Source organism: Chlorocebus sabaeus, chromosome 7 (assembly GCF_047675955.1).
Source record: "Chlorocebus sabaeus isolate Y175 chromosome 7, mChlSab1.0.hap1, whole genome shotgun sequence".
Taxonomy (NCBI): Eukaryota; Metazoa; Chordata; class Mammalia; order Primates; family Cercopithecidae; genus Chlorocebus; species Chlorocebus sabaeus.
Genome location: NC_132910.1, coordinates 39,972,250 through 40,180,291, shown reverse-complemented (window position 1 = coordinate 40,180,291; position 208,042 = coordinate 39,972,250). Strand labels below are relative to the sequence as shown.

Genomic DNA, 208,042 nt, shown 5'->3' with positions numbered 1-208,042 from the left:
CCAAATTTATTGCATAATATTGAACTATATGCACACACATAGAAAATAAACATTTCATATAACTGTATATATATTTTTAATCCTGTATTTATAAAGACTGAAAAACTACCAATTTAGCAATTGGAATAAGTTTTAAAAACAAAAAAAGCAAAAATCTACAATCCTTCATCAAGATTTGATGCTTTATCACAGTTCATAAATACTTCATTTTATATAAATAAGTCTTTTCTCTAGTTACCAGGAATTTAAAATTAGACTTACATGGATTCTTTAATCATGTAGAATTTTCTTACTCCATGATGAGGAAGGTTGAGCATGTCATTATTTTTAAAATACATATATTTGATTTAAACACAATCCCCCCTAAAATCCCACTGTAAACAAACATTTCGAATGTGATAAAGTTTCATAATAAAGAACGTCCTTAAATCTTAGCAATTAGGGAAGAGGAAAAAAATCTGAGTAAAAATTTTGCAATTTAAATAAAAATTGAAAAAAAGGCTGCATGCATCCACTAGGAGAGGAGAGGAAGGGAGCACTGAGTCAAGTAACAAAGAATGGGATAAAATAAAGAAGAAACGAAAGGAAAATCAGGGAGGAAGCAGGGTATGAAAAGGAGAAAATTAGGGAAGGGAGCAAGGAGAAAATAGTAGAGGACATAAGGTGATAGAAAAGGGGAAAGTAAATTTATTATTTCTACTTTTCTTGGACAATATAGAGACTCAAAATAGTTAATGCAATTTGCTCCAAAAGCGAGAGCGGAAGGGGTGATGGGTCTATCAATTAACCTCATTGTCAAAGGGAAAAGGATGAGCAAGAAAACAAAATTAGGCTCAGCTACAATGAATGCTAAGCTGCTCTGCACATCTTTTAAAAGGTCTAGGAAATAGGCACAGCCATGGGAAAGTTGCTATTCCCTCAAGAACTTTTTAAAAGCAAGATATGTTTATATAGGCTCCCATAAATTCTTAGGAGTTCTGCCAAAATAATGGACCCAGAGTCAGCTTTTTGGAATTGGGAGATTCTGAAGTAGTCCTTTCCTCCTTTGGGTTAAAGGAGGGCTGCAACAAGCCAGAGGCATTCCCAAGTGTACAGAGGAAGGTGATGTTCTTGCATGCGCAGATAAGAAAGGGCGGATCAGTCTAAATCATTCTCATAGAGGAATGAGAAGTTAAAAGAAGGACAAAGAAGCATTGTGAGAAAAGATCAGGGCTGAGAGAGATATTTGGGAAATGAAAGTTTAAAAATCCACTGCCATTTCATCCAGCAGAGTGCAACACATTCACAAGTGCAAGGAATACTGGGTAGTTTGGTTTAAAACAAAACAAACAAAAACACCTCCCATACAAGGGCCAATTTTTTACCCCATCCCCAACCCCTAATTTTTCAAAAAGGTTGTTTACTGCTATACAATCCCAGAAACACATCAACCAGGCTCAGGATTTTAAAGTCCCAACCCACTTAGACAATAAAAAAATAGAAATCACTCCCCATGATTTTCTGTATAGGTCTCAATGTGGACATTGAGGAAGGAAGGGAAATATTGGACAAGCTGAGGAGCCTCAGGCCAAACTAAACCCTTCATAGTTGTCAAGGGCCTGGGTCAGCCGGGCACTCAAAATCTCTTTGCTGCTGTACTTGGGGAGGTCAAGAAGGTTGTAGCAAGTGTGGGCCACTGGCAAGTACTCCTCCCCGCTGGCTGTGGACTGGATGACAATCTGCAGGCTGGCCATGCCGTAGATGGGAATCCGATCACTGCCTGTCAGGAACACTGGGGAGAACGAGAAATGGCATTAGGAGCTAAAGAAATGGAAAATGGATCTCAGAGGTCCTTCTAGCAAGAGGAGAGGAAGGCATGACACCCTGTGGCTTGCATGAGAAGTACAATTACATTTATGTGCCAATATGCATCCTGTGGAATGATGCTTAGATGCACTTAAGAAAAAAAAAAAGGCCTCAATCAAATGTACGCCCTCACAAATTTTAGGAGATTTCCCAAAATCAAAGAGGGAAGGAATTGTTGTCATAGGAAAAGAGCAGCTGATCTCAGGGGGAAACCAGGCAGAAGACTGAAGTCTCTGACCTCAGGGTCTCCTCTCACCTGAAATGCCTGATGCCTGTACCACCTTGTCTATGGAATTCCATTTAGGATCTATTTGCTCTCCTTTCCATGTCTCCATTTTTCTTAAACCAGAAGAGCTGACCCAAACATTATGTTAGACATTGCACTCCTGTGACATGCACTGTGACATGGCAAAAGAGAGAGAGGGAGATAGAGAAAGAGAGCCAGCTGACTTTCCTTGTTTTCTAGTGCTGAACAACATTCTCATAGTTGAATTGCTGGAAATTACTATAAGAAAATCATTAGTTAAGAAGCATTTTCAAATAACCTGCCATTCCCTGAGGCTATGCTACATAAACTTTCTTGCCAAAAATCTCCAGAGTTAACAAACATTTCCATAAGTCTAATGAATAGAAAGTGCCATTTTCTAGGGAAATCCCAGGACCATGAGCAGGCATCTCTTGAATGTCACAGCCTTATAAGCTCACTCGGCAAACCTTAACCTGTCCTTCAGTTCTTCCACTACTGCTTCTCAATAGCCAACGCGGCCAGGCAGAGGAGAGGTGGTCCTCCTTTCTAAGAGTTCTTGTGTAAGATCTCCACTTCCTCTCATCCTTGCTCCAGTGTGAGCAACAGAACCTGGGGGTAAGTCCTACATTAATACTAATATATGCCCAGTCTTATAAAGCAAAATAGACTGCCTATCAAACCCCATGCTTTGGTTTTATATGACTAAAATTCCATAGTATGCACTAGCTAATTTCTGACACTGATTATACACAGACACAAACTGAGAGATATTTCCACTATTTTTAAAAGGCTAAATTTGTTCATGTAAATTAGAATTCATTCTCCTTTCCAAAGGTATTATTACCTTTCTCAAACGTCATTCAGCCAGTCACCAAAGTCTACATATTGTATGATTCAATTTGCATGAAATGTCCAGAATAGGCAAATCCATAGAGACAGAAAGACTGGTGGGAGAGATATGGAGAATGACCACTAATAGGTATGGGGTTTCTTTTTTGAGGCTATGAACATATTCTACAATTAACTGTGTGATCGTTTCACAACTGTGTGTATATGCTAAAAAACCACTGAAGTACACACTTTAAATGAGTATGGCACACAGATTATATCCCAGTAAAGCTGCTATAAATCACACCTTCCCAGTTGCATCTGGATACTTTGTAATATATTTTAAAGGCTAGAGAGGTAAGAGAGGTTAATCCAAACAATTTGACTTCATAAATGTAATATTTGAATAACTTATATATAAAATAGTTAGTATTTTTAGAATAATTTAAAAATCAGGCTGGGCGTGGTGGCTCACACCTGTAATCCCAGCATTTTGGGAGGCCAAAACAGGCAGATCACTTGAGGTCAGAAGTTCAAGACCAGGACCAGTCTGGGCAACATGATGAAACCCCATCTCTACTAAAAATATAAAAATCTGCCAGGCATGCTGCCAGGTGCCTGTAGTCCTAGCTACTTGGGAGGCTGAGGCATGAGAATCACCTGAACCTAGGAAGTGGTGGTTGCAGTTAACTGAGATCACACCACTGCACTCCAGCCTGGGCAACAGAGTAAGACTCTGTCTCAAAAAAAAAAGAAAGAAAGAAAAGAAAAATCAGTGAGATGCTTCTTTTCTTCCTTTCATGCAACCCTCTTGTTAGGCTACAGATCTGGACTAACAACCTATATTGTGTCTGAGATATCATTAAGACAAAAAGCATACATATAATGAATTACAATTACCTGATCTTTACCATTTAAATGAGTTAAGCCTCAGCCATGGAGCCTATCATCCTATACTGTATGTAAGACTAAAATGTAGACAAATACCATATTGAGATTACCGATACTTACAGAGAAACTTCTTCTTCTTTTCCAATGGAAACTCATGAAATGTTTCCCAAAATAGTTTTACAGTGGGATGTGTGGCCGAGTAATCTCCCTTGTAGATGGCAGTCTGTCCAAAAAAGACAAAAAGAAAAAAATGTCTCTTAGAAAAATATTTTAGTGGACATTATATATCATTTGCATTTGAGGCTAAGAAATAAGTGCTCAGATACAGGACACCTCTAAGTCTAACTCAACCACAATATGCTTGGAACGAGACCAGGCTCTGGGAACACCTCCCCAAGCTGCTGCTGCTTCTCCGAAGTTAAAGGAGTTAAAGGATCTTTTGTGCTTACCTCTTCCAGTTCTTCCCAGTTGTAGTTGCTGTTCCCCACCATCATAGCCCTCAGTTCTGAAGGCTGGAAGAGCTCAAGGACTTTGCCACCACACACCTTTAGGAAGCCACTAGAGAAGGCTGTGTACCATTCATGAACTGAGATTTGGAAGACATAATTGACATAAGCATCCACAAATTCCTGCCTGCCAGAACACAAAAGAAATCAAATACATTTAGCTCAAAGTCTTGTAAAGCTTATGAAGTTACCCTTCTACACTGAGATTGGGAGTGATAAAAAATGGAATTTCATCAAATGTTCACATCAGGAGGCATCCTAAAGCATCATATAGGTTACCAGCTCTCCTCTCCTCCCTCTCCAGCCCCAGCCCTAACATTCCACCAAGTGCCTCAGATGATCCAAGGAAGGATAAGACAGGTAGGAAGGGGAGCAGGCCAGGTAAGTAGAACTAAACTACTGGCTTTACCTGAGGTATTCCAGTTTTCATGTTAAAAGTCCTGCTTAAAATTTAGTGTGGAAAAAATAAGACTTTTTCTGCTTAAAATAAAAAGTCTGAGATAACAGTTCTAGGCCACTTTCCCTATCCTAAGAAACAAATAAAGCTAAACCACTTGACATTCATATCCTCACCTATTTTAAAAGGTTAATTTTATAACTCCTTGTTTATAAAACCTTTACGTCTGGAAAGAACCATCTCAAATAATGGCTCCATCTCACTAATAATCAGGCAAATGCAAATGAAGACGAGTGAATTGTCATTTGCACTCATCAAACAGGTGTAAGGTTAAAAACGAGATTATATCAATATGGTGAAGGTGTGGGGAAAACGGAAACCTCATAGGCAGCTGGTAGGAAGATAAACTGAAATGATGGGAGCCACATATCGCAACCATGGAAATATATGAAGATCAACCAAATGAGAAGAGCAAAGGCTTTTTCAGAGCTGCTATAGAAAGAGAGTCTGCCACTGTCACTTGTGCTGTGGAAGAGACTCAAAGTCAAGCAGAGGAGTGGAAAAGCTTTACAGTGGAAAGAGGGAAGGCTTCAGGTACACTCTGATTGGAGGCTGCTAGCCTGGGGAAGCTGCAGGTGGGCTATAACTAGAAGTGGGGCATCCTATGTGACTGGTTAAGGGTGCATATTTGGCTTTCTCTGGTTGGTTCTAAGTTGGAAGTAGGAACAAAAATTAAGGAAGTTGTTGTTTATTAATCACATCCTGGCCTATTTGGGCCCACCGTTACAAAAGGTATCAAGAGAGATGGCAATCAGGCTCCCTGCAAGTCTGACTTACAGCAGGATGGCTTCCTGGGCTGCTTATTGCAGATAAGAGGTTGGTTTCCTGGGCAAGTTGCTACAGACTGTGGGTCTCAGCTCCATTTTTATATATGGCCTGGCCACTGTCCGTAGGTATATTCAGTCTCTCACAAGTGGAAATATAAACTGTGAACCTAGACATAAACATTTTGGGGGGAAATTCTGTGAATACCTAGAGAAGGTGAAAATGTAAATACCCTTGATCATGCTACGGTGCTAGCGGGCAGGTAATGCAGAGATGCTAACATATGTGCACAGGAAGATGACTTCAGGGAAGTTTATTGCAGCATTTTCTTGTAATATAGAGAATTTAGAGAAATAAAACTAAATATCCATTAATATGAACATGGACAAGGAAAAGATGGTAGAGTCATATGATGGAAACCATAAAGCAGAGCACTTTAATGGAATTAACTCGATCTGTACTTAGCAAAATGAATAGAATCTCAGGAACAATGCTGAGTGAAAATCAAGTATTTGCATGTTCAGTAAAATATGACAGCATTTATGTAAGTTGTGTTTTAACACTTAAATCAATGCTACTTATAAAAGGTAGTAGGTCTGTCACTTAGAACTTGTGACCCTTGGGCAAGTTATTTAATTTCTCCATGCCTCTTGTGTCCTCATTTGTAAAATGGGGAGAGTAAGAGTAGATAACTCATAGAACTGCTTTAGGATTAAATGAGTGAATACATGTAAGAGTGCTTAAACCAAGGCTGGTGTATAACAACTGCTTTGTAAGTATTAGCTAGTATTATCGTATTGTTTATGGATATAAGATTTTGCTTATGAGTATGAAATTATACATATGCATATGTAAGACGTTTAAGTGTTCATTTTTAAAAACAAAGACATTAATGTAAAAAGATCTTTGTCTAGCCAGGTGCGGTGGCTCATGCCTATAATCCCAGCACTTTGGGAGGCTGAAGCAGGCAGATGGCTTGAGCCCAGAATTCAAGACCAGCCTGGGCAACACGACGAGACCCACAAAAAATCAGCCAGGCCTGGTGGTGCATGCCTGTAGTCCCAGCTGCTCAGAAGGCTGAGGTGGGAGGATCGCCTGAGCCCAGGAGGTCAAGGCTGCAGTGAGCCATGATCACGCCACTGTACTTCAGCCTGGGTGACAAAGCACGACTCTGTCTCCAAAAAAAAAAAAAATTGTTTTAATATACATGTTTATTATAAAAACATTTAAAAAAATCAAATTCATAAGAGTTTTGTCTGTGTAAGAAAGAAGGGTGGGAAGAGGGGAATGGAATTAAGGGTACGTACAAAAAGAAGTTGTGCGGTATCAGTAATTTTTTTCTTTTATTAAAAAATCTGAAGCAAATACCTGTTGACTGTGGATCATATATGCAAATACTTGTCACATTATTCTATGTAGTTTTTGTGTTTTAGATTAAAAACAATTTTAAAACTTCACATCATGAAGATAGTTATTTACTACTTATCCGTCACTGTAATTTAACACTTTATAAAGCTACATTTGAATTATTGGGTTTACTCCAAGCAGATACTTTTTACATGTTCACCATTCATACCAATAACTAACCAAAAAATGGTGTGATACAGTGAATAAGTGAGGCAGACAGGGGTTCAAATCCAGGCTCTGCCATGTTCTGTATCTAACTAGTAAGCCTTTCTTTTCCCATTTTTAAAATGGTGTAAGTTGCAATCCTTAAAGCCACTAATGTAAAAAGATTATTGTACATGTTAATCATTGATACTGAAAGTTTCTCACACCATATATAACACCTCACTTCTCTGAAACCCATTACACTAAACTAATGACATTTTTCTGATACAATTACCCAAGAGAAACGCCATCACAACAATTTTTATTACAGACTGTGATAGTTAATTTTATAAGTCAACTTGGCAAGGCTATGGCATCCAGTTGTTTGGTCAAACACCAGTCTGGATGTTGTTAAGATATTTTTTTAGTTGGGATTAATATTTAAATTCATAGACTTTGATTAAAGCAAGTTACCCTCCATAATGTAGGTAGGCCATATCCAATCAGTTGAAGGCCTTAAGAGAAAAAGACTTGAGGTCCTCCAAAGAGGAAAGAATTCTGCCTCCACACTGTCTTTGGACTCAAAACTTCAATATTAACTCTTGCCAGAATTTCTAGCCTGATAGCCTATCCTACAGATTTCAGGCTTGACAGCCTCCACAATCACATGAACCAATTCTTTAAAATAAATCCGTCCCTGCCCCCGCTCCCCTTGGCCCCACACCCTATCAGTTCTGTTTCTCTGGAGAACACTGACACACAGATTTTGGTACTAAGAAGTACGGTACTGCAACAGCTAATACCTAAAAATGTAGATGTGCCTTTGGAATTAGGAAATAGGTAGAGCCTGGAAGAGTTTTGAGGAGCTTGACAGAAAAAATCTAGATTTCACTTAAGAGACTATTGGTAGAAATAGCTCAACAGTCTCAGGAAGCAGCCTGAGACTCACCACCTAGATGCCCAATCTTGAACCTTCTAGCTTGTAGCCTCCGGTATTCCTTTCTAGCAACACTGCTAAACAGACTAAAGCCACTATGGAAAACAATGTGGCAGCTTCTTATGAAGTTAAGCATACATTTACTGTATGACCCAGCAATCCCACTGCTAGGTATCTACCCAAGAGAAATAAAAGTCTATGCTCATAGAGAAACCTGTAGATGAATGATCACAGCATTATTCACAATTACGAAAAACTGGAAACAACACAAATGGGAATACTACCCAATAATAAAAAGTAAAATAAAAAATAATAAAAAATAAATTTACCAATATATACAACAACACGAATGAATCTCAAATGTACTCTGCTAGTGAAAAAAGCCAGGCTCAAAAGGCTACATTCATATAATTCAATTTACCTGCCATTCTGGATAGAACAGAAGTATTGAGACAGAGAACAGCTCAGTGCTCACCAGGGCTGGATGTTGGGGAAAGGTCACAAGGGACCTTTAGGGGGCGATTTATTGTTCTATATCTTGATTACTACAGTGCTTACATTACTGTATTTACTTGTGAAAGCACTCCCAAAAGTGCAAATTTTACTGTTATGTAAATGATACCTCAATGAGCCAGACTTTTTAAAAAACAGTCTAGTTTAACACTAAGTTTTAAGATCTGTTGAGACAGGAAAATAAAAATCTTGAAAGATGAGCATGCCCTGAATATTTTAAGCAGGTTAAGTTAGTCAAGTGAATTTAACCAAAATTTGGGATTTTTTTTTTTAAAGTCTGTCACAACTTCCATACTATAGGGGTCAAAAGGCCTCTTTTCTGCCCCTGAATCTGCCAATTAAGTGATACATGCAGTAAGATGATTTCACCATATTTGCTTCTAAGTTTACTATCTGTAAAATGAGAAACATCCTTCCTAATCTCCAGGTAGCTGTAGCCATCAAAAGAGATGATATATGGGAGGGGGGAAGAAGGTAGAGAAGAAGACAGTGAGCCACTAAGAAGATGGTGAGCAGGGTAAAGAAGAGGGTTGGGGGCCGGGCGCGGTGGCTCAAACCGGTAATCTCAGCACTTTGGGAGGCCGAGACGGGCGGATCACAAGGTCAGGAGATCGAGACCATCTTGGCTAACATGGTGAAACCCCGTCTCTACTAAAAAGTACAAAAAACTAGCCGGGCGAGGTGGCGGGCACCTATAGTCCCAGCTACTCGGGAGGCTGAGGCAGGAGAATGGCTTAAACCCGGGAGGCGGAGCTTGCAGTGAGCTGAGATCCGGCCACTGCACTCCAGCCTGGGTGACAGAGCGAGACTCCGTCTTAAAAAAAAAAAAAAAAGAAAAAAAAGAAAAAGAAGAGGGTTGGGGGGAAGGTGGGGAAGAAGACCGTGGGGGAAGGTAGGGAAGAAGACCATGGGGGAAGGTGGAGAAGAAGAAGGTGGGAAAGAAGACAGGAAGAAGGTGGGGGAAGGTGGGGGAAGGTGGGGAAGAAGATAGAGCATGGGGAAGAAGACGGTGGGGCTGGGTGGGTGGGTGGGGAAGAAGACGGTGGGGCTGGGTGGGTGGGTGGGGAAGAAGACGGTGGGGCTGGGTGGGTGGGTGGGGAAGAAGACGGTGGGGCTGGGTGGGTGGGTGGGGAAGAAGACGGTGGGGCTGGGTGGGTGGGTGGGGAAGAAGACGGTGGGGCTGGGTGGGTGGGTGGGGAAGAAGACGGTGGGGCTGGGTGGGTGGGTGGGTGGGGAAGAAGACGGTGGGGCTGGGTGGGTGGGTGGGTGGGGAAGAAGACGGTGGGGCTGGGTGGGTGGGTGGGTGGGGAAGAAGACGGTGGGGCTGCGTGGGTGGGTGGGTGGGTGGCGAAGAAGACGGTGGGGCTGGGTGGGTGGGTGGGGAAGAAGACGGTGGGGCTGGGTGGGTGGGTGGGTGGGTGGGGAAGAAGACGGTGGGGCTGGGTGGGTGGGTGGGTGGGGAAGAAGACGGTGGGGCTGGGTGGGTGGGTAAGGTGGGGGTGGGTGGGTGGGAAGAGGGTGGGGCTGGGGGAGGGGAAGAAGAGGGTGAGGTAGATGGGGAAGAAGAGGGTGAGGAAGATGGGGAAGAAGAGGGTGAGGAAGATGGGGAAGAAGAGGGTGAAGAGGGTGGGGAAGAAGAGGGTGAAGAGGGTGGGGAAGAAGAGAGTGAGGAGAATGAGGAAAAAGGGCGCGGGTGGGGGGAAGGTGAGGAAGAAGGCAGTGAGTGGGGAAGAAGAGGGTGAGGAGGGTGGGGAAGAAGAGGGTGAGGAGGGTGAGAAAAAGGACAGTGTGGTGGAGGGGAGGTGAGAAAGAAGGCAGTGAGTGGAGAAGAGGAGGGTGAGGAAAAGGACAGTGCGGGGGGGGGAGGTGAGAAAGAAGGCAGTGAGTGGGGAAGAAGAGGGTGAGGAGGGTGGGGAAGAAGAGGGTGAAGGGGTGGGGAAAAGGACAGTGCAGGGAGGGGAGAAGGTGAGGAAGAAGGCAGTGAGTGGCGAAGAAGGGGGGAAGAAGATGGGCAGATGGTGGGGCATAACACAGTGCGGGGGAGGGGCAGGAGGGAGGGAGAAGATGGTGGCAAGGAAAGGTGTGAAAACAGATAATGGGGAAGGCAGGAAAGCAGATGGTGTTGGGGGAAGACTGGGAAGACGAAAGTGAGCAGGGTGGGATAGATGGCACACGCTTTAACCAAGATAAGAGGGGGCCTTGGCCCTGGGCCCCATGCTTTAGAGAGACTTGCTTTTTTTCAGCCCTCCTGAAGCTTTAGTACTTCCCACAGGTCAAAGATTCTGTAGAACCTTCTAGAACACACACCAGGACACTGGGAGCTCTAAGATTTCCTACCCAAATGACTCCAAAACTGCTTCCAGGGGTGTCCTGCTGAGAGACAACCTTGCCACCAGGGTATGTGTCGCCAGGTGTGTGGGATGGCCAAGGAGGTGTTGGGTGGACATACAGGTACAGAGCTTGGATATGCAAGCTGCCCTATCCACACACATGCTCCCCGGGTCCCCAAAAGGGTAGAATGGAGCCAGCTTGCCCGTTCCTCCACTGCCTGGAGAGGAATGTGGAGGAATCTAAGAGGTCATCAAATGCCAGCTATGGAGAGAGATGCAGAGGTAAGCGAAGACGTTATGTACTAGCATTTGTAGAAGGGCCTGGATGGGGGTGAGGAACACACGGAAAACAAGCTGAGGCCATCTACGCAGTTCCTGAAGAAGCACCTCGGGCGGCACTGACACTCCCAGCCCAGCTCTACAGGGGGTGGGTACATGGGTGGGCTGGGAACAGGGTGTCTGTCCAACAGGCTGGTGTTGAGGGCCCAGGAGACGTCAGGGTAGCAACAGGAGGAATCTGGTGCAGTATGAGCGCACGGCCGTCAGCTGATACTGGGGAGCCAGTCAAGTGCCGCAAAAGCAGGGGGCGGGGCCGCGGCCGACGTCATTCCCGCGGCCGCGCGTCACCGCCACTTGCCGCATCCGCAAGATCTCTCTGGACCAGCTCGGGTGCAGGGCCTCTGCGGGATCCCTCCTAGACCTCTGCGGCTTCTCCTCTAACATGGCCGACTCGGAAAACCAGGGGCCTGCGGAGCCTAGCCAGGCGGCGGCAGCGGCGGAGGCAGCGGCGGAGGAGGTAATGGCGGAAGGCGGTGCGCAGGGTGGAGACTGTGACAGCGCGGCTGGTGACCCTGACAGCGCGGCTGGTCAGATGGCTGAGGAGCCCCAGACCCCTGCAGAGAATGCCCAAAAGCCGAAAAATGACTTTATCGAGAGCCTGCCTAATTCGGTGAAATGCCGAGTCCTGGCCCTCAAAAAGCTGCAGAAGCGATGCGATAAGATAGAAGCCAAATTTGATAAGGAATTTCAGGCTCTGGAAAAAAAGTATAATGACATCTATAAGCCCCTACTCGCCAAGATCCAAGAGCTCACCGGCGAGATGGAGGGGTGTGCATGGACCTTGGAGGGGGAGGAGGAGGAGGAAGAGGAGTACGAGGATGACGAGGAGGAGGGGGAAGAGGAGGAGGAGGAGGAGGCTGCAGCAGAGGCTGCCGCGGGGGCCAAACATGACGATGCCCACGCCGGGATGCCTGATGACACCAAGAAGTAAGGGGGGCAGAGATGGATGAAGAGAAAGCCCACGAAGAAAACAGCTTGGTTTTGTTTTTCCCAGAATATTGGTGGACTTAAAAAGGCTCAGGTTTTTGACCAAAATACAATGTGAATTTATTCTGACATTCCTAAAATAGATTACATTGAAGCAATTAGATCCTGGCCAGCTCGGTTCAAATTTTTCATTTTGAACATAATAAATATATCAAAAGGTGTTAAAGAAAACCGAATTAAACCCAAAATTATGTTTTCATGGTCTCTTCTATGAGGATTGAGGTTTACAAAGGGTGTTAGTAGATGCGAAGTAAAGAACGTCACTTTGAAACCCATTCATCACACAGCATACGCTACACATGGAACACCCAGGCCATGACTGAACACGTTTTCAGTGCTTAATTCTTAAATTTCTTTACTCATGACATTTCGCTGTGCAGAGAAGGCAGACCCCAAGAAAAACGTCATCTTTGAGACTTTGCTTTTGTAACGCAGACATCAGCTTTACACTTCACAGGAGATTGATGGCACTGAGGAAGACTGCAATGGAGATCATGACATTACTGTTAATAAGGCCAGGAAAACTGCCATCTCAAGTTCTGAAAAATGTTTGAGTATTTGAATTTAGAGAACAACATGGTTCCAAGAAGGAGGGTGTAAAACCTGTAAAATACTGTCAACATATGTATTCATTAGTTATAATCTCATGTTTGTGTTTTCTTAGTAGTGTCTATTTACAAAGACGTAAAAAATACCCCAAATATGTTTAAGTATTAAATCACTTTACCTAGTGTTTTAGAAATATTAATTTACTTGAAGAGATGTAGAATGTAGCAAATTCTGTAAAGCATGTGTATCCAGTGTTATGTACTTTGATCCTTGTGACGTCTTTCTGTCATGTAGCTTTTAGGGTGTAGCTGTGAAAATCATCAGAACTTTTCACTGAAGCTAATGTTTGGAAAAAATACATACTTGAAGAACCAATCCAAGTGTGTGCCCCTACCCCCAGCTCAGAAGTAGAAAGGATTTAAGTTTGCTTGTATTAGCTGTGCCTTCATTATTTTGCTATGTAAATGTGACATATTATAAAATGGTGCATAATCAAATTTTACTGCTTGAGGACAGACGCATACAGTAAGGATTTTTAGGAAGAATATATTTAATGTAAAGACTCTTAGCTTCTGTGTGGGTTTTGAATTATGTGTGAGCCAGTGATCTATAAAGAAACATAAGCTTAAAGATGTTTACCACTGTGGTGTTAATAAAACAGTATTTTCAAAAAAAATATATAAAAGACTCGGTACTCTGACTGCCTGTATTCAAATCCCAGCTCTGCCTCCTATTAGTAATGTACCTTAGGCAACTCAGCTAATACTCTCAGTGCTCAATTTCTCCTCATCTACAAAAGGGAATAGGAATAGTCCCTTCCTCATGGGTTACTATGAAGAGCAAATGGATTAATGCATATAACGCCTATAGAATAGCATCCAAACCATAGTAAGCGCTGAATAATTCTTAGCTATTATTATTATTACATGAAAGATAAAGACAGTGATTGGAAATTCAATCCTCCTTCTCTCCTGTTACAAAATGGGAGAAATGGACATCACTACATCAATGCCTTCCCATGTTTATGATTCCTTATTATGAGAGAAGAATGTGGCCTTTAATTCAGAAACACAGGAAATTAAATAAACTATCTTGTTTTGGTTTCCTCAACATAATATCAAGTTTTTATTATCTCTCAGAAAGGATAAAAGACTTCAATATAACATTAAAAATATACAAAAAAGGCTATTTCAACTTTGTTTGCTTCATTCTGAATGAAGCAGAAAGTTTTTTTTAAAAACTGGACTCCAAAAAAATTAAAAAATCAGATGCCATTTGCTTCATTTTCCCTGCAGGGTTAAAATTACAAAGAAGCAAAATTAAATTGCTTTATCCTAGGGAATGGAAGGCAGCACTGACTTGTTGCTAATAACAACAGATTGTTGAGTACAAACAACCTTAAGGTAATGTTAATCTTCCTTATGCTCAGGCCAACCAAAAGAGAAAATCAGAATAGTATATTACATACGAAGTTCTGATTATCTTAATCATATGATTATCTTAATAGAGAAAAAAATCTAATAAAATTTAATATTCATTTCTTATATCCAGGAATGAGATTATCATTTTACTATTTTTCTGGGTACAGTAAAAAGCAAAAATGATTGAAACACAGATAAGAGGTATAAGTATTGGGAAATGTTTTTTACGTATAGAAAACCCAAGAGAATCAACTGAAAAACAATTCAATTTAATAAGTTTGATGAATTGACCAGTTATCAGATAAATACACAAAAACCCATAACCATTTATAGGCACTAATAATGATGAAAATATATGGGAAAGGCTAAAACCTCTAATAAGAAATGTATATAACCTATGTAAAAATTAAAAACAAATAAATGTAACATAAGCCTTTGGATGTAAGATTGAATATCACAAAAATATCAGTTCTTCCCAAATTAACTTTTATCACAATTTTAATCAAAACTCAAACTGGATCTGGAACCTAATATATTTACCATAATGCTCACCTTAAGAACAGCTAAGAAAACCTTTAGCAATTTGGAAACAGTTTAGATTTTTACCTCTGACTACAGACCAATTGAAGAAAATATACTAAATATTTATCAATTACATCAATTACTGGACAGGGAATGGCTCGGATAAGAGTGATATAAGACCAAAAGAAGTAACAGACATGACAACACAAAAATTAAGAAATCACAGAGTTAAAGACACACACTACATTTTCAAAAGCAAAAACAGAATAAAACCTACAATAGATATAGATGGCAAAGGGTTAGTAGTCTTAAACATAATGAAGAGTTCCTATGAATCATATGAAAATTATTAAGTCCTACTAGAGAAATACATAAAGGACATCAGCAGAGTCTCTAAAAAGAGGAAAGACTGCAAACCCTGACTGAGGCAGAAAGAACTCACCTAGTACTGCGTGTTCCTGAACCTGCGGCACTAGGTGAGCTGGGGCTCTGGCAGAGTCTAGAGACAAGTGTTCCTAGTTCTGTGCTCTGGCCCGCAATCCTTTTGTTTATGATAACACTTTAACTATGGGGTTTTCTAGCTACCAGCTGTACCATTGTTGGCCACTTCTCTAAGGATACAGGGATGTTTGTGATGTCAAGCGATTTCTGCCATTTCCTAACTAGGCTAATCTTTATACTCTTTCCTAGACTGCTTATTTGATAGCTTCTCTGGCAACCCTAAAACCTGCATCTAGCGGAATACCCTTGCTTCAAGGTAGGTCCAACACTATCATTCATAAACCATTTTCAACCTATTATAGGCCAAGATTAGTCAACAAAGCACAAATTAACTGGCAGAAAGAAAGAAAGGCAGCATGCAATACACAACCAACTCTCTGAGTATTACACAGAAAACTGGCATGCCGATGCTTACTGTGAAAAATGGCATGGCAGCTCTCTCTACCTGAGAATGTACACTCAATGCATACACAGAGACACATTTACACATATACACACACATACACACTTTTTTTTTTTATTAAGGTGAAATTCACATAACAAAATTAACCATTTTAAAGGGAACAATTCAGTGGCATTTGTACATTCACAATGCTGTGCAACCACCATCTTCTAGTTAATTCATTTTTTAAACAAAATATTTTAGAGGTAAACAGCAGTAAAATAGATCAGTACTCTGTAGAGTATGTAAAGTAGCCTATGTGTGAAAGAAATGCAACATTTTGTAAGTGAGATTAAATTTCTTTTTAGTTTTTTCATTTTTTTTTTAAAGAATACACACCATTTTTCTAAGAACTGGGTGAAATGGTGATAATGACATATAAGGGAGTATAATTCATTAGCAAAATAAATTTATCAAAAATACCTATCAACAAATTCAAATGTTATACATTTTAATTCCATTTCACCCCTGAGACCTTATCATTAAAAAGCAATTTTAAAGGCACAAAATCCTTTATACACAAAAGATACTTGACATAGTCTTATTAAAAATGGTGGTGGGGGGAAGAGAAAAAAGAGGAATAAAAAAGAACATACAAACAAGTCAAATATTAAACAGTGAAGAAACAGAAAAACACACATTCACATAGCAGACCATGCAGTCATTATTAAGGGTGTTCATAAGGACTTTGTAATAGCATTTTAAATATAAGCATTGTCTTCACCTAAGTTTAAAAATTCAGACGCTCCATTTCATATGTATATAGTTATGTTTTTAGCTATTCCAATTTTGCTTTTTAAAAACATTACCTAGTTGGCCTGAAATGAAAAACAGCAAAGTCTTCAAAGTCATTTTTCTTCCTAGGGGGAAAGGAGGATGGGAACTCTCGAGCCCCAGCCTTAGCCCCTGAGAGGTCAGATGCTGGTGCCCATGGAGCGCAGTCTGACTCAAACCACCCGGCTTTGAATCCTGGCTCTGGTTTAGAATCCTGGACTTCTAGCTCTGCAACCTTGAACAAAAGACTTATGCCTATCTGTGCCTCAGTTTCCTCATCAGTAAATGGGGAGGCTTACATGTCAAATATTTCAAATAGTGTCTGACGCATGGTAAGCACTCAAGAAGTGTTACTGGCATTTTAATTCTGCTGTTCCTGTAATAGTCCAATGCAAATACAACGCAGATCTTAAAGACTGCATCCCTCAGAAACTATCCTGAAAGATCAACTGAAGTCTGCCAGCAGTCCTGAAGATCTTAAGGAGCAAGAAGTGTTTGTCATGCATGAGTTTTATTCTCAGCTTCTCACTATAGAATCTAGATGCCCTCTGAAGCACTTACCTTAAGTTTGGCATTTCTCACTATGTGATCCTTTTACTCTACTCTCCGCCCCCCCACTGCCCCCCTAGCCCCATGTGTGTGTCATCTGTCTTTTTTAATATGGAGAAAATGAGAAGACAGCAATTGCATTTAATCTGATTGCATCAAATTGAGGTAAATGTTAGGGAATCTAGAACAATATGTGGGTTTTTCACTAATGGTAATAACACCATGTTATAGACCATAAGAAATGCTTAACCATGAGTAGTCATGTGATATAGTGTTATCCAGATGTGACTACCAGCTGTTGGCAAGATTTGTCTATGATGCAGTCACCAGTAATTAGCCACAAAGGTTCTTTTACCTGGATGCCTACAACTCATTTGACTGTATGGGTTCTGTCCAAGGATAGAAAGCATTTTAAAACCAAATGAAATGGAATAAATTATGAATATGGAATTGGTATTCCTCTGGCATTTTCCCCTGGGGCAGCAATGCTAGCAAATATCTTACTGTTAACAAAAACAGCCTCAATGCCAGCAGTATCTGTGTATACAACTACCTAAAAGTCCAGTAGGTATTCTTACAGTTCTTTCATTTTCTTAGTCATAAAACGTAGGACTGCCAATGACTAGATTATGGCATATAACCAAGGAAATAATGACTATAATTATCAACTTTTTATAACTTCATACAGCCTTTCTTACCAGGACCTCAATGTACTTTGTTGGTAACACTTCTATTTTGTACAGCATAAAATGAAAAGAAGAAAAATTCATTCATGTCTTTTTCTGGTGGTCCCTAACCAAAACAGCTATAGTAAAGAGTACAGCAGTAACCATGAATGGGACTGGTGTCCTTATAAGAGTCACTAGAGAGCTTGCTTTCCATCCCTGCTCTCCACCATGCTAGGATACAACAAGAAGTCAGCAGTCTGCAACGTGGAAGAAGGCCCTCGCCAGAACCTAACCATGCTGGCAGCCTAATCTTTGACTTCCAGTCTCCAGAACGTGACAAATACATTTGTGTTGTTTATAAGTCATCCAGTTTATGCTACTTTTTTACAGTAGCCCAAACGAAGACAAACAGGTAACTGTGACAGCAACAGGGTCTCCTGCCTGTCACTGAGTGACACAGACATGTACAGCAGTGCCTAAAGCAGCATGGATGAGTTCACAGTGTACTCAATGAGTACTCTGAAAAACCAAAATCTAAATTTCTACCTAGTACAGAAGCTGTTCCATACATCATGAACATAGTATAATGCAATCAAAATTTCTCTGTCTGAACTGACAACTCAGATTTTTCCATCCCTTTACAGAGCACCTTTCATATTTATGTCCTCTTCTCTACTTTCTAGTATCCAAATCTTAGTAGGCTTCCAAACTTAGCTCTATCCCGTATCTGTCCTCCCAGATGCATCTGTCCAAGCTAATTTCTCTGAACGCCTTCAGATTCAACCACCCAATTTAGTCTTCATATTCCATTTATGGTTGCATCTGAGAACAGCTTATCACCCTAAACAAACTGTGTTATATTTTACTATTCCTGCACAGTTTCTCCCACAACTGTTGAGTCAATTCAACTGTTGATTCAAAGAAATGTCTTTTGAATAAGGAGAAAGGGAGAGAGAAGCAAAGAAACAGAAAGAGAGAAAAATTAAGACTTAGAAACAGAGCAAAAAAGACAGGGACAAAAATATGCTAAGAGAAATAACTTGACAAAGATATGAAAAGGAGTAAAAAGTTCTGGCAACTGCCTCAACTGCAGACTACATCGCCAATTGCCTATTCCTGCACTAGGTCATTCATTTCCCCAGCCACTGTATCATACTCACAGAGCACTATGATGACCCACCAAAGGATGAGGACATTCTGAATGTTCCCCTTCCTCAGGATGCTTGCCTATCCCACTGTTAGCTTCTAACGAATGATGCACACATTATCTTGTCTGAAACCTAATGCAAAAGCTAAGACATTGTTTGAAAGACTAAAGGCTATATATGTATCTACATATGTACTTGCACACATGTGGAATGTTTAAAGCAATCCCCAAAACAAGAAGGGAAGAGAAATCAACTGGGCTAACAAATCTGCTTTATGATCTGCCATAAATTTTCCCAATTCTAAAAACATTATCTGACTATATGGAATAAAAAGCCTGTTCTTACTAAGGAAATAAACAACCTGAAAATAAATTATTTACTGTTAACAAAAGTACCAATGTTATATAGATAAAGGAAACTGCTTTTAGCCCCCAGAGATTCTTATCAAGGGTTTTGATTGCAACATTCTTACTTGAATCAAAACTAGCCTCTATATTAGGTTTCTAGAGCCAAGATAATTCCATCAACTGAAGCCATTTTTGTTGGGTGTCTAGGTGGCTTCTGCATCATTTCACTCAACTCTGATACTAAAGCTCACTTTCCCCAAAGCTGAGGCTTCTTGGATAGTCTGGAAGGTTTACATGACAAAAAAAAAAAAAAAAGGTTACTGAATGCTCTATGAGATCATACTAGCTTTGAGTTGTTTTTTAAAAACATCAAGGATGGGCTGCGTGCAGTGGCTCATGCCTGTAATCCCAGCACTTTGGGAGCCTGAGGCGGGCAGACCAGCCCAGGTCAGGAGTCCGAAACCAGGCTGGCCAACATGGCGAAACCCTGTCTCTACTAAAAATACAAAAATTAGCAGGGCATGGTGGTACACGCCTGTAATCCTAGCTACGGGGGAGGCTGAGGCAGAAGAATCAATTGAACCCAGGAGGTGAAGGTTGCAGCAAGCCAAGATTGCACCATTGTACTCCAGCCTTGGAGACAGAGTGAGACTTTGTCTCAAAAAATAAAAAAAGTCAAGGATAGAAGTCTGTCAATATTTTTCTATCTTTTTTTTTTTTTTTTTTTTTTTTTGGAAGATGAGGTCTTGGTTTGTTGTCCGGGCTGGAATGCAGAGGCATGATCATGGCTCACTATAGCCTCCACTTCCCAAGCTCAAGTGATCCTCCCACCTTAGCCTCCTGAGTAGCTGGAAGTACAGATATGCACTACCACACATCTGGCTAATTTTCTCTTTTTTTTTTTTGTATTTTGTTTTGAGACTTGGTTTTGCTATCTTGCCCATGCTGGTCTTGAACTTCTGAGCTCAAGCAATTCACCCACCTTGGCTTCCCAAAGTTCTGGGATTACAGGCATGAGCCACTGCACCCACCCCATTCCTATTTTCAAAAGGAAAGAATGTGGAAGAAAACCAAGATAGATCACTTGGATAGACTGAATTTAATAGGATCTCCAATTGCATCTTCCCAACTATTTAGAGGAAGAAGCCAGTAAAAGTCCAGAGTGAGTTTTACTTAATTTTCCTGCATGCGTACAAACAGCATCTAGTTTCTCCACATCTGTATCTTTTTTCATAGCTTAAATGAAACCTTGCTTTCCTCTCTAAAGCTTTCCAAAGAAAGACTGTCATTCTCTCACCTTTCCCACCCCCTACCTGCCCTTTCCTTAAGCCAACAAGTTTCAATGCTAGCCTATGGGCAAATTATGCTCACATCCTCAAGAGTCTGCATTTTATTCTAACTTATACAGCTCCTCCAAGAAATTACACTTTCCTTGTCCTTGTTTTTCATTTTACCACTTCTTTCTTGTTGATTCTTGCTGTAAGCAACCTCAAATTCAATGGTGATTGAGGCTCACATAACTAATTAAAAAATATCCATATAAGACTTCTTTATTGAGATATATAAATTTTCTGCTCTAAACACAATCACCTGGGTATCACACAGACATATCAAAATCAATATGTTCAAAATGGAACTTGTTCCCTTTTATATAGACTCTGTTTTCTATTAGTTAGTGTTTGAATTAGAAACTTCAGCATTATTATCAATATATGCCTCTCTCATACCATCCATATATAATCAGACACTAGCTCCTATTTGGTTATATAACCAACTCTGTTTCCCACTACCTTTGTTCTGGCTGTTATCATCCTTTACCTGAGCTACCTCAAAAGCCTCCTAATGGGTATCCCTGCACATGGTCTATTTCCACATGACCCCCAAAGTAATCCTTCTAAAATAGAAACCAACCATGTTCTACTCCAATTCAAGGCCTTGATAACCTCCACTCTGATGCTACTACAGTCTCCCTTCATCCGTACACCAGTCCCCACTCCACAAGTATCCAACATTTTCTATCATGTGTCAAACTGGAAAGTCGCGACTCACTTGGTGCCTAAAATGTTTCCTCCAACTTGCATTCTTTAATGTCTGATAAAAGTGTTGTAACCTCTTACTCTAGTACCATGGCACCTGGGTTAAAACTTCTATCACATGCATACACTGGATGCTATCGCAATTATTTCCATACATTGACCCTTCTCAACTAATCCCAAGCTTCTAAGGATGGAAGTTATTCACCCTCTATACCCAGCAATATGGCTGACACACAGTAGTCACTCAGTGTTTGTAAAGTAAATTGATTTCATGCAGATTAGCATAATTTAATATAAAAGTAAGCAAAAATGAGCATCTTCTCTCCTCTAAAGAGTTAACTCAGAGATTATGAATTATCCTGAAAAATCAAATGTACTTGAATTTGTTGTTATGATCCAGAGAGAATAACTTAATTTAAAACCTCTACGACAAATCATTCAGCAGTAAAATAGCAGTGATAGTAAGCACCTTTATAAAATTCATTTATTCAACACATATTTTTTGAGTATTTTTGTGCCAGGCACTCTGTTAGATACTAGAAACTCTGTGCTAGACTCTGCCAGTTCATTCGTTCCAAAGTATTTTCCCGTAAATTATCTCATTTCATTCTCACAAACATCCCATGTAGTAGAGAAGACAGTGATTATAATCTCCATTTGGCAGATGAGAAAACTGAAACCAAACAGTTTATGTAACTTGCTCAGAATCAAAGCCAAAAAGATGCAGATCTAGAACTAAAACAGTTATCTCCTGAATCTAGTCCTGGTGCTTGCTCTGCTATTAAAAATTATTTAGGCCGGGCATGGTGGCTCACGCCTATAATCCCAGCACTTTGGGAGGCCGAGGTGGGTGGATCACGAGGTCAGGAGTTCAAGACCAGCCTGGCCAAGATAGTGAAACCCCATCTCTACTAAAAATATAAAAAATTAGACGGGCGTGGTGGTGCATGCCTCTAATCCCAGCTACTCCAGACGCTGAGGCAGAGAATTGCTTAAACCTGGAGGGGCGGAGGCTGCAGTGAGCCGAGATCATGCCACTGCACTCCAGCCTGGGTCCGCCCAAAAAAAAAAAGAAAAATTATTTAAAATCTGTAAATTCTTGCCCTATCACCCTTACCTCCCCTCTGAAGAAGGTATTAACGTTAAAAAGTAATTTTTATTTTGGTCTTAAATGTCAAACTGCAGAAATATGAAGTAGCAGCATCTGCAACAGTCCAAGGCCAGGACTAACCTGTTATCCTTGCACACAGTCACATTATCTCCCCCAGGTATCAGCTTCTTCTGTTCAATCACTCCATAGCTTTCTCGGCAGATCTATATTTAAGGTGGAAAAAAGAAATATTTCAATTTTGTTGACCATTCATCTTTGTAGAACTCAAATGACTGAGAAAGGCTTTAGAAACAAATGTAGTTCCATGACTATTACAGAAAATTAGTGGGAGAATAATGAGAACTTGAGTCAGAAAACATTAGCACATTAAAAAACATCTTTTGTTTTAGGACATGGAGTTGCCAATAAATGCACTCAAGGAGAAAATGACACGAACTCAAGAATATGTGTCAAGAGTAGGAAGGATTATTTCTTCAATAATTCTTCTAAGTGCATAGATTAATCATTCATTCATTTATTCAACACACTCATTGAACTCCTATAACACTCAAGACACTATGACTAAAATAATTTGATTCAAAGAAGTCCCTGACGTTTTTCTGTGATTTGAAGAAGAACTAATGTTAATTATCACTCTACAGATGGTAAGAGAGACAGCCACAATCCTAAGTAAACTGTGGAAATTCTTACCGTGAAGTTGAGGCAGAAAGTCTCCTCCACATCCTCCCCAGGGTAATCTAAAAGCTCTTGGAGACTCCTAATCATAGAATGACAGAAAAGGAAAAGTGGAAAGTCAGATACCGCTGCAACAGTGTTTCTACTTCAGTTACACGTCCAGATCATTTCCAAGGAAAAACTATGAAAGGAGATTCTGGAATAAACATAAATCCAGATGGACAGAAATTCATGTACCTACACCTTGAAGATAATTATAGCACTAGACCTATAAAACATTCATTAATTATTCTCTCTTCTTACTGACAAATCTTATTAGACTTGAAAAGAAATTCAGATGGATTTTTAACCTAACATACTTGTGTCCTCTTAACTCTGAAGTAGTTTGCAAGTGTGTGTGTAGATACATAAATGAGGAGATGGTATTGCAGGGGCCTCCAGCCAGCTTCACTGGCTTATGCATTAGTAAAATAATCCTTCTATCATAAAAAAAAAAAAAAAAAAATTGGGCACAAAGTCACCACATCCACTTAGGAATTTTAATGGCTTACTTGTTAATGCAGAAGTCTCTATTTGGTAAAGACCAGGGGTGCCCAATCTTTTGGCTTCCCTGAGCCACGTTGGAAGAAGAATTGCCTTCTTCTTAAAATACACTCACACTAATTTTTTTTTAAGAGATGGAGAAAGGAAAATAAGTTGTATTTGAGAGGTTATGCATTGCACAGGCATATAAAGCTGATACTTTGCATGCCAAATGTGTCCATAAAAACATACTGTCTCTGTGTAATTCAGCATAAAACACTGCTAACTGTCCTTAATAACAACATAATTTTAAAAGATTGATTTCAGACACTCCAAAAATTCACCAGCCAAGAAAATTATCATAGTCGTTCACCTTCTCCCTAATGTTAATCAGCGAAATTAGTTTCTTTTTAAATATTTTTTTCTTTCTTGAGACTGAAGAGACAACAATAAGTCTGGTTTTGTTATTAGTACACAGATAAAATATATATTAAAGAAAACACATCTTTACTTTTTTCTTCACCCAGTTAGAAAGGCTTTTTTTATTATTATTATTATTTTACTTTAAGTTCTGGGATACATGTGCAGAATGTGCAGGTTTGTTACATAGGTATATATGTGCTATGGTGGTTTGCTGTACCTATCAACCTGTCATCTAGGTTTTAAGCCCCACATGTATTAGGTATTTGTAGTAATGCTTTCCCTCCCCTTCCCCCCAACCCCCTGACAGGCCCCGGTGTGTGATATTCCCCTCCATGTATCCACGTGTTCTCATTGTTCAACTCCCACTTATAAGTGAGAACATGCGGTGTTTGGTTTTCTGTTCCTGTGTTAGTTTGCTAAGAATGATGGCTTCCAGCTTCATCCATGTCCCTGCAAAGGACATGAACTCATTCATTTTTATGGCTGCATAGTATTCCATGGTGTGTATGTGCCACATTTTCTTTATCCAGTCTGTTATTGATGGGCATTTGGGTTGGTTCCAAGTCTTTGCTATTGTAAATAGTGCTGCAATAAACATACATGTGTGCATGTGTCTTTATAGTAGAATGATTTATAATCCTTTGGATATATACCCAGTAATGGGACAGCAGGGTAAAATGGTATTTCTGGTTCTAGATCCCTGTGGAATCACCACACTGTCTTCCACAATAGTTGAACTAATTTACACTCCCACCAACAGTGTAAAAGTGTTCCTATTTCTTCAGAGCCTTGCCAGCATCTGTTGTTTCCTGACTTTTTAATAATCGCCATTCTGACTGGCGTGAGATGGTATCTCATTGTGGTTTTGATTTGCATTTCTCTAATGACCAGTGATGATGAGCTTTTTTTCATGTGTTTGTTGGCCACATAAATGTCTTCTTTTGAGAAGCATCTGTTCATATCCTTTGCCCACTTTTTGATGGGGTTTTTTTTTTTTTCTTGTAAATTTGTTTAAGTTCCTTGTAGATTCTGTATATTAGACCTTTATCAGATGCATAGATTGCAAACATTTTCCCCATTCTGTAGGTTTTCTGTTCCCTCTGCTGATAGTTTTTTTTTTTTTTTTTGCTGTGCAGCTCTTTAGAAGCTTTTTAGTTTTAATTAGATCCCATTTGTCAATTTTGGCTTTTGTTGCCCTTGCTTTTGGTGTTTTAGACATGAAATCTTTACCCATGCCTATGTCCTGAATGGTATTGCCTAGGCTTTCTTCTAGGGTTTTTATGGTTTTGGGTTTTTTACATTTAAGTCTTTAATTCATCTTGAGCTAATTTTTGTATAAGGTGTAAGGAAGGGGTCCAGTTTCTGTTTTCTGCATATGGCTAGCCAGTTTTCCTAGCACCATTTATTAAATAGGGAATCCTTCCCTCATTGCTTGTTTTTTCAGGTTTGTCGAAAATCAGATGATTGTATATGTATGGTGTTATTTCTGAGGTCTCTGTTCTGTGCCATTGGTCTATATATCTGTTTTGGTACCCACACCATGTTGTTTTGGTTACTATAGCCTTGTAGCATAGTTTGAAGTCAGGTAGCGTAATACCTCCAGCTTTGTTCTTTTTGCTTAGGACTGTCTTGGCTCTACGGGCTCTTTTTTGGTTCCATATGAAATTTAAAGTAGTTTTTTCTAATTCTGAAAGGAAAGTCAATGGTTGCTTGATGGGAATAGTATTGAATCTATAAATTACTTTGGGAAGTATGGCCATTAAAATAGAATAATTCAAATGTTTCTAATATAAAGAGAAATATTTAAGGTAATGGATATCCCAGTTACATTGGTTTGAACTTTACAAATTATATAATGTATTATATTATCACATGTATCCCCAAAATATGTATATCTATTATGCCTCACCAACAAAAAAAAGTATAATTAAAGAAAGAAGATACAGTATTTTCAGGGTGTAAAACCCAAGGACATGGAAGGCCAACCTTTCCAATCCATGGGTTCTTCTAGGGCCCCTACAGGACTTGAGCGTATGTGGATTTTGGTATCTGCAAGGTGTCCTGGAACTAATGCCCCTTGGATATCAAGAGACAACTGTACCGATAACACAGGCAATGTTTCAAGCAAGTAGCTGTACAGCTACATCTTAGACAAAACACATATAACAGGGTTTAACCATAGGATGCAATAAACTCAGATTTGTACAGATAGTATTTTCTTTTTTTTTTTTTTTTTTTTGAGACGGAGTCTGGCTCTGTCACCCAGGCTGGAGTGCAGTGGCGCAATCTCGGCTCACTGCAAGCTCCGCCTCCCGGGTTCACGCCCTTCTCCTGCCTCAGCCTCCCGAGTAGCTGGGACTACAGGCGCCCGCCACTGCACCCGGCTAATTTTTTTCTATTTTTTAGTAGAGACGGGGTTTCTCCGTGGTCTCGATCTCCTGACCTTGTGATCCGCCCGCCTCGGCCTCCCGAAGTGCTGGGATTACAGGCGTGAGCCACCGCGCCCGGCGTTTCAACCTTTAATCTTCATGCCAGAGATAGCCACAACAGTTTCAGATACCAATCGCCTTTTAGCTTTGTACCTTCCTTCAGTGGGTGACAACTCCTTTAAGTCTTCCAAGCCAGGCTTTACATTGAGTAACTTCTTGTAGAGAGCCAATGGGAAGTGGAGATCAACCACAGTGGAGTTGTAGATAGCTAGTCCACAGGTTATGCCAATCAAGTGAAACCAGTTGTGCTCTACAAAACACTTTTTAGGACATATACAAATGTGTTAAAAAGAAATGCAATGTTTGCGGCCTTCAAACATTCTACCGTTTCCCTCAAAATATTTTCAAAATAAAAAAATAAAGGTCTCATTAATATTTAGTTACCTTCTGTAGCAAAGAAACACACTGACAAAAGTTGTTATCCCTTAAAGACGCAATGTAGACAGAGTTAAGCATTTGCACCTAGTAATACAGAGAACAGCTCATAGTCATCTAGAGCAGGGCTGTCCAACAGAACTTTCAGCCACAATAGAAACATTCTATTCTGTCAATCTCATATGGTAGCCACTGGCTACATGTGTCTACTAGGCACAGGAAATGTGGCTAGTACAATGGAGCAAATGAATCTTTGTTGTTACTTAATTTTAAATAAATAATATATAAATAACCACATGTGGCTAGTGCCTAGTGGCTACTTTTTGGTATGGTGCAGATCTAGGAAGAAAACTCTCATAGAAAAAAATGTAAAGACAATCTGATTGAAATTAAAATGCCTTTAAAAACTTAGCTCTCCTACTGAAGTTTCAAAAATAAACTGTGCATGCATATGTATGTGTGTGTGATAATATATTATCATTGTTATTAAAATCAGACATATTTGATTATTGACCTTCCACGTGTCACAAAACCAATTTATCACACTGTTTCTTTTTACCCTTCTCAGATAACAAGACTTGGATCTTACCTACTAGAAATGGAAATGGGACTGATGGCTCACAAAATGCACTATGAGGTCTTGGCAACAAGTATAAATGAAGACGGGATAAACATTTTAATTACTTATAAACATTTTGAATTATTATCCTTGCTATGTTCCCCTTTGCAAAGTCAGAAATTAGGGGATTGGTCTGACAACAAAAAGAAAGTTTAATCCATCTGTTTAATTGTGACACCACTTACTTACCGTATCTGAAAACCACAAGAGATTTGAATCTTGATAGTAGGTAAACATTCCATAGATGGGATTCAAAAGTTCTTTTAACAGTAAAAGAAAAAATTCCTTTGTAACACCACCAGCATCCACTGCTTCTTCACCATCAAAGATTACCTTAAAGTAATGGAACAGAATTAATGCTTCAGGGAAATCTATGACAAACTGTATCTCTTTTCAGCAGACCATTTTCTAAACTCAAGACAAATGAAGGAAAGTATAACAAAGAATATACACTGATGCGATGAAAACTGCAAGGTGTGTCTGTTGATTATTGCTGGTTAAGTTTTAACAAGGTACTTACAGATACACAAAATTTTTACTAGGTGCTTCAAGGGATACAAAGGAAGTCAGAAATTTACCACCTGTCCTTAGAAAGTCTACCATCTATTGGCTGGGCGTGGTGGCTCACATCTGTAATCCTAGCACTTTGGGAGGCCGAGGCAGGCAGATGACCTGAGGTCAGGAGTTCGAGACCAGCCTGGCCAACATGGTGAAACCCTGTCTCTACTAAAAATACACAAATGAGTCTGGCGTGGTGGCGGGCACCTGTAATCCACTACTCCGGAAGCTGAGACAGGAGAGTCGCTTGCATCTGGGAGGCAGAGGTTGCAATGAGCCAAGATTGTGTCACTGCACTCCAGCCTGGGCAACAAAGAGCGAAATTCCGACCAAAAAAAATAGAAAAAGAAAGTCTACCATCTGCTTAAGGGCAGAAAGACAGACATAAAAGCAGAGAATACTTTTTATTTTTAAAGAGTCAAATATATAATGAGAGGTAAATATTCTGGCACATAGAAAAAAATGATTTTTCATTTAAGTTGAATAAAAGAACACTTTCTGGGAGAAATCACTCTCAATAGGGTTCTTGAAGTAACTGCTGCATGTAGAAGGGAAGAGGTTATTGTAATCAGACACAGACATGGGCTCTGTGAGGGAGTGGAAGTAGGCATGCTGGATACATAATGGTTATTAACAGTAACAACTACAGCAAATCAACAAATGACATGGAGTTTACTACATGCCAGCTCTTAAACTCTATTAACCTAATCCTCAGAACAGCCTTATGCGTAGAGTCTTATTATCCCCATTTCAGAGATAATGACTCAGGCACAGAGCTAAAAACAGCATTCAAAAAGCTTACACTTGTGGCTGTCTTCAAGATTGCCTAGAGCAGGACAAGAGTAAAAGTGGGACAGAGACTAGGACCTGGATTACACAGATGCCAGCAGAATACTGCTACAAAGCAAGAACTGCCTCACCTGAATTACCTATTGAAAACAGGGCAAAAAGAAAAGCTGTATCAAAAATATAACACAGAAGTTCTGGGGAGAACAACCAGGCAGATTGATGTGACTGATGCTACTGATTAGGAATTTTGGAAAGGGTAAATTATCGAGCATTATTTACCCTTTATGGAGATTATCAGTTCATTTCATGCCTATTACATTTCTGAAAGTGGAACTTATAAAAAGATTAGCAATAGGGATATGGAAGTTGTCTGAGGGAAAAGATGAATGACTTTAAACAATTTCAAATAATTCACCAAGTATTTCTAGAATACCTACTGTGTACCAAGCATTATGCCAAGCCCTGGAAATATGCATGATCTATGGAGAGAGAAATTTTTTTTTCATTTAATAATTTGCAGGTACTAGGTGTGCCTCTCATAATAGGCCAATAGCTTCCCAGATGATTTTACTACCTTTCCATTTTCCTATTTTACCTTCTTTCTCTTAAATCTTTGATATCCACAATCTTCCTAAATGATAGCTTAATCGTTGTAATTAGTCAAAGCTTTCGTTTTTGTTGATGTTTGCTCGTTTTTGATAGAGCTGGAACTGGTACACCAAGGACAGCAGAAGAAGACAAAGAAAGCACTCTAATCTTTCAAATAATCCACTGGCATTTTTATCCAATGTTACACTGAGATGTTCTGTTTGGTGATTTGACAAAAGAAGGTGATTCAATTCTTGTAAAATGAATGAAAGAATGGCTACACCCCACAATTTTAGTAAGATCATTGCTGCTTAATCAACACTGTTTGAAGAAAAATTGCGAAGGTATTTAGAGGAATATCCTGAAGGAACTCACTTTGAGAGGCTTTTTCAAATCAATATCAGAATGAATGCTCAGCTCTCTTAGAGCATCTCCAACAAGGTTGTTCCTGCGAACGTGAAGGACCAGGAAGGGGCTTCTGGCCAGCAGAGGCTCCAGAGTGAGAAGCATGAAGACATTCTGCAGGTTGGCTCCATTGACTGCCACCTGGAATGGCACAGTCAAGAACACAGTTACTCAGAGCACACGCGTGAGTTGGGAGAGCAGTCAGCTGTGCTTCTGGACTTGGGGGCACTGACTGTACCTCCATTTGGTTATTTTTTTCCCTCTTAACTTCCACAGATTTTCTAAGTTACTTACGTTTACGCAGCACACAAGTCTTTCTAATATGGACTCACAGAAACTAACTAAAACAGTTTATGAATCATATGATCTATAACTAGGTCCAGGAAAGTGACTTAAACCAGTTGATTAATACTAAAATAGTATCATGCTTAAAGAAGCATGGTAGAAAGTGGGTAAAAACCACAACTTTCAAAATGGCAGGAAAAGAAAGCTAATAACCACTTGTTAAAGAGTTATTCTTTGAAAAATTTCATTTCTCTTGAAAACCTCTAAACTGTCAATATAACAGATACAGCAATATGAAAACAAACACATATATAGATAGATGCAGTCAGAGCTGGAAAAAGACAGACAGGCAGGCAGACAGAGAGATGGAGAGGGAAAGATAAATGAAGTTATATATCTATATCTACCAACAGTAGGAACTGGAGGATTTGAGCGGCTAATTCACAAATGTTTTTGTGGCTTGTCAAAATCAATTATACTTTATAATAAAAATGTGTATTTAAAATAAATTATTAAATAAATCTCTATAACAAGTTTTTATTCAACGAAGAATTCCCAAGTTCCATTTAATTCTCTCTCTCTGTCAGGAGTCAGCAAACTAAGGCCCCACATATCAAATCCAGCCTGCTGCCTGTTTTTGCATAGCTCTTGAGCTAACAATGGTTTCTACTTTTTTTTTTTTTCTGAGACGGAATCGTGCTCTGTCACCCAGGCTGGAGTGCGGTCGCATAATCTCGGCTCACTGAAACCTCCACATCCTGAGTTCAAGTGATTCTCTTGTCTCAGCCTCCCGAATAGCTGAGATTACAGGTGGGCACCACCACGCCCAACTAAGTTTTGTATTTTGGATAGAGACAGGGTTCTACCATGTTGGCCAGGCTGGTCTTGAATCTGACCTCAAGTGATAAGCCTGCCTCAGCCTCCCAAAGTGCTAGGATTATAGGTGTGGGCTGCGCCTGGCACGGTTTCTACATTTGTTTAATGGGTGAAGAAAATCAAACGAAGAATAATCTTTCACCACATGTAAAAATTATACACTATGCAAATTTCAACATACATAAAGTTTTGTTGGAATATAGCCATGCTCATTTATTTATAAATTGTCTATCACTGCTTTTATGCTAAAATAGAGTTGAATAGTTGTAACAGAGACCATAAGGTCCCCAAAGCTTAAAACATTTACTAAGTCGTCCTTTTGCCAATCTCTAATCTACATAAATGTGTATCCACCAATGTGTGTTATATTCAACACAAATTACTGAAAAGTTTCAAACAGCTTTAAGAATTATAATGGAATTTCAACCAAATATGTCTTCTCCTATTAGAAAAAATTACAACTGAATGTCTAAAAAGGGAGAAACACATTAAAAAGAGGAAATAATTTCTAAAATATAATACCTGCATCTGTAGTTCAGCATCTGTCTGTAACATTTTGGTCTTGGCTTGGGCATCAAAGATGAAAGGGTAGGAACAAAGTGTTACAGTATCCTAGAATAAAGCACATTACTGACAGTATTATACTATTCCACAGAAAGTATAGCTGGAAAAATATAAAAGCAAATTTAAAAAGGATCATTTACCTGTATTATTGATGGTCTAGCCTTCTGTGTAAAAAAAAATAAAAAGTCTCTTACTTAAATTGTAAAACCTGAATTTTAATCCCTCCAAAAGTAAAATATAAATAACAAAACACAGAACCAACCTGACTACTGGCCACAGAACTAACAACATTTTAATGGCTGACTAAATTTTAAGGGAAAAGATGTTTTGATGGCCACAGAATGAGAAAAAAGAGCAAAACCAATTAAAAAATATTTTTTATGACCTTTAAAGGGCATGTTACTAACTCTCCACAATTCACAGCATTAACAGAATTCTCTTTTATAAGAAATCTAATTCCTAAACAGGAGCTTTATAACCTTGACTTCACAGGTTAATTTTTGTTGGGTAAAGTGGACAATACAAATTACATTTTATTTGTTAAATGATGTTGAATCTTCCTACACACACACACACACAGAGAGAGAGAGAGAGACACAGGCTACTACTCCTAGGAGAAACTAAGTATTTGGAAAGAATTTCAGGTGCTTCTAAAAATGACTTTATCTAGTAAACTGTTGCTGACTCAGCACTTAGACTAGTACTCGGCCTACAGAATGCATTCCATCGATATGTGAATGCACCTGTGAATAAACTTTGGAGGGGAGTAATGGTAAAAATCCACAACCACAATGAAGGACATCTAGGAGATGAGTTATAGTTTCACTTTTTGTTAAGTTGTGTAACAAACATTAACTTAATATTAACTTCATAGAAACAAAAAAAAATCAACAATATAGGTCATGTTGATCTGTAGCAAGAATTACCAAACACAAAACCATGGGTGTATTCTCAGAGATCTGGGTGTACTCTATATATTTCTTAATGATATCCTAAACAAAATTAGTAAAACACATTAAGTTATATTTGTTTGAATAACTGCACTGGCATCATGTTATTACTTAATTGTCCAGGTGTAGTGAGAAAAGAGAGAAGCAGTCTCGGCAGGTGGATGCTGCATCTGCACCTAAGAAAAGGCCAATGCGGTCCTGGCTTGCTGCACACACATGGTTTAACAGCAGTTGAAGGAGAAAAGAGAGGTGAGTCATCCCAGCCAGATGGGCAGTGGAACTCAAGCACCAGAGCCTGACAGCATGCAGGCCACATCCACAATGCAACTGGGGTTTAGGTTCAGTAAGATATGTTTGATCATCACATAAAATCAGTGAGGCTAACTGTATTTTATTGCTGTTAAAGTTTTGCTTATACTTAATTTATAAATTTGGTTTGGTTTTATAACTGTACTATATCAGGACCATATGAATAAGCAGCATGTGCCTCCTTTTGTCCTTATGGATATTTAAATACAATAATTTAAAAGCAATTTTAATTAAAATCTACCCTGTTAACCCTTTATAACTAGGTTCCTCCAGGGATCTTGGCACATTTCTCTAGACAGAGAAACACTAATTGAAGAAACAATTCCAGTCCAGTGAGATCAGGTATGAAATCCTGCATATATCATCCAGACCAATCTTACTCACTCTCATGCCTACATATCCAATTACTTTGAAGTTAGAAATCAAAATGACTAGAAACAAAAAAACAAAACCACACCATAAAACAGCACTATACAAAAAGCTAAATCATCTTCTAGTCTAGGTACCTACAAAAGATATAAGCATCCTGGGAAAGAAAGCAGGCTTAAAACTGGTGCCATTATTCAGAATTTCCTCATCTGTTTCTCAGAAAATATTAGTTTACGCAAAGCATTATCTGCCTATTCTCAAGGGAAAAGAAAGATCTTGAACGTGTGTTGGTCTATAAAGCAAGATAAAGATTTTAGATACTTCAAATATACAAGTGACTGTGGAAGAAGTGATAACACAAAACAGTTCTGGCATTACAGAGTCCGAGCCTACTTAGTATTTTTAAGTACATACTGGCATTTTAGTTGGTGTAATGCAGTTATTTCAGACATCAATCAGCAGTTTTTTCTGTATTCCTTGGCTCTTTCCAGTCCCACTCCTGTTCTCTGACTCTCTCTCCCCACCCTGTAATCCCCACCCCGAGCCTCTCTGCACCCCTTAAATATCCACCTTCTGCAGCTCGTAGTCCCTCTCAGCATCCCTCACCTTACTCCTTCCCAAACCCCAGAGTTGAAGGAACCCAGTTTTGGAAGCAGGCTGATCTCTCCACTGGAGAAAGGGAGGAGTTAAATTGAGGGCAGGGTCACCATTCTCTCCATTGAGAGGGATGGCTGGAAAGAAATCCAGAACTGCCCCAGTTAGGAGCCACAGCCAAAGCCAGAGAGACACTGCCCAGAGCTGGTGGTCTAGAGAAGGTCTCAGGTGAGCCAGCAAGGCAGGCAGGAAGATACGGAAGCCTTACAAAACAGAAGTGACAGCTCTAAGGAAGGCAAAGGATGGAAGGGTATTCAGTCAAAAGAAGCTGCGAATCTGTAACAAACATCTGCTTATACATCCACAGACTTTTCATAAGTAAGTTTTTGTATTTCATATGATAACTTAATTTCATTTTTATTCTGTGAATGCTGAATATTTTAGAAATCGTACTCACACTTGTATTTCCGTATTATATGAAATAAATCTGCATGATTTTGTGCCACTATTGCTATTCATAACCTAGAAGGATGCATATGAACTGATAAGATACATGATTATCTCCTGAGAGGCTACTTGTCTTGGACTATCCATTCCTCAAAAATGAGTTTCACAGACTTAAAACTAGTAAAGTACTAGTGGACCATATTTCAAGTCTCCCTGCCTGAAACAGGGCTGCACTGTGACCTAAGCTCATTTCTAAAGCATATGAAATAGAAGCAACGAATAAGTAAATGGAATAGAACAGAAAAATTGGGAATATCGTTTTTGTAAAATATGAAGTCAATATTTCCTAAATGTGGCTGCAAGTGGGGCAGGAGGCACTACACGCACAGGTGCAGTGCTGGAGAAGAAATACAGCCTCCTCTGCCTTAGGGCCTGCCTTGTCTCACACGTGCACAATACTCATAACTGGAGACAAAACACTGCCTGGCTTTGTCTCCTTTAACACATACAGCAAGATGTCGAGCTTTATCTAGCTTTTATTTTTGAAGGATTAACATTGTGGCACTGACTTTCCCCACTTGTGCTGCCCTCTAGAGGAGCCCACCAATCACTCACTCTGTGCTACTTGGTTTTTAAGTGCAGATAAGGCAAGTTGCTGATTGAAGTAAAGGAACCACTACCACCTCTTCTTTAAAAGGAGTAAAAATCAGCCACTTTAGAATGTTCCTTCTGCACACATGTGTTAGATCCCTTTGAGAATTTTTCACTGCTGCTTCTGGGCTAAACACTCTGCAAAGGTAGACACCATATCCATACATGTTTCCACTCCCAGTGACTAGCAGGCAGACAGCACACATTAGGTGCTCAAGAAGTGCTTAGTGAAAAATAGAGGGCTTATTATATGCTAACTACTCTGCTAAGTAAGGTCTTTCCATGCTTTCTCACATTTAATTTCCACAATCTGTTATAATTCTTATTCACAAAAGAGGATGCTGGGCCTATAGAAATCAGGTAATTTGTCTAAGGCCACGGCCATTAGACCAGAGTTGGGAACTGAACCCAGGTCTTTTTGGCTGGAGCATGTGCTCAACAATATGCTACACAGCCTCAGCTAGTAACAAGCTAAAAATTCCAACACACCAAAAAAAATCCATTTATTATTTAAAAGTAGTTAAAATAAACAAAAATAACATATGAAATAGCTTTAGTATTTTAAGTTAAAATCCAAAATATCAAGAAATTTAAAATTCAATTTCTAATATCATTGTACCTCATACACTAGAAAAAATTCCACAAAAATCACAAAAGGTCATAGACTAATTTCATGTAATTTTCCATATTTCTTTAATAACTATTACAGTAATTGAAAAGATGAGCATCTGTTATTCAAGATCTGATATTTGTTTATCAAATGTTAAGAGAAAGGAAGTTTAAAATATTGTAAAAGTTACTTAATTATCTCTACTCAGAGACTACTCATAATAATCTAGATTTTAACATGAGCAACTTCTTCTTCAGGGTAAAAAAGAACTACAATTTGTTAGACTTATTTTATTCAGCATTAAGTCACAGAAAGGGTAGATTAGAAATCAGAAGAATTGACTTTTATTGCTAATGAAATTGGTGGAAAAATTGTTTAAGTTCCATTTCCTCATCTAGAAACAAAGCAGTTGGACCAAATAATTCATCAGGCTTATTTTACCGCTCATAATGTTATTATTTGGTGAATAATAATTCATAAATTGATAAAACAGAAGGGCTTATTTTTTAATAATTCCTAAATTTGAAAGTGAAAACAGAGTTCATTACTAGCCTTCATGTTAAATTTCCCAAGTCAACCCATTTAGAACACTCTAATTCATTTATATTAAAAAGTATTTTCTTGGCCAGGCACAGTGGCTTACCCCTGTAATCCCAGCACTTTGGGATGCCAAGGCTGGTGAATCACTTGAGCTCTTGAGTTCAAGACCAGCCTGGGAAACATCCCAAAAACCCCGTCTCTACAAAAAATACAAAAATTAGCCAGGCGTGATGGCACACACCTGCAGTCCCAGCTACTCGGGAGGCTGAGGTGGGAGAATGGCTTGAGCCTGGGAAGCCACTGGGTTGCAGTGAGTAGAGATGGTGCCACTGCACTCCAGCCTGGGTGATAAAGCCAGACCTTGTCTCAAAAAAAAAAGTATTTTGTTTTCTCAGGGTAATCATAAAATCTTATTTAAAAATAAAACATTGTATGCATTTTTTAAGTCTCTAGAGAAAAAAATACAACATTGTGTCTAGCATTCATCATCCATTATTTGACAAAGAAAACAGTCCTGCTTGTTCAGTTAGATCAGCCTATTGAAATGCCTTGCTTTTGGAGACACTGCTGACTTCCAAAAACCCCACAGGAAAAATATTGCCCTAATATTGGTGATGAACCTGCTACACTGGCAAGGACTCACCTCAAATCTGCTACCCACAAAATACAATAACCAAATTATCATTCTGTTTTCTGACCTAACTCAAATTTGCACATACTCCACAGACGGGAGATCCTAAAGAGCCCTGCATGTATCACAAGTCAGTGTGCTATCAAAAGGAGCAGTTCCTGCCATGCCAGTGGTGGCAGGCAGGAATCCACAGGTCCCTGAATGGCATATCTAAAATATAGTGAGACAGCTCTGGATCAGGGATGTGTGACACTTTCACACACATAATTCTCAATCAGAAGGGGCCTACGGGGTACAGGTAGCTGACATACGATGACTGAAGTAGGCTGTCAGAAAACGATAATTACCAAATGATCCTTCCTCAATGGCAGGGATAAATTAAGCTGCAGTGGGAATTGTGGCATATACATAAGCCTCATCTAAAGAGTCACTCTTGAACTCTGGCCACTTGGTGTCATATGGGAAAGACAGGTCGTATTGCCAGATCTTCCAAGTTTCAAGGAAAGCTAAAAATTCATATTTGTATGTGTCTTGGTTTTTTTTTAAATTAGGGTTTAAAAAAACCTAACATAATAGGTACCATCTTAAGCATTTTTAAGTGTACAGTTCAGCAGTGTTAAGTATATTCACACTGGTGTACAACTGGATCTCCAAACTTTCTTATCTTGCAAAACTGAAACTATACTCATTAAATAGCAACTCTCTGTTTTCCCCTGCCTCTAGCCCCTAGCAATCACCATTCTACTTTCTGTTTCTGTGAATTTGACTACTTTAGATATTCTGATTTTTAAAAGGTGGCAACTTTTAATGTGTAACATTCTGGGTGACTACTCATTTATGACTCCTTATAACACTGATGATTACTTAAAGCACTTCCAAGTTTCTAGAATGCAAAAGGCCAGCTGGATGAAGAATAGGTGAGACACTGACATCAAAGTCAAAGACATATTATAGAGCTCACACGTGCTCTTCTCATAAAAAGACTAAAGCTTTAAAATATGCTTTATGAATTCTTACCATCCCTGCTTGATGCAAGAACCACATGAGGTAGTCTTCCTGAATGTCCACGAGACTGGAAATCTCAGGAATGTAAAATGTATCATATTCCACATGCTTCACTTTAAGATTTACCTAATGAAGAACAAAATACAGACAACTAAAACATGGCTTCCCAAAGAACATCTCACTAGGATATTTTACCCTACCATCTAATTACCCCCTCCCCACTAGCACCTCCTATGCTCACCTTATATAACTTCTCCAAGAGTTTGAGAGCTGCTGTAATATAATTGTTAAACAGTACGGGAATTAAGAATGTCTTTCGTCCCCTCAGTAGATAAAGGACTGCACCTTTATAGAGGTTTACCAGCTTCATGAAATATTTCGGGCATACCTGAGACCACCAGTTATCTTTAGAAAGAAAGAAAAGACATATTTCAACATGTAATCTTGGGCAACTATTTATGTCTTCTGCCTGCCAGTTAAAAATTGCTTTGTCTAGAAGATAAACATTAGTCTAAAATGCATTTTCCCAAAACTGACTTTAAAAAGAATCCATTAAAACATTTTTGGAGAGAACAGCAGCTGTACAAGAATCCCTGGAGTTCTGTTTTTTTTTAAAGCTGGGTCTGATTTTTTACAAAGACTCAATCTGAAGGTTAACTCACAAGTCCAATTCCAGACTACATGTGGACAAGAAACACATATTTTGGGCAGGAGTGATGCCCACTGTATTAATCCAAAAAGTATTCTTATGTCCTAGCGCTTTCAGCCACCACTAAATCCTGAAGCAGAAATGCAAAGGATGACACACCCTAGCAGCAGCAACAATACGGCAACCATTCCCTTCCCTTTAAGAGGTATCATTAGTTGAAAAACTGCCATTTTTATTTCTCACCAAATAATGCTTTCTCATAACCAGACAAGAAAATCATAGCACTGGCTTATATTTCATTGGAAATAAACTCAGCCATACTGAAATATTTAAAGAATGAAATATGTCTGAGATTTCCTTTAAAAATACTCCAACAAAAAATAAAAAGGTGGTGAGGGCAAGAGACAGATGAAATAAAATGGGCAAAATACTGACCACTGCTGAATTTGTGTGGTGACTACCTGTAGCATACTCTCTACTTTGGGGTATTCTTTTAAATATCAATAATTAGAAGTTAAAAATAAATTAAGTGTGAAATTGAATAATTATGTTCTCTTTGTAATGTCCAGTCTGGAAAAATAAAAATGAAAAAACTCTAAAACTTGAAAGTCAGGTAAGATTCCTTCTAATATTGCCACCTCTCTGTTTCACATCAACTAGAACACCTGAGAAAATGTTCCCCAAAAGGCTTTTGATCTTAAAAAAAATTAAGTACTAACATTTACTAATGCTTTCATTATTATTTCCGTTTTTATCTCTTCTACAAAGGTGGAGACAATATAGAAAAGCCAGTATTCCACCTTCAGGAACACAGTCTCTTTATTCGTGGGGAGACCACACTCAAGTAACATCCCAGTCCATCTGGAACACAGAAGTTACTGAGCTGCAATGACACCTAACAAAATTTACCCGGGGGGGAAAAAGTAAAAAGCCAGGTAGACTTCCTGCACTTGATTAATAAAAACATTTCAGGCGCTACTCCCATGAAAGACACTCTCCAAATCACTGAGGAACGGAAGGTTTTTATCTCAGCAAAGTGTCCGGAGCCTGCAAAAATCAGTGTGGACTCAACTGTCCTAAAAAAGAAAAACAAAACAAACATTTGGTAAGTCCACACTAGGTCATTTTCTTTCTCTTCTTTTTTGGAGACCTCTGTATCACCAAAACCGCTCACTTCACTCCCACCCCCTAAATTAGACATAGGAGAAACAAAGACCAATGTACACGAATATTGAGGCCCTATTTATTATAAGCAAATGTGGTAGAAAAAAGTAGTTTCAAATTAAATAAATTAGGTTTGTGAATATTATAAAATCAAGATTATTCTGGCATGAGTCATTTCAAATAATCTAAATAATGGTTTTATTTTCAACTTGAAAATAGGGTTAGCTAAAAATTAACAGCAAAGCAAAAAAGGTTTTAAGTGTTAAGGATATTAAATGGCAACAAATAGATTCTTGGATCTCAATCCACTGGAGCCAGGAGTCACACCAACAAAACAAATGAGCATAAAACCACTGATATCGAGGTTAGCAAATTTACCTAGTACTTTGCTGGGGTTTGTATCCAGCCGCAGAATGGCCATAGCCAAGGGAATAGTCAATGTTATATAATACTTGGAATCCTGGAGTAGGGGAAACTCAGGTAGTATTAAATAGATTCTCATGGCTTCAACATCTGGTGGTGAGCTTGACAACTGGGGAATCAGGCAACTTTCAAAACTGTTCAAAATCTGTATGAGAGAAAAGAGTAATGAGAAATTCAAACAAACCTGCGACCTAGTTAACTTATCTCTAAGTTCATAACCTATTTGATAGACTCTCAACTCTCATTCATTCACTATGCACTGAGAACCTACTATGAGCCCTACACTGATCTAGGCTCTCAGTATACATCCATGAAAAGAAAAGCCAAGGATCCCTGCCAGTGCAAACTGTATATTCTAGAGGGGCACTGCCTTGGAAAGGTTTAAGCCGAAAGAAAACAAAAGGTAGGTCTAATTCCCAAAGTAAATACTTTACAAAATTAAGATTTGGAGACTTTCACTTTTTCATCTTACTCTTTTTCGCTTGAAATTGAATTCATCAATACAAAAATGCATTTTTAAGAATGCACTTTACAAATATAAGAAACATACCTGTTCTAGAATCATGGAGTGCTGAGAGTTCATTAACTTCTCAAATAACACCCTAGTTGAATTCAGGTCAATCCCAGGGATTTTGGGACTCGTTTTAAAATGTTCATCAATTCTAAACAAACAAAATTTAAAAAGTATTTAATAAAAGAAAAACAAAGCAAACACTCTGATAGGAATTATAAACAAGTAAACAAAATACGATGTTCTTACTAATCAGATTTAAATTTGACCTGGCAGATAAGATCCACAAAAATACCTCATTTTGCATAAATCTCAAAATAATAAACTCAAAATAAAGAATATTATTATTTCACAAAGAATAAACCACACTGGAATTCCTTTTACAAGAATTTTCAAATTTTTAAATCTGTTTTCCTTCAAGTCAAAGTACAAGGACTGTCATGTCAATTTAAGGTTATCTTGAAGTTTATAAACAAAGAATTATTTCCCTGATTTCGTATAGTGTTTTTTGGTTTTCTTTTCTGTATTTGTGGCTCATTGAACTAGATGTAGATGCTGTTGCTTGGGGCAAATAACATCCCCTGTGCAAACTGGTGCACTCATTAACAAACGACAGTAGAACCTCCTTGTTGAAAACCTTTCTTACCAAAGTATTTAAAATAAAAATGATCTAGAGTAAATGCAAAGTTAATGTCTCTCATCGTTAACACAAAGGATACAATTACATTCACCCAAGGACTAATTTCATTGCTACTATTTTTAACTTTCTAGCAACTAAATCTTTTTTTAACCTTAAATAAAATCTTAGCATTTTTGAGACTCAGAGAATATCTCATATATCCCGCTCTTGAACCTACCACATTTGTTAATTTTCAAAAGAGCTATCTATTTGCAAAGCAGCCTTCTGTTTTTGAGTAATGGACACATTCGGATGATTTGAATACACTCTGACTGCAATGTTATAATTTTTGAAAACAAAAAAGAGTTTCTAACATTTTAAAAAATCGTAATTATATGTATTGAAACCCCTATGGTCACATGAAGATAAATTGCTTGTACTTTGTTTGTTGGGTCTTTCGTTGTTGTTGTTATTATTTTTAAAATAAATCTGCCCAAAATATACAAATGAATTCTGGTTTCCAGTATGTAATTTTCCATATGCTTACAGATACTTTTTGTTATGCTGTTGAGAAAACAAAAACAAAATGTTTTGTCTATACATATTTATTGCTTTGTAAAACTGGTCTTCATTTTGATTGTTTTCCTGTGATGCATCCTATGTAAACTACAGGAGTAGACTTTCTGAAATGTCAGTTTGAAAAAAGTAAAAGGCTTTCTCCACAACTCTATATGAAATCTGTGATACTAAGGGTGAACAACCTAACAAGTCTGGCCAAGAGCCCTTCCCAAATGTCATGAAAGCTATCCATCTAGAACAAGGTTTCTCAACCTTGGTACTATTGACTTTTGGGGCCAGAGGATTCTTTGCTGGGCAGGTGCGAATGAAGGATGTTTAGCAGCATCCCTGGGTTCTACCCACTGGATGCCAATAGCAAGTCCCTCCCCATTGCACCAACCAAAAACGTCACCAGAAACTGCCAAATGTCCTTTGGGGAACAAAATCAACCTGGCTGAGAAACTCTGCTCTGGAAGGCCAACATCAGCATAATCCAGAATATCCTTCCCTGGAGGAAAAAACTAATTACTAAATATGAAATGAATTGTGTGAGCTCATTCCAGCTGCCTTAATTATAAAAGTAAATGACTTTATAATCTCTAAATGTAACCAAAGAGAGTTTCTGAAGTGACCTCCTGCAACCCAGTTAGGGACTCATTTATAGGGAGAGGGCAATGATGGTTGAATTTAGGAGTCAACATGACTAGATTAAGGAATACCCAGGTAGCTGCTAAAGTATTATTTCTGGGTATGTCTGGGTCAGTTTTCTATAAGAGATGGGCATTGAATTAGTGACTAAGCAAAGAAAATCCATCCTCATCCAGTGTGGGTGGGTACCACCCAGTCAGCTGAAAGCCCAGACAGAATAAAAAGGCAGGGCAAAGACAAATTCTTTCTCTCTCTCTTCTGGAACTAAGACATCCTTCTTCTCCTGCCCTTGTACATCAGAACTCCAGGTTCTGCGGTCTTTGCACTCCAATACTTACACCAGGAGCCCCCATCCATTTCTCAGGCCTTCAGCCTCAGACTGAGAGTTACACCATCAGCTTCCCTGGTTCTCAGGCCTTTGGACTTGTACTAAGCCATGATGCTGGCTCGCCTGGTTCTCCAGATTACAGATGCCTATGGCAGGATCTCTCAACCTCCATAATCAGGTGAACCAATTCCCGTAGTAAATCCCCTCTCTCTCTCTCTCTCTCTCTAGATAGACAGATACATCCATCTATCTATTTATCTCTCTCCTATTTGTTCCATTTCTCTGAAGAACCTTGACTAACACAGGGATCGAGGGGTAGGGGTGGGATTCACAGAAATGAAGTCTAATTCATCTTGAGATCTCATTAGCCTGGTCACTGGCAGAAAAGGACTGAGAAATAATTAGGACTTGGGATCACCAAAGATCCAAACCCATGATAAGACCCTTTTGCTGCATCAGGTTCCTGAGGGAGATATTTGCAGAAGGGGTAAGACTAAGAAAATAAACATTCTAGTTACTACTGGGGAGTTCAACCTCAAATATAATTCTCTGGTGAGCTGGGCTGGACCTAAATCCAAGGAGCCCATGAAGCCTCCTTAGAATTACTCCCTAAATTCACTCCTTTTGAGAGAAAAAAATTAAAAATAATAATAAAAATTTTAAAACTATGGGAAAGCAAACCAAAGAAATCAAGAAGATTATTTGAGGAACTAAGAATTTAAAATTACGACACATCTTAGAATACTCTGAAAATCTTACTGAAAGAGATACAGTCTCTCTCGGTAATCTGCTTTTCTGCCATTCAGGTATGAATCAGCATTGCTCTTCCTCATAAAGGTAATGAGATGTCCTCTCATTACCATTATTAGGCATTCCAATTTTTGTGCAAAGCATCAGCTTACCCATTAAATTAAGGCCAACCACCATCAAAGAGAAGAAAAATCTTTCACAGCCTTTGTTGAGTAAGTATTTGCATCACATGTGGGGTTTTAATAAACTTTTTTTAAAAAGAGGGGGCCTCACTATGTTGTCCAGGCTGGAGTTCAGTGGCTATTCACAGGCATCATCATAGCATCCTAAAGCCCCAAACTCCTAAACTCAAGCAGTCATCCTGTGTCAGCCTTCCTAGTAGCTGAGACTACAGGTACACATGAAAGTTTTTAAAGGCTCTAAGTCACTTACTTTTTTTCAAGAAAACTTCCATTCCAACAGGCTGCAGAAGATAATATCTGAACAACACCACTGCTCAAAAAAAAGAAGGGTGGGGGAAGCCTTTAATAATTACAAATAAATGGTTATTTAAGCATCAACAATAAAGTAATCATTTACTCTAGGATTTAATTAATAGCAGCTCTTTCTTAGTCAGCTGAAGCTTTGGAAAATGTGCATTTGCTTTAGAAAAACAGGATGTCACATCTCAAAACGAAGAAGAACTTAAGTTTTCCATGTTAGGAAAAAAAAAGAATATCAAAGCTCCTGAAAGAAAACCTCTTGTCCCAAGAATGGTCTTGAACATTTTCCTACCACCAAGCATCTAAGAAGTGCCCTATCTAAACTCCAAAGAGAAACACAAAATAAAACCAAAAAAGAGAAGCCAAGTTGTTACTTCCCAAACACAGAAATTATCTTTGCAAATTAATAACTGAAAAATTACTTCTATTTTGCTGCATATCTGAGATGGAAATTAAAAAATAAGCGAAACAAGCACTTATTCCCATTACCTTCTATTATACAGGCTCTGGGGAAACAGCTAATTCTGAGGACCCAAAATGAAACTGGACATCAGGAATCCTGGGCCTTTCCATTCAGTGCAAGGAAAAGGGAAAGAATAACACAAATATACGCCTGGGGAGGGGATTACAGTAGTTTCTGTTAACCACATAATTAGATCAGGAAAGATCTTTAAAGATCATTTCTTCCATCCATTCATTTTATAAATAATAAAACAGACAACTAATGGTAAAATGTCACAGTTTCCCTCGCTGGACCCCAGCTAGCCCTCATCTCCTCTCCCCTGCTACCCTTCCAGCCTGAGTTCCTTGGCAGAGCCATCCTATGGTGAGGGATTCTGAAGACTGCCACAGAGCTGCTCTAGGGTGTTCCTAATGCTCTCTTGCTCAAAAAATTACTAGCTCAAGTGCCTCAAAGTTTAGAGTCCTGGTCATTTGGCCCACTACAATCTATGTCATAATGCAGGAACCATTATGTACGTTTCTGGGGATAACCACAACTTAGTGCACAGAGCTTGATTTACTCTTCCCAAGAATCAGACTTTGCAGAAAAAAGTGGAGAGGCTGAGGAAAGCCAATGAAAATGTGTAAAAATGTGCAAAGGAAAATTATCCTTTAAATTTGATAAAAGGTCTCAATCCTACTTACTGTTATTTTTTTTTTCTACCTGACTCTGAATTATCATCTCAATCATTTTGAATAGGAAAATGCTAGAAATTATTAAGATTAGGTAAGATAACAGCTGTCTCAGATTTGGGACGTTTTGGAACAGGCATACACTAAAACCCATGGGAGTTACACAACCAGAACGCTAAGCTCTCTTAGCAGAATCACCAACTCAGGCCTTCATCAGTCGGGATTTTTAAGATATTACAATGAACTAGGCAGGTTGAGGCATATACTGTGTGTAAGAATTGGGGATCCACCCATTATGTTATTTGGGGCTAAGGAGATCAACCCTGAAATAGTAACCCCCCCCAAAAAAGAAAAAAAAAAAAAAAAAGAAAAAAAAAACCCACGATTCCCTAAAATGCAAAACCCCATTTATATTCACAGTATCAATATGCAAGTAGGGAAAATCACACTAAGCTAAGAAGTTAAGACATACTTTGTAGAAAAAAAAAATGAAGACAAGCAGCCACATACTTGATTGTATTTGCATTGTTGTGTTCTGAGAGTTTTTGTCTCCAAACCGCTATGGTTTCATCATTTATTAAACTGGTATAATGTGCTTGGTTCATAGTCCTGAAGTCAACAGCAGGAGAAGAATTCTGGAGAATTAAATGTAACAGTAAAAAGAAGAAATTACGTAGCATGGATCTTGTCTCCTCTCCTTTCTCCCACATATTCTCCATTTTATGTTTCACTTATGATCTAAATGTTGTGGTGTGCCGCCCAGATCCCCTCCACCCTTCAGAATGGAAGCTCCTGACAGATCCCAGCTGGGCTGCTGTCCAGGACTTGGCGTTGACTGTTGCTTCACTATCACATCCAATGGCAGGTAGAGGCATGGTGCAAAGGTCCAGTCCCCTTGCCTCAACTCAGGACTGGCTGAAGGACCTCACAATTTCAGTGCTCCTCATGGGACTGGCTGAGGCCCCTGTTACAACTGATCTGCATTTCAGCCCCTCCCTCTGCCCAATCCCGCTTCCTTCATCCCTCAGTAAATGTTCTTCTAGAGGGCACTCTCCCAAAAACCTTTGAGTCTCGGGTCTGTTTTCCAGAGAAATCAACTCAGTACAACTTTCCCAGACCTCTTTCCCCTTTGCTTTGAATCACTGTAACAGCAGGTTTTTAAGGTTTTAGTCACCTGCCATAAATGTCCACCAAACTTCAACAAAATGTATTACAAAAGAGTCAGAGTTCAGTTATAATCTATATGACAAATAACCTATAAAAACAATGACTCTTAACTTCTTGCTTCAAGTATACAGCTATTATAAGAAAAATGGCAGAAAAAGACGTCAATAATGTATGTCCTTGAAAATTCCAAATGCTGCCCAAGACTGCATCTTTTATTCAGTGAGATTAAAGAAAAAAAAAACATAATAAGCACTTTCCTTTTCTAAAATTGCTTGTTTTCAACTTATTTTCCCCAAACCTTGTTCTTGATCAAGAACTAAGAAAAAGTTGATGGTGCTTTATACTCCTTGTCTCCAGTGAAGACGAAAAAGGTAATATTAAAGCACTCATTCATCAGCTCATGAGATCATTTTTTTCTCCTTTGTACCTACACATAAAAACAAAACTTTCGAAGTAAATTTTCTTGGTTACTTTCCCATAGCTTCAAGTTAAGGTATCATTATGGGAGGAAGGAGTAGAGCATGTAATAAAACAGATGCTTGACAAAGTTTGTGATCATCTGGTTATTGATAACTATTCTACTAAAATGGCCATAGATATCTATGGAGAGAACAAAAATCATCTTGAAGTACATACAGGGAAGCTGGAGTACACACACAGATTGTCTTTCTACCTCATTTTAAAACCACTGTTGTTGTGTAAATTTTATTTATTTCCCCCATTCAAAGGGGCAGCTGAACATCAATTCTAACATAAACCTACAATAAAATATAGACTTGGAACTATTTTCTCAATCCTTATCATATGTCCAATAAACCAGAGATGCCTTGGGTGAAGCACAAGTTCAGAATCACTTAAAGAACCAAGAAAAAACATCATTCTTCCTGTCTTTAATACATACAGGCAAAAAAGGAAAAATTGCTCTTAGGTCAGTGTTTCTCAACTTTGGCTGGACTTTGGATCACCATGGGAATGTTCGATAATCCTGATGACCAAGTCATACTCCAGACCAATTAAATCAGAATCTCTAGAGGCATCAGTATTTTATAGAGCTCCCAGGTGATTCCAGTAGGCAGCCAAGCTTAAGAATCACTGTTCCAGGAAAAAGATTATGAGATAGGCACACACACACACACACACACACACACAATTGTAACAATCCCAACCACATTCCCTCTTCAATTCTATCAAGGGAACAAAATGAAAGGAAAAGGAGATGCTATGGTTTACATTCACTAAATTCCCAAGACCTAGAATCAATGTAGCAAAGGGGTATCTGACTATAACTCCTTCCCTCCCTTCTTTCACCTAAGGCCTGGCAGTAATGAATGAGTCAGCCTTTTATAAAAATAGAGGCTGTGGCCGGGCGTGGTGGATCACGCCTGTAATCCTAGCACTTTGGGAGGCTGAGAAGGGCAGATCACTTGAGGTCAGGAGTTCAAAACCAGCCTGGCCAACATAGTGAAACCTGTCTCTACTGAAAATACAAAAAAATTACCCAGGCGTGGTGGTGGACGCCTGTAATCCCAGCTACTCAGGAGGCTGAGGCAGGAGAATCGCTTGAACCCAGGAGGCGGAGGTTGCAGTGAGCCAGGATGATGGCATTGCACCCCAGCCTGGGTAACAGAGTGAGACTCTGTCTCAAAAAAACAACAAAAACAAACAAAAAACATAGAGGCTGTAACTATACAGGTGCTTTTTCTTGGTTCTTTAAGTGATATGGTAACAGGGTAAATATACGATTTGATTGGCCTCTGTATCTAAATAATCATCTCTGGTTAATAGTTTAAGTAAATGTGTATAGGTTTCAGTTTCTCTCAACTCGTCAAAGTCATTCTCTGTCCAGCTTTTTAAGAGTAACATCTTCTTAAGTAATGTTTACTTTCCTTTTTCTTTTTTTTTTTTTGTGATCTTATGCTATGGGTACCTCTCCCTCTTTCCAGTTGTTTAAACTTTAACTTGTCTTGTCTCTCTAATAGTATGCTACTTTACTTCCTTCTCATCAGCGTGTTGTTTTCCAGGCCCAACAGTGTTAATTACAATAATAAAAATCAGTTACATATAAGTTACATATATCAGATACTGTATTTATAAAAGAAAACTAAGTTTCATGTTAAATTTCACAGGAAAATTAAAGTTGGATACTATTATTCTAGTCAGTTACTAGGGGAAATAAATACTTAAAATGCCACTACCTATTGACAAAAACTGATTATCTTCCACAAAGTCAGTGCCTTTTGTATTTTGTTTTATTGACATCTTGAAGAAACAAAGAATAACCTCAGCTTTCCTCAGGATTTCTCTGTAACACACATTCTGAGGCTGGGTCTAAAATAAACTGCTGCTAAGGCAGCAGTTCCAAATCACTCCAGATGGCAGCACTAAGCCACCTTCTTCAGGCACCTGACCTGGAAAATAGCTCATCATCAGCTTTAGCTGTCCAGCCTACAGCCTCAGGCTCCACCAGGACCTTTTCCAACAGAATCACAGAACCAGAGTGACTAGAAGGCAAAAACTTTGTGTACTTAAAGACAGCTAAGTATCAAACTAACAGAGAAAGTTTCCAAGACCAAAAGAGCCCCTGGTTTCCATAGTTGTTCATTTTCTTCCTGGTCAATTCTGACTCCTTTATCATCACTAACAGCCCCTTCCCTTGCTCCTCCAGGAGAGCATAAGCATCCATGCACCACTCAGAGCTGGTCCTGTTGAAATGCTTGCTGAATAAAAGCAGGAAGGGTGGGGAAGGAAAAGAGAAGAGAGGAAAGAAAACACAGGGGAAGGAGTGCAGCACTGACAACAAATCTGTGCAGCTGTTTTCAGACTGAATTCCCCCAGTAAGGAAGAGTGGAAGGAATTCGAGCCCTGTCACAGAGTCCTGGATCCATACTCTACCTTCAAGCAGAAAGACAATGTCACACTGTCTTTATCCACTACAGTGATGCGGGAGACAATAGGAGGGAAATTTTGGTGTCACATCATGAGCAGATTATAAATAACAAAATACATCTGAAAATTGTGGTATCTCTTACATATATATATACACACACACACACACACACACACTCGATCACATCAAAGAAACCCACCAAGTTCTCAAATACCTAGCATTTGTTGCCACTTAACAGGGAAGAAAAGAAATGGAAAATCAAATAATGCCAAAGTACAAACTCCCTAGGCATCCTTTACAGTGTTTCTGGAACAAGTACAAATATAAATAAATAATTTCAAATTATAAATTAGAACTCCATAATACCAGGAGAACTGTTGGCACTTCAAGGGAGCCAAATGGAGACAACTTCTTCCAGATTTAATTTGTTTATTTTAGAAATAACATAAGATTGGTAGAAACAAAGAGTAACATTGCTCTTTATGTTGCAATTACTTGTTAAAACAAATATTGGTTCACCATTATTCCTCCCTGGAAATAAGAGTCACAAGAAAAATTTTACCTCGTATTTGGAGCAAAGTACAAAAGTCTGGTCTCCTCCAGAGAAGATCTGCTTAACGATATGATATTTAAAGCGATCTGTCAAAAAAAATTCCGAAAGCATATTTTTCAATAATTGAAGTTTCTCCTTGATCCGCTTTTCTACTGTTGCAGAATATGCTTCAGAGTGGGTACCTATCCATTTTAATTGTGTCACAGAAGTAAGAAATCTTCTCCCCTGGCTCATTGCCTAGGACTGTTTCTACTTCAATTAAAAATAAATATATAAAATGGTATCCTCCACTCTAACTCTTCTTCTGCCCCTCCCCAACTGCCAGCGAATCCTGACCTTGTTTCTCTTTTTCATTCTAACTCTGGCATGCCACTGACCTGAAATCTGAAATGGGCACTATTCTTTACGGTAACAAATAATTCAGCATGTGAGTGTGGTGGACCCACGCCCCTTCAGGATGAATCTTGCCATGGAAGGACCTCCATTTCCTGCTCCCTGCTTCACCTCCCATTACACTGTGTCCATGGCGACAGTCTCCTACTACCATGTTGCCTTTATTTCTAATACACCACACTATTTCACATCTTGGTGCCTCCTCCCTCTGCTGTCCCTGGCACACGGGATTCTCCATGAATGTGCCCACCAGGAGCATAACCTGAATGTGCTTCTGGAGCTGCACCTTGGTGGTGCTCACACCAACTCCCTCACAGTCCTCTACACCTGGCTAACTCTAAATCATCCTTCGAGGCACAGCTCAAACTTCCTCTAACCACAATACTCCTCCATGCCTTCCTCTGTGCTCCCACATTACCAAGAGGGTTCCTAAAACCATGTCATTTACATAACTGACATTTACCTGCTTATGTTATAAAATCATTTTGGCAAACATCCAAGCACAAATTTAGGACCATGGAAGTCAGGACCATTATAATTCAACTTCAAAAATTTGCGCTTTCAAAATAACCAAAAAATACTTGAGTTGGTAAACTTCCTAAATAAATGTATTCCACGTGTGAGTACAATGTTTTGGAGAAAAGAATTTACAAATTACAGAGAAGAGGACACAAAGCCATTCTTTTGCTTTTGGGAACATCACCCAAACAAAATCTTGTTTATTTATATTTTAAGTTGCACTACATTTCAGATGCTCATATATTCATTCCAAAAACGTCTACTGAGTGACAAGTTCATGCCAGGTCCTGTGCTATATGCTAGGTTTACAAAAAGGAAAAGAGTTTGTCTGTGTCCTTGAGTTTCTTATAATCCAGTATTAAAACTTATGATGGTTACTGTTTCAAACAAATTCCTGATCAAGCCATAAGTGTGTCACTTCATCGACTTCAAAATCAAAATTAATTACTAAATTACACTTCCTTTTAATGATTCTCTAGCTCCATTTCAGCCTCAGATTTATTATTTCAAGGTGAAGCAGTCATTCAATATTAATGACTGCCTTACTTTGATTTCCAGTGAAACCAAGACTGCTATTTAATTATTTTTTAAGGGAAGAAAAAAAATGGCATAAAAAGAAATCACATCGTGTTATGTACCAAAACACAAATAGCAAAGTAGAGGTAACATAGTGCACAGGATTTAGAATGACCTGGGTTTAAATTCCTGCCTCCAGAATCTATGTGACCTTGGGCAAATTACTTGACCTCCTTAAGACTTCGTTCCTTATCTCTAACATGGGGATAACAACCACTAACTAGTTCTTAGGCTATTTTGAGTGCTTGGCATAGTAATGAAACATCATTAAGCATTCAGTACATGCAAACTATCATTATTAGCAACAACAATAAAATGTACACACCACCACCAAGGTCTGTGAAAACAAAGTAACTGGTAGAGTTTGAATGTATGTTCTGGTCAAAACTCATGCTGAATTGTAGTAATCCCCAATGTTGGAGGTGGGGCATGGTGGGATGTGTTTAGATCATGCGAGCGGATCCCTCATGAATGGCTTGGGCCCTCCCCTTGCTGAGAAGTGAGCTCTTGCTCTGAGTTCACATGAGATCTGGTGGTGTAAAATGTATGGCACCTCCCCTCCACTCTTTCCCTTGCTCCTGCTTCTGCCATGTGAAGTGTCTGCTCTTTCTTCGCCTTCTGCCATGATTGTAAGATTCCTGAGGCCTCCCCAGAAGCCAAGCAGATGCCTGTATCATGCTCCCTGTAGAGCCTGCAGAACCGTGAGCCAATTAAAACTCTTTTCTTCATAAATCACCCAGTCTCAGGTGCTCTTTATAGCAATGCAAGAACAGCCTAACACAACAGTATTTCCTGCCTTATTTATTGTCTAAGACCTCAACTATAAAGTTTCATGCATAGTAAGTATTGAAATTATTAATTCATGTTAAAAAATACCTTATCTTCATTCCCTCCAAAAGACCTCAAAGTAAGTAACAGATACATATTCTGTAAACAACTGCTTTCATCACTTAAAATACCATTAAATTCCAGAGACGATCATTCTTACCAGCTCGGGCTGAAAGCTGGCCACTGTGGGCGGCCCAGTAACCCTTGACAGGAGATGGACACTTGACATTACAAGTGTGCCCAGTTCCTAATTGACCTCTTGCTCCACAACCAAATGCATAGATGAGTCCGGAAGAAGGCACAAAGGCTAGGGTATGTTGTCTGTGAAAAAATAATTTAACTCATCAGCATAGTTTCTACTAATGTGGATGTACACTCTGACTCTGACTTTTAACTTCCACATGTGCACAGCACAGGGTGCTCCTATAGAGCCTTCCCCATGTTAACACGTGATTCTTCTTGCAGCGGCTGCTCTCCATAATACTATCCTTCTCTAATACTCTAGATCATGAGGAGGGCGGCAAGTCAGCGAAGAGCTGAATGATCTGCTGCATGTGGCCTCTGAGATGAACGGAGAGAAGCAGGGTAGACTCAGGCAAAAATTTCCAAGAAGTTCTTAGGGACTCTCTTATTTTCCTTTCTTTATCCCTTCCCCACATCCTGCTACTCTTTATCCCAAAAGAAGCCTAATCTCTCCATGTTGCTCTGCTTATCTAAAACCCTTCCTTGCCACACTCTACCAAGGTCTTTCTCCACATTTCACCACAGGCATGCATGCAGTTAAGATCTCTTAAAATGACGGTCACTAGGTATAATCACATTCTTCATCACTACAAGACAAGACCCATTTCTGGGTCCAAGTGAATACAAGGAAGCTTTGAGGAGCACTCACCTGCCACAAGCAATCTGAGTTACTTCACTACCCATCAGTTCTAGAACTCTTCTAGGATTAACCTCATCATTCATGGAGTCATGTCCAAGTTGCCCACAGGAACCAGCGCCAAAAGTAAACACACCTCCACTCTAACAAAGAACAAACACCATATGACTTCACTGTATCCTTAAGGGTACACCTCTAAAACCTGTATACAAAACGCCTATCACAACAATGTGCACAAGAGCACTACATTCACTTGACACTTCGCCAAAATCACTTTGTAAGGATGTTCATTAAATAGAAAAATAATAAAAAGGGAATTTCAGACTGCATCTTTATGGAACAAAGATAGCACTGCTCAAAGGAATGTGTGCCTTCTGTAAATTTAAAAAATTGTTTAAAAGTATGATGATGTGTTAGGAAGCAAAATTTTAAAAAAGGAGAAACAATGAGCTAGGATAAATGAGATGATTTTACATATCATTCACATATAAGAAATTAAGTGCTCCTACAAATTCCTTGGTAAGTAAGCTGTTTTTTTTTTTTAACAGCTGTATTTAAATAATTTAAATAAATGTTAAGGCATTTTATGAAAGTGAACCTACAATAATATTTGCTCAGTATAAAAATACATTTTCATTCTCTCTAGAATATATTTAGAAGCAAAAGAAACACGATTATTTTAAAACATTAAATTGCTGTTTCTTTTTTATATATTTAAATGACTTGTTTTAAAGGAACATAGGATATATATACACACATGTATCTACTGTCCTATATTTTAAAGTTATTTATGTTGAACTATTCTTAAATGCTACTAAGACACTCTATAAGATTACCAAAGAGGATAACAGAGACATATAAAAAAGTAGTCTTTTTCTACTCCTTTGGAAAACAACAAACATGAAAGAGAGCATTCGAGTTCAAGCCACAATACTGTAATCACACACCATCACTACACTAAAATAATCAAGCAATTCTAATCACCCAGAACCAAAGTAGAATCCTCTGAGCTCCTTACCTTTGTGAGAACTGCTGTGTGTTCTTCTCCACAACTAATATAGACAACTTTTTGTGTGCGTAAGAGTTTTACATGGCATGGAGACTCTCGATCTAGAATAAATTAAATATCAGAGTATCACTACCATTTGACTTTGAGATGAAATACACACAACTATCTTGGCATGAATTTTGGATTCCTGGATTCCTGACACATGTTGTTTCCTGCCTGCATCTGTACTTGGATACCCAACAGACTTCTCAGTTTTAATTTACCAAAAACCTACCCCATGGTTTCCCTACACTCTCCAACCCTGCCCACTCTCCAGCTCACTTTACCACACACACATAGTTTTCCCCATTTCAGAAACAGTCATTTTGCCCCTCCAGCTGTTTCTTTATTTCAAACCACACATCCAGCAGTGAACAAAACCAACTGGCCTCCTCTTCAAAATACATTTAAAATCTGACTTTACTCCCACAACCTCCACGCTGGTCTTCCAGCTTCCCCCTTGACCCACTACAGCCAAAGCCAAAGTGGATCACACCTCTCCTCCAAACCCTCAGGGTCTTCCCCTCTCACTGAGAAAACCAGCTAAATCCTCACCATGCCCCTCAGGGCCCTGCATAACTGGGTCTACACGACCTCTCTGACCTGCAGCTGTGCTACTCTTCCCGTTCTCTCCAACTACATCTCTTCCCACATGAGTGCCTTTGCACACCCAGTTCCCTCTGACAGAAATGTTTTTCACCCAGACATCTACATGTCCCATTTCCCACCTGATTTCCTACAGGTTCTGCTCAAACATTTTCTTATCAGAGGGGCCCTTCGTAACCACCTTATGTAAAGCAGGAAGCTGCACTCTCAAACCCTGTGTATTTACTGGTTTTGTTGCACCTCCACTCACTAGAATACAGTCTCCACTAAGACAAGGATGTTCTCTATTCTGTTCACTGTTGCTCCCTTAGTATCTCACATGGGGCTAGCACATAGTAGATCCTCAAGAAGCATGTGTTAAATGAATGTGCTTTTAAACTAAATACATACATATGAAGGGTTTACCTACCTTTTTCATCACTGAGCCCCAGCTGCCCTGCATTATTCATCCCCCAGCCAAAAACAGCTCCTGAGAGAGACAGGGCAAAGCTGTGAGCCCCTCCGGCAGCCACCTGAGCCAGTGGAATCCCCTCCAGGGACCTCACCCTCTGCGGGCTGGCTTGAGAGGGGAACTCCTTCCCTAAGCCAAGCTGCCCATGGCTGTTCTTTCCCCAGGTGAAGAACTGGCCATCTGAAATAACAGGATAACTGGTATTACCATAAAATGATACAAGCTCCACACACAAAAATAATCAAGTTATTAGGGTCATTTGCCAGTTGCCCCCCAACACCAAACCCACCCAAGAGCAAAGAACAGAGACACTTCATGCTGTCAGACTGCCAAAACCCAAACTCCCAAGTGATAACAGAGAGATAAGCTGAGTCTTACTGCCCTTCAAAGGCTATTAAAATTTATACACAGAAAATATTAAATGTATAAGTAAATTCAATTTCAAACAGGCCAATTACCAGGCTTAAGCAAGATCAACTAGTTCTGACCATACTAAGACTATGAGACCCAAGACTTCAGGAGGTCCAGCTATGACCACTTGGTCTGCTCTGCAGATAATCAAGCAGGACACAGAAGTGCAGATTTATTTAGGTTTCTCCAACTCCTTTTCCATTTATTTGGGAGCTTGATAGTGGAATGTAGCTTGAGAGTTGGCTGTCGCTAAGAAAAATCAATCTTCTCCATGCTCAGAACACCTAGGTATGGTCCTGACCCCTGCTCATCTTCCCCTGTGAAAGTTGGAGCAGCAGTGATGACCACCTACTTCATCATCCACACCCTGAGAAAAGGATGAGCTATGCAAAGCCCATCTGAGAACTGTCACTGTCCAACAGCAATGCATAGACCCTAACCAGTTAATTCAAAGTTTTGAGTTAGATAATATCACACAAAAAGACAAAGAGAAAGTTTTCAAAATTAACATAGCATTAGCATATGTTTAATGTTACTTTACCAGCCGCAAGAGCCAAGCAATGCCAGTTGCCACAGGAAACTTGTAATATTGTTTGCTGGTTCAGCTTTTGTATTAACCTAAAACAGAAAAGGCTTTCTTTTTCAGATAGATATTCACACACAAACACAATTATCAGAAATATCCCCAACTAAATAAAATATCAATAATAAATAACATCATCTTGCCTAAAAGTCTTTTTAAGGCTGGGCACAGTGGCTCACACCTGTAATCTCAGCACTTTGGGAGGCCGAGACGAACACCTGAGGTCAGGAGTTTGAGACCAGCCTGGCCAATATGGTGAAACCCCATCTCTACTAAAAATACCAAAAAAAATAGCCAGGCATTGTGGCACATGCCTGTAATCCCAGCTACTCGGTAGGCTGAGGCAGGAAAATTGCTTAAACCTGGGAGGCAAAAGTTGCAGTGAGCCAAGATCGCACCACTGCACTCCAGCCTGAGCAACAAAGCAAGACTCTGTCCCCCGTCCCACCCCCTCAAAAAAAACTCTTTTTTAAATCAAATATATAATCTTACATGATATAATTCTATTAGGTCTTTCATCAGCCTCCTGTCTCTTAGGTAGTTACTGTTTAAAACAACAACAACAAAAAAACACTTTTGCATTTAGACCCATTGCCACAATCCTCCATTATTTCTCACCTTGTCTTCTTCAGTTCAGGGCCAAATGGAAAGAGCTACAGAAGAAAGATCCTAAGAATATGGTTGGTGTCTATGTGGCTTTCAAAATAACAGAAATGCCACCATCCAAAATAAGTGAAATGTCAATTTCACTTCTGGGTATATACATACAATATGGTACACACACACAACAGAATATTAATCAGCCTTAAAAGGGAAGGAAGGTCTGACACATGCTTTTAACATGGATGAACCTAGAGGACATTATGCTACATGAAATGAGCCAGTCACAAAAAGCTGAAACTGTATGATTCCACTTATATGAAGTATCTATTGTAGTCAAATTCATAGAAATCAATTTTGCAAGATAAAAAAGTTATAGAGGCCGGGCGCGGTGGCTCATCACTGTAATCTCACCATTTTGGGAGGCCAAGGCGAAAGAATCGCTTGAAGCCAGGAATTCAAGATCAGCCTGGGCAACAAATCAAGACCCTGTTTCTACAGAAACTATCAAAAGCAGCTGGGTGCGGTGCCATGAGCCTGCATTCCTAGCTACTTGGAAGCCTGAGGTGGGAGGATCAGCTGAGTCCAGGAGTTCGAGGCAGTGAGCTGTGATCACACCACCACACTCCAGCCTGGACTACAGACAGAGTGAGACCCTGTCTCAAAAAAAAAAAAAAAGTAAGAAAAAAGGAAGTTCTAGGGATTGGTTATACAACAACGTGAACATATTTAACACTACTGAGCTACACATTTAAAAATAGTTAAGATGGTAAATTTTATGTTATGTGTATTTTACCACAATTAAGAAAAATAATAAGAGCCATGCCTCCAAAACCCGAAATTCCTAGGATGGTAAAGAGAAGGGTCACATGATTTCTTTTCAAATCTTACTCCCCTGCTTGTTCATGTGAAAGAGAGAGAACAGCACCTATTTTAGAGTTGTGGTGAGAATTAAATGAAAAATTCCAGTTAAAGTGCTTGGCACTACCCAAGAAAGCTGGGCACCCTGGGAATACCTCCTGCTCTCTATTTGAATAGTTGACAAGTTGTCACGTTCATCTTCCCTAAGTGTATTGTGCCATGGAAACTAAGGGGTCGGATGGATACCCCTTGGAAGAGGGGTATCTTTGAAGATAGATATCCTCTGGGGGAGAGGACAGAGGATTATTTAGATCGACACTTAGATAATGCTTTTGTTCATGTTTTATTTTCTCAGATATAAAAATTTAGAATAGAGTTCACAAACACATTTAGTGTTTAGTACCAAATATAAATTAACTTTTTTTATTCTTATAACTACAGATTCATGTGCAATTGTAAGAAATAATATAGAGAAATCCCTTATATACTTTGTCCAGTTTCCCCTAATTATAACATTTTGCAAAATTACATATAATATTATAACCAGGATATTGAAGATATTAACATTAATACAATCTACCAATCACATTCATATTTCTCCAGTTTTACTTGTACTCATTTCTGGGTATTAGTTTTATCGTGTAAGTGTATCCACTCTGCCACAGTCATGATACCAAACAGTTCCAACACCATGAGAATTCCTCCTATTAAACTTTTATAACCACTCCTCCCCTTCCCCTGTTCCTAACCCCTGGCAGCCACTAATCTATCCTTCATTGAGAAAATGTTGTTATTTTTTAAATGCTATATAAATGAAATCGTACAGTAGGTAATCTTTTGGGATTGGCTTTTTTCACTCAGACTAATTCCCTGGATATTCACCCAAGTTGTGTTAATCAATAGTTTATAGAACAGCACTATTTTCTAAAATTGAAAAATGCATTACTGCCTAAGAGACCAATGTTTCTCAGGTTGCTATATAGCAACAACCCTTTTCCTATCAAGTTTACACTCAAATTCCCCATCACCATTACTCTTGTCACTATCAGTTGTAGAAAAGAAGCAGGTCAAAAGAACAAAGATAATAGAGAAATTGTACCCTTGAGGTAGGGAAGAGGGGGTTCACACAGTGCAAGCACATACTGTATTTTACCTACTTGTCTCCTTCCATCCTCCCCACAACTCTATAAGGTACACAGTAAGTAATTCCATTTTTAAGTTAGGAAACTGAGGCTTAGAAAAGTTAAACAACCTGCCCAAGGTCATTCACCTTAGAAGTAAAAGAGCCAGTATTAGAATCCAAGGCTTGTTTGACATCAAAGCTATGTTACTTTCCACAATACAAAGGTATAAATTAATGAATTTATTTCAATTAACTTATAATAAAAAACTATATACAAAGTCTTGGAAGTCATCCATAATTTGAACATAACTAATGAGTATTAAGCTACTACTGTAGCACAGATTACTTCATTTTTAAAAATGAAATGCCATTAAAAACCTTAATTGTGTTTTGGTCATCAACAAATGAAATATTTTTGCCATTAATGTTATGAACATTTTCCCTAATATTACACACAACATAACATCTAGCACTTCTTTTTTCTTACTGCCACTCTTCCTCTCCCCACAAAATTAAATTAATTTTTGGAAGAAATGAATCTAAGACACTACCTGTCCTAAATCAGGAAATGAATCAAAACACTCTTACCTCCATGTTCTTATTTAACACAACTTTTGATTAAAGAGACAACAATCCAAGAAGGGCAAGAAAGAAGAGGAAGAAGAATATGCTGTCCTTTAAAGGGGACAATAATTAGGCAGAGGAGGAGAGGCCACTTATTAAATTTGTGCTGAGCACTGTATGTGACAGGCACTCCTAGCAATGGTGATGCTAAAATAAATCATCCAATTATCCTGCCATTAATAGCTCACATCTTTGTAGTAAAAACAGATATTAAATCAACAATTACAAAGAATGTGTTCCACAGTAGTGGTATATAGCATAAAGGAGTAAGAATTAAATAGAGGAAATAAAATGGCAGCTCTTTGATCATTAAGAACCGTCAACAAACTGAGACACCACCACTAAAAAGTCCATCTGAAAGTAACTACAATATTTGGGATGTTCTCTTAGTGGCAACTATTAGATACTTAGCTAAATCATCTAAGGTTCAGATTTAAGTAAATCTTTAAGAGACTCAAAACCTACTGTATTGATACTTTTACATTAAAGAATCTATGTATATCTGGTATTTTAGCTGTTTGTAATGCTTAAGGTGATTTGCCTATCATTAGAGTAACAGGTCAGCCTTGTGATTATATTTTAAAGAACTTAATTGAGTAATTCAGACTTGCAATTTTCAGTCAAAAGTTAATAAGCCTACAATGTGAAAGATGATTTTTTTATTCAAACATTTATCAATTGCCAGGCGCTCAGCGAGCAACCAGGCTACTAGAATAATAAAGTACAGTTCCCAACTGACTCACATTTTTGAACCAGAGACAGACACTTCTATAAGTAATTGCAACTTTTGTGACAAGTGTTTTAATAGTATAAGGCACAGGAGTGGCACAAAGGAAATAGCAATTAAATGAAGAAAACAGAAGAAAAACAAGGAGTCTAACAAATCAACAGCAGGAAATAGTATTTAAAACGACTGACATTTGAAAACCTTCTTACCTGGGCACTGCCACAGAATCCTCAGTAGTCATGAGTCCTAGCTGACCATCACTCCCTGCACCCCAAGAAAACAGCTGGCCTCGGTCACTGAGGGCCAGACTGTGGGACTCGCCACATGCCACATGAATGATATGCTGATCTGCCAGAGCTCCAATTTGTTCTGAAAGAGACAAATTGGAGGAAGAAAATGTACAACCCAGAAACAGGAATACTGCTGCCATTACACAGGATTATCTTCCTGGGCAGTTTTATTTTTTAACAAGAACCACTTAATCTGAATATTTATAGAGATTATAAATTTCACATATTTCTAAACTCTTATCGATTTACATTTGGAGACCCTGGGTAACATACATAACTATAGTAGCACACACATCCCAGATGTTCTCTGAACCTATACAGCCATGAGCCTGGTGTTTCTCTCTCCAAGCAGAAGCCTATAATATTTGGAGATGTTCCATCCAAGAGGCCTAAATGTTGAGTGGAAATGAAACATATTCCTAAAACTAGCGGGAGTGAGCGAAACCCTGCCTGGAACAATGAGACCCTCTCCCCCCACACACAAACACACCCAGAATTCTAAACAGCTTTCTCCCCTCAGTTCTGGAACCCAGTCTTGTATGTATACAGTGAGGAAATAGAAGGATTTCTCTCTGGGAAAACTGGCCCAAAAGACAAGACCCACAGATAGTGACATTTGTGTGTTCCTCAATGAAATGTCCAGCTTCCTATCAGTCAACAAGAATCACCCACACACACACAGCTCCACTCACATTTTAGCACCTCACCCTTAAAAGTAAAAGGCCAGACAAGGATCACCCTACGTGTGAGGAAAACTTAAACATGAAAAGCAAACAGCAACATAAACAGAAGGAAATGAACTCTGAAAAAACAGATCATGCAGGGAGCAAAGTTTCTTAAAAGTCTTTTGAGAAACAAAGAAGATATTTCCACTCATGAACTAGAAAGAGAGTGCTATAGGAAAGCATTATTCAAAAAACAAACAAACAAATATCTTGGAAACCAAAAATGTGGTACCATAAATTAAAAAAAAAAAAAAGAAAAACCTTCAAAAGCAGGATTGAACGTTAGAAATGAAGAAATTTTCTAGGAAATAGAAGAAAAAAGCAAAGAGAAAATCAGAAGGGGAAAAAGATAAGAAATTAGAGGATTGTTTCAAGAGGTCGGATATCCAGAGAGAATGGAGAAATCACAAGATAAAATATTTCAAAAAAAAAAATCACAAGAAAATTTCACACTGAAAGGATCTATTAAGTGCCCAGAATAATGATCAACAAAATATCTACTGTAGAACCCTTCATCTTGAAATTTCAGAATAACAAGAAAGAGTCTAAAAGTTTCTAGAAAAGAACATGTTTATATGCAATAGAACAGGGATCAGAATGGCATCATAATTCTCAGAAGCAACACCAAAAACTGTTAAGACAATGGAGCGATGCCCTCACAGTTCTGAAGGAAAGTAACATTCAAGCAAGAATTCAATACCCAACCGTGAATGAAATGTGAGGCAAGGGGAGCAAAAGGGAAGTTTTGGAGCATGTAAAGCTCTCAAAATATTTTACCTCCCATACTGGTTTTCTCAGAAAGCTACTGGAAGATATGCCTCCAAAACAAGAACTCAGGATTTAGGAACCAGGAATCTTACACAGACAGGAAGGAGGTGAGAAACCTTTCCAGACAGCAGTGTAGCATGCCTACAAAGCAAAGGTGGAGGGATGTCTCCAAGGTGAAAAAGAAAATGCTATTAGAGCATTATGAGTTTTATAATTCTACCAGAGATAGAGAGGTTACTGTGGGGGAAAAAAAAAATTAAAGTCATTAACTTCAGGAAAAACAAAATGATTTATGAGAAAGAAAAGTAATCATGGTACATGCAATCATAATAACCGAACAAAAATACTTTCCATAGTTAATAATTGTCAAATTTTATTTAAAAGATTAACTATTTGGGGAAGGACGAGTGTCTGGTGGTGAAGAAGAGGAAAGGGTGGGTAGAGAATATAACAGAACTCTAATCTTTGCCAGTGTGAAGTTTCCAGATTATGTTCAATATTAAAAAAAAATCAAGAAATAATATTATAAGCATGTTATGTAGAAACATAAAGGTAAGCAGCAAAAAAAAAAAAAAAGCTAAAGAGTTGAAATGACAGGGAGTGAGATTCAAGATAAGGACAGGTGAGGCAGGGAACTGTTATTTAACCTAAACACAGTTTGCATAAATATATTCCTTCAAAACAATAACACTTTTTTAACCGAAAATATGTTTATGCCAGAGAAATTACCATAATAAACAGAAAGATTCTGTAATTCCTGTTGTTCCCATTGTCCATCTTCTTTAACTTCTGCTCACTACTTACTTCCCAACTCAGCCTTGCACCAGGCACAAAGAATAGTCCTATCTTTACCTTGCAAAAATGTAAGGAATGCTATCAAAGGAGCCCAGGTGGCTCAGACTCCACTCTAACCAAATTTCCACCTCATACCAATTCCAAGACTTGGAAGGCTTTTCTGTTCTCTAGGCCTGGGACCTAGCCTGATGCCTTATTCATGACTGAGGCCTGTCTCTTGGTACCTAAACTTCTTGCTACCTTAACTGTCTGAATGTTAGTATATAGCCTAACACAACACTAATAAGTTTCCCCACTATCCTGACACTGTGGCTCTGATCCGTCTGCCGTTTTCTTTCCCTCAATCTCTCAATAGCATCCCTCTCTTGATCCTGTCTTTACTACAGCTGAGTAGCCTCAAAAGGGAACATCTGGATTCCAATGACCATTGACTCCTAGTCACGTCAATCTCTAGGCAAACCAATTCCTGTCCCATCACTTACCAACCCCACCTGGGCTCCTTTGATAGCATTCCTCACATTTTTGCAAGGTAAAGGACTATTCTTTGTGCCTGGTGCAAGGCTGAGCTGGGAAGTAAGTAGTGAGCAGAGGTTAAAGAAGATGGACAATGGGAACAACAGGAAATCCAGCTACCCTCACCACAACAATAAAACCTGTAGCCACAAAGGCAGAAATACTGTTCAGCAACCAAATGTTGATGGAGAACCAAACCACTGGTTACACAAGTCTAACTTATTCTATTTCTTCTAGCCAGAAAACTGTGCTCGTCTAATTCAGGCTGAAGATCCGTCACTGTGGAACTATAATCCCTCTTCTAGAATCTACCCCCAGGTCAGCCCAGTGTGCTGATGAATGCCTCATTCACTCCTCTCTCTGAATACACCCCTGCCCCACTTGGGAACATTCAGGCTGCAGTGCCCTCTGATTCATTTTCACATGCAGTCTCTTCTGATTCATTCCGTCAAGACTATACACTATATTTTGCAGATCATGATGGAACCTCAACCCACACATTAAAATAACTAAACACACTGAAGAAGCATTTGGTATTTCTTGAGGATAAAAGTATACTTTCTCTCTGAACCTTTCACAGCAACATTTTAAAGTTTTTAAAGTCTTTAGTAATGTTTTCAGTTCTGAACAAGTCATGGTAGGTAGGGCAGCACAGTGGCCAATGTGGAGTGCTGCTTATAGCAAGTCAGCAGTTCAGCTGGACTTGCATTATTAGGGTTAGTTCTACTTAGCTCTTGAGCCCATCATAATTTTTTAATGTTTTTTGAGTTAATGGTAAATTTGTCATTTAACCACCAAAAGATCGTAACTGAGAAGGATGATGAGTCTAGGGGGTAAATGGATGATGCAGATTCTTAAGCCTTGCAACAACGCTGTGAGGCAAGGGTACCACAGCTGTCCTCAGCTCAGAAAGAGGATGTAATTTGGCCAAGGCTCACAACTAATGATTGGTGGAACTGGGATGGACACCAGGTCTGTCTGACTTCAAAACCCATTATACTTAACTAAGCTATATTGTCTTTCCCCATGGAAAAGAATTACATATATTTTAAATTGGTAAAAGTAACCTATCAAGTGAATACCCTACTTATGGATAATGGAAAACTATCTTTTCCCTCATCGTCTGTTCATATGAGAAACACATCCCGTGGCTTACAGTTAATAATATCAGCAGCTGGGTAGAAAGGACAGTAGTTCTCCCTTATCTGAGGTTTTGCTTTCCAGAGTTTCAGTTACCTGCGATCAGTGCAGTGCAAATATATTAAGTGGAATTTTCCAGAAATAAGCAATTCATAAGTTTTAAACTGCACACCATTCTGAGTCCTGTGATGAAATCTCTCACTGTCCTGCTCTGCCTGGGACATGAATCATCCCTTTGTCCAGCATATCCATGCTGTATATGCCCCCTGCCTGTTAGTCCCTTAGTAGCTGCCTCTGTTACCAGATTGCAAAAGCGTAGTATATATAGCTTTTGGTACTATCCAAGGTTTCAGGTATCTAGTGGGGGTCTTGAAACACATCCCCTGCAGATAAGGAGGGACTACTATATACAATATATACAAAATTAGTGATTAAAAGTTGGCACTAAGTTTTTAACTAATAAAACTATAATAAAATAAATGTAAGCAGTTTGTAGTACAAAGAGGGTTAAACTTTCACCACTTAGATGTCTCCTTTCTGCTTTTCCCCAAATCGTCAACTCTACAATTAAACTTTTCTTTAGTAGCAGAAAACAAGACAGAGACACACTGCAGGAAACCCAGCTCTTCGCCCTACCATTCTACACATTCTAAGTCCTCACATTCACCGTAACTCTTGATTTCCTGTTAGCACTGAACTCCTACTCTCCTGCACATCTTTCCTCCTGCTGCTACACTCCGCTCTCCTGACTACTTTTTCTCCAAAGTACTATCAACCCAGTCTGTGGGGTCCAGCAGACTTTTACTGAAAGTCTGGGTGATGGAGATACACTGTATCTCGGCAAACCACTCAAAACAAAATATTATACATCCAAGTTCCTCTGCAGTTCCCAACCCAGAAGATGGCCTGGTATCTAACTTTCATCCTAGAGTCTCCCCGCCTCCCACAATATGACTAAGCTCTTTCCCTCATTTTCTTTCTGTATCTGAAAGGTCCTTTTCCAAAGCCATATTCCAATTTCTTTCTTAATTAATTACTTTGGTCTAAACATTTTGGGGTATCTGGACTATTTCCATAAGAGGTATTCTATCTTGCTTCTGAGCCAAAGCACTGAAACCAGAGTCTGCTTTAAAAAAATTTTAATTATCATAGAATAAACTTGACCTTTTTTTGGTGTATAAGTCTATGAATTCAAATACATGTAACTACCACCACAATTAAGATACAGAACAGTCCCATCACCCCAAAAATGGTCTTCATGCTATTCCTTATAGTCACACCCTCTCCTCATCCTTAACGCCTGACAACCAACAATCTGTTTTCTCTCACTATAGTTTTGGGTTTTTTATACAGTCATGTAAATGGAATCATATAGTGTTTAACCCTTTGAAACTGGATTGTTTTACTCATAATGCCTCTGAGATTCAACTAAGTGGTTGCATGTATCAACAGTTTGTTCCTTTTACTGGTGAGGAGTATTCCACTGTATAATGGATGAACTACAGAGCACTGTTCCCAGGTTTTAATGATTATAAATAGAGATGCAATGAACATCATATACAGCTTATAATATGACAGTAAGTTTTCCTAACACTGGAGTAAATACCCAGGTATGAGACTGCTAGATCATGTGGTAAATATGTGTTTATTTAAAAAAAAAAAAAAAAAAACCCTGCCACATCATTTTCCAGAAAGGCTGCACCATTTTGCATTAACACCAGCAATTAATGAGCGTTCCAGCTGCTCTGCATCATTGTCAACACTTGCTATTATCAGTACTTAATTTTACCCATTCTAACAAGTATAATGGTATTTCATCATGGTTTTAATTTGCATTTCCCTTGTGGCTAAAGATGTCAAACATATTTTCATGTGCTTATTTGCCATTTATCCTTTTTGGATAAATGTCTGTTAGAAGTTCTTGCCAATTTTTAAAATTAAATGTTTATTTCACTATTGTTGAGTTGTTTTTAAATATATTCTGGATACAAATCCTTTGTCAGATACATGATTTGCAAATAATTTCTCCGAGCCTGTAGACTGTCTTTTCATTCTCTTGACACGCTCACAGATGAGTCTACTTTAACAACTTTTTTCTTTATGGATTATGTTTTTGGTGTCATGTCTAAGAACTCTCTGCCTAACCTCAGGTTATGAAGAATTTCTCCTCTGCTTTCTTCAGAAAGCTTTATTGTCTCACATTTTACATTGAGATCTGTGATTCATTTTGAGTTGTTTTAAAAAGGTATGAGATTCAGATCAAGGTTCTTTTTTTTTTTTAAGATATAAATCTCCAAGTGTTCCACTACCCTTTGCTAAAAACAACTAACAAAATCCTTTCTCTATGGAATCTCTTTTACATTTCTATCAAAAGTCAATTAACGGTATTTGTGTGGATATATTTCTGGGCTTTATTCTGTTCCATTGGACTGCATCTACACCTCCAGTACCACATATCCTAGATTACTATACCTCTATAGTAAGTCTTAAAATCAGACAATTCCTTCAACTTTATTCTTATTTTTCAAAATTGCTTCAGGTATTCTAGATCCTTTATCTTCCCATACAAGCTTTATAATTGGCTTGTCTATATCTACCAAAAAAAAAAAAGAATACTACTGAATTTTAGCTGAAATTGTGTTAAATCTATAAGTCAACTTGAGAAGAACTGAAATATTTACTATAATTCATTAAAGGTCTTAATCCATGAACACAATACGTCTCCCGTTACAGGTCTTCGACTTCTTCTTCGATTTCTTCTACCAGACTTTTGTAGTTTTCAGCATATAGATCTTATATATGTTTTGTTATAGTTATGCCTAAGTATTTTATTTGTTTGGAACAATTATAAATTGTATTTTTTATTCCAGTTTCTAATTACATATTGTTAATATATAGAAATAGTTGACTTTTGTGTACTGACCTTGAATCATACAAATTTAACGAATGGTTTTTTTAATTTTCAATATAGACACTGCAATTTTTAATAGAAATAATTTTTTTCTGAGAATAGAGACAGGTTTTTTCTTCCTTCCCAATTTGTTTGCTTCCCCCCATCACCACCCCCCCTCCTTATTCTTTCCTTATTACACTGGCTAGAACTTCTAGTATGATGTTAAATAGCAGTAGTGAGAGTGGACATCCTTGCCATGTTCAATGGTCTGAATGTTTGAATCCCCCAAAACGTATGCTGAAATCACCCCCAAGGTGATAGTGCTAGGTAGTGCAGCCTTTTGGGAAGTGACAAGGTCATGAGGGCAAAGCCCTCATGGTTGAGATTAGTGTCCTTATAAAAGAGACGATAGAGGGCTAGCTAGCCCCTTTCACTATATGATGATAGAGCTAAAAAGGTGCCATCTATGAGGATGACAGTGCTCAGCAGACACCAAATCGGTTGGCACATTGGCCTTGAACTTTCCAGCCTCCAGAACTGTAAGAATACATGTTTGTTCTTTATAAGCCAACAAGTTTGTGGTATTTTTGTTATAGCATCCCAAATGAACTGAAAGAATGCAATCTTTCAACACTGTTTGACATAGCTATAAGATTTGCTGGTAGATGTCCTTCATCAGGTTGAAAAAGTTTCCTTCTACTTCTAGTGTGTTCCTCATGAGAGTTCTTACCATAAATTGTTGCTGTATAATGTCAAATTCTGTTTTCGGTATCAATTGACATAACCATGTGAGTTTCTTCTTTAGATTGTTTTTCCTATTGTTTAAAGGAGATTTTATTTAATCAGTGTTATTTCTTATTTAAATGCTTGATAACATTTGGCAGAGAAGCCATGTGAATCTAGAGATTTTTTTTTTTTTTTTTTTTGAGACAGAGTCTCGCTCTGTTGCCCAGGCTGGAGTGCAGTGGTGTGATCTCGACTCACTGCAACCTCCACCTCCTGAGTTCAAGCAATTCTCCTGCCTCAGTCTCCCGAGTAGCGAGATTACAGGCATGCACCACCATGCCCAAGTTAATTTTTTGTATTTTTAGTACAGATAAAGTTTCACTAAAAATACAATATGTTGGCCAGCCTGGTCTTGAACTCCTGGCCTCAAGTGACCTGCCCACCTCGGCCTCCCAAAGTGCTGGGATTACAGGCAAGAGCACTGTGCCCAGCCAAGGGGAGCTTCTTTTTAAGGCTTTAAACCATGAATTCCATTCTTTATAGTTATAGATAACCTATTTAGACTATCTATTGTATGTTGGGTGAGTTTTTGATAGTTTGTGGTTTTGGAAGAATTGTCCATTTGATCCAAGCTGTTAAATTTATATTGAGAGAATGTTGTCAGGTTCCATTACAAAGCTTTTAATGTCTGCAGGGCCTACAGGGTAATAATATCCTCTGTTTCACTGATACTGGTAACTTACCAGTTAAAATTTTCTTTTTTTCTCTTTGACTTTCTTGCTAAAGGTTTATCATTTTATTGATCCTTTCAAAGAGCTAGCTTTTGGTCCCAATGATTTTCTCTATTGTTCTTCTATTTTCAATAACACTGATTTCTACTTTCATCGTTATAATTTTTCCTTGTACTTACCTTTCGTTTATTATGCTCTTAATATTTTTCTCACTTCATAACTGAAGGCTTAAATTATTGATTGAATACTTTTATTTATAAATAAGCTTTTAGCACCATAAAGTTCTCTCTAAGCACTGCTTTAAGCTACATCCCACAAATTTTGATATACCATATTTTCATTTTCGTTCAGTTCAAAATATTTTCAAATTTCCCTTGAGACTTCCTTTTTGAACCATTGATTATTTATAAGGCTGCTGCTTAATTTTAATCTAAGAGTTTGAAGACTTTCCTGCTATTTTTCTGTTATTAATTTCTAGTTGAATTACAGCATAGTAAGAGAACATACTTTTAATTATTGCATTCCTTTAAATTTTGTTCAGGTTTGTGTTATGACTCAAAATACGGTCCATCTTGGTGAATGTTCTATAGGCAGTTGAAAAAAGTGTGTATTCTGCTGTTGGATAGAATGTTCGATAAGTATCAATCATATCTAGTCCATTTGATGGTGCACTTCTATAGCCTTGCTGATGTTCTATCTATTAGTTCTATTTATTACAAAAAAAAGAGTAAAAAGCCTCCAAATATAGATTTGTCTATTTTTCCTTTTATTTCTGTAAGTCTTTATTTCAACTATTTTGAAGCTCAGTTGTTAGGTATACACACATTTGGGATTCCTATGTTTTCTTGGTGAACTGACCTTATTTACTTATTTTTTTCCTTTAAGTTCCAAGATACATGTGCAGAATGGGCAGGTTTGTTACACAGGTATACATGTGCCATGGTGGTTTGCTGCACCTATCAACCCATCACTTGTTTTAAGCCCCACATGTATTACCTATTTGTCCTGATGCTCTCCCTCCCCTCGCTCCCCACCAAAAGGCCCCAGTGTGTGTTGTTCTCCTACCTGTGTCCATGTGTTCTCATTGTTCAACTCCCACTTAGGAGTGAGAACATGAGGCGTTTGATTATCTGTTCCTGTGTTAGTTTGCTGAGAATGATGGCTTCCAGCTTCATCAATGTCCTAGCAAAGGACATGATCTCATTCTTTTTTACGGCTGCATAGGATTCCATGGTGTATATGCACCACATTTTCTTTTTCCAGTCTATCATTGATGTGCATTTGGGTTGGTTCCATGTCTTTGCTATTGTAAATAGTGCTGCAATAAACATATGTGTGTATCTGTCTTTATAGTAAAATGATTTGTATTCCTTTGGTATATACCCAGTAGTGGAATTGCTGGGTCAAATGATATTTCTGGTTCTAGATCCTTGAGAAATCACGACACTATCTTCCACAATAATTGAACTAATTTACACTCCCACCAACAGTGTAAAAGCATTTCTATTTCTCTGCAGCCGCGCCAGCATCTATTGCTTCTCAACTTTTTAGTAATCGCCATTCTGACTGGCGTGAGATGGTATCTCATCGTGGCTTTGATCTGCATTTCTCTGATGATCAGCGATGTTGAGCTTTTTTTTATATGTTTGTTGGCTGCATAAATATCTTCCTTATTGAATTGTCTGTTCATATCCTTTGCCCACTTTTTGATGGGGTTGTTTTTTCTTGTAAATTTGTTTAAGTTCCTTGTAGATTCTGGATATTATACCTTTGTCAGATGAGTAGACTGCAAATATTTTCTTCCATTTTGTAGGTTGCCTGTTCACTCATGACTTTCTTTTGCTGTACAGAAGCTCTTTAGTTTAATTAGATCCCATTTGTCAATTTTGGCTTTTGTTGCAATTGCTTTTGGCATTTTTGTCATGAAGTCCTTCCCCATGCCTATATCCTGAATGGTACTGCCTGGGTTTTCTTCTAGTGTTTTTATGGTTTGGGGTTATACATTTAAGTCTTTAATTCATCTTGAGTTAATTTTTGTATAAGGTGTAGGGAAGGGGTCCAGTTTCAGTTTACTGTATATGCTAGCCAGTTTTCCCAGCACCATTTATTAAACAGAAAATCCTTTCCCCATTGCTTGTTTTTGTCAGGTTTGTCAAAGATCATATGGTTGTAGATGTGCGGTGTTATTTCTGAGGTCGTTATTCTGTTCCATTGGTCTATAAGTCTGTTTTGGTACTAGTACCATGCTGTTTTGGTTACTGTAGCCTGGTAGTATAGTTTGAAGTCAGGTAGCATGATGCCTCCAGCTTTGTTCTTTCTGCTTAGGATTGCCTTGACTATGTGGGCTCTCTTTTGGTTCCATATGGATTTTAAAGTAGTTTTTCTAAATCTGTGAAGAATTTTAATGATTGTTTGATGGGAATAGCACTGAATCTATAAATTACTTTGGGCAGTATGACCATTTTCATGATACTGATTCTTCCTATCCATAAGGATGGAATGTTTTTCCATTTGTTTGTGTTCTCTCTTATTTCCTAGAGAAGTGGTTTGTAGTTCTCCTTGAAGAGGTCCTTTATGTCCCTTGTTAGCTGTATTCCTAGGTATTTTATTCTTTTTGTAACAACTGTGAATGGGAGTTCATTCATTATTTGGCTCTCTGCTTTTCCACTGCTGTTGTATAGGAATGCTTGTGATTTTTGCACATTGATTTTGTACCCTGAGACTTTGCCCAAGTTGCTTATCGGTTTAAGGAGTTTTTGGGTTGAGATGATGGGGTTTTCTAAATATAGTATCATGTCTTCTGCAAACAAAGACAATTTGACTTCCTCTCTTCTTATTTGAATACCCTTTATTTCTTTCTTTTGATTGATTGCCCTGACCAGAACTTCCAATACTATGTTAAATAGGAGTGGTGAAAGACGGCATCCTTGTCTTGTGCCAGTTTTCAAAGGAAATGCTTCCAGCTTCTGCCCATTCAGTATGATACTAGCTGTGGGTTTGTGATAAATAGCTCTTATTATTTTGAGATATGTTCCATCAATATCTAGTTTATTGAGAGTTTTTAACATGAAGGGATGTTGAATTTTATCAAAGGCTTTTTCTGCATCTATTGAGATCATCATGTGGTTTTATCATTGGTTCTGTTTATGTGATGGATTACGTTTATTGATTTCCATATGGTGAACCAGCCTTGCATCCCAGGATGAAGCCGACTTGATCGTGGTGGATAAGCTTTTTGATGTGCTGCTGGATTTGGTTTGCCATGATTTTATTGAGAATTTTCACATTGGTGTTCATCAGGGATACCGGCCTGAAATTTTCTTTATTTGTTGTGTCTCTGCCAGGTTTTGGTATCAGGATGATGCTAGCCTCATAAAATTAGTTAGGGAGGAGTCCCTCCTTTTCAACAGTTTAGAACAGCTTCTGAAGGAATGATACCAGCTCCTCTTTGTACCTCTGGTAGAATTCAGTTGTGAATCTCTCTGGTCTTGGACTTTCTTTGGTTAGTAGGGTATTTATTACTGATTCAGTTTCAGAACTTGTTATTGGTCTATTCAGGGATTCAACTTCTTCCTGCTTTAGTCTTGGGAGGGTGTATGCATCCAGGAATCTGTCCATTTCTTCTAGATTTTCTAGTTTATTTGCAGAGGTGTTAACAGTATTCTCTGATAGTAGTTTGTATTTCTGTGGGATCAGTGGTGATATCTCCTTTATCATTTTTAGTGTCTATTTGATTCTTCTTTCCTTTCTTCTTTATTAGTCTAGCTAGTGGTCAATTTTATTAATTTTTTCAAAAAATCAGCTCCTGGATTCAGTGACTTTTTTGAAGGGTTTTTCAAGTCTCTATCTCCTTCAGTTCTGCTCTAATCTTAGTTATTTCTTGTCTCCTGCTAGCTTTTGGATTTGTTTGCTCTTGCTTCTCTAGCTCTTTTGGTTGTGATGTTAGGGTGTTGACTTGAGATCTTTCTAGCTTTCTGATATGGGCATTTAGTGCTATAAATTTCCCTCTTAACACTGCCTTCTTTACCTGTATCCCAGAGATTTTGGTACATTGCTTCTTTGTTCTTATTGATTTCAAACAACTTCTTGATTTCTGCCTTAATTTCATTATTTACCCAGGAGTCATTCAGGAGCAGGTTGTTCAATTTCCATGTAGTTGTGTGGCTTTTTGTTCGTTTGTTTTTGAGATGGCGTCTTGCTCTGTCACCCAGGCTGGAGTGCAGTGGTGCAATCTCGGCTCACTGCAATCTCTGCCTCCCGGGTTCAAGCAATTCTCCTGCCTCAGCCTCCTGAGTAGCTGGGTCTACAGGCACACACAGCCACACCTGGCTAATTTTTGTATTTGAGTAGAGATGGGGTTTCGCTGTGTTGCCCAGGCTGGTCACAAACTCCTGAGCTCAGGCAATCCACCCACCTTGGTCTCACAAAGTGCTGGGATTACAGGCGTGAGCCACTGCACCTGGCCAGTTGTGTGGTTTTGAGTGAGTTTCTTAATTCTAATTTCTAATTTGATTGCACTGTGGTCTGACAGACTGTTAGGATTTCAGTTATTTTGCATTTGCTGAGGTGTGTTTTACTTCCAATTATGTGGTGGATTTTAGAGTAAGTGCCATGTGGCACTGAGAAGAATGTATACTATGTTGTTTTGGGGTGGAGAGTTCTGTAGATATCTATTAGGTCCACTTGATCCAGAGCTCAGTTCAAGTCCTGAATATCCTTGTTAATTTTCTGTCTCGTTGATCTAACATTGACAGTAGGGTGTTAAATTCTCCCACTATTACTGTGTGGGAGTCTCTTTGTAGGTCTCTAAGAACTTGTTTTATGAATCTGGGTGCTTCCATACTGGGTGCATATATCTTCCTGTTGAATTGATCCCTTTACCATTATGTAATGCCCTTTGTCTTTTTTGATCTTGGTTGGTTCAAAGTCTGTTCTGTCAGAGACTAGGATTGCAACCCCTGCTTTTTTCCACTTTCCATTTGCTGGATATGTTTTCTTTCTTCCTTTTATTTTGAGCCTATGTGTGTCTTTGCACATGAGATGGGTCTCTTGAATACAGCATACCAATGGGTCTTGACTCTATCCAATTTGCCAGTCTATGTCTTTTAATTGGGGCATTTAGCCCATTTACATTTAAGCTTAATATTGTTATGTGTGAATTTGATCCTGTCACCATGATGGCAGCTGGTTATTTTGCACACTAATTGATGTCATTTCTTCATAGTATCATTAGTCTTTATGTTTTCATGTGTTTTGCAGTGGCTGGTACTAGATTTTCCTTTCCACATTTAGTGCTTCCTTCAGGAGCTCTTGTAAGACAGGCCTGGTGGTGATGAATTCCCTCAGCATTTGCTTATCTGAAAAGGATTTTATTTCTCCTTAGCTTATGCATCTTAATTTGGCCAGATATGAAATTCTGGGTTGAAAACTGTTTTCTTTAAAAATTTTGAATATTGACCCCCACTCTCTTCTGGCTTGTAGGGTTTCTGCTTAGAGGTCTGCTGTTAGTCTAGTGGGCTTCCCTTTGTAGGTGATGTGGCCTTTCTCACTGGTTGCCCTTAACATTTTTTCCTTCATTTTGACCTTGGTGAATCTGATGATTACATGTCTTGGAGTTGATCTTCTCATAGAGTATCTTAGTGGAGTTCTCTATATTTCCTAATTTGAATGTTGTTCTGTCTTGCTAGGTTAGGAAAGTTCTCCTGGATAATATCCTGAAGTGTGTTTTCCAGCTTGGTTCCATTCTCCCTGTCTCTTTCAGGTACTCCAACCAGTCTTAGGTTCAGTCTTTTTACATATCCCATATTTCCTGGAGGTTTTGTTCATTCCTTTTCGTTCTTTTTTCTCTAATCTTGTCTGCCTGCCTTATTTCAGCAAGAGAGTCTTCCATCTCTGATATTCTTTCTTCTGCTTGACCCAGTCTGCTACTGATACTTCTGTATGCTTATGAAGTTCTCGCACTGCATTTTTCAGCTCCATCAGGTCATTTTTTTTTAATTTATTTATTATTATTATTATACTTTAAGTTCTAGGGTACATGTGCATAACGTGCAGGTTTGTTACATATGTATACTTGTGCCATGTTGGTGTGCTGCACCAATCAACTCGTCAGCACCCATCAACTCGTCATTTACATCAGGTATAACTCCCAATGCAATCCCTACCCCCTACCCCCTCCCCATGATAGGCCCCTGTGTGTGATGTCCCCCTTCCCAAGTCCAAGTGATCTCATTGTTCAGTTCCCACCTATAAGTGAGAACATGCGGTGTTTGGTTTTCTGTTCTTGTGATAGTTTGCTGAGAATGATGGTCTCCAGCTGCATCCATGTCCCTACAAAGGACACAAACTCATCCTTTTTTATGGCTGCATAGTATTCCATGGTGTATATGTGCCACATTTTCTTAATCCAGTCTGTCACTGATGGACATTTGGGTTGATTCCAAGTCTTTGCTATTGTGAATAGTGCCGCAATAAACATACGTGTGCATGTGTCTTTATAGCAGCATGATTTATAATCCTTTGGGTATATACCCAGTAATGGGATGGCTGGGTCATATGGTATGTCTAGTTCTAGATCCTTGAGGAATAATCGCCATACTGTTTTCCATAATGGTTGAACTAGTTTACAATCCCACCAACAGTGTAAAAGTGTTCCTATTTCTCCACATCCTCTCCAGCACCTGTTGCTTCCTGACTTTTTAATGACTGCCATTCTAACTGGTGTGAGATGGTATCTCATTGTGGTTTTGATTTGCATTTCTCTGATGGCCAGTGATGATGAGCATTTTTTCATGTGTCTGTTGGCTGTATGAATGTCTTCTTTGGAGAAATGTCTGCTCATATCCTTTGCCCACTTTTTGATGGGGTTGTTTGTTTTTTTCTTGTAAATTTGTTTGAGTTCTTTGTAGGTTCTGGATATTAGCCCTTTGTCAGATGAGTACATTCCAAAAATTTTCTCCCATTCTGTAGGTTGCCTGTTCACTCTGATGGTAGTTTCTTTTGCTGTGCAGAAGCTTTTTAGTTTTAATTAGATCCCATTTGTCCATTTTGGCTTTTACTTCCGTTGCTTTTGGTGTTTTAGACATGAAGTCTTTGCCCATGCCTATGTCCTGAATGGTACTACCTAGGTTTTCCTCTAGGGTTTTTATGGTATTAGGTCTAACATTTAAGTCTCTAATCCATCTTGAATTAATTTTCGTATAAGGAGTAAGGAAAGGATCCAGTTTCAGCTTTCTACTTATGGCTAGCCAATTTTCCCAGCACCATTTATTAAATAGGGATTCCTTTCCCCATTTCTTGTTTTTGTCAGGTTTGTCAAAGATCAAATGGCTGTAGATGTGTGGTATTATTTCTGAGGACTCTGTTCTGTTCCATTGGTCTATATCTCTGTTTTGGTACCAGTACCATGCTGTTTTGGTTACTGTGGCCTTGTAGTACAGTTTGAAGTCAGGTAGCGTGATGCCTCCAGCTTTGTTCTTTTGACTTAGGATTGTCTTGGAGATGCGGGCTCTTTTTTGGTTCCATATGAACTTTAAAGCAGTTTTTTCCAATTCTGTGAAGAAACTCATTGGTAGCTTGATGGGGATGGCATTGAATCTATAAATAACCTTGGGCAGTATGGCCATTTTCGCAATATTGATTCTTCCTATCCAAGAGCATGGTATGTTCTTCCATTTGTTTGTGTCCTCTTTTATTTCACTAAGCAGTGGTTTGTAGTTCTCCTTGAAGAGGTCCTTTACATCCCTTGTCAGTTGGATTCCTAGGTATTTTATTCTCTTTGAAGCAATTGTGAATGGAAGTTCATTCATGATTTGGCTCTCTGCTTGTCTGTTATTGGTGTATAAGAATGCTTGTGATTTTTGCACATTAATTTTGTATCCTGAGACTTTGCTGAAGTTGCTTATCAGCTTAAGGAGATTTTGGGCTGAGACAATGGGGTTTTCTAAATATACAATCATGTCATCTGCAAACAGGGACAAGTTGACTTCTTCTTTTCCTAACTGAATACCCTTGATTTCTTTCTCTTGCCTGATTGCCCTAGCCAGAACTTCCAACACTATGTTGAATAGGAGTGGTGAGAGAGGGCATCCCTGTCTTGTGCCAGTTTTCAAAGCGAATTTTTCCAGTTTTTGCCCATTCAGTATGATATTGGCTGTGGGTTTGTCATAAATAGCTCTTACGATTTTGAGGTACATTCCATCAATACCGAATTTATTGAGCGTTTTTAGCATGAAGGGCTGTTGAATTTTGTCAAAAGCCTTGTCTGCATCTATTGCGATAATCATGTGGTTCTTGTCTTTGGTTCTGTTTATATGCTGGATTATGTTTATTGATTTGCGAATGTTGAACCAGCCTTGCATCCCAGGGATGAAGCCCACTTGATCATGGTGGATAAGCTTTTTGATGTGCTGCTGAATCCGGTTTGCCAGTATTTTATTGAGGATTTTTGCATCGATGTTCATCAGGGATATTGGTCTAAAATTCTCTTTTTTTGTTGTGTCTCTGCCAGGGTTTGTATCAGGATGATGTTGGCCTCATAAAATGAGTTAGGGAGGATTCCCTCTTTTTCTATTGATTGGAATAGTTTCAGAAGGAATGGTACTAGCTCCTCCTTGTACCTCTGGTAGAATTCAGCTGTGAATCCATCATCAGGTCATTTATGTTCCTCTTTAAACTGGCTATTCTAGTTAGCAACTCTCTAATCTTTTATCAAGGTTCTTAGTTCTTTGCATTGGGTTAGAACATGCTTCTTTACCTCAGCGAAGTTTGTTGTTACCCACCTTCTGAAGCCTATTTTTGTCAATTCATCCATCTCACCCTCCATACAGTTCCACACCCTTGCTGGAGAGGTGTTGTGATCATTTAGAGAAGAGGCACTCTGCCTTTTGGGTTTTCAGCGTTTTTTCATTGATTCTTTCTCATCCTCATGAGTTTGTCTAGTTTTGATCTTTGAGCCTGCTGACCTTTGGATGAGGCTTTTGTGGGGACATTTTTGTTGAAGCTGTTGTTGCTGCTTTCTGTTTGTTGGTTTTTCTTTCAATAGTCAGATCCCTCTTCTGCAGGGCTGCTGCGGTTTGCTGGGGGTTCACTTCAGGCCCTATTCATCTGGTTCACTCCCGCATCTGGAAATGCTACTTGAGGAGAGTAGAGAAGAGCGGAGATGTGTGCCTGCTCCTTCCTCTGGGATCTCTGACCTCGAGGGGCACTGACCTGATGCCAGTAGGGATGCTCCTGTATAGGATGTCTGACAACCCCTGTTGTGGGGGGTGGGGTCTCACCCAGTTGGGTGGCACTGGAAGCAGGGCGCATTTAACGAAGCACTTTGGCTATCCCTTAGTGGAGAGGGTGTGCTGTGCTGGGGGAAAACTCACTCATCTGGGCTACCCAGATTCCTCAGTGCTCGCAGGAGGAAAGACTAAGTCTGCTGGTCCACAGAGACTACGGCCACCCCTCCCGCTAGGGGTTCAGGCCCAGGGAGATCAGAGTTCTGTCCCTTAGCCCCTGGTTGGAGATGGAGTTCCTGCAAGAAGGCTCTGAAGCTGCAGTGTTGGCTGCTGCCCCTCCGGCAAGGAGTTCAGGTGGCTTAGACAGCAGGCAGCCACAGCAGTGGTGATGGCTGCCCCTTCCCCTGGGGATTTGGCTAGCTTAGGCCAATTCTAGCCCAGTGAGAATCTGCACAGCTCAGTGGTTTTTGACCCAAGGCCCCAGTGGCATGGGCTCACAAGTGGGATCTCCTGATCTGTGGGTCGCTCAGTTCCGTGGAAAAAGCACAGTTTCCAAGGCTGGGTAGCACACTCATTAACCACCTGGGTAGCACACTCACTAACGGTTGCCAGTGCAGGATTGATACACTGTTTTGGATCTTTTCCATGGGAGCCTCCAATCGCTGCTGCTTCTAGTCAACCATCTTGGCCCCGTCCCCCTTGAATTGACCATTTAATCATTGTGTAACATTTCTCTGTATTCCTGGTCATTTTCTTTGCCTACCTTAAGCTTTACTCACTAAATGTTAATTCTGATTAACGTTTGCGTAATATATGTTTTGTATTCTTTTACTTTTAAATCTTCCTATATCGTTATTTTTGAAGTCAATTTCTTATGCACGGTAATTTGCTGGGGTTTTTTAGAGTCTAATAGGATAATCTCTGTATTTGAGTTGTTTAGTTTAGACTATTTCTATTCAATATAATCATTGCTATATTTGGATTTTTACCTACTTTGTTATTGTTTTATTTCCTGTTTCTCACTGATCTACTTCCTCTCTCTTGCCTTCTTTTGTGTTAAATAATTTTAGTATTCCATTTTAATGTATCTATTGTTTTCTACTATATTACTTTGTATAGTTTTTTAAGTGATTGTTCCAGGAATTACAATATCAATAATTATCTTTTCAGAGCTTACTTAGAATCAGCATTTTACAATACAAAATATATTACAAAGAAGAAACTCTACCATCACATAGGTTACTTTACCATCCCTCCTTTAAGTTACAGTAATCTTAAATATGCTTTGAACCATAAAATATACTTTAAAGAACTCAAGAGTCTATTATATTCCCAGATAAATCTGCTATTTCTGTTGCTCTTCTTCATTCCTGATGTGCCACTATTCCTTCTGATATCATTTCCCTTCTGTCTGAAAAACTTCCTTTTGTTATTATTTAGTACAGGCCTGCTAGTTGAATTCTCTGACTTTTCCTTCACCTAAAACTGCCTTTGTTTCACCTTCATTTATAAAGGCTATTTTTGCTGGATACAGAATTCTAAGTTTACAATTATCTTCTTTCTATGCTCTGCTATGCCACTTCCTTATGGCCTCCAGGGTTTCTGGTGTGAAATCCACAGTCTTCTGAATTATTGTTTCCTTATATGTAATGTGTTTTTTTCTCTGGGCTTTCAAGTATTTTCTTTGTCTTAATTTTTAGAAGTTTGATTATGATGTGTCTGAATGCAGGTTTCTTTGGGTTTGTTTTGCTTGGGTTCACTAAGCTTCTAGAATTTGTAGGTTTATGTCTTCTGCCAACTTGGAAACTTTCCATTTTATTATTTTTGCACTACATCCTTTGTCCTCTCCAGCTGGGACTCTAAAGACATGAATATTAGACTTTTTGTTCTTGTTCCACAGGTCCCTGAAACTCTGTTCATTTGTTTTCCCATCTTTATTATCTCTGTCATTCAAACTGCATAAATTCTACTGATCTATCTTCAACTTCATTGATTCTTTCCTCTGCCAGCTCTGTTCTGCTACTGAGGCCATGCAGTGAGCTTCTCATTTTAGTTATGGTATTTGGTTCTTCTTCACATCATCTATTTCTTGCCTGAGAACTTTGTTTCTCCATTTGTTTCACAAGTATTTGGGCAAGCTTGTTCAAATATTTGTATACTAGATGCTTTAAAGTTTGTCAGATAATTCCAACATCTAGATTATCCCACATTGGCATCCATTGTCTCTTCCCATGCAAGTTGAAATTTTCCTGGTTTTTCCTATGCTGAGTAATTCTGGATTGTACCATGAACATTTTGGATATTACATTACAAGAGTCTGCGTCTTCTGGGGAATGTTAACAATTTTTAGTTTTCAAAAGCTTTACACTGCTTTTCAGATGTGTGCCCTGTGTACACACCACAGAGCGGCCAGTCTGAGTGGTTATCCATCTCTTAGTTCAGCTCTCAAGATCATTTATATGCTAAGTAGAATAATTCCACGCAGGCAGAACACAGAGGTGAGCCAAAGAGTTCATGGATAACCATATGGAGTTGCTTTCATGGGCTCTCTGTGATCTCCCAAATACTTCCAGGTTTCTTGGGGTTCCTTTTTAGTCCTCTAGCCTAGGGACTTTTGCAGCTGCACCTGCCTCTAGGGCCAAATGGCAGGAGGATAAGAGGGGAAAAAGTGGTAAACTCACTGCCAGCTTAGTGGTGCTTCAAATTCTGATTTTCTTTCCCAATCTGCCTGCCACTGTTTGTTTTTCAGAGTTAGTAAATAGTCGCTCCAGGCATTCTGTCCGGGTTTTATAGTTGCATACAGTCGAAGACAGGAAGGCATGTACTTATCCATCCTTCCCAGAACTAGAAACTCAGGACCAGATTTTTAAAATAAGACTTTTCTCCCTGCTTTGTGTCCTTTTAAATATCAGAGAAAGTCCAAAATCTGTCTTTGTTCAATATGGCTAAATGAAAAAATAAAAGGCACAGCTCTCCCATAAATGTTTCAAAAACTGAATATGAGTTTAATCTTTCTAAATAGTAAAGGACTAGATTCCTGGAAGTGGAAAGCATCCATGAGCATCTAATGTTTCATTTAAGTTATCTGAACATATCAAACACTCACTTGCTTAATACCAAGTATTACTGACCAACTTTAAACAATCATTAAGCCAAATCTTTCCAACCAAAAAATCAGAGAGAAAGATTTGTTATGATAAGAGTTTAGAGTAGTATTTCTTCTTTTTTCTTTTTTTTTCTTTTTTTTTTTTTTTTTTTGAGACAGAGTCTTACTCTGTCACCCAGGCCCTGGAGTGCAGTGGCACAATCTCGGCTCACAGTAACCTCTGCCTCCTGGGTTCAAGCGATTCTCCTGCCTCAGCCTCTCAAGTAGCTGGGACTACAGGCACGCACTGCAACGCCTGACTAATTTTTGTATTTTTAGTAGAGGTGGGGTTTCACCATGTTGGCCAGGCTCATCTCGAACTGACCTCAAGTGATCTGCCTGCCTCAGCTTCCCAAAGTGCTGGGATTACTGTAGCCACTACACCTGGCCCAGAGTAGTATTTCTCAGTTCAGAGACAGGTGACTTTAACCTTGGCCCTGAACGTATACACACAAAACTCCAAAACAAATTACTATGAAAAATGTTTGAGTATATTTTCTTCTTAAAGCCATAAATCTAAATTTACTACGTATGCTTTCAGATGCAATAAGCTAGATATACTGACGAAGTCAATAATAACATATGGAGCCCTGTCACAGGGAATGGGAGGGGAGAAGACTTTGTAGTTTTGAGTCACTAGCATTCCACTAGTGGGAATAAGATCAGCTGCTGTGACTCAGTTATTTTCAGGAACTCAGAATTGCCAACCATGGCATAATCTAATGCTTTAAAGAGATTTTTAATAAAGAATAAAAATTAGAAAACCACATATGGGTTCTGATAGAGGAAATTGTAAAAACAGAGAGGTCCCCTGCAATGGTGCTACAGTAGTATATATAATTTTGTTATAGTTAAATGCACAAATCCTCCAGGTAATAATTTAAGACTCCTCTAAGAGGACTGAAATCATAAATCTCAGGTGCAAAATACTAATAGTCCCTTTGAAGTTCAGCTCACATGCTATCATGAATGCTTTATCCTTCACAGATCTTTCCTTTTCTGTAAAACTACAGCACCAGCTTCTGTACAACCACAGCCTGCTTGGGTACATACAAGAACTAGAGTGTAAGCTCCAGGAAGGCAGTTTCATATACCCTAATGCAAGCGTATAACATTAAAGAAACACCAGAAAACACCTGTTGACTATAAAATATCTGTAATAATCAAAATCAAAATCAATAAAGTCAGGCTTTAAAATCTCTTAAATGACTACCAAAAAAGTCACAGACAAATTCCAGTGCTATAATTCATATCAAAGGAGGGGGGAACACAAACTGTTTCATTTTTAAATCACTGGAGAAGCTCACAGACATTTCAAAGCATCATCATTCTTTACAGGAGAAATGGAGAATAATGGATAAACTAAAACATTTTCCAAGGGTACAATATCAGAGAAGTAACAGAAACAAGACAGGTCCATTTAGAAAATAAATTAATCTGTGCTAGATCCACTAACATAAACAGAAGATTTATTCTCACTCAGAATAAAAATCTACCCCTCCCAATTTTCACCACATGCTATACTTAGCCACTTGTACTATTCTGCCTACTTAGAGCTCAAATATTTTAACTTTGGCCTCCTTGGAAGGCAGTCAATACCCATAGACTGACCTAAAAAAGAATAAAAAGCTCTCTATACTAAGTCACAAAATACACACCGAGAAGCTGACATAGTTTAACTGTAAAATCACAACAAAACACTTACCACTCCAATTCTTTACAAAAAGAGGCTATGTAAAAAATCTCTATATTTGACTTTGCATTTAAACTGTTGGTAACAAATATAAAAATTGTCCTTGATTAAATCAAAATATATAGAGATGAGTTTATTAGCCCTTCAAAAAAATAAAGAACTGGAAATTAAAGTTATAATACAAATCCAATCTATTTCTCCCAAAAAAGTTACACCCAATATTAGCATAGTATCTATCAGTACAAACTTTAAGGCTGACATTTTTATAACATATCACCAGCCTTAGAATTTTGAATGTCCTTTGATCCAGCAGTTGTATTTCTACAAATATATCTTAAAGAAATAATGTACATGCATTGTTATTAACAGGAAAAAAATTAGAAACTAGGATTATATCCTATAAAATGAAATATGTAGTCATTAAAAAGGTTGACACCGATCAGTATGAATATGACCATCACAGAAAAATAATTATGAGATAGTAAGTGGAAAAGTAGGTTATAAAGTGGTATTTTCTCATATGACCTCATTTTTAAAATTACATTACTGTTTAAAAAAAAACTGGAGGCCAGGCGCGGTGGCTCAAGCCTGTAATCCCAGCACTTTGGGAGGCCGAGACGGGCGGATCACGAGGTCAGGAGATCGAGACCATCCTGGCTAATATGGTGAAACCCCGTCTCTACTAAAAAATACAAAAAAACTAGCCGGGCGAGGTGGCGGGCGCCTGTAGTCCCAGCTACTCGGGAGGCTGAGGCAGGAGAATGGCGTAAACCCGGGAGGCGGAGCTTGCAGTGAGCTGAGATCCGGCCACTGCACTCCAGCCCGGGCGACAGAGCGAGACTCCGTCTCAAAAAAAAAAAAAAAAAAAAAATACTGGAAAGATATAAACCAAAGTAATACCAATGTTGTTTTTGCTCAGGGTGGTAGAATTAAAGAGAATTTTTTATTTACTTATTTTAGTTTACAGGTATTTAAATTGTGAGTAATAAACATGTATGTATTACTTTTGTAATATGGAATTACTTTTAAGTTTTGTTTTTGTTTTTTGTTTTGTTTTGTTTTTGAGGCAGAGTCTCACTCTGTTGCCGAGACTGGAGTATAGTGGCGCAATCTCGGCTCACTGCAACCTCCACCTCCCAGGTTCAAGCGAGTCTCGTGCCTCAGTCCCCCAAGTGGTTGGGATTACTGGCACATGCCACCATGTGGCTAATTTTCATATTTTTAGTAAAGACGGGTTTCACCATGTTGGCCAGGCTGATCTCAAATTCCTGGCCACAAGCAATGCAATGCCTTGGTCTCCCGAAGTGCTGCGATTACAGCTGTGAGACACCATGCCCAGCCTTATTTTTAAGGTTTTTGAAAAGACTTCTTACCACTTCCCTCCCCATTCACAATGTTTTCAACTTTTCAGACCACATTCACTCAATGTGATTTAGTAAGAGGTCATTCCCAAGCCTGCAGATTGTTTTTTACTATTTTAAACTGTATGCTATTTTACTAACAATATCACTATAGATTATAATGCAAGACAAGATGCTTCCAGAGGGGCTTGCTAAAGATAGTTAATCCCACTCAATTTTGACAGCAAATGTGAAACATTTGATAATATGATAACATTTTATCACAGCAGGCAAAACATCCCTGCATTGGGATCCATCTACTTTACCTCTGAAATTGCAGTCTTCTGTCGATTTTTCTTTTTTTATTATTATACTTTATGTTCTAGGGTACATGTGTACAACGTGCAGGTTTGTAACATATGTACACATGTGCCATGTTGGCACGCTGCACCCATTAACTCATCATTTACATTAGGTATATCTCCTAATGCTATACCTTCCCCAGCCTCTCACCCCACAACAGGCCCCAGTGTGTGATGTTCCCCTCCCTGTGCCCATGTGTTTTTATCTTGAGTTAATTTTTGTATAAGGCGTAAGGAAGGGGTCCAGTTTCAGCTTTCTACTTATGGCTAGCCAGTTTTCCCAGCACCATTTATTAAATAGGGATTCCTTTCCCCATTTCTTGTTTTTGTCAGGTTTGTCAAAGATCAGATGGTTGTAGATGGGTGGTATTATTTCTGAGGGCTCTGTTTCATTGGTCTATATCTCTGTTTTGGTACCAGTACCATCCTGTTTGAGTTACCGTAGTCTTGTATTACAGTTTGAAGTCAGGTAGCGTGATGCCTCCAGCTTTGTTCTTTTGACTTAGGATTGGCTTGGCCATGCGGGCTCTTTTTTGGTTCCATATGAACTTTAAAGTAGTTTTTTCCAATTTTATGAAGAAAGTCACTGGTAGCTTAATGGGGATGGCATTGAATCTATAAATTACTTTGGGCAGTATGGTTCTTCCTATCCATGATATTGATTCTTCCTGTCCATGAGCATGGAATGTTCTTCCATTTGTTTGTGTCCTCTTGTATTTCATTGACCAGTAGTTTGCAGTTCTCCTTGAGGAGGTCCTCCACATCCCTTGTAAGTTGGATTCCTAGATATTTTATTCTCTTTGAAGCAATTGTGAATGGGAGTTCATTCATAATTTGGCTGTTTGTCTGTCATTGGTGTATAAGAATGCTTGTGATTTTTGCACATTGATTCTGTATCCTGAGACTTTGCTGAGGTTGCTTATCAGCTTAAGGAGATTTTGGGCTGAGATGATGGGGTTTTCTAAATATACAATCATGTCATCTGCAAAGAGGGACAATCTGACTTCTTCCTTTCCTAACTGAATGCCCTTTATTTCTTTCCCTTGCCTGATTGCCCTGGCCAGAACTTCCAACACTATGTTGAATAGGAGTGGTGAGAGAGGGCATCCCTGTCTTGTGCCAGTTTTCAAAGGGAATGCTTCCAGTTTTTGCCCATTCAGTATGATATTGGCTGTGGGTTTAGTCATAAACAGCTCTTATTATTTTGAGATACGTCTCATCAAAACCGAATTTATTCAGAGCTTTTAGCATGAAGTGCTGTTGAATTTTGTCAAAGGCCTTTTCTGCATCTATTGAAGTAATCATGTGGTTTTTGTCTTTGGTTCGGTTTATATGCTGGATTATGTTTATTGATTTGCGTATGTTGAACCAGCCTTGCATCCCAGGGATGAAGCCCACTTGATCATGGTGGATAAGCTTTCTGATGTGCTGCTGGATTCGGTTTGCCAGGATTTTATTGAGGATTTTTGCATCAATGTTCATCAGGGATATTGGTCTAAAATTCTCTTTTTTTGTTGTGTCTCTGTCAGGCCTTGGTATCAGGATGATGTTGGCTTCATAAAATGAGTTAGGGAGGATTCCCTCTTTTTCTATTGATTGGAATAGTTTCAGAAAGAATGGTACCAGCTCCTCCTTGTACCTCTGGTAGAATTCAGCTGTGAATCCATCTGGTCCTGGACTTTTTTTTGTTGGTAGGCTATTAATTATTGCTTCAATTTCAGAGCCTGCTATTGGTCTATTCAGGGATTCAACTTCTTCCTGGTTTAGTCTTGGGAGAGTGTATGTGTCCAGGAATGTATCCATTTCTTCTAGTATTTCTGTGGGGTCGGTAGTGATATCCCCTTTATCATGTTTTATTGCGTCTATTTAATTCTTCTCTCTTTTCTTCTTTATTAGTCTTGCTAGCAGTCTATCAATTTTGTTGATCTTTTCAAAAAACCAGCTCCTGGATTCATTGATTTTTTGAAGGGTTTTTTGTGTCTCTATCTCCTTCAGTTCTGTTCTGATCTTAGTTATTTCTTGCCTTCTGCTAGTTTTTGAATATGTTTGCTCTTGCTTCTCTAGTTCTTTTAATTGTGATGTTAGGGTGTCAATTTTAGATCTTTCCTGCTTTCTCTTGTGGGCATTCAGTGCTATAAATTTCCCTCTATACACTGCTTTAAATGTGTCCCAGAGATTCTGGTACCTTGTATCTTTGTTCTCATTGGTTTCAAAGAACATCTTTATTTCTGCCTTCTTTTCATTATGTACCCAGTAGTCATTCAGGAGCAGGTTGTTCAGTTTCCATGTAGTTGAGTGGTTTTGATTGAGTTTCTTAGTCCTGAGTTCTAGTTTGATTGAACTGTGGTCTGAGACAGTTTGTTATAATTTCTGTTCTTTTACATTTGCTGAGGATTGCTTTAACTTCCAACTATGTGGTCAATTTTGGAATAAGTGCGATGTGGTGCTGAGAAGAATGTATATTCAGTTGATTTGGGGTGGAGAGTTCTGTAGATGTCTATTAGGTCCGCTTGGTGCAGAGTTGAGTTCAATTCCTGGATATCCTTGTTAACTTTCTGTCTTGTTGATCTGTCTAATGTTGACAGTGGGGTGTTAAAGTTTCCCATTATTATTGTGTGGGAGTCTAAGTCTCTTTGTAAGTCTCTAAGGACTTGCTTTATGAATCTGGATGCTCCTGTATTGGGTGTATATATATTTAGGATAGTTAGCTCTTCTTGTTGAATTGATCCCTTTACCATTATGTAATGGCCTTCTTTGTCTCTTTTGATCTTTGATGGTTTAAAGTCTGTTTTATCAGAGACTAGGATTGCAACCCCTGCCTTTTTTCACTTCCCATTTTCTTGGTAGATCTTCCTCCATCCCTTTATTTTGAGCCTATGTGTGTCTCTGCATGTGAGATGGGTCTCCTGAATACAGCACACTGATGGGTCTTGACTCTTATATCCAATTTGCCAGTCTGTGTCTTTTAATTGGACCATTTAGCCCATTTACATTTAAGGTTAATATTGTTATGTGTGAACTCGATCCTGTCATTATGATGTTAGCTGGTTATTTTGCTCTTTAGTTGATGCAGTTTCTTCCTATCATCAATGGTCTTTACATTTTGGCATGTTTTTGCAATGGCTGCTACCAGTTGTTCCTTTCCATGTTTAGTGCCTCCTTCAGGAGCTCTTGTAGGGCAGGTCTGGTGGTGACAAAATCTCTCAGCATTTGCTTGTCTGTAAAGGATTTTATTTCTCCTTCACTTGTGAAACTTAGTTTGGCTGGATATGAAATTCTGAGTTGAAAATTCTTTTCTTTAAGAATGTTGAATATTGGCCCCCACTCTCTTCTGGCTTGGAGAGTTTCTGCCAAGAGATCTGCTGTTAGTCTGATGGGCTTCCCTTCGTGGGTAACCCGACCTTTCTCTCTGGCTGCCCTTAACATTTTTTCCTTCATTTCAACTTTGGTGAATCTGACAATTATGTGTCTTGGGGTTGCTCTTCTCGAGGAGTATCTTTGTGGCATTCTCTGTATTTCCTGAATTTGAATGCTGGTCTGCCTTGCTAGGTTAGGGAAGTTCTCCTGGATAATATTCTGCAGAGTGTTTTCCAACTTAGTTCCATTTTCCCCATCACTTTCAGGCACACCAATCAGACGTAGATTTGGTCTTTTCACATAATCCCATATTTCTTGGAGGCTTTGTTGATTTCTTTTTACTCTTTTTTCTCTAAACTTCTCTTCTCACTTCATTTAATTCATTTGATCTTCAATCACTGATATTCTTTCTTCCAGTTGATCGAGTTGGTTACTGAAGCTTGTGCATTTGTCACGTAGTTCTCAAGTCATGGTTTTCATCTCTATCAGGTCGTTTATGGACTTCTCTGCATTGGGTATTCTAGTTATCCAATCGTCAAATCTTTTTTCAAGGTTTTTAGTTTGTTTGCGCTGGGTTCATAGTTCCTCCTTTGGCTCTGAGAAGTCTGATCGACTGAAGCCTTCTTCTTTCAATTCGTCAAAGTCATTCTTTGTCCAGCTTTGTTCCATTGCTGGTGAGGAGCTGCGTTCCTTTGGAGGGGGAGAGACGCTCTGATTTTTTGAATTTCCAGCTCTTCTGCACTGCTTTTTCCCCGTCTTTGTGGTTTTATCTACCTTTGGTTTTTGATGATGGTGACGTACAGATGGGGTTTTGGTGTGCATGTCCTTTCTATTTGTTAGTTTTCCTTCTAACAGTCAGGACCCTCAGCTGCAGGTCTGTTGGAGTTTGCTTGAGGTCCACTCCAGACCCTTTTTGTCCAGGTATCAGCAGCAGAGGCTGCAGAAGAGAGAATATTGCTGAACAGCAAGTGTTGCTGTCTGACTGCTGCTCTGGAAACTTCATCTCAGAGTTGCACCCGGCCATGTGAGGTGTCGGTCTGCACCTAGTGGGGGATGTCTCCCAGTTAGGCTACTCAGAGGTCAGGCACCCACTTGAGCAGGCAGTCTGTCCGTTCTCATATCTCAACCTCTGTGCTGGGAGAATCACTACTCTCTTCAAAGCTGTCAGACAGGGACATTTACATCTGCAGAGGTTTCTGCTGCTTTTTGTTTAGCTATGCCCTGTCCCCAGAGGTGGAGTCTACAGAGGCAGGGAGACCTTCTTGAGCTGCGGGGGGCTCCACCCAGTGCGAGCTTTCAGGCTGCTTTGTTTACCTACTTAAGCTGCAGCAATGGCGGGCACCCCTCCCCCAGCCTCACTGCCACTTTGCAGTTAGATCTCAGACTGCTGTGCTAGCAATGAGGGAGGCTCCGTGGGCGTGGGACCCTCCAAGCCAGGCACAGGATATAATCTCCTAGTGTGCCGTTTGCTAAGACCTTTGGTAAAGTGCAGTATTAGGGAGGGAGTGACCCAATTTTCCAGGTGCTGTGTGCCACAGTTTCCCTTGGCTAGGAAAAGGAGTTCCCTTCGTCCTTGTGCTTCCCAGGTAAGGCAATGCCTCGCCCTGCTTTGGCTCTCGCTCGTTGGGCTGCACCCACTGTCCTGCACCGACTGTTCAACACGCCCCAGTGAGATGAACCTGGTACCTCAGTTGGAAATGCAGAAATCACCCATCTTCTGTGTCGCTTACATTGGGAGCTGGAGGCTGGAGCTGTTCCTATTTGGCCATCTTGGGCGCCCCCTCCCAATTTTTCTCTTAAAAATATATGTATATATAAGAACTCCAATTAGAAAAGAGAGAGTCAGATTGGATGAATGTGTGAGACACAACTATATGCAGCCTTTAAAAAAAAACCCACTGTAAATAAAAGGCAGAAAAATTACAAGGTGAGAAAAAGATTACCATGCTAACACTAATCAAGAGAAAGCTAAAGTTATTCATATCAGGCAAGGTAGATTTCGAAACATTGAATATTACTAGGGACAAAGAGTAACATTTCTTGATGTTAAAAGGATCAACTCATTAAGACCTAACAACCTTAAATGTGTAAGTCCTAACTACAGAGCTTAAAAATTCATGTAGCAAAAACTTAGAGCCAAAAGAAGAAATAAATCAACAATAGTAATCAAAAATTTTAATACTACTCGCTCAATAATCGCTTACACATCAAAATCAATTTGTAAGCAGATACAAAATTAGTAAGGTAGGAAGACATGAACAACACACTATCATCCAACATTAACTATTTGACATTTATAAAAACACTCCACCCATGAACAGCACAACACACATTCTTTTTGATTGTTGATGCACTTAGAACATTCACTAAGACAGATCATATTTTGGGCCATAAAACAAATCTCAGCAAGTTTTTTTTTTTTTTGAGATGGAGTTTTGCATTTGTTGCCCAAGCTGAAGTGCAATGGCACGATCTCGGCTCACTGCAACCTCCGCCTCCCAGGTTCAAGCGATTCTCCTGCCTCAGCCTCCCAAGTAGCTGGGATTACAGGCGCATGCCACCACGCCTGGCTAATTTTTTGTATTTTTAGTAGAAACAGGGTTTCACTATGTCAGCCATGCTGGTCTCAGATTCCTGATCTCAGATGATCTGCCCACCTCAGCCTCCCAAAGTGCTGGGATTACAGGCGTGAGCCATCACTCCCGGCCAGTAAATTTAAGAGGACTGAAATCATACAAAATATGTACACTTGTCCCTCAGTATTTGTGGGGGATTGGTTCAGGACCCCCCACAGATAACCAAAATCCACAGATGCTCAAATTCCTTGTATAAAATGTCACAGTACTTGCCTATAACCTACACATATCTTCCTATATACTTCAAATAATCTCTAAATTACTTATAATACCTAATATAATGTAAATGCTATACAAATAACTATAGTATATTGTTTTTAAAATCTGTACTATTTTTACTGTTGTAATTTTTTTTCCTAAATATTTTCAATCTGTGGTTGCTTATCCATGGATGCAGAACTTGTGGATCTGGAGGGCTAACTGTACTCTGATGAAAGAAAAATTAAACTAGAAATAATTAAACGAAAGACAGCAGCAAAAACTGCCACATAGTTATATATTAAACTACGTACTTCTCATAACCAATGTGTCAAATAAGAAATCATACAGGAATTATTACAAAGTATTTTAAACTAAATAAAAACAAAAACATATGGAATTAAAGTTTGTAGGATACAGTTAAAATGATACTTAAAAGAATATTTTAGCATAAACGGCTTTTTAGAATAAAAGAAAAGTTATAAATCAATGATTTAGGTTTTCACACTAAGAAACTAGAAAAAATACAGTAAATTAAACACAAAGTGAATGGAAGAAAATAATTAAAATAACAGCAAAAATCACTGAAACAGCAAACAAAACAAAAAGAAAGAATATGAAAAATCATTGAAACCAAAAACTTATTCTTTAAAAAGATTAATAAAATTTATTAACCTCTAGCCAGGCTAATCAGGAAATGAAGATACAAGTGATATATCAGAAAAATAGATCTTACAGACACTAAGAGGATAAGGGAATATTATAACAATTTTATGTCAACAAATTTGACAACTTAGATGAAGTGGACAAACTCCTCAAAACACATGAACTAAGAAAGCTCACCTAAGAAGAAAAAGATAAGTAGTCCTATATCTTTTAAAGAAATTGAAATTATAATATAAAATGTCTCCACAAATAATCATTTTACAATGTATATGTATATCAAAATATCACCTTATATACCTTGAACATACCATTTTTGTCAATTATACCTCAATAAAGCTGAAAAAACAAATAATAAAGTAAAATAAAATATCCCCACAAAGAAAGCTCTAGGGCCAGATGGCTTCTACAATGACTCTACCATCCATTTAAGGAAGAAATAATAATCTAAAATAAGTCTATAAGTAACAAAAACATGGAGCCAGGCACGGTGGTGCACACCTGTAGTCCCAGCTTCTTGGAAGGTTGGGGTGGGAGGATCGCTGGATCCCAGGAGTTCAATACCAGCCTTGGACTTTTGAGAGATCTTGTCTCAAAAAAAAGAAAGAAAAGAAAAGAAGGAAAAGAAAGAAAGAATATAAATTAACATAAACAAACTATTCTAGAAAACATAAGGAACACTTCTCACCTCATTTCATGAGGCCAGCATTACCCTAATAATAAAACCAAAGACATTACAAGAAAACCAATAAGCCTCATGAACAGAGACGCACAAATCCTTGTCAAAATTTAAGAAATCAAAAACAGTAATATATAAAAATTACCAAGTGAGATTTATTCCAGGAATGACAGGTTAGCTTAATACTCAAACATAATCAATGCAATTTACCATCTTAATAGACTGAAAATAAAAAGCCACATAATCACAGAAAAGGTCTGGAAATAAAATTTGAAAAAAAACACTAAAAATCACTAAATATCAGGAAACTTCCTCAACTTGATAAAGGACACCCATGAAAACCCTACTGTTTTAACATTACACTTAATGGTAAAAGATGAATGCTTCACATTCATCAGGAACAAGGTGAGGATGTACACTTTTGCCACTTCTATTCATTACTATACCAGTAAAATAAGGCAAGTGAGTGAAATAAGCCAAGTGAAATAAGGCAAGAAAATGAAATAATAGGCACACAGCTTGATTTATAGACATTATGAAAATTCTAAGACTATACAGAAAAAAAGCAACTAGAGCTAATAAGAGAGTTTAACAAAGTAATTCAAGATCAATATACAGAAATCAACTATATCTTTAAATACTAACAAAATACTAGAAATTATATTGTTTTAAAATACCATGTATAACATAAAAATATGAAATATTTAAAAATGAAATATGTGTAAGACCTGTATACTGAGAAGTAAAAAATATTGCTGAGAAAAATTAAAGAAGACCTAAAATATAGAGACACACTGTGTTCATGAATCAAAAGATTCAACACTGTCAAAATGCAAATTCTCCCCAAATTGATCTACAGATTCAGTGCAATCCTAATGAAAATCCCAGTAGCTTTTCTTCCAAAATTGAAAAGCTGTTCATACACTTATATGCAAAATCAAAAGACCAGGAATGGCCAAAATAAATTCTGAAAAATAAAAACAAAGGTGTAGAATTTATACTATCTGCAACCACATACTTCCAAGATTTACTATAAAGCTATAGTAATTGACACAGTGTAATACTAAGGAAAGACATGTAGATGAACAGAATACAGGGTCCACAAAAAGACAAGCACACACAGCCAACTGTCTTCCATAGGTTCCAGGATAATGCAAGGGAGCAGGGGGAAATACAGTCTTTTCAATAATGATGCTGAAAATTGGGTATCTATATGCAAAAAAAATGAACCTTGACCATTATATCACCTACATATAAAATTTTAATTTGAAATGGATCATAGGCCTAAATGTAAGAGCTAAACTATAAAATTTCAAGAAGAAAACTTAGGAAAACAATCATTATGACTGAGTTAGGTAAAATTCTTAGGACACAAAAAGCATAAATTGTGAAAGTAAAAATTGAAAATTGGATTTCACCAAAATTAAACTTTTGATCTTCAAAAGACACTGTTAAGAAAATGAAAAGGAAAACCACTGATTGGAAGGAAATATTTGTAAAACATCTTTCTGATAAAACATCTGTATACTGACCATAGAAAGAACACTGTAAGACAAGCTATTTGGTTTTCTTTAAAGGACAAATATTTGAACATCTACTCTGCAAAAATATAAGATATCCAAATGGCAAAAATAAGCACAAGAAAAGCTGGTCAAGTTCATTAGTCATTAAGGAAGTGTATATTAAAATGACAATGAGATTCCACTACATACCAACTTGGATGGCTAAAATTTAAAAGACTGACAATACCAAATGATGGTGAGGAGCAACTAGAACTCTCATCAATTACTGGGAGTTTCTTATAAAGTTGAACATACACTTACCAAATGAACCAGCAATTCACTCCTAGGAGTTTATTCATGAAAAAATGAAAACATATGTCTACACAAAGACTTGTAATTGAATGTTCATAACGGTTTTATTCAAAACAATCAAAAACTGGGGAAAATACTCAAATGTCCATGAACTGGTTAATTTATCCATAACATGGGAATACCACCCAGTAATAAAACACAAAAACCTACTGACATGTGCATCAATGTGGATCAATCTCAAGAGCATTATTCTAAGAAGCCAGACACAAAAGACTACATAATCTGTGATTCCATTTATACAAAGTTCCAGATAAGTCAAAACTATAGTGACAAAAAGCAGGGGGAACGAAACAGTTGATGGGGACATAAAATTGTCTATAAAGGGAAATGACAAGTATTGGGAGTGATGGAAATGCTATCATGATTGTGGCAGTGGTTACCTGATTCAATGACTGTCAAAACTCATTAAATTGTACAGTTAAAATTGGTGAATCCTACTGCATGTAAATTATCTAAATAAAGTTGATTTTAAAATAACAAAGCACATACACACCAAAAAATATTATTTATCATATACAAGATTATTTATAAATACTAGGGGCAAAAAGATAAATAACATGTGGTTCTGCACCCATGCTCCCTTGACTGACGACGAAAACAAGACATACGTACTGATGGTCAACGTTTATCACAATAGTGTAATAAAAGAAACCTGCAGGCTTGAACGGTAGCCCACGTGAGGGACAACGAACCAAGACTGCGAGTGGGAGACAGAGAGAGTTAGGAAAGGTTTCTTGGAAGAGGTAATATCCAAGATGTGCCTTGAGTGATAATGAGCTATTCATTCATTCTTCCAAAGTGACTCAAAGGCTATAACAGATGACAGATTTAAAAATTACAGTATAGTGAGGTAAATCCAGTGACAAAATTGTGCATAGCACATTATGGGAGGACAGAGGATGAGTAATCAAACCAGCCTAAGTGGGCCCAAAGACAGCTTCCCAGAGGCAACGCCCAGAGTGGAGTCTTTCAAGCTGTGATTCATAACAAAAAATGAGCATCAGAATCCCTTGCGAAACTTCTTCTGAACAAACATGACTGATTTGAGTCCATCCTAGCCACGTGCATCAGAAAACTTCAGAACGACCAGAAATCTGAAGTTGCCCAGGTGAATCTGATGTTAAGTTTCATCATTACATAAGAAACTAGCTTATACAAAGAGCACCCACTATATCAATAATAAGAATAATAGCCAGGACTTACTGCTTTCTACATGTCAGGCACTGTTTTAACAGCTTTATACGTTTTATCTCAATTAATCCCCACAATAACCCTATGAGATAGGCACTCTTATAAACAGATCTGTGTTTTTGTTTTTTGAGATGGAGTCTCGCTCTGTCACCAGGCAGGAGTGCAGTGACACAACTTCGGCTTACTAGAAACTCTACATTCTGGGTTCAAGCAATTCTCCAGCCTCAGCGTCCCGAGTAGCTGGGATTACAGGCGTGTGCCACCACACCCAGCTAATTTTTGTATTTTTAGTAGAAACGGGGTTTCACCATGTTGGCCAGGATGGTCTCAAACTCCTGACCTCGTGATCCGCCCACCTCAGCCTCCCAAAGTGCTGGGATTACAGGCGTGAGCTACCATTCCCAGCCAAACAGATATGCATTTTAAAAAGATCTCTCAGGCCCTCATACACTTCTTGTGAGAATTTAAAATGGTGCAATCACTTTAGAGAATAATCTGAGGGTTCCTTCAAAGGCTAAACACAGAGTTACCATATAACACAACAATCCCACTCCTAGGAATATACCTAGGAGAAATGAAAACATGCATCCACACAAAAAATTGTGTAAAAAGGCTCACAGCAGCACTGTTTATAATAGCCCAAAACCTAAAACCACCCAAATGTCTATCAATTGATAAAAGTATAAACAAAATGTGGCATATCCATAGAATGGAATACTATTTGGGAATAAGAAAGAATTAAGTACTGAGACATGCTACAACATGGATGGACCTGGAAAATGCTAAATTAAAGAAGCTAGTCACAGAAGACCACATATCGTATCATCTCATTTACATGAAATGTTCAAAATAAGCAAATCTGTAGAAACAGAAAGTAGATTAATGGTTGTCCAGTGCTGAAGGGGAAAGGTAAGTGACTGCTAATGGGTATGGATGGTTTCTTTTTGAAGAGATGAAAATGTTCTAAAATTGATTGTGGTGATGATTATACAACTCCATGAATATACTAAAAACCATTGAATTGTACATGTTAAGTGGGTAAATCATGCGGTATGCAAATGGTATCTCAATAACTGTTATTATAAAACAAAGATGTCTCAGAGTGGAGGATGGGTCCAAACTTGAGTGCACAGGCTGTCATGGCCATGCAAGTACAATTATCTACTGCAGATATAGTCATATTACTTCTAATTTCAGAATACTTACAGTTTTAGGGTTATAAAAGAAACTTTATACATATTTAGGTAAGGGAACTAACACACTGTAGGATGTCAATATTCAACATATTTGTGTCCCTAGCACCACTGGCATAATTCCAACCAATTTCACAAATCAGACAAACCTGCTGCAGTAATACAGGCAGAATTTCTAGGGGTGACCTTTCTTTCTCCTCAGCTTCACACACATAAGACATGCAGATCATTACAGGCCATCAAGCAAATGCCTAACAGCAAAAACTGTGTGATCCTGTCTAGAAATGAATTCCACATACCAGACACAGGAAAGGAAAATAATTCTATAAAATAGAGTTTGGGCTTGATTTCATTTGTTTAAAAAAAAAAAAAAAAAAGAAAAGAAATTCTATACTCCCTAATTAGAAAGTTTCTGTTTCACAATATAATCATTCATTTATTCAAAAAATACTTACTGAGGCCAGGCACGGTGGCTCACACCTGTAATCCCAGCACTTTGGGGGGCCGAGGTGGGTAGATCACCTGAGGTCAGGAGTTTGAGATCAGCCTGGCCAACATGGCAAAACCCTGTCTCTACTAAAAGTACAAAAGTTAGCCTGGTATGGTGGCAGGCACCTGTAATCCCAGATACTCAGGAGGCTAAGGCAGCAAAATCGCTTGAACCCAGCAGGTGAAGGTGGTAGTCAGCTAAGATTGTACCACTGTACTCCAGCCTGGGTGACAGAGAGAGACTCCGACTCAAAAAAAAAAAAAAAAAAAAAAAAGACCTTGCTAAAAGCTGCACTCACAATGTGCCACACAATGTTCTGGGTGTTAAGGATACAAAACAATGCCCTTATTCTCATGGAGCTTAAAAAAACAAAAGAGGTAGGAGAGGTACTGATTGTGATTGACTGAATAATATCAGATAGGGATGAATGCCCAGAGCAAGGAAGGGGGATACAGTGCTGGGAAGGGTAGGAAACACAGGGTAGTAAATTTGTGCCATGTGAGCAGAGACCTGAAGGAATAAAGGCTTCAGGCATATAGAAACCAGAGGAACATAGGTCCCACATAGTTCCCAAGTTACAGAATAGCAGGGCAAACACTCTGAGGGGGCATCAATGAAGCCAGAGGAACAGAGTATGCCAGGGAAGAGCCATAAGAGATGAGCTGAGAAAGCAAGATTTGGGGGAGAGGGATAATATGATTACTCTGTGGAGAGAGGGATTAAGGGAGGAAACAAGTACAACAATTAGAAATTACTGCAATGATCCAGGCGAGATACGATGGTAACTTGGACCAGAGAGGCAAGAGAAGGGGTAGGAAGAGGTATCAGATCCTGAATATACATTCTCAAGACAGATCCCTACATAGATAGGGGCTTTCTTGAAAAACTGGACGTGGAATGTGAGAGAAGAAGACAAGATAAATAGGAATGACTCCAAGGTTTTTGGCCTGAAGAATGGAAAGGCCATTTACAGAGATGAAGAAAACAGGGTAAGAAACAGGTTTAAGGGAGAAAAATCAGTGTGGCTTTGAATATATTAGGTTTAAGGTAGCAATTACATATCCAAGTGGAGAATTTAAGTGAATACCAAGTATGAAATTCAGTAGTTGAGGCTGAAAATAATGTGTGAGTCAATAGTATAAAGATGCTACTTAAAACTTTATCTTGTGACCCGTTATATTTATTCAGTCTATTCCCTAGAGGATGAGTAGGCTGTTTCCGTTATTTTGCCATTAACAGTATTGCTGCAATAAGCATACTTAGAAACATTTCCTTATGCTATATATTAACATTTCTATTTGCATAAGCTTCCTAAAAATGGAACTGTACATTCAAAAGGTATGAACATTTTATATTTTACTAAAAACAGCCAGTTGATTGTATTACAACAAGATTGTAGCAGCTCACACCTGCTCAATCAGCACAACCCATTTTCCTACATGAGTGATCACTAGGTATTATTCTTTTAAAAATTTCTTGCCAATCAAATGGATGATGAAAAAGTGGTATCTCATTTTAATTCCCATTTCCCTGAACATATTTGCATAAATTCATTGGCCATTTGCAAGCACTCCTTTGTAAAATGTCCATTTTATTACAGGATTGCTTATCTTTTTCTTATCAAATTAAAGGCACTCTAGCATATTAGAAATAGGAAATCTTTGTCTGGCAATATGTGGCAGTTATTTCTCCCAGTCTATCACTCACCTTTTGGCTTCGTTATGGGATGCCTTATGCCACAGGAAGTTTTAAATTTTCACGCAAACTTGCCAATCATTTCTTTTATGGCTCAGGACCACCTGTCTCACACTGAGACCCTCATGGTTGTAAACACATTCCTCTAATTTTTTTTTCCTATTATTTTGATAGTTTTATTTTTTACATTCATGTCTTTCATACATCTGGAATTTACTTTAGAATATGGAGAGAGGCAGTTAGTCTAGTTCTGTATGCCAGGTGAACAGCCACTTATACCAACACCATTTATTAAGTAAACCATCATTTCCCACTGAAATGCCCTGTTATCATATGCCTGACTGACCTGGGCAGCCATGCAGGCTTGACCAGAAATAAATTCTGCATAAAAGCCTGACTAAAAATAAGTCAAAGTGCCCTAGTACTTTATATAAATATGCAAATTACACACAGCAGTGACATATAAAATTCAGAGTCAAGAATGCTCTAAGGGAAGGAAAACAACAGAAAATGTGAAAAGAATTCAAGACATGGTTCCTTCTTGGCCTGTGGCTCTACCTCGCCAGGATGACCAGCCACAGGAAGGAACACAGAGCAAACAAACTAAAAACAGAAAAGGAGGAATAAATTCTGATGTCTCTGGCTCCCTCCGGTCTTTCCTATCACACAATTTTATGGGTTAATTCCATCCACAGGCACTACAGCTCTGGCTGGACACACAAGGTCAGTCTACGAAGGTCTCCAGACACCTCTGTTCGGCTGGAACAGGTGTGACCTGCCAAAGCTGATGGTTCATTTAAACTAAACAAACTCAAAAACAGTGTTAGTTGTTTTCTGACCCAAAATATTTAAATCAAGGCAGTTAAATGGTAATTCATAAAGTAGTTTAACAAAAGGGTGGCAGTAAGGAGATGAAACAAGACTTTGTTTCGTTTTTCTTGAGTTCACAAAATGCTGAGGAAAAGGAATTCTGTGGGTACAGAGGTCCTGCCCAACCTTAGGTGGAATGTACTGGTACCTTCCCTCCACTCAACCTATGTCCAGTGACTTGGGGTAAGAGATCCCTCTTTCTTCACCAGGCACTGACCCACCCCTTCCCACTCCTACTCACATTTTATCAGTTCAGAAATACAAAAACCAGCTATTTACAAATCCTAGACCAAAGATGAGTCCACTCTATATGAAAGAATAGCACAGGCTTTATGACAAGTTAGAAGGATAAAGAAGGAAGGAGAAAGGCAGCTAGTCAATCTGAACTATACCCTTTGCGATCAGTGGAAAGCCTCTAATAGCCAGAATGACTATATGCCCATTCACCACTAATATCTCTACAGTGCAAATACTAAAGGCATTCCCCAGTGCTTTTCTACTTTAAAAACTACCCTTAGGGAGTCACGAAGAACAGAAAGATGAATAAAACACAGACTGCACTCATAAAGACATTGCAATAAACTTCCAGTTTCTCATTCATGGCTAACCTGGTTTAATGTATCCCTATTATATAGCACCTCAAAGAAAATAAAAACATTCCATAATTAGTTCAGCCTTCCTTCCTCATCTGAAGGGAAAGGAGAATGTAACTTGTCCTTCCTGGTGAGCTCAGCACAACTGTTACCTCCATTTTCCTATCATTCCTTTCTCTCCAGCTTTTTCTCAACATCCTTGCTTCCAGCTGGTCCTGGAAGAGACCCAGCATCCACTGCCCGCCTGCTGCCTCCACTTCCTTGAGGGAAACCAGGGGACTTGCTGCCTAAGGGCATAATGGTCCTCACTTTGCTGTGCTCCCTATTTTTTTTTTTTTTCCGATGGAGTCTCACTCTGTCGCCTAGGCTGGAGTGCAGTGGTGCGACCTTGGCTCACTGCAAGCTCTGCCTCCCAGGTTCACTTCACTCTCCTGCCTCAGCCTCCCGAGTAGCTTGGATTACAGGTGCCTGCCACCACACCCAGCTAATTTTTTGTATCTTTAGCACAGACAGGGTTTCACCGTGTTAGCCAGGATGGTCTCAATCTCTTGACCTGGTGATCCGCCCACCTCAGCCTCTCAAAGTGTTGGGCTTACAGGCGTGAGCCACCGTGCCCAGCCTCCCTATTTTGACTTTGTACCCAAACAGCCTCTGTGTATATGCAGAATATAGAACTTGCTGTCTCAATCAGTACAATCTATTAAATTTCAACATGATCAGCACAGTTCATATAGCATGAGGCCAATTCCAAACCAATAAATGAAAGACTCCTTTAATGTGATAAACCGATTAATCATAAATCTATTTGAAGTGGAAAATGTTGGGGGCTTTTTTGTTTTTTGTTGTTTGTTTGTTTTTGTTGTTGTTAAGGGCTCTCTGCAAGCTCTTATTAGTATGACTTTGAAAAGAAGAAAATGAGATAGAGCCTTATAACCCTCTTTCTAGCAATATGAACAACTCCCAAAAAGAGTCAACAGGCTGAGATGCTGTTGTGACTTGTCCTCAGGGAAAGTCCTCAATTTTTTTTTTTGGAGACAGGGTCTCACTACATTGCACAGGCTGGCCTCAAACTCCTGGGATGCTGGGCCTATAGGCATTTCAATAGTGAAGAGTATTAAAGGAGAAAAATATGAGAGAAAATAACACTTTCAACATAACAGGCCAATTCTGGCACCCAAAAAAACATGGCATAGTGTCAAGGCTGACCTTGGCTGGTAAAGCACTTGGGGAATATATGCAGGCTTTAAATGAGGCCTGGAAAAATCTTACACCCACACCAGTGGGCCAGAGATTTGGCAGGAAGAATAAGTCTCTACATCACTACAAAATTCCACTCCAGAACAGAAAGATAGGAAACACATGGGGCAACTGTGCTACTGACTTAGCCTTAGAAATACCTCTTCTCATGTGAGATGAGAAATTTTACTCATTGTTCATGACACAGCTTAGCACTCTGTTGTTATTTGAAACTGAAAGCATAGGGACTGATACAGTACCACTAAAAAAAACAAAAACAAAAACAAAAACAAAAAAAAACAGAGATCATGATGTAGGTTTAGACTCCAGAATGATCTCTTCTTAGGCAACTGAGGGATGCAGAAGGGAAAACCACTTGCATTCTTTCAGGCCATTTCTATCTCCGTCCAAAGATTCACTCCCATCACAGCTAACTGGAAGTCTGAAGTAACTGCCCAAAGATTTCAGCTGGGCTAGGGGCCAGTGGATTACACTCTATTTACTAAGCCTATGGCAAGATTACACTACCCAGCTAACTGTGCCAAACCACTACAAGACTTTCAGGAGCACCATAAAGTAGTCCCTGTTGTACCACAGTGTCCACAGTGACCTAATTTGATTCCCTTATCCTTGCCATTTTGGATGAGAATGCTGGAAGTAACGGTAACAACTGCATAGAGAGAAGATGCATGTATGCATGTCCATATGTATATAATCAGTTTTACAGTGTACCCAACATATGAAGGTACTTTTCATGGGAACAATAAAGAACTGCAAAAATTGAAAATAAAGAAAATAGACTTATCCTTTAAAATTTAAAATAAAAATGAACATAATATAAAACTTTCCCTTAACAACCCTAACTTATAACATCTGCCTCAGCTGAATGTCCATATCATTCATCAGATCCTGTAGTATTAAGGGAATCTATAAAAGTGATCAACACAATTTACAGATGTATAGATGTATATGTTTGTATACATCTATAAACTGTATGTATTTGTAATGAATTTATTAATTTGTTAATATGCTGGAATAGCAGGATCAAAACAATTGCAATGAAAAGTGTTAACACAAATAACTACTACTGCTACTACAAATAATGATAATAGCTAGTGCCTGCTTCGGCAGCATATACACTAAAATTGGAATGAAATAGAGATAAGCAATTATTTTTTCAAATTAAAAATAAAAATAAATGATAATAGCTAGTCCTAACTGAGTGTTTACTATAAGTCAGGCATTCTTCCAAGTTTCTGATATGCAATGCATTAAATCTTCACAACCCTAATAGGTAGATATTATTATCCACATTTACAACTAAGGAAACTGAGACATGTAGAGTTTAAGCAACTTTCTCTAAGTCACACAGCTAGTTCACGCTCTTATTCATTATACTGCCTCCATAATTAGCTAACACTCTAAATTAAAATTATTCACAATCATGATTTCAGTTGTTCTAAGTCAATTAAAAATTATAATAGAAATTTCAATGCACATTTTAATAATGAGTAAAAAAATGACTGCAAGTCTACAAGGAAATGAGACTATATATCTGTTAGAGGGTTATCAAAGATTTCAACATTACATGCTATCAAATGGCATTCACTCAAAAAGACTTACAAAGAATTCCAGTAGCCCTTGAAGAGATATAAAATATCAGCTGACCAGATATACCCCATTCAGGCTGATAAACTACAACATTCTACCTACCCTAGATCTATAAAGATCATAGATCACCAAGCTAGATGAAATCATCAAAACTGCCAAACTAAAAAATTGCTATTGTAACACAAAAATTCAGAATTAAAGGATGGATTTACTAAAAATCGCTGAACATCCCTAGAACCCTGAAACCATCTCCAAAGCTGCCCCTTCTCCGAAATGTTACAATTCACTCCTCCAACAAGCTCACAAACTTAAGATAAATGTGAACCTTATAATGTGTGTAGGTATAGAATATGACATTTGTTAGAATTCAGAATTCAGTACTGTTGGTGGTCTATCTCTCCACTGCAGGACAACACGTATTTTGACACACATAGGACCTGTATCACCTGCTTGACACCTGCTGAACTGCATGATATAACCTTTTTGGGTATATCTTATACTCTCACCTAGTCTACAAATGCCCAAAGGGTGGGATCTGCATTAATTTGTTGTGTTCTAAGAGTATCTGAAACAAATGAGGAATCTAGAAGTTTAGTCACTCAGTAAATATCTGCTGAATCAGTGACTGAATAAGAAGTAAATAATTCAAGAAAATGAAAAAATAAAGAGGCAAACAGCAAGACAAAATACATCAACCTGAAATATGAATTATCATGTGTGCTTTTTATTTGGTGCTCAAAAGAACTTAAAAAGGTAGCTGACAAATAGTAGTCTAATGATTTTCAAGATAAAAAGGGAGTTGCTTCTTAGTACCTTTTACCAAAGTACCTTGATCATATTCGTATTTCAACAGTAAATTAAGGAATACAAGCTTCTGGGTGGGTACGTTTATATAATTTTTGTTTCTTTAATAAAAGTACTGAATGGAAATTAAATGTAAACAAGTTTGACAATAAAATCTTATCAGCCATTCTCAATCAGCCTGAGGTTACAAAAATGTCTGTGAACAAAATTCTAGGATTATTAAACCCAAACTGTCAGTACTCAAGCAAGACTCAAACTCAACTCCCTTTTCTTTTCTCCTTTACATATACCTTGGATAATAATACTGACCTACTTTACAGGGCTATCATGAGGATTAATCAGCTTAAAAATGCTAAGCACATCAGAGATAAAGAGAGCTTATATACGTATCGTTAACCACTTTTATAATTAACAAATTAAGATTCTTGTTTCATAAAGCAAACCATTTTGTTACTTACTTAAAAGTAATACTGCAGGTTTTTAAAAGTCACAGATAACTCACACTAATGAGTATGCTCATTAATAAGTATACATTTTCTAAAACACTCAAGTAGCTTTATAGAATGTAGGCTGAGTATCACAGATAGAAAAAAAACTCCGATTAATTATCCCAGAATAAAATTATTAAATGACAGTTTCTCCTGATCCTCAGACCTTTGAACTAGAAAGTCATCTACCCAGCTATCAGAGGCAAGACGTCCTACTAGTTTTGATTATAACCATTATCACCAAAATCAGAAAGGGGTGCACAGCCTCCTGAACCACCTGCCATTCCTAATAAGGAATAGATGGGGCCCTAACAAGGGCTATGTTGAGATCTGAACACTTCCTATGGCACATTCTGCCTTTTATATCAGTTATGCCCATAGAAACATGCACTTCAATAACAGGAAGTCATTACAGGGTCCCTTCCACTTCCTTTCAGTTCAGCTGGTTTGCTTTTCAGCAAGAGCTGATTAACATGACAGAGTTATTGCGCCCTTCAGATGCCCGAGAGCAACCTGAGAAGTTGGTTGAAAGCCTTACTTCTACCACGGTTAGAAGCAACCACAGTTTGGGAATTGAAGCCTTTGGACTTTCTGCTTTATAAACCTCATTTATCAAACAGCAGGAGAGCTGTTACATATGGTGATAGGCATTATGGAAATGCTTAGACTGAATACAAAATGCGAATGTGAATTGGATTAAATTACCTGCAAGAGGGAAACCAACTCAGGAGGAAGTAAAAGGAACCAATCATAGAGATGAATCAAATAGAGGTGCACAGAAATGTTAGAGCTTGCTTATAAATTGTTACCCTTGGGCTTATAAATTGTTACCCTTGGGCTTATAAATAAGATTTCCTGGTATGTCTACAGAGAATTGTACAATTTAGCAGAGTCAAATTAGATTACACTAAATAACTGCCCCTACCACGGTTCTTGTCTATTCAAGATAGGGAAAGAGATTAGAAGACACTTATGTAAGTTCAGATATCCCTAATAACACAGAGATTAGCCTACCCTAAAATCCCAATATTAGAAATCAGAGTATGTGTTAGGAAAGGGGAACCATTCATTTAGCTGAAGAGTACTGTTTACAATGTGGCTGGGTAGGAGTATCAGAGGCATGGTAAATTAAGGTATTTATTGAATTTTTTTCTATGGACAACCAGTCTCTGGTTTAATAAAAGAGCTCAAGATTTACTTAATGTCCACTTAGTCACTTTGCTTGTAAAAAATAACATTCAGGGGGGAAAAAAGCTCATGTTTTGTTTGCTTGCTTTATTCAAAAAAAAAAAAAAAAAAAAAAAGTGGGGGAAGGCACACAAGACTTCCTAAAATGCCAGCTCTGTAACTTTGTCTTAGAAAATTATAAATAAATTCACGGACAAAAACCGTAAGGAAATTAGTAATAACCCTATGATGCCTCCAATCACAAAAATTCTGCCTGCTTTGTGGGGGAAGGATGAGTTATATGTCAGAATAAAGGTGAGAATGAAGGAGAGAAAAGTCATGTGAGAGAGGGATGTGCAAAAGACTTATAATCCAATACTTTTTTTTTAAGTTGGACATTGAGTTTAGATGGGGCTTAATAAACTGCATCTGAAAAATGCTTCTGAGAATCACAGGCCTCTTTGCCCTTGGCCAAATCACAAATGAGTCATGGACACACCTAAGCTAGAACGCTGTGTGCTGCCTGACACACTGGGAAAATATCTGGGGCCTGAATAACCAGGAGTTTCAGAATTTGATGTGTCTTTGAAATGGCTCCTTCTTACCACATACACACACACACACACACAGTTGGTCACATAAGGGTATTACTAATGTGAGAAGTAGAGAAATGAGAGTACAAATAAACCACAGTAGTCTCAGGGTCAGCAACAGCAATAGTTAACTGTTACATATTCTCAAGAAGGAAAAAAAGGATCTCCAAACCCTTAGAATCACTGAGAAGTGCTTTATATCACTGCTCTGGCATATCTACAGAATGCATCCCCCAAAAAATGAACTGATGTGCCTTGCAGCTGAACCACTTAGAGACAGAGCGTATAATATGGCATACGATGACTAGCAGGACACAATCAAGGCATGCATTAGAAGACTTGTCCAGGTGCATCTCCTACACCACTCCCTTCTTTCAACTTTCCTTCCCCTTGGCAAGGTCAGAATATGTGGCTCCCAGGGTTGTCTGCATTTTAACAGGGAACAAAGTTTCAAGGCAATAAAATAAATCCTCCTCCAGACTAGTGCTAGATGACCACATCCATGCTGGTGGACGCCCTGCTAGGACTAGAAATATTAACAAGTCCAGTCAGCAGAGTAAGTGTTGATGGACTGGCATTACTCCATTCAGTCAGTACTGCAAAGCAAGAAAAAGAAACTTAAGTTTGCCACTTGGGTTCAAAACTCTGTAAGCCCCTTGGAGGTAGGCCACCATGGAATTAACTCCTTCAACTCACTTCTTCACACGTTCAAAGCCTTAGAGGGAACAGTCATACACTCACTTTTCAAAATCCTTCATATTTCAAAGTCAACTGATCTGGGCAACTTGATCTGGGCCAAGTTGAAATCACAGACCTGCCCAGAGCCCCCCTAAAAAATTATCTTTTAAGGAAGGGGCCTTCCATCATGCTCCCTCCCCAAATACCACAGAAGCTGCTTGGGGGTAGCATTCCTGTGGGCCAAGACCAACAGATACCTCTAACAAAGTAAGCCTGCCACGGACTTCCCTTCCATGTCTAGCAGCTCTCCAGGTCACGGTTCTCAATAAGCAAACACAGAAAACAAGTTCATTCTCTTCTTCCCACTCATTAAAAACCAACCCAAATCGTATCCGTATTTAGAACACACCTACCAATGAAAAAGTTAAATGAAGAGAGGGAGGCACCCACCCACATAATCTTTCCATTCAAAGAGGCACTATTCCAAGCTGCTATGGAGTTTATAATTAACAGACAAGCTTAACCAACAACAGAAATTTCTGGAATCTCTTGTAATTTACACTAGAGTCTGCCTTATTCCAAATTTAGATCACAAGCATGGGCTGGATCCTGAGGCTGAATCCCAAAGCCTTCTTGGCACACCTCTAGCTTGGGTTTCTTGCAGTCACTCAGCCCTGCTGGGGAGGGCGTCTGCAGGATGACTGAGGGCCAGCTGACCCAGTATGCAGACAGACGCAGAGCAGCTGCTTTGCCAGAGCTCACTCACATCCAGAGGCCCAGCAACACCTACCATTAGCTCCCTGGAGCTGCATCAGGAGGCTGTGCTGGAGAAATGTCTGGTTACACTCAGATGTATTCATTATGATGCCTTCTACAGATTTTTGCTATCACTGTTCTGTGAGGTTTTTGCTTCCTTTCCCACCTGCTACCCCAGGGTGAACCCTCTCACCCAGGTTCCAAGACCAAGGTGTGCAGTGAGGCATATCTGAGCACCTGACTGCAGTGAGGTTGCCTGATAGAAGACCAAGCCACAGAGAAGACAGATAAAGAGGGTGGAAAGAGGGTGGCCATCACCGACTACTGTCAGGGGCATATGAACCAGAGCAACTCCATCTTAAACAGGAGCTGGGTAAAACGAGGCTGAAACCTACTAGGCTGTATTCTCAGATGGGTAAGGCATTCTTTTTTTTTTTTTTTTTTTGAGATGGAATTTCGCTCTGTCCCCCAGGACAGAGTACAGTGGTGTGACCTCAGCTCACTGCAACCTCTGCCTCCCAGGTTCAAGCGATTCTCCTCCCTCAGCCTCCTGAGTAACTGGGATTACAGGCACGCGCCACTATGCCCAGCTAATTTTTGTATTTTCAGTAGAGATGGGTTTCACCATGTTGGTCAGGCTGGTCTCAGACTCCTGACCTCGTGATCCACCCGGCTTGGCCTCCCGAAGTGTGGGGATTACAGGTGTGAGCCACTGCATCTGGCCCAGGTAAGGCATTCCAAGTCACAGGACGAGATAGGAGGTCAGCACAAAATACAGGTCACAAAGACCTCCTGATAAAACAGGTTACAGTAGAGGAGCCGGCCAAAAACCCCACTAAAACCAAAATGGCCACAAGAGTGAGCTCTGGTTGTCCTCATTGCTACACTCCCACCAGCGCACAACAGTTTACAAATGCCATGGCAACATCAGGAAGTTACCCTATATGGTCTAAAAAGGGGAAGCACGAATAATCCACACCTTGTTTAGCATATCATCAAGAAATAACCATAAAAATGTGCAATCAGCAGCCCTCAGGGCTCTGTCTGTGGAGTAGCCACTCTTTTATTTCTTTACTTTCTTAATAAACTTGCTTTCATTTTGCACTGCGGATTCGCCCTGAATTCTTTCTTGAGAGATCCAAGAACCCTCTTTTGGGGTGTGGATCAGAACCTCTTTCCTGTAACATATTTCTGTCTGTAGCACTCCTAGCAGTTGTGTTGTGTCTTCTTTATCATATGAATCCACTTCATCAAGAACTATCAGATTAGAACAGGAAGTCTACTCCTTTTACAGGAAAGGGAACTGTGACTCAGAAATAGGAAGAAACTTGCCCAGGGCCACACAACTATTTCCTGTTAGATAAAAAAACTAGATCCCAGTTCTCAAACTCCCAGCTTAGGTTTCTCTCCCTGTACCTCCAGAGACAGTATCAGCCTTCACACGGGATGGTAAAACTGCACGGTAGCATAATTTCTGAGGCATGACATAAAACTGCCAGACACTACATTCAATATTTACACAGATTACTCTACCTATGAAAGAGTATTTTAATCCCCATTTTTACTTATTTATTTATTTTGGGGTTTTTTGTTATTGTTGCTTTTTGTTTTATTTTGAGACAGAGTCTTGCTCTGTTGCCCAGGCTGGAGTGCAATTATGCAATCACAGCTCACCACAGTTTCAGTCTCCATGGCTCAAGCGACCTTCCAACCTGAACCTCCCAAGTAGCAGGAACAACAGGTACATACCACCATGCCCAGTTAATTTTTTTTTTTTTTTCATATCTCTATGTTGCCCAGACTGGTCCCCAACTCCTTGGCAAGCAATCCTCTGGCCTTGGCCTCCTAAAGTGATGGGATTACAGGTGCGTGCCACCACGCCCAGACTATAATCCCCATTTTAGATTACAGATGTAATGCCTCCATTAGTTTTATCTGATTTCAAACTTCACCATAATCTTGCTGTCTCTATGGGAGGACTAGAAAGATCTCTTCCCAGTTCCCAAAATACTCCCTTCAAAGGCTGGCTAGGGTGGTACAAGTCCTTCAAAGATCACTGGAGTGAAGTTCCTAAACCCTGGCTGAATGTAGACATTCCCATAGGAAAGAGCATACTGTTGGCCCGTGACCTGCCATTAATCCCTCCGAATGCATTACTTGTTAGATGCTGGCTCTAGCCTAGGAAACAGAGGACACATTTAGAAGCTTAATGTGAGATACCAGTGAGTTTTAACAGGAGGAAAAGAAAGAAGACTTGGTTTTTAATCTGTGCCAGTATGAAGACCATTTGTAAAAGTCAAGCTTCTTCCTGCCCCCTCCATGGTATTTGTATATGATACCTCTGTATTCTATTAATTGGTAAAATACATACATAGGATTTACTAATTTCTGAATTAGAGGCATTTTCAACTGAATTTTCATTTTAGTAAACAACAGAATCATTTGAAAACCTGTAGTATTGAGTGCACTGTACATGGAAGGGTGTTCGTCTGTAGATGACTCTACAAACCCCTTCCTTGAAATCCCAAGATTTCAGGGTCCACAGGTTAAGAAACCCCTGGCTAGAACATGGGACACTGCCCCCAGATGAGCAGGCCTGGTGCATGTCTCATAGCAGGCTTCCTGAAGGAACCTGGTGGCAAAGAATGAGGAAGTGGAAGCCCATCAACCACACTTCACATCCTTCACAATTGTGCCTAAGCCCCACAGCCCTCTTTCCAATGGGTAACATAAAAATTAACGATTATAAATTTACACTGACATTTGGGCAGGGAAACTATGAACACTGTCACTTACTATAGAAGGGAATAATAAATGTGAGAGAAGAGGAAGACAGTGTCACAGAAAAAATTCAATTCATATTGATGCCAAATAAAAGGGTAAAATCATCTCAAAAAAATTGCAAGGTTATTCTTTAATGAAGCTTCAGTGTCTGGAATGATCTGTATTGAATGAAAAGGACAGCAGGTAACAGAAAAAGGAGCAAACACCTATGCTAGTGTGACAAATATGTGGTCACAATTTAAGACCCTACCTTAAAATTTCTCACCAAAAGAAGACTCATTTACACATCATCACTACTAAGAGGATCTTATAAATCCATGATACACATATACTGAAAGTCATACTTAGATTCTTTAAAAGTAAAAATAGGGCCAGGAATGGTGGCTCACACCTGTAATCCCACCACTTTGGGAGGCCAAGGCAGGCAGATTGCTTGAGCTCAAGAGTTTGAGACCAGCCTGGACAACATGGCAAAACTCCATCTCTACTAAAACAAAAATTTAAAAATTAGCAGGTGTGTTGGCATATGCCTGTAGTTCTAGCTAATCAGGAGACTAAGAATGGGAGGATATCTGCAGCCCAGGAGGCGGAGGTTGCAGTGACTCAAGATGGTACCACTGCACTCCAGCCTGATTCTGTCTCAAAAAAAAATGTAAAAATAGAAGGAAAAAAATAAAATCAACAAACTTAAAATATGTGCAGCACTTGTTACAAATCAATTAAAAGCACTGAAATTTAAGGAAATGAATTAGCCCCCTACCTTTCCAGCTTATCTTCTATTACCCGTTCTTACCAGTCTCACCACACTACTCAACATGCCCTGAACAAGTATTGCACCTTTATATCCACATCACTGGGTATCAGGTGTGCAATAACCTGAGTGATGCTGCCACATTCATTCATATACCCAAGTGCACATTCATGCACACACACACAAACACAACAAAGTTCTACTCAACGCCCAAAAGCAGAACCAATCTCCCCTCCCCTACACCTCTGGTGTATTCTTCAACTTACATAACACAGACTTGCATGACAGCATTTGCCATGGGGATCGCTGCCGCCACATCATCACCATATCTCATTCATCCCTCCACTCATAACACCAATCACATTGCTTAGCACAAAACATATAATAAAAGCATGTTGCAGAAACAAAGGAATGAATATAGGTAATCAGGAAGTAAAGCTTCTGATAGTGATTGTGTGAGGATTACCTGATCAAAAACTGTCATAATTCTCAGCATTAAATTACTGGGGGACATGGTTTGGCTGTGTCCCCAGCCAAATCTCATCTTGAATTCCCACGTGTTACAGGAGGGACCCAGTGGGAGGTAAGTGAATCATGGGGGCAGGTCTTTCCTGTGCTGTTCTCATGATAGTGAATGAGTCTCATGAGATCCGACGGTTTTAAAAATGGGAGTCTCCCAGCACAAGCACTCTTCTCTTGTCTGCTGCCATGTGAAATGTGCCTTTCACCTTCTGCCATGATTGTGAGGCCTCCCCAGCCACATGGAACTGTAAATCCAATAAACCTCTTTCTTTTGTAAACTGCCCAGTCTTGGGTTTGTCTTATCAGTGTGTGAAAACCAACTAATACAATGGGCAAAACCTATTTTATTCTAACCCTGAACTAACTAGTCATCCTCCCCTCCCCAGGTAACTGACATTACATAAGTTCTCTAATAAGATGCAAAATAAAGTCTTGTGGTGGCGCATGCCTGTAATCCCTGCTAGTTAGGTGGCTGAGGCATGAAAATCACCTGAACCTGGGAGGTGGAGGTTGCAGTGAGCCAAGATCTCGCCACTGCACTCAACCCTAGGTGACAGAGCAAGACCCTAGCTCAAAAAAAAAAAAAAAAGAAAAGTCTGTTTTTCCATCAAAAGGCTTGAATTAGACACAGGGGTTCCAAATAGGAGGGAATCCCTGCACCGTTCAAAAGAGGTTCCCTGAAAACTGAACACTTGGTGGAGAAAGCTCCAACCAGGCCCTCTGCCATTGTGTCCTCCAACTTTCCATTCTCACCAATAATCAAGACAGACAAGGTGCACTCACCTGGCTTGTTTCCTTCCCTCTCATGGCCCAGCTGCCCCTTGGTGTTCAAACCACATGTGTAAACTTCCCCATCTTCCAGCAGGAACACAGAGTGGTTTCCCCCACAGGCCACCTCCTTGACACTTCTGTCAGATATGAACCCACACACCTGGGGCTCAGCCACAATTCCCTGCAGGTTGGTGCTGATACCAGGTTGGCCCAGAGACCAATATCCCCAACATAACATTGTTCTTATCTTTCAGGGAATCATGTAGCCTAGGAGAGAGTTAAAAAAAAAAAATTATTTTTAATTAAAAAGAAATAGGTCATAGAAAATCAAGTAATGAATGTAACCAATTTAAAAAATAACTCTCCCCTTAATATTCTTCAGATATCTTACATCTCAAAATAAAACATATTAATACTGTTGAAAGCAGTTATGTTAAAATGATGCTACTTTATATTTTAATAAGAGTTTAAAAAACAGTTTAAATAAATTGTGTTTGTTTAAATGAACGAGTGAACAGACAGAATATGGTTTTCAGATCACTGCTAAAGAATTCTGAGTACAGGAGATGAGCTGAAACAATCTTGGCAAACCATTAAGTTAGTAACAGTTTTGAAAACACTCTCAAGACTTCACCTTATCCTTTCTCAATGCATCATTCCTTTGACTTTTCTGCTTATTTTAATGTTTTAAAAAATTTTGAACCAATTAACTCCTTTACGTACCCTAATATTAGATTGGTTAGTAGGATTTCACCACCTGAAGTGAAGATGAAAAATGGAAAAAAAAAAAAATGTTATCTTTTCTGCCATTCCCTTTTACCCTTGGTTCCAGATCTGAGTCAAGCCTCACTTCCTACCTGAGAGACTCTGGGATTGTTAGTGACAGTCAGCCTGTATCCCTCTGACATGTCTACCATACTGCCTAACTGGTAGCTTTCTCTTTATATCTTTATAACTTAACTCCCCAAAAAAGATTTTAATCTCCTTCAACAGAGACCATAGTATAATACAGACCTCTTCTATTTAGCAGGTAATCAACTTTTGCCTGATTACTGACACTAGCCTAAAGTTTCATTACCTTTTAACAATTAATGTTTCCCTTTCATACAAACAAACAAACAAAAATCTCATCTCTTGCTACCAATTCACACCACAAGGATGGCCAGGTAACAATAAGTGTTGGCAATAATGTGGGGCTGTTATAACCATCCTACACTGGCTTGTAAAAATGTCTGGCAGTTCCTGAAAAGAATAAACATAAAGATACCATATGATCCAGCAGTTTCACTCCTAGTTATAAACCCAAGAGAACTGCAAGACTACGTCCACACAAAAACTTATAAAGGAATGTCCACAACAGCATTATACACAATATCAAAAGGAAATAACCAAAATGTTCATCAACTGATGAATGGTTAAATAAAACATGGTATATCTATACAATGGGATATTATTTGGCTGCAATATGGATGAACAGTGAATATATTATGCTAAGAAAAAGAAGCAAGTCACAAAAGTCCACAAATTATAAGATTCTGTTTACATGAAATGTATAGAACAGGCAATAGAAAATAGACTAGAAAATAGACTAGTGTCTGCCTAGGACTGGAGGGAAAGAGGAGAATTGAGAGTGACTGTACCTGTCCTTTTGGAAGGTGGCAAAATGTTCTAAATTTAGGTTGTGGTGATGGTTTTAAAGCATGGTAAATATACTAAAAACCCCTAAATGTTATATTTTAAATACGTAAATTTTAGGCTGGGCGTGGTGGCTCATGCCTGTAATCCCAGCACTTTGGGAGGCCAAGACGGGCGGATGACCTGAGGTCAGGAGTTCCAGACCAACCTGACCAACATGGAGAGACCCTGTTTCTACTAAAAATACAAAATACAAAATCAGCCAGGCATGGTGGCACATGCCTGTAATCCCAGCTACTCAGGAGGCTGAGGCAGGAGAATTACTTGAACCCGGGAGGCAGAGGTTGCAGTGAGCTGGGGTCGCACCACTGCACTCCAGCCTGGGCAACAAGAGCAAAATTCCGTCTCAAAAAAAAAAAAAGTAAATTTTACGGTAGGTAAAATTATATCTCAATAAAGATTTTTTAATTGTCTTTAAACCTCCTTTCTCTTGCTACATGTCTACTGCCTCTGCGGGTCCACATCAGCCGATAAGGCTTTCTTGAGTTTCATTGTGAGAATTGTTATTACCAACATAATAGCCAAAAAAGTATTTTTCTACAACAGAAAGGAGGAGGGAACAACCCCTAGAGTTTAATATGGGAGAGGTATCAATTATTCAATATTTTATTTTGCTTACAAAGACATAAGAGGGGAAGTTTTATCTAATGCTTTGATCAGAAATGAAATATTGTAACTCCAAAAGTTCTGACTACTGGTAAGTTGGAAATCTTAAGTGGATGGATCTTCTGTTTAGGAAAATACCTCATGCACCTCTCTGATTTTGAAAGAAACGTCCAAGATTTAGAGACAAAAGGAGATGGGGGAATTCCCAAGCATGCCTTATAAAATAGTAGATGCTCCTATTTAAGATATCAAATTAAGAGTGTGCGATTGGCTGGTCATGGTGGCTCACGCCTGTAATCCCAACACTTTGGGAGGCCAAGGCAGATGGATCACCTGAGGTCAGGAGTTCAAGATCAGCCTGGCCAACATGGTGAAACCCCATCTTTACTAAAAATACAAAAATTAGTCAGGCGTGGTGGCAGGCACCTATAATCCCAGCTACTCAGAAGGCTGAAGCACGAGAATCGCTTGAACCCACGAGGGAGAGGTTGCAGTGAGCCAAGATGGCGCCATTGCACTCCAGCCTGGGCAACAAGAGTGAAACTCCACCTCAAAAAAAAAAAAAAAAAAAGACAAAGAAAAAAGAGAAAGCGATTGAAGCCTGTAATATTGCTGCAAGTCTGGAACCTGGCCAGTAAACAGTAGATTCTCGGTGGCAGAGAACAGCAGATGGATTCTGAGAACAGTGGTGTCTAACACTCAGTTTGAAGTTGTTGCCTGTTCTGTAACTACTTTTGAGAATCCCAAACCTTCTATCAAAGTTAAGACACAACAGCCTTACAATAACTGTATTTTGCCAAGCATGAATAAAAAGAACCTTGAAAATAAGCCCTCAGTACCCCTCCGGAAGACTGACAACTAAGCAAGAGTTTTGGATGAGCCATAAGAGAACCTAAATGCTCTTCTTCTCCTTGGAAATTCTTAGAAATTTGAGGAAGACAATAAATCTCTAATCAGTATCACCTTGGGCTTGAATCACTTTATCTGGATATTAAAGAAAATAGTGACCAGGCACAGGGGCTCACGTCTGTGATCCCAACACTTTGGGAGGCCAAGGTGAGAGGACAGCTTAAGCCAGGAGTTTGAGACCAGCCTGGGCAACATAGAGAGACCTTATCTCTACCAAAAAATAAATAAAATCAGCCAAGTATGGTAGCACACACCTGTAGTCCCAGCTACCTGGGGGGCTGGGGTGAGAGGATGTTCAAGCCTAGGAGGTCAAGGCTTCAGTGAGCCGTGATTGCACCACTGCACTCCAGCCTGAGCAATAGAGCGAGACCCATCTTAAAAACAAACAAGTAATGCAAAAGATTGGTCTTAAGGACATTCAGATTACATTTCAGTTTCCAAATATACTGGGTTTTTTTATTTTTTATTTTTTTTGAGACCAAGTCTCGCTCTGTCTCCCAGGCTAGAGTGCAGTGGCACAATCTCAGCTCACTGCAATCTCCGCCTCACAGATTCAAGCAATTCTCCTGCCTCAGCCTCTGAATTAGCTGGGATTACAGGCATGTGCCACCACACCCAGCTATTTTTTTGGCATTTTAGTAGAGACAGGGTTTTGCCATATTGGCCAGGCTGGTCTTGAACTCCTGACTTCAAGTAATCAGCCCACCTTGGCCTCCCAAAGTGCTGGGATTACAGGTGTAAGCCACCAAGCCCAGCTGGTTTCCAAATATACATTTTAATTATAATTCTGAATATTCTTTTCTAATCATACTTCTTAAACATGCTACTCTCTCTATATTGAGAATTACTGTTCTAGGTCCTACAGGTCAAAATATCAGGATTTCAAAACAAGATTGCAGACTTCAAAGGTGTCTTGCCTAATCTTTTCACTGGTACATTCATTTCATTGTAATGAAAAGGGGATGGATTCTAATGGAAATAGTGAAGACTTACTTTGTATTATAATACTAGGAGAACACATCAAAGCTGCATGTATCAGACAATCTACAGGAGAGAACTGTCAACATATGAAGGAGACAGCTAATTGGCTATTCTGTGCAAAAAGTCAGCTTTTAAAATGGCAAACTCCTTTCTCCCAAGGTAAAAGCATGCCCAAATGGTTACAAATTAAAGATTACAACACAGAGGAAGCTCATACTTTCAACCTCTCTTGACAACAATTACAGTACTTTGGCTTTAACTCAATGACCTTAATTTGTATATAACAATTTTAAAACTGCCTTATTGTAATCCTGAGGTATGCTTTGAACTCTTGAGGCTTTCAGGAAAGGCATGAAAAGGCCCAAAATAAAATATGAAACTGAATCTCAATTTGCCGTCTTAACCAGAAAGTTCTCTTCTTCCCAAGATTTGTATTCCTTGTCTAGACTCTACACTAAAAATGTATTAAGATTAAATGTTATTATTTGAGTTAACTACAAATATTGTAGGGAGGGAAGTAGAAATAAAATGAAAAACTGGCAGGGTAGTGGTGGTGGTGGTTGGTGGTGGTCTAATGACACACATTTAAATAGACCAGCAAGCTCACATAATCTAGAAATAAGTTATTTTTCCCAATTTGCTCAACTGCTATTAACCACATCAATAGATTTTTTCATTTTTAGTATTTCATAAATTTGTCTTATCTCTCCTACCTGTCTAGTGTTCTTAGGTTCAATAAGGTTGTGATGTGCCTTACACAGAAAAAAAAATGTGTATTAGGTAAGTTTCTTTCATGCATGAGTTATAGTGTTGGCTGTGAGTTCAATCTTAATGAATCAACAAGTGGGTACGTCCAAAAATGGAACAGGAAATCTGCGGATCTGTATGTGAGGCCTCCCCTGGAGACAGCTAAAGTAATATCCAGAGTGCATAATGAAGCTATAGATACGACGGAAAAGCAAGTAAATCTGTGGATTCATGAGAAGACAACCAATAAAAAACAAAAATCACAGTAGATAGCACTGATGTGAGGCTGAAAGCCAAAAACACTGTCACATTACACAGAGTCAAGAAAATGTTAAACCTTTCTCAACTAGTGTTTTATTACCAAGAAATACTGTGTATAATTATTAGTAAGAAATATATATTAAATAGGCTGTCTAGACAGAAACACACATAAAATAAGGCTATGCGTCAGTTGGCTGATAAAAATCTCTTGACCAGAGCCTGCAGGAACCTAACCCTGTATTTCCTCAGAAACAATGGCTCTGTATTCACTAATACGGTATTCACCATGACTTTACAGAACCTAACTATATATAGAGTATAACAAGTCCCTTCTTTGTTTACTTAAGCTTATTTATTTATGCTTGTTTGAATCAGGTTTCTTTCACTTGCAATAGAAACTCCTGACTGATCATATTAATAATGACATTATTAATAATAACAGCAGATAAGACCTAATTTGAGCTTACTCTGGATCTGGTACTTTTCTATATGCTTCACAGATGTTAGCTCATTTCTTCTTCTATGAGACAGGCACTGCCATTATCTCTAATCTACAGATGAAGAAAGTGAGACAAACAAAAAAAAGATGAAGTAAAGGAAAAGAAAGAGACACTATGCTATTCTGTAGAGTAAGGAGCTTAAAAAGTAGATAACCAAAAGGCCAGACTTCGCAATGTGTCTGCACCACTCTCCAGAGAAACAGGGACCCTGATCAGTCAACCTGGCTATGTGATCCAGTAAGTAATTATTTCCTAAAAGTGGATGGGTGGATCAGATTCCATAACAGTTGTCGTTAAATTCACCCAACCAATTGCCTTGCTTAGCAAGCAACCCTAAATAACTTGGTTTATAGGGCAGATTCTACTACAGGGATAGAATACTGTGACCAGGTAACCAAAGCATCTCAGTCTTACTAGGATTTTTAATTCTCATTATTAATTTGGTGTCCTGGGTCTATCAGCTTTTTGTAGTTAATCTGGCATGAGTCAGTTCTTGAGAGTCATCTGAGTTCCGGGTGCGTTGGCCAAGCACAATCCTGTGTAAACAGCCTGAAGTATGGCCTCATCCCTGACTGCCTAGTAAAAACAATTTATGAAAAAAGATAATAAAAAGGACTACTGTTGAAAACTTCAAAAATTCTTCCCAACTGAGTTACAGTAATGGAATCTTCGATTTGTCAAATGAAAACTGCCTACCAAGAGAATTAAACAGAAACCACAAATAAGATGTATACCTGTGAATAAACTATCAATCATAATTATAAATATGGTCTGGGTCATCACAATGCTCTGCCGGAACTAAAGAAGAAGGCAACTAAAACCATCTAACTTTCAGGAGAGAAGTTCAATGCATTGGAGAGAAGCCAGCCACCAGTACAGCTTTCACTTCAAAGTACACTCCAGTTGGACCCCTAAATCTTGTAGCTGATGTTCATGACTTTAAAGGTCTAGTTTCAGCAACAGTCTACATCGCTAGGCATTTTGATCTCCAAGGTCCTTACACCCATTTTTCCTCATTCACTCTGTTGCTTGCTCCTGGAAGAGCAGAATCTTTTATTTTCCTTCAAAATACATAATTATGAAATTCGCTGCAAAATATAGGACTACACTTCCCTCAGCACCTACACCAGCCCCACTTGGCTGCATTTCCTGCCTCTTATTTCCCCATGACAAAACATAAGGACCACTTTTGAAGGACAACTTTCTCTCAATGTCAACCTGGTACTTTCCTGAGACCTTCTCATCTATTCTTGGTAAGAGATTCAAGATAATCTTAGCAGAGCTTAACAGTCAAAAGAACTAAAATCCAAGCCCTACATTAACCACATGTTAGCTGTGAAACCTGGGGAAAGATGTTTACCCACCTTAAGCTCCAAAATCAGGAGGTGGTGCTAGAGTGCTATGAGGATTAATGAGAAAATGCATGTAAAAAGGGCTTAGCATAGTGCCTGGCATGTAGTAATAAGTGACCAGTAAATGTCAGCTGCTTTAAGCAATATTACTCCTACTCCTAGTGCTTTTCTTTGAGACCTCAGCAGACAGGACAATTCCCAAGAGGCTGGGGTTATGACTCCTGTCTTCCTCACTGCAATTAGCACTAGCTGCATTCTGCCAAATCTGCACTACAGCAAAGCAGCACCACCACAATCTGCCATAACTTTCATTAAAGGGATTTGAGGTTGATAGGAGGAAGTTTTTTTGTGTGCATTTGCTTTTAAATTCTGGAGAGGGCATGAGTGGAGGGCAGCGGGGAGATAAATCTCTTTTAACTAGCTCTAGTGAGTTGAATGCTAAAAGACAACCTCCAATTCCTAAACTTTGTCTTATAATAAGACTGTGCGACTATGCACACAGCAGCCTAACAATTCATTCTTATTCCTTTGTTTGAAAGGCACTGAGACCTAAATAACACTCAGGCAGGACTTCTAATCTCATTTAAAATAGGGATAAGCTTCCTTTCAAGTAAGCTTAGAAGCAATTACCTGAATGTTGTATATATGTAGAGGGTCTCTTTCAACAGCAGGAAAAGACAATGTCCAAAATCTTCAGTGCTTGGCAGATACCCCCCAAATTCAGGCTTTAAATAAATTTAGGGCCAAAATTAAAATGCAGAATTAACTCTGGTAACAAAGAAGATTCATTTTAATGACTTGCCTTATTATCAAAAATGTTCCTACCAAAGGGAGAAATGGCATAGAAGGCAAAGAGAAGTTTTCAACAACATGAATCCACTCCTTGCTGTTTTCTCTCTCCTCCACTTTAGCTGGACTTTGGTCCTCTGACCCCTTCAGCCAACACAGGAAACATTCCTACCCTTCCCCCGATCATCTCCTCAAAGGTGGTGCCTTCTTCACTACCTGGTGCTAGGCTTTGTGAAGCTGGAAGAATGACTTCTCTGCTGTCTGCTTAAGCTGTGGGCTGCCTTCAAAAGACACCAACCAGACTCGCAAGAATTGAAAACTCTAACAAAACTAAGTCAAGGATATACAACAGCCAGGGCCCTCATAGACAGCTGGTGGGAATATAAACTGGCATAACCACTTGGCAAAACAAGTTGGCATTCTCTAGTGAAGAGGAAGATGTGGATACCTCCCCACACAGTAATTTCACTCCTGGGCATATGACCAGCATTGTCCAACTTATTAAGCATCTATGGTGTTCCTGTATTGTACTAATAAATGGAGATACAAAGATGAGTCAAATCTGGAAACTTAGAACTTTCTGCGATAACGGAAATGCTATATAATTGCACTGTCCACTATGGTAGCCAGTAGGTATCTGTGGCTATTGAGTACTTGAAATGTGACTAATACAAGTGAATAACTGAAATTTTAATATTTTATTTTAATAAATTTTAATGTTAGTAGCCCTAAATGACTGTGACTATCTTACAGTCCAATGCAGTGAGAAACTCATGAACATATGCACCAAGATATATGTATCAGAATGTTCATTCCAGCATTATTTGAAATAGGAAAAAAGCAAAAAACAAATATCCATCAACAGATAACAGAAAACAGATACAGTGTGGCACATGCATAAAATAGAACACTGTAGAGAAGTAAAAAATAAACTCCATCTATAAGCATCATTGTAACTAAATCTTAAGAAGTGTTGAGTCACAGAAGAATTCAGAGTATGATGCATTTTTACAAAGTTCAAACACAACTATAACAAATATATTATTTGGAGATTAAGAATCATCGGTGGTAACAAAGCTATGAAGAAAAGCCAATCACAAACACAAAATACAGGGTAATGATTGTGGAGGCAGTAGGAATAGAGGGAACAATCTGGAAGGAGCACAAAGGGAGACATTTCAATAGCATGGCTGATGTTCTGCTTCTGTCCTTTTATTGTTGTTTCTTAACATATATGGCATGCATTATTTTATGCTTACAAACACTTCACAAAAGAAAAAAAAATGGAAAGCGCTATTGAGGCAGTCTGGCTACTTCTCATACCTCCTCCACTAACACCCTGTCCATGTGCAGACTGGGAGTTTCTCCATGAAGGAATCAGGTTTTACTCATCTTTGTGCCTTCCATTCTCAGCAGAGTATAGGAGCACAGTAGAGGCTTGATAAATGTCTAGTGAACTGAACCCCATTCTTAGAAAACTGGAATTTCCACCATCTCAACTTGTTACCCCTTTTATTTTCCAGATAATGTTAAAGGTTCCCCACTCTGAGTAATAATAAAAACAGTTCACTTACACAGAAACACATGTCTCTGCTACCCACAAGTACTATTTCTAAATGGAGTAAATGTCTAAAGAGGACAGAGTTGTATTAGCAAATTTACCATCTTATTAAAAGTCCATTTGGTCTAACCTCTAAGCAAGAGACTTACATTCCTAAATTCATTTTAATGGCAGCTAAGGCCTTCAGAGACCAAGTAACTTTGGTCCTCTAAGAATTAAGTGCTTGAAGCAGAGACCAGACACCAGATATCCTACTTCTTGGGCTCACCTTGTTCTCTTCACTATGTTAGAGCAAGCAGGAAGGCACTGAGATTTGCTTAGGCCTCTCTCTAGGTAGCTATCTTAGCCTGAGTTGATGACAGTATTAAACAGGATAATGTATGTAAAGGACTCCAGTAACAAGATGAAAAAACTGAGGTCCAGAAAAATTAAGTAACTCACCACAGGTCACACACTTGGCATTGGACTAGAAGCCAGAAATATTCCACACCCTGCGGTTCTGCAAGTTAAAGAAATAATAAATAACATTAGTATGGAACTCGGTTAAGTGTCTTCATGTTATTGTAAACAAAAAGACAGGAGTTAACCTCTGAAAATAAGTATATCTTTAAATTACTCAATCTTAAATATTCCCCATGCATTGTATCTCAAGACAGGAGTTTGGTTAAATACTAGTAAGATAACCTCTAACCAGTTATAAAGATATCAATCACCTCTAAAAGTGAACTAGAGATAGATATCACCTTCTAAAAATTCCTGACATTTGATAGGGAGTAGTAAAAATAGAATTACTTTAAAATCTCTCATTTTTATTAGAGAAAGTTTTGGAAAATAATTTAATTTTGTCTATTTTCTTTATTTTTCCATGTATCACACATAGCTGCTTGTTTTGCCACAACTGTTATGAAGACTGTCTCTTTTCATTTCTTTTTTTTTTTTTGAGACAGAGTCTGGCTCTTTCACCCAGGCTGGAGTGCAGTGGCCACTCTGGGCTCACAACCTCCGCCTCCCAAGTTCAAGCAATTCTCCTGCCTCAGCCTCTCAAGTAGCTGGAATTACAGGCGCCTGCCACCATGCCCAGCTAATTTTTGTATTTTTAGTAGAGACGGGGTTTCACCATGTTGGTCAGGCTGGTCTCCAACTCCTGACCTCAAGTGATCCACCCGTCTCAAGCCTCCCAAAGTGCTAGGATTACAGGGGTGAGCCACTGCGCCCCGCCAGCCACTGCACCCGGTCTTTCCCTTTCATTACCACATCCTCCATCATGCAAAATGAGAAGAGATCATCTCAGAGAGGTACCTAAAGTATCTCAAAAGAAAAAGTCCTGCATGATTTTAAGATATTTTTGTCAAGCACTTTAGGAGGCCCAGGTGGGTGGACAGCCTGAGTCCAGGAGTTGGAGATTGGCCTGGGCAACATGGCAAAACCCCGTTTCATCTTTTGGCGAAATCAAAAACTACAAAAAATTAGCTGAGCGTAGTGGTGCACGCCTGTGGTCCCAGCTGCTTGGGAGGCTAAGGTGGGGGCGGGTTCGCTTGAGCCTGGGTGGCGGAGGTTGCAGTGAGTCGAGATCGTACCACTGCACTCAAGCCTGTGCAACAGAGCGAGCCTCCTATCTTGGAAAAAAAAAAAAAGATATTGTCGTAACTTTATTTCTACCTCTCTATGCAGAAAATCCCATTCAATCTGGAGAATATTACTTTTATTTATAAAACTGAAGCATAACTATCTTGTGTCTCCAGTAGGGGTACTACTACTCTTCATTAAGTATAAAAAAAGTTTTTAATTGGTCATGAAAATCTTAATAAATTTAAATTTGGTCCTCAGAATGAAATGCTATAATGAATGGCTTCAACCACACAATATGGAACATTCTGAAATCCCTGTTTTTTTTTCAAAAAGTAAACTCCAGCTACTGACTGAACAAGTAGAACTGGATGCTAGTGCTAATGTGCTAATTTTGTTTTTCATGCCAAAGAAGTTCTGTCAAAGAGGTTTCTAACCTGTCCTCGTTTCCTGCATTATACTTTTTACAGAAAGTTCCTAACCTTGAAGGGGGTACAACCATGATGTAGAATATGTAATTCAGCTATTTGGCTTTGGAATATGCAATGTACTTTGCTTTTCTGATTTATAAGGCTACTCCCTCCTCCCCCAGGGTAAAGTACAAAAGGAGAGAACTTCACAGTACTCTGCCGACTAAAACATGATACCCTCTCTATCACTGCATTTAAAACTCATTTTATTTTTTTATTTCTCTCAAGTCTGAAGTTGAAAAATCAGCTCACTTGATCTTATCAAATCATCAAATAAAAGGTTCTAGAAATAGCTTCCTATTTGTGGAAAGCGCCAGAAGACACATAAAAATGGAAGAGAGCTCTTGAATCGTCTTTCCCAAAGCATTCTGTGCGTGATGAATGCAAGCAAAATCCTGGAAGGCTTTTCTCTGAATTTAAGGTACTTCCTAATGGGGCTGATTTGAAAGCTAATGTAAAATGCAATCAGAAAGCAGCCAGAAACAGTGACAGACCAACAGCAAAGTTCTAATACTTATTCCCTGGAGTTCACGCTGCATACACATATTCCGTGCACAGTCGCATTAGACACTGACTCTACAGGCTCACCTGTTTCAGGTTACACATGCTCCTCTCGGTCTGGTTGTCCTGGTTTGCCCACTCCACACATTCACAAATGACTCAAGTCTCACCTGCCCCCGGCCGTCCCAGCTCCTGACACCCCCGCGCCGGTTCGCACCGACATGTCGGCGCACACACACACACCCACCCGTACACACGTGTCCGCACACACCCTCGCCCCCGGCCCCGCCCAGGAGGCGGACCCCGGAGAGGCGAGCCGGCCCGGCCTCCGTGAAGTGGGTGGTGCCGGGCCCCGCAGCCCTGCCGGCGCTGTCAACGCGGACGCCGTGCACCGCGTCCTCAGCGCAAACTCCTCGCGGCCGCCGAGATTCCCCAAAATGCCAGGGCCTCGCCAGCTCCCATTTCAATTGAAAGCGTCCGCGCTCCTCACTGCACGGAGGTCCCTGGAACCCCAGAATTTAAATAAGGGCAGGGGTCAAGCATGGAGACTATCCTCCTTTTGACTTTCTGCGTCGCAATTCCTCCCGGCCGGCAGGGCGGCAGGGCGGCAGGGCGGCCGAGCGCGGGCGGGAGGCGCTCCCATTTTGAAGGCTTGTCTCGCCTTTCCCGGCGCGGGGCTCTCTGGCGGGAGGGCGAGCCCACTAGAACGCCAGGGAGGCGCACGCAAGGTCCTAAGGGCGCCGTGCCCCAACCTCCCCGCTCCCCAGCCCCAGGTCATCGCTGGAAGTGCCTGCAGCCGCTGCCGCCGGAGCCACGGGAGGAGCCGCAGCCGCCCCTCTGGGAGCCGCGCGCTGACGGCAGTGCCAGGCGGAACGCGGCCCCGCGCGACTGCAGCTCCGCCGTACCCTCCTCCCTGGAACCCCGGCCCCCGCCCTGCGCACCTCGGCAGCAGCCGAACCGCAGCTTGGGACTCCGACTGTCACAGCCCCTCTCGCCCGGCTCGGGGTTTCTCCGATTTCGGCGTCACAATAATAAGGAAGTTTCCCCGCAAGCCTGCGGGCGGCGGAATGCGCTAGGTGAATGACTTCGTACCAGGCCAATGGGCGCCGCTCTGGGGAAGACCCGCACCAATGGCGGCCGCCGTGGCGCGGGCTGGAGGCGGGGCGGCGAGGTCCGAGGGCGGGAGGAGGGGAGAGGCCCAGGCCCCAGAGCCAGGCGCAGGCGGCCCGAGGTGACAGGACTCTAGGGCCCGGCGCGGGGACAGCGGCACGGGTGTGTCAGCCGAGATCGGACTGCATGACATAGAGCGTTGGCGCTGAAAAAGATTGCTTTTCACTGGCGGGGAAGCGAATGGGACCGATCAGCGGTTGCCTTTTCAGGTTCTGGGCTCTGGTTTTTATTATTTATGCAGAGATAACCGAAAGCCTTGGGCAGTGGGGGGAAGAAAGCTAGAGGGTGACAATTGAGGGAGAGTGCGCTAGTCTTCTGCTTTACTCCCCTTCGTAGGACTGTAGGAAGCGCGGCGCCGGCCGGCGGCGCTGCGCGGTGGGAGAGGCGGGGAAGGAGGTCCGCGGCAGCCGCCGGCGCCCTTCTGAAGAGGTGGGGATCGAAGACCGGCGCGGGGCTGCGGAAGAAAGGCGGGCTTGGGGGAGGCTGGAGGGTGGACGCGGGGGGAGCATAGCAAGAAGAATCTCTGGGCACCAGTTCTTAAAATCTTGTAGTCTGAAAGACACCGATACCCAGTAACGGATTTTTTTAAAGTTTGTCGTCTTCCACTTTTCCCTAGCGCGCCGAATCCCAGAGCTTCCTCCTCCTCAAGGTCACTAGTGTTTTTATACTTGCCCTAGACCTGATCTGATCCACAGCTAATCTTTTGCAGAAAACCTCAGAAAGGTGACTTCATGTGTCTGCCCCCCTTAAATGTGAAATGCAGAACACTGGCACAGTACCGCTTGAATCCAAAGGAATAACTCTCTTAGTGGAAGAATTTCCATAACCTGGCATTTGAACCAGGAAGGCCTTTTGAGGATAGATTATTTCCAAGGACATTCAAATCACCTCAGGTCTGCAATCCCTTGTCCTGAGAACCTAACAGACCAAGTAGAAAAGAAAGTTTCAAGGAGTGGTATATCCTGGGGATGAGACGTTGTTGGCTGACTGACAGTGTTGAGCCCTCTGTGAAATAATGGAAATTGTCCAGTACACTGAGACAAGAAAGCTAGAAAAGCAGAACCTAAGTTATCACGTCATCTAAGAAAAAATACAAACCTTTGAAATTTGGATCACACTGGACACCTTTAGAAACACTGGGGATAGCCAGGCATGGTGGCTCACGCTTGTAATCTCAGCACTTTGGGAGGCCAAAGCAGGTGGATCACTTGAGGTCAGGAGTTCGAGACCAGCCTGGCCAACATGGTGAAACCTTGTCTCTACCAAAAAAAAATACCAAAATTAGCCGGGCATGGTGGTGTGCGCCCGTAGTCCCAGCTACTCGGGAGGCTAAGGCAGGAGAATCGCTGGAACCTGGAAGGCAGAGGTTGCAGTAAACTGAAATTGAGCTACTGTACTTACTCCAACCTGGGCGACAGAGTGAAACCTTGTCTCAAAAAGAAAAAAGAAACACTGGGGACAAGAGTAACACAATTCACCTATATTCCAGATACGTGGCAGTTTCACAAAAGTTTAGTCTATTACAAAGATGCAATCCGAATTTAGAGATGCTGTTGGCAAAAAACTGGTGAAATGCCCAAAGAGGAGTCTGGTAGGAAGAGGAAGGAGTCCGGTACTTGCAAAGGAGAAAGTGAGAGATCCTATTGTTATGTGTCACATATGAGGTTTGTAATCAATCAGTGTTTGGGTTGGTATGTCTGGCCCGTGGCTCAAGTGTTTTTCTTTTTCTTTTCTTTTTTTTTTTTTTTTTTTTTTTTTTTCTTTTGTTACGGAGTCTTGCACTGTCTTCTGGGATGGAGTGCAATGGCGCGATCTCTGCTCACTGCAACATCCACCTTTTGGGCTTAAGCAATTCTCCTGCCTCAGCCTCCCGAGTATGGGATTACGGGCACCCACCACCACATCCAGCTCGTTTTTGTATTTTTAATAGAGGCAGGATTTCACCATTGTTGGCCAGGCCGGTTTACTCCTGACCTCAAATGATCCGCCCACCTCGGCCTCCCAAAGTGCTGGGATTACAGGCGTGTGCCACCGCGCTGGCCGGGTCAAGTGTGTTTCATATGAAATTTCATCTTGAGGAAAAGGTTGGTTATCAAGGACTCAAGCCTAGACCACGGGGTAGGAGCGATGTATAAATAACAAGTTAGGATACTGTAAGCTGCTTTTACCAAATAAATAGCCAAACCCTGGGAACTTACATAGAACTTACATAGAACAGTAAAGATACCGCAGTACTTCAATTTATTTTTTTTTCATTGGGCCAACGTATAATGGCAATTTCCTTAGCAAATATGTCCCGCTTCAAAATGGCTTTAAATGGCTCCAGTATCAACAATAGCCTTAACAGCAGATATGTAAACTTTTGAAGAGGTCATGGTTTGCTTTTTCTTTCCATTTCTATAGCCCTGTCTTCCATCCATTTCGTTCTGCATTCTCATATATTCTCTAACAAACATACTATATACTGAGCACCTACAATAATGTCAGCTCCCGTGAATACATTGGTAAGCAAAACAGTACAGTGTTTGTTGCCATGAAAGGGGAGACAAACATTAACCAAATAATTGTACCAAGGAATGTATACTTGCTAACCTATATAAATTTTTTAAAAGAAAAACATTCATGTTAAAAATAAAAGACTTAATAAATTCTAGGCTCATGTCTGTAATCCCAGAGCTTTGGGTTACAGGCTGAGGCAAGAGGATCGCTTGAGGCCAGGAGTTTGAGACCAGACTGGGCAACATAGTGAGACCCTGTCTTTCCAAAAAACAAAAAAATAGACATGGTGGGGCATGCCTGTAGTCCTAGCTACTTGGGAGGCTGAGGTGAGAGAATAGCTTAAGCATAGGAATTTGAGGTTACATTGAACTTTGATGGCACCATTGGACTCCAGCCTGGATAACAGAGGAGACTCCAAATACACACAAACACACACATGCATACACAGACACACACATAAACATATAACCATAACTTTTTTTTTTAGAGACAGGGTCTGTGTTGCCCAGGCTGGCCTCAGACTCCTAGACTCAAGCAATCCTGCTGCCTTAGCCTCCCGAGGAGCAAGGATTAAACTAACTATAACTTTTGACAGGGACCATGTGGTTCAGCTCTGTCACTGGTTAGACGAGGTATGCCTGGTGGCAAGGGGATAGTGCCCAGGGTTGCTGTACTTCTACCTGAACATATGCTGATTTCCTCCATTAGTTACCATTCACTTCTTAAAATACTTATGTCTATTTTGAAAGGAAACAGTTTTTCAGTAGAATGGCAATACTCTTTAATGATAATTGTTTTCCTTTCTTCCCTGTGTTTAATTTACTTGCCTTGCAGAAAAATATTTACTTGGTAAACTTTGAAAGAGACAGTCAGATTTCTGATATCTTGGATGAAATCTGTGGAAAAAAACAGGACATCCTATCTCTCAGATATACCATCGAAGAATAAATATCTTTAGGAGGGAAAAGCACTGACTATTTGACAAGTGAAAAGTATGTGTACCTTGTATGGTTATGTAATGACAAAGGTGTTTCTTGGTCCCCCACATCCAAAAGAAGTACTTATTTTCTCAGTGTAGTCAGTACTTAATGGAAAAATCAGTCTATATATATACCCAGACTAAACTTATTAAAAACTGTCCTATAATACACAGCATTGATTTATTAATATTAAACAACTTAGAAGAAAAACATCATGGTAAATCAGTATTACCATCAAATAATCTTTTAATATTACTGAATATGTTCCACCTGTAGTACCGCTAGACAAGAAGCATCATTCCTGACTACAAAGAGCTTACAGCCATTATGATTATTTCTCTATCTTCCTTGAAACTATTCATGGTTTGCATTTTTTGCTTATCAAGCCATTTGGATGAAGCATAAGAACCTTACCTTAATTATGAGAAACTCATTGTTTTCATATAAATTAAAATGTATTGATGATAACAGGATTGCATGGTTGAACATTTTCTAAGAAAACTTTTAAGTTGAGCATTAGCTGGTCTCTGAAGATTTCATCCAATAATGCCTTTAGGAAGTGAAATATTTCATGAAGCTTCCTCTTTTTAAAAGTTCCCTTAATATGTGCTCTTAGAAATGACATCCAACATGTCACTATGACTGGACTGGCAAAATAAGTGCTGGGGCGAATGCAGCAAAGATCACGTTTGTCATCAGGTAGCTGCATAGAGTGCATGCATGTAACTGCCAAAAATCAGGCAGCTGTTTCACCCTTCTAGAGGCAAAGAAACATAGTCTTCCAAAATTTACTTGTGTAAAACCAAAATGAAATCATAAATGTGAAAAAAATCTCCTTCCTTTGAAGTTATACTATATCTGGGTCAAAGGAAATTTAAGGAATTTTATTGTTTCCTAGAAAAGCTAAAGCAAACCTGTGGAATTTCAAGAGGGCATGCCTATAACAATATTAGACAGCTTTATAGGTTGGCCATAAAAATCTGGAAACAGCAAATATACCTAATAAATGCTTTGTTGTTATTACATAATATGTTTAGTGACATTGTATGATATGTTCAGTGACATTACATGATATGTGAAATGTGTTGTCCTTGTAACAATGCTCATGTTACAAAGCATGGTGCATTGATACAACATTTTTCTCAATCCAAGCAAAATGTGTTGCCTCAGTTGATTTCTCCTTCTGATTTCTCCTGAATAAACCTATAGCTTTAGCATACCGCAGAAGAAGTAAGTAATCAGGGAGTTCAATGTGTAAAATCAATATATACTATAATATAATTTACTTAAGTCTGTAAAAAATAAAATAACATTGTCTGTGTTTCCAGACTTTATGGCTACCTTTTTATAAAGGTAAACTAGTATTTAACTTTCTATTGACCTTCAGCATTTTATTTTCAGCCTACATGTAGGTAAAACTCCAGTGAAATCTGCCATTGTATTTACTTTTAAGTTGTTGATTAACAGATTATTCTTATCACAGATACTGTAAATACTGTCATTGATTCTGTTTCCCTCTTTCTGTTGGCTCTCAAAAACCTAGTGCAAAATGTGTGGCCCATCTGTACGGAATCTTATTGCTTGCATTTTTAGAAGTAACCTCAAGATTCATTTTTAACTTTCTTATATCATTTTTCCCATTGTACTCATTTCCTTACCTACTTAAAATAAAAAGCAACTTGTTTTTCTCTTCACAAATGTAAAATATATTTGCAATATGAAATGTGTTAAATACATATAAAAGAAAAGAAGAAAGTGAAATGATCTGTCCTTTTCACTGACCACATTTTTCTTGATAGTTTGCCATTTCCTAATGCATATATATACATTTTAAAAAGTGGCTTATTCGACCAGGCATAGTGGCTCACGCCTGTAATCCCAGCACTTTGGGATGCCAAGGCGGGTGAATCACCTGAGGTTGGGAGTTTGAGACCAGCCTGGCCAACATGGCAGAAACCCCATCTCTACTAAAAATACAAAATTAGCTGGGCATGGTGGCTCATGCCTGTAATCCCAGCTACTCAGGAGGCTGAGGCAAGAGAATCACTTGAACCCGGGAGGTGGAGGTAGCAGTGAACCGAGATCACACCATTGCACTCCAGCCTAGGCAACAAGAGCGAAACTCTATCTCAAAAAAAAAAAAAGAAAAAGAAAAAAATGCGCTTTATTCTACACATAATATTTGTCATTCATCTCTCCGAATTTAACAGCATCTATTGAACATCTTTAATAGAATCATATACTATTCTGCAACATCATTTTAAACAATTGCATGGTATACACAAAACGGATATGCTGTCATTTAACCAACTTCCCCCTGTTGAATGTTTAAATTGTTTTCAATTCTTTACCGTTATAAACAATTGTGCAACTTAGCTAAACACAGTGAATATATCTAAATATTTGGCCTCACCCTTGATTATATCAGTAAGATAAATTCCTAAAAGTGGAATTGCTAGGTCAGATAGAATGCAGACTCTTAAGGTTTTGTAGTTTGCCAAGTTTCCCTAACAAAAGATGGCACCAGCCAAACACACACACAATATCTGAGTGGCTTCTCTCTAGCCCCCTTACCAGTAATTTTTTTAAAACCTTTCTTATTAATTTTGTAAGTCATTTTGAGGCTTTACTGATATACGTGAAATATAAACAAAGAAAAAAGTTAAAATCTTCTAGTTAAGTAAAAAGCAATGTGTACACATCTGAACATTAGCTTAGGTAACATGTTTTTATATATTCGTATCAAAAATCACCGAAATGCCTAAAAATTTATGATTAGGATTGTTGTTCCTTTGCCAAAATTGTGTTTGGTATCGTATATTTCCCCCACCCCTTCCACATACCTGCCAAAAATAAAGGTTCCAGAAAGGAAGTTCTATACAAACTCAAATTGTTGTTCATCATTTTCATCTTTAGTACACATGCACACGCCAATAAAAGTGAGTCACTATTTCACCAAGTTCCATAGCAAAAAAAAAAAAAAGAAGCAAAGTATCAAAATTTGTCTCATCAGCAATAGAATGATAGCCAGAGAAGACATTTTATTGTCCATTTCTCAAAAAGAAAACAGTGTCATGATTTATACGATCCTTCATGGTCCAATCACCTTCACTATCAGTTGCTTCATCAATGGGCCCCATGCTTTATATAGGAAAACCACCTACTAACCAACTACGAGATGGACATGTACTTTGAGTTCTTTTGTAACCTGCTATGGTTGAATGTTTGTGTCCCCACTAAATCTGTATGTTGAAATCCTAACCACCAGGGTGATGGTATTTGGAGGTGTGGGACTTTTGTAGGTGATTACATCATGAGGGTTGAGCCCTTGTGACTAGAATTAGTGCCCACATAAAAGAGACCCTATAGAGGTAGCTAGCCCCTTCCACCATGTGAGGACACAGTGAGAAGGCACGATCTGTGAACCAGCAAGAGGTCCTTACCCAATATCAAATCTGCTGGTGCCTTGATCTTGAACTTCTCACCCTCCAGAACTTTGAGAAGTAAATTTCGGTTTATAAGATATCCAGTCTATGGTATTTTGTTATAGTAGCCTTAACATACAAAGACACAACCTTTATGGGTGGAATATGCTATTCCATTCAAGTTATCGCCCAGATCCCTCTTGAATTAACTGGGTAACATTTCAAGATAGGTCTCCTAGTCCTTTTTGTGCTGCTATACTAGAATACCACAGATGGAGTAATTTATGATGAACAGAAAGTTACTGGCTCACAGTCTGGAGGCTAGGAAATTCATTATCAAGGTGTTGGCATCTGGCAAAGGCCTTCTTGCTGTGTTAACAAATGGCAAAAAGGTAAAGAGAGAGGAACTCTGTGTCCTCATGTGTTGGAAGAGCAAAAAACCAGAGAGACACAAACTCACCCTTTTTAAATGGCCTTAATCCCCCACTGTGACAACTAAGCCCTCATGGCCTAATCACCTCTCTAAGATCCTACCTCTTAATACTGTTACAATGGCAATTTAATTTCAACATGAGCTTTGGAGGGGACAAACATTCAAACCATAGCAGTAGGTACATAACTGTCAGCATATAATCAATTTAAATGACTTGCCCACTACATGGAATAGAACATACACCCCGGGCCATGTTAGCTGTGTTCCAATTAACTGTGCTGATGTTTCTGAAGGTAAATGGCTTAGAATGTGTAGTCAGTTAAATAGTTTCTTTCCAAATTCATGTCTACCTGGAATCTCAGAATGTGCACTTATTTAGAAATAGGGTTGTTGCAGATGTCATTGGTTAAGATGAGTAATGCATCTACAAACCAAAGAACACCAAGCCATCACCAGAAGTAAGGAGAGAGGCACAGAATAGATTCTCCCTCAGAGCTTCCAGAAGAAACCAATATTGCTGACACCTTGATTTCAAACTTCTAGCCTTCAGGATTGTGAGATAATAAATTCCTATTGTGTTAAACCACCCAGTTTGTGGTTCCTTGATATAATAGCCCTAGCAAATTAATATAAAAGGTAAGTATGATGCTTAAAAAAGCGTCAATTATAGGATTCAATGTAGTGTAGCTATGGCATCTGTCACCAGGTTAATTGCCAGAATTGACTGACTGCTCTGGCATCCTCCTAGTCCAGAGTTCCCTTCTTCTGAGAGCTCCATGTGTGTTCTTCCCAAAGTGTCAACTCAATCAAAAAGAATGACATTTCCAATCTGACAGTCTATTTTTAGTCAAGGTATGTGGGGAGCTGTACTCCCTGGCTAGAGCTTTCCAATAAGCACTGAAATCCCTTTGCAAGCAAATGTAGGTTAGCCAAATCTGTTTTACAAAGCGCCCCTCTCCACCTATGATTTTGTTAGAATATCAGTCAAATCATAGCTCCATATCAGTTTCACCAAAAGCATGTAAATTTATAAGATTAAACTTATATAAGACTCGACCTTGATGAAGTCCTAGTCATTTCAAAGGCAAGACTTTATATTTTCTTTGATATTACATCAGAGCAGGTACTCTTTCTAATTTATCATAGTAGAAGCTGAAAAACAATTACATTTCTTTTACTTTTTTTTTTTTTTTGGAGGGGGGGCGGGGAAGGAGTCTCACTCTGTCACCAGGCTGGAGTGCAGTGGTGCGATCTCGGCTCACTGCAACCTCCACCTTCTGGGTTCAAGCCATTCTCCTGTCTCAGCCTTCCACGTAGCTGGAATTACAGGCGCTCACCACCATGCCTGGCTATTTTTTGTATTTTTAGTACAGACAGGGTTTTATCATGTTGGCCAGGATGATCTCAATCTCCTCAATCTCCTGACCTCGTGATCCGCCAGCCTCAGCCTTCCCAAGTGCTGAGATTACAGGTGTGAGCCACCGTGCCCAGCCTACTTTCTTATTGAAATATTATTTATACCATAAAGCAAGACTCTGAATGTTCAGGTAAAACTTCATGTTGTAAGGAATTTTAAACTTTCCCTCTGGAAGTTCTATAATTGAGTCTGCTGAAATAAGTTGACAATAAACAAATTAACAGGAGAAGGCATACAAATTTATTAATATGCACATGTGCACAAGAGGCACACAAAATGTAAGACTCAAGGAAGAGCCAGATGGTTGAAGTTTAAATACCCTCTTCATAGGAGAGAGGGAAGTGGGGGGTGTGGGCAATTTGAGAGAAACAGTAAATGATTTTTAGGGAAAATTAATGGTTCCAAAGGACAGATAGTAGCCTGGGACAAAGTTTTTCTGTGCTCTAAGGAAGGTGGCAGCAAATTACAGGAAGGAGAGGGGCAGAACTGCACTCTGAAGAAAGGTTGGCCTATTATATAAATAAAGTATCTGAGGTTAAAAAAAAGTTTCAAGCCGGGCTTGGTGGCTCACGCCTGTAATCCCAGCACTTTGGGAGGCTGAGGTGGGCAGATCACGAGGTCAGGAGATCGAGACCACCCTGGCTAACACAGTGAAACCCCATCTCTACTAAAAAATATATAAAATTAGCTGGGCATGGTGGCAGGCGCCTGTAGTTTCAGCTACTCAGGAGGCTGAGGCAGGAGAATGGCGTGAACCTGGGAGGCAGAGCTTACAGTGAGCCAAGATTGTGCCACTTCACTCCAGCCTGGGCAACAGAGCAAGACTCCATCTCTAAAAAAAAAAAAAAAAATGTTTTTGAGCAGCCTCCAGAAGAATAAGAATAGCCTGTCTGGGCATGGTGATGACTTTTAATCTTCACTCGTGACTAATCTTGACTGGTGGTTTGATGTAATTCCTAGGGAGAGAGTTTAAGACAGTTGCATTTCTTTTAGAAGAACTTCCCTCAGCCAAATATGGAAACTTTAGAGAAAACTCGTCTCTGCACATTGGAAGGGAAGATGGGGAGCAGCAGGTCTGAGAGAGAGAGACCTTGGTTCTGAAGTTTATTTCTGAGACCTTTCCATCTCTTTTGTTCAAAGCACTCAGCATGCCAAAGCATCATATTTTGGGATATTTGTTTTCTAAGCCCCAACATTGTCTATGGAGAGGACCCTTGAAAATTAATCATACCCATAGGAAATTCATCAAATGTAGACCTAGTCCATTTCTCTCTATATCAAAAAGAAATCTTGACATTAAAAAAACATTTTTTATAGCTTCAATGTTATACTGTAAAACAAAATGAAAACTATTCATTTTAATCTGTACAGAAATAGAAAACCAGTTATCTAAGTAAATTGCTTAGGGGATAAATTCTGATCCCAGGTCAGCCTTTGAAACATCCAATGAACTTGGCTATGCATAATCTAATAGGCATTGAGAAGGATGTCTTTAGTGTACGGGGATGACATCAAATTTATAGAAACATTTCAGTTAGACATCAAGTGGGCAACTCTTGATGATTTCACTGAAGAAGAACTAATTGCTGCTAATTAGAAGCTACCGTTTTTATGTCTCAACTAGTCTTTGAAAAGGGATTACCAGTGATATTATTTATTGAGTTATTTTAATATCCATTTTGTGAAGATATTAGTATTTGTCATATTCAGAAAAATTCTATAAGAAACATAGATGAAATATTCTGTAAAACACTGAAATAAAATCTTTTAAGGAATATATTTTCAGACCAGGGGCAGTGGCTCATGCCTGTAATCCCAGCACTTTGGGAGGCCAAGGCAGGCTGATCACTTGGGTCTAGGAGTTTAAGACCAGTGTGGGCAACATGCTGAGACCCCATCTCTATTCTTTTTTAAAAAATTTTTTTTAAAAAGAGGGCCTGGCACAGTGGCCCACACCTGTAACCCCAACACTTTAGGAGGCCGAGGCAGGCAGATCACCTGAGGTCAGGAGTTCAAGACCAGCCTGGCCAACATTGCAAAACCCTGTCTCTACTAAAAATACAAAAATAATAATAATAAATAAAAAATTAGCTGGGCATGGTCGCAGGCACCTGTAATCCCAGCTACTCGGGAGGCTGAGGCAGGAGAATCGCTTGAACCCAGAAGGCAGTTGCAGTGAGCCAAGATCATGCCATTGCACTCCAGCCTGGACAACAAGAGAGAAACTCTGTCTCAAAAAAAAAAAATTAATAATAATAATAAATAAAAAGAGAATAAAGAGAAAGGAAGGAAGGAAGGAAGAAAGAAAGAGAGAAAGAAAAAGAAAGAAAGAAAGAATTTTCAGCAAATAAAATAACTCTCAACACAATAGGTTCTGCAGCCTCTTTACAAGCTGGCTCTAGAAACAGAAGAATCCCTGAAATGGGTCTAGTAAGGGAAAAGAGAAGCAGGAATTATCAGTACCAAGCTGCAGCAAAAGAATGGGGAGTTTTCATGTGTTAACTTTTCTATTTTCTCTTTCTCTCTTCCCTTCCTCCTTTGCCCTCCAATGTCCCATGCCATTAGAGCACCATACTTAACTTTCTTTTTTGATCATCTATCCCCTTCAGGAATCTGATTAAAGTTATACATTTTCTCTTCAGAAGATGATGCATATACTCATACAATTATGAACACTATTCTAGGAGTATTCATGGATTCTCTGCATTTAGGGATGGACCCAATACACTCCTCTTCCCTCATTGTGAGCCTCTGCCTCAACCTCTTACCATATCTTTCAATAAAAGAACCTGATAAACTCATTCATACCCAAATACAATAAGGCTTAATATTTGGCCATCCTCTCATAGAAGAGAATTATAATTGAAGTGACATCATCTGTAATTGAAGGATATAAGCATGACTGTACTATGTGGGAGCAGCCTTTACCCCCTAATGACTCCTTCCTTAAGACCGAAAATCAAACCCTCATATGAGTTTAACTTGATTTTGGGTGCCTACTCTTGAACTCAATTCAGAGTATATAGAATTGAATTCATCTTTCCCCCAGAAAATTAATTCCACTTCCTTTTTTTTTTTTTTTTTTTAATTGAGACAGTCTCCCTCTTTTGCCTAGACTGGAGTGTGACCTCAGCTCACTGCAACCTCTACCTCCTGGGTTCAAGCGATTCCCCTGCCTCAGCCTCCTGAGAAGCTGGGGATCACAGGTGCCCACCACCACTCCTGGCTAATTTTTGTATTTTTAGTAGAGACAGGGTTTCATCCTGTTGGCCAGGCTGGTCGTGAACTTCTGACCTCAAGCGAGGCACCCGCTTCAGCCTCCCAAAGTGCTGGGATTACAAGTGTGAGCCACCGCTCCTGATCTAATTCCACTTTCATTGCCTTCATAATCCAGATTCAGAATCTTGAAATTATCTTGATCCTTCACTCTTCTCCTCTCATGCAATCATAAAACACTGTTGTTTTTTCTTTATGTCTTTCACATCCATCCCTTCCTCTATTTATTGGTTTCCTATTGCTGCTGTAACAAATGACTCCAAACTTAGTGGCCTAAAACAACACAAAATTTATTCTCTTACAGATCCTGGAGGCTAGAAGTCTGAAATGAGTCTTATCGGGCTAACATCAACGTATTGACAAGGCTGGCTTCCCTCTGGAGACTCCAGGAGATAATCCACTCCTTGCCTTTTCCAGCTTTTAGAAGCCTCCCATATTTAACAGTTCATGGCTTTATATTACCTTCTCCTAACTTCGACTCTCCTGATTCTTTCGTGTGAAGACCCTCGTGATTACATTGGGTTGACCATGTTAATCCAGGATAGTCTCCTTATCGCAACCTCTTTAATCATATTTGCATTTAAAAAAACATGCACAGGTTCTGGGGATTAGGACACAGATATCTTGGCAGAGGGGGGATGCATTATTCAGCCCACTGTACTCTATAATATCACCTCTTCCTCAACCCTACTTCTGGTCCTTATCTGTACCACTGAACTAGTTCAACGTTTCCTAAACTGGTTTTCCTGACCCCAGCCTCTCTCCCAATTCCCCATCCATTCTACATACCAAAAACAAATATTCATTAAAACTTAGTTATTCGTCCTATTCCCCATACCCATTCCAAGGCCCTGAACCTAGTTTACTTTAGCCTGGCATTGGTCACTCTTTTGTTTGTTTGTTTGTTTGTTTGTTTTTTCAGATGGAGCCTCACTTTATCACCCAGGTGGGAGTGCAGTGACACCATCTCAGCCCACTGCAACCTCTGCCTCCCAGGCTCAAGTAATTCTTCTGCCTCAGCCTCCCAAGTAGCTGGGATTTCAGGCGTGTGCCACCACAACTGGCTAATTTTCATATATATATATATATATGTATATACACACACACACTTTTTTTTTTTTTTTTTTTTTAGTAGAGACAGGGTTTCACCATGTTGGCCAAGCTGGCCTCGAACTCCTGACTTTAGGGATCCACCCATCTTGGCCTCCCAAAGTGCTGGGATTATAGGCATGAGCCACTGTGCCCAGCCCATTCTTAACAAACTAATCTCCACACTGTCCCACAACCTATATAAACCAACTATTTGTTCAGCTCATACCCCCTTTTGCCTCCAAAATTCTCCCATTATGCTAAAGTTTACATAAGTCCCTCCTCTTCCATGACTTCATCTCAGCAGTTCCGAGTCACAGTATTTCTACTTTCTTTTATTTCCTACAGCATTTTTTGTTGGGGTGATGCCTCTAGCATTTATCACATGCTACTGGGTATAGATCCTGTCTCCACTTCTTTCCCACTATATGATCTTAAACAAGTCATTTCCCTTTCCCATGCCTCTTTTTTCTTGTCTATAAAACTGACAATATTTATGCCCTAATTATAGGATTATGATGAGGGTTCAAAGAGATAACAAAGCTTTTAAGATACTTAGCATGTAGTGTTACCTCCTCCTCTTTTTCTTCTTATTTGCTTTCTTTAATATATGACCTAAATCCTTTGTTATATTAAAAATTCCTTGAAGATCCCGACCATTTCTTTTTTCTTTCTTTCTGTTTTTTTTTTTTTTTTTTTTTTTTTTGGTTGGAGTCTTGCTCTGTTGCCCAGGCTGGAGTGTGGTAGCGTGATCTTAGCTCACTGCAGCTTCCACCCCCCGGATTCAAGCAATTCTCCTGCCTCAGTCTCCCGAGTAGCTGGGACTACAGGCGCTCCCTGCCAAGCCCAGCTAATTTTTGTATTTTTAGTAGAGATGGGATTTCACCATGTTGGCCAGGCTGGTCTTGAACTCCTGACCTCAAGTGATCCGCTTGCCTAGGCCTCCTAAAGTGCCAGAATTACAGTCATGAGCAACCATGCTCAGCCAATTACAACTACTTCTTATACATTATGCCACATACATTGGAGGCTCAATAGATACATCTTTATCACTATTGTTGTGGTGATGATAATTATGATAATGTAAAGGGACAATTTGATATTATTTTCACAACACTGATATGGTCCTTGACATTTCTGTTTCTCATTCTTATTACATAAGTGAATACCTCCTTTTCTCTTAAACTGTTTACACTCCTATTAACTGTGTAGAGAGATTCATGCTTAATTCATTGTGGAAACACCTAAAGACAATGCTTAGCAAACAGCTGAGCTTCATCAAATATTGGCTGAAGGAATGAATCTTCTAGTGATATAGAATCTGCCTGTCACATCCCTTCCTTTACCCACGATTGATAATCTGAAAAATGAAGAGATTGTATTTAATGATCTCTAAAGTCATTTGAAGCTCTAGAGTTCACTCTTAATAGAATTCTGTGAATAAGGCCAGAAACTAATTTGACCAAGAAATAACCCTTTCTTACCTTTTGAATTGTTTCCTCAAACAGTACTGTCATTTGATATCACCATTCTATGGTGCCAATTTATAACGTAAATCTGTTTATGGAGACAGAAAAGCAAATTTTTCCACTAATTGCTAAATATAAATTAAGTCAACCACTATTCAGTAGCTATTATTTGCAACTACCTTTGGTATTACAAACCTATTTTTTATATATATATACACACATATATATACACACACACACATATATACACATATATATACATAGTGTAAGATATCTTTTGTTCTCATGCAGAAAAGTTTAGTCAAATATATATGTGGCACTTATATAAAATTCATTTGATTGAAGGTAATATAATAAAATGTGCTTTTAAAGACAAATGTATAATTAAGGTTGAAAATGTGAAAGTGTAGTTAATATGGTCTTTGGCCAGAAATAGCTAAGTCCCTGTTCTACGTCAGTAACTTCTCCCCTTAAGGTCCACAAGGAAAATACATGCACAGAGAATTAAGCAAATAAAAAAACACTTGCTATTAGATAAGGCTTTAATGCCAAACCTCAATGTGGTACTTGGGGTACTTGTTTGGAACTTGGATAAGAAGTACCTTTGCCTAAACCTCATTAGTCTAAAGGAACTTGAACCAAAACAGAGGCCTATTTTCTCTACATCTGCCCCATAGCTCAAATCCACGACTTAGATCTTGCTATTTTAATGTCCACTACAGTTGTATCCCCTACCACAAGACTCTACTCAAAGCATGGCCTCAATAGTGTCCTTTAACTCTACCAATCTGTAGCCGCAGCTCCTCCTCCTTAGAGGAGAGAAGAAATTGCCATGGCCAAAAACTGGGGAGAGAAAAGATAAATTCCTCCCTTATAGCATATAGCAAAATAAATTCCAGATAAATTTGAGAAATAACAACAAAAGTTTCAGAAAAAAACTGAGTAAGTACAAAATTTTGTGGAGGGGAAGGAGTCTGTAAGCATGATACCATGAAACAAAATGGAAAAGATTAGCGGGCTTTATTATATGAAACTTAAAGCAGAAAATTAAACTCTATAAAAAGGTTAAAAGGCAACATCCAACTGGGAAAATATCTGTACTAAGAGAATTTTAAAATAAATTTGAAGAAATGATCCAAAAAAATAGAAGAGACCTTGATTAGGTAACCACTACCACCTCCCCACCCTGACTGACACACACACACACACACACACGCACACACACATTAATGGGGAAACATATCCAGCATTTTCTGGGAATTCTTCCCTGAAAAAACATTTAAGTCAAAACCTTAAGGATATGAGGAGTTGCCAGGTGGGATAAGAGCATCCCTGGGAGAGGGAACAGCATGTGTGAAAGTTCTGAGGCTAGGAAGAGCTTGTCATGTCAAGGCACTGAAAGGACTGCAGGATTGCCAGCATGACTGGAGCAGTGGGCAGAAGGGGTGGCAGGAGGTAAATTTAGAGAAAAGGGCAGGGACATGTCTTGCAGACTCTTCTGGGGACCTTGATTTTATTGGACATTCAATAAGGAGCCACTGGAAGGTTTTATACAGATCACTGGCACCTGGAAAGACGGCACAGGTGGAAGGGGAGCAGTAGTACAATTAGAAAGACCAGTCAGGAGGTTATGGAGGATATTGAAGGAATCTGCGCTAGAATGGTAGCAGCTTGGGTTCAGATGATGGCTGTAGAGATGAAGAGAAGTAGATGGAGTCAAGAGCTAATTTGAAGGTAAAAGAGGAAACAGCTAGGAGTAGAGGGTTGGGAGTGGGAAAATCAAAGAAAAGTCCTAGATTGCTGGCTTGAGCAGCTAGTTAAGGTAGTACTGTCCTTTATTAAGGTCAAAATGATTGAGGAAGGAAAAAGTTAGAATAGAAATCAAGATCATCCTCTAAAAGTATAAGGTACTTGAGGGAGTATCTATGTTTAATTTTGCTTACCACCATCTACCCAGCATCTAGCATACTGCCTAACAAAATAGGCAGTATTTGTTGAATTAATGAATACAGATTGAACCAGGTTTGATGACAGTCCTATAACATCTTAACCACTGAGTTCTTACAACAATAGAGGATTTGGTTAATTGAAATGAAATATGAAATGAATGTGGAATAAAGTTCTAAGATTCCCATTTCAAATTCATGCATCAGTTGGTAGTGATGAGTTAGTATCTTCTACAAATGTGAGCATTCTTTAAAGCAAATGGTGTTTTTACTGAATGTCTAATGTAAAAATATTGCTGATGCTGTACAAGGTACTTCAGGAAGGAAAATGTCCCAAGAACTTCACTATAGATAATGGCTCTTTGTTATTGCTGAAGCTCTTTAATTCTATTATTGTAGAGCATTGACTCTTAAAAGCACTGCAGCCTTGTAGCACTGACTTTTATTTTAGATAGGGGAGCAAAAGAGAGCAAGTGACATCATCTCTGTGTCAGCTGTTGATGCTTGTCAGCTTTGACAGGCTGAGGAGGAGCTCTAGAATGACACTGAGACCAAATCAGTATTCAGCTTTTAAACTCTTAGGGAACATGGTTTTTAGCATAATCACATTAACATGCTATTTGTATATCCCAACTCTACTAGAATATGGATTATTCATTATGTGAAAAGAAAAAATCCTATAGAGGAGGATACAGAAGTGTATCTTCACTGGTATTCTGCCAAAAGATACTTTTCAATAGGTAATTGGCATTTAGTATCTTTACTATTCCAATAAAGGCTTTTCAAAAATTGGCACTCTCATTGAAAATCGGATTTGATAGAGGAGACCTCAAGCTCGGTTAAATATGTCCAGAGCTGAAGCTGTATATCTGTCTACATGAGTTCTAAAATAAACAGTCTATAATAGCCAAGCAAAGTTTTTTTAATATTCTGAAAGTATTAAATATAATTATTAATTCCATATGACCCAGCAATTCTACTCCTGGGTATTTACCCAAAAGAACTGAAAGCAAGGTCTGAAAGAGATCTTTGTAGACCCATGTTCACAGCAGCATTATTCACAATAGCCAAAAGGTGGAAGCAACTTGTGTCCATCAGTTGTTGAATGGATAAACAAAAGGTGGTATATGCATACAATGGAATATTATTCGGCCTTCGAAAGGTAGTATCAGACACACGCTACCACATGGATGAACCTTGAGGACATTATGCTAAAGCATAATAAAAGTCACAAAAAGATAAATATTGTATGATTCCACTACTATAACATACCTAAAGCAGTCAAATTTATGAAGACAGAAAGTAGAATGATTATCAGGGCCTGGAGGAGGAGGAAATAGAGAGTGGTTGTTTAATGAGCACAGAGTTTCCATTTTGCAGGTGAAAGAATTCTGGAGATAGATGGTGGTGATGTTTGCACAACAATATGAGTGCACTTAATGCCATTTAACTGTATACTTTAAAATGGTTAAGATGGTAAATTTTATGTTATATGTATTTTACCACAATTAAAAATAATAATAACTATTAACTTTAAGTAGAAATGGTGAGCAATATGACAACAATCTGGTATTATAAGACATTAGATAGGACATATATACACATATATATACATAGTATAAGATATCTTTTGTTCTCCTTCCTTTACTTTCCAGATCCCTAATACTTTGAAAAGATGGAATGTGCATAAAGCTGCAACCTCTGTGCACTGCCACAGGACTTCCCCTATCCTTGCCCCTTCTTCCTATCACTCCCTCTGCAGTTAGGAATGTGGTGGGATTTTTACATCCCAGGATGCTGTGGGCCACTTTAATTCTTCCTAGATTCTGCCCAGTTGCTTTCAGGGAGCTGCAATTTTCAAATGGCTATAGATTGATTTTGGGGGCGGAGGAGGTAGAGGTAGATGGGGATAGGGAAACCTGTGATCTGGCTGCCTCAGAAAATAGTGCCTGCACATTTCAGACACGGCAGAGAAGGAGAAAGAAGGGTTTTAGTTCTACTTTCAATTAGGAAAGATCATTCCGTTTCTGGCAGTAAAATTTGAATGGTCTGTCAACTGTGTTTATTTTTCAGTTGTATTTTGTTGCTTTATGAATGATGGAAATGCTTTTTAGATCCTAGCAACAGACTGACAAATCTTACCGTTTTTGGAGGGGGAATTTGGCATTTTCACGTTTTCTGGACCATCACAGGTCTTTTCATTGACAGCTAGGAAAGGCTGTCAGGGCTGTGAAGCAGGTGCTGTTTTAAATCATTATCTTTTTCTTTACTCTTTCTGCTGACTTGTTTTGGAAAGGGCAGATTAAGGTGTGGGAATATCCTTTGGGACTGTCAATGAATCTGTAGTGAAGATTTGCCTTTTCTAAGATTCATTCTCAGAGAAATTTAGCAGTAAATTTCAAACCAATGCACAGATGACAGGGTGAAAGGAAGCTCTGAACTGTTTAGGTCGCCATCCTATCATCTATCCCAGAATTCCAGAAGTCAAAGTAGGCAAACAGTCCATGCTTCATGGGTCCCTAGTGACACTGATTCGTAGGAGTGTAAATAAATGGTTATATTGTGCATATTTCTAATTTCAGATTTTAAATGTTCAGTTAAAATGTCATCTAATCAAGAGATTGAGCTATATAATGACTGGAATAGTGGCTGGATTCTAAACCTGATGAGCTTTATGTCCCATGTGCACACAAAGAATGTTTTTTAATGACTGATGAGTAAGCTAAATTTTTGTTTTCTTCTCCAAGTGGCTATGGATTTTCTTTTTCTCAGTGAACACCGATCTTAATACATTCAGATGTTAAAACCCAGCTGTTTCTCTTTGTGAACAAAAAGAGTCTTAATTAGTTTTTAAAACATATACATGCCTTTCACTCTAGAAAAGTGCAACACTCAACAAATGACATTTTAATTAAAATCCAGTGAATACTTTTCCTGTTCTTTTTCTCCTTGTATTGTTTTGCTCCATAGTTTCTGTATCTAATGCATAAGGGAGAAGTATCTCCAAAATATAACTTTTCACATAAGAGAATCAGTTAACCAATTTTTAAAGAATTTTTGAATTTTAAGTTTATGATTAAGATTTCCGCATTTATGTAACTTTAATTATAGACTTCATGAAAGAAAAGACTGCAATTTTATTATTATTATTATTATTATTATTATTATTATTATTTTGAGACAGAGTCTTGCTCTGTTGCCAGGCTAGAGTGCAATGGTGCAATCTTGGCTCACTGCAATCTCCACCTCCCGAGTTCAAGTAATTCTCCTGCCTCAGCCTCCCGAGTAGCTGGGACTACAGGCGTGCGCCACCACATCCGGCTAATTTGTTATATTTTAGTAGAGACAGGGTTTCACTGTGTTAGCCAGGATGGTCTCGATCTCCTGACCTCGTGATACACCCGCTTTGGCCTCCCAAAGTGCTGGGATTACAGGTGTGAGCCACCACGCTCAGCCAAAAGACTGCAATTATATCAATTTTACATATTGATAAATTGTTTTTTGGTTAGAAGGTGGCCTAAGGCCATATACATGTTTTGTTTTTGTTTTTTGTTGTTGTTGTTGTTTTTTTTTTTTTTTTTTTTGAGACGGAGTCTCGCTCTGTCGCCCAGGCTGGAGTGCAGTGGCGCAATCTCAGCTCACTGCAAGCTCCGCCTCCCGGGTTCACGCCATTCTCCTGCCTCAGCCTCCCGAGTAGCTGGGACTACAGGCGCCCGCCACTGCGCCCGGCTAATTTTTTCTATTTTTAGTAGAGACGGGGTTTCACCATGGTCTCGATCTCCTGACCTTGTGATCCGCCCGCCTCGGCCTCCCAAAGTGCTGGGATTACAGGCGTGAGCCACCGCGCCCAGCCCTTGTTTTTGTTTTTTTGAGGCAGAGTTTTGCTCTGTCACCCAGGCTGGAGTGCAGTGACGATCACAGCTCACTGCAGCCTGAAACTCCTGGGCTCACACGATCCTCCTGCCTCAGCTGCCCAAGTAGCTGGGACTACAGGTGGGTGCCACCACACCTGGCTAATTAAAAGAATACACTTTTTTGGAGATGAGGTCTCACTGTGTTGTCTGGGCTGGTCTTCAACTCCTGGCCTCAAGTGATCTTCCCACCTTTGCCTCCCAAAGTGTTGGGATAACAGCCATGAGCCACTGTGCCCAGCAAGGTCTGAGACCTCTCTGCTTGGCTTGTATGTGGCCCTCTTCTCCCTGTCACTTCACTTGGTCTTCCTTCCATACATGTCTGTGTCCTAATTTCCTTATCTTATAAAGACATCAGTCATATTGGATTAGGGCCCACTCTGATGACCTTACTTTAACTTAATTACCTCTTGGAAGACCCCCTCTCCAAATATAGTCACATTCTGAAGCACCAGGGGTTAAGACTGCAACATATGAATTTTAGGGGGACAAAGTTCAGCCCATAACACCAACTCACAGACTTGCTATGTTTTTTCATTTGATTGAGATGGAGTAAAGTAGTCTCAGATGATAACTGTTTTTATACAGACAAAATACATATAAACTATATTCAAACTAGACTCAGACTATACCACAAATATAGGTTGTTTGGAGACTCCCAAATGGCTATTGGTAAGGATGGCAGATTTTTGGACCAACAAATCTCACAAGCCTAAGGACGTCAAAGGCCTATCAGAAATAATGGGGTTCTAGCTATAATGGATATTAAACACATGCATGTGTAAAGACTATGAATAGATATACCTAAGACTTTGCACCTGGGCTCTCTAGTTTGCATACCAAATCTGTCCTTCCAGGATCTGGGGGAAAAAAGAAAAAGTGAATGAGAGTTCAGAAGAAACTTTTGAATATATTTTCAAACCAAGACTAGTTTCTTCTTATGCTACTTAGCTTAGGGCCATGGACATTCGAAGTCTAAAAAGGTTACCATTGCCCTAAAACATGGATCACCCCACTTACCTTTAGAAACATTCCTGTTACTAATTTATATATTATCTGTTTATTCCCACAGATTACTTGTTTACTAGTTATGATACTTAATTTCCCTAAGGATCATTTTTCTCATCTCTAAACTAGGGATGAGCCAGGTGCCCTGGCACATACACGTATAGTCTCAGTCACTTGAGAGACTGAGGCAGGAGGATCACTTGAGCCTAGAAAGCTCAAAGTTGTAGTGCACTGTGATGGCAGCTGGGACAGACCACGGCACTCCAGCCTGAACAACACAGTGAGACCCCATCTCTAAAAAAATAAAATAGGAGGCTGGGCGTGGTGGCTCACACCTATAATCCCAGCACTTTGGGAGGTCGAGGCAGTTGGATCACAAGGTCAGGAGATGGAGACCATCCTGGCTAACATGGTGAAACCCCATCTCTACTAAAAATATACAAAAAAAAATTAGCTGGGGTTGGTGGCGGGCACCTGTAGTCGCATCTATTCGGGAGGCTGAGGCAGGAGAATGGCATGAACCTGGGAAGTGGAGCTTGCAGTGCACTCCAGCCCTGGCAACAGAGCGAGATTCTGTCTCAAAATAAATAAATAAATAATAGGAATAATAATAGTACTTACCTCGCAAGTTTGATGTGAGAATTAAATAAGATGACGCCATTAAATGTCTGGCACAAAATGAGTATACAACAAAATATTAACTAACATAAGCTAAACTCCATGAAGGCAGGAGCCATATCTGAATTAATCACTACTGTGTACCCACTTCCTGGGAGACAAGAGATACTCAATAAAGGTGTTCAGTGGATGAAGGCATTAACCACAATCTGATGTTGGGATCATTGAAACAAAAACAGATGAAGGTGGGACAGATAGGAGAGTGCACTATATTTTTTAATTGTTTTTTTAATGTAAGAAAGTTGTCATTGCATTTTTGAAACATTTGTATAAGACAGTAACCCTCTGACTAAGATTGTTTCATTACTGAGAAAATTAATTTTTCTTTCACAAGTTCATGAACACTTCTCTCAAGTCCACACTTGTCAGGGTTGTTTTTCAGAATTTATGTTTCTTATATTTTATTGAGAAAAATGAAAATAACTGTATACTGTCCCACTTTGAATAATTTGAAACCTGAAATGAATTACTTCTATATCCACTCCTCATACCATGCATGCCAGTGAAACATTTTAGGAATGCCAATGACTTGAAGAAAAATGAAACAAGCCATCATGGTTCTCAACCACACCTGCTCAGTCCTTGTCTTTGCTTCCTTTCTCCTACCTATCTGCCACCCTGGAAGGGTGTGGTGTGGAGACTAAAATGCTAAAAAACAAAAACAAGAGGAAGTGGGCACTGCACTGGACATAGACATGTTCCCACCTCCCTGGAATTAAATTAGGGAGAAGCACGACAACTGATAGCGAAACCAAAGGGAACTTCCACCTCTCACTTCACCACATACTCCTGGATGCATGTGCAGCCCTATGTGAGCAGGAGCTGGCCAATTCCAAAGAACAGGCAACCTGGAGCACTGGGGAGGCTGCCTGGCTTACACACATTGAAATCCTCCCAGCCAAATTCTTAAGGAAGGGAAAGCAGATGTGCATGACTTGGAGGGCTGAGGATCAAGGTTCAGGGCACACACAGTGACTTTCATGGATACATGGATATATGGCTACAAACAAATGGGGGCAAATTAATAAGAATAACTTCAAAGGAGTATACTTTGGGAGAAAAGTTAAATGATACAAACCACATATATTGGAAATAACAAATAGAGGTGGAGCAAAATGGCTGAATGGAAGCCTCCAGTGATCATCCTCCCTGCAGGAATACCAAAATGAACAGCTATCCACGTAAGAAAGTACCTTCATAAGAACCAAAAATCAAGCGAACAATCACAGTACCTGGGTTTAACAGCATATAAGGAAAGAGGCACTGAAGTGGGTAGGAAAGATAGTCTTGAATTATAGATGCCACCCCTCTCCCATCCCCAGGTAGCAGCTTCATAGTGTGGAGAGTGAATCTGTGTACTTAGGGGAAGGAGAGGGCAGTGATTGTGGGACTTTCCATTGGAACTCAGTGCTGCCTATCACAGCGGAAAGCAACACAGGGAAGAACTCAGTCAGCACACATGGAGAGAGCATTCTGACCAACTCTAGCCAGATGGGAATTGTGCATCCCAGTGGTCAGAACTTGAGTTCCAGCTAGCCCCACCACCACAGGCTAAAGTGCTCTGAGGTCTTAAATATCTTTGAAAGGCAGTCTAGGTCAGAAGGACTGTAATTCCTGGGCAGGTCCTGGTGCTGTGGTGGGCTCAGAACCAGTGGACTTGGGGTGCATGTGACCTAGTGAGACACCAGCTGGGGTGGCCAAGGGAGTGTTTACATCACTCCTCCTCCAGCGATAGGCAGCACAGCTCACAGCTTTAAGAGAAACTCCTTCTTTCTGCTTGAGGAGAGGAGAAGGGAGAGTAGATAGGACTTTGTCTTGCAACTTGGGTACCAGCTCAGCCACAGTAGAAGAGGGCACCAGGAAAAGTCCTGAGGCTCCCATTCAAGGCACTAGCTCCCAGATGGCACTTCTAGACACACCCTGGGCCAAAAGAGAACCCACTGCCTTGAAGGAAAGGGTCCTCCAAGCAGGATTCATCACCTGCTGACTAAAGAGCCCTTGGTCCTTGAATAAACATCAGTGGTACCCACACAAGTCTCACCATGGGCCTCCAGTGAGACCCAGTGTCATGCTGGCTTCAGGAGATTTCTAACTGTGGTGGCTGCAGGGAGAGATTCCTTCTTCTTGAGAAAAGAAAAAAAGAAGAGTGAGAAGGACTTCATCTTGCAGCTTAAGTGCCAGCTTAATCACAGTAGAATACAGCACCATGTAGATTCCTAAAGTTCCCAACTTCAGGTCCTGGCTCATGCATGACATTTCTGGACCCGCCCCAAGCCAGAGAAGAGCTTGCTGCCATGAAGAAAAGGACAGAAGCCTGGCAGGACTCACCACCTGCTAACTGAAGAGCCCTTGGGCCCTGAGTGAACATAGGCAATGGCTTAGTCTTGCTTTGGCTATGCAGGCTCTTTATCTGTCCCATATGAATTTCAGGATTTTTTTTCTAGTTCTATGAAGAATGATGATGATATTTTGACAGTAACTGCATTGAATCTGTAGATTGCTTTTGGCAGTATGGTCATTTTCACAAAATTGAGTCTACACATCCATGAGCATGGGATTTGTTTCCATTTGTTTGTGTTACCTGTTATTTCTTTCAGTAGTGTTTTGTAGTTTTCCTTGTAGAGATCTTTCACCTCTTTGTTTAAATATATCCCTAAGTATTTTAATTTTTTTCAGCTGTTGTAAAAAGGATTGAGTTCTTGATTTGAACCAACCTCAGTTTGATTGCTGTTGGTGTACGGAAGTGCTGCTGATTTGTGCACATTGCTTTTGTATCCTGAGACTTTACTGAATCCATTTATCAGATCTAGGAACTGTATGGATGAATCTTTAGGGTTTTCTAGGTATGCAATCATATCATCAGTGAACAGTGACAATATGACTTCCTTTTTTCCAATTTGGATGTCCTTTATTTCTTTCTCTCGTCTGATTGCTCTGGCTAGGACTTCTAGTACTATGTTAAATAGAAGTGTTGAAAGTGGGCATCCTTGTCTTGTCTCAGTTCTTAGGTAGGATGCTTTCAGCTTTTCTCCATTCAGTTTGATGCTGGCAGTGGGTTTGTCATATGCAGTTTTTATTACTTTGAAGTAAGTCCCTTCTAGGCCTATTTTGTTGAGGGTTTTTATCATACAGTCATGCTGGATTTTATCAAATGCTTTTTCTGCATCTATTGACATGATCATATGGCTTTTATTTTTAGTTCTGTTTATTTGATGTATCACATTTATTGACTTGCATATGTTAAACTATCCCTGCATTCCAGATATGAAATCCACTTGATCGTGATATATTATCATTTTGATGTGCTATTGGATTCAATTAGCTGGTATTTTGTTGAGTATTTTGTATCTATGTTTTTTTTGTTATGTCCTTTCCTAGTTTTGGCATTAGGGTGATGCTGGCTGGCTTCACAGAATGATTTACAAAGGGTTCCCTCTTTCTCTATCTTTTGGAATAGTTTCAGTGGGATTGGTACCAGTTCTTTGAATGCCTGATATAATTCAGCTATAAAGCCATCTGGTCCTGAACTTTTTTTGTTTGTTTGTTTATTTGTTGGAGACAGGGTCTCACTCTGTCACCCAGGCTGGAGTGCAGTGATGTAATCTCAGCTCACTGCAACCTCTGCCTCCAAGGTTCAGGTTATTCTCTCACCTCAGCCTCCAGGGTAGCTGGGACTACAAGTGCGCACCACCATGCCTGGCTAATTTTTATATTTTTTGGTAGAGACGGGGTTTCACCACATTGGCCAGGCTGGTTTCAGACTCCCGACCACAAGTGATCTGCTCGCCTTGGCCTCCCAAAGTACTAGGATTACAGGTGTGAGCCACTATGCCTGGCCATTTTCTCGTTGGCATTTAAAAGAAATTACTGATTCAATCTTGCTGCTTCTTATTGGTTTGTTCAGGGTTTCTATTTCTTCTTGGTTTAATCTAGATTTTCTAGTTTGTGCGTGTAAAGGTATTCATGGTAGCCTTGAATGAACTTTTGTATTTCTGTGGTATCAGTTGTAATATCTCCAGTTTCATTTCTAACTGAACTTCTTTTGATCTTCTCTGTCTTCTTTTGGTTTTTGTTTGTTTGTTTGTTTTTATTTTTATTTTTTGAGACAGAGTCTTGCTCGGTTGCCCAGGCTGGAGTGCAATGGCGCGATCTCGGCTCACTGCAAGCTCCACCTCCCGGGTTCACACCATTCTCCTGCTTCAGCCTCCCAAGTAGCTGGGACTACAGGCACCTGCCACCACGCCCGGCTAATTTTTTTGTATTTTTAGTAGAGATGGGGTTTCACTGTGTTAGCCAGGGTGGTCTCGATCTCCTGACCTCGTGATCTGCCCACCTCAGCCTCCCAAAGTGCTGGGATTACAGGCGTGAGCCACCGCGTCCGGCCGATCTTCTCTCTTTTCTTAATCTCACTAATGGTCTATCAATTTTGTTTATCCTTTCAGAAAACCAACCTTTTGTTCCGCTTATCTTTTGTATTGTTTTTTGTTTGTTTCAATTTCATTTAGTTCTGTTCTGATCTTTGTTGTTTCTTTTCTTCTGCTGGGTTTGGGTTTAGTTTATTCTTGTTTCTCTAGTTCCTAGAGGTATGACATTAGGTTGTCTATTTGTGCTGTTTCAGACAGAATTTTTAAATAAGTAAATGAATGCATAATCAACATAGTAGTAGAAAAATCAGACTTTGAGCTGGATGTGGTGGTTCATGCCTATAATCCCAGCATTTGGGAGGTCAAAGCGGGCAGATCACTTGAGGTCAGGAGTTCAAGACCAGCCTGGCCAACATGGTGAAACCCCATCGCTACTAAAAATACAAAAGTTAACCGGTGGCGGTTAACCTGTAATCTCAGCAACTGGGAGGCTGAGGCAGATGCAGGAGAATCACTTGAACCTGGGAGGCAGAGGTTACAGCAAACACCACTGCACTCCAGCCTGGGTGACAGAGCAAGACTCCATCGAAAAGAAAAGAAAAGAGAAAAGAACAGGGGAGGGGAGGGGAGGGGAGGGGAAGGGAGGGGAGTGGGGAGGGGAGGGGAGTGGGGAGGGGAGGGGAGTGGGGAGGGGAGCGGGGAGGGGAGGGGAGTGGGGAGGGGAGTGGGGAGGGGAGGGGAGTGGGGAGGGGAGGGGAGTGGGGAGGGGAGGGGAATTATGGACTTTTTGGATATAAACATTCAAATCCCAGCTCTGCACCTAAAGCAGCTGTGCCTCAGTTTTCTTACTTACTAAATGGTAATTACAGTACATCCCCTAAAGATTGTGTTAAGGATTAAATGAGCTAATATCTTAAAAGGGTCTATCATAGTTCCTGGCATAGGACTCTGAATTATTAGTTCCCTTTCTTCTTTTCCTTCCATTGACTACATTAATAAGACATATGGTTTAAACTAAAGTATGAAGGAATTAATTTATATAAAGGAACAAATTTCCTGACAGCATACATTTTCCAATATTAAAATTGGTATATAATAAAAACAATGAACAGGTAAACTAAGGAATTTGGGGCTTAAGGAATTTCTCATTTCCTTCAGTAGAGATGCATTTTTCAGAGGCAGTCCATAGGTGGGCGAGAAGTAAGTGAAGGCTTTTTGGAATGAGGGGAGAATAGAAAAGGAGTCTTATGAATAGGACTTTCCATTTTAAAAAGCTTAGCTCGTGTCTAGAAGCATGACCTCTCACGTTCCAGTGTGTGATTTATAAGCTGTAAGAGTGGAAAGAGAATGGGCTAGGGAGGCAGGCAGGCAGGAGTTTGCATCCTGGCCATGTGTGACCTTGGACATATTATTTAACTTCTTCGAGCCTCACTTTACCCCATTTATAAGTTGAAGATGATACTTCCCTGCAAGTTTGTAATGAATTACTTGAGATAACATAGCCTTAGTGCATCATGCCCAATAAACGAGGTTTCTATAAATCTCAGCTGTCCTTCCCACACTCTTCAGGGTGTCTTTCCTTATTTCTGTGCTACACCCAGGTGCTGTAATCTCTCAGCTGGTTTCCTCAGCTCTTGTAAAGGTATTTTTTTATGAACAGATAGTTGTTCAAATTGATGTTTCCGTGAGGGAATAAGCCTGGTCCATCCTATTCTTCTATCTTGCTAGCATCACTGCTAATAAAAGAAAACCTTAGCTGTCCTAATAGCATCTGGACAGCTAAGGAAAGCAAAATCAACTCCAGCAATAGTTTATGAGTTTATAATATGGAACATAGTCCATATGAAAACTTTTTTTTCTGAGGCAGGATCTCACTCTGTCACCTAGGCTGGAGTGCAGTGGCCCAATCACGGCTCACTGCATTCTCAACCTCCTGGGCTCACCCTCAGCATCCCTAGTAGCTGGGACCATAGTCAAGTGTCACCGCACTTGGCTAATCTTTGTATTTTTTGTAGCGATGGGTTTTTGCTGTGTTGCCCATGCTGGTCTCAAACTCCTGGACTCAAGTGATCTACCTACCTTGGCCTCCCAAGGTGCTATGATTATAGTTGTGAGGTAGAGTTGGACTTTATTCTTAATATAATGAGACTACGCAGAATGATTTTTAAGTCATTCAATGAAATTATCAGTTCTATTTCTATATTTATATACATATATACACTTGTATACACACACACATGCATATATCAGTGCTGGCAATATAAAGAATTATCCACCAAAAATATTGGTGACAGAGGTTGTTTTAGGAATCTAGATGATTCATGAAAACCTGAGTTAATACAAGGTAGCAGGGATGAAGAAGAGACCCATATAAGTGAAATTTAGGAGGTAGATTTGACTGTATTTATGACTACTTACTGAGTCCATGCTATGAGCCAGGCTAACTACTAAGGAAATAGAAAAAATAGCTCTTAACGTTAAGTAACTTCTAGTCCAGTGATGGATACCAACAGTTAAACCAACTACAAGTTAATAGGGAAATCATTATGATAGAGGTATAATCAGGTGCTATGGTTGCCTAGCAAAGATGTGATTAACTCAAACTAGGGAAAGAAAGTTAAAGGAATTGAAGGATAAGGTGGAAATGGGAGAGGAAAGAAGAGGTGAGTACTTTCCAGATGAAGTGAATCTGAAAGGGATACATGAAGGAAGGAGGAGATGTATGGTTATTTTGCAGAACTGCAAATAGCTTGCTATATGTGAATATAAGGTACATGAGACCATGCGGTGATAAATAAGGTGAAGAAACTAAGGTAAGAATAGGAAAAATTCCAGCACTTTGGGAGGCCAAGGCAAGAGAATTGTTTGAGGACAGGATTTTTAGACCAGCCTGGGCAACAGAATGAGACTTTGACACTCTTTAAAAAAAAAAAAAAAAGAAAGAAAGGGCTTCGTGCCATGGAGAGGAATTTGAAATTAGTTTGAAAGCTGTAGGACACCACTGAAGAATCACGGCAGGCAGGCAACAGAATCTTATTGGTGTCTGAGGAAGATGGCTGTGGTGGTAGAGTAGAAGACAGATTGCAGAAAGGTAAGGAAGCCAGGTCAGTAATGATATTAGGACTGAGTGCAAGTAAGGGATTAATTAAAGGCTATGATGAAGAAGTAGAATTTATAGGACTTGTGACTGATCTGATGGGGAGGTTTTAGAAAAAGGAAGTAGCTGTTACCACAATGATTATTTTCACATAATAGGCTCTCATAAATGTTAATAGACTCTCGTAAATGTTAATAGAATGTAACTAAATTGCTTGTTTTCTTTAAATGGGTTTCTTTCAACCAACGAATTCTTTCAAAATAAGAGTATTTGTTTCTGTTAATGCTGCTAAAGAGTGTGGTTTTAGAGCTATTCGGGTTTACTTCCATTTTATTCATGTCTTAATCTATTATTGCAAATGTTTGCACAAAGCTTTTGGACAGCTAAACAGGTAATAATATTCAGAATGATTGCTTTGCACAAAGACACTTGGGGTTTAGCAGCTCCTGGGCACCTCCTATGTAACACAGTTGCCCTACCCAGGATGCTTCATTTTTCACTGACGGATATTGGAGAATGGCAAGATGTTTGATAAGTCTAGGATGATTTTATGTATCATGCCAAAGAGTTATAGTCTGGAAACATCAACAAAGCAAAAATAACTGTGAGTCCTTTGTCATACTTTTACAACTTCCAACATCATCAATTTCAAAGCTCCTTTAACGCTTCTTCTGACCCCTCTCCCCAAATCCAACCCAATTATCGATTGGAGACCCCCATGCCTATTATATATCTAATTGGTCAATTAGGTATATATTCTCTCATCTAGATAACCTTACCAGCTTACTAGCTTCTCACTGGAGCTTAACAGGTCACCAATTTCATATAGAGTAACATTCACTATAATTCCCTCTCCTCATTCTCATCGTATCAAACTTAACCAAGAATAGAATATTCCTGCTCAATCTCTGCTAATAGGATTTATCTACATCCTCACTTCAGCAACCACTGTCATACAAAGTAGTAAGTAAATTTTAATTTATTTCAGGTTATACAAAAAGTCTTCATATCCACTGGAAATGTTTCAATAGAATATGCCAATATTGTTTTCAATAAATATGCAAAATACCTTTTAAAAGAACTTTTTGTATCAAACCTACCAGTTAATGATAATTAGCCATAAAAACATACAACCTAATTCCATTAGTTTAATCAAATTTTCACTTGTAGCATACCCAACAGCCACTTGTAAACAAAATTTCTCTATGTTAAACAAATCAAATGTTTTTAAGATATTTCAAACTACCCCATAATAACTTGCAAAACTTCCATGCTGTCATATTCCACTACATTCAAATTAAGTCACTTAATTAAATTTTTGATTCCACACTCTAAAAATGTTGGTTTATACCATATAATTTCTTTCTTTTTTTGCAGTAGGGGGCGAAGTCTCCCTCTGTCACCAGGCTGGAGTGCAGTGGCACGATCTCAGCTCACTGTAACCTCCGCCTCCTAGGTTCAAGCAGTTCTCCTGCCTCAGCCTCCTGAGTAGCTGGGACTACAGGCACCACGACCATGCCCACCTGATTTTTGTATTTTTAGTAGAGACAGGGTTTCACCATGATGGCCAAGATGGTCTCCATCTCTTGACCTCATGATCTGCCTGCCTTGGCCTCCCAAAGTGCTGGGATTACAGGCATGAGCCACTGTGTGGCTACCATATAATTTCTATACTAAAGTTCACCTGTCTGATGATTGTTTTATTTAGTTCTAGATGTAATCCTGTGTTTTACTCTCCATAAACATTAGCATGAGTAAGCCTGGAAATTAACACTCTACCTGAAAATCATCATCCAAAATAACAAAAGCAGCAGCACATTTTAGTATACTTGCTATAGTTATTCCTAGGCCAATAAATAGAACATGAGCCCCACACCTGAATCACCACAATTCTGACTCTACCCATGGAGCTAGGACTTATCTGTTTGCCAGTTAAAAGCCAAGGTATCCTATTTACCTCTTCATATCCTCCTCTTAACATGTCAAAAATTTTCCCATTCTCAACCAATTCTTCCCATGATTAGCTCTGCCTATCTTCCATTAGTAAAGCCCTTAATTTTATTTGGCAGCTGAGAAGCTTTAATCAAATTCAACTGGGAAAAATTGTAGGCTACCTATGCCTCAGTTGTTCACAAAGACTAAATAGCCATCATTATTGTTTAAAGCCTAACTCTGATTAACCTCATTTTGTTTACCTCATCTTCACAGTTACTTTATTCTTCATCGAAAATTATGTGCCTGTTACCAAGACACAGCCTCTTGTCACTGAATTTATAATTGGTATTGCCAGGATACCCTTTTTTTTTTTTTTTTAGACGGAGTCTCCCTCTGTCGCCCAGGCTGGAGTGCTTTGGCACAATCTCGGCTCACTGCAACCTCCACCTCCTGGGTTCAAGGATTCTCCTGCCTCAGCCTACCGAGTAGCTGGGACTACTGGCACATGCCATGACACCCAGCTAATTTTTGTATTTTTAGTAGAGTCAGGGTTTCACCATGTTGGCCAGGATGGTCTTGATCTCTTGACCTTATAATCCGCCCACCTCGGCCTCCCAAAATGCTGGGATTACAGGTGTGAGCCATTGCACCCAGCTGATACCATTTTAAATCCTTAGGAGATGTTTGCCATTAACAAGGTTTCTGCCCAACGGCCTTATTTTTGAAGAATTTATTAAGCACTACATTGCCATTTTAAGAATTTTGTTATTACCCCCTTACCAAATATTTCTCCTAAATAGGAATCTGTTAGTGAATGCTAATTGCATTTCTAACACCATAGATTTATTAAAGGCAAGGATCCTAAGGTTCTCCTGTTTTCCTTTTTAATTGTTTTCATGAATTTTATCCTTTACTAACCCCAAAATAATTTTCATTCTCTTTTCTCATGTCATTCTTTTAACAGTCAGTATCCCTGAGAAAAGTATTATTATCAAATGTGATAAGTTTATGCTGAGTATTTTTAGTTATTTCATTTACTCTGTTTCAACAACTCTGTTGTTTACAAGCAACAGAGACCCTTTCAAGTTAGCTGATATGGATGAATAAGCAGACTAGGAATTCATGGAAGTTCAAGAATTGAGGCTGGATATTGGTTTTGGATTCAAACTTATTCTAGAAATCTTAGATGCAAGAGTTCAAGAATCTTTCCTCACAAACTCTACTGTTAGTGTCAATCAGCTCTATTCTGTGTGTCCTCTATTCTGTGCTAATAAACTTCTGTTTACTTATGATTTCTATTTCCCTATAATTATATTACCCATGGTCCATTATGGCCTCCCAATCCTGGGTTCTGTCTCATAGATTTTTAGCTACACCACCCACCAGTAACAAATTCACTTTTGTTCCTTAGGTCCAATTCATGAGAAAAATTCATTTGATCAAATTAATTTTTTGAATCTGGCCTTAGAGGGTAAAGATTACTGTCTCACCTGAAGATAAGCTGTTCCTGGGACAGATGGTTAATCCAGTCCAATAAATGTGGTTGGAGAGTAGGGAAAGAGGGAAGATATCACCACATGCCAAATATGGCTTCTGAAACAACAGGGCCCATTAGTAGGTCAGTTTCCCTTGAGGTTATGGACAGGGCAAGCACACAAAAAAGGTGGCCAGTAGTTACAGATGAGACAAAATGTAACCCTATTCTTTGTTTAATGTTTATCTGAACTTCATCAGATTTTATTATGCTGTTGTGCATTAAGTAATGAAATTGTTTAAGAGAAGAATGTAACAACTATAAATTCTTTAAAAGATTAATTACAGCATCTACGAAAAATCCATAGCTAACATCATCCTTAAAGTGCCCATCAGTGGTGGACTGGATAAAGAAAATGTGAGCCAAGCGTGGTGGCCCACACATGTAACCGCAACACTTTGGGAGGCCGAGGTGGGTAGATCACTTGAGGTCAGGAATTCAAGACCAGCCTGGGTAACCTAGTGAAACTCCGTCCTACTAAAATACAAAAATTAGCCACTAATGGTGGCACGTGCCTGTAATCCCAGCTACTAGGGAGGCTGAGTGTGGGAAACAAATTCACCCAAACAAACCCGAAGAATGGACTCAGAGACACACAGAGCAGAGGAAAACGAGACTTTTAATGGTGGTCTTGCAAGATGGGGTTTCTGCTAGGTAGGCACACCTGGGGCAGTTACGGCAGGTAATTTATCTCCTAGCACACAAGTCCATCCCCCAGTTCCTCATTGGTCGAGTCTTATGGGGTTATAATCTTCCCAGATGTCGCCTAAGTTTCATTATCCCCTTATAAAGTCATACCCAATTCCCCTTCCCCGCTAAAGTTTCGATTCCCCAATAAGGAAACTTTCTTCTCTTTTATGGGCTGACCCCTCCTCCTGTTCGTGTATCCTGACTTTCTAGGTGCATGAGCCATGCCGTTGATCACATCTGCAGGCTGGCTGCCAGTACTTAGATTTCTATCATGCCTTGAAAATGGACCATTTAAAATGTTTTCTCACACTGAGGCAGGATAATCGCTTGAACCTAGGAGGCGGAGGTTTCAGTGAATCGAGATTGTGACTTCGCGCTCCAGTCTGGGTGACAGAGCGAGACTCTGTCTCAAAAGAGAAAAAAAAAGAAAAGAAAAGAAAATGTGGTACATATACACCATGAAATACTACACAGCCATAAAAGAGAATGAAATCATGTCCTCTGCATCAACATGGATGCAACTGGAGGCCATTATCCTATTTGAATTAGTGCAGAAACAGAAAATCAAATACCACATGCTCTCATTTATACATGGGAAATAAACAATGGGTTCACATGGACATCAAGATGAAAATAATGTCTATGTGGGGACTCCTTACAGGGGAAAGCAGGAAGAGGAAGGGCTGAAAAACTACCTATTGGGTACTGTGTTCACTATTTGAGTGATAGGTTCCAGCACGCATTATGCAGTATACCCATGAGCAAACCTGTATATATACTCCGCGAATCTAAAATGCCATTTTATAAAAAAAAGATACTGTTAAGTAAAAAAAACCTAAGGCATATATGAGATTTATAATATAATGCAAGTTAGTAAAATCAAACACTCACCCCCCCAAAAATGGTGCTAGGACAAATTGCATCCACATGCAAAAGAATAAGTTTTTATTTCTACTTTATATCATATAAAAAATTTCACTGACAATGACTCTAAGAACTACATGTAAAAGATAAAAATATGAAACTCTTAAAATATAGGCATAAATATTTGTGAACTTGGATTAGGCAATAGGTTCTTAGATATGACACCAAAAGCACAAGCAACTAAAGAAAATAAGAGAAAAACTGTACTGCAAAGGATACCATTAAGAAAGTGAAAAGATGGGCCAGCGCAGTGGCTCACGCCTGTAATCCCAGCACTTTCGGAGGCTGATGCGGGCAGATCATGAGGTCAGGAGATCAAGACCATCCTGGCTAACATGGTGAAACCCTGTCTCTACTAAAAAATACAAAAAACTAGCCAGGCATGGTGGCGGGCGCCTGTAGTACCAGTTACTTGGGAGGCTGAGGCAGGAGAATTGCTTGAACCAGCGCGGTGGAGGTTGCTGTGAGCTGAGATGGCACCACTGCACTCCAGCCTGGGCGATAGAGTGAGAATCCGTCTCAAAAAAAGGAAAAGAAAAGATGACCCACAGAATGAGAGAAAATACTTGCAAATCATGTATCTGATAATGGAATTGTATCCAGAATATATAGAACTCAGTAATAATTCTTAGAACTCCATAATACAAAGGCAATCCAATTGAAAACTGTCAAAAAAACTGAACAGCCATTTCTCCAAAGAGGATAAACAAATGGTCAATAAACAGATGAAAAAAAGATGCTCAACATCATTGGCTCTCAGGGAAATGCAAATCAAAAGTACATGGAGATACCATATCATACACACTGAGATGACTATAATCAAAGAGACAAGATAATAACAAGTCCTTGCAAAAATGTAGAAAAATTTAAAATCCTCATATACTGCTGGTAGAGATAAAATGATGCAGTTGCTTTGGAAAACAATCTGGAATTTTCTTAAAACATTAAACACAGAGTTATATGACCACCAATTCTAATCCTAGGTATATATTCAGGGGAAATAAAAGTGAAATAAAAATGTACATATATACAAAAATTTGTTCACAAATGTTCATAACAACATTATTCATAATAGGCAAACATTGGAAACAACCCAAATGTCTATCAACTCATGAATGGATGAATAAAATACAGTATACCCACACAATGGGATATTATTTGGCAATAAAAAGGGATGAAATACTGATACATGCTAAAACATGTATGAAACTTTAAAACATTATGCTAAATGTGGCTGGGCACAGTGGCTCTTACCTGTAATCCCAGCACTTTGGGAGGCTGAGGCAGGCAGATCATTTGAGGCCAGGAGTTCGACACCAGCCTGGCTAACATAATGAAACCCAATCTCTACTAAAACTACAAAAATTGGCCAGAAATGGTGGTGCGCTACTATAGTCCCAGCTGCTCTGGGGACTTGAATCCTAGGGGTGCAGGTTGCAGTCAGCCAAGATCATGCCACTGCATTCCAGCCTGGGTGACAGAGCGAGACTCTGTCTCAAAAGCAAACAAACAAACAAAAATATTATGCTAAATGAAAGAAGCCAGTCACAAAAGATCACATATTGTCTGATTTCACGTATAGAAAATATCCAGAACAGGCAAATTAGTAGAAAGAAAGTAGATTCATGGTTGCCTAGGGCTGCGAGTGCGATGGGATTGGAGAAATGGGGAGTAAGTGCTAATAGGTATGGGATTTCTTTCTGAGATAATGAAAATGTTCCAAAAGGAATCTTAGTGATTGTGAAACTCTGAATATACTAAAAACCATTACCTTTTACATTTTAAGTGGGTGAATTATATGGTATACGAGTTTATCCTAATAAAGCTGTTATTAAAACAAATTTGTAAGTATATGTTTCTTGGATATTTGTTACAATAATGCAGTGATTAGCTACTTGTTATACTTTCTATCCAGAGAATTGTAAGACAATTCTTATACCAATACTCCAGCAAAGAATAAAAATTAAGAACTGGAATTTAGTCACCAGAGTAGTGACATTTTATCTGATAAGGTCAACTAGTTTAATAAAGTTGCTTACCATTTCATTATTAAACATAATATTGTCTTAAACATTGCATTATATTATAAATTATAGTGTATTACGTAAGTTTGGGATGAAAGAAAGAAAAAAAGGTAAAGGAAGTACTGAAACATGGTTTCTTCAGTGTCTGTTGTAGAATTTCAATTATAGAGCAAGAAACAGTTTTTAAAAATCGCCCTAGCCTAGGAACTATGTCACATGTTCTAGGGGAATATGACATATTACTGAAGAATAATAATTCAGGGAGCCTATTATTTTAATAATAACAAGGTCCGAAACTTATTTCTGAGACTCTATGACAGAGACTACTTAAATACGTTAGATTCATCTGGGATTAACAATACCCAGTGAGTTTCAATTCGCATAGTGCACAAAAACAAAAATAAAAACAATCATCTGCACAATTGAGCTATATGATTTCATTAAAACAGGTTACACAATACATGAAAGTACTAGATTAGCCAGGCCTGGTGGCGCCTGCCTGTAGTCCCAGCTTCCCTGGGGGGTCTGAAGTGGGATAATCAGTTAACCCAGGAGGTCGAGACTGCAGTGAGCCATGATGGCACCACTGCACTCCAGCCTGGGCAACAGAGCAAGACCAAGAAGGAAGGCAGGAAGGCAGGAAGGCAGGAAGGGAGGGAGGGAGGGAGGGAGGGAGGGAGACAAAGGACTAGAAAAAGTATATAAAAGGATCATTAAACACTACTAGATTTGGTAGTCAATAATAATCAAGTTCTCCTTTTTCCTGGCATAGGGATAGCACTATCCTACCCCACTGAAGTTAGATACAGCCTTATAACATTTTTTGACCAATAGAGGTGCAGTGTTAAATGATGTGTGTACTTTCTTCAGTTCTTTTCCTTCTGCCAAGGTAACCAGCAATATCCTAGCTGGTGGAACCTCTGTTAGACTGTGCCCCTCAGTACAGACAACATGGAGTAGAGACCCCAATCATTCTGTGATTGACATGGATTACACCAATCCATATGAATTTACAGTATCTCTAGTTCAAAAATTGTGAAATACTGGAAATTTCAAGTAATTCAACCTAATAGCATAAACACAAAATATACTTGTTCTTTTAAGCCACTAAGATTTAGGGATTGTTTTTACTGTAGTATACTTAATCTATACTATTAATAAGTGATTTTTTCCCTAAAGAGCAATGAAGTCTATTCTAAAATACTTGGTTGAGATTCCCATTTATACCACTATTAAGGAGGATGGAACTATAAAGAGCACTTGAATAATTACATCTTCATATTAGGATAATTTTACACTGGATTTTAGTTTAGAATTATTCCTGAAGAATATTTTTCTTTAGTTCAGATTTAAAACCTCTTTATAGCTGAGTTCTCTTCAAGCATATGAAAAGAGAAAATAGATATTTTTCTTGGAGCCATCATTACTTTAAGATGAAACCAGGTGTGGTGGTGCACACCTTTAGCCCCAGCTATTTGGGAGGCTGAGATAGGAGCATCCTTTGAGCCCAGGAGTTTGAGACCAGCCTGGGCAATATAGCGAGACCCTGTCTCTTAAAAAAAAAAAAAAAAAACTTCTCATACATAATTCCCTAATCATTAAGAATTCTCAAAATGCTGATGTGGTAGGATCACACAAGCCCAAGAGGATGAGGCTGCAGTAAGCCATGACTGTGCCACTGCACTTTGGCCTGGGTGACAGAGCAAGACCCTATCTTAGAAAAAAAAAAAAAGGAATTTTCAAAAGGAATGATTTCCTTTAAATAATTAAATAAATGTAAATATATGTTGTAAAGTCTCATAAGGAATGTATGATACCTCCCTTTAAGTCCTTGTAAAGTTGGTAGAATAACCAAAATTATTTTATTTTATTTTATTTTATTTAGAAAAAATTTTATTTTTAATTTCTGTGGGCACATGGTAGGTGCATATATTTATGGATGGGGTACATGAGATATTTTGATACAGGCATGTAATGTTAAACAAAAACATTTTATACCAAGCCAGGGGACTGGAAGAGTAGTGATATGGACAGGACTGTGTCCCCCCCTGCCATTCATATGTTGAAGTCCTAACCCTCAGTGCCTCAGAGTGTGACTGTATTTGGAGATAGAATTTTTTTATTATTATTATACTTTAAGTTCTAGGATACATGTGCACAACATGCAGGTTTGTTACATATGTATACATGCACCATGTTGCTTTATTGCACCCATCAACTCGTCATTTACATTGGTTATTTCTCCTAATGCTATCCCTCCCTGAGCCTCCCACCCCCTGACAGGGCCCGGTGTGCGATGTTCCCCTCCCTGTGTCCACGTGTTCTCATTGTTCAATTCTCACATGAGTGAGAACATGCAATGTTTGATTTTCTGTCCCTGTGATAGTTTGCTGAGAATGATGGTTTCCAGCTTCATTCATGTCCCCGCAAAGGACACGAACTCATCCTTTTTATGGCTGCATAGTATTCCATGGTGTATACGTGCCACATTTTCTTAATCCAGTCTATCATTGATGGACATTTGGGTTGGTTCCAAGTCTTTGCTATTGTGAATAGTGCCACAATAAACATACATGTGCATGTGTCTTTATAGTGGCATGATTTATAAACCTTTGAGTATATACCCAGTAATGGGATGACTGGGTCAAATGGCATTTCTACTTCTAGATCCTTTAGGAATCACCACACTGTCATCCACAATGGTTGAACTAATTTACACTCCCACCAACAGTGTAAAAGTGTTCCTATTTCTTCACATCCTCTCCAGCATCACTTGTTTCCTGACGTTTTAATGATTGCCATTCTAACTGGCATGAGATGGTATCTCATTGTGGTTTTGATTTGCATTTCTCTAATGACCAGTGATGATGAGCTTTTTTTCAAATGTTTGTTGGCTGCATAAATTTCTTCTTTTGAGAAGTGTCTGTTCATATCCTTTGCCTACTGTTTGATGGGGTTGTTTGTGTTTTTCTTGTAAATTTGTTTAAGTTCTTTGTAGATTCTGGATATTAGACCTTTGTCAGATGGGTAGATTGCAAAAATTTTCTCCCATTCTGTAGGTTGCCTGTTAACTCTGATGATAGTTTCTTTTGCTGTGCAGAAGCTCTTTAGTTTAATCACATCCCATATGTCTATTTTGACTTCTGTTGCCATTGCTTTTGGTGTTTTAGTCATGAAGGCTTTGCCCATGCCTATGTCCTAAATGGTATTGCCTAGGTTTTCTTCTAGGGTTTTTATGGTTTTAGGTCTTATATTTAAGTCTTTAATCCATCTTGAGTTAATTTTTGTATAAGGGATAAGGAAGGGATCCAATTTCAGCTTTCTGCATATGGCTAGCTAGTTTTCCCAACACCATTTATTAAATAGGGAATCCTTTCCTCATTTCTTGTTTCTGTCAGGTTTGTCATAGATCAGATGGTTTTAGATATGTGGTGTTATTTCTGAGGCCCCTGTTCTGTTCCATTGATCTATATATCTGTTTTGGTACCAGCACCATGCTGTTTTGGTTACTGTAGCCTTGTAGTATAGTTTAAAGTCAGGTTGCATGATGCCTCCAGCTTTGTTCTTTTGGCTTAGGATTGTCTTGGCTATTTGGGCTCCTTTTTGATTCCATATGAACTTTTAAGTAGTTTTTTTCCAATTCTGTGAAGAAAGTCAGTGGTAGCTTGATGGGGATGGCATTGAATCTATAAATTACCTTGGGCAGTATGGCCATTTTCACAATATTGATTCTTCCTATCCATGAGCATGAAATATTCTTCCATTTGTTTGTGTCCTCTTTTATTTTGTTGAGCAGTGGTTTGTAGTTCTCCTTGAAGAGGTCCTTCACATCCCTTGTAAGTTGGATTCCTAGGTATTTCATTCTCTTTGTAGCAATTGTGAAGGGGAGTTCACTCATGATTTGACTCTCTGTTTGTCTGTTCTTGGTGTATAGGAATGCTTGTGATTTTTGCACATTGATTTTATATCTTGAGACTTTGCTGAACTCGCTTATCAGCTTAAGGAGATTTTGGGCTGAGACGAGGGGGTTTTCTAAATACACAATCATGTCATTTGCAAACAGGGACAATTTGACTTTCTCTTTTCCTAACTGAATACCCTTTATTTCTTTCTCTTGCCTGAGTGCCCTGTTCAGAACTTCCAACACTATGTTAAATAGGAGTAGTGAGAGAGCACATCCTTCTCTTTGCCGGTTTTCAAAGGGAATGCCTCCAGTTTTTGCCCATTCAGTATGATACTGGCTATGGGTTTGTCATAAACAGCTCTTATTATTTCAAGATACATTCCATCAATACCTAGTTTATTGAGAGTTTTTAGCATGAAGGGCTGTTGGATTTTGTCAAAGGCCTTTTCTGCATCTATTGAGATAATTGTGTGGTTTTTGTTGTTGGTTCTGTTTATGTGATGGATTATGTTTATTGATTTGTGTACATTGAACCAGCCTTGCATCCCAGGGATGAAGCCCACTTGATCATGGTGGATAAACTTCTTGATGTGCTGCTGGATTTGGTTTCCCAGTATTTTATTGAGGATTTTTGCATCGATGTTCATCAGGGATATTGGTCTAAAATTCTCTTTTTTTGTTGTGTCTCTGCCAGGCTTTGATATCAGGATGATGCTGGCCTCATAAAATGAGTTAGGGAGGATTCCCTTTTTTCCTATTGATTGGAATAGTTTCAGAAGGAATGGTACCAGCACCTCCTTGTACCTCTGGTCCACCTGGTTCTGGACTTGTTTTGGTTGTTAGGCTATTAATTATTGCCTCAATTTCAGAACCTGTTATTGGTCTATTCAGAGATTCAACTTCTTCCTGATTTAGTCTTGGGAGGATGTATGTGTCCAGGAAATTATCCATTTCTTCTAGATTTTCTAGTTTATTTGCATAGAGGTGTTTATAGTATTCTCTGATGGTAGTTTGTATTTCTGTGGTATTGGTGGTGATATCCCCTTTATAATTTTTTATTGCATCTTTATTTGATTCTTCTCTCTTTTCTTCTTTATTAATCTTGCTAGTGGTCTATCTATTTTGTTGATTTTTTCAAAAAAGCAGCTTCTGAATTGATATTTTGAAGGGTATTTGGGTCTCTGTCTCCTACAGTTCTGCTCTGATCTTAGTTATTTCTTGCCTTCTGCTAGCTTTTGAATGTGTTTGCTCTTGCTTCTCTAGTTATTTTAATTGTGATGTTAGGGTGTTGATTTTAGATCTTTCCTGCTTTCTCCTGTGGGCATTTAGTGCTATAAATTTCCCTCCACACACTGCTTTAAATGTGTCCCAGAGATTCTGGTACATTGTGTCTTTGTTCTCATTGGTTTCAAAGAACATCTTTATTTCTGCCTTCATTTTGTTATTTACCCGGTAGTCTTTCAGGAGCAGGTTGTTCAGTTTCCATGTAGTTGTGCAGTTTTGAGTGAGTTTCTCAATCCTGAGTTCTAATTTGATTGCACTGCAGTCTGAGAGACAGTTTGTTGTGATTTCCATTCTTTTACATTTGCTGAGGAGTGTTTTATTTCCAATTATGTGGTCAATTTTAAAATAAGTGTGATGTGGTGCTGAGAAGAATGTATATTCTGTTGATTTGGGGTGGAGAGTTCTGTAAATGTCTATTAGGTCTGCTTGGTACAGAGCTGAGTTCAAGTCCTGGATGTCCTTGTTAACCTTCTGTCTCGTTGATTTGTCTAATATTGACAGTGGGGTGTTAAAGTCTCCATTATTATTGCGTGGGAGTCTAAGTCTCTTGGTAGGTCTCTCAGGACTTGCTTTATGAATCTGGTAGCTCCTGTATTGGGTGCATATATATTTAGGATAGTTAGCTCTTCTTGTTGAATTGATCCCTTTACCATTATGTAATGGCCTTCTTTGTCTCTTTTGATCTTTGTTGGTTTAAAGTCTGTTTTATTAGAGACTAGGGTTGCAACCCCTGCTCTTTTTTTGCTTTCCATTTGCTTGGTAGATCTTCCTCCATCCCTTTATTTTGAGCCTATGTGTATCTCTGCACATGAGATAGGTCTCCTGAATACAGCACACTGATGGGTCATGACTCTTTATCCAATTTGCCAGTCTATGTCTTAATTGGGGTATTTAGCCCATTTACATTTAAGGTTAATATTGTTATGTGTGAACTTGATCCTGTCATTATGATGTTAGCTGGTTATTTTGCTCATTAATTGATGCAGTTTCTTCCTGGCATCAATGGTCTTTACATTTTGGCATGTTTTTGCAATGCCTGGTACTGGTTGTTCCTTTCTACGTTTAGTGCTTCCTGCAGGAGCTCTTGTAAGGCAGGCCTGATTGTGACAAAATCTCTCAGCCTTTGCTTGTCTGTAAAGGATTTTATTTCTCCTTCACTTATGAAGCTTAGTTTGCCTGGATATGAAATTCTGGGTTGAAAATTCTTTCCTTTAAGAAGGTTGAATATTGGCTCCCGCTCTCTTCTGGCTTGTATAGTTTCTGCCAAGACATCTGCTGTTAGTCTGATGGGCTTTCTTTGTGGGTAACCCGACCTTTCTCTCTAGCTGCCCTTAACATTTTTTCCTTCATTTCAACCTTGGTGAATCTGACAATTATGTGTCTTAGGATTGCTCTTCTCGAGGAGTATCTTTGTGGTGTTCTCTGTATTTCCTGAATTTGAATGTTGGCCTGCCTCGCTAGGTTAGGGAAGTTCTCCTGGATAACATCCTAAAGAGCGTTTTCTAACTTGGTTCCATTTTCCCTGTCACTTTCAGGTACACCAATCAAGTGTAGATTTGGTCTTTTCACATAGTCCCATATTTCTTGGATGCTTTGTTCATTTCTTTTTACTCTTTTTTTTCTCTAAACTTGTCCTCTCACTTTATTTCATTAATTTGATCTTCAATCACTGATATCCCTTCTTCCACTTGATCAAATCGGCTATTGAAGCTTGTGCATGCATCACGATGTTCTGGCACTGTGGTTTTCAGCTCCATCAGGTCATTTAAGGTCTTCTTTACACTGTTTATTCTAGTTGGCCATTCGTCTGACCTTTTTTCAAGGTTTTTAACTTCCTTGTGATGGGTTAGAACATGCTCCTTTAGATTGGAGAAGTTTGTTATTACTGACCTTCTGAAGCCTATTTCTGTCAACTCATTAAAGTTATTCTCCGTCCAGTTTTCTTCTGCTGCTGGCAAGGAACTGCAATCCTTTGGAGGAAAGCAGGTGCTCTGGTTTGTAGAATTTTCAACTTTTCTGCTCTGATTTCTCCCCATTTTTGTGGTTTTATCTTCCTTCGGTCTTTGATGTTGGTGACCTACAGATAAGGTTTTGGTGTGGATGTCCTTTTGTGGATGTTGATGCTATTCCTTTCTGTTTGTTAGTTTTCCTTCTGACAGTCAGGGCTCCCAGCTGCAGTTCTGTTGGAGTTTTCTGGAAGTTCACTCCAGACCTGTTTGCCTGTGTATCACCAGCGGAGGCTGCAGAACAGCAAATATTGCAGAACAGCGAATATTGCTGCCTGATCCTTCCTCTGGAAGCTTCGTCCCAGAGGGGCATCCACCTGTATGAGGTGTCTGTCGTCCCCTACTGGGAGGTATCTCCCAGTCAGGCTACACAGGGATTAGGGACCCACTTGAGGAGGCAGTCTGTCCAGTCTCAGAGCTCGAACATCATGCCACTGCTCTCTTCAGAGCTGTCAATAGGGACGTTTAAGTCTGCAGAAGTTGTATTCTGCCTTTTGTTCAGCTATGCCCTGCTCACAGAGGTGGAGTCTATAGAGGCAGTAGGCTTTGCTGAGCTGTGGTGGGTTCCACCCAGTTCAAGCTTCCTGGCCACTTTGTTTACCTACTCAAGCCTCAGCAATGGCAGATGCCACTCTCCCTCCAGGCTGCAGCCTCACAGGTTGATTTTAGACTGCTGCACTAGCAGTGAGCAAGGCTCTGTGGGCATGGGACACACTGAGCCAGGCACAGGAGGGAATCTTCTGGTCTACTGGTTGCTAAGACCACGGGAAAAGCACAGTATTTGGTCGAGAGTGTACCATTTTTCCAGGTACAGTCTGTCCCACCTTCCCTTGGCTAGGAAAGGGAAATCCCTTGACACCTTGCGCTTCCCAGATGAGGTGACGCCCCACTCTGCTTCAGCTCACCCTCTGTGGGCTGCACAACCAGTCCCAATGAGATGAACCAGGTACCTCTGTTGGAAATGCAGAAATCATCCGTCTTCTGCATCGATCTTGCTGGGGGCTGCAGACCGGAGCTGTTCCTATTTGGCCATCTTGGAAGCAACTGAAGATAGCACTTTTAAAGAGGTATGAAATGAAAGTAAAATGAGGTTATGATGGGTGAATCCTGATTCAATATGACAGATGTCCTTATAAAAAGAGGAAATTGGGACACAGACATGTTCAGAGAGATGACCATGTGAAGTCAACAGAGAGACAGCCATCTATAAACCAAGGAGAGAGGCCTTAGAAGAAACCAACCCTGCCAACACATTGATACCTAGCCTCAAGAATTGTCAGAAAACAAATGTCTGTTGTTCAAGCCATCCAGTCTGTGGTACTTTGTTATAGCAGCCCTAGCAAACTAAGAGGCAGCTATACCACCATACTCCATGGTGTACAGTGTCATCTGAAAGAGCATCACAGTGTGAAAGAGGTCTTTAGTAGCTGAATCTAGTGAGGGAAGGAAATGTTGTACTCTGAACTGCATGGTTCCTTTACTATGATGCAAAACTATTTGAAAGAATAGTTCAAGAACCTCCCATTTATTGTGTTAAATTTCTAACTCCAGAAAACAAGTAAATATCCATCGAATCACCTGTACCATTTCAATATAGTTCTCCCTTAAAGAATATGTGAGTTGAACAAAGAGGCTGAGAGTCAGGACTCACAGCTTTAACACCAACATAAACCTATTCTTTGATTGTAAAGTATGACTAATAAAATGGGACATTATCTTCCTGTCAGAGGGTTTTTGACTAGTGATCTAACTGTGAGCCAAATGCACAGTGTTGCAGAAACAACAGTTCTGCTGCTATTCGAGCTTCGTTCCCAAGGAGCTGCTAAATGCAGATCTCCCATTTACTTAAGGCTTTAATATTCAGGGCTATGGATTTCAGAGCTTAACATCTTGTTTTTATACATAATTTTGCAGCTAAAGCACTAAAAATGTCAGAAAATCACCATTTTAAAGTCTTTTGATTTTTATTTGTAATCTCTAAGAAGGCCAAATGTCAGAGCTAAACAATTTTTACTTAGAACACAAGGAACACTTGGTCTCTCTTTTGTTTAGCCTTCAATATAACCTTATCCCTGTATGCTACTTATTAATTACATAGAGGAAAACAGTAATTTACAGTAGTGACAACTTAAAGGGACCACTTTAACAAAATGATCAGGGTTAGCATAACCAGTAATAATTTTTGGTAGGATACACTAAAAATGACATAGTGTTACTTCTGTGGTATCCTGGCAAAAAATGCATAACTTGAAAAAAATGTATAACCTGAATCTAATCATGAAGAAATGTAAGACACACATCCAAACTGAGGAACAGACTTGCTGCAAGCAAACTTCCCATAAAGCCTCAAAATGTCAAGGTCATGAAAAGCAAAAAAAGACCAGTGAACTGTTGCAGATTACAAGAGATGAATGAGACGTGATGACTAAAAGCCATGTCTCATCCTGGATTGGATCTTGGACCAGAAATCCTTTTCCTTTTGCTATAAAAATACATTAGTGGAACAAATGGTGAAATTTAAATTCATAAATTATACAATAATATTGTATGAATATTAATTTTCTGATTTTGATAATTGTCCTGTGGTGATGTAAGAGAATATATTTTGTTTTGGTTTTAGTTTTATTTTGAAGTGTTGAAGTGTAAATGAACCTCATGTCTGCAAGTTACTGTCAGTTTTTAAAAATCTAGCTACAGAAAGCTACTAATTTAAGAAATCCAGGTGAAAGTATATAAGCATTATTGGTTATATTTTTTGTAACTTTAGTATGTGTTTTAAAAATATATAATCCCAGGCAAAAAAGAATTTAGAAGACAGATGTGATAGAGTACTCCTTCTAGCACCTCTACCCTAACTTATATTACTCAAAATTATAATCAGATTGGGAAATAGTTTGTATGTTTTGAATTTCTCTAAATTGAAAAAAGAATTTATTGTGCTTTTCTTTTCACAGGTAGCTAAATTTCAAGCAGATTCCTTGACTGTGTAATATTTTTTTCCGTTGGCAAGTTAAGAGGAACAACATTTGGTACTAGACATATTCCATTCATGTTACAAGTGTTTATTAAACATATACTATGTGCCAGTCACTGTGCTAGATTTAGGGATAAATAAATAAAATACACATGGTATGTGACCTAGAGGATCTTCTGGATTAGTACAGGAGACAGAGATATAAATGAATACTTGTAAAGAAGTAATAAATGTTATAATAAGAGTTAGTGAGTGATTGTGCACGTGTTGGGGCAGGGGGTAGTTTACTATTGTATATAAGAGATTGATGGTCAATTCCCAGGAAGCAGGGAAAGGGAAGGAGTTAGAAAAATCTTCATAAAAGAGACTGTGTTTGAATTGAGTCTTAAAAAGCTGAATCCTAGTTTAGATGGACAATAGAGTAAAGATATTCTGGGCAGATGAAACAGCGTGAACAAAAGACACGCAGCTATGAAACAGGCTATTATGGGGACAGCAAATAATTCAGAATGGCTGAATTCAAGACGAGAAGTGGTCACAGTGAGAGAAGATGCTAGAGACAAGCTGAGACCAGTTTCTGGAGGGCCTCATAAGCCATTGTGCTAGAAGCTTTTGCACAAACCCAGGGAAATCATCTGGGAGCTCTTGGCCACTTGAGTGCATCGGTGAATAGCTAATTTGTTAAACTATCACATGCAAAGCAAGGTACATTGAGGTAGGCCATCTTACTCCGATAAGATGATTTGTGTTTATTGTAATAAGGGAATTGAACCAAGAATGGGATGCTCTTCCATCTTTCTATCTTACGTTACAACATAAGAAACATTTGCATTCTTTCTACTCTGTAATATTTCTGTAAAAGATTTCAGGAGTGCTGTGGTTTGAATACGTCCTCCAAATTTCTTTTGGAAACTTAACTGCCAAATTCATATGTGGATTGGAGGTGGGGCCTTTGCGAGGTAATTGGAATTAGATAAGGTCATTCGTGTGGGACCCCCATGGTGGGACTGGTGGCTTTATAAGAAGAGGAAGAGAGACCTCAGCTGACACACTTGCTCCTGTCCTCCTGCCATTGGATGCTCTTCCTCATGTGACTGGATGTGGGAGGTGAAAAGATGAAGTCCACCATGACTTCAGACCTGGGCCCAGGTGACACAGACGATGGTGGTATCATTTACTAAGTTCAATAACGAGGAAGGAGAGTTTGCTGGGGAAAGTGTAGGTAAGTGGATAGTAAGTTTAAGAAGAACATTCTGATATAGTCACCTTATATAACATTTTTCAGTTTATGAATTCTCTAAGTTGGTGGCTAAAGTACTTTTCAGTAGGATCTTTACATTAAAAGAAAATGTCCCCAATGACTAGACCAAACTCAGACTACTGAAATATTTAGTTGTATTTTCCATTGCAATGAAATCAAGAAGAAAGCAGGGCAGAGTGGGAATCCCAGGGCAGTACCCCAGGTGCTGGCAGGCCAGGTATAAGTTCAAGGTTGGGCTCTGAGTCAGCCAAAGATGCCTGACAGGCTTAGAAAACTAGGAAAAGCAGACTTCCAAAAACTTGGAATTGTGACCATAGTTTCAATAAAAATACTCAGGACTCAATTTCATCTAGTCATGATTCTGGTAAAAATTATCCTATTTTTTTTCATATGCAATAACTCTTGTGTAAGCTAGACAACTGGAGAGTCAAATCAAGTTAAAGTTGTCAAATTCCTGACTCTCTTCAACTATGGAAAACACAGCTTTCTATAATAGAAGAACTTTTAAAATAGCTCCATCTTCCTCATCTGAATACAAAAGAAGACTTCTTTTGGAGATTCATTTCCTTTTTCACTATGGACTATTTGATTGCTACAATCTGAACAGTTATTGAAAACACACACAAAGTAAAACACCTATTGATTATTATTTTGAGAATTACTTCAGTTGTTTTTGAAGGCACCATAATGCACTAGTTTAAAAATGAATAATAAAAAGTCATATCGGATCACACATTTCAAAACTGTAAGCTTGTTGTCTTAATTTTTATTTTTTTCTGAGAGCACGAGGCTTTTAAAATCATGTTAATACCATGAAAAATTCCATTCACAACTTTCTTTTTTTTTTTTTTTTTGAGACGGAGTCTCGCTCTGTCGCCCAGCCTGGAGTGCAGTGGCCAGATCTCAGCTCACTGCAAGCTCCGCCTCCCGGGTTTACGCCATTCTCCTGCCTCAGCCTCCGGAGTAGCTGGGACTACAGTCGCCCGCCACCTAGCCCGGCTAGTTTTTTGTATTTTTTAGTAGAGACGGGGTTTCACCTTGTTAGCCAGGATGGTCTCGATCTCCTGACCTGGTGATCCGCCCGTCTCGGCCTCCCAAAGTGCTGGGATTACAGGCTTGAGCCACCGTGCCCGGCCATAACTTTCATTTAATAAATTGGAAAAGGAAATGGTAGACTTTTGGGGAAAAAAAAGCTTTGCAATATGAGATCCTTTTAGTCACAGGAACTGACTAAGTAGAGGGAAGAGGACTGGAAAGTTTTTTCTAGAAAGAAAAAAAAACTGTTAGACTCATAGAAGATGCTACTGAGTGCTTATAGTGTTTAAGATCATTCTAGAGCAGGATTCCTGAGCCTGGTCACTGTTGAAGTTTTGGGCCAGGTAATTCTTTGTTGTGAGGGGCTGTCCTGTACATGGTAAGTGCTTGGTGACATTCCCGGCCTCTGCCCAAGAGCACCACCCCAGTTGTAACCATCAAAAATGTGTCCACACATTGCCAAATATTCCTGGGGTCCAAAATCATTCCAGTTCGAAAACAAGTGTTCTGGAGTCTTGCTGCTAAAAGTGTGGTCTGCAATTCAGCAGCAGCAGCCGGAAGCTGTTAAGAAAAGAGGATTTCAAGCCTCCTATTCAGTATGATCCTAGTCATAATGAGTCAGAATTTGCATTTTAACAAGATTCCCAGGTGATTCATATGCATATTCAAGTTTGAGAAGCACTGTCAGATGATAAATATGATATGGATCATATTTATCCATTAGCAGGAGGGTAGTGGAGAAGAAGGAGGAATAGGAGGTGGAAAGAGGGAGGAAGGGAGTAAAAAAAGATGGAAGTTAAGAAACCTGGTTGATATTGGAGACACATAGCACTTTAAAACCAAGCATAAATAACTTTGCTTTTTGTGAAATTTTGAACAAAGTTGCCAGTGAGAACGTTAAAGAAGAATCTTTTATTATTGGGATTTTAAAGGGAAAAGTATTAGAAAATTAGAGATGAAGTTAGGACTATATACGAAGTTAGCCACAAGTTTAAATCACTGAGGCCTAGATTAGAATCGTGACTATTAAAATCAAAGTGCTGAAAGCCAGAAGACTTACGAAGAAACAAATTGTAAGAAATAGTGAACAGCCAGATGTGAAAGAGAAATTACAAAGGCTTTTGGCATGCTGTTTCTCACATGGTCACCTTCTAAACTAGTCTGCATCATGCCAAGGAAAACCTTGAGAAAGGGAAGGGGATAGTAGTATAAGTAGCATTGAATTACTCACATAGGCCTCAGGTGACATTATTTTGCCTCCTTTAATCCCTTCAGTTTTATTTATAAAATCAGAATTTTCCATGGTATGATGGTTAATAATGTGTCAACTTGATTGGATTGAAGGATGCAGAGCATTGTTCCTGGGTGTGTCTGTGAGGGTGTTGCCAAAGGAGATGAACATTTGAGCCAGTGGACTGGGAGAGACAGACCCACCCTCAGTGTGGGTGGGCACCATCCAGTCACCTGCCAGCGTGGGTAGAATAAAGCAGGCAGAAGAAGTTGGAATGAGCAGACCTGCTGAGTTTTCTGGCCTTCATCTTTCTCCTATGCTGGATGCTTCCTGCCCTTGAACATCAGACCCCACATCTTTTGGCTTTTGGACTCTTGGTTTGGGACTCAGAGTGGCTTCCTTGCTCTTCAGCTTGCAGATAGCCTATTGTGGGACTTCACCTTGTGATCATGTGAGTCAATTCTCTTTAATAAACTCCCTTTCGTATATTCATCTATCCTATTAGTTCTGTCCCTCTAGAGAACCCTAATACATATGGTATTAGTACAAGAGGTAAATTATCTTGCCTCTTCCTCAAGCTCTCCCTTGAACCCTTGCAAAAAGAAAGTTCCCCACACTGTTTTCCTAAATATTACAACTCTATGTCCAGAGGATGATTGTCTTCCTGAGTACTTCTTAGTACTTCTACTCTTCATTCTTTTTAGTAATTCTGATCAGGACCTTTTATTTTCTATTATAACAGGCCAATGTGATGGTTAATTTTACGTGACATCTTGATTGAGCTGAAGGATGCCTGGTTAGCTGGTAACACATTATTTGTGTTTGTGTCTGCGAGGGTGTTTCTGGACGAATTTAGGATTTTAATTTACAGGTTGAGTAAAGAAGATCTGCCCTCACTTATGTGAATGGACATCATCTAATCCTATGAAAGCCTGAACTGAACAAAAAGGTGGAGGAAGAGTGCATTTGCTTCTCATTTGAGCTGGGACAGCCATATATACTCCCCTGCCCTCAGACACTGGTGCTCTGGGTCCTAGAGTCTTCGAGCTCCCATCTGGACCTACACTGTTGGTTCCTCTGGTTCTCAGGTCTTTGGATTCGGACTGAGTTACATCACCAGCTTTCTCCCACTGGTTTTCCAGCTTGCAGAGGACAGATTATGGGACTTCTAGGCCTCCATAATTGTGTAAGTTAATTCCTGTAATAAATCTCCTGTTGTATAAATATATCTATATAGATATCTCTTATTGGACTGTTTCAGGCCATTATTCTTTATGTAAATCACTATTCTAAATGATTTATGTATTTTATTTAATGATCACATCTACACTCTGGGGTAGTCCACCACTCAGGGTTCAGTGCAGGAAGAAGAAATTATTCTAGGAATTTCCAGTACATAGGAATTTTAATATACAGAAGTATGTGTTTATAAATTCATTGAAATGGCTGGAAGAGCAGAAACAGAAGGCTGCTTCTGGGGTTTTGGTGTTAAGCTAATGCCTTTATAGCTGTGACCCAGAAGAAACTGTTACTGCAACCACTGCTGTGGCTGCCACAGCTGCCCTGTGCTAAGAAGACACTGCCCCTTGCATCTAGAGAGTGCAGCATTCATCTAACCCATACAAATCCTGTGTCTGTCAGGACCTGCGTGTCAACTCTCCCTGCTGCAGGAAGCTCACCTCTGCCTCCCTTTGAAATTTCAGGTGTGTGTATCTAACTGGCAGAGTCTATTTCATAGCCGGAACCCTATCTATAAGGCAGTCTGGAAAATGTACTTGCTCGTTTTCCAACTTCTTCAAGTAGGAGGGTTGAGAGAGCAATAGCTCATCTTCAGGTAGAGGTTGAGAGAGCAACGGCCACCACAGATTTCAAGCTGAGTTGGACAGAACTATAATTTTTTCTTGATTTCATTTGTTCTAAATAGACAAATTAATATCATGTGGAGTTGGTTATCTGGATATTTTCTTGTGATATATTTATAGTTTTAGCGACCTCTTTTCTTACTTTTAAAGTTTATATTTCAAAATATGTATGAATAGGATATTTTAAAGAACAAAATAGTGGTGATGACTCCCATTAAGAAATACTGTTGGCTGCACATGGTGGCTCATGCCTGTAATCCCAGAACTCTGGGAAGCCAAGGTGGGAGGACAGCTTGAGGTCAGTTCAACTAACCTGGACAACGTAGCACCCCCTGTCTCTACAAAAAATTTTTTAAAAACACTGTTTGTGCCAGGCATGGTGGGTCACGCCTATAATCCCAGCACTTTGGGAGGCTGAGGAGGGTGGACCACCTGAGGTCAGGAGTTCAAGACCAGCCTGGCCAACATGGTGAAACCCCATCTCCATTAAAAATACAAAAAATTTAGCCAGGCATGATGTAGTGGCACACACCTGTGGTCCCAGCTGCTTGGGAAACTGAGGCCAGGAGAATCGCTTGAACCTGGAAGGCAGAGGTTGCAGTGAGCTGAAATTGCACCACTGCACTCCAGCCTGGGCAACAGAGCTAGACTCTGTCTCAAAAAGAATAAAAACAAAAAATAAAATACTGTTCCTCTTTCCATATATTCATATCTTAATTATGTTGAACTTTTAGGCTCAAGATCAAACCTGGCCATTTTCGTGATCAGTTTTGAAATCTTATAGTTATACACAGAAGGCATTTAAAATGTATATTAATATGCAGCCCTACAATATCTACTCAAGTCCATATTATTCACTCTTGCCTGAGCTGTAGCATAGCATTGATGGCTCATTGTACTCATCTCTGCCTAGCAAATTTTAGATTCTACTTGCAAAGTTAAAATTGTTTTTGTGGATTAAAAAATGATGAAAGGAGATAAAATGGGTGTCTCCTGAGGTCTCAATAAATAATTTGTTACGGCTATAAGACCTATACTGACACTCCCCTAAGCCCTCCTTAGGCCTTTGGCACAGCCTTTTTGTGAGCCTCATATAAAGTATAAGTTCAACAAATGTTGAATGAATACACAGAAGAACGCATTATATGTAAACCTGCATTTTTTATTTACCTTTATCCTGTGCTGTTTACTTCACTTAAGATTATAAATACCTTGAAAATAGGGATAGCATGTTTTATTTATTTATTTATTTATTTTTGGAGACGGAGTCTCACTCTGTCACCGAGGCTGGAGTGCAGTGGCACCATCTCGGCTCACTGCAACCTCCACCTCCCTGTTTCAAGCAATTCTCTTGCTTCAGCCTCCTGAGTAGCTGGGATTACAGGCACCGCCACCACACCCAGCTAATGTTTTGTACTTTTAGTAGAGACGGGGTTTCACTAGGTTGGCCAGGCCAAGATGGTCTTGAACTCCTCAGGTGATCCGCCTGCCTCAGCCTCCCAAAGTGCTGGATTACAGGCGTGAGCCAGAATAGCATCTTATATGCTTTTATACCCCTCCTTTTCACCTCCTAATATGATCTGAGAACACAGGAAGTGATCAATATTTACTGAACCAAATCAATAGTTTTGAAATAAAGTATTTTATCAATTATGAACTGGTAACGTTTATATTTTAGAACTACTTAATAAATAAAAAATTTTAAATAGAGAAACATTTAAAGAACAATTCAGCAATATTTCAACCAGCTAAAAAGAACCAACTTTTTTTTCTTTTTTTGAGACATGGTCTTTCTGTCTCTCTCTATTGCCCAGGCTGGAGTGCAGTGGTGTGATCTCAGCTCACTGCAACCTCTGCTACACAGTTTCAAGTGATTCTCCTGCCTCAGCCTCCCAAGTAACTGGGATTACTGGTGCCTGCCACCATGCCTAGCTAATTTTTGCATTTTTAGTAGAGACTGGGTTTCACCATCTTGGCCAGGCTGGTCTTGAACTCCTGACCTCGTGATCCACTTGCCTCAGCCTCCAAAAGTGCTGGGATTGTGGGTGTGAGCCACTGTGCCTGGCCTATTTTTTTATTTTGTAGAGACAGGGTCTTGCTATGTCACCCAGGCTAGAGTGCAGTGGTGCCATCATACCTTACTGTAACCTTGAACTCCTGGGCCCAAGTGATCCTCCTTCCTCAGCCTCCTGAATAACTAGTACTGTAGGCACTGCCACAGCCAGATAACTTTTTTATTTTTTGTAGAAATGGAGTCTTGCTAAGTTGCTCAGTCTGGTCTTGAACTCCTGGCCTCAAGCAATCCTCCTGCCTCGTGCAGGATTACAGGTGTAAGTAACAGCACTCAGCCAACATTTTGGTTGTTATTTGTTTTTTGCCCCTATGCCGAAGTTCTTGGTTTAAAAGTATAATCATTTTGCATACATTTTTGTGTCCTGCTTGTTTTTCACTTATTATAATTGTTTGTGTTATTATGAGTTTTTATTTTTAAATCTGAATAATGGTGCATGCCTGCCACATAGTGGGCATTCAATAAATCAATAAGTTGATACTTTATTCATTTATTCATAAACATTAAGAATTACATTTTTAAAATATTTACTATTTTGATAGATGAGAAATGGAAACTTCTTTGATTTTTTAAAACATTAAGATCACTTTTATTTATCGAAGAGCAAAATAGTATATTAACAAAATGTTAGCTAATAGAGAAATAACACCAGAAGAAGTCTCGTGCACGTGATTATCAGCTAAGTAACTGGTTGAAGTCAGGATATAAATCACTGGATAATTTTTCGTGGGAAGACAGAATAAATTGATGAGGCCCTTAATAAAGAAATGGAAATGAAACCTTGCCCTTTGGAGAAAGAGCACTCTGTAATTCCTATAGCCACCACCCTTCGTCAAAGAGAAACAGGGTTGTGACAATGGTGGCATGAGCCTGGACCTAGAACCCCCTTCAGCTTGTCTCTTGCTTGACTTTGCAGAGCAGACTGGGCATGACATAGAGGCCAGAGACTAATTTGACAATGGGAAGGTTAAAAACTTCATATCCTGGACCCACTCTTTGATCTTGAGCCATTAGTTCCACAGTTTCTCTTGGCCTTTCATGTCTAAAAAAATATCCACGTATTACTGTTACCACTTTGAGAGACGTGGCTGCTGCCATCAGTAGGTGAAAGGTTGTTTTGCTGTCTGAGATGGAAAGTCCCTAGCCAACACCTTATTTTCTGGCTGTATAAGACAGGCACCTAAAAAGCGAAGGGATGGGAGGACAGGCAGTCCAGCAGGTGACCATTTAGAACTTCATGCTATAAATGGTTTTGGATTTCCAAAGATGAAACGAGTCTCCCCAGCACAGTGCAGTTGCAGGTCACACCCCCAGGGCCTGACTGGTTTTATCAGTCTGGCTGTTCAGGGTCAGTGCAAAGGACGTCCTCACCACCTGAATTGCACATATACACAGATGGTGATGATTCTGATATACAAGAAACTGTCATGAAATTACAGTCTCACTTTTGCATAGCAACCTTTCACTTTTGGATCTGAAGGGCAAGATGCTTGTTGCCCACTGGACCAATCACTCTTGCTATTTAGGCCACAACAGTGCAGAAATGACTGGATGGAGTCCCACATCACCTTGGTGCTGTTGTCCCAGTGGTAATGGCAGATGCTGTCCATCAGGCCCTCAGCTACCTATACATTCAGCTTCTGTTCGTAAACAAAGTGCAGGATGGCCAAAGTCACCTTAGCAAGGAAGATAATTAGCAGCAGAATGAACAAGGACGTAAGCAGACACCTGTTTTTCTTGACAGAGCCTACACAGCCCAGGAAGGCAACCACTGTGATAATGGAGCCCACGATGAGATGAGAAGCTCATTGCCCAGCGTGAGGGAGGGGAGCTTATGGAAGAGCACTCCCAAGCTGTTGTGGGTCAGTGGGTACATCCCCTAAAAGTGCAGCAGTCACAGAACCGAAAGAGCAAGTTGGGCCGTGCACAGTGGCTCACGCCTGTAATCCCAGGACTTTGGGAGGCTGAAGTGGCAGGATCGCTTGAGACCAGCCTGGGCAACATAGTGAGACCCTGAGTCTACAAAAAAATTTTTTTTAATTAGCTGGGTGTGGTGGTGCCTGTGCATGCCTATGGTCCCAGCTACTTGGGAGGCTGAGGTGGGAGATTGCTTGAGCCCAGAAGTTCAAGCTGCAGTGAGCTATGATGGAGCCACTGCACTCCAGCCTGGGAGATAGAGCAAGATCCTCTCTCAAAAAAAAAGAAAGAAAGAAAGAACGAGAGAAAGAGAGAGAAAGAGAGAAAGAAAAAGAAAAACAGTACATACTTCCACAATTTCAAGCTTCTCGTGCCCATGCTGGGATATTCTGGCCCTTTTTCAGGCACTAGTCCTCAGCCCTTCAGAGAGAATTTGTGATTATCCTTCAGATGGCCAAGACAAGGCTGGTAACATTCATGTCCAGGGTTATTTCAAAACTTATTTGATGTTTGAAACTAGCATTACAACTTTACTATTGAGGATAATTTTTTTTAATGTATTTATTGATCAACTGTATTTTCTTTTTTGTGAATTTTTCTTTTCAAATATTTTGTCCATTTATCTATTGTAAACTTGATTTTAATAAACTCAATACAATTAAAATTTATTAGCAAGACTTTTATGATTTTTGTTTTTAAAATAAGTTTTGGGCTGGGCACAGTGGCTCATGCCTGTAATCCCAGCACTTTGGGAGGCCAACGTGGGTGAATTGCTTGAGCTCAGGAGTTCCAGACCAGCCTGGGCAACATGAAACACCAGGTCTATAAAAAATACAAAAGTTAGCTGGGCGTGGTGGCGTGCACCTGTGGTCCCAGCTACCCAGAGGCTGAAGTGCCAGGATTGCTTGAGCCTGGGAGGTCAAGGTTGCAGTGAGCCACGGCTGCACCACTGTACTCCATCCTGGGTGACAGAGAGAATCTATCTCAAGAAAATAAAATAAAAATAAAAAATAAGTGTCATCAAATTAAGAAACAATTGACAAAACGAAAGTACAGAGAGAAAAAAATCAAGCAGAGGTAAATGTTAATTCAAATAGTAAATGATGCCATCTAGTGGAAAATTTACTTTGACTCATTTCTTTGGATTACAGGTTCATAAATTTCAATCCCCCCAAATTTGGAATTGATGGGCTTTGTTAAAATACATAGTCCAGCCCCTCTTCTGCCTAGAGATTTCTAACTTCATGTGTGTGATAATCCAATGTTTGTGTTTCAATAGTATCCATATTGGAAATTAGAAAAATTCCATTTCAGTTAAAAAGAGTGTCCCAGAAGTACCTTGTGCTTTCCCTTTTCATCAGAATGTTTACTAGTTTCACCATAATAAATAATTTTATTGCTAACAATGTTCTTTAGATGTGTTAGCCCCTGTACTGTTTTACTTGAATTGTTTTATTTAGTCTGTTCAAACACCATAAGTTACATACTATTATTACTGTATTTCACAAGTGAGAAGGTTGAGGGGGAGAACTTAAGTAGCTTCTCCAAGGTCACACAGGTATACTGTATCTGAGCTCAGAAACCATCAGGTTATTGTGCACAGGCCTATGTGACAGGAAAGGTCATAGCCATGTGAACAGTGAAAAGGGACTAACTTTTAAAAGCCCAGTTCCAGTCCCATGATCCTATACTATCATCTACATTTAGCTTAGTATACTACGGGCAGAAATGAATCGTATTACTAAGGGCTATTTAGGGACATTTTGCTTTGATATGTTGCAACTTAATACGCACATGGTGACAGTCATACATTCAGATGTTCCTTAAATATTGGTTGTTGATTTCTGGTGTTATAAATTTGAGGATGTTTTCAATACTTTGCTGTTACTCTCTATTCTTCCCCTAAATAAAGTAAACGGAATTGCCTCAAACGCTCTATGTGCAGGCAAACTGAAACTAATTTATTTATAACTGGTTAGAAAACCCAGTTGATAGAGATCTGTCAGCCAAGCTAGTTGCGGCATGTCAGCCAAGCTAGCTGAGGCTTAAGCGTGGGTGCCTTCCCCTACCCAACAAGGGCCAAGGGTTGGGCCCACTCAGTGCTGGCAGAAGTCAAGTGCTGTTTCTCCTTAAGCGGAAACTTATCTTTCCTACAGTTCACCCCTTCCCTTGAGCCCAAAGTATCAACTGACTTCAACTGAAAATTAATTCCTGCTACTGCCCTAGTCGGAAATAGTGTGAAGGTGACATAGGAACTTTACAGTTCCTTTACAGTTACTTTACCCTTGAGGGTAAGTCCTGATAACTGCCCTATTCTCTAGTCCGTTAGTGACTGGGGGGGTAAGTCCTGATAACTGCCCTATTCTCTAGTCCCTTAGTGACTCTAATAACGGAAAGTTACGACTATGAAAGATTTCTTTGTGGGGGAAGAAAGGTGTGGCAACCGGAGACTTTCATTATCTCTTAAATATCTATCCAGTAGAAGTGTTTCCTTTTTGGTATCCTATAAACTACATTAACCTTAGAAAATCTCCTGACCATTAGTGAACAAAGAACATCAAAAAATTAACTTTTTTTTTTAAAAAATAGGATGGCCCAAAAAACAAATAGACAAAAAATTAGGATGAACGCATAAACATTTCTCATTTTTACATTGGAGTGGGAGAGAAATTTGAAAATATAAACATATTTTCGTATTCTTTCCTTCCAGCCCCAGGAACTCAAAGTGTGAAATGATAATGCCCAGAGATGCAAAAAAAAGTTCAGGTTGATATTCAGCAGAACGGAAGGAAAAAATGGATGACTAACAAGAAACTTTGAGTCTTCGGACATGGAAAAACTAGATGAAATAAAAATAAAAATAGACAACATTAATGGAGCACTAATTTGTGCCAGGCACTTTTCTAAATGTTCTTCGAATGCACAATCACATTTATCCCCTACCTTGAGAGAACAAGGTAGGTACAATTATTAATCTTATACAGATAAGGAAAATGAGCAGTTAAGTCACTTGCCGAAGTAATCCGGCTACTAAACTGTGGACAGGAAACCAAGCTGTCAGGCCCCAGAGCCCAAGTTCCCATCTACTACACTGTAAGAAAGAGATCTAACACGCAAACATGCATCACTTCCTCGGAGAGTCAGAAACAAACCTGGGATACAAATTCACTGAATGGATCACCCATTTGACTAACAGACATCTGCCTGTTACACAGTTATTTAGGCCCTTTGCGGCCTCCAAGCTCATTGATAGAAGTAAATTAGTTGTGCTTTATTACGCAAATACTTCACAATGACTGGGTCTCAGGCAGGAGGAATTTATATATTTTGGAGGGTCAGAGGCCTAGGCCATTCCTTCCAGGTTCTCACTTTTTTAAATGAGACAGAAAGAAGTCAAACAAGATTACAGAAACTAATGGTATAGTAAAGACGTACATGAAACAAATGAACGCTTTCAATACATCCATGGCAATACATTCAATACAATACATGACAGTGTGTTTGAAACTTCACTTGGAGGTAACCACGTAGGTCCAAGCCTAACTCCCTACAACTCTGAGATCTGGCCACTGGCTTCCTAGCATCTCTGCCACAGGCCCCGGTGAAAACCCAGACACCTCGACTTAAACACTGATTTAGTTTGTAGTCTGGTAAGGCGGCGGGGCACCCACTAGAGGCCTCAGCCCTGGGGCTGTCCTACGGCCTGCAGATGACGTCTGTGGGAAAAGCAGTCGGAGCAGGAGCACCCTCGGAACCAAAGCGCCCGCCCCGCCTACTCCCCGGCAGCGTTTCCCAGAGCACCAGGGGGCGGGGCCTGGTCGGCTGGCTTGGACTAACGCGGAGCTAGGAGCTCGGCCCCGGCTGGCGGAGGAGCAGTGAGGCCTGGTCTCCGGCTGCCGGACCATGCTGAGCGGAGCACGCGGCAGGCTCGCCTCAGCGCTGCGAGGAACTAGCGCAGCGCGGTCCGCGGTAGCCTGTAGGTGTTTGCACGCGTCGGGCTCGCGGCCTTTGGCCGACCGGAGCAACAAGACGGAGGAGCCGCCCCGCGCCTTCGATCCGGCGCTGCTGGAGTTCCTGGTGTGCCCGCTCTCCAAGAAGCCGCTCAGGTGACTCGCTGGTCTTGGCCCTTCCTTCGCAGCCTCCGGGTGGGCGGAAAGGGAGCGGTGGACCGCGGCCTGTCTCAGCCACTGGAGACTTGTAGGTCGGTCAAGTACTCTCCGCTGCCATATTCTGGACTCTGTCCCCGCCGGGCGCACGCACCTCCCGCTGCGGCGGCCAGAACGGGGGAGACCGGAAGCCAGCGGAGCCGCGTCCCACATCTCCCAGACCACATAGCCAGCCTGCCGGAATGGCTCGAAGCGTTTTAGGCTTCGCGACCGGCTGCTCTTTGCAATCACCCGGGGACCGTTTTAAAAATGCCGATTCCCCTGCAGCCCCCAAGACGGGCAGACTTGGAATGCTCGGGGGATGGGACCTGAACATTTGTATTTTCTTTTTTTCCTTTTAAGAGACAGGGTGCCCCCCTACGTTGCCCAGACTGGCCTAGAACTCCCACCTCAGCCTCCTCAGGAGTCGGGAGACAGGCGCCGCCCCCACGCCCAGATTATTTGTGTTCTTAAATGGTCCCTAAATGATTTCTAACGTACCACCAGGTTAATGAATTACTGCGATTCAGGACAAGTCCAAAGCCATCCGGTTTTTAAGCCAAGATAATGAAAAGTATTTTACCCTCCAGATCCTTGTGAAAGTGTCTTGTACAGCTGGTGCCTGACAATCTTAAGCAATTCAGCTGTGTATGCTGCCTGGTGGCTCTTAGTTGTGGCCTAGCAGATTTCGTAGAAGCCTCTTTAACCTAGTTTTTGGGAAGACAGCTCTACAGTTTCCAAGCTGCCAAAAATGGAATATTGACAATACTAACGCTAGTATTACAAATCGCATAAACGAAACACCAAAACGTTGTCAGTGGTTATCTTTTGAGTGGTAGATTGCTAGCAATTTTTCATATTTCTTTTTTCCCATAATAAACATATTCAGTTTTCTCAAACCTTGAAATTATTTGATTTGCGTTTATAACTAGCTCACTGCAGACTTACTGCTTTCCAAAGTTTTCTCATTTCTGCCCTCTCACCTTTTCCAGTGATTTCCTTCTAATGGATTAGTTAAGTTTTTCTACTTAGCATTTATTCTAAAACGAAGAAGTTGATTTTTCTCTAGTGTTTATTCCGGTAGTAAATTAACAGGGATGATTTGGGGGTTGACCAAAGTAATGAAGGAATATTTGGATAAGAGAGGGGGATCTTTTCTGACTAGTATGAAAAAAAAATTAAGGAATAACTTGTGAATAAGATGAAAAAGAGAATATGAGAGAAACTGACTAAAATGGGAATAATTATAGATTCTAAGAGAATTTTCCTAAGATAAAAGGTTGAATTGGCTATCGTTGCTTTTAAATAAAGAAGACTATTCTGGGATTAACTCCATACCAAGAATTGGATAAATGGTGGTATTTGTTGAAAATCAGGCTCTTCAATTATTTTATTTTTCCACAACTCATTTTGTTCTTTTTTTTTTTTCCACCCCAGATATGAAGCATCAACAAATGAATTGATTAATGAAGAGTTGGGAATAGCTTATCCAGTCATTGATGGGATTCCTAATATGATACCACAGGCAGCTAGGATGACGCATCAAAGTAAGAAGCAGGAAGAAGTGGAGCAGCGCTAGTTCATAATTTAAAAAAATAAAACGCAACAGCCAACTTTTCTTAGTACCATATACCTTTTAAAACACAGTGGCAGGTAATAAGTGGAAGAGAAGAATGTTTCTGTCTCTTCCTACATTGACTGTTCTTATTCCACTGGTTTCTTTAACAGGACTGTTCTACTCAGCCTCTGTGGAAGAAAACTTCCCACAGGGCTGCACTAGCACAGCCAGCCTTTGCTTTTACAGCCTGCTCTTGCCTATTACCATACCAGTGTATGTATTCTTCCACCTTTGGACTTGGATGGGTATTAAACTCTTCAGGCATAATTGATGCAACTAGAGTCAATATGCTGTATACATTAATGGTAGTGCTTGGGCATCTATCTCTGAAAGCTCAAATGGATGGAATTGAGTTTGTGGGAAAGAGGCTTTGCTTTGCGCATATCAGGCTTAGGACTGTGGGAGGCTTAAGTTGCAGGTGCTGCTTTTATTGTGCTCTTGTTCTGCGCTTGTTTTTTGAAGGCTCTGACTTATAACTGCTGTATCAGAAGAAACATTTTGATAGTGTCTTGTTGGAGATAAACATCCCTAATTGACATGTGATGACTATTTCTTATTCCATTCATCTAAGAGTCATTGAAATTTTGTTTTGCTTGTTTGTTTAGCTTCAAGGTCTTTGGTAAAGTCACATGTTAGGGATGACTGAAATAATTCCAAAGGAGTGATGTTGGAATAGTCCCTCTAAGGGAGAGAAATGCATTTGAACGAATGTGATACAAAACCATATAATCAAATAGAAATTTCATGTACTTACAAAAATTGAGTTTGTAAAATTACCTTCATTTCTTTGACATTAAATGCTTATATTAGCAATAAAGATGTTGACACTTTCCCATAAAAAATAAACCAGTTTGTAATCATTTGTTTTGTTTATTTGTTTGGCTACAGAAGTGTTATTGATACTAAGGGAAGTTGTAAAACTGCACTAAATATAGCTGTGTTTAGAGAGGTACTTAATACCTAAAATAGAATCATTTCCTAGGAAAGTACGGGGTGGGAAGACTTGCAAGTAGTGGACTGTGCCCTGTTGAGCTTAGAGCCATATTTTGAGCCACATTTCAGTTTATTTTCCCAGGACGCTGAATAACACCACTAAGGGCATGAGCATCGACACATTAATAGCCTCTGATTTTCCAGAACTTTCAGTAAGACTAATCGAGCATAGTACGATACTTCTGAAGTATAGTGTGTTTCAGTAGTTAACCCAGAGAAACCTAAGAACCGAACACAAACTTTATTTTTATTGGAATCTTATGTTAACAGAAACCTTAAACAGTGATTCTTCTGCATCAAAAAATTAAAACATGTTAGATGTGTTTTCTTTTGAATTAATTCAGGGTATACCGGAGTATAAATGACATGTTAAAATTACCCTATGGCAACATACAGATAACCTGGAAGACTACAGGTTCCCAGGTATTTCCTGAAGAATTATTCTTTTCAGTTAACCCTAAATCTCACACTTAACCAAGTCAGGGAAAAGGAAACAATTCTGAAAAACAAGTACGTACTCTATCTCAAAGAAGTCAATTTCAGTTTCAGCTTTTGGGGAAGTTGAGTGTTTGACCATTTTAGGAAACACTGACACGCATGCCCTTGGGGAGTTTAGTATTTAACACCATCCTCTCACTAATATAATTTATGTAGCTATCAGTTGTTATAGTATAAACATACACCAGGTACAATTATAAACATAGTGCTGTGTCTTCAATCTTATAACCCTAAGGAGTAGGTAATATTAGCACCATTTTACAGATAAGGAAACAAGCACAGAGAGATTAAGTGACTTACCCAAGGTAACATAGCTAATAATTGGATTGAAATGTAAACCATCTAGCCATCTGGCTTCAGTCTTAACTACCATGCCATGTGCCACTTTATTTTGTACTATTTGGTCCTTTCTATTTACAAGAACAACAATCAAAATGCTTAGTTTCTAATTTTTATTCAAGACTGGACTAGGTGACCACCCCCCTGCCTTTTTTTTTTTTTTGAGACAGGATCTCACTGTGTTGCCCAGGCTGGAGTGCAGTGGCATGGTAGGATCATGGCTCACTGCAGCCTCCACCTCCTGAGTCAAGTGATTCTCCCACCTCAGCCTCCCAAGTAGCTGGGACTACAGTCACCTGCCACCATGCCCGGCTAATTTTTTTTGTATTTTTTTGTAGACATGGGGTTTCACCATGTTGTCCAGGCTGGTCTCAACTCCTGGGCTCAAGCGATCTACCCGCCTCGGTCTCCCAAAGTGCTGGGATGACAGGAGTGAGCCGCTACACCCAGCCAGTGTCCTTATTGCTTAAGGCACCGTACACTTTATTCTAGCACTTAACCTTGTGCTGCAATTGTGTGGTTTTTGTCTCCTGTCTATACAGTAAATGCTGAACATTTAAAATCTAATGTTTAGCACAGAGCAGGCAGTAAGTGCCTCCTGAATGAACACATGGCTCTGAGAAGCCTTATAACTACAGCCAAGTTACTTAGCATTCTGGGCCTCATTTTTAGGGCTAAAAAGTCCTTACCCTTGTTTCATAAAATGGTGAGGATCAAATAAAATTTTATATGTGAGGGTACTTTGTAAAGAACTAAGTAATACGTCTAGAGACCATGTGAGGAACTTTGTGGACCCATTCGCCAGTGAAACAAGCCTAACTAGTGAAAATTATAAACAAAACAACCATTTAAACAATCTGGAAATTGTCCTAAGGGCATACAGCTCGTTAAATGAAGAAACATTCAAGGAAACCTACTGAAACTTAATAAGAACAGCAAGTTTTTATCATCTCACCCAGCAACCATTTCTTTTTTGCTCCCTTTCAGCTCGGCAATGGCCACTCCAGGAGGGCGCAGTCAAGAACACAGGGCTTGCTCTTCCCCCAGCTCCTAGTTGAGGGTTATGGTACCTCCCAGGAGGCACAGGCCATCAGCATAGTAAAGGTAATTATGTAATTATAAAAGACAGTATAAATGCGTATTTCGTCATTCTTATTTATAGGGCAATTACAGAAAAAAACCATGTATACGCAAGATGCATTGTATTTGGGAGCCTATAACGTAGATAACATATTTAGTATTAACATCACAAAGGAAATGGAGGTAAGCAAAGCTGTATTTGCAGTACGAAAATGATACCAGATAGTAACTTGAATTCATAGAAATACACGAAGAGAACCACAAGAGGTAAATAATATTAATGTAATAAATGCTATAAATATATACTTGCTCTCCTTTTCTCAGTTTAAGAGACATTAGATTATATAAAGTAATTATAACTAAGTGTTGAGTTTGTAACATACAGATGTGATTACATAACAATGGCACAGCAAGAGGGAAAAAGGAATTGCACACTTGATATGTGGCTAGGTCAAATAATGCTTCTATATCTTACCGACACTTTTTTGTTGTTGTCGTTGTTGTTTGAGATGGAGTCTCACTCTCACCCAGGCTGGAGTGCAGTGGCACAATGTCTGCTCACTGCAACCTCCGCCTCCTGGGTTCAAGTGATTCTCCTGCCTCAGCCTCCCCAGTAGCTGGGATTACAGGGGTGCAACCACCACACCTGGCTAATTTTTGTATTTTTAGTAGAGACGAGGTTTCACCATGTTGGCCAGGCTGGTCCTGAACTCTCGACCTCAAGTGATCCACCCTCCTCTGCCTCCCAAAGTGCTGGGATTACAGGAGTGAGCCACCATGCCCAGCCTCTTATTGACATTCTTATGAACAGATCAGCAGTTTTAAAAGACCTCTTAAGCCTTCATACACTGCTGGTGAGAATTTAAAATGTTCCAGCTTCTTTGGAAAACAAGAAGACCACAAAAGGTGAAATGTAGAGTTGCCACTTGACTCAGCAATTTCACTCCCAGGTATATCCTCAAGAGAAGTGAGAACTTAAGTACTCACGATAGTTTGTATGCAAATGTTCATGGCAGCATCATTTAGAATAGCCAAAAAGCAGAAACAACCCAAACGTCCATAAACTGATGAATGGATAGATAAAATGTAATAGGAATATAATGAAATAATATTTGGCAATATAAAGTAATAAAGTAGTGATACATGCTAGACTATGGATGAACCTTGCAAACATTATGCTAAGTTGTAGAAGTCAGTTACGAAAGGTCACATAGTCTAATTTCATTTATTTGAAATATCCATAATAGTCAATCTCTAGAGACAGACGGTAGATTAGTAGCTGCATAGAGCTGGAGAAGAAGGGGGAGATTGTGCAGTTTTGGCTAAAGGATACAAGGTTTCTCTTTGGGGTGATAAAAATATTCTAAAATGGACTATGGTGGCACTTTGGGAGGCCAAGGTGGGAGGATCGCTTGAGCCCAGGAATTCGAGACCAGCCTGGGCAACATAGGGAGACCCTGTCTCTACAAAAATTAAAAACAAATTAAAAAATTAGCTGGGCATGGTGGTGTATGCTTGTGGTCCCAGCTACTCAGGAGGCTGAGGTGGGAGGATCCAGCCCAGGAGGTCAAGGATGCGGTGAGCCATGATCATGCCACTGCACTCCAGCCTGGGCAACCCAGCAAGACTTTGTCTCAAAAAAAAACAAAAAACAAAAAAAAACAAAAAACAAAACCCAAACAGAAAAATTGACTATGGTGATGCTTGCACAATTCTGTGAAGATACTAAAAACCACTGAGTTATACACTATATATGGCTGAGTTACATGCTATGTGAATTATATCTCAATAAAGTTGTTAGAGAAAAATTTAAAAAGCAGTATCTCAGTGTCCAGCCTAAGGCTCAGTGGTTCCAGTTCATTTGCTGGAGATCAGATGCTGGTTAGAGGCATGGCCAAAAGTGAATGCAGGTCTTACGCCTTCTAAATTTTGTCCACCCATTGTGCTACTTCTAGTGACCCTATGAAAGATGACACCCTGTATTGGGAATTCAACAGGTTTCTAGTGTTCCTTCCCAAGCTTCTCACTAGCAGATCATCCTGGCTTCATATCTGTTCATAGGGACACAAGCTGACCATCACGTACCTCATGCTGCACGCCAGGGCTTTGACCCCACCACTTCCATCTGTTGCACTGTAAACTCACCATGAGGAACACTGTCTTATTCCTACATTAGTGAAACTCTTCCCCACTCCTCCTCCTCAATAAAATGCTGACTTCACAATGCCAGGGGACCTATTGCTTCCTTAGAGACTCTTAACAAGATGCTCTTTGTAAGTGTCCTCAACTGCATCCCTGACAAATCATCTTTAACCACCTGTTAATGAGATCCTTCCCACCAGCTCTAAATGAGAAATTCCCATCCTGAGGGAGCAAACCCTGGCCTATTGTGTGACCTACTCTCCTTCTTTATTTGCTGCCAATCCTGCAAAGGAGGGGATTGGTTTTGTTTTGTTTTGTTTTGTTTTTGAGACATAGGCTTGCTCCCGGGTTCACGCCATTCTCCTGCCTCAGCCTCCCAAGTAGCTGGGACTACAGGCCCCCGCCACCACATGGGTATTTTTTGTAGAGACAGGATTTCACTGTGTTAGGCAGGGTGGTCTCGATCTCCTGACCTTGTGATGCGCCCGCCTTGGCCTCCCAAAGTGCTGGGATTACAGGCGTGAGCCACCGCGCCCGGCCCAAAGAAGGGAATTTTAAGGTGGCCCCTCTGAACTTGAGACTGCATCTGTAAGATGAAAATTACGATACCTACTTCCAGACCAAGGGAGAGTTTTAAGTTAGGTAGAAAATGTGAGACTATCTAGGAGAGTCAAGAGCCACAGTAGATTCTCCCTACTGTGTGTAGTGGTGGAGAAAGCCTGTCCACTATTCCAAGTTTTGTCCCTCTTAGTGAAATGCTCCATTTGGAGGCGATTGTTGTCTTCTGCATTTGCCACTAGATGGCACTTTTGGTTAACTCATGGGACCAATGGCCACTGAGCCCTCAGAAGGAAGCAGACAGAGAACTGCACTGGTGAAATGCAGAGCTAGGTAGCATCCAGCAGAATGCCATGAGAGCCGAAGTGAATCCTGAAAAATGAATAGGAATAACCAAGACAGAGGAGGAGGCAGAACTGAAGAGAGGAGGTGAGGAAGAGGGAGAGATAGTGGTGCAATGGGAAGAGGGTTCCAGGCAAAAGAAAAAGCATGTGTGAAAACACAGAGAAGAGACTGGCCCATTCAGGAAACTGAAATAGAATCATGGGCTGCTTAATGATGTTTCCATGAAGAACAGACCACATATACAACCCATAAGATTATATGAGGAGCTAAAAATTCCTGTCACCTAGTAGCATCATAGCTGCCATAATGTTGTAAAGCAATTGCTTTATTTTTTAAATAAATATAGTGTAGCTAAGTGTACAGTGTTTATAAAGTCTACAGTGGTATAATGTCCTAGGCCTTCACATTCACTCACCACTCACTCACTGACTTACTCAGAGCAACTTCCAGTCCTGCAAGCTCCATTCATGCTAAGTACCATTTTAAAAAATCTTTTATATCATATTTTTACTGTACCTTTTCTATTTTTAGATATACAAATATCGACCATTGTGTTACAATTGCCTACGTTGTTCAGTACAGTACACATGCTGTACAGGTTTGTAACATCACGCAAACATCACAGAGTGTACTTACAAACACAGCGTGTAAGTGTACTCTGTGATGTTTACACAGTAACAAAATCTCCCAAACAGTGGGAGATGAGGCTGGAGCTGTACACAGGGCACATCAAGAAAGATTTGGGAGCTGTAATAATAGTGTCAGCGAAATCGGAATTTATTGCCTGACTTTTAAATTATTTGGATTTGTGCAGCTGATAAACACTATGGTGGTTTTTCCCATAAAAAAGGAAAAAGAAAAAAAAGCACGTGCAGCATTCCAGAGGTTTGTGTGTTACAGATCCCTGCTGTGGCCAGTGTTCATACTTACAGTACAGTAACCACTTGTCACATGTAGATATTGAGTACTAGAAATGTGACTGTGACTGAGAACCTTTTAAATGTACTGAATTTTTATTAAAGAGCCAATACAGCACGGCACAGTTCTAGACTGTTTTTCCCACTGCTGCCAATGAATGTGTTCACTTTTCAAAATTCTTCAAAGACTAAGCCTTATGTACAGAGGAGTCCAATTTATTGGACAGTGCAGATATAGATTTCCAGCTTCACAGCAAGCTCTGCTGGACAGTGTTGGTCTAGATACAGGGAGACCAGTTGAGAGGCTAATGAAGTGATGGGACAAGAGATGATTTTTTTTTTTTTTTTGAGACTGAGTCTTGTTCTGTCGCCCAGGCTGGAGTGCAGTGGCACAATCTCGGCTCACTGCAACCTCCGCCTCTTGAGTTCAAGCAATTCTCCTGCCTCAGCTCCCCGAGTAGCTGGGATTACAGGCACCCACCACCATACCCAGCTAATTATTGTATTTTTGGTAGAGACAGGGTTTCACCATGTTGGCCACGCTGGTCTCGAACTCCTGATCTCAGGTGACCCACCCGCCTCGATGTCCCAAAGTGCTGGGATTACAGGTGTGAGCCACAGTGCCCAGCCAGTAGATGATGATCTTGAACTTCGAGCACTGGCAGCAGTGGGGTTACAGAGATGTTAAAACTAAAATTATTAGAACTTGACTTGAATGTGGGATGTGGTAAAAAAGAGGGAGAAATGGAAGATGACCGTAGGCTTCTTCTTGAAGATATTGGTGGGATCACTCCAAGCTGTGAAATATAGAAAAACATTTTTGGACTAAAAAATGACAATTTTCTCGTTGCAAATGTTGAGATTAAAGAGCCAAGGGGCATATAGGTAGTGACATAGACTACATAGAAAAATGGCTATGGTGCTGGAATATATGAATTCCTGTAGGTCAGAGGTATAGCTCCAGGTATCACAGGCAGACCTCATCTATCAGCTTAAAGAGGAGACACTTTAGCCGTGGGCCCAGTAATAACTGAAGCCATAGACTTGATCAGGAGTCCAGGGGTTAGGGGTGTAAGGATACAAAGGAAATGGAAAATAAGCCAAGAAAAGGAGAGCAGTAATCAAAGGCTTCAAATATGGTAGAAATGATTTAAGATGGAAATAACAAGTTTCTGTTGATATTTGCAACAAAAAAAAGTCATCTGTGGCTTTTACTGGAGCAGTCTGAGTGGGAGAAGTGGGGGACTGGAGGGCAGATCACAGTGTCACAGAGATATTAAGGCTGGAATTTCCTAATTTTAGATTTTTAGGAAAAAGCACAGGAAGAAGGGAAAGGGGGATATATAATGGAAGAGGGAAATTCTAAAATATATTATCTTAATGGCAGAAATGTGGATATGGAAGAGCCTGTGGTGAAGCAATTGAAGATTAGAAGACATAGGAAAGCTGGCTGGGCATAGTGGCTTACGCCTGTAATCCCAGCACTTTGGGAGGCAAAAGTTGGTGGATCACCTGAGGCCAGGAGTTGAGACCACCTTGGGCAACATGGCCAAACCCCGTCTCTACGAAAAATATAAAAATTAGCTGGGTGTGGTGTGCATGCCTGTAATTCCAGCTACTTGGGAGGCTGAGGCATGAGAATCCCTTGAACCCAGGAAGCAAAGGTTGTGGGGAGGCAGAGGTTGTGGTGGGCCAGCATCGCACTATTGCATTCCAGCCTGGGCAATAGAGCGAGGCTCTGTCTCAAAAAAAAAACAAAAAAAAAAAAAACAAAAACAAAATAGGAAAGCATGGAGAAATGATGGAGGTATTAGAGATGGAAAGGAATGCAATCAGAGCACAAATAGAGCACAAGACACCTCTCCTCAGAGACAGGGAGGGAGAAAGAAACAAAGGGTGTTGGAAGTGGGTTTACAGATAGCTAGCAAGTAGGAAATTCCAGGCCAGGCGCAGTGGCTCACGCCTGTAATCCCAGCACTTTGGGAGGCCAAGGCGGATGGATCACGAGGTCAGGAGATCGAGACCATCCTGGCTAACACGGTGAAACCCTATCTCTACTAAAACTACAAAAAAATAGCCGGGCGTGGTGGTGGCCGCCTGTCGTCCCAGCTACTCGGGAGGCTGACAGGAGAATCGCTTGAACCCAGGAGGCAGAGGTTGCAGTGAGCTGAGATCATGCCACTGCACTCCAGCTTGGGCGACAGAGTGAGATTCCATCTCAAAAAAAAAAAAGAAGTAAATTCCAGAGGTAGATCCCACTCTATCAAGTTAGGTCTAATCGGTGGACATCACACACCAGGTACAACTATTACTCTTTCTTCTATAACAAACACAATTTAGCACATATTTAAAAATACATATTAAATAAGATAGATTTTATTCTATCCCATTTTCTCTCTGCTTGAGAATATAAATACCACTTCATAACAGAGGAAAACATTTACTCACTGGTGTTGCTTGTATCTTGTCTTATTATTAATTTGTTTTATTGTATTAGCAAATGAAAGACACTGTTCATTTTCTACCTATTGTGAGCTATCCTTCAAATACTTTCAGGTTGCGTGTTTTATAGGTTGGCCTTGAATATCTTATTTTATTAATCATAATTAGACTCTTGTACCCTCTTAACAGACCATTGTCTTTAACCAGTTTCAAAAAATTATTCCTCTCTTGTTTCTCCCGTACTGTGAGCATCTCTTACAAAACTGTTAGCCAAGGTAACTCCTTAAAAGGTCATCCTTGTGATTTAGGGACTGAGGCAAATTCTTTCAACTCAAAGTTGCCCTAAATTCTGTCCCCAGGCAAACAGCTTGCCATCTTGGCGCACACACACACAATGAAATACATGTTCATTTATGTACTCAAAAAGTATACAGTGACAGATTTCCCAAGGCATATTAGAATTTTAGTTGCTGCTTGTACTAGAACTGTTTCTTTAGCATAGCTCCTCAATTTCTTTCTCCATTGGATGCAATTCTAGGGGAACTGCCAATCATCTTAACCTTTCCTGGCCATGGAATGGGTATGAGACTCAAGGTAGGCAAATAAGAAAGATCATCTCTCTTTGGAATTTAAAAAGTTTTATTGAGATATAAGAGGCATACAATAAATTACATACATTTAAAGTATGTAATTCGACAAATTATGGGATATGTATATACCTGTGAAACCATTCTCACCATTGAAATAATGAACTTGTCCATCATCCCGCAAAGGTTCCTTGTGCCATTCTGTAATCCTTACCTCCTGTCCCTCCCCACCCCCATCCCCTTTCCCAGGCAACCACTTATCTGCTTTCTGTCACTATACTTTAGCTTGCAATGTCTGGCATTTTATATAAATGAATCATACAGGATATAGTCATCGTTAGCTTCTTTCACTCAGTGTAATTATTTTGAGATTCCTGCATGTTGTTGTGTCAACAGTCCATTCTTTTTTATTGCTGAATATTATTCTATAGTATGGACAGACCACAATTTATTTATGTATTCACCTATTGATGGACATTTGAATTGTTTTCCATTTCTGGCTATTAAAAATAAAGCTGCTATGAACATTTGTATGTAATCCTTACATGGCCATACACTTTTATTTCTCTTGGGTAAATTCCTAAGAGTACAGTAGCAGAATCATATGGTAGATATTTCTTAAGAAACTACCTAACAGTTTTCCAAAGTGGTCAAACCATTTAAATTCCCACCAACCATGTATAAGAGTTCTAGTTCTTCCATATCCTTATCAACACTTGGTATGTCTATTTAATTTTAGCCATGGTAATAGGGGTGATGTGGTACCTTACTTGGGTTTTGATTTGCAGTTCCATAATGATAAATGTTGTTGAGCTTATTTGCCATCGATATATCTTCTTGTATCTGTTCAAATCTTTGCCCATTTTAAAATTGAATTTTTGAATGTTGAGAGTTCTTTACATATCATGGGTAGGATATAAGTCCATTTTGTGCTGCTATAACAGAATACCTGAGACTATGTAATTTATAAAGAACAGGAGTTTCTCTCATAGTCTGGTGGCTGGGAAACCCAAGATCAAGACACAGCAGATTTATTCTCTGGTTCAAGCTGGCACCCTTGTTGGTGTGTCTTCAGAGTGGGAGAATTGTGTTCCTCATGTGGCTGATGCAAGACTCCTTACATGGGGTCAGAGCAATAGTAGATAATACTGTTCTATGTGAAGAATAAAGGAGGAAACAAAAAGGTTCCAGTCAGTTGGAAAGATTCCCTTTAAAAAGCCTCCTCAGGAGGTTTGTGTGGGGCTGTGTCCCTGTCCACCCCAAAGTCCCCTTGGATCACCCGAAGAGGGATTGGGAGCTGTAGCAGTGAGCAGAATGAATACCTCACATGACCAGAGTGGCTGCTCCAGTAATAGAGAACCCCTTTTGAGGTATAGTAATGCATGGAGGGACTTAGAGCTTGCTATTGGTGGAGTTCCCTGGGCCGAACAGCAAATTAAAGATAACTTGTGAAAAGTCAAAGCTTGGGTTCACAGTTGTATAAGCTGTCACCTGGAATGCCTTACGAACTGTGAGGTGGCTGTATGAACAGTTAGACCTCATCTATCAGCTTAAAAGGAGATATTTCAGCCGCAGGCCCAGCAGCTCTACTGGTTATTGGGCCAGTTCGATGGTCTTATTCATTAACTGAAGTGCACCCCAAACAAAGATCTAGCCAATCAAGTCTCTGTGTGCCTGGAGGGACTGGGCAGTTTGACCCCTAAGTTTGAAGATTCAACAGTCCTGCTCTTTGAAGCAGACACAACTGCTCTGCATGACTATCACCACATTTGGGTTTCTCAAGACAATTCAAATTCCTTAGCACTTCATGCCTCATGCTAACTCATCAAATATTAGGCCTTTCCTGGAGAAGAAAGGCTATATCCTAATGCCAGAGCAGAAGTCAGCATCCAGCATCACAGATGTCCCTCTAAGTGAATGGCTCCTTGGAAGCAACCATACCAGTGGTCTTCAGGAACAACCCCCCAGGACTGGCTCACCAAAAAGCAGACCTTGGAGAATAGACTTCTTCTAGAGCCTGCACTTTCTTCAGTAATGTCTCAGGCAACCTAAAGGGCTTTCAAAACTTGCTCCTCAAGAGTCAGCAATAAGAAGTTCCTGAAAAACCGAGTTACCCAAAGTGACAGCATTTTACTACCAGTTCCTTCTTCATTTAATTGAAAAGGTGGAAGATCTAGAGCTTTCTGATCAAGATGCGATGGATCTGGCTGGCTGGCTGGTGATTCCCCAGGAATCCCATAAGCTGGAGAAGGCTGAGAATGGCAGTTGTGAAACCAGTGATAAGTTTATATTCTTGTTCCAGTCCTACAATATGAATGACTGGCTTGTCAAAACCAACTCCTATATCAACTGTTGGGGCAACCAGGCCAGCAGTGTAGAGATTTTGAAAAACCTGGGTAATGTGAAGTGCCTGAATGACTACTTGGAGGCCAAGAAACTATTGTCTATCCTCAGCATCATTTCTGAGGATTGACTTGTCCAGAACCATCAGGACCCATATAAAGTAAAGGACATATGCAAAGTCAATGAGCCCTGCAAAAGTTTTTCAGAGTGTATGATGAGAATTGAGAAGGAAGCTCTGTATAAGTGGCTTCTAAAGAAAGATGGACAAAAAAATGGGATGCCTGTGGAACCCAAACCTGAACCTGAGAAGCATCGATTCTCTGAATATGTGGCCCTGTCCTTCAAGAAAAGAACAAGCTAAGGCATCAAAGGCAATGGCTCCTTCTAGAATTGCTGATTCCAAGTCATAAACAACAGTCCCTTGTCAGAGTGGCTCATTGGGCCCCCACATAAGGAAGGAAGTCCCAAGGAAGTGCCTAGTACTGAGGACGGGGCTGGCCAACAAAAGCTTAAAAGCCCTACACTCACTTCCTGGTGTCCCTTTAATACAGCTGACTGGGTCCTGCCAGGAAAGAAGATGGGCACCCTCAGCCAGTGATTGTCTGGAGAAGACAAGTGGCTACTTCGGAAGAAGGGCCAGGAAGTATTACTTAATCCACCCCTACAGGAGGAACATAACTTCCCCCAAGACCATGATGACTACCCTACAGTTTGTGATCTCTTTGCCTGTATGAACCATAAAAGTCGAGAAAGAGAAGTGATTATATCAAACTCCTCTACAGATGTGAAGGAACAGACAAGAGTTCAGCAGCTTTTCTGCAGATTATTACACATCCATGAGCTGAGTGACTGTGGCTTGCCAAATCATTGTATTTCTGGGTCTGACCAGTTAGCTTAGTCCCTTTCCTGCCTAAATTTGAACTAGTGAAGCAAAATACATCATTGGATTATGAGTTACCATTTAAACAAAAAAGGCTGAGGTGACTCAGTTCTTTCCTTTTGACAGAAGTATTAATTCACTCCATTCTAGAAATGTAGCACCTTGGTGGAGTTTTTCACAAGCCTCCTAGGCTCCTTAGATTGAGTTATTACTAAAAGTACATTAAAACACCATAGTTTTAAAAAGGAAGTATTTCTGTAATTGAAGTGTATTCTAAAGCTAGTAAACTTCCCTTTTAATTGCCCCTTAGCTGCTTCTCTTGCTGTGTTTTCTTTTATTAGAGGCTGAAATAATTTTTCTGTTCAATTAATATATATTTTGCACAAAAAATTAATCCTGCCAGTAGTGATTACCAAAACATGTACTAATAATCTTGGTAATTTTTGACATTAATTACCAAACATTTTAGCCTACATTAGTTTTACATTATTTTTCTTCTTCACTTGAAAGAAACTGAGTTACTGCAATTTTTTTTTTAAATTTATTTATTATTATTAAACTTCAAGTTGTAGGGTACATGTGCACAACGTGCAGGTTTGCTACATATGTATACTTGTGCCATGTTGGTGTGCTGCACCCATCAACTCGTCATTTACATCAGGTATAACTCCCAATGCAATCCCTCCCCCCTCCCCCCTCCCCATGATAGGCCCCGGTGTGTGATGTTCCCCTTCCCGAGTCCAAGTGATCTCATTGTTCAGTTCCCGCCTATGAGTGAGAACATGCGGTGTTTGGTTTTCTGTTCTTGTGATAGTTTGCTGAGAATGATGGTTTCCAGCTGCATCCATGTCCCTACAAAGGACACAAACTCATCCTTTTTTATGGCTGCATAGTATTCCATGGTGTATATGTGCCACATTTTCTTAATCCAATCTGTCACTGATGGACATTTGGGTTGATTCCAAGTCTTTGCTATTGTGAATAGTGCTGCAATAAACATACGTGTGCATGTGTCTTTATAGCAGCATAATTTATAATCCTTTGGGTATATACCCAGTAATGGGATGGCTGGGTCATATGGTACATCTAGTTCTAGATCCTTGAGGAATCGCCATACTGTTTTCCATAATGGTTGAACTAGTTTACACTCCCACCAACAGTGTAAAAGTGTTCCTATTTCTCCACATCCTCTCCAGCACCTGTTGTTTCCTGACTTTTGAATGATCACCATTCTAACTGGTGTGAGATGGTATCTCATTGTGGTTTTGATTTGCATTTCTCTGATGGCCAGTGATGATGAGCATTTTTTCATGTGTCTGTTGGCTGTATGAATGTCTTCTTTTGAGAAATGTCTGTTCATATCCTTTGCCCACTTTTGGATGGGGTTGTTTGTTTTTTTCTTGTAAATTTGTTTGAGTTCTTTGTAGGTTCTGGATATTAGCCCTTTGTCAGATGAGTAGATTGCAAAAATTTTCTCCCATTCTGTAGGTTGCCTGTTCACTCTGATGGTAGTTTCTTTTGCTGTGCAGAAGCTCTTTAGTTTAATGAGATCCCATTTGTCAATTTTGGCTTTTGCTGCCGTTGCTTTTGGTGTTTTAGACATGAAGTCTTTGCCCATGCCTATGTCCTGAATGGTACTACCTAGGTTTTCCTCTAGGATTTTTATGGTATTAGGTCTAACATTTAAGTCTCTAATCCATCTTGAATTAATTTTCGTATAAGGAGTAAGGAAAGGATCCAGTTTCAGCTTTCTACTTATGGCTAGCCAATTTTCCCAGCACCATTTATTAAATAGGGAATCCTTTCCCCATTTCTTGTTTCTCTCAGGTTTGTCAAAGATCAGATGGCTGTAGATGTGTGGTATTATTTCTGAGGACTCTGTTCTGTTCCATTGGTCTATATCTCTGTTTTGGTACCAGTACCATGCTGTTTTGGTTACTGTAGCCTTGTAGTATAGTTTGAAGTCAGGTAGCGTGATGCCTCCAGCTTTGTTCTTTTGACTTAGGATTGTCTTGGAGATGCGGGCTCTTTTTTGGTTCCGTATGAACTTTAAAGCAGTTTTTTCCAATCCTGTGAAGAAGCTCATTGGTAGCTTGATGGGGATGGCATTGAATCTATAAATTACCTTGGGCAGTATGGCCATTTTCACGATATTGATTCTTCCTATCCATGAGCATGGTATGTTCTTCCATTTGTTTGTGTCCTCTTTGATTTCACTGAGCAGTGGTTTGTAGTTCTCCTTGAAGAGGTCCTTTACATCCCTTGTCAGTTGGATTCCTAGGTATTTTATTCTCTTTGAAGCAATTGTGAATGGAAGTTCATTCCTGATTTGGCTCTCTGTTTGACTGTCACTGGTGTATAAGAATGCTTGTGATTTTTGCACATTAATTTTGTATCCTGAGACTTTGCTGAAGTTGCTTATCAGCTTAAGGAGATTTTGGGCTGAGACAATGGGGTTTTCTAAATATACAATCATGTCGTCTGCAAACAGGGACAATTTGACTTCTTCTTTTCCTAACTGAATCCCCTTGATTTCTTTCTCTTGCCTGATTGCCCTAGCCAGAACTTCCAACACTATGTTGAATAGGAGTGGTGAGAGAGGGCATCCCTGTCTTGTGCCAGTTTTCAAAGCGAATTTTTCCAGTTTTTGCCCATTCAGTATGATATTGGCTGTGGGTTTGTCATAAATAGCTCTTATGATTTTGAGGTACGTTCCATCAATACCAAATTTATTGAGCGTTTTTAGCATGAAGGGCTGTTGAATTTTGTCAAAAGCCTTTTCTGCATCTATTGAGATAATGATGTGGTTCTTGTCTTTGGTTCTGTTTATATGCTGTATTATGTTTATTGATTTGCGAATGTTGAACCAGCCTTGCATCCCAGGGATGAAGCCCACTTGATCATGGTGGATAAGCTTTTTGATGTGCTGCTGAATCCGGTTTGCCAGTATTTTATTGAGGATTTTTGCATCGATGTTCATCAGGGATATTGGTCTAAAATTCTCTTTTTTTGTTGTGTCTCTGCCAGGCTTTGGTATCAGGATGATGTTGGCCTCATAAAATGAGTTAGGGAGGATTCCCTCTTTTTCTATTGATTGGAATAGTTTCAGAAGGAATGGTACCAGCTCCTCCTTATACCTCTGGTAGAATTCAGCTGTGAATCCATCTGGTCCTGGACTTTTTTTGGTTGGTAGGCTATTAATTATTGCCTCAATTTCAGAGCCTACTATTGGTCTATTCAGGGATTCAACTTCTTCCTGGTTTAGTCTTGGAAGAGTGTAAGTGTCCAGGAAATTATCCATTTCTTCTAGATTTTCCAGTTTATTTGCGTAGAGGTGTTTATAGTATTCTCTGATGGTAGTTTGTATTTCTGTGGGGTCGGTGGTGATATCCCCTTTATCATTTTTAATTGCGTCGATTTGATTCTTCTCTCTTTTCTTCTTTATTAGTCTTGCTAGCGGTCTGTCAATTTTGTTGATCTTTTCAAAAAACCAACTCCTGGATTCATTGATTTTTTGGAGGGTTTTTTGTGTCTCTATCTCCTTCAGTTCTGCTCTGATCTTAGTTATTTCTTGCCTTCTGCTAGCTTTCGAATGTGTTTGCTCTTGCTTCTCTAGTTCTTTTAATTGCGATGTTAGAGTGTCAATTTTAGATCTTTCCTGCTTTCTCTTGTGGGCATTTAGTGCTATAAATTTCCCTCTACACACTGCTTTAAATGTGTCCCAGAGATTCTGGTATGTTGTATCTTTGTTCTCATTGGTTTCAAAGAACATCTTTATTTCTGCCTTCATTTCGTTATGTACCCAGTAGTCATTCAGGAGCAGGTTGTTCAGTTTCCATGTAGTTGAGCGGTTTTGATTGAGTTTCTTAGTCCTGAGTTCTAATTTGATTGCACTGTGGTCTGAGAGACAGTTTGTTATAATTTCTGTTCTTGTACATTTGCTGAGGAGTGCTTTACTTCCAATTACGTGGTCAATTTTGGAGTAAGTACGATGTGGTGCTGAGAAGAATGTATATTCTGTTGATTTGGGGTGGAGAGTTCTATAGATGTCTATTAGGTCTGCTTGCTGCAGAGATGAGTTCAATTCCTGGATATCCTTGTTAACTTTCTGTCTCGTTGATCTGTCTAATGTTGACAGTGGAGTGTTGAAGTCTCCCATTATTATTGTATGGGAGTCTAAGTCTCTTTGTAAGTCTCTAAGGACTTGCTTTATGAATCTGGGTGCTCCTGTACTGGGTGCATATATATTTAGGATAGTTAGCTCTTCCTGTTGAATTGATCCCTTTACCATTATGTAATGGCCTTCTTTGTCTCTTTTGATCTTTGATGGTTTAAAGTCTGTTTTATCAGAGACTAGTATTGCAACCCCCGCTTTTCTGTGTTCTCCATTTGCTTGGTAAATCTTCCTCCATCCCTTTATTTTGAGCCTATGTATGTCTCTGCGTGTGAGATGGGTCTCCTGAATACAGCAGACTGATGGGTCTTGACTCTTTATCCAGTTTGCCAGTCTGTGTCTTTTAATTGGAGCATTTAGTCCATTTACATTTAAGGTTAAGATTGTTATGTGTGAACTTGATCCTGCCATTATGATATTAACTGGTTATTTTGCTCGTTAGTTGATGCAGTTTCTTCCTAGCCTTGATGGTCTTTACATTTTGGCATGTTTTTGCAATGGCTGGTACCAGTTGTTCCTTTCCATGTTTAGTGCTTCCTTCAGGGTCTCTTGTAAGGCAGGCCTAGTGGTGACAAAATCTCTAAGCATTTGCTTATCTGTAAAGGATTTTATTTCTCCTTCACTTATGAAACTTAGTTTGGCTGGATATAAAATTCTGGGTTTAAAATTCTTTTCTTTAAGAATGTTGAATATTGGCCCCCACTCTCTTCTGGCTTGAAGAGTTTCTGCCGAGAGATCTGCTGTTAGTCTGATGGGCTTCCCTTTGTGGGTAACCCGACCTTTCTCTCTGGCTGCCCTTAAGATTTTTTCCTTCATTTCAACTTTGGTGAATCTGGCAATTATGTGTCTTGGAGTTGCTCTTCTCGAGGAGTATCTTTGTGGCGTTCTCTGTATTTCCTGGATTTGAATGTTGGCCTGCCCTACTAGGTTGGGGAAGTTCTCCTGGATGATATCCTGAAGAGTGTTTTCCAACTTGGTTCCATTTTCCCCCTCACTTTCAGGTACCCCAATCAGACGTAGATTTGGTCTTTTTACATAATCCCATACTTCTTGCAGGCTTTGTTCATTTCTTTTTCTTCTTTTTTCTTTTGGTTTCTCTTCTCGCTTCATTTCATTCATTTGATCCTCAATCGCTGACATTCTTTCTTCCAGTTGATCGAGTCGGTTACTGAAGCTTGTGCATTTGTCACGTATTTCTCGTGCCATGTTTTTCGTCTCTTTCATTTCGTTTGTGAGCTTCTCTGCATTAATTACTCTAGTCATCAATTCTTCCACTTTTTTTTCAAGATTTTTAGTTTCTTTGCGCTGGGTACGTAATTCCTCCTTTAGCTCTGAGAAATTTGATGGACTGAAGCCTTCTTCTCTCATCTCGTCGAAGTCATTCTCCGTCCAGCTTTGATCTGTTGCTGGCGATGAGCTGCGCTCCTTTGCCGGGGGAGATGCGCTCTTATTTTTTGAATTTCCAGCTTTTCTGCCCTGCTTTTTCCCCATCTTTGTGGTTTTATCTGCCTCTGGTCTTTGATGATGGTGATGTACTGATGGGGTTTTGGTGTAGGTGTCCTTCCTGTTTGATAGCTTTCCTTCTAACAGTCAGGATCCTCAGCTGTAGGTTGTAGCTGTAGGAGATTGCTTGAGGTCCACTCCAGACCCTGTTTGCCTGGGTATCAGCAGCAGAGGCTGCAGAAGATAGTATATTTCTGAACAGCGAGTGTACCTGTCTGATTCTTGCTTTGGAAGCTTCCTCTCAGGGGTGTACTCCACCCTGTGAGGTGTGGGGTGTCAGACTGCCCCTAGTGGGGGATGTCTCCCAGTTAGGCTACTCAGGGGTCAGGGACCCACTTGAGCAGGGAGTCTGGCCCTTCTCAGATCTCAACCTCCGTGTTGGGAGATCCACTGCTCTCTTCAAAGCTGTCAGACAGAGTCGTTTGCGTCTGCAGAGCTGCTGCGTTTGTTATTGTTTACTGTGCCCTGTCCCCAGAGGTGGAGTCTACAGAGACAGGCAGGTTTCCTTGAGCTGCTGTGAGCTCCACCCAGTTCGAGCTTCCCAGCAGCTTTGTTTACCTACTTAAGCCTCAGCAATGGCGGGCGCCCCTCCCCCAGCCTCGCTGCTGCCTTGCCGGTAGATCACAGACTGCTGTGCTAGCAATGAGGGAGGCTCCGTGGGTGTGGGACCCTCCCAGCCAGGTGTGGGATATGATATCCTGGTGTGCCGGTTTGCTTAAAGCGCAGTATTGGGGTGGGAGTTACCCGATTTTCCAGGTGTTGTGTGTCTCAGTTCCCCTGGCTAGGAAAAGGGATTCCCTTCCCCCTTGCGCTTTCCAGGTGAGGCAATGCCTCGCCCTGCTTCAGCTCTCGCTGGTCGGGCTGCAGCAGCTGACCAGCACCGATCGTCTGGCACTCCCCAGTGAGATGAACCCAGTACCTCAGTTGAAAATGCAGAAATCACCGGTCTTCTGTGTCGCTCGCGCTGGGAGTTGGAGACTGGAGCTGTTCCTATTCGGCCATCTTGCTCCGCCCCTCAATTTTTTTTCTTTATTCCTTTTTTCTCAATCAAGCTTGTCCAACTCATGGCCCACAGTCCCCAGGATGTCTTTGAATGCAGCCCAACACAAATTTGTAAATTTTCCTAAAACATTATGAGTTTTTTTCTTTTTTGCAATTTTTTTTAGCTCATTAATTATTATTAGTGTATTTTATGTGTGGCCCAAGATAATAATTCTTCCTATGTGGCCCAGGGAAGCCAAAAGACTGGACATCCCTGCTCTAAATGTTATTAGAGTATCCAGTGAGCTCTTTTGGAAGGGCTCTGTATTAAGACCATTTTTCAAGGTAGTTTTAGACTCTTTTCAAAATACTCTATAAATCTATGTAGGGTTTAAAAAAGCCCCAGTGCCAACTAAGAGCAAATAGGTAAGACACATTGGAAACGTAGTGTAGTACTTGAACCACTCACTATCCTAGGGATTATTGGTGTATTCTCTGTAAATGGAAGCTGAGCTTGACCCCTGGTACTTTTAACTAGGGATAAAGTTGTCCTCTCACTGCAAGCACAGCATACCTGTACCTCCAAAAGTACAATGCAGTGACATTTTAGTAAACAGGCTGCTTACAACACTTGTACCTTGGGATGTTCATTGAAGCTTTATGAAAACTACTGATGTTTTCTCAGTATCTTTAAACTCATGTCCATGCTTTAAAAAGTCTGCAAGAGAGAACTGGGTTTTATGTTTTAAAATTCTCTTAAGACATCTTCACCACTTTCCTGACTTTGGAACTATGAAGTTTCTCAACTGCCTATGTTATTGGAAGTACTTTTGGGAAAATGTCATGGTCTCACAATGTCACTGTCATACAGTTTCACTAAAGTTCTTTGAACCACAGCTGAAAAAGAGCTTTGTATTATTCCTTAAGCCCCACCCAGGTATCATTTAGAACTATAATAATAATAAAGATGATGGGTAAGAACAACTTAAGGACGGCTGGGCACGGTGGCTCATGCCTGTAATCCCAGCACTTTGGGAGGCTGAGGTGACGGATCACCTGAGGAGGGGCATTCAAGCCCAGCCTGACCAACATGGAGAAACCCCGTCTCTACTAAAAATACAAAATTAGCTGGGCATGGGGGCACATGCCTGTAATCCCAGCTACTCGGGAGGTTGAGGTAGGAGAATTGCTTGAACCCAGGAGGCAGAGGTTGCGATGAGCCGAGATAGCACCATAGCACTCCAGCCTGGGCAAAAAGAGCGAAACTCTGTCTCAAAAAAAAAAAAAAAAAAACTTAAGGAGTCTTTCCAGTATCTTAAGTTGCGGCTAACTTTGTAGTTTCTTTTTGGGGCCTAACACACTCTATTTTACATTATCAAAGTGTAATTTACATTTATCACTATGTTAATGAGTATGTACAACATTCTTTTGCATGGATGCATTTTGTACCTAACTCTGTTAAAAGCGTAACAGCCATTTAAATAAAAAAGCTTCCTCAGAAGCTTCTCCCAATGACTGTCACCACTGCCACCTGTCCCTACCTTGAAGAGAGGCTGGGA

The 208,042-nt window shown here is 39.6% G+C and overlaps 4 protein-coding genes, 1 long non-coding RNA gene and 2 pseudogenes across 7 annotated transcripts; 5 read left to right on the top strand and 2 right to left on the bottom strand.

Annotated features, from left to right (window-relative positions):
* Positions 1-1,020: 1,020 nt before the first annotated feature.
* HERC3 (HECT and RLD domain containing E3 ubiquitin protein ligase 3) lies at positions 1,021-124,597 on the bottom strand. 2 transcript variants are annotated; one of them, XM_007999232.3, is made up of 26 exons: positions 124,466-124,594; positions 121,429-121,486; positions 111,599-111,853; positions 59,851-60,010; positions 55,665-55,741; positions 54,671-54,892; positions 53,626-53,717; positions 52,620-52,750; positions 51,888-52,048; positions 49,421-49,497; positions 45,315-45,439; positions 43,621-43,680; positions 40,325-40,436; positions 39,730-39,919; positions 37,780-37,943; positions 37,551-37,664; positions 31,573-31,596; positions 31,391-31,480; positions 29,678-29,848; positions 27,557-27,700; positions 26,467-26,633; positions 22,955-23,021; positions 22,385-22,467; positions 4,261-4,444; positions 3,932-4,034; positions 1,021-1,771 (listed from the first exon to the last, which is right to left on the bottom strand). In XM_007999232.3, the coding sequence occupies exons 3-26, from the start codon at positions 111,822-111,824 to the stop codon at positions 1,563-1,565; spliced, it is 3,153 nt and encodes a 1,050-aa protein (XP_007997423.1). In that variant the 5' UTR covers positions 111,825-111,853; positions 121,429-121,486; positions 124,466-124,594; the 3' UTR covers positions 1,021-1,562. The 2 variants fall into 2 exon arrangements, with proteins under 2 accessions (XP_007997423.1, XP_007997428.1); XM_007999237.3 differs by lacking the exons at positions 1,021-1,771; positions 3,932-4,034; positions 4,261-4,444 and adding an exon at positions 4,464-5,708 and having other exon boundaries at positions 124,466-124,597.
* Positions 11,455-13,423, top strand: NAP1L5 (nucleosome assembly protein 1 like 5). The gene has a single exon (XM_007999231.3). It carries the CDS (start codon positions 11,592-11,594, stop codon positions 12,138-12,140), a length of 549 nt encoding a protein of 182 aa, XP_007997422.3. The 5' UTR covers positions 11,455-11,591; the 3' UTR covers positions 12,141-13,423.
* Positions 124,598-162,041: 37,444 nt separating the features above from the next.
* On the top strand, positions 162,042-183,816 carry LOC103235961 (uncharacterized). Of its 2 annotated transcripts, XR_012093385.1 has the most exons (3): positions 162,058-175,539; positions 175,831-176,274; positions 183,649-183,816. It is a non-coding gene; the product is annotated as an uncharacterized lncRNA (long non-coding RNA). The 2 variants fall into 2 exon arrangements; XR_012093384.1 differs by having other exon boundaries at positions 162,042-176,274.
* On the bottom strand, positions 173,569-182,876 carry LOC140712004 (leukocyte surface antigen CD53 pseudogene; annotated as a pseudogene).
* Positions 183,817-184,732: 916 nt separating the features above from the next.
* PYURF (PIGY upstream open reading frame) lies at positions 184,733-187,561 on the top strand. Its single transcript, XM_037986636.2, has 2 exons — positions 184,733-185,044; positions 186,521-187,561. Exons 1-2 carry the CDS (start codon positions 184,842-184,844, stop codon positions 186,660-186,662), a joined length of 345 nt encoding a protein of 114 aa, XP_037842564.1. The 5' UTR covers positions 184,733-184,841; the 3' UTR covers positions 186,663-187,561.
* Positions 186,757-187,561, top strand: PIGY (phosphatidylinositol glycan anchor biosynthesis class Y). The gene has a single exon (XM_073017479.1). The coding sequence runs from the start codon at positions 186,757-186,759 to the stop codon at positions 186,970-186,972; it is 216 nt and encodes a 71-aa protein (XP_072873580.1). The 3' UTR covers positions 186,973-187,561.
* Positions 187,562-187,654: 93 nt separating this feature from the next.
* On the top strand, positions 187,655-199,733 carry LOC140712003 (nuclear receptor coactivator 4 pseudogene; annotated as a pseudogene).
* Positions 199,734-208,042: the final 8,309 nt, after the last annotated feature.

Bases quoted from the DNA above. Each gene is read 5' to 3' on its own strand.
- NAP1L5 (XM_007999231.3), top strand. From the start codon at position 11,592: ATGGCCGACTCGGAAAACCAGGGGCCTGCGGAGCCTAGCCAGGCGGCG.
- PIGY (XM_073017479.1), top strand. From the start codon at position 186,757: ATGTTTCTGTCTCTTCCTACATTGACTGTTCTTATTCCACTGGTTTCT.
- HERC3 (XM_007999232.3), bottom strand. From the start codon at position 111,824: ATGTTATGTTGGGGATATTGGTCTCTGGGCCAACCTGGTATCAGCACC. The intron at 55,742-59,850 runs GTAAGAAGGTTT...TTTCTGTTTTAG, and splicing joins GATTCTGTGGCAGTGCCCAG to GTTAATACAAAAGCTGAACC. The intron at 39,920-40,324 runs GTATGTTTCTTA...TCTCTCATACAG, and splicing joins ACTCCATGATTCTAGAACAG to ATTTTGAACAGTTTTGAAAG.
- PYURF (XM_037986636.2), top strand. From the start codon at position 184,842: ATGCTGAGCGGAGCACGCGGCAGGCTCGCCTCAGCGCTGCGAGGAACT. The intron at 185,045-186,520 runs GTGACTCGCTGG...TTTCCACCCCAG, and splicing joins CTCTCCAAGAAGCCGCTCAG to ATATGAAGCATCAACAAATG.